The sequence below is a fragment of the Trachurus japonicus genome, chromosome 17 (assembly GCF_045865225.1).
Source record: "Trachurus japonicus isolate A0001 chromosome 17, Traja_1.0".
Lineage (NCBI taxonomy): Eukaryota > Metazoa > Chordata > Actinopteri > Carangiformes > Carangidae > Trachurus > Trachurus japonicus.
Window position 1 is genome coordinate 18,863,219 of NC_140923.1, and position 245,253 is coordinate 19,108,471.

The 245,253-nt window shown below is 41.8% G+C and overlaps 20 protein-coding genes across 31 annotated transcripts; 9 read left to right on the plus strand and 11 right to left on the minus strand.

Annotated features, from left to right (window-relative positions):
* Window positions 1-226: 226 nt before the first annotated feature.
* nyap2b (neuronal tyrosine-phosphorylated phosphoinositide-3-kinase adaptor 2b) lies at window positions 227-18,425 on the plus strand. Of its 2 annotated transcripts, none has more exons than XM_085803826.1 (7): window positions 227-932; window positions 3,418-3,619; window positions 7,556-7,875; window positions 10,723-11,796; window positions 14,746-16,107; window positions 16,197-16,300; window positions 16,705-18,425. In XM_085803826.1, the coding sequence occupies exons 2-7, from the start codon at window positions 3,441-3,443 to the stop codon at window positions 16,990-16,992; spliced, it is 3,327 nt and encodes a 1,108-aa protein (XP_085659952.1). In that variant the 5' UTR covers window positions 227-932; window positions 3,418-3,440; the 3' UTR covers window positions 16,993-18,425. The 2 variants fall into 2 exon arrangements, with proteins under 2 accessions (XP_085659952.1, XP_085659951.1); XM_085803825.1 differs by having other exon boundaries at window positions 699-932; window positions 10,720-11,796.
* Window positions 18,426-18,437: 12 nt separating this feature from the next.
* LOC146970496 (uncharacterized) lies at window positions 18,438-40,275 on the minus strand. The gene is made up of 47 exons (XM_085803841.1): window positions 40,124-40,275; window positions 39,804-39,886; window positions 38,773-38,815; window positions 36,115-36,189; window positions 35,761-35,895; window positions 35,513-35,557; window positions 34,786-34,902; window positions 34,131-34,193; window positions 33,921-33,956; window positions 33,693-33,755; window positions 33,500-33,535; window positions 33,377-33,418; window positions 33,196-33,279; window positions 32,983-33,027; window positions 32,691-32,762; window positions 32,566-32,610; window positions 32,430-32,483; window positions 30,857-30,914; window positions 30,195-30,299; window positions 29,804-29,965; window positions 29,386-29,475; window positions 29,087-29,238; window positions 28,919-28,991; window positions 28,438-28,544; window positions 28,149-28,332; window positions 27,969-28,040; window positions 27,675-27,779; window positions 26,931-27,149; window positions 26,615-26,779; window positions 26,292-26,459; window positions 25,695-25,838; window positions 25,440-25,544; window positions 25,173-25,351; window positions 24,917-24,980; window positions 24,593-24,667; window positions 24,349-24,456; window positions 23,780-23,887; window positions 23,399-23,470; window positions 23,175-23,303; window positions 22,702-22,797; window positions 22,379-22,534; window positions 22,195-22,302; window positions 21,388-21,528; window positions 21,166-21,282; window positions 20,843-21,031; window positions 19,932-20,215; window positions 18,438-19,839 (listed from the first exon to the last, which is right to left on the minus strand). Exons 2-47 carry the CDS (start codon window positions 39,866-39,868, stop codon window positions 19,579-19,581), a joined length of 5,016 nt encoding a protein of 1,671 aa, XP_085659967.1. The 5' UTR covers window positions 39,869-39,886; window positions 40,124-40,275; the 3' UTR covers window positions 18,438-19,578.
* A 98-nt stretch (window positions 40,276-40,373) lies between these two features.
* Window positions 40,374-63,385, plus strand: LOC146970497 (uncharacterized). The gene is made up of 52 exons (XM_085805925.1): window positions 40,374-40,625; window positions 42,740-42,784; window positions 45,032-45,121; window positions 45,317-45,361; window positions 45,517-45,561; window positions 45,686-45,748; window positions 45,880-45,933; window positions 46,058-46,084; window positions 47,581-47,649; window positions 47,739-47,801; window positions 47,901-47,936; window positions 48,503-48,547; window positions 48,783-48,857; window positions 49,499-49,552; window positions 49,726-49,791; window positions 50,358-50,402; window positions 50,496-50,549; window positions 50,639-50,680; window positions 50,881-50,956; window positions 51,078-51,113; window positions 51,220-51,396; window positions 52,435-52,524; window positions 52,806-52,889; window positions 52,992-53,062; window positions 53,150-53,338; window positions 53,450-53,621; window positions 53,729-53,818; window positions 54,179-54,280; window positions 54,411-54,505; window positions 54,620-54,770; window positions 54,920-55,030; window positions 55,164-55,328; window positions 55,590-55,676; window positions 56,186-56,323; window positions 56,529-56,627; window positions 56,726-56,821; window positions 57,007-57,146; window positions 57,266-57,392; window positions 57,505-57,585; window positions 58,000-58,098; window positions 58,208-58,255; window positions 58,849-59,028; window positions 59,269-59,399; window positions 59,720-59,792; window positions 60,086-60,160; window positions 60,325-60,450; window positions 60,575-60,673; window positions 60,989-61,198; window positions 61,315-61,492; window positions 61,671-61,785; window positions 61,875-62,047; window positions 62,383-63,385. Exons 1-52 carry the CDS (start codon window positions 40,554-40,556, stop codon window positions 62,495-62,497), a joined length of 4,989 nt encoding a protein of 1,662 aa, XP_085662051.1. The 5' UTR covers window positions 40,374-40,553; the 3' UTR covers window positions 62,498-63,385.
* Window positions 63,386-75,837: 12,452 nt separating this feature from the next.
* fgf12a (fibroblast growth factor 12a) lies at window positions 75,838-112,192 on the minus strand. 4 transcript variants are annotated; one of them, XM_085803836.1, is made up of 6 exons: window positions 96,938-97,340; window positions 95,281-95,328; window positions 92,123-92,233; window positions 87,898-88,001; window positions 77,463-77,661; window positions 75,838-76,256 (listed from the first exon to the last, which is right to left on the minus strand). In XM_085803836.1, the coding sequence occupies exons 1-6, from the start codon at window positions 97,131-97,133 to the stop codon at window positions 76,141-76,143; spliced, it is 774 nt and encodes a 257-aa protein (XP_085659962.1). In that variant the 5' UTR covers window positions 97,134-97,340; the 3' UTR covers window positions 75,838-76,140. The 4 variants fall into 4 exon arrangements, with proteins under 4 accessions (XP_085659962.1, XP_085659965.1, XP_085659964.1 ...); XM_085803839.1 differs by lacking the exons at window positions 95,281-95,328; window positions 96,938-97,340 and adding an exon at window positions 112,025-112,192; XM_085803838.1 differs by lacking the exons at window positions 95,281-95,328; window positions 96,938-97,340 and adding an exon at window positions 103,496-103,722.
* A 5,535-nt stretch (window positions 112,193-117,727) lies between these two features.
* On the plus strand, window positions 117,728-121,284 carry parla (presenilin associated, rhomboid-like a). 3 transcript variants are annotated; one of them, XR_015037989.1, is made up of 11 exons: window positions 117,728-117,816; window positions 118,540-118,723; window positions 118,829-118,933; window positions 119,034-119,166; window positions 119,271-119,366; window positions 119,472-119,621; window positions 119,889-119,959; window positions 120,060-120,161; window positions 120,388-120,454; window positions 120,580-120,677; window positions 121,031-121,284. XR_015037989.1 is itself a non-coding variant. In XM_085803832.1 (10 exons), exons 1-10 carry the CDS (start codon window positions 117,737-117,739, stop codon window positions 121,173-121,175), a joined length of 1,164 nt encoding a protein of 387 aa, XP_085659958.1. In that variant the 5' UTR covers window positions 117,728-117,736; the 3' UTR covers window positions 121,176-121,284. The 3 variants fall into 3 exon arrangements, 1 of the variants encoding a protein (XP_085659958.1); XR_015037990.1 differs by having other exon boundaries at window positions 120,060-120,165; window positions 120,395-120,454; window positions 121,031-121,157; XM_085803832.1 differs by lacking the exon at window positions 120,388-120,454.
* Window positions 121,285-121,424: 140 nt separating this feature from the next.
* Window positions 121,425-124,760, minus strand: extl2 (exostosin-like glycosyltransferase 2). Its single transcript, XM_085803833.1, has 5 exons — window positions 124,698-124,760; window positions 123,742-124,187; window positions 123,573-123,643; window positions 123,338-123,453; window positions 121,425-123,245 (listed from the first exon to the last, which is right to left on the minus strand). The coding sequence occupies exons 1-5, from the start codon at window positions 124,700-124,702 to the stop codon at window positions 122,840-122,842; spliced, it is 1,044 nt and encodes a 347-aa protein (XP_085659959.1). The 5' UTR covers window positions 124,703-124,760; the 3' UTR covers window positions 121,425-122,839.
* A 307-nt stretch (window positions 124,761-125,067) lies between these two features.
* On the plus strand, window positions 125,068-127,600 carry LOC146970501 (uncharacterized). The gene is made up of 8 exons (XM_085803834.1): window positions 125,068-125,148; window positions 125,343-125,461; window positions 125,954-126,202; window positions 126,295-126,396; window positions 126,541-126,632; window positions 126,767-126,949; window positions 127,060-127,119; window positions 127,499-127,600. The coding sequence occupies exons 1-8, from the start codon at window positions 125,075-125,077 to the stop codon at window positions 127,592-127,594; spliced, it is 975 nt and encodes a 324-aa protein (XP_085659960.1). The 5' UTR covers window positions 125,068-125,074; the 3' UTR covers window positions 127,595-127,600.
* Window positions 127,601-128,670: 1,070 nt separating this feature from the next.
* On the minus strand, window positions 128,671-143,904 carry rc3h1b (ring finger and CCCH-type domains 1b). Of its 2 annotated transcripts, none has more exons than XM_085803823.1 (20): window positions 143,738-143,904; window positions 141,981-142,398; window positions 140,809-140,929; window positions 139,190-139,429; window positions 138,893-139,068; window positions 138,506-138,706; window positions 138,201-138,333; window positions 137,861-137,979; window positions 137,465-137,577; window positions 137,064-137,309; window positions 136,672-136,883; window positions 136,170-136,579; window positions 135,864-136,019; window positions 135,190-135,345; window positions 134,701-134,923; window positions 133,833-133,923; window positions 133,612-133,708; window positions 133,088-133,309; window positions 132,875-132,981; window positions 128,671-132,766 (listed from the first exon to the last, which is right to left on the minus strand). In XM_085803823.1, exons 2-20 carry the CDS (start codon window positions 142,209-142,211, stop codon window positions 132,610-132,612), a joined length of 3,411 nt encoding a protein of 1,136 aa, XP_085659949.1. In that variant the 5' UTR covers window positions 142,212-142,398; window positions 143,738-143,904; the 3' UTR covers window positions 128,671-132,609. The 2 variants fall into 2 exon arrangements, with proteins under 2 accessions (XP_085659949.1, XP_085659948.1); XM_085803822.1 differs by having other exon boundaries at window positions 133,833-133,926.
* Window positions 143,905-144,098: 194 nt separating this feature from the next.
* LOC146970503 (uncharacterized) lies at window positions 144,099-154,258 on the plus strand. Of its 2 annotated transcripts, none has more exons than XM_085803821.1 (10): window positions 144,099-144,907; window positions 145,439-146,661; window positions 148,174-148,246; window positions 149,305-149,457; window positions 150,025-151,202; window positions 151,569-151,719; window positions 152,090-152,309; window positions 152,848-152,960; window positions 153,084-153,274; window positions 153,807-154,258. In XM_085803821.1, the coding sequence occupies exons 2-10, from the start codon at window positions 145,473-145,475 to the stop codon at window positions 153,995-153,997; spliced, it is 3,459 nt and encodes a 1,152-aa protein (XP_085659947.1). In that variant the 5' UTR covers window positions 144,099-144,907; window positions 145,439-145,472; the 3' UTR covers window positions 153,998-154,258. The 2 variants fall into 2 exon arrangements, with proteins under 2 accessions (XP_085659947.1, XP_085659946.1); XM_085803820.1 differs by having other exon boundaries at window positions 144,687-144,907; window positions 151,566-151,719.
* Window positions 154,259-156,283: 2,025 nt separating this feature from the next.
* tal1 (T-cell acute lymphocytic leukemia 1) lies at window positions 156,284-161,736 on the plus strand. Of its 2 annotated transcripts, none has more exons than XM_085803827.1 (4): window positions 156,284-156,358; window positions 157,707-158,252; window positions 158,656-158,774; window positions 159,708-161,736. In XM_085803827.1, exons 1-4 carry the CDS (start codon window positions 156,300-156,302, stop codon window positions 160,235-160,237), a joined length of 1,254 nt encoding a protein of 417 aa, XP_085659953.1. In that variant the 5' UTR covers window positions 156,284-156,299; the 3' UTR covers window positions 160,238-161,736. The 2 variants fall into 2 exon arrangements, with proteins under 2 accessions (XP_085659953.1, XP_085659954.1); XM_085803828.1 differs by having other exon boundaries at window positions 158,656-158,744; window positions 159,708-160,574.
* A 3,326-nt stretch (window positions 161,737-165,062) lies between these two features.
* On the minus strand, window positions 165,063-189,316 carry LOC146970505 (zona pellucida sperm-binding protein 3-like). 2 transcript variants are annotated; one of them, XM_085803831.1, is made up of 9 exons: window positions 188,847-189,316; window positions 188,602-188,717; window positions 188,357-188,460; window positions 188,074-188,251; window positions 187,843-187,960; window positions 187,629-187,714; window positions 187,156-187,424; window positions 186,502-186,619; window positions 165,063-165,076 (listed from the first exon to the last, which is right to left on the minus strand). In XM_085803831.1, the coding sequence occupies exons 1-8, from the start codon at window positions 189,264-189,266 to the stop codon at window positions 186,513-186,515; spliced, it is 1,398 nt and encodes a 465-aa protein (XP_085659957.1). In that variant the 5' UTR covers window positions 189,267-189,316; the 3' UTR covers window positions 165,063-165,076; window positions 186,502-186,512. The 2 variants fall into 2 exon arrangements, with proteins under 2 accessions (XP_085659957.1, XP_085659956.1); XM_085803830.1 differs by lacking the exon at window positions 165,063-165,076 and having other exon boundaries at window positions 186,396-186,619.
* On the minus strand, window positions 165,326-167,738 carry otol1a (otolin 1a). The gene is made up of 5 exons (XM_085803829.1): window positions 167,579-167,738; window positions 166,981-167,456; window positions 166,809-166,898; window positions 166,590-166,661; window positions 165,326-166,422 (listed from the first exon to the last, which is right to left on the minus strand). The coding sequence occupies exons 2-5, from the start codon at window positions 167,432-167,434 to the stop codon at window positions 165,527-165,529; spliced, it is 1,512 nt and encodes a 503-aa protein (XP_085659955.1). The 5' UTR covers window positions 167,435-167,456; window positions 167,579-167,738; the 3' UTR covers window positions 165,326-165,526.
* On the plus strand, window positions 169,614-176,427 carry ppm1la (protein phosphatase, Mg2+/Mn2+ dependent, 1La). The gene is made up of 4 exons (XM_085804044.1): window positions 169,614-170,596; window positions 174,243-174,417; window positions 175,220-175,381; window positions 175,791-176,427. Exons 1-4 carry the CDS (start codon window positions 170,198-170,200, stop codon window positions 176,141-176,143), a joined length of 1,089 nt encoding a protein of 362 aa, XP_085660170.1. The 5' UTR covers window positions 169,614-170,197; the 3' UTR covers window positions 176,144-176,427.
* Window positions 182,734-183,657, plus strand: arl14 (ADP-ribosylation factor-like 14). The gene has a single exon (XM_085803840.1). The coding sequence runs from the start codon at window positions 182,904-182,906 to the stop codon at window positions 183,507-183,509; it is 606 nt and encodes a 201-aa protein (XP_085659966.1). The 5' UTR covers window positions 182,734-182,903; the 3' UTR covers window positions 183,510-183,657.
* A 5,129-nt stretch (window positions 189,317-194,445) lies between the features above and the next one.
* LOC146970509 (schwannomin-interacting protein 1-like) lies at window positions 194,446-204,730 on the minus strand. Of its 2 annotated transcripts, XM_085804684.1 has the most exons (8): window positions 204,549-204,730; window positions 204,022-204,270; window positions 200,290-200,399; window positions 197,146-197,263; window positions 196,804-197,010; window positions 196,240-196,363; window positions 195,781-195,874; window positions 194,446-195,646 (listed from the first exon to the last, which is right to left on the minus strand). In XM_085804684.1, exons 2-8 carry the CDS (start codon window positions 204,259-204,261, stop codon window positions 195,595-195,597), a joined length of 945 nt encoding a protein of 314 aa, XP_085660810.1. In that variant the 5' UTR covers window positions 204,262-204,270; window positions 204,549-204,730; the 3' UTR covers window positions 194,446-195,594. The 2 variants fall into 2 exon arrangements, with proteins under 2 accessions (XP_085660810.1, XP_085660811.1); XM_085804685.1 differs by lacking the exons at window positions 204,022-204,270; window positions 204,549-204,730 and adding an exon at window positions 202,810-203,040.
* A 1,000-nt stretch (window positions 204,731-205,730) lies between these two features.
* LOC146970510 (uncharacterized) lies at window positions 205,731-207,910 on the minus strand. The gene is made up of 4 exons (XM_085804035.1): window positions 207,512-207,910; window positions 207,259-207,384; window positions 207,031-207,149; window positions 205,731-206,807 (listed from the first exon to the last, which is right to left on the minus strand). The coding sequence occupies exons 1-4, from the start codon at window positions 207,807-207,809 to the stop codon at window positions 205,746-205,748; spliced, it is 1,605 nt and encodes a 534-aa protein (XP_085660161.1). The 5' UTR covers window positions 207,810-207,910; the 3' UTR covers window positions 205,731-205,745.
* Window positions 207,911-209,277: 1,367 nt separating this feature from the next.
* Window positions 209,278-211,024, minus strand: LOC146970511 (uncharacterized). Its single transcript, XM_085805926.1, has 4 exons — window positions 210,715-211,024; window positions 210,442-210,582; window positions 210,219-210,337; window positions 209,278-210,045 (listed from the first exon to the last, which is right to left on the minus strand). Exons 1-4 carry the CDS (start codon window positions 210,992-210,994, stop codon window positions 209,278-209,280), a joined length of 1,308 nt encoding a protein of 435 aa, XP_085662052.1. The 5' UTR covers window positions 210,995-211,024.
* Window positions 211,025-211,909: 885 nt separating this feature from the next.
* LOC146970512 (glutamate-rich protein 6) lies at window positions 211,910-215,654 on the plus strand. Its single transcript, XM_085805503.1, has 12 exons — window positions 211,910-212,065; window positions 212,312-212,378; window positions 212,510-212,562; window positions 212,662-212,790; window positions 212,875-212,967; window positions 213,047-213,258; window positions 213,370-213,431; window positions 213,555-213,730; window positions 214,137-214,219; window positions 214,378-214,536; window positions 214,737-214,962; window positions 215,286-215,654. Exons 2-12 carry the CDS (start codon window positions 212,360-212,362, stop codon window positions 215,541-215,543), a joined length of 1,470 nt encoding a protein of 489 aa, XP_085661629.1. The 5' UTR covers window positions 211,910-212,065; window positions 212,312-212,359; the 3' UTR covers window positions 215,544-215,654.
* A 652-nt stretch (window positions 215,655-216,306) lies between these two features.
* selenot1a (selenoprotein T, 1a) lies at window positions 216,307-221,465 on the minus strand. Its single transcript, XM_085805502.1, has 6 exons — window positions 221,275-221,465; window positions 220,177-220,287; window positions 218,600-218,726; window positions 217,237-217,324; window positions 216,958-217,124; window positions 216,307-216,815 (listed from the first exon to the last, which is right to left on the minus strand). The coding sequence occupies exons 1-5, from the start codon at window positions 221,406-221,408 to the stop codon at window positions 217,000-217,002; spliced, it is 585 nt and encodes a 194-aa protein (XP_085661628.1). The 5' UTR covers window positions 221,409-221,465; the 3' UTR covers window positions 216,307-216,815; window positions 216,958-216,999.
* A 1,150-nt stretch (window positions 221,466-222,615) lies between these two features.
* Window positions 222,616-229,475, minus strand: kif2c (kinesin family member 2C). Its single transcript, XM_085804349.1, has 22 exons — window positions 229,210-229,475; window positions 229,024-229,118; window positions 228,746-228,847; window positions 228,329-228,377; window positions 228,199-228,243; window positions 227,298-227,444; window positions 226,912-227,031; window positions 226,621-226,718; window positions 226,436-226,528; window positions 226,297-226,351; window positions 225,838-226,000; window positions 225,539-225,629; window positions 225,394-225,457; window positions 224,618-224,709; window positions 224,389-224,531; window positions 224,058-224,271; window positions 223,832-223,942; window positions 223,631-223,698; window positions 223,440-223,518; window positions 223,267-223,347; window positions 223,091-223,184; window positions 222,616-222,781 (listed from the first exon to the last, which is right to left on the minus strand). Exons 1-22 carry the CDS (start codon window positions 229,268-229,270, stop codon window positions 222,720-222,722), a joined length of 2,127 nt encoding a protein of 708 aa, XP_085660475.1. The 5' UTR covers window positions 229,271-229,475; the 3' UTR covers window positions 222,616-222,719.
* Between the last annotated feature and the right edge of the window lie 15,778 nt (window positions 229,476-245,253).

Here is a 245,253-nt window from a genome sequence, read left to right on the forward strand (position 1 = left end):
ACTAATTGGAGAAAGAGGCTAGGGTATGAGTATGAATGAGGATGAGTGGAGAAGCACACAGCAAGAGAAATAGCAGTCCAGGAATAGGAAGGGGAGAGAGAGAGAGAGAGAGAGAGAGAGAGAGAGAGAGAGAGATGATGACGCTGTAGTGGAAGGTGGCTACAGTAGGCAGTGGGCGTGTTCTTCTTGTTGTGATCTATAGTTGGGAAGCCCGGTGTCATCTGCTTAAGCACAGACCGACTACACCGACCTGTGTGGCTGAGCAGGACAGAGGGAGCCGACTAGGGAATGCCACACCGGGGGAAGCGCACTCTGCTCTGCCTGGGTCTCGACCTCCAGGGCACTGTGAATAAGGATTCCTTTTAACCTGTGCGACACTCTGAGACATTCTGTGCAGCTGGACGTCTTAAAGCAGAAGGAAAGACTTTTCTGGGGGAAACGAAGCTTTAGAAAGACTGCGAGTGTTTGGTCTGCAACTGCAAAGGGGGAGTTCTGATGTGAGAGTGTGTTAGTGTGTATTTGTGTCATGCTTGCGGTTGCGGGTGCGGTCTGTTGCTACGCTGCGTCTTCCTTCCGTCTGTAGAATGTGCAGATGTGCGGAGCAGTGAAGCTGGCACCTGGCTTGGAGTTTGACAACATCTGGACTGGAGGGGTCGCATCTCCCTTTTCTGCCCAGGGGGAGGAGGGAGCCTTGGGCTGGGCACCCAATGGCCCAGCTCCCCTCTAGCACCAGCCTCATCCTGGGTCACAGGGACTCCTTGTAGAAAGCCAAGTCATTTGGGGCCATACAATGGATGGAGGTCTATGTGGATTTAAGTGGAATAGTGCACTGGTGCTCCAGCATAGGTCAGAGTTCACTAGCGTGCACTGGACTCATCAGGGGACGACAGAAGAGAAGTTGGTCTACAAACCAGCAGGGACACAGCCCCATTGTAAGTATGCTCATACATAACAATGACCCACAAACCCAGAAAAACTATGCAAGCAAAAGCTACACACGCCGCCCGTAATGTTTGGAAAAGTTTTTTCTATTGTGAAGTCTACATAAAAACCACAAAATCAGATCTGCCAAGTGTGGCACCTGTGTGTGCCTGGGTTTACAGGTTAATCTTTACTTGGTCCACTGCACTGCACTGCACCGATTGTGTGTGCATGCACGAGTGCCCACACATGTTGTCACCAGACTACTGGCCTTGCAATCTTTTTGACATTTGTGTCTCTAGAATAACCATGCTGCCCCTCTCATGGGACACAGTTGCCTGGAAACAGAAACAGTGTGCCACTATCATTTACTTTTAAAGCAAAGTGCACCTCTGTGTTCCAACTGTTGCAGCCCATGTCAACTGGGGCAAAGGCAGGCAGGAGGAGATGGGACAGGGGGAAAAAAAGACAAAAATGCATTAGGTAAAGAGAAGGAGCAATGAAAAGGAAGCTCTGTGGGAGAAAAATTGTTTGCTGAATAGGCATGTTTTACAAAGATGAGTAAATAACAAAAGCAGTTTACATTGATGAGTTACGGGAGGAAAATCAAATGAGAAAGGCTTGGTTGGTAGAAACAGTGTGATAAACAAGCTGATTCCAGTGCAGAGTGCTGCTGCAGGCTTACAGGGATTAGGCAGGCAAGCTTAATTCAGCTCAAACACTGTTTGAACTATGCCTTCCCTTTGCTGCACCCCTAACACATCTAACTGCTACACCTCATTTCTCCCCAGAAACCAAGATTTATTTTCTTTGTACAGCCTCAGATCTCTGACTGTGGCTGTGCATCGGTGATAAGACCTGATAATCAGGAGGTAAAAAAAAAAAAAGATATCAACACCACTTGACACCAGGATTCTGTGCCCTAGTTTGAGCTTTTTTTTTTTGAGATTGTGATTCTGTCTGTTGGTCCTTATCAGTCCTCTCCTCATGCTTGTAAAAGCCTCTGCTAAGGAGTGTTGAGGATGCGTCTTAGGGAGTGGAACTGGCAGATAAACCCACTGACCTCGGCCCCGTGCTGGACTTATTGATAGACAGACATGAGGTAGAGGGATGCTGAGGATGGCCAGACAATGGCCGCTCTCTCTCTCTCTTGCCCTGCAATCTCCATCTGGCTGCCCTCCAAGCCCTCCCCTCGCTGCCCTTGCCTGCCTACACACACATAACGCACACAAACATACATACAGTTATCACAATCCCCCTCCCCCCTCCCTGCACACTCACACTCAGTGCTTCCCTCACACGTAAACAAGCATGAGTCTTAGGCTGATCTGAAAACATTGACCTACATAAAAGCATTCACTATTTTCTTCTCTTCCATCACTGGCCTATCCAAAGTCACACCAGGCGGTTGCACGCTCGATATACTATGCTCCATGCAGTTACTCAGGTTTACAGGCAAATGCATATTATACACGCATGCACAGAGAATAACATCATTAACTGCTTCATGCAAGGTGTGCATCTCAAGTGGCTGCAAACAATGCTATTTTAAACTGATTCCCATTAAGAGGGAATGAATCACAGAATGATTGCACCGATGTGGATGTTTCATTGAAGATGTTTTTCCCTCACAGCAGCGTCCATGCTCTTTCTCATGACATGTGATGTCGTCTGCAAAAGTATTTTTACAGAATCAAAGGCAGCAAGAAACACTCAAACTCACGAGGAGATTATTTTTAGATCTAAAACATAAAATGATGATGATGTCTGCATATGCAAAACCATGCATCGCAGCCTAGTAAGATTGCTTCATTTCATCTGTGCGGTTTGTCCCAGGAGTGCTATATTTTCACATCTGAGCCCAACACGTATTACAACTGCAGAAGATGAAAGCCCCTCTCCAGTTTTTAAAGCTAGTAATTTTTCGGCCAGAAAGTGTGCAAACACAACTGAGAGAGTGAGCAGCCAGCCACTACGGCTCCACGGACAAAAAAGAAAACTGAAGGTTGTGACTTACTGTTAGCTTAACAACGAGTGCCGTCACTATTGCATATTTACATGTGCATGTGAGCTTTTGTGTATGTGTTTTTGTGCATAATGAACGATGAAAAAGATGTTGCAACCCCCCAGAGAAAATGGTTATCTTGTAGTTGCAGGCATGATGCAATTCTCACCACCAACATGCACCTTCCATAGGCCACAAACTCCACAGCAACAGTTCCTTAAAAACTACAGAAAACATCACATAAAATCAACGTGTGACATTGCTGTAGCACTGACGCAGTCTTGCTCCACCAGTTTTTTTTTTCTCTCACCAAGGCTGACCTTGAAATATAAAGGTTGAAAGAATAATAACTGACACATTTATTCTTGCTTTGCATTCAAAACATACCGATATACAATCCTAGTACACATCGCTAGTACTATATTGTGACTATTGTGACTCTTTTGCACAAGTAATTATGGCTGACTATGTCTCCTATATTTCCTCAACAGAATGCTGTGGAAAGGCTTGAAGAATGATGAGCTCCAAAGAGGAGGAAACTCTCCGCTTTTTCCAGTATGTTGAGGAGAATGGGCTGAGAGCCTACAACGGCCTGGTAGCTCAGAACTTTGACCACGCCAGGAATGAGAAAAATAGGGCATTCCTGCAGGAAAAAAACGAGAAGAAGAGAAAACAGGAGGAAGCCATAAGAAGGTAAAGAAAAAAAAGAGAAAATAACAGTCTCCTTAACAAGGGTTTTGAACACAGATATCTTGTTGTAAAATCTATAGTCAGGATACTGCTGGACTTCCTGGTGATTTATGAAGTACATTCACAAGTCTCACTACAGCACATGAATGGGATTCTGCTCTGCAAGGATGTCACTGGGTACATTTTAGGGAGAGGTTGTAAAGAATTGGGACAAGTGGCCAGAGGGTCCCTGTGGCAATGGCACGTTGCCATATTTTAGAGTTTGCCAGTGTGGACTGGTGCACCCCACGATCTTTAGAGGATAATTAATTTTTCACTTTTAGACTTATTTGGGACTTGTCCTTGCATGGAGGTCATTGCTGCTCCATTTTTGAGATGAAGAGCTTGTAGAATTAAAAAAGGAGGCAGATTGGCTTTGACGGAAAGTGTGTTAGGATGTGAGGGTGGGAATTAGACATTGTGCAATGCCGTGGTGATTACAGAACAACAAAAATACACCATTTGTTGGAAGAAAACTCCACAGCTGATTAGAAAGTTGTATCGTCGTCAAGGAGACTTTAAGAAAATGCATTTTTTTCTAATCGACCTCATCGGATACTAGTCACATGTGCCGCTGGATCCTGTTTTGTATGTTGTGTTGAGCAAGCAGCTACAGCGCACAGCAACACCACTATGTGGCGTCCCGAAACTTCAGCGAATGGCCATGCACTCACAACGTGACTAGCACGTGGATACGGCGTGCTTGTGTTGTGGGGTAGAATAGTGAGCGCTCTGAGTCACCCAGTCACTGGGGATGATAACGGGACATTGCAAAAGGGTTGTAAAGTGCTATTGACATCCGTATGACTTCATTATACCCAAAAATGGAGAGCAGAGACACTTTTTGACAATTTTTTGGATTTGTTTATCTATTTTTTTGGCATATTTTAGTAGTTAAAGACTGATTTGAATTTTGCTCTAAGAGCAGTGTACATGAGTTATACATTTGTTTTGCTGGTTGCTTCTGTGATGTGACCGATGGTATATCTGCCAAGAGACATGTAGCACGTGGTCTTCATTTGAAATTTTAATCCCCATTTGTAGAATTATCAGGAGAATATGGATGCATATTATTTAAAAAACTAAAAACAGCAAATACGCTTTTAGAGAAATAACTACTTTAGTCAGACATGTAATCTAATGCTTCAGCAGGGCAAACATCAGCTCGCAGTGCAAAGGCTTAGGCAAATGTGGTCCAGTGTTGTCATGTGTTCATTTGTCTGTCTGACATGGTACAATGTATTTTAGCAGCTGTCGGGAGTTTTAGTTGTACATCAGATGATTACATTGATGTGGTTTTGGGGGCTGAGCGTTTATATGTGGCCAGATGTGCTTCATCTTAGCTGATTTATTCAGGGACACTTTGAACCCTGTCACGTTTCTGTCACAGGGTCATGCGATTTAAAAGGAGCTGCTTTTTTGCTGCTGCCGTGATTGTATTTTTGTGTGTGTCGCGCACCACTTGCAAAGCTGACAAAACCACTCAGAAATCTACCCTGGACTCTGTTATAACTTGCCACAGTAAAATTTCCTAATGTTCTTTTGTTATTATCAGCCCAATGCAGTCCTGTACTGTAAATTGCTGAATGGGACAGGGCGATGCCTGAGGAAAGTGACATCTACTGTCCCGCTATCCTTCCACCGGCTTTCAGCTGTTGCCAAAGCTAAAATATTAATACACAGTCACTGGAGGAAGAGTCTAAAAAATAACTGGAATTTTCATGAGGCATATAAGTAGGTCAATGAGACGACCCATTTTTACAGTAACTGACTGACAGTGAGACAGAGTGTGAGGATTCTTGTGAGCATGCTTGCAATCGCATTTGCATGTGCGTAAAGAAGCACATGCATACTTGTGTACATGTGCGTGCATGGACATGAACAGAAGGGAAATAGAATACATTAGGGAAGGAAAGAACAAATGGCCCATGTGACTGCACGAGGGAGGAAGAGCTTGCTAGAGCAATTGTATTTAAGAGTGGGGGGGAAAATAAGAAAAAAAAAACCTGTTAGAGAGAGAGATTAAGTGTGAGCTCAGTTGCAGGAGATGTGTTCTGCCTGGTGACAGCTGGAACAGCCATAGGCCAATCAGATCAGTGCGTTAGGTTTGAGTGAGGCGGGCCTTCCTGCCTGCTGCTATCACACTCTGGGTTTTTCTTTTATTGTATTTCATCAGAAGTTATTCACACAGCATGGACACACACGGATGCTCAACATTTACCTAAGTGCAAGTGTATTCATGAACACACATATACCACACACACACACACACACACACACACACACACACACACACACACACACACACACACACACACACTAAATTTACGTATATTTACATATGCATGCAAATTCCAAACGGCTGCTTTGGTCTTTCTTTCCCCCTTCGTGCAGACGTGCACACACACTCACACATCATTTCCCAACCTCTTTTTCTCTCCAAGATTTACCTCAGTGTTTTGCTTGTTTCTGTGATGTTTTTTTTCCTCCCTTTTTTTTTCCTTGTCACATGGTGTCACAGTGAGAGACCCAGAGCTGCCCGACGACAAGTCAACTCCAACTGGTCCAAGTGCACCTGTGGTCTGTCCTCTAGCCAATCACTGGGCAAATATCCTATAAATAACCCAGTCACTACTACTCCAGTCACACCCACCCACCCATACTCACAAACCATGTGTAAGGGTGTGCATGCACACAATCACAGCAGATGCACACCCAAAACATATGATGGGTGAGAGATGTGCTGCTGACACCTGTGGCTCAGTGTTCATCATTCTTTCTTTGGTCAAACACGTTCCCCCCTAAACATGCATGATCACTATTTTTACATGGAAATATGCATTTCTGCCAATTTTGCATTACTACTGCAGCAACTTTGTGTTTACATCCTTCCTTCATTTAAAATAACATTAGCAATGCGGCTCCACAGGTAGCTGCAGGTGCCTTTGTCTTGTCGAGCCTCTGTCATCTGTAAACAAATTGTGATGTGCACGTGCACTTTATTATTGTTGTGTGTGACGGCAGCTGGTTTTGTGTCTGGTTTCTATGGGTACCCTGTTGCTAGGCAAAGTTAAGCCTCTGACCAATGAACCCACCCCACCAAGCACCTTCTGTTCAGCAGCTGGCCGGGAGGGAGTCAGAGTCAGCAAAGTCCCACATTGAGGGGTCACACACACACACACACACACACACACACACACACACACACACACACACACACACACACACACACACACACACACACACACACACACACACACACACACAAACACATGTGCACATACTCACACAAGATAGAGATCTTTGAAGCCACACATGCAAATTCATCTATTTGTTTAAACATTCAAATCACTGACGTTAGCGTAATTGTGTCTCTGATATGAGAATAAATAAATAAATACACTGCAGAGATCAACTCTGCATACATTGCAAATTTTGTCATGTCTTTTGTACAAACCATTTCCCCAAACACTGTCAGATCTTGAGCTCATTTACACTGCAAATACACACACGTGCAAACACACAGACCTCCTTTCCCCCCATTACCACACTACACTCAGACATCATTAACGCTCCATTCAGGCCAATCATCCATTTATAGGGATTGATTGTGTACAGGCTGGGGGACTTCCATGGTGTCAGTCAGTGTGTTGTTGTGTGAGCAGCATTGGTCATGTCCAGGGTTAAACTCAAATCAATGCCTTGCCCTGAAGAGGACCCTGTACATGAACACACACAAATGCTTTACGTACGCTTTACGAGAGCATTGCTGACTGTGTCTCAGGGTATATGCACTATTTTTGCCTCATCCACACATTTAACTGTAAAATGTCTAATTCTTTTAGCTTGAAATTCCTGCTCCTTACATCCTTCCTCTGCACCTTCTCTCTTCTGTTGTAGGACGGGTGAAGACATAGCAACTGAAGGCAAGCACTTACGTATGGGCTCCATTACCATGCCAGACCCCCAGGAGCACATGCCCATGCCCCACCCGCACGCCCTTGCCTGTGGGCAGGGCTTCTCCATACGCTCCCAGTCCCTCCACTCCGTCGGCGGCGGGAACGGTGGCGGCGGAGGAGGAGAGGAGGAAGTGGGAAGCCCGACCTCAAGGAAGCAGCCCCCACCCAAGCCCAGGAGGGACCCGGCCACCAAGCTCAGCATGTCGTCTGAGGCGGTGGACCACAGTCCCATGTCCACCTGCCGTGGGGAGAGATGTGACGGTGAGTGGTGGTGGCACTTCACACCAAACTGCTCCGCTAAATATAGCTATATGCTCTCTGCAGTGCCCTCCTCAACACTGTTTCTCCTACAATGACATGACATCTATCTATTCACTGCATACTTCAATTAAGTACCATATCGATTTAGAAATAATGATGAGCTTGAAGTACAATGGGGTTAAACCACGGTTATATCATTATAAGTGCACTAATGCAACAGCTTCTACTACTGGGAGTAACACTCTAAGCTGAACCTTCATATATCAGAGGACTGTGCTGGATGTGGAGCAGTAAGTTGTCAAAGCTGTTTTTGTGGCACATAAAGAAATTAGACTGTTCTATAAACTTGTTTAAAATTGACTCAGTTTTATATTTCTAAAAGTCAAATCACAAAAAAAAAGGCAAGCAATTTCTATCCCAGTTAAAAGTTGCATGGCCAACATTTAGAGATGCATTGATCGAGATCCAGAAGATGCAGCCTGCAGCAATGAAGCAAAACAACACAATATGCTTGGCCATGGATGAAAGACCGGGCATAATAAAAGTAAATCAACTCAGTGTATGAAATGCTTTGATGGATAATAGAAAGATTGACTGAGCTAATGGAATGTTTCCCTTAACAAGCCACAGATACAATAACTTCTGGAGCAGATGCAAAATGTGCCCTTCCTTCACTGAAAAACAAAACAAAAACAAAAACCCATCCCAGCACATGTTGTGCAGAACATAAAATAATAAGCAGTGCAAAATTAAACAGATATTATAATAAAAGTCTAGGTGGCAGGTGGCTGTGGGAGCAGAGAGATTTAGAGGTTGCAGGAAGCTTTGACTCCATTTCAGTTTGGATGCTTCGCTGCCAACGTGATGTTGAGGGAGTCGCCCAGCCTGGCTCAGATTGGTGGGGATCTCTCTATGTGCACACAGATCTTCCTGGGCACCACGGCAACCATCCCACAGAAACAAGACCCCCTGCAGCCTAGCCAATCACAGCATCAGTGAACAGCTTGGGCCAATGGGGCTCCAGAGGTGCTGGAGTCTGAGGCTGCGGAGCCAATCAGAGCCAGAGTGTGGGGGTGTCCCTGGCTGAGGGGAGGGTTGCGTGCTCTGTAGCTGGCGCTGTAGCGGGAAGGGGAGGAGCTTGTCAAAGTAGAATTCATTCAGGAGGAGCGATTGACCTAGATTCTTTTTCCCCAGGAGGAGAGGGAGGGAGAGGGGGGTTGCGGGTAAACACATCCGCTACAGGGGGAGGGGGAGAAGAGGGAGGAATAGAGAGAGGAGAAGAGACAGGGAGGAAGAGATGTTTGGAGGGATGGATTCATCATCAGGGCTGAAACTGTTCTCAAGATCCACCATGCAAACCTGTTAGTGTAGTAATCTATCTGGGAGTTACCGAAAAGAGGCACAGGTACATTGTTGTGTGCACATTACTGTACATGCATACACACATGCATGCATATACAGTACTGTATGCATGAAAAGAAAGGAAGAGAGAGTAGACAAGACTATGAGTATCATATTGTTCCAAATAAGCACATACTCATACATGTTGAACCACATCTTCTATTAACACCCTGGTGTTGGTGGTAATGAAAAGAAAACGTGGAAACAAAAGGCCCGTTTCATAGTCGGTTCAAATTAGCATCACTGACATCAGCATCAGCACTGGGTGAATGCATAGCATGCAAAATACCAGCGCAAAGCAACATGAGATGTTCTTGACTTTGAATTCATTGTTCATGTGCGTCACTTATATAAAGACTCCCAATCTATCTGTCCATCCGCCGTCTCTCTAAATTTCAGGATCATATATACGTAGTCCCCAAAGCCACACTCACTCAATACGTGACAGGAAATATGGAAGTCAGACACCTACTCAGTTAGACTTTCTGGAACAACTTCATAGGTTGTGAGACTGTGGTGTATAAAATGTGTGTATGCTTGTCCCAATTTCCCTCGGCAAATGTGTAGGCATGTGCTGTGTGTGTGTGTGTGTGTGTGTGTGTGCATGCAGGCCTGCGTGCATGTAGTGATGGTGGTGAGTCATAAAGTTACGGGAAGAGTGCGTGTGTCTGGGCCATCTGGCATCTGAATTATTAAAGGTGTAAAATCTGCAGTTTGAAGATTTCAGACATAGTCTGGCTCTTAACTACACTTATCTCCCCCTGCCCATAGGAGAAAGGGACACTCCTATCCAAACATCCCAATGCCTGACCTAGAAATACTCTGTGAGCCACCCAGTAGTATAGAGCATGTCCACTCACTGTGTGTGTGTGTGTAAAACTAGCGTTAGGGCCGTACTGTACGGTAGTATCTGGTCTACGTGAGCACTGTACTGGAGCCTCACTGCACCACATCTAAAGCGATTCACACTGCAATGCTACGTCACCACTATCAGAAAGAAGCTTCCACAGTGTGTGTGACCCAGATACTATACTCACATACTGCTCCACTGCTGTATATGTGACCTAGAAACATGCATATGCCTCAACTATTCCCACATATCTGACTCAAGATATTGCTCTCAGCTACTCACGTTGACCTACATTTGACCCACAGCAACAGCAATAGGCTTTATATAAATGCTAGTGATTCACTTAATGATGAATTATAAATGATTCAGGAAATACACTTTTGTTAAATCAATCCAGTTCTGCTTTGTGACATCAGAAACGTTCCACATCAGAGCCCACTGTAAGTCAGAGCGACAAACTATTAAATGTAATAAACTGATGAATGAATCGCAAAACTAATCATGTAAAGTATACTTGTCTTTAATAGATAGTTTTTCTCATGAATATGAAATTCTTCTGTGGATTGGTATTGAGACTTTTTTCTGTCCCTCAGCAGCTCAAGGATGCAGTGAGGACTGTAGGAGGGTGCCGCCACCCAAACCCAAGAGGAACCCCAACACGCAGCTGAGCGTCTCCTTTGACGAGTCCTACATCAAGAGTCACGCGGGCAGCGGGGTATGCCTGCCCAGACCCCTCCACCACGTCACCTCCCCCTCTGAACGCAACCCGTCGCCGCCGCAGAGCGACGAGAGCCCCACGGACGACTGCGAAGATGAACCCGTCTACATAGAGATGGGAGGGATCGACGTTGGAGCGCGAGAGCCCCTGAAGAGCGAGGACGAGGAGCCGGGAGAGTCTGTGTACGAGGAGATGAAGTACCCTGCTCTGGATGACATGGAGTACCGTACTGACCCGGTGGGATGCCGCTCCGCGTGCCCCACGCCGGCGCCCTACGACCCCGAGCCTCTCAGTCGCTGCTCCACGCCTCGCAACATTCCCCTCTGTGACATTCCCGCACCCTTTCCCAATTTACTCACGCACCGGCCTCCGCTGTTAGTGTTCCCACCGGCGCCAGCCCAGTGTTCACCAAACTCAGACGAGTCCCCCCTCACCCCTCTAGATGTAACCAAATTGCCCATGCTGGAGAACCAGTCCTACAGCAAGTCCCCGACGTCCTCCACCGAGCCGCCCTCCTCCGCGCACCTCCGCCGGGAGCTGACCGCCACCCCGACCCTCACCGTCTCCGGGCGCTCCTCCGCACCCCCTCTACCTTGCACCCTCTACAAATCCTCCTCCTCATCCTCCTATCAGCGCAGCCACTCCGCTTGCCCGTCGCCCGTCAGCATGGGCCGCTGTCTCACCCCTCTGAGCCTCATGCGCACGCCTCCCTTCGACGCCAACATGCCGTTCCCCGGGGGTCTGCCGCGGAGCGCCTCCGCCACCCCTCACGGTAAGGGCTCGCCACCTCAAGACGGCGTGGGTCGGCTCCACGGCTCCATGCAGAACGTGTCGACAGGTCGCTCGCGGACGCCCACCAGCCCCCTGGACGAGCTAACCAACCTGTTCACCACAGGCAGGAACATGCTGAAGAAAAACGCCAGTGGCAGAAAGTCTAAAGAGCCCGGAGAGAGTGAGTCATTTCACACATCCGTCGTATTATTTTGCTTTGTAGTAAAACCAAAAGAGACACAGACGTGTGTCCTCGTATTCACTTATTTATGCCTCAGATTCCAGATTGTAAACATCTTACAACTGCATCTCTTTGTAAATATTTTACTCCCTACATCCTGATTTCATTAGAGAGACATGGTGAAGAGCGTTAACAAAAAGCAGCCCCTCAGTTCCCTTCTCAGTCATTGAGTAATTTAGATTTATTATGGGTTAACAAGTTTAACCCTGCAAAATTAGGAGCCTGTGCACAGAATACATGACTTTTACAGTACCGTGTTTTTGCTGCTCTCTACAACCTACCATCTATTTAATCTAGGCCCCCGTGAGCCAAGTCTGATACAGATCGTATGATTTAATCTGAGGGGATTAGCGACTAAAACGGACAGCAGGTCCCTCAAACCTACTCATGGCATTAGGCCATCAGGCAGCATTACTTTTAAATATGTAAACATCATGTTTAAATACAGATAACCATGCCACACTCAGGAGACTGCCAAAATCAATGCAGCTGGGAAAGAAAGCATTATCTGCTCATGACAATACAAGGTGCACACATTGCTTCAAGTTTACAAAAAAGGATCTAAAAACGGTTAATCACTCATGATCGTATTTTCTGTCACATGGTGGCTTTGGTGCCAGCAGCATTATCAGTCCGTCGCAAATTAACATTCTCATGCTCATGCATTATGCAGTCATTATTTTTGTGTTAAAATGTCCATGTTAATCTTGAATATTTTGAAATCCAATGCCCTTAATATGAATGAATAAAAAAATTATGACTGTAGGCATTAAATCAAACCAAATAAGCAAGATAGTATTTTATAAATGCATGAAGGATATTTCAGTTAATGCAGAGACATGTCATGCATGCATTTGGATCACTAATAAATATATACTATACAGTATATTCTGCATCTAATGATGTGGAGTGAGGTTTGACATGAAGTTTAACTCTACTGTTGACATAGTGACATCACGTATACCTCAATAATATGCCCCTCTTCAGAGCTGAGCTGTGTAATCTAAATGGATTTTTTTTTTTTAAAGAGAGAAAGATTTATTTAAGTGCATTTTATACATGAATCATAAAAGAACTACAAAGGAGTCCACACATCCGTCCTTACTCCACGCTCTTAGCAACTACAACATAGCAACAGTGGAAGGAGGAGAAATCCCTGTTTCTTATTTGCAGATTCCCTCCCCATGGGTAATCCAGCCAATCACAGCTCAGGGCATGCCGGTCTTCAACAGAGCAATGAGCTCCTGATGTGAGGATAGCTGTGGCTCTGAACTAAAATCTTCACCTGATCAGAGGGTTTCAGATTCTCGTTTCTGTCCAATCAGCACATACTCCACTCATGATTAAGCCAATCAGGAGGCTCAGGCAGCTGTGCAGCAGGGGGTAGTGGAAGCAGAGACAATTTATGATTTCTTGCTATTTTGACTTCACTGATGTCTCGCAGTTTGTGCATGCGTATCAGTTGGACTATATTTAATGCACTGTCTTAATTAAATCTGTTGAATTAGTAATTTATATTAAGTGATTGTTAGATAGTCAAGTGTTATACTAGAATGGTCACATGTCAGGAATTCCCAGGGATATCTCACTAATGAGCCCTTTGACAGTATTTAGTTTTTTAGTCCCATATGGTTTATCAGCACTTATCTTTTCCATCAAGAGTGGGCTGTGCTGGCAGGCCTTTTTACATTATTTATTTTTAACACCTGTGTCACACGGGGCTCCAGCACTGACAGGTTGCGCGTGTTGCTCTGTGACTGGCTACAAGCCCACACGGTGTAATGAGAACACACAAACCCAACACAGTGAATTGGAGGTTCAGTTTTTTTTTCTTCTTTCCTGTTCTGAGGCGATAGAGACAGCAACAGCTAGCCTGACCCACTTACCAGGCAGTTAATCGCCATACGCATACGCACACACACGCATGCGTCCACACACACACACACACACTTAAAAAGCCATGTATGACACATGTGGGCATGACAGGGAATGCTTGTGTATGGTACTATATGTTCAAGCCCATATAGAAACCGTACACAGGCACAGCCTATGTGGAAATCAATCATGCAGATACATTTTTCACTTGTGCAGTCATGATCTATAATGTCTTTATTGTTCAATCAGTGACATACATACATACATCCCTTCTAGCATTTGCTACACACACAAGCTGTAACATAATGTGCTGTATGCAGAATGCATACTGGGCTGAAGAGGACAACCCCATGTGGTTTCTGCAAAAAGAATGCTGAAAAAAATGTAAACATGAAATCAATTAAGGGAAGTGGTAATTTAAAAATGATTTGTGTATATTATGTAGGTTTTATGGTAAAACTGTAAAGTGACAAATATACAATATGAACTACAGGTTTTAATTGATTTAATGGAATTCAAAAAACCTAATGATAGTGTGTATCATTGATAATTATTACATACTAACAACGTCGTTCAATTAAATTACTTCAATTACTTCAGTTAAATTAATTCTGATGTCTGAGCCCACATTGACTCATCTAGCCAGTGGTTTACTGTAGCTGCTCCAGTGGGTGTTGAGTGACACCTAGAGGAGATTTGATGTTAATGCAGAAACTTGTATTAGAAAAACAGACACACACACACACAGACACACAGGCACACAGACACACACACACACACAGACACACACACACACACCCCAAAACACTTTTTTCTGATAAACCCTAAAGATGACGTTTTATGTTCTGTAACAGTTTATTCATTTCACTACATTATTGGGATTAAATTAAATTACTAATTATTAGTTATTGGGCAGTACTGTTGATGCAATAGAGAGAGGGGAATCATTTGTGTCCATCTTGTGTCACTCATTTGGGTTTGTCTTCTGATTTCTTTTGTCCTGTTCTTTCACAGCCGAGTCCAAAAGCAAGTCTCACAGCGAGTCAAAGCGTGAAGGCAAGGAACGCCACAGTCACAGCCACAGCAAGGAGTCCAAGCGGGACTCCAAGGAGCGCCACAGCAAAGACTCATCTCACAGGAGAGACAGAGACAAAGACAGAGACAGAGACAGAGACAAAGATAAAGAAAGAGACCGAGACAGAGACCGAGAAAGAGAACGAGACAGAGACAGAGAAAGAGACAGAGACAGAGACAGAGGGAGCAGCAATGTGGAGCAACTTCCCCATAGACGCAACAGTAAAGACCGCACCTGTAGTGGTGTAGAAGCACCGCCTGTTCGTAGGGACAGCAGGGACCAGGGCGGCAGCAGTGTAGAGCCCATCCCTGTGAGGCGGGACTCCAAAGACAGGGGCTGCAGCTCCTTAGAACCCATCTCTTTGATAAGAAGAGACTCAAAGGACAGAGGGATCAGCAATGGCGACTTGATGCCGAGGAGAGACAGCAAAGACAGGAGCGGGGGACACGGAGTGGAGTCTCTGCTGAGACAGGACAGCAAAGACAGAGAGAGACTCCTAGATCAGCCGCCCGAGCTGTTACCAAGACAAGACAGCAAGGAGAGGGCAAGAAACGGTGTAGATTCTAGACATGAAAGCAGAGAGAGACTGCTGGATCAACCACCTGAGCTCTTACCCCGACAAGATAGTAAAGAGAGAGCTAGGAACGGTGTGGACTCAAAGCATGAAAGTAGAGACAGGCCACCTGAGCTTTTACCCCGACAGGAAAGCAAAGACAGAGCTAGAACTGCAGCAGAATATAGGCATGACAGCAAGGACCATCGTCCTGATTTGTTACCCCGGCAGGATAGCAAAGATAGAGTTAGGAGTGACATTGAACACAGGCATGAAGGTAGAATTGACCAGCCACCTGAGATCCTGCCCCGACAAGAAACATCCAGGGGCAGCAACAGTAAGGACAAAGTTGGCTACAGCTCTGAGTCCAAGCATGAGGGGAGAGAGAGGAGCAGCCACAACGGAGATCTTCCTCCTCCTCTTCTACCCAGGCAGGACAGCAAGGATCTGAGCAAAACTGGCCTGGAGGTGAGAAGGGACAGCAAGGACAGGAGTCTGAACGGCACTGAGCAGCATAAGAACGGCAAGAGCCCCACTGCGATGGAGTACAGGTGCGATAACAAAGAGAGAGGACACCGATCGGACGGCACGCCTCGGCGAGATAACAGAGCAAATTACAGCGTGGACCAATCGAAAGCACAAGAGAGGAACGGCAGCACAGTGTCGGGACAGCATTCATCCACAACCACGCCTACTCACCACGGGAGATCATCTGGCAGTCCGCCGTTGACCGTGGGAATAGGAAATGGTGAGGGTTAGCACCTCAAATTCAGAATCTAACGCTGATCATCAAACTGTCATATGTTTTAACATTGACATGTGATTTTTTCTTCGTAGATCTGAAAGCCGCACCGAAGTATGGCCGCTCACCTTCTATGCCTGCGAACCCTTCACCGATGGGCACTCCACAGAGGAGAGCGGCAGAGACTCATCAAAGTCAGGTAAACACATTTGGTTGTTTTTCTGTACTGTACAATTTCAGCCTGTAATAATAGGTCATGAAGACTTACTTTATCAGTCACCTTCTTAAATGTAGAATATACACAAATATACACAATTAATTGTGCTTTAACACAACACTAAATTTTGAGATTTTGTTCTCAATTTCATTTGACATTCCTGTAATCTTCTAATAAGAATAAAAAGGGTCTGGGCCATGTGATGTCAGGTCCTTATTTGCACCAATCCCCATTAAGCTTATTTTGATTCAAAATATCTGATTTGTTAGGTCTGTTTTTTTCTCTTATTGATTGTTGCCTGTTTAGTCTTATTAAATATATTTAATGTCATAGCTTTGAGGTCAAGTTGTGTTCACGTAACTTAGAGCACTGACTCTGTCTCTCAGATGCCCCAGATGCCCTGGATATGTGGCGACACCACTATGCTCGAGCAGATCGAGAGGAAACGCACCCTGTGCATGGAAATCCGCTCCAGGCAGCATCCGCACCTGCAGAGAACTCTGGAGAGGCCTCCTCCTCCGGACAGGAACGAGGACAGGCACCAGGAGAGGAGTCAGTGCAAGCAAGAAAGTGCATCTGTCCTCCCAAGCTGGGGGAAAAGCAGCGGGGCCAAAAAGATCCGTCCTCCCCCTTACCCCACACAGACAACCGTATTCTGGGACACAGCCATCTGACAGTAACAACACACTTACACCTGCCTGCCACACAACCCCGAATTACCCACTCCCTCTCTCCTCTGGCTCGTGCTGATTTCCTCCCTGCGACATCAGGGGGCGCCCGGACGGCCGATCAGAGCACCAGGGGGAAGGATACTTGCTGATGTCAAAGGACAATGGTGGTTACCATAGCAATATTTCTGCTTGTTCAGGTTGTCATGTTTTCTTATCATCACTGGTGATATTTGATATTTTTCTATTTCCTGTAACTGGATTCTTGTAATATAATTAGTAGAATAGATATTTGATGAATAGATATTTTTTAAATGAGATGGGGATTAAAAAGCAGCTTAAATTATGTATAGTAGATGTAGATGCAATCTAATGTTTGTTTTTAAGTTATTTTTGTTTTAGTTATTTTACATTTGAAAGCATAATCTATCAATACTTGTACTGTAGTAGCATAATTTTCTTATGCCCAACTCTTTTTGTGCTTAAAGCACTAAAGTGAATGGACTATTCAATTCTGTCTATATATACTTTACATTTTCACTGTTGTATTGTAAGTTGAGGAGTCATGTCAACGTGCTTTAGATTCCAGCGCCCTCCATGCCTGGTCCACTATGTTGTAGAATGTACAACAATTGGTCCTAGAACAGAGACAGGAAATCTTGTGTGCTTCAGTTTGTATATTACAGTAAGAAGCTGTGTGGTCACTACGTCAAAGCCTTTTGAATCGGTTGAATCGTTCTATAGGTAAACCTGTTGGCTGGCATGTTGTAGATGACAGAGAAGGTGTGAGATGTTTCTGCTGTATTCTAAGATACGCTATGAGGGTGGGATGGGAAGGTAGTAAATTAGAACATGCATTATAAAAACAGTATAATATCCAAAACCAGCCAAAGCCTGTAAAAGCGAGATATGGGTGTGGTTGCACTTGGGGATGTTTGGTTATTTGAAAATGGGGTTGGTGGCAATAGCTGGCGAGTACCAGCGTCCTTACTTTGCCATGCACACTGCGAGCACCATGACACAGTGTAAATACTTGATGCCAACGACCAGCCCGTACAATCAACACCTGAGCTTTTAGAACATTTCTTAATTTTACTGCAGATTATAATAGCCATATGCACTTGCTTAAGAAATAACTTTCAAGATTATGCTTATATATATATATTTTTGAAAATGTTAGGAGTAGCGAGCTGTGCCATGTACGTTTTAATTTGTTGGCTGGGAGGTAAAGCCTCAGGAGTCTGGCTGTGTGTGACATACAGTCATCTATGATTGGTTGTCTCTGACAATATTTCCAATTCAATTGGCTGGCAACCAGTTCAGAGATCAAATCGTTAAAGGACCTATCACATGGCAACAGCTCTACCCAGTTAAAAGGACAGGGGTTGCACAAGGGCCTACAAATACGAGGCTTTGTTAAAGAGAAAAAAGGAAAAAAACTGCACTACTGATCATCTTCCATCACATTTAATCAGGCTGGTTACATACATGTCCTTCTCCCCCAGCTCTCTCCCTCTACCTCAGCCTCCTGCTTACATCATCTAAATTGGTTCTCTTTGCACATTTAAATGCAATGTCAACATTGCCAAAATAGTATGGGTTTGACAAAAGAGCTAGTCCTCAGCGTGCAAGTGCAGTACCCCCTCTCTGGTGAGAATCAATGCTACAGAGGTCCCTCTGTGTTGTATGTGTATGTATGTGTGTGTGTGTGTGTGTGTGTGTGAGGGAGAGAGCTGTGTGTGTGTGTGTTTGTTTGTGTGTCTGTGTGTGTGCCAAGCTACACTGTATGCAAGTTGCATCTTTAAAAATGATTGTTTTAAGACATTCACTTTGCCCTCTCCATGATGTTGGTGGGTGGAGGTTGGAAATGTAATAATGATGATGTACAATCTTTTTGTGTGTATAAACGTGCACTGTGAAAAGGTAGAGAGAGCACCGCACTGTCAGAGTCCTCTGTCCTATTGCACTGAGTGTTCTCTTGTTTTGCGTAATAAAAAAGAAAAGGAAAAAATGTTTGAGGAAAAAAGTACTGTATACTGATTGTCACTTGGGTTCTGTTGAGAGAAATAAATAAATATGAACTTGAAACCCGCTATGGAAAAAAACTGGATCCTGTTGAATTTATTCATGTTGTTCTACCTTGGGAATTTCGGATGTAGGTTGTAGTGTTTTCAACTGTCACAGTTATTGAACTCTGAATAACTCTGAATGTCAAAACTTTTTTTTTTTTTTTTTTAATATTTTAATGGAGGCGCACAACTTACATAGAAGAAGAAAATATATTTAGACCATTTCGCCTGAAGGATGATTTAGTTAGGATGTTAACCAATCTGAAAAAGTGGGTAAATGTAAAAAGCTTAAAGCACAGCAGCATAATGATCATTTAACAAAATATTTTGTCATTAGAATTAGCACCTCATTGAAATAATGACAGAAAAAATACAGACAGAAGTATAGTTAAAAAAAGAAAAGAAAGAAACTGTTGTTCAGATAAAGATATAAATTACACTCATTTTTTTGTCACAAAATATTATTGAAATATTGCCCTGAGAGGACATCAGAATCAGGTTTTGATACTTAGGTTGATGACCTTTATTTTTCGCGGAGGCAGACGTGACACTGACTGGACTTGCTACGTTGTTTGTCGGCTGCTTTGATGGTGCCGGGCTTCGCAGCGATAAACTGGTCTGTCTCACTCACAGTTGTCAGCCAAAAACTGTAGAGGTTGGCAAAGTAGTGACATGAGCCTCGCGCACCCTGGCACTCTATAAAGGGATGAGTCCTGAAATCCTTAAGGCAGCTACCAGAGGAGGTCAGAGACTGTCCGCCGCCTTCGTCACCCGCCCCGGTGTGCTGAGGACAGGAAGAAGCAGCAAGAAGACACTCAGGGGAGTTGATTGCATTTTGTTTTCATCCATACAATCTAGTATTTTAATCTCACTCACCAGGAGGAAAGAGAAACCCGTCCACAGGCTCCTCCAGCCAGGTGGGCACGGAGGAATTGTGTGATCCTGGCTGTGAAAAGCCACTGCGGGTGCAACCGTCTCACAAACAACGCAGCGGCTGATGTGGGAGCTGATCTCCTGGCCGAAAAGTGGCATCATGGGTATGGGAGCAGTGGTGGAGAGCCAATAGGACTTGTCATTGCGACTGGAGAAGTGGCAGGCGGCTTTGTTGCAGTAGGAGAAAGGCATGGTGGAGAAAACACGGAGGCAGGAGCCAGCCTGGCCTACAGGGAGCGCAGGTAAGAGAAGAGAGAGGAGGTTTAAAGGGATAGTTCACCCAAAATTCAAATTTCACTCATTATCTATGTACTCACCCTCATGTCGACTAAGAGCTGTGAGAATTTTCAGAGTCCTCCGTGCCTTCTCTGAGTTACGGGGGGGTCCGTGCAGCAGTATTTGTCCATATAATGGTTGTGAATGGATAGCAACTTTCTTCGTCCAAAAAGACACACCAAAAAACATCCAAACACCTCCATACTGCTCGTCTGTAATGTCCCTCTTGTATTGAAGCCCCGACATGAGAAATAGTTCCGCCGGTCAGTGCATGCGGTCATGTCGGGGCTTCAATACAAGAGGGACATCACATTACAGACAAGCAGTATGGAGGTGTTTGGATGTTTTTTGGTGTGTTCTTTTGGACGAAGAAAGTTGGTATCCACCCCCCCCCCGTAACTCCGAGAAGGTGCGGAGGACTCTGAAAATTCTCACAGCTCTTAGTTGACATGAGGGTGAGTAGATAATGAGTGAAATTTGAATTTTGGGTGAACTATCCCTGTAAAAGAAACAAGAGGGTACAAATTCCAAGACATCAAAACAGTAAATAATCACTTTATCTTTATCTGAACCCTTACCCAGGTCTTGTGTGTGAGCCTTTTCTTGTCCCTCCAGGTACACCAGGCTGTAGCCCACCCAAAGCTCACTGCTGCCTTCAGGGCATCGTGGCACCTGGACTGACTGGCTGTGGATAACCAAAAGGAAGCCTGCTCTTCGTGCCCCCCTACGGCCGGACTCACCTGGATCACCGGGGGCACCTGGGATACCTGGGGAATGGAGGGGTCAACCATACTGTCTGTGACCCTGAGTTTCTTGTATATAGTAGTTGTCTTTTATTTTATCCTGCCACTGGATTTGATAGAACAAAAGGATGAGGTTGTAACGTGATGTGGTTGTTCACCTTGTGGTCCAACAAATCCTCGCTGACCATTTTCTCCTGGGTCTCCAACAGGCCCTTGAGGACCAGGGGGACCTACTGAACCCGGGAGCCCTAAAGACCCTACAGGACCCTTCTCTCCTGAAACACACAGTGCATACAACAGGAATCAATATAGAAACAGACTAGAAAGTGTACACATACTGTACATGAAGATATGTCTTAAAATATATTACACTATCTTACCTTTACGTCCTAGAGTCCCAGGAGGACCCACATCGCCAGGGATCCCCGGAGATCCTGAGAGACCAGGTGGGCCTGGAGGTCCGGGGGTACCTCCAGGCCCCCAACAAGCACTGACTGATTCACCACGAGCACCTTTGATACCTGGTAAAAACATAATATACTGATTACCAGATGTTTATCACAACATTTTAAGAGTTGAATAAGCAAGAATAAATCATAAACTAATGGCAGCAAAACAAAACAAAAATCTAATGTATAGAATTTCAACCAATGTCTCACTTAAAGGGGAACTATGCAAGTATGGTCGCTTTTCCACTGTTTTGCTAACCCTCCTCCCGACCATGTGCATTTGTTCTCAACGAAGCTGGCGAGAAAACAGTCAATAGAATAATAATATTATGCATTACGATGTGTATATTTGTGTAGTCTTATCAGTCATACTGTAAGTATTAGTGTTGTCGTGCCACCGAGACGAGAGCTGGGACACCAGGGTGGAGGCGCCGATCTTGCGAGGGTTAGGGTTAGGTAAGGTTGGTTTTTGGCCAAGAGATGCTACATGGAATACAGATAGTGTCCATTTTCCCTTGTAATAAGTTACAAGTAATTTATTTAACCATCACAATTACTCCAAAGCTGTTTAATTAAGGTAAAAAAAATCCTGCATAGTTCCTCTTTCAGTAATGAGTTCACTTGCCTTCTTCTTTGTATGTTTTCTGTCACCTTCTATCGTGAAAATCCCAGAAACAAAGAGGGAATGTAAATCTTTAAAAAGTTATTGGCATATCGCTTAGCTACAGCACCACTCACCTACATCTCCAGGCAAGCCAGGTTGTCCCTTGCGGCCCCAGGGACCATGTGCACCTTGTTGACCTTTGAGTCCTGGAGCACCCATAAGACCCCTATGACCACTCACACCTGTCAATGTGCAGCAGCGTTTAGTGTGCATTCAGGTGAATGGCATGTAATGGCCTGGTGTTGCACTCTAATCTACCTTTTGGACCAGGAAAGCCTGGAAAGCCCGGAGGTCCAGGGGGTCCTAGGGGGCCCCTATCTCCCTTAGTGCCCGTTAAGCCAAGGTGACCATGCGGTCCTGGGTCTCCCCTCTCCGAAATGCTGCCACCAGGAGGGCCTGGCTCCCCAGGAGAACCTAATAATCCAGTGCAACATCCCAGATGTGAACAGAGATTAAAAAGGACGTGTGCACAAAAAATCAACTCATTCTTTCCTAAATGTGGCCACACAAATATGTTGACATGACATCATCATAAACAGTCACACACACACACACACACACACACACACACACACACACACCTGGGAGTCCTGGAGGTCCTGTATGTCCTATAGGTCCTGGTGAAGACACACAGTTTTTTCCGGGGTCACCAGGTGGCCCTGGAAAACCTTGAGTACCTGATGGGAGAAATACAGAAAGTTCAGTTCTCTCTGCCCCCAAATATATAGAGCAATGGAGCAGTAGCCACACTCAAATGGAGAGCTACAAACAGAAACAGAAGGCATGTTTTCTCAGATTGTACTGGGTTTTTGTTGTCACTCCATGGCTGATTACAGCACTTCATGGTAAGAAGTCATTGTAATGTTTTTTGAATGATCATTTAAGAGACAATAATCTAAAATCAACCTGTGAGAGAAATAATTTCAAGAACTTTCTGTGGCAAAGGAAAATCCATGATATGACTTGACTTAATGTTTGACTTAAATGTATGCTGTCCCCCATCCCCCATTATAGACTAGTGAAGTAGATGTATTGATAATAATAAATATAATACCTCTGTAACCTGGTGGCCCCCTCTGGCCTTTGGGCCCAGGAGAAATGACTCCTTTAGGCCCTGGGAATCCCCTGTGTCCTTTGTCTCCAGGAAAACCTTCTGGTCCTGGAGGGCCAGGGATATCTTTGCCTTGAAGTTCACATTTATAGAGTAAGCATAATGAAGTTAACAATGCACAATGATGAAGAGGATCTTGCTGAAGGGGTTGTTTTTATCCCTCTTACCACATGATCCTTTAATTCCCTTTGGACCTCTAAGACCATCCAATCCATCCAGACCTGGTGGTCCACGGAGCCCTGACATAAGATCACAACACAACATGAGAAGAATCTTGAGTGGTGTCTTTAGTGCCTTAAAAAATATTTTCTCTTTATATCTGGGTGCAACACCCATACATTTTTATTTGCAGGGTATGTTTTTGGTGTCTCAGTGTCTTTTCAAATATGTTACTGGAAAACACAGCCTGGAAAGTATAACTTTCATTATCCATCTATTGTCCACATCAATCAGTTGTTTCTTTTGGGTAGTAACATTTGAAAACCCCTTAGACAAGCCAGTTTGCCCTGAGTAATCAGTAATGAGAGACAAGGATCTTGTTTTAGTACCTGGAGGCCCAGACAGGCCAGGTGGACCTGGTGGTCCTAGACCTCCATGATCACCTGGAATACCTGGAAAACCTGGAAGCCCTGATGGGCCCTGAGGCCCAGGCAAACCTGTAGAGGCACACGTATATGCAGAAAACAATATGTGTAACTAAAGCACAAAGTTCAAATAATGGTGAAATAGAAAGGTAAGCATTGAGGCATTGTTTTAATGGCTAAAACAGCAAATAACAATTTATAAGAATCAAAATTCTAAACTGGAGCTGATTTTTTACCATGTGACAACAAATTGTGCAGGTTACTGGCAAAATTTCATTTTTTTATGATGATATAAATCTGACAATACATATACAATTGTATACAACTGTGTTGATATTTCAGTTACACTGCAAGTTCTTCCTCTTCTCCTGAATATGATCCTGAATCAGCATTCAAAGTTTCAAAGGCCAACCTCTGCATTGCTGCAGCATATTATATTATTATTATTATTATTATTATTGTTATTATTATTATTATTATTATTATTATTATTATTATATTAGTACTTTGATTCAAATTTAACTGGAAATCACCTGGTCCTCCTTGTCTTCCTGGTTCTCCCTGAGTGCCTGTTGATCCTGGCTGTCCTGACCTTCCTCTGGGCCCTGGGTCACCTGGATCCCCTGGACTCCCTCTGGGTGCTGGAGGACATGATATTGTGGATATAAATATATTCCCAGAGATATACTGTATCTGTTAAATGTAGTCTAGGAAAACTCCTTTAAAACATGCTTAATGATTTTCTAGCCTGCTCATTGTGACATTTTCTTAATTTACCATTGGGTCCATCATCCCCGGGCAATCCTTTGGGTCCAGGTGGACCTGGTTGTCCATAGGACATTCCTGGCTCTCCTGGAACAGATTTGGACAGATTTCATCATGTTCACACTGAATGAAACATGTTTAAAATCCAGAGAGATATTTGACTTTATTGTTGTACCTGCTGATTGATTTGAATTTATTTCAGCAATATTTCACAATGTTTTTCATACACCAGAAAAAAAGTCAATTGTTAATCCCATCTATTGCATTTCCCTCGAGCTACACAGTATTTTATTATCAGATTATTATGAAACACATTATGCTGTTTCCTTTACTCACCCTTGGCACCTGATAATCCTGGAAGCCCTTGTTCGCCCGGATGTCCCGTAGGTCCTGGATCTCCCTATAACAGACACGGACACATTTAAACTATTGAACATAATTTCTGACATAAAAGCCACTTTGATGTAATTCTAATGAACGTAATGCAAGTTGCAGCTATTTTTAATGTATCTGGGTCACAAATACAGAAGAACTATACACAGACATTTACTAACTGATATATTAATACATTAAATTAAAGTTAATTGCATACCTGATCTCCAGCATGTCCCTGATATCCCCTTGGACCAGGGAAACCTTTGCTTCCAGGGCGCCCAGGTGGGCCTAGTTTTCCTGACCTGCCTGGAGCACCGGTGCTGCCCTTACACCCTTCTGTACCAGGCCATCCCTCAGGCCCTGGGTCACCTGGTAATCCTTTTACACCCTTTAAGCCTGTAAAGGACAAATCACAAATCTGACATTTTACTAGTGGGACTAGTACAAATAATCCTGTTTTAAAAAGAAGTGACAGCTCCATTGCCTCTAAGTCCATCTGGGCCTGTTGTCCCCTTCCTTCCTATGCATCCCGCTGGGCCTTTTGTCCTATTCCCTGCTGGGCCTGGTGGTCCTGGAAGACCAGGTACACCTGGACAGACCACATTATTTGAGATTAAAGACATGTCAAGCTGCACCATAAAATACATTGAAATTGCAATTCAATATGCAATTCAATATGCTTAATTTCGAAAGCAGCCAGGTTGCATGGCACATCTTTTTGCCCCCTATAGATTCCTACCTTTGCTACCACGCAGTCCTGGGTCTCCTGTGTAACCTGGTTGACCATCACGGCCTCTCCCTCCTGGTTTACCTCTGGGTCCCGGGGGTCCAGGACGACCTGGTAAACCACTTGGTCCAGCTGTGCCACGGTAGCCTGTTTCACCTAGATCAATCAAAAATAAACTCTCATTTGAGTCAGGGCCAGTCTAGTTTACAGATCTATGCAAAGCATTGTCGATAAAATGTAGACTGGATTTCAGTGCAGACCTATTGTCAGCGGCTAATATTTGAATTTGTGGATGAACTTTATTAACAGGTCACTGGGTTAGTAACACATCCAACTTGGAGTGTGGAGCTGGGGGTGATGGAAAACATGGTAGTCCGATGTTGTAATGACTGGTAGGCTCCATGTAAACTGAGATACAGGTGCAGCTGGAAGGGTTAGTAAAGGCAAGCAGACTGAGTGGCTGAATGTAGAAAAAAAATGTCGTTTTAGACATAATTGACTGTATGTCGTAAACAAAAGTATATAAAGGTGTTTGTATGACTTTAAATGATCAAGTAACAGTGCATCAAGAAAGAGAGAAAAGAGAGAGGAAACAGAACGTGTGTTTACCTTTTGGTCCTGGCCCGCCGTCAAGCCCAGGATCTCCTGGAAGGCCAGTGGGGCCTCTTGGTCCAGGTGGGCCATGCGGACCGGGAGGGCCAGAGAAACCTGGAGGACCTTTTGGTCCATAACCAGGTGGACCTGTATCTCCCCTCAAACCCTTCTGACCATAGCTGCCTATTCAACATCATAAAAGTTAATGAGAGAAATATGTTAATGGATGGTTCAGTGCATGCAAAGCTAAATATACTGTATATGACTGTGCTCAGTTTCTACACTCAGAGGGCCAGCATCACATCCAAAAATGTATCCTGCTGCAGCTGTATGCTCACCTCTTGCTCCCTCCCTGCCACGGTTTCCAGGAAATCCAGGAGGTCCTGGATATCCATGCAGCTCACACACAGTACATGGCGGGCCAGGGAAGCCAGTGGCACCAGGGTCTCCATCAAGTCCTCGCTCACCTTTACGACCTTGTTGTCCAGGTTGACCTTGTGTGCCTATGAGTCCAAAGAACCGGTGGTTATGACTCTAATGAACAGTAGAGAGTGGAAAGTACACCACAGTACTTCTGTGTGGACACAGTTTTTCTGTGATTCAGGACACATTGACTGAGGCCTGAGCTCTACATTGATTTACTCAATGTTTTACCTGGAAATCCTGGGATTCCAGGAGAGCCAGGTGGTCCCTTTGTCCCTACTGCCCCTGGGCGGCCAGGTGGGCCAGGAGGACCAAGACGGTCAGAGAGGACATCTCCTGGGATACCCTTCCTGCCTGGGAGTCCTGGTGACCCAGGAGGACCTGGAGGCCCATCCAGGCTATAACCAGCAGGACCAGGGTCACCTGGATCCCCATTAAAACCTGGAGGTCCTGTTACAAATAAGAAAGACCTATAAGCATATAAACAACACTCCAAATTGCATGATGACACAAGTGCATAATAGTGAATAAGACGTTTTACAACATTTTAGAGTAAAAAGGCCAGGTCTCTCAAAATGTCCTTTTGGTGTTTTAATGAAGCAGGTGGCGAGGTACAAACGTTTCAACCGCAATAGTCTTCCTCAGTGTACAAAGAACCAGGAAATGCTTGACGTTTAAATACTGTCAGCTAATTATCACTAACGCTTTTCAAAATAAAACTTACACAAATGTATACAAATGAACAAAATATAAATCATATCGCACAGTGAAGCAAATAAAGTGCGTATGAAAAATAAGAAAAAGAAAAATAGTGACAAAATTCAGATAATAAAGCACAGTGAAGTAGAAGGACATTTTGAGAGTGCTGGCCTTTCTACTCTTTTTATGCTTTTTTGAGCCGTGCACCTATCGACTGCTTTAACCGGTGAGTGTGCTTGCTGATCCCTTTTCAACAACATTTTAGAGTGACATTACCTGGTGGACCACTTGTATCATGAGCGTCCTCTCCTCGCATGCCTTTCGGGCCTGGGTGTCCCGGATCTCCAGAAACACCATTTGTTCCTGGGTTACCTGGAAACCCTATAAGGTGCAAAAAATTTTAAAAAAATAAAGTTGAACTCCAACATGGAGTGAAGGTGCTTCATACTATTCATAAAAATTTAGTTCAGAAAAAATTGAAAATGTGAACTTATCAGTTGATGTGGCACTGAAAACAACATAACAATCACAAAGATAATCAAAAGACTATAACATAACACGTAGACTTACCTGGGGAACCTGGTTCACCCTTACGTCCAGGTGGTCCACGCTCGATTTCATGACAGCATGGCTCAATTTCACCTGATAACATGAATACAGCATGCTTAGCACATGACACCTGGTTTAATATGGGTAAGGAATTGTTAAAACCAAATAAGAACACAGTCAGAAATGAATCCTGTCTCTGACCTGGGGGCCCCGGGCGTCCAGGAATTCCTGGTGGGCCAGGATATCCCTCGCTTCCTTTCAGCCCAGGTGGCCCTACGGGTCCTGGAAGACCAGAACCTCTGGGGCCTACACTCCCTAAAACACCTTTAGGTCCAGGAGGACCAGGGTAACCTTTAGGACCAGGTAATCTTGGATACCAAGGACCCTGCATACATTGTTTAACAAAGTGGAACATTTGACATGCAATTATAAAATTTGAAATTAACCAATAATTAATCCAATTTACACTATTTACAACAAGCACACTCACTGGTGGTCCAGGGTCTCCTGAAGGGCCAGGGGGACCATCCAGTCCTGGACTACCTGTTGCTCCAGGAGGGCCCGCAGATCCACCTGGTCCTTGTTCACCCTTGATACCTTTCAGCAACGAGAGGAAGAGAATATTGTTGTTTTCTTTTCTTTCTGTTTACTACAAGTTGGCAAAAGAATCTCTGGAGGACTTATCACTTTGACAGAACCTCTTCTCCCAACACCTCTCAACAACCTAATATCCCTAATTAGCGCTTAATCTCCTAGTACATACTGAATATGTGTAGTACTTTGTACTTACACCAGCTTTTCTACTAAACTGAAGCTTCATTCATATCTCTCACTAGTAAGTTGCTTTGGAAGAATACATCCCCAAATGTAACATAATGTAATGGGGTATTATCTATATTAGAGAGGTAGGTAGTGTTTACACATACAATTTCCTTGTACAGTAAGAGTTTGTGCTCCGACAGGTGTCTCACCTTTACCTCCTACAGTATAAGATTCCCCTTTCTGACCCTTCAGTCCACTTGCACCAGCAATGCCTGGGTAGCCCTATGGAACAACACATAGTCAAACAACACAACTTTACATGTTTAAGGAAACTGCAAATAATTAAACAGTTTAAGCCTTGTTATCATTTGGCCTACTTGTGGCCCTCTTGGTCCCCAATCGCCTTTAAGTCCAGTGTCCCCTCTGAGTCCTTTAGTTCCATGTAACCCTGGAGGTCCTGGAAAACCAATTGGACCAGGGGGGCCGATGCTTCCCCCACCAGAAGTGCATACACATGCCCCTTCACAACCTGTAGAAGACAGGGGTGGCAAAAAATATGCATCATATACTGCAACTCTAGATCATCATATATCTATTCCAGTTCACCTCCAGTTGAGAGGATGAGTTTAGATGTTAGATTGTGGCAACGGCTGATGCACCGAAACAGTCAGATCACCTTTAATTCCTTTTAGGCCTTTGTTTCCTGTAGGTCCTTGGGATCCTGGGTCACCATTGTCACCAGGGAAACCAGGCTCACAGTAATAATCTGCAAGACCAACCAGCCACAAATATTAACATAAACTAAAAAGACTCTGTACTGGAAGCAATTTGGATGAATATTTGAGTTCAGTATTAGAACATATCTTTAAGATCAAAAACTCACCTCCACATCCTAGTCAGATCCCAATAAGTATTCCATAAACACACATGTAGACACAAACACACAAATATCAGTCAGGTGAATCAGAATACTAATGAAGATGCACAAAAACATTAAAAGCAAATGTGTTCAACATCTGTTCAAACAATGACATTTTATTTGTGTCTTAGAAGAAACTTGTGTGGTGCTGTGTTCTCAGTAATAACCAATATACCTGGTGGGCCGGGGCGGCCTATGACACCTTTTATTCCAGGGAACCCTTTAGTTCCTTTTGGTCCTGGCAGTGGATTGAATTCAAAGTCGATATACCTTCCTGGTTCTCCCTTGTAGCCCTTTGGACCTTGGGGCCCTTGTGGACCAGGCAGACCGGGCACCGCTGGAAGAGATGATGCAAGGGATGATACAAGACTTCAGATGAGTTAGATCGGCATCCTGCATTTTATATAACTCAAGCAAAGTCACTTTGAATTGTGTTAGTGACTTTGTGGCAGTAATACAGTATCTGATGAGAACTTTGATTGCCAGTACAAACAGAGAAATAAATCAAAACCTGACCAGACTGAATTCGATATAGTCAGTGACAGAGACAAAGGCTGAACTCTGACCTGGTATCGATAGCCCTTTTGGGCCAGGAGGTCCATGCATGCCCATGTCCCCGGTGTCACCTGGGAGTCCAGATGCTCCAGGATACCCATGATCACCTTTCTCACCTGAAACATTCAGATACCAAATAGTGAAAAAGTCAAAGACACTGTGTTATTTGAGTGTAATAGTGGCCATTTACTTGTAAGAGAACTTACAAGCAAAATGCAGTAGCAGTCAGTCTTATTAAAAATGTTCTACAAGAAACACTGCATTTAGCAATGGTTTATGAAAATAGCTTAACAGTGAAAAGGGGACAGGAAGGATTTATGAAGTTTCATACTTTAAGGCAGTTCTGAATCTGTTGTTACTGGTAGGTTTCAAGTTGACCACAGTTTGGAAATAAATTCAGAGCCACATTTCAGTGCTCCAGTGATGTTGTGATAGTAAATAGAATTTGGGAGAAAAAAGCTTGAAGCACCCCACTGGACAGTCGCACAATAACCAGTGGAGAGATCTAAACTAAACTTTCAGCATATCAGCTGGAACAAATAGATAAATTGATCAAAATTAGTAATATTTACACATTTTAATCTATTTATCTATTTGTTCAGTCAGATAGTTCTACCAGTGGCCTAACTTTGCTCAAACACTGATGAGAGTGTAGTTTCTGCAGCGGCCTCACCTCTGGCATCACTATAAAAGGACACAGGACCAGGGAGTCCTGGATCTCCGGGGTAGCCCTGTTTTATGTATGGATAAAGAGAGAAAAAACATATTCCTTTTCAGCAAGATGTGACAGATGAATATTAAATTTCTAAAGATGAAGAGTGATCAGGAACCACTGCTCTGTTCCAGATGAATACATTTCACTGTTCCACTGACAACCACAAGGGGGTAGTATGCAGGTAAAGACATAGCAAAGCTGCCAACAAGCATCCACCTTGCTTTTAAGTACAGACAGGGGGGGATCTAGGTTCATGGGAGATCCGAGGCTTAGCCCAGAGGGAGTAAAGACAAAGATCTGCCTTTTTTTTTTGTCATGGTTGCTGACTGTGATAGGCCTACTGGAAATTTCAACATATCAACTTTAGGTAGACAAAAGTGTTGTCCTGAAGGATCCACAAACAGGTGTTACATCATAAAAAAAGAAAATATAAAACATGCTCATATGCTACTCAAATAAAAATTATATGGCAGTGCATGTAATCCTGATTGACATCAGCCTCCCTACCTACAGCATTACGCTTTAAAAAAAAGGAAAGAATCTGAATTTAAACTCAATTTGTCTGACTTACATTTACACAACTCACAAAAAGTTAGGGATATGTGATAAGAATATCCCTATAAAAAAATTCTGCTACAGTGATATTCTATCATGAGTCCTTTTAAGTAGAAGGATGCAATGGTCATTTCTTTATCTCAAACAAAAGCTAACAACAGTGGTGGCTGTAGCACAACAAAAATCTCAATGTCTAAATAAGTTTGTGTTTTCTTGGTCTCATGATGTCATTGAACATGGTGGAGAGGAGAGGGAGAGAGAAGAGGACTATACAAATTGTCATTGAACCAGAACATTTAGTGGTTCAATGACAACTGAACCACTAAATCAGATGGTGCTTGTGATTTTTGTAGTTAATCACCTTGTTAGAGAACAGCATGTTATTCAATAAGGACTGAAACATTGAACAACTGGACATGTGCATTCAAAAGTTTAGAGAAGGTTGAATGAAGTTCACCCGTAAAGGTTATAGTGCATTTTAGGTGTATTCTGAAACAGGGGCGGGGTTAGGGGATGGCTACTTGGGTTCAAGCCCCGGATGTTTTTGCCAAAGCCCCGAATGTTTTACAGTAGGGGCAAAAAAAACCTCAACGCGGTTTATGTCAGTCTCCCTCCGCTGACCGCACCAGTCTGAAGTGCAACCTCATGGACGTCGGAACTGTTTATTGAGAGGGGGGGATTTTTATTGGGAGGGTCGGGGGAGAGACGCACACTTACAGTATCAGTGATTATGTGATTTGAAGTTACTTTATAATAGCATACCGCATTTCCTCAAATAATGGCCGGTATTTAATCATTACACAAACAAAAAAAGGCCGGCCCTAAATACAAGCCGGGTCAAAAAAAAACAAACCCTCATGCGTGGACTGTCTGTGAAGACTGACGGGAGTGATTCTATCTTCCCATTTTTGCACTATTTTTCACAGCATGTGTCTTCTATTAAATTATTAGTCATGTGTGTCTGTGCAAAGCTCACCTTTGGACCAATTCTTCCAATGAGGCCTGGAAGTCCCCTTTCTCCATAGATACCCTGAAATTACAGTATATCACTATATTTACCTGAACTGTTTGCATAGTGTAGTTACTCATGAGAGGGCTTATGAGAGGTGTACCTGAGGTCCTGCTGGTCCGTCTCTACCTAAACTCCCTGGATGACCCTGGAGCAGAGACAGCAGTGTTAAAAATCTGTTTTTTGTTTGTGCATGCATACGTTACATCTCTAAAATCAGTCACATACCCGAGGTCCAGGAAATCCAAGGATTCCTTGCTCCCCTTTCATTTCTAGTATGTTGTAGTCTACTGCATCACCCTGATAGGAACACATAATAAAATGAAATGTCTTTCTCCACCTCAAAGATACCTGCCTGCTAACTAAAGTACTACACAGCGAAAACAGAAATACTAGTGAATATGTTTCAAAGCAAAAAAAAAAGGACATTACAAAAAATGTAAATGGTGGAGACGCATACCAACAGTACCAATAGCCATACCACAAAAGTGATTCTTAAAAGATGTCAAATAAAACTCACCCTTCTGCCCTTTAGTCCACATGGTCCAGGAATACCCCTGTCTCCCTGGGAAGAAAGGAGAAAATAGTGAAAAAAATACAGTATGGACAAGGTCGAGTTAACTTTTAAATTATAATGCAACTAGATAGTTTGGACTGATTAAAAGAAACTGGATGCCATACAGTTATATTTGCAGTACTGTAGTTGAAAATTAGCAGCCAGCTTTGCCCTCACCTTGTAACCTTTGGGTGGAAGAAAGTCTGGAGGAAATTCTACAATCTCTTCTGGTCCTGGTGCGCCAGGTGGACCTTGCTCACCCTGGGATATAAAATTAAAGAGATGAAGACACATGAACACACATTGCAAAACCCCATCTTTGTCAAAATAGCTGTGAAAGACTAAAATGGTTTCTTACATCGTCCCCATTATCACCTGCGGGTGATCCTCCGGGGTTTCCCTACACAACAACCAGTTGCAGTAAGTTAATGCAATGAAATTTATTTTCACACAACCAAAGTTCATAAAGCAGATGACTCACAGGTGGTCCTCTGACGCCTCTGGATCCTTCTCTGCCCTGAAATGAAATCACACATGTACACACATTGTTTCACTTAGAAAACACTGCAAGTTTTCTTGTGATGCAAATCATGACTATTAGATAAAACATAAGATATATTCCTGTAGTTGAGTGATAACCCACATAATTTAAAAAAAAAGGGAATTTATTTTACCTCAGGTCCAGGAGGTCCACTAGGGCCAGAGTTTCCCTGAGGGCCAGTGTCTCCTTTTCTTCCCTGGGATAAAAAAAAGTCACACAATTCTTGTGTTGAAAAAGTAAAGGTTGAGACCATTCACCCTGACGAGAAGTAAGGAGTACAGGATTTAAAACATTCAATCCATGCATTATTAATTAGTATAATAAATAGAAATCTAAATAAGTAAAGCTGTCATATACATACAGGTGAACCACGCGCTCCATCTCTTCCACGCTCACCCTGTAAAATAAAATGAACCGAAGATGTGGCATGAAATTCTGAACTTTTACTTAAAAATTTGAATTTTTACTCACAACTAAAATTATAATGGAAGTGCACAAACAGCCAGAGGTTTTGAGCCGATGACAAACCAACCCATAATATTCAGAGATTTTCTCATAGAAGAGAACCTACGGGAAGTCCTGGAGAGGTGCCATGCAGTGATTCTCCTTTCATTCCTTTAGGTCCAGGTGATCCCTGACAAGAAGACACAGGATCTCAACTTTACATCAGAGTGTTGGTATTAGACAACGTAAAAAATGTTGTCAAAACTGTCTGTCAACAGCCAGCGGTGATGTCTTTACAATATATTTCTATATTCAAATTATTAAAATCATATTATCTAATTGTTAATAATTGTTTGTTATGGGGTGCTGCTTAGCCCAGTGGGTAGAGCAGACGCCCCATATGTACATAGAGGCTATAGTCCTTGTTGCAGCCAGCCCTGGATCAAATCCCGACAGTGGTGGCCCTTTGCTGCATGTCATTTCCCCTCTCTGACTCCCCGTTTCTCTCTCTCGATTGTACTATGGATTAAAAGCAAAAAAGCCCCCCCAAAAATCATTGTTTGTTATCTGAATATAGCTATGGACTTTAGGGAAAAACCATCATCAAGCTGACTGCTTTACTTTACAATACTAATACTGATTACAGTCTCTCTTTGCTGCTGAAACTGGCTAAATTCTTTGTGGCATTGATTTCGCAAGACATCAGAAATTTTTCCTCTGACATGCTCCATGTTGAAATGAGTGCATCACTTCACATCTGACAGAAAAAGACGTCTACTCACCGGTAGCCCATGTTGACCATGCAAACCAGGAACACCGGTGACTCCTGGTTGACCTATTGTCCCATTACAGCCATCAACTCCAGGCAAACCAGGCTCACCTCCTGCTCCAGGGTGACCCTGATCAATATCAGTTATAAAAGTAAAGTATGATTGCAAGGTATAAAAGTGAGCAATTCACAATTAGTCTAGTTCAGAGTAAAAAAATAGAAATATCTTTATTATCAATATTAAATGCTTTACATGTTTACTTCTTAATAATTACAGAGTGATTATGTTTAACTACTCAAGCTTTTACTAAACACAAACACTTGAGCAGTCAAGAGGCAGCAGCTGCATCAGGCTGTGTAAAGAAAGCAATACACTGTATCTCTAAGTGTCCACTAGAGGGCAGACCAGATACATAGAACAAATCACTGCACCATCTTAATTGGAGCTTCCTTCATTGTATCTTGATGTATGATCTGGGCAGTTATGTAACTGGGAACACTATGAGATATTTACAACTGAAATAGTGTCTGATATTGTTAACCCATGTATATTCTCAGAGACTGAGAGAAAAAGAAAAGGGAACAACTGGTTCTTTCACTCCATGGTGAGCAGTGCTGGGTTGTAGAAATCTGTGTAACTCCCTGGGAGGGTTGTCCACCTCAAAGGGATTATTATTGTCAGTGTGAACAGAGTGTGTCTTTGTTTGATTTGTAGAGAGGATTTATAGAGGTTTACTCACCGGTGAGCCATTGTTACCAGGAAAACCGGGAACACCTATCGCGCCCTGAAACAATAAAAAGAAACAGACATCATTTAGTAAACATTTGGATTATTCCCTCTCAACTCAAACAATTATTTCTTATTTTAAATAATTAGCAATGATTGTTTTTAATTGGTTTATAGAAGTCGTCTTATTTTGATGAATGTTCATGCATATTATATTGTACAACAAAACAAATACAACATTCACATGAATAGTGCACTAACACGAAGTCCTTTGGGCCCCTCAGGGCCTTTTGATCCCTCTTCTCCCATCCTGCCTTTTTCTCCTGGTGGCCCCTCATGTCCTCTTGGTCCCATTGCTCCCTGGGGGCCTTGTTGCCCTGCCTTTCCTGGAGCTCCCTACAAAGAGAAAACTCATCATGTATATAAAACCTTGGATCAGACTGTCGACATTGGATGATGCTTGCTGTTACAAATAGCTGCTACTGTATAATAAAAACATATGAGATCATCAAAAGAAAAGAAGAAACATATTTTTGACAGATTAACACTCAAATGAAAAGAAATAGTTAGTAGTTGGGTATATTGCTAACAACATGAGAAAAAGAAGTTTCATACCCGTGCACCTTTGGCAGGATGACACTGACACACAGAACAGTCTCTACCCTCACATGGGCCCTCATCAACCTGCCCCTGGAATGGCAACCAGAGACAAATCAGTGTCAGTCAATTAGCGCATTAGAGAAAGAGAAGCAGGCAGACAGATGCGAATGTCAGGAGGCCCATCGGATAACGTTGTATAGTTTTGGGAATACCAGTATGTGTCATTCCTGAATATATAACAGCTTTGAGAATCAGCCTTGAGAATTAACACATTTCTTTATTGAGACTTGGAAGTCCTGATTATAAAGTTTTAAACAAATCAGTGTTCTCACACAAACCTGAGTAAATAATGAAGGCTCTGACCTCGATGGGAAAGAAAGCTCAAGGAGCTTCATCATTATCATACTGTCCTGACATCCTGCTGAAAAACAGTCTGTGTGCTCACACCTCCAGATGCAAAGTATTCCCATGCATATTAGTGTGTGTGAGTTTTACATTGTGGGGATGTTTTCTCAGAGCTTACTAAATATTTGGATTTTATTCAAGTGAAATCGAGTTCAGTCCAAATGTGTTGATAGAGCTATCCTACTTTCTCTTTTGGCCCAAACAACCAGGGGTATCTCTATCAGTCAAGGAAAAAGAAAAAACATACAACACTTGGACATCTTTCGGATTGGCCATTAAAATTCAGTGCATTAGCCAAATTGAAAACACAAAGTACTGAGTGAGACATAGTTTCTGCATACAGTGTAGCAACATCATTCAACATCACTACATCACCGTTATATCAGTTTTGACTCATTATATTAAATGTAATGTTGCTTCTAATGGTGTGAAATGTTAATAAATAAAACCTTGCACAACGGCTGTGAATGTTATAGTACATTGTCATCATTTTCATGCAAACACAACTAATTATATTCTGCAAATGTTTAACATGGGAGAAAGGAAACAAATACGTGAATTTAAGACTATTTTCAGCTCTGACAGTCAAGTACTGGTGTGTATGACGTCTCAGTGTTTGTTAAAAGCATGTTTAACTACTGAAAACTATTTTCGATTAATGCACTAAACAATTTGCTATGACATTAAAGTTAGTGGTTTGTTTATCCCTTCACTGTAGTTCTTCTGTTTATAAATAAAGTAAAAAGATGTGTTTTCTCTGAAATTGCCAATAAAAGTAGCACTGTTTTTGAGATCCATGTACACGTGCAGCATTTTGAGCTACTATCAGCTGACACAAATACATGCAATAAACAAACTCAGCCAGTAAGTCAGCCAAGCAAATGTGCCTGTCTACTACTAGTATACAGTATTTATTTACAATGATTTACAATTAAAACCTCAGGCAGCCCTGTGGCCTGGTGACAAATACACTTACAGTACACAATATATACAGTTTCCAGGTGAGTCAAGTACTTTCTGGGAGGTAATTTAGAGTTCAAACTTGGGGTTTAAACTCTAAATGTAAGGACACGATGTACTATAAACAGGCAGGAGAATACTGATAATATAGAAAACTATGTGCACTCAGTGACCCTGAGGACCGCAGCAGGTGTAGCAGTATCCTGTCCTCACATTGATGGACTACTGTTTGTAACAGACCTAAACTACATTCCTGGCTACTGCAGTAGCAGCGTTTGCAAAAAATTAAGCTGCAATTATTCATTCATTCATTCATTTAAATCTTGTGGAATCAGAGAGGACATGCCCTCGTGTCCAATGATGTCCAGAAAACACTTATTAAACTTGTAAATTGAACTTTACATGGTGCATCAAACACAAGACTTGATGACTAATATGCAGTTGAAAGTTGAGTTCAACTTGTGTCAAAAAAGCATTGACTTAATTCTGATATAAAGAGAGCAGTTAGTGATAGTGTTCAGTGAACTGCATTATACTCTAATGTTTGGTCCACCCCACCCCAATCACTCATTTACATAAATCAGGGGGTTGTATAGCTTGGACAGTGTCAACAGAAACTGAGCACATTGTGTGATAAACCATTGACACAGGGTATATTATAAATTGGTCACAATCTCCTCTCTGCATATGACAAAAAGTTAAAAAAAAATCTACTGTATCTTATGTCTGAGTTTGAGAGGAATGCACATGTGTAATAGTAGTTTTTAACCTACCAAATAGTGTAGTAATCTCAAATTGTGATGGGTTTACTTAATTATATTACAAAATAAATGTAATTTAAGTTAAGTTTTTAAATTATATTACAGTTACTTATCAAAATTGTGGTGGAAAATGGCTGCATCTGAATATTTAATATTTTTATTAAGGGAATAAAATATTTGTTTGCTTTGCATCTTTTGGCAAAACGGGTCAGATAGGTGACAGGTGTCAGATCTTATAACACTCCACTAACTTAATTCAGTTTTCTGTTTTCATTAAGTTTAAAACTTGGAGAGGGCTTGACATTGTGACATTTCTGGTCACAATGACATTGCTGAGAATAAATTAATGACACTGAAAAGTGATTAAAATGTTATCCAATGTATTGAGTTACATTAGTCTGATGAAGTTATTACAACAGTTGCATTTCTGATCACATTTCTAAAGGGGTAATCTGTAATCGATATCAACCAAATCATTATTAAAATGATTAACTGCAAGAATTTTACTTAGTGTGTGTGTCTAGAAGATTGAGATGGACAGACTTACGGCATTGAGCAGCTGCACAAAGATGACCAGCACAAGGATCCATCTGCAAACATAACAATAGTAACAGATTGACCTGACTTCCATTCAGCCTGGATTCACTGGATGCTTTACATAATCACACATGACAGTCATACAATGCAACAAAAATAGATGCTATTTTTGTGCAGTGCAACCTAACCTTGTTAGTTACCTCATAACTCTGTTTTACCGTCAACATGTTATAAAGCCTTAGAATATGAGACAATAAAAGCAAAAAGGAAACTCCTGCTGTACATGAGCTTATGGTTTGTTGCTCTTGTGTGCAAGAGAACAATGCTGCACACCATCCTTAGAGCAGAAAAACAGCAAGAATATTCTTTAACTGAATTGTCATCACGGTGCAGGTGACACTACAGTGTGTCTGAACCCTGCGTGAGCCTGTGGAGGTCAGTTTTTATTGAGTCTACATACTGGATTGCCAGTGTGCACATGTGTTGAATATGTGTGTAAACAAGCATGAAGTGTGTTTGTTTTGTGGTTTGCTAAGCACGGAATGTGGATTCCTTCGACCTTTATGAGAAACCTAACAAATGTTTATAAAAGAGTACATTAATTTGGGGCAGCGTTTAGCTCACTTGGTAGAGCTGCCGCCCCATGTTGAGGCTACAGTCCTCACTGGGGGCGGTTCGAATCCCACATTGGGCAGCCCTTTCCTGCATGTCATTCCCCCTCTCTGCCTCCCCATTTCCTGTCTCTCTCTCCTCTGTGCTATTGATTAAAGGCAATAGAAAGCCCCAAAAATATACTTTAAAAAAAAGAAGGAAAACACACACTTTTAGTATTGGCTGTGTACACCTGCACTCTTGTAATTTCTAAGATGCAACCAAACTGTCAGTTAAATGTTGAAAAGATGCATTGGTAAACATTTTCTAGTATGGAAATACATAAGCCATTCAAACATCATCAAATATAGGTGCTATTACAGATACCAGGTGATAAAGTATACATTTCATACTGCTATTAATGTTTATTAATATTAAAGTGGGACTCACCTGAGGGGCCACTTAGTCACAATAGTATTTGAGGATCCCATCCCCTCTGTGTAACAGGTGAGCATTAGCCTCAGTGCTGCCCCCTGTGGTGAATAAATGGAAGCATGACACACCAAAGACACCTGCTAGCCAAGGTCCAGTTAACATAACACAATGAAAAACGTCCTTTACACTAAAATGTAGCACATAAAATTATACCTACAAAAAAGCAAATGCAATAATGCTACTTATTTAAGAAGCTGTATTGGTGCGTTGAATTTTTACCACATGTATTATACAGGTTATTCTACAGACCATAATGCACAATATTCATAACTCACCCAAAGTCAGAAGCTGAAATTAATCTTCATGAGAGCTTTGGCATGCTCCAAGCAGGATAATCTCTGAGAAGATTCAAACTAATCTCCCGTCTCGGTATGAGTAAAAGCCAAACTGAGTAACTGCCACTGTTTGTTAGTGCCGGGAGTGAGATGAGGAGCAGGATGATGATTGGGGTTGGTCTCATCTTAACCTCAGACCGCCTCCCTCCTTCAGGAGCAGGTTAAACAACTTCTCTGGGCTGTCCAGTCTATCCCAGATGGAGAATTTTGATCTAACCGAAGCAATGACCTTACATTACCCGTAGTGCAGCAGCGGATGAGTGTACTGTAAAGGCTGGTCGCTGAGGAGGATGCTCAAGAAGACATTCATCACCTCCGGCGTGTCTGTTGGTTTCTCTGAGCTTCTGATTTAACTGGAGCAAGGAAAGTCATGGGAAGGCCAGTGCCTGTAGTTCCTCTGATCCTGTTTGCTGTGATGTTGATGAGCACTGGGGCCAAAAATGTAAGATGTATCTTTTTTTTTTTTTTAAATATTATTATATATATATTAACAGAACATTACAGATGAATCTGCTTCAATTTAGCCAACAGCACTGATTACCTTGTGGACATGTACTGCATTACAAACACTGACTGTACTGTTATGCTTTTATTTCAAACTGTACGCACACTGGGTAGTCCTGTCTGTGATCCTGCTGCTTGGTGTTTCTTTAAAGGCAGACTTTCAAGATACAGGGCCTGTTGCTGAGCTAGAGTGATTGATTCAGAAAACTACATTGCCCCACATCTCATAAATCCTGCACCAGTGAGCTTTTACCATGACAGATTCAACACTGATATTCTCTGTAAATGTCTCCAATTTGACCTTATAATAATTGTGTCAGTTACATTTTAACTTTTTTAAGTATCCAGTAATCAGTTTACATTTCTCTTGCTTTAACTCACTTTTGAAAAAGCCTCTGAATCACTATTTATGGGAGAAGAGCATCATCCTGTAGCGGTGTTTTTCTCATGTGCTTCCTGTTGTGTTTAATGTGAGCATCGTTCATTCCTCACTGCTTGAACTTTGATACAACACTGTGGACTGTTTGTAACTGGAGTTTTGACAGTTATCTGCAAACATCTTGAGGAAACCCAGTTTGTTTGGGGTCTGTTTGCGCATTAAGCTCAGTGTACTCACTGGACCATGTTGGTGGCCCTTTTTTTTTTTTTTACAGGAGTTTGGAGAAAAAGGAGAGTATGTTGGAGGAGTGTTAATGAATAGCTGAAAATAAGCAAAACAGTAGTAAAGCAAAATGTCTTAGCTGAGTACAGATGCCACTAAGAGGACTGGCCATGGCCAATGTGAGCTGAAAAAACGTTAAAGAAGTTTAGGATGAGAGGAAGACAGTGGCTTACATGTTTACAAATAATATGAGAGGTCCAAGACCAAGAACCCCCCCTCCCCATAAGAATAATAAACACAGACAGTGATATTATTTGACCACATTCACTTCATTCAATGACTATTTGTTATGGTAATAAAACACATTTCATGTTTTCTGACATTAAGATAACCATGAATTTCATGCTTAATTATTGTCTTGCATGCTGGGAAATTGTATACAGTAAAAAGGCAACTAATTAACAAGCCAGGTTTAAAAGAGAAATATCAGACCAAGTATGTCCAACACTGTGTGGTGGCATTTACAGGTCTTTACAAGACTTAGCTAAAGTGAATTACAAATGCAATGCATCTGAAATAATGCTGTACTGATAATGGTTCAATTATAAAAAGGAGCTTATAGCTAACCCGATATTTTCCTTTCAGACAACCTTCGTGCATCTTCTGTTTTCTTTATCACTATAGCTACATTTTTAGTCTGTTAGATTCAATTAACCCTTTTGTCTGCTGATAAGCAATAATAAATTACAGCCATTGAATTAAACCCTGGGTTGAACACTAGTGTGAGGTGTTTGCCCTTTAACACTGTAGACTTACAGTATAGGTGTTGTTTGGGAAAGTTGCCTTAGTAAACTCTCCTCATCAGCATAATGCCTGTGAAAGTTGCACTTGTGAACTCACACTAGTGGACTTTCTTCGGCTCACCTCACACCTAACCATTAGAGAAGAGCAGGGGGTACACACGATTCAACAACACCTAAAAGTAGCCTACTTTCCCACTAAAAATTTGCTTTTAATAATATATCAACTAGATAAAAATGATTAGTTGGCTTTCAGTAATATGGGAGAATATGTTTTAATTTTAAAGGTGCAGCATGAAAGAAAACATTAGACACGGTGGGAATCTGAAACAAAATGTCATATTAACTGGACAAGGGGTGTCATTTAGCTCAGTTGGTAGAGCAGGCGGCCCAGATGCAGAGGTTATAATCCTCGCTGCAGCACAGCCCTGTATCGAATCCCAACTGGGGATGCATGTCATGCTGCATGTCATTCCCCCTCTCTGCATGTCATTCCCCCTCTCTCTGCCTCCCCATTTCCTGTATCTCTATCAATTAGAGGCAAAAATGCCCCCAAAATATACTTTCAAAAAAATAAAATAAATAATAATAACTGGACAGTGTTTTCTTTGTGCACAATACATATTGAGGAATGTTGCAATTTCCTTTTAGTGTGGAAAATCAAGGTGCCGCACTGAAGGAGCCAAAGGAAACAGGGTAAGTGGATTGTGAATTATCTCTGGAAAACATTCAGATATAGGCTAAGTGCTGCAGTTTCAATGTGAATGATTTTAGCTTTTCCCCCTTTTAAAAACAGAGATGTTTACATTTTACTAGTCATTTGTAGTTGTTCATTCTCAAGTTTGATGAGACTATTTTCAACCTTAAGCAACTATAGTAAATGAAATTGAGCCATCATTAATTTCCTGTTTACACCTATGTTTTTGCTACTGTGCTATTTGTCAAAATGTATTTTGTAAAACGTTTTACTCCCGCCACACAAGTAGTCTTATTTCACTTTAAACATCTCTTATTGATTTTGAAAGTCTTTCAAAAAAGACCTCACATCAGAAATAAAATGTTTCCATCACACATCAAGCCCTAGGCTATTCCTAATCATTTATGAGACCAGCTGTTTCATTTCAAATGAGTTTGACATGAGCTCCAAGAAGAGAGAGAGCACACGAAACCATATCACAGGGATACAATTCATCCAAAAAAAAAAAAAGCTACTACTACATTCTATGAACTGCAAAGTTAACTAAAAATTCAGTCAATTATTGTACTCAAGAGTGGAAACCACCCATTCAAAAATTATGTAAATGTAAAATTACATTCAATCAATATTGAACCTTGCCACAGTTTTGTATGGTAGCTCAGTTGCAGCAATTACCTTGAACTGTGATTGAGAAGTAGGCTGTTTTAGTTTCAGTTGCAGTCACACTGTCAGAAAAGTCTATTAACCACCAAAAGGTTAATAGGCTAGGCTAACTGTCCCTTCCATTTGTTGCAAGTTTGCTCACAGTCGAAACATATTTGAAAACACAGGGAAACCAGCTGCTATTTCCCAAGCGCTAACATAATTTGATGCGAGAACACGAGAAAATGTGATTTTACATACATGTGCAAATCAAAGTATGGGTTCCTGTATGATATTCAGTGAGTACCTGACAGAAGTTACAGCTAGGCAGGGGTAAACAAAAACGTGAAAGCTAACAAACGCGGAAATGTTGCTAGGCGACACAGTTGATGATTGATGTTGCACCAACCGTCTTTGGTTGCACCCATAGACTGTAAAAAGAATGGACGTAGCGTCCGTGACGTCACCCATTGGTTTTGGGGAGTCGTTTTTGTGACTCAAATATGGCGGCCTGAACAGCGCCATGTTGGATTGGCCGGCCGAGAACCCGCCCACTGGCCTCGAAGCAGCTGTCCACGGAGCTGCTCGGACCTGTCACTCAACGTTTCCGCGCCCTGATTGGCCAGAATCTTAACCTTTTAACAGTAAAACGGCAGAGTAAAAAAAAAATTCACCCCCCTCAGAGTGTGTGCGGGGGTAGAAACTATCGATTGAGACGAAAAAACGTTCTGACACCAGGCTTTTAACATGTTTACTGAGGATGCAAAGTCGGCGATTTTAACATGGGGGTCTATGGGGAATGCTCCCTTCTGACACCAGCCCCCACAGGAATCCGAGGGGATTGCAGTTTTTTGAACGCGGAAGTGAGCTTCACTTCTCAGACCGACAACTGCCCCCTTGGTTGCACCATGTCCATGGATCTATAATACACACACACACACACACACACACACACACACACACACACACACACACACACACACACACTTGTCTGAACGTCACTGCTACTTACTGTAAGTCCTCCATTATCTGCTCACAGTACGTTATATCCAGCCTCTCTGCGTGTGTTCCCAGTCACCGCCGAAGAAGTCAACATAATTACCTTTTACAGTCTATGATCATTACTTTAGCATTTAGCATTTAGCTACACCCGGCATACACCTGTTAGGTAGCCTCATAGACTGTAAAAGGGTAGCCTACTGTACGTAACGCAACGTGACAGGTACGTTTGATTTCTGGCCGGGCGGGCGGTGCCCCCTGTCTGCTGAAACTGCTGCTTTTACTCTTCTCTATTCTCGCACAGTTAATCATAACTGCATCGTGTGGCTTGTGTTTCTACTCAGCAACGACTTTAAATGTAGTTAGATACATAAACACAAACCTTTTTCAAGAGGTAGGCCTTACATCAGGCAGCTGGTATCTTATTCATATAAGCACATCTCTGCAGTAGCATTTGGATGCAACATTTTTTTTAAGGCATCATGAAACTCTAAATCCTTAAGCAGCTGTGTAGGCTATACATTATTGGAAACATTTGCAAATGAATTGATTGAATGACTTGAAATGACTTCTTTGACTTCTCCCACAATTTCTCCCACACTTAGGGAGAAAGAGGTCTCCCGGGAGATCCAGGATTTCCAGGATTAGAAGGTCGTCAAGGCCCTAAAGGTCATGCTGGGCCTATGGGACCAAAGGTAGAACTTCTTGTGGCTCCTTCAGTCTCTTACATTTTTTTTATCTCCACATTTCCACATTGTCCTCAGAGGGGCCCATCAACTGAAGTTGTGTATATAGACTGTGCGCTTGCTTTTGTGCCTAGTTGTGCTTACTGCATCACACTGCATCACACTACATCACCAAGATTAATTATAGGTTGCTCTCTTTGACAGGGCAACACTGGGCTTGATGGACCTGTGGGACCAATAGGCGATCCGGTAATATAACTGTGCTATAGAAACTGCTGTTTACTTGTGTGTGTTGGGTGTTTGTGTATGGTTAGACAACAAATAAACTTTGTGATAGAGCAGCAGACACATTCTGTGGCACTTGTAGGCTATGTGTTATGCTAGTTTTGTTAATCTCATTACAGGGACCCGGGGGCAAAGATGGATTTGCTGGGTCTCATGGTTTACCGGTAAGGTGTCTTTTTCTCTTATACATCTGTGGTACTCCATTCATCATCAGATCAACTTATGTGTTGTTTTAGTTCCTGTTTAGTTTGTAGATGTCTGTTACTTTCTGCTGATATTTTTTCACAGGGTGTCCCGGGTTTACAAGGGCCTCCGGGCCCCAAGGGGGCCGCAGGATGTGATGGAGAAAATGTAGGAAATGTTGAAGTATTATCTATAATAATTGAGAAGTCTCACTGCTTCCACTGAAACAAAAGTATATGCTTAAAATGTTTGTGGTACTTGAATGTGTTGCCTTTTTCTAACACATTACTGTTTTTTAGGGAGAAGATGGATTTCCTGGAATTCCTGGAACCAGTGGTATTGGGGGAAATCCGGTAAGAAACAATGAATCCAAACTATCATGATGTTGTACTAAAATACAATAGTCTGGCTTGGCTGACCCACCAAAGAATATGTTTACTGTTCAAAACTTGCCTCAGTTTTGTCTTTACTTTACAGGGTTCCCCAGGTCTCCCTGGACCTAAGGTAATAAAATGTATAATGTGCCACCAGGGCTGGTTATTAAGCACTTTTTGTATTGGGAAAGGTGAGATTGTGGAGCTGCAGCAATAAATGCCATTTCAGAAGTTTATTAGAAAGAAAACATAACATGACACTGCAGAAGAAGGTGCCCTCTCTGACTCCCCAGGCTCCCAAAGCTCATTTGTACCTGGTCCATGTGAGACCAATCAGATTTTCTTTGTGTTTTTCCTTTCCTCAAGTCTGCCTTGCACCTGACACTAATGCATGCTCATTCTCTATGCTAATTCTCAGTACAAGAACAACAGCTTTAGGTGTTACTAGAGTAAACATTATAGACCTCCTGACAGCATCAGAAACACATATTTTTTCTCATCTTAGATGTGCATCTATGGGCTCTGTAGAGTCATCTTTGTGTATGTGAACAGATCATTTACCGTAGATGTTTCTATTCTGTACGTATTATAATGATTTCATGTCATCTGCAGCTTTGACAGCTTTTACTCTTTGAAAAATAATTCCCAACTAATATTATCTACCCACATGGGGGAAAACTGGAAGCTGTGACCGATACAGATGTATGTGACTACTTGCTTACCATGGCACAAAAGCTGTTGCCATCTACACCCCTGGTCCTTGAAAAGTAAACGAAACAATAGATATGAGACTTTTCCCAAACATGCACCCACTATATCCCTCCCTAGTCCTGACTCTTTTCCACTGTGGATAACCTGTATGACATATTTCTATAGTGCACAGGTGTCACAACAAGAAGGATTTGTTATAAACTGCAGCAAAGCTTTCTTGAATTAATAGAGTAACATCCTATCTGGCAAAATAAATACTGCAGGTACAGACAACTCCCTGACTATAGGTACACACATTGTCCATGATGAGGTCAGTATTTGCAATGTAGACTTTTTATTGGATTCATGTCCACAAGCAATGTGGAGTGTTTGAGTCTCTCCTCTGGCCTGTTCATAACACTTGGACAGGACGTGGGTGTGTGAGAGATTGCAGTGTGAGAGTTCACTTGTGGCCACTTAATGCAGTTTTGTCATGTCTGTGCCATGGTGGTGGGTGCTTTTAACAAGCTTTGCCCGTTAAGCTTGTTGAAACCTTTTAGCAGGCAAAGCTTATGTGAAATAGGTTGTCATTTGTAACCCTTGTTCTACGAACACAGCTAAAAGCCTCTAAATATTGATTATGCACTTGCAGTGGTTGCTGAAAACATAGTGAATGAGAAGTATGGTTTATGTGGTCAATTCATTGTGGCAACCCCTAAGACATCAAACGTGGTCATTGTAATTCTGAACACATGGATGCATGTCAAATGCAGAGATTGAGATTAAGATAGATGAGTGAGGAAGCTTATGGAGCCCAATTGAGAACCAAAGATAACTGTTGTGCATTCTCTGTCTTCCATGTGCATTACCAGTGATTTCAACAATACATTTAATTCAACTCAAATGCAAGATAAACTTACATCCTGCATTTCACAGGGTGAATCTTTCGTGTCATCAACATCAGTGCCAGGGCCGCCAGGGCCACCGGGCACGGATGGACATGTGGTAAGATTGTAATATAGATCAATAGAGTTCCTGTTTGTATAGTATTTTGCATGACATGATACTTTACACGACTCGCTTTGCTATCTCAGGGATTTCCTGGTGACCCTGGTGACACTGGACCATTAGGCAATAGTGGACCAAGGGGCCCAAGTGTGAGTGAAGAAGTTTTGATATTTTGTACAGAATACATTTGGCGTTATACAAAATGATTGTTTGATGCTTGATATTGCTGCCTGTCTTTTTGTAAACAGGGATCTCCTGGCAAACCAGGGCCTCAGGGATCTAAGGTAGTGCTAATGAAAATTCCTTTGACTAATAATTTGTCTTCTTCTCAGACCTCAGACCTGGTGATGATGAGTATTTACTGAGGGTCCTAATGCCACAGAGGAAAATCATTTAAAAACAACAGTTGCTGGGTTTTTTTTTTCTGTTTTTGTCTGGCTGTCTTTTTTTTAAATCATTGCTGGTACTTTTCACACCCCCTGGGAAAGTGTAAACATTTCCTGGATGTTGTGACTTCTTACAGACAGTCACAGCAGTTGTTTATCAGTCTAGCAATATTTTTCGAATGTAACGTGAACATATAAGGGTTGCAGTCTCCCAGCTGTCCTTTAACCAGCAGACAGACCGTTGTAAATGGTGATAACATTTTTAGATTATGTTAAGGACAGGTCACTCTGTTCCCATAAGTTGGGCTTAAAGAAGGATGTAAAACGTGAGAACTGACCTTGACAAAACCGTGAGAACAGCAGGAAACGCAGCAAAACAAAAAATAGTTTTGGAGAAAGATTTGAACAACTTCTAATTTATACAAACAAGTTATACTGTTTTGCCACACCTCCGCATGCTACAGGGTCAAGGAGGATCAGGCCGTATCACAGGACCTCGTGGACTAAAGGTAATTTCTTTTTTGTGCTCTATTTATTTAACCTTTCTTTATTCAGGAACCTCACTGAGAGAAATATCATAAATGACAAGTATAATAAAACCAAACAACAACTATATTATCAATGTTGATGAATACTGTATAGAATGTGTATCTTTTTTGGTCCAAGACCATTTCTGTTCAGTCATAACATTATTTGTGTGCATTTTGTCTTATTTGTGATTGAAGATTATTTTATTTTGTATAGGGGAGACAAGGACCATCAGGACCTCCGGGGCCACCTGGTCGGATCAGAGAGTTTTCCACTGAAAGTCTTATTGAGGTCAGATCACTGTAACAATAACATCTTCTACAGAGTGCTGTGTCCTGTATACGTAATCCAGTATAATCAATACTGCTGCACTGAAGCAATCAAGGTTACAGTTTCAGCTATATATCATTTCATCATTACACATCCATCTTTGTATACATCCAACTGTGTGGTTCAGTTTTATAAAATACATGAACTGTCATATTTACTGTGGATCATCAGCTTGTCCTACTTTTGGGGGGGAATTGCACACTGCCATTGGCATTTGAGGCATAGTTCTATCACCTGAGGCAACACATTTCACACCGTGCTCATAGTTTCTCACCTGAAAATTAAATGTAAGCCCTGCGGTGTCACACTTTGCTAGTTGGAACAGTTTCCAGATTTTGCAGGGGGTGACTGAGCAGCAGGCTCTGACACATTGTCACAGTTCAAACCAAGTCTGGACAGAACTGCACTTTCTCTTTTGCTTCTAAATGGAAACAGTACAGTAAAAGGGAGAAAAAGAGGAAATTTGGCCAACTATCATGACCATATTTAATTATAATTTCATATTTATTGTATAGAACTGGAAACTGTGCCCAAAAAGTCTCTCAATTGCAACTAACCGAGTCTGTTATTATAACATGAGTTTTTTTTTTTCTTCTATTCAGGTTCTAAAAGGAGACAAAGGAGATGAAGGAGAAAAAGGTTGCCAGGGTGAACCAGTAAGTTTCTCTTCTCTCTTCACACCAGTGACACTCCGACCTGGTATTACATCACACACATTACATAGCTAATTCTCTTTTTTCTCAAAAGCTGCCACTCCTGACAGTTATTCTGCCTTGATAGTGTTGTGTATTTCTTTTACTGCCTCCTGTACTTTTCAATCTTTTCACAGGGAGACACTGCTTTTCTTCGGTACGCCAAAGGATCAAAGGGAATCAAAGGACCTGAGGGGCCAGAAGTAAGATACCACCGCCCATTTATCCTCACCTTTGATCCTCCTTGTCTGACTGGGCATTCATCAGAAATGTCAGGGTGCCCCAAAACAAAAAAATATGCAGTGTTCTCTGACCATTGCACCATATCTTTCCCTTTTTTTTTTTTTTTTTTTTTACACTTTGTGTTGCAAAGCTAACACTATGGGAATAACTCAAGACAAGGGATGACCAGCAGAGGGCAGAGATGCAACATTAAACTCAAGGAAAGGAAAGGAAATCATTGATTTATAAACATCGTTCCATGACAATTCTGTTGATAGACAATACCTACCAGTGGTTAAAGTGGATTGTTTTGCCACTACAACTTCATCATTATCTAAAGGCCAGGTGGCATGAACATTAATTGAGGCATTGTTTTTTGAGAGCCGCATTTTTTGACCTACCCTCATCCCTTGTAGTTGATTGAACTGAAAATTGGGGAAATAAAGTAATGAGTTCCTGAAAATGTATGCCTGGGAGACTTGGCAAAGTTTTCTATGTATAGATAGCAATTGAATCCTCACTGCTTTTCTCTTGGTTGTACTTGCAGGGAAAGCCAGGGAAGGATGGTGATCCTGGACAAAATGGAACGCGGGTACTGATCTACTGTGAAAGTTGTGTAGAGCATCATTATTTTGTGTGTGTGTTTTCATCATGTGGCTTTTGAATACAATTTTTTTTTTTTTAGGGAGGTTTTGGCCCCGGAGGTGAACCAGGATACCCAGGGACACCAGGAGTCAGGGTTAGTGAACTGTTCGTGCTGAAAACATTATGCATCTTACAGTGGGTTGATATGTTTTGTTTTATGTGTTGTTTTTTAACTCCCTTTAGGGTGAAAAGGGAAACAGTGGTCTACCTGGTCCACCTGGAGATGTGAGTTGACTTTGTACTCCTCTTCTTTTCAGTATTTTCCATGCTATTTTCAAAGTTGTGCAAGCTAATGGAGAGAAATGAATATAAACCACTTTGTTAGTCTTTGTAATTTATTCTGAAATGGGAAGTATGAGTGACTTCATCTGTCCCTATACCTGCACTAAGATTTCACCATGTGACTGTGGTGGTTTCGTTTACAGATAATTACAGATACAGTCAAAGGACACCCTGGAGATCCTGGTTCCCCTGGTTCCCCTGGGCATCGTGGACATCAAGGTAGATCAATAGCATTATAGCCCTCTACCATGGTTCTATTATTGTATTAGTGGTGGCTATAATTCAATAAAGTAATCAGACTTGCAAATATGGTACTAACAAGTTACTATTCTCCTGTCAGGTGTTATGGGATTTCCTGGACCAGCTGGACCTCCAGGTGTGCAGAAAAGAGGCTGTTTATATCTATTTGTTGTTAATAAAGAGATATGACTTTTGACATGTCTAAATATATAGGTCATAGTCTCTTTCTTTGCGATACACAGGCCAGGTATCTGTGTATTCTGTGCCAGGCACACAAGGTCCCACTGGCTCTCCAGGTCCTAAAGGGGACCATGGCGAGCCTGGGGGTATTTATAGTGGACTTCCTGGTCCTGATGGGGATCCTGGTGATACAGGGCCTGCTGGCGATCGAGGCCCTCCTGGACCTCCAGAAGACAGATGTATGTGTGAATGTTCTCTTTCGTATTTCAACTAAGCATTACATCTAAGACTGCTTTGGCAACTAACACTGCTACTAGTGACACTGGCAGTTCTTTTAAGTATCTTGATTAACTCAACAAACTTTGCATATGGTTAATAGAGCTGATTAATTCAGTCATGTAAACTTTTTTGATGTCTTTGAAGCTTCTCCTATAAGACAAGGGCAATTTCCAGATAACAATAATGTCTACATGGATTTAACCAGATATAAATAGCTACAGGCTAAAGAGGCTTTTAACCACTGTTAGGAGCATCAGTACTTTACCATTTCCACTTTCATATTGTCCCTTTGTGGATCTTTTTTTCTTACATCCAACATTGGTCTGCAGGGAGAATTTATATAATCTAATATCCTCGATGAGCTCACTTACTTTATTCTTTTCTTCCTTATCTAGAGATAAAATGTCCACAGTTCCTTTACAGCAGTACTCACTAACATTATGGAAATGAAAAAAAGTGTCCCATGGAGAAATGTTATAGTAAATTATAGTGAGTGGATTTTTGATATGGATGAAAACGTTTCTTGACATGACAATGATGGGTTATGCCTTGTGTGTACTGAACTAAGTGGCTTAGCTACCCATTTGCATGCTTGTGTTCAGTCAGTCAGCAAAAGCCTATTAAGATACACAACACCTCTCCTCCTTCATTATCAAAGGATTCAGTGACCTGTAAATTGTAAGATTTTTCTGCCTGTGATTATGTACATACTCTTTAATAGCAGATATTTGATTTCATGTCAGGTTTTTCTGTGTTTAACAAATGAGCCAACATTTATCAGAGACTACATGGTAAAAGGTGGTAGTGACAGACAACATTTGAGGCTGGTTATAGTTTTGGTGTAGAATGCTCATTTTTGGTCAGTGGGTTGTTGATCATTTGGATGTCTCATTTACAATCAATTTATTATAGAAATTATGGAAAAATTGGTATAAAGGTAGCAGCAATGTAGAAGGATAACCTACACTAATGCACTTTGTTATTTGTGATGCTTGTAGCTAAAAGGATCACCAAAGGTCTCCCAGGAGAAAAGGGAAATAAGGGTTTACCTGGTCGTCAGGGACACGATGGGACATATGGAAAAAAAGGTGGGAAACTAACTATTCAAAAAACAATAAAATTAACATTCACTGTACCATTTGTTTAGCAGTGGTTTGTAATGACTTTTTACCGGTTAATTTGCAGTCATTAATGCGAACCATGGCAGTTTATATCCTTCAATATTTTATCAGTTTTTAGTGCAAATTCTTATTCCTCCCAATAGGCTGGACTGAAAAGAGTACATAAGTAAATGGATATAATGAGGGATATACTATAATACTGTGTAATAAAGATGGAAATCATATTTTCATTATTATGCTCTTTACAGGAGAGAAGGGGGAAACCTGTTATGAGTGCATTGGACAAGGACCCCCAGGGCCATCGGGTCCCCGTGGTCCACCTGGCCTCCCTGGTAAAGTCATTCACTGGACACACACTCTTTGTATTGACTTTTACATCTTACTGAAAATAATGGAAAGTAAAATAAGTAGATGTAAATGTTTCTGTTGCTAAGGCTACAACCAAGGGCCAGGTGCCAAAGGTGACCCAGGCTTCCCAGGACCAATAGGTTTAACTGGAGGGCCAGTAAGTAATGTAAAAAAGTATCCAAATGTTTTTTTTTTTTGGTTTTTTTTTTACAAACCCTTCTAAAATATTGTATCTTCCCTGAAGGGTCCTGTTGGTGAGCCAGGAGTTCCAGGCCCTCCAGGAGTAAAGGGAGACTCATATGCCTACAGCTCTCCAGGGATAAAGGGATTGGCAGGGGACCCTGGACAGCCTGGCTGGCCTGGCCAACATGGCCTCCCTGGAGCTCCTGGGCTACCAGGTCGTAAAGGCCTCCGAGGCCCGCCAGGGGAGATAGCGGTGAGATGGTTTTGTCTAAACTTAGTTTACAATAACAACCAAACCGTTGCAATTTGCAGCACATTATGAGGCTTCGAGGGTCTTTACAGTTCTCCATCCCCTCTCTAGTATACATTCTCTGGTGTGGAGGGAGATCGTGGTTTTCCAGGCCCACAAGGGCCTAGAGGGAGACCAGGACCAGTTGGCCTCCCTGGGCCAGTGGGATATGGGCCTGCTGGATTTCCTGGAAGTGAGGGAGATATTGGGGTACCGGGCTTGCCAGGGGTTCCTGGAATTCCAGGTAAAAAGCACACTTATTTACAGTATATATAAACAGACAAATAGATGGGGGAGAAGACTGACACTGACACTGTCTTGTCCTTTATTCCCCCCCTCTGTCTTTGTTAGGTCAGAAAGGGGAACCTGGCCACATCCACCCAGATGGACCTCCTGGACCACCAGGACTTAAAGGCCAACATGGTATACCTGGAAGCCCAGGTAAGCTTTGGATAACATGATGGATGGATGGATGGATGGATGGATGGATGGATGGATGGATGGATGGATGGATGGATGTTTTAATTGAGTGCAAATGTTTGACTAATCTTGTAAATTATTTTAACTAATTTTGAAAATTCAATTTTTTGTTTTGTTTGTTTGTTTGTTTTATGTTTTTAATTAATGTGACTATGTGTTGAAACTATGTGCTGTCATTAAATAAAGGTTATAATAATAATGGATGGATGAATGGATGGATGGATGGATGGATGGATGGATGGATGGATGGATGGATGGATGGATGGATGGATGCTATATATGATCATATGACAGATATTGTCTCCTTCATACTTTATCCAGGTAATCCAGGAGTATCAGGCTCTCCAGGAACACCAGGCGTTCCAGGACAGAAAGGAGAACGGGGCATATATCCTAGAAATCCTGGGATCCAAGGACCAAAAGGTAATCCAAGTGGTGTCGAGGCTGAGCAAAAAAAAGAAAAAAAATTCTCATGTGACTTATCAGTTCAAATCACCTCCTCAAAGAATGGAAAACAGCTAATTGTGTCATTAATGTGTGTGTGTGTGTTCAGGTGACAAAGGGCAGCCAGGTCCCAAAGGTTTTTCAGGTAGGGGCTTCCCTGGTCTGCCGGGTATACAAGGCCCTCCTGGTCCTCCAGGACTGAAGGTCAGGGACACAACCAAGATTTGCTACGTATCATATACATTGTTATACTGCATGCTCACAGAAATGCATTATTATGAATGTAAAAATAATGCTTTGCATATTTTTGATTATCAGGGAGATAGTGGACCTGGAAACCCTGGGCTCCCAGGGTTTGCAGGGCCACCGGGACAAGATGGAGATCAGGGCCCAAGAGGAGATCCTGGGCACCCTGGTCTACCTGGGAAACCAGGGTTGGATGGTAATCCTGGCTATCCAGGAGAAAAAGGTACTCATACACCAAATATATGTATATAGACTGTATGTCCCAGACAGAAAGACATTATTAGACAATAAATAGTGAGGTTCATCCAGACAAGTTTGTTCTTAAATGGATACTCAAATAAGTTCATCTATTAAATGCATTATTCTACACAGGAAATAAGGGTTTAATGGGGCCCCCTGGTGAACCTGGTGACAAGGATTCATGTAAAGGTTTACCTGGTCCACTAGGACCACCAGGACCAGATGGTTATCCAGGACCTCCAGGTCAGTATATATTGAAGTTAAGTATATATTGAGTTTAAACTGTTTTGTTATATTATTGATAATTGTATCTCATTATTCACTTCACTTATGTAATTTTCTCATTTTACTTATTTCTCTATGTTCTGTTCCCCAGGAACTAATGGTTTGCCCGGTGAAAAGGGTAATCCAGGTTTGCCAGGGTCTGGTCATCCTGGCCTCCATGGTGACCCTGGTCCCCCTGGGCAACCAGGTGTTGGTTTAAGTGGGTTTCCTGGACAAAAAGGGAACAGGGGACAAAATGGCCAGTTTGGTCAACGAGGTATGGTGATTGTTCTCTGACATCTCACAATAACTTGATTCTTCAGTACATGATAGATGTGACGTCAGCTTTCAACTTTCTCAACATTTTGCTCGTTGTTTGGTATTCACTGTCTCAACCATGTACTGTCTTGAGAAAACAAAGTGCTTGTCTGAAACACTTTTGCAAAAATGGTGAAATACCAGTGTGTGAATATACTCTGTAATCTGAGGAATACATTTTTGGAATTGTATTTAAAGTGTTACACTTACATTTCTCCAGGACCGAGAGGAGACTCAGGACCACAGGGGTTACCAGGTTATGGACAAGGGGGATTGCCTGGAATTGAGGGACCGCCAGGCCCATTAGGTAAGCATCACAAATGTTGGGGAATCGTTTTTTGTGTGGTTCACAGCTATGATGGACTTAAAGGGATAGTTCACCCTAGAATGATATTTCGCTCATTATCTACTCACCCTCATGTTGACTAAGGGCTGGAAGAAGTTTCAGAGTCCTCCGTCCCTTCTCTGAGTTACAGGGGGTCTCAGCGTAGCAGTGCATGTCCATATAACGGTTGTAAAGGGACACCAGAGCTCTTCGTAAAAAAACACACACAAAAAAACATCCAAATACCTCCATGCTGCTCGTATGTAATGTCCGTCTTGTGCTGAAGCCCCAAATTGCGTAATTGTCCCGAAAAAAATTAAATAAGTCTATATTTTAAGCTTGTTTGTAGCGGAAGCTTCTCAAAGCTCCTCTTCCTGGTCCGTCCAAATCTCGCGTGATTTGCGCCGGCGTCAGTGCGGTTACTGCGAATCACGCGAATCATTCTAGGGTGAACTATCCCTTTAACACCCCCATGAATGTTTCCCACACAGGTTGGCCTGGCTCACAAGGAGCTAAAGGTTTGCGGGGTCCACCGGGCATCACTGGAGATCCAGGTCAACAAGGTCCGTCAGGTCTTCAATCACCATCACCTCCATACCCTGGGCCCCCTGGAGACCCTGGACATCCGGGTAAGCTTTACAATAACCTATTCACATAAGAATATTGTTCCACAAACTGAAGTTGTTTCTCCAAATTCATTTTTTTGGGCTGGTTGTTAGGGTAACATAAACTTTGGTTCTTGGTAGTACAGGCCATTTTCACCACAGAGCATATCAAGTTATACTGTACATCCAATTTCTGCAAGTCGTTAATAAAATGGTGATTCTTTACAAGGCCACCCTGGTGTGCCTGGTGGCTCTGGAGATAAAGGAACTACTGGACCAAAAGGGCCAAAAGGGTTAACTGGATCACCAGGGAGTCCTGGACCGAAAGGTTTGAACGTTTTTTTTATGTTTGTAACATGAGTTATTTGTATTTTGGTTCACCATATCCATCTGATTAACCTTATGCTGTGTGTGTATCTCCTCCAGGTCCTCCAGGTGATCCAGGTATTGATGGACCAGAGTTCAAAGGATCTCAAGGCCCGGAGGGAGTCTTAGGAGACACAGGATGGAGAGGCCCTCAAGGTTAGACCTAAACTAGCTCCAACTTTACTTTACTAAGTTTAAAGCAGTTGTAGCAGTAGTAGTAGTATTCAATAATTAACTGTTGGAAATATACTGTATATAAACAAAAGTTGCCCAGTTGTAAGTATGAATGTCTCTCTTCTATGTAGCTTGTGTAAAACCACTGTTTGGTTTAATCCCCACAGGCCTAAAAGGAATAAAAGGAGATCAAGGAGTCCCTGGAGGGCCAGGTCCCGACGGATTACCAGGTTCAACTGGGAACAAAGGAGTCAGGGGAGAACCAAATTACTCTGGATATGGACCACCTGGGCCAAAAGGACAAAAGGTAAAGATGACTGTCTAATCTGGATGGTATGGATTCAGACAATATATGTGCTGATTGTAATTATTGTTGATTTCTCTTTCCTTTTCTTCTTCTTCTCCTTTCCTACTACTTGTCCTCAGGGCGAACCAGGATCAATCAATATTAACATAATGAAGGGTCAGAAAGGAGATCCTGGTTCTGGTGGACCACCAGGTCCCTCAGGAATCTGTGGTGCTAGAGGAGACCCAGGACTTGATGGCAGAAATGGTTATTACCTTTGAAAATGACAATTAGCCAGTCTATGATCAGTTGTTTTTTTTTTTTTTTTACTCATACTTCATTTACCTCTCCATCACAATCCTGTACCCCACTGTTCCAGGTTTACCAGGCAACCAAGGACCTAAAGGTTCAGATGGGCCTCCAGGATTCAAAGGATTCACAGGACCCAATGGACCACCAGGCAAAGCCCTTTGAAATTATTGTTTTCTATGATAAAATGATACAAGAAAAATTAATCAAATCAGTGTACATATTTTCAAGATGCAATCCACTGTGTAGCCTTTACTGTAGAAAACACTTGTATTACGGTGCGTTCACACCGGGCGCCCACTGGAATATTTGTTTTTACTCGCGGCATTCGCGAATTTCGCATCTTCGCTTCATTCGCATCGCGCCATTCGTGTCATTCGCGCCGCCGGCACAAATTTGCGTCCATTCGCGTCTGTACATTGACTTTGTATGTAATCGTATCGTGCAAAAAATTTGCCTCGCGCCCGATGTGAACACGCCATTACATATATAAAAATAATATATAATTTGTACTTTATTTTATTTTCACCCACAGCCTTAATTTTTTCATGTCTGTTTGCACCAGGTTTCCCAGGTCGACCGGGCATCGTTGGTAACCCTGGTCCTAAAGGCAACCAGGGCCGGGATGGGATCCCTGGACCACCGGGGCAGAGAGGAGAGACAAGTAAGAAACCCTGCATGGCTCTATTATCTCTCTGTTTATGAATTGTTGCCTCCAAATCAGGCTTTAGCTACGGTCAATGCTCACCTACTCTTACATGTCTCCGCTGTAGTCATAACTGGAGGTCCACCAGGAAGACGTGGTGACAAGGGTCAACCAGGTGAGTCCCAGGTAATTGACACTATGCTTTTCAATGTCTTTATCAGAATCCCACTTTTTTATTGTCACACTTGGCCTGTCTGGAGAATTTTCCGACTTTTCTGCACCCTAGTTTTCCTTGCTGTCTAAAGTTCTGTGTAGCTGGTCAAATCTTTTCTTAAACTTGGCAAACCTTTTGAAAATGGTATTTATATTCCCACTCTACCAGACCTTACCTATGCCTCATTACTCAATAGACTCCAAAAGCAAAAGGCCAGATAGTGGGATTGTTCCAGTGAATGTTAGCGCTTTACACATTATTAAATGTAATTCTTAAAGAACAAGTGCATTTGGTAATGTATTCATTTATCAAACAGTACATGAAGTTGCAGAGTTTGCGGCCATTACGTATCTACCTGTCGTATTCACTTACAGGGTCGCTGTAGGGATTCACATCTGTATCAATCTCTGAGATTTCTTCAATAATAATATCAAATGATCTGAGATCTGAGCAGAGATGATGACATCATCCAGATTCCACTTTATTCTTTTACTACAGAATCAGATTTATATTTTTTGTTGTCATGAACATATACTGTTGTTTCTGTGTTGTAGGCCCTTCCGGGGACACTGGCCTCCCTGGCCCGCCTGGCACAGGAGATCCTGGACCGACAGGAGACACAGGGTTGCCAGGTCTGCCTGGGGTTGATGGTCCAAGGGGGCTACCAGGAAGAGATGGGGTATGTTCTGGATTAAAAGGAGAACGCGGGGATCCTGGCATTCCTGGTAACCCAGGTGAGGATTTCCTAATGGAGCAATTAAAACTCTGACATACCTTTTTGTAAACATGAATTAATATTTACTGAAAACCTCATGTCCTAGTGTTTTTTTTTCTGCATAATGTGCAAATATCAGTACTTTTAAATGTGCTTTAATCCCTAGGATAAAATATCTTATGGATTATTATTATGATTCTAATTTGCTTTGTGTACTCTCGGATATCACTACTCATGATCCTCCCTACTTTGTATGTAGGATGTCGGGGGTCCATTGGTCCTCCAGGTCCCAGTGTGCCTGGATGTAAAGGAGACAAAGGGGACCCAGGTTTTACAGGAGGGCCAGGCCAAAAAGGACACCCAGGATATCCAGGCCCTCAAGGGCAGCAAGTAAGTGACCCCAACAGTTATTAATTTACATTAATTCATTACATAACACAATGTCTGACCAAAAAAACATTCTGAAGGAGAACGAAGATCGAAGTCTTGTTTTATGTATTTATTTTTGTTGTTTGTAACAACAGAAGTGTGATTTTCCTCCCCCCAAATGTACATGATAAAATGTGGCTTTTCTCTCAGCAGGTTATCCCAAATAAAATTTACTCTGAAGCATCACCTGCAGTTACACCACATCTGATAGTGATATCTAAATCTCACTGCAATACTAAAAATCTCATCTCTGACCTTTATTGTTTTATTTGCCTCCCCAGGGTGACAGAGGCAGACCTGGAGGCCCAGGGCCAAGAGGTGATCCTGGTCCTCCTGGATTCCAAGGGCCCCATGGTAATCTATCATTTGAGCTTCAGGGCATAGATAGATTATGTGCTCTCTTTGAATTCCTCCCCAGACACCAGCATATCTGTCACCACAGAAAAGTAATAGTCCACGATTGATTTATGTGTCTACAATTGTGATGAAATACAAATGGGACAGAGAATAAAGGGGACCAAGAAAAATAAGATTAATGAGGATTAATTTAAATCTTTTCTGTCATATGGAATAAAATGGAATTCATCAAATAAGCTGTGAAGACAAGATAGTTTACTTGCAATCTATTTATGTCCTGTGTATTTTAGGCAACAAGGGAGACCCAGGATACAATCCAGGCCTACCTGGTCCACCTGGAATCAAAGGTTTCCCTGGACCACCTGGTGCGGCCAAATTCTTACTTTTGTTCACAATAACAATAATAATGATCTCCAGATTCAAACCACCTCTCCATTTTCCAGTCACTTGGGATTCTGCAGATATGATTCTGCAACTGTCTAATGTTGATGGGTGAAATTTCCTGATTATTCTTTCCCTCTCTCTACAGGCATCAAAGGAGAACCAAGATATGCCCCAGGCAGACCTGAACCAGGATCTCCTGGCTTCCCAGGTCTCCCTGGGTATCCAGGAGCCCCAGGGAGCACTGGACCATCAGGACGACCAGGCCCTGCAGGTTCAGAATTTTACCTCAGTTCAATCTTTGCACTCTGATTTCAAGATGTGCTTCTACTTTTTAGTTTCTCTTCCATAAAGCTGGTCCTCTTTAAACTGTGTGACACTGGATCTTTCTTTCCCAGGTCCGCCAGGTATCAAAGGAGTGCGTGGTCGCAGTGGTCGAGTTGGCCAGCCTGGATTCCCTGGCCACAAAGGAGACAAAGGAAGTGCAGGACAGCCAGGTATAAGGAAGGTGTATATTTGCGCATATACAGTATGTGAAGATGAGGATGCCACTTTAATGGGACTTTGCTCCTTCCTTTCTATACTACGGGGCCATGTCATGGGGCACGTGGATGAAGGGTGGAAAGCCAGTGGGGTGATTTTTCTTGCCAGATATGAAACATATTTTAAACACTGACAGTCCAACTTTGACAGTTAGCAATGACAAAGACTGAAGTATAACCTCCATCCCATAAATCCTGATTAAAAATTTTGCACACAATATAACTTGATAATACTCTTTGCTCTTCATTAATAATGTTTTTACTGTGTAGGGCCAGTAGGTACAGCTGGACCACTAGGCAGGAAGGGTGGTCGAGGGTTGCCTGGTGGAAGTGCTCCACATTTCGTTGACAGTTTCCTGATTGCTAAACACAGCCAAAGCATCCGTGTCCCTGACTGTCCTCATGGCACCACCCTCATCTATTCTGGTTACTCCCTCCTCTTCATCAATGGAAATGAGAGAGCTCATGGTCAGGACCTGGGTAAGAATTCAGAAACACTGAGTTGAATCCAAAACTTCACCAAAAAAAAAAACACAAACAAACCTGTCTGAGCTTGAGCCTTTCTATTATTTATAACAATTCAAACTGTCTCTTAGGCACCATGGGAAGCTGTCTCCCTCGTTTCTCCACCATGCCCTTCCTCTTCTGTGACACAGAAACTACCTGTCGCTATGCTTCTCGTAACGACTACTCATACTGGTTGTCAACGGACGCCCGTATGCCGACCAACATGGTTGCCATCACCGGGAATGAGCTGGCCTCTTACATTAGCAGGTGGAGAAGTTTATATTTACAAATACAAACAAATAGACTCATATACTGTGCTTTACCGTATTGTGTTTCCTAGGTAATTTAATTTTCAGTAACTGGTTATATTTAGTTACAATTTAGCATGACTTAGGACAAAATTGATATGGGTGTCTATAAAATATTTTATGAATGTATCATTTAGGTGCGCAGTATGTGAAACCACCTCCAATGTCATAGCCGTCCACAGCCAGACAACTCTGATACCTCAGTGTCCCCAAGGTTGGGAGTCCCTATGGACTGGATACTCATTTGTCATGGTAATCTTTCCTCTGAATGCCTCAAATCCTCTCATTTCCCCATTTTTCTTTCCAAGTAACGCTCTCCTTTTGACTTCCCTCAATTCTAGCAAACGGGTGTTGGTGCAGACGGCTCCTCCCAGCCTCTGGTTTCTCCAGGCTCATGTCTGGAGCATTTCCGCCAAGTGCCCTTCATTGAATGTCACGGCAGGGGAACATGTAACTACTACCCCGACTCCTACAGCTACTGGCTGGCCTCCCTCGATGCCAACAAAATGTTCAGGTAAACCGTCACTTCTCTATTTAAGCAGTGGTGGAGGCAAGCCGTAGGGTACGTCTTCATGTACAGCTTAGATTAAATAATTTTCAGGACCGGGCATGTCATAATTTCGTACATGATTTGCTTATAACCCTCAAAAATAACTGACACTGAATTTCTGATATCAGTGCTGTTTCAATTTCACTCTGGAATATAGCCAATATCTGCTCTTTCTACAGTGCAATATCCCCACAAAAATCATTTTGAATTTTCATTATCAAATCACACAGTAATATTAGGATTTGTAATTGCATCTGTATCACTGTGTGCATATGTGTGTGTTTTGTTTTCACCTACAGTAAACCTGTACCTCAGACAGTGAAGGGACCTTCTCTGCAAAATGTAATCAGCCGTTGTCGGGTCTGTAGGAAACCATGGCAGTCTGGAACAGACGACAACCGTGGGGACAGTTAACACAAAGCATTTAATTTTTCAGTGTTATTGTTGAAATATTAATTATTAACAACGATAAATGTGAGAGTAAATTTATGAGTCTTGCGCATATCTGGTGTGGCTAACACATTTCCACTGCATTGCCAATCATCTTTGATGCAGTTTTATCTGTTCTTATAACAGTGAATATTAAAATTAATGAAACATTAAGTGACCCATTATATTTATGGAGGCCATAGTGTGTCACCAGAGTGTAATTATTCTTGAGCCTCAATAATGGCTTTCAATGGTTGTGACTTTTCTGATTTGTGAATGCTTTAATTTTTACTCACTTTTACTCACTCTCTTGGTGTTTTACTTTACAATACTTACTTTACAACCTTTTTGTTGCACTTTGCTCTGATGTATTTGCTATAATATTATAAATTAATGTGTGACATATTAAAGACAAGCCACTTGTGAACTTTATGGACTTAGACTGTGACTATGATTATTATAACTGACAAAATGTCACACCAAAAGTTATTTTGGATTAAAAGACAAAAGAAACAAACACTAAATGTCCTCATTTGTGCACATGATAGTCAGACTACTGAGAAATAATTAACCTATTAATCTATACCGTGATGACACTGACATGTTTGCTTCTTTGTTCCACATGACTTGAGAGGACCGGTGCAGTCCAGTCAATGAATGACGTGAAAAGTATTAGGTCACAACAAATGACGCAGATGTTCCTATGACATCTGGAGAGGAAGCTTGTAAATGGAAGTGACTTGCTCTTGCTTTGGGATTATAACATGTTTTTCACACACAAATATAGAGTTATTTGTGTCCTCACTCAAGAAGCATTTCTTAGAATTTCAGCATGTTAAATGATGCATGGAAAAGATTAAACTTTATGACTCATACTGCCTGCAACTTTTCCCAATCCATTTCTAAATGAACTGTCAGAAGGCGACACCACAATCAAACGGCTGCTGTCTCTGTGCCTTTGGGGACACAAAAAAAAGCACATTAAAACCTTGAGAGAAGATACTGTGAAATGTTTTCTGGATGCACGCTCTCTCTTTTTTAGGTTAGAAGGAAGAAAAGATATGAAATATAAATATACAGTAGAAAAAGTCAGCATAATGTTCTCATATTAATCAAGCAAATGATTTCAAATGTAGTCTGATTTGAAAGTCATAATCAACAGCTTAAAGGAACTAGTTGTAAGTTTTGCTTTTGTATTTATCTATACAGTAACAGTAGCAGTAATATACATTCCTTTACTAGCCAAGAGCTGTGTCCAGAGGTGGAAAACAACCCTTTTGTTTTGCTTCTACAGAAGTTAGCATTATAACCCCCAAGCCCCAGCTCAGTTAGCCCATCTCCTCATTTTCTAATACCAAGTCACTGAAGTGTCCAGTCTGTCCTGAAGATGGCTGAATCTCTCTGGTAAGTGAGCACTGGCAATGTGGCAATGGCAAAAACCTGCAAATAGTCTCTTCAAGAAATAATTCCTATATTCCTATTCAAAAACCAAAATAATCTTTGGGAGGAATACACACAAGCTTGCTCGTCCATCGCCTCTCTGATAGATGCACTTTCAATGCAACTACTGTATAGATGCAAAAAGGCACAATAATTTCCACAAACAACACTGTGTTCAAAATACAGTTTCTTTTTGGCACGCAGATATTCCGAGATATTGATTGCACAGACTCAGAGATATCAAGCAGCCTCATATACTGAATCTTATGTAACAAAGGCAGCTATCACAAGTAACAGCTGAAGAAGAGCCGAACCCTCTGGTGTGAATTTAAAACCTCCCGTGATGAAGTATCTTACTGATATCTAATTAATTTTTGACATTTTTGGAGCAGAATCTCAGCTCATTAAAACTGTGGTTCCAACACATCAAAAAGCCTCGATATAACAAGCAGCCACTCCTTGAATGCCACCTTGAATTAAATAATCTTACATGCCTAGTGCAGACAGTTGTCAGCATGGATAGAAACACTCGTGCTGTAAAGTGCTCTCCGTAGCCTTCTTAACAGGATTATTCTGCTCCCGACAGTGCACTTACTAATTGTTTAGGCAGCTATATTAGGATTCTACACCTCTCTAATTGGGTTAGAATGGCGATTTGTTGAGAGCTTGATGTGCTGCAAGGTTGTCTCCCATTTTCAAAGGACATGTCCTTGTGGTCTTCCCCACACAGATGCCCTACATGGCCTACAAAGACATTTGTATTGATGTATTTACAGATTAGCCTCACACATTGACGGGTTGGGTTGGAGTTATTTTTGAATGAAACACATTGCATAAAATACAAACTCCACTTCTTCTTTTTTGTTACAGAAATCAATCAAAAATACTATTCACAGTATAATTCACTTATCACTTCAGGTCACTTAAAATAATCATCTTATTGTCAAAATTAGTGGTCAAACCTCATATAATACTTGATGATAAAGGGTCACAATTCTGCATCTATTAAGTTAAATCAAGATCAATTGAAACAGAATAAAATTTAAATTTTAAGAAACCTTTTGAGCTTGATTGTCCTCACATTTATATACGGAATAAAAACATATAACCATGAAAGATTATGTGATTACACTTGCATTTACCTGAGAATGATTACAACAGAACGTGTACTAAATTTTCAGCCCATGCACATTTGCATATATATAGCATGTACCATTACAAGATCATTATAGCCTGTGTCAAATACTCCTTAATTCAGATGCAGAAGGATTGTAAAGTGAAACAGAGCAGAAACTTCATTAAAGAGATGCACAGACCAAACTCACAAGGGTGTAACAAATGATAAGTTGACCTTTATGGCCTCTGGATATCCCAGTGTTTCCATGCTTCTCTGTTGACTCAACTTTATGGCACAGCGGGGTTAATGAAATCATTGTTTCCCCCATTTCAGTGTCGTTAATGTTTTATTTTACATGAGTGCACAGAGCACTTCACATATAGGAATTTTCTACAAGGAGGTAGAGGGGATCCTTCATGTTTACAAGTTACACCAGTGACAGCATCAGGATGACCTTCTCTTATACAACCAAATTACAGAGTGTCAGGGTGGCGAAATTGTCCTTATTTAGACCTTTTGTCTCACTCCTAATGACCGCTGTAAATTAGAGGGTACATGCTTCAGTGCACTGATGGAGGCAAACACAAAATTGAGGATGGTCTTTACACAAATAACCTGCACACTCCTCCCTTTTTTGTGGGCCTAGGTATTGCGTATAAAACAGACCTCTCCCACTTGTACCATTGCAGGTGCACATCAGTTGATTTTGTGGTGTCTTACCACGAATAATTCTCTCAACAAGAAGCACACAAGCGAGATTTTCCAACCGAGGATGGCCTGTATTTTATGCATTTTGGCACTTTTGTGTTTTGCAAAATGTATTGCAGAAAACACAGAGAATGAGCAGGGATTTAAAGACCTGCAACTTCAGCAACACTCATCGTCATGGCTCAACAAACTACAAGACAAACAGGTAAGATGCCTTAATTTTCCTGTATGCGCTTCTCTGTGTATTTTTTTTGCCAGTTCCTAGTGTAAGATAAAATCCCATCCTTCTTCCCCTTGGCTGAAACCAGGCCCCAAGTCCCAGCTATACTGCAGACATCAGGATGATTTTGAGCACTCACATTTTATTTATCTTGATCTGTTAAATGTGTAATTTTATTCTCAGACAGAATTTTGGATGCTGTCAGAACTGTCTGCTCAATTTCTGTCAGTTAATAATCGTCAGAGCTGCATCTCCATGAAATTGCAGATTAGAGATAGTAATAGCACAATTTTGCATTTCCTTCACTGGCTATGATAATCATCTGTGATATACAACAATCTGGTGTCCAGTTTGCTAGGAATGGCATGTTGACATAAAATTCTCATATTTTTGATGAGACTGTACATCTTCAAATTTCTTCATATGTCTTCTTTTGAAGGAATCAACAAAGACACAGAACTTTGTCGACTTACTTTATACATTTTTCAAATTGGGAAATGGAGTTATCCCCAAAGGACCCAGAGACGCAGAGCGACAGGAGAGGAATCAACGTGGACTGGTTACGGGCTTCACAACCCGCAGAGCTGGCTGCAGAATCTTCTTCTGGAAAACCTGGACTGCCTGTTAACTTTGTTCTCACTCAAGTGCCAGACTGTCAAACCATGAAATTGATATCTCAAGTCTCTCTCTCTCTTTTTTTTTTTTTGCAGCCAAGATGTTTGACATACTCAAACTCAGGCTTTGCTTGATTGCTGATTTATGGCCCCAAGTTATTATATAACCATTATCAGGCAAATGATGTGTTGAGATAAAGGAAATGCTCACACAACTAAAAAGTCAGAGAACATTTAGGTTCTCCTTTGAAGTAAAAAGCAACTCTCTAAGAATATAGAATGAAAACTCTTGTAAACTGTATATCAATGTGTCATTATTCAAACTTTCATTTTCTTTTAGACTGAATAGGCATGACATACGAGGCATGACTTCAACGTAACAATCAGCATGACACTTTGTATATGCATAATGTGGGCTTAATTATTAGCATCCTGCTGTGCTTCTGTCATATTACAGTGATCGTGACTATGTAAGATTGAATGCATCCTTTCTCTGACATTTAAACCACATCTGCAATAAAGCACAAAATTGCTCAGCTCAGTTCTCTTGAGGCTGTTGTTGCTATGGTCTTACATGGTCTGGTGAGACTGTAGCTAAATGTTAGAGGTGTGATGTGGAGTGATATTGCTGTGTCACTGACGATGCTGAGACAGACTCAACCTCACCACTGTTACACTATGTTTTAACATTTATCTTTATCCCATAAATGTCACGGCAGGTGTTAAATGGTCTCACTTTAAATTCAAGTCTTGACAGTCATTTTTTATTTCACTATTCAAAGTAAGCTGTACACAGTTATTGGCCGTTTCTGAGATGCTGGAACTAGTTGGAAGTGCACCAATATTCATGTCTATTTAAAAGCACCTCGGCCACTTTTCATTCTTGCAGTTAGCTGAACAATAGGTGACCCCCCCCCTGATCCTAAATGCCTGCATTATTTAAAGTACTCTGACAGTCTACAGGAGAAGGTGTACACAATGAAGTGGGCGCTGAATATTTAATGGTCGGTAAATGAACAGTCACAGTGGAAAAGCTGCTGCAAAGCCCTACTTGCCCTGCTTGTCAAAGGGATGTAGTTAAATGAGCCCTGCAGAGAGCTGAGCTATTCAGCAGGCTCCCCTGACAGTCAACCGGTCCATGGAAATGAGTGTTGCATTTGAGTTTGCACCTGTTTTCTTCTAAAAATCAATCAAGATCACTCAAATTAATTTATCCATTCATCTGTGGAAAAAAAATCAAAGTATTCATTTCTGCCTTTCTTGGGCTTCTTTTGTCAGTAGTTCTTTACTCTGCCACATTATTTTCACTCCAGCAGAGGAGGCTGTTCTTCTCTTTGTTAAACCCACACAGACTTTAAATGCAATAAATGTCTGCAGTGTGTTTGATGTTTTCCAGAGATCTTCATGGTAGACTGGCAAAGCAATAAACCAATAGCTTTACAGACATCCATTCATCTTCTATGTCTTTGATGTTCCTTCAATTCTTATAGCACTGATTCAGGTACATCTTTCCTACTGTGCAATCTTTACTGAGACAAAAAAATGTGTAGGTCTGGATGAGCGCACAATTCATGTAATGCTTTTGCATATTTCTGAATACACGCCTATGCATGCAAATTTGCATAACATAAATCTTGCATCCTCATATATTATTGTGTTGAGTGTGTGTTTCAACAATTCATATCCTAGAGTTAAGACATGTAAAGAACACAGTGCATACAACATTGTGCATGTGTGTGGAACTGAGAGTTGAATTTGTTGAGAATCAATGAACTCATTAACCTCAAGCGGGTAAAAAAGATAGTTGGACGAGCATGAATAGAGATGAGAGGTGGACCAGATGCTGTGTGTGGAAAAAGAAGACTAGATTGAGGAGGAATTTATCAAACTGGATAGAGGGGTGGAGTGGGAATTGAGATTAGGAAAGTGAGAAAGTAGAGGAATGGAGGGAAAGAGAGGTACAAAAAGGATGAGCAATGCGATGAGAGAGAAAATTATTAAAGAAGCAGTGTTGGAGCATAACTGCAGTCAAAGCTTGGCTTAGTATCCTCTCTGTCCCTGGGCTATTGGGATTCAACAGAACAGCTTCCCTCTGTAACAGGAAACCAGTGCCAGCACATTAAAATGCTCATACTGCAGAGCTTCTTCAATAAAGTGATGTGTGAGAGTAAGAAAAACAAAGTGGGTTAGCGGATGTGTGGGCAGGTGGCTGGGTGAGTGGGTTTACAGTGCATGTGGGTGCATGTGTGCACTGTGCATGAACTTTTATTTGCCCTATGTCTCTTAAGTAACAGCGTGTTTGCTTGCAGTAGTCCTTACAGTATTCATCCGCAAACGGGAGAAGCCAAAACAAACAAAAAAACAAAAAAACTCAGCAAATCACAGAGAAAGAGAGGCAGAGAGAAGTCAAATGATCTGTTTTTAGTATCTTGGGACAGTGGATGGTCTCACAAGGTGCCGCAGCAGAGACTGTATTCAGTCCCTTCAACCATCAGATCTCATTTCATTCAAGCATTTCTAATCATTCCCAAGTAGCTCCTCTTTCCCTCCTTCCTACTTCTGGAAGTAAACACATTAGAACCAATTATCCAATACTTGTGCCAACTCTGAGCAGTTGATTTGGATGTAGAAAACGCAGATAAAAAAAACCAAGCAAAAAAAAAAAAAAAGGAAAAAACACTGAGCTGCCTGGATCAAAGGAGCATCACTGAGCCTTAATTGAACAGAGACCAATTATTTTTAATGAGTAGAACTGAACGCCCCACTTCTGAGAAGGAGTTCCCTCATTCTCTCCCTGGGAGGACAAGAAAAGAGAAACAAGTGGAGTCCCAGTGGCACAGGCTCGCACCAAAACAACAGGCCAAAAAGAGGTAGACAGAGAGAGAAGAAAGATGCCTGTATGAAAGATTGAAAATACTTTTACTCTGTGTGCTCATGAGTCTGCAAAAGACAAACAAAGTCATGTACAGGCCTGTATAAATAACTGTACAGGCCATAAATAGATGTCTGTGTTGTTGACCCATTCAATGCTTATTGCTGCACAAGAACAGTTCAATTTCACAGCGGATACTGAAAATATAGATTTTGCAACTCACAATCCAAAAATGTAATTTGAAAATAATCCTGGCAAAAGTTGTTTTTTTTCTTTTTTGTATTGCAGAAAAGTTTTAAACTGAGTCAGCTGTGACCTTAAAAAATGCAATTGAAAAGTCAGTTTCCAGCTACAAATTCAACACATGTTAACGCAGATGGTTTGAGAGGTGAGAGGAGAAAATGAAATGATATGGTACCGTGGGATGAGAAATTTTTTGGGGAAAAAGACAAGATGCTATTTAATCTGTCAAAACAAATTTGGTGTAGTTTTAAGACCACCATCTGTTTTGTCTGTTAAATTACTATTATAGGGATTAAAGTATTAATATTTATATCAGGTGCTCAGCTTGTACACAGTGTTTACTGGCAGTCTGTTGAAATGATCAAAGTTTCATAGCCAATGAGATGTGAGAGCTCATGATGTACTTGATGTGGCAATAGTTCACAGGAAGGAAGAATGTGCCCAGTAAAGGTTGTTTTCTTTTCTAACAGCATCGGTCCTGTTGGTAAGTTGTTTGCAGTTGCAGCAGCAGCTCAAGGTTTCCACTTATCCAGTGAAATATTTCTACATCTATTTGCTGGATTGGCACAAAACTCAGTATTGTCAGGTTTTGAGAGCGGCTGGACCCAAATGCAGACACAAACAAACACACACAGGTGAATGATTCCCAGAAATATATTGAGTGAACAAAAAGGGGACAAACGTAAAGAGTCTCTGAACAAAAAGAAAACCAAGTACCAAAGGTCTATGGGTCCCGTCCCGGACGTCATGAAAAAACACAAAAAAGAGTCTGCAACCAAAAGCACAACATAACTCAGAAAACCAAAAACCCCACAGGAAAATGATGAAAACACTGAGGACTCACGGGGAAGGCAACACACTGGAGCACACAACACAAGGCAGAACGACAAGGAAGACACGAATGACAAGATGAACTGGCACCAAGGGGAAAGGGACCACGGCTCTCTTACACAAGGGAGAGGGGATAACGAGACACAATAGGTCGGGGCATGTAATCGCATAGACGGGAAACTTGACAGGAAGAAAGGGGTAAGATGAGGACTAGAAAATAAAACAGTAAGTGAGAAAACAAAGACAGAAAACTGAACTAAAAACCTGACAACAGACAACATAACTGACTGGTCCTGACAAGAATGAACTCAGATATCTCATCTAGTGCCACTATGAGGTCTATATTTCAGTTTGTTGAACTCTTACGAGCAAAGTCCTGCAAAGCTAATGTTATTCCTGACAGCTTCAGCAATGTTTCTATTTGTGCTAAAATGACATGTTAAACATGTTACACAGTTTCCCTGCAAGTCCAACCAGCTTTGACATGATATTGACATATTTCATATCTCACAGTATGTGCATCCTGTATGTCCCGTTTGTTGTGAAGCTTTGGGCAGTGGCCAGTTTTGGTGGCTAAACTGAATCCTGGCTACATCATCATATCTGTCCAAGGTTGTTTTGATTTGGGAACATCACCTCTGTAAAAATTGCATTGTCAAACTTAACCTCACAAAGTGTATTTGGAGGTTGCTAAAGGGCCTTGTTTTGAAATTGAGATACTGGTAAGTGTGATACTAAATCATATCTCACCTTTGCTTTTCAAGCTGCAGTGTTCTCACTGTATCTGTAAGATTTGACAAATATGTGTTTCTCAGTGCAAGTCATCGAATGCATTGTCTGCCAACTTACTAACTTATTACACAGTGGAACAGAAGAGCATAAATAAAGTTGAAAAAGTTAAACTTTTGTGAAGTTCTTCTTGTAGTTGAATTGCTATTTTATTATGCAGATTCAATGAGGTACTTTTGTGCTATTAACATGGTAATGTATCTGACTAATACATGTGTGATACTTGAAGGCAGTGACATTAACAGTTACTATGACCATCAGTGCATGTTCGCACCAGGAGAGGTTTGACTCCAGCCACTGAGTCTAAGGGAGGAGAGGAGAGGAGAGGAGAGGAGAACGGCCTTCAAGCTGTTTGCAGTCCTTGCCCTCCCTATGTGTGTCTAAACGGATGCCCCTGTTTAGATTAGCGACTCACATGAGAGTCCAAATAGCTGACCTTGACTTGTTTCGACTGTTACTCAAAGTTAATTACAAACATGGCTGCAGTAAACAGGATGGGATATTGATTGTGGAAAATCGTGAGTTGTTTTTGCTCAGTGGTTTTTTTTTTTTTTTTTTCAAATTTCACCCATTTAAATGGTAATAAAATATGTGATGTGACTGAATTATTAAGGATGTCTTTGCTTGCTGTGACATTCATTGTCCCCAGAGGATGGTTCTTACTGACTGACCAAGCTGATATTTTTGGTTTTTAAATTACATTTGCTCAAAGCTATGGAGCATGAGGATACTGATGATGAACCAGACAGGGTCGAGTGATCTCCTCACTTGACGTGAGACGTCAGACGTTACTGTTTCCAGACCATGAACCATGGAGATCCCTTTGAGTTTTCATCTCCCAGCATCCTCTGTTTAAAAATTACATTTGATCAAATTCTTGCAAAACTTCACATTCCCACTTTGCATTTATTGCTAATTAACATGCAAACATTGCAAACATGGTAAAACTAGGCTGGCGAATGTGGTAAACATTACTAACTAAACATCAGCAATAAGATCAAAGCACTAAGAAGAGCTGCCAGCACAGCTGCAGACTCTGTACTCTTGTTTTTTATTTCCTGTGTATATAGGTTGGAGCCTAGGTGAAGAGATCTGTGACGTGAAGATGAATCAACAATGCGCAAGAAAAATTACAATCAAAACTGGAGAGACAATAAGCCTATGAGAAAATGCATCTGATGTGCGAGGAGAAGGAAAAACAGAAATATTCTCAGTCGATACAGGAGATGGAGAAAGTTGCAATAGTTTCTCTGCCTTTAACTTAACTCCACCACTGACACCTCCTCCCCACCCCACCCACCCCACCCCCCATCCTGCTTTGTTCATCTCATGAGTAGATATAGACTTTGGTCCCCCCCAGGCTGCAGGGCTACTCTCAGCTCAGCTCAGCTGTTTATTGTGACTGGAGGAAACACTAAAATAGACAAAAAAAAGAGAGAGAAGAACAATGTAGCCCCTCTGCCCCCCCCCCCCCCCCCCCCCCATCTCCCCCCTCTCTCGCCTTTGCTGTTCTCAGTGCTGCAGCCATCATGCAGGAGAGAAGACAAGCCACATCCTGAAAGTCAGGGGAGCCTTCATCCTCCTCCTCCTCCTCCTCTTCATCCTCCTCATTCTCCTTGCAGACGGCACGGAATGTCTGTTTCCATGACAACGGGAGAATTAAGGACGAAGGAGCGCCATCCCAAAATGACACATCGGATTTAGGGGGCTACTGAGAAGATAAATCACCCCCGGTGAATTGATAGAGGAGACGGATTGGATTTTGTGAATCTGAACCGCATTAAGAACCCACGTCGCTGGATTTAGTTTGTCTGCTTATCCTGCTGCTTCCCTTGTTGATGCATTGGGTGACATTAATAATAAACATACACAGACCGGCTGTCAGTCATGATCAACAACACTGAGTCAATCACTGGCATAGGTGAAAGTTTTTGATAACATAGTCTTTATTCTTAAACAATCACTAACTTCATTCTGATTTTTATTATCAATGCATATTTTTTATTTCATCTCACAATTCATAATGCATATATGAGCGTGTTCCAATGCAGTGAAATCATCTGCAAACATAAAAATAATAAATTATACTTGATACCACATACAACCGAAGCCTTTGCTCACCCTTTCATACATCAATAAACCCACCAAAAGTGCACTCCGTTACTGCGTGGCTTTTTTTTTCATACCTCCTTGCTTGATTCATGTCTTTCTCAAATCCTCTGCTGTCAACAGTTGACATTGAGTACATCCAATTTCATGCATTGCTTTAAGTCCACATGTATCTCATTTGCACCAATATAAACCTCTATAAAAAGATACCTATATATGCTGGTCTTGCCTGTTGACTTTCAGCGTCACATCTAATATACTGTATGTATCACTGTTATGCTGTAGGTGCTGTGGAAGTTGAACTAATCTACCGTTAGCTCTTGCAGGTAACTTGCACCAGCTATGGATCCGGGGCCCCCTTAGGTGGAAAGACCTTCCCAGATCCATGATGATATATCACTGCGATTTGCTCTGTGCAACTGAATGTGTGCTATTTACTGTACATACCACCAACCTAGCATACAATTTCCAACCAGATATAGGAGAGATCTACAAACTCTCGCTAAAATACTGATCAAAATGTTGCATATAAAAGTTTTTGGACCTATTCTCCCCAGATTTGAGACAATCTTTTCATTTCAGTCAAAATCAAACGCAGCCTACATTAACTTTTACTCTCATGCGACGTTCATGCTTCGTCTCACCTCCTATAATCCCTTTTTTTCCCCCAACCTTCCTAACCTGGCTAGACTTAGCTGTACACTGTCCTTAATGATAAAAACACAATCGACCTCCTCAAACTACCACACCGGTGGCCAGGCTTTGTGCAACGGGTGCTGGACAACGAGCGGTCAGCCTTTACGTCTGGCCCCATTCACGGAACAATTGTAGGACTTCCTGAGTTAGACAAACTAATTGGGGATTAGGAATGAGTTATGCAGCATACACAGCGTGCGCGGTGTACCAGTCAATTCACCTTGTTTATACGGCCCTGTCAGCATGTTGATTTATGAAAGAGAAGCTTTCCTTCACAATGCAGAAAATGGCTCATTTCATGGGTCACAAAACCAGGAGGGACAGAGACTGTATGGGTTACCATGTCAGAGAAAACAAATGGTGATGTGCTGTCACTGGGATGGTAAGACATCGTTCCTTGAACCTGGTGAAATCCAGATGAACTGGCTCCTCAATGAGGCGATCTGCTTCCATTGTGACGGGAAAGCCCTAATGATTGTGACCTTACATTAAAAATGTCAACAGGCCTAGTTAGTGGATTGTTAAACAGTCAGGCAGTCAGACTGGTGTTGCTAATGCTTTCACAATAAAACGGAAATCATACAACTAGTTGACACAACTCTTCACCACCAGGCCTGCTAGAACAACGTCCATCCTTTCTCTCGCTTAGAACAGAACAGCACAAGTCTTTTGATCGAGGATTAATCCATGATTTTGTCCATATAGTTCAAAAGCATGAATACTGACATATAGTTATAATTGGAAGAGCTGTTGTGATAGCTTAGCTAACAGCGGAGAAGGGGGGGGGGTCTGTGTTTTTTGAGGTGGCAAATGTGAAGTGACCGTTTTTGGCCATGGCTCATAGTGCTAATGCTGGTCTTTATTTACCTCTCAGCTTTTGGAGAGAATACTGGGGTTTTTTTGCCATTTTAGACAAGTTTGGACATCTCTTTACCTAAAACCTAATAACCCTTGCGAACATTAAGAGCATATTGAAGCTATATCAAAACACTTTCCCTTTGTTTCAGACTCTGACCTGCTTATTCAACTTCCTGTGTCCGTCTTACCTTCTGACAAACACCTCGGACCACAGACACGTGTTGTCAGTTCGTTATTGGTATTATTTAGAGACATACTAGACTGCTCTCTATTATATTGCTTGTATCAGCCCTGTCCTGTCACAGTAGGACGACATAGGGGTTCATGTGAGTGTTTCAAAGAGCCCTATCAGTCCTATTATAGTCTCAATAGTCTAACTTACAATACACACCTGAGTAAATTACATCCCATCACCCAAAGCACTTTGAGTCCAACACAGAGAACTATCAAATACATTCAGTCTTACCCTCACACCAGAGCAGGTAGTGTGACAGTGCATTCAAGATCAAACTGTGAGAGAAGAAACATGGGAGAAATTGAAAAAAAGAAGAAGATTAATTCGTCTCCAAACAAACAAACGCTAGAACAACTGTGACAGTAACTGGGATGATAAGAGAAACTGATTAGTAGTGATGGTGATACAGTTATTAATGATAGCAATAACACAATAAAGCGCATGAGAGTGCAACAGCATTTAGAAAAAAACAAACTCAATGTATGAAAATTGAACATGTATTAAAGCTTGTTTTTCACAGCATAAATTGGAAATGATAGATATTTGTATTTGTGTGAAGAGAGACCACCATTCCTATGTTTGTTTATCACAGCTTTTTCTCTTTTTTTGCATAAAATGTTGGTCAAGTCCTGATTGAAAATATTTTTTTTTCATATATATATATCCTCTGGTTTCATATTAATTCATCTAAAAGGTTTTCACAGGCAAGAGTTCAGTTTTTTGTTGTTTGTTGTCTTGGGTGTACAGTAGTAGCTCCTCCGTTGTAATCACCACGCCCTCTTTCTTTTCAGAGGGGATGGTGGTATGTATTTTGGGGGACGGTGTGTTTTCCTGTGGCCCCTCCCCCTGAGTCAGGATGAGGCCACTCCCCCAGCTGGAAGCCCCTCCCCTCGCTGCTATGTGGAGTCCTGATTGACAGCTTTCCCTCCGTTCATGGTGGGAGTCCCTGAGCTCTTTCTGGATCGGTGCTTGTCCTCTATCTCATGCAGTGACGGCTCCCTGTACATACAAACTGCAGTGGAGATGTAAAAGAGAGCAAAGGAGAACGAAGGAGAGAAGAGGAGAGGAGAGGAGGGGCGGGGCACAGAAAGGGGACAATGGAGAGCAGATTGAAGAGATGGATGTGCAGACAGAGACAAGGTCAAGTGTGAGGCTGGAGGGACAATTATACCAGGCTGGGAGGGATAAGACAGGAAATTAGGGCAATGTCAGCACTTTTTTTAAATCACATTGCTTGACAAGTTCTCATGATAATATCTATGTGTTGTCAAACATGTTAGAGGTGATATTCAAAAATAAGCACACAACAGCTAGAGAAATATACTTAGGTAATGTGTTTTTTCACTCTTGTGTGTATTAAATATGAATGCCACGGTCAAGAGAGTGCTATCTTAGCTTAGTACAAAGACTGGAAACAAGTAGAAACAGTTAGCCTGATTTGTCTGGAAGTGTACTAATTAAAGGGACAACGAGGAGTTTCTCCATTGTCAGAACGAAAAATTCCGTGACAATAAAAAAGTCTCATATTAAAGCAGAGGGACTGAGAGACCCGTGTTTCAGTCCAAACACTCTATGTAAGTGATTGCTGTCGGAAGATATAACTATTTAAGACTTATATTAACACAAATATATCACTTACTTCTGCTTTAATGTGGATGAATCTACATTACCCACACTTGTTAATGGGCCCATTTTTGGTAAATATATCGTTTTGTCTCTATCGTTATTTTGTTATCATTAGTGGTGGCGGAAATGCTGGGCGAGCCGACCAGCGTTTCCTTACTTTTGGTTTCGAGGTGAGTCATGAGAATAACACAGCCGAATCGCCGTTTATGGTCGGAACTACGACAGTATCTGATCGTCTTCGAACCTCTGACTTTCATTGTTGATGAATGAAAACATGAGTCCGTCTTGCGCCGGTCAAAGAATTTCACGGTGTGCGCGGAGGCTCATAAATGTAGTGTGAAAACGTTTCGCTTTTCCAAAACTCCTCGTTGTCCCTTTAACTCTATGTAAAGTTTGTTTGATGTATGGCAACCAGCAACATTTTGTATTTCTTCCTACTGGTACGGCAATCACAGATAATCTATAACAGTTCATTCACATCATTATTACAGATGTAATCTTTCCATTGTAATAGACAATAATAAAATTAAAAGGACTTTAATAAAAACACGAGTTATCACAGAAAACACAATTACAAGCTGTTCTCTTGTACCTTCAATGGGCCTGGGCACAAAGTGTGATGAGGGCTTAGTCTTCTTGACCCGATTGCCCTTCATGACTTGCCCCTCCTTGGTGAGGCCAAGGAACCAGGCTCGGCCCGACTCCTGCTGACGGTACACAGTGGACGAGTAGATCACATAGTAATTCTCGAATACGGACTCCTTGAACTTACACTCCGGTGTGAACATCTCCTGCAAACAAGTTAAGGGACAGATACAAATGTTAAGAAAATGCATACAGTAGATATAAAAACAAACAATGCACACAGAAAATTAATTTGCATCTACATAAATATCAAAGACACTTGCAGAAATAGCCAGCAACAAAACAGACGGAGGATTTTAATAAAATCTCTTTAAGGAAAAAAAAAAAGCTGTGTCGGTTTCACTCTGCCAACATTGGCTTCCATCACTAGCATGTGTACATTGCCAAGGTCAGTAAACATACTGTATTCATACACACACACACCCTTGGAATCTGAATAATGAGACTGATAGTCTTATTAGAATAATGGCGAACAATGGAAGATTTTTATCTCTGGGCTTCATTATCAAAGCAGTGAGTCAAGGAGAAAGCCAAGGGGACACCCGGGAGGTGGAGAGGAATGACAGGAAAAATGGAAAGATCCAGATACTGGATACACTGTCGGGACCGAGAGCAGTGCCAGATTATTGCCATGACAATGCAAGAGAGGAAACAATGTTCTTGGCCCTCTAACTCATTACAGATCTAAGCTGCAGTAATTTGGGTGATTTGTTAAATTTTAATGGAGATAATAGTGTCACTGAGTTCCAAGAAGGCAGGGAAATGTACGTTTTTAGTTTTGCAGAAAAAAATCTAGACTTGATAATAAAGCAGGTGAGATTATCAACGTGCAATGACAAGGTGGGCGCCAAACCTCATCACCCTTACCCCTTGTCCCTGAATGCCTCCTGTCTGCAAAGATGCAGAATTAAAACCTAACACCAGTCAGTTTGAAGGACAGGGAAGTCGTGTGTGTCCAAAATAGGTGCAGGTGATGCAGAACAGCTGGCTTGGTGGATGCTGGGTTGTCTCATTTTAGGCAGGTTGTGCAAGCGTGCATCTGTACTGTGTGTGTGTTTGGGAGTCTGTGCTGTATTTCATACATTAATATCTCCAGCAAGGTTCTGTGCCCTTTTAAGGTTGTCCAATTGACTGACAGCCCAATTCTGCTTCCTGCTGGAGGTGACTGTTTACGTGTTTGGTTGTGTGTGTGTGTGTGTGTGTGTGTGTGCGAGAGAGAGAGAGAGATAGAGAAACTGGAAGTGACTTTAAAAGAGTGAAGTATAGAGGGATTATAGAAGGCTGGGTCACCCATCACAGAAATAAAAAAAATCTTTGTTTTGCTATCAAGCATTGTAGATAGTTTTGATTTGATTTAACAAGGTCTTGAGATTTCTATCGCTCCATTAAAATGGAAATGAATTGGATTTTGCTTGTGAAGCTTGAAACAATAAAAATTTGCATTTAAAGTTTTTGTAACAGTGTCTTCCCAGGAAATAAAAAGGAAACATTTATTTCTGTGGTCAATCTTCAACTTTTTACATTCTACTGAAAAAACACATTATTCAGGAAAACTGTTCACAGTGGGGTACAAACTAAGGGTGTCATTGAAAAAAAACAAACGTTGAACCCCGAGCTTCCCTGATATGTCATGTGTGAATGTGTGTGTAGGTTAGGAAAGTGCTTTAAGTGCTACACGACTGAATGTGACTGAGTAGTGTAACAAGACCTGAAAAGCACTAAATAAATGCAGTCCATTTAAATTTTCTTTAAAGCTGTGAGCAGGTTGTATTTGGCTTAATAAGCCCAATTTATCTACATTGCTAGATGTCTGATGGTGAAGAAACTGTAAAACATGCTGGTAGTGCAACATTAACATTCTCACCTTGTACAACCATAATGGTAAACCTGTTATTCACTCATACATACACACTCTCCAGACACATTAATTTGTAGACACACAAATTGAGGCCTAGAATTGAGATTTTCTTGTTCTTAACTCGGTGAGGAGCCACCACCACCACCACCACCACTGAGAGAAATATCTGGCTCTTTATAGCTGCTAGAAATTTCAGTATGTTCACCATCTTGTTGGCAGGTAGGCTTGCACACTTATTTTTATCAGATTTAGAACTTTTACACCGAAAACAGCAGCCCACTGTGGCTGGACACAAAGTTGATGAGAGCACTGACACCAAAAACAAAAACAGAACAGTTGTGGGCCATAAAACTCTCGTCCCTGCAGGCCAGTGCAACAGAGGGTAACTGTGGTCAGGTCAAATGGAATGGGCAGATAAAAATGAGGTCAAATAAACTCATCATATTTAAAATTAAGGGTCCAGTGTGTAGAATGGGGGTAAAGCCGTGATATCTAGCGTTCAGATTCTAGATTGCGTTCACTTGCTCGGCAAAGTGACGGTGGCCTCCGAGGACAAAAAAACCTGTTTACCAGGACTGGGACGACAGGGAGTATTTCAGGAGCATGGAGCAATGAGGTGAAGATCTAAACCATTTTACTATGTCTGCTGTTTCCTACTCCTTCGTCTTTCCTTCTACCTTCTTCTTCGTTAGTTTGTCGCTGCCGTACAAACATGGCGGCACAAGATGGCGATAGTCTCTACAGCAAGACCCTTAATATGTATATATAAAAGAATAATTGTAAGGCTACGGAAACCAGACAAATTTTATTTTACAGCGATTATACTCTTATACAAATATATTCATGGGTAGTATATTCAGATTTGGCCAATAAACCTCATCAATTATTACATTATTTAATTATTATTAATTATTGGACCTTTAAGTCCACTAAAGTGGATGTTGTAGGGTCTCTGTTGTTATTCATAGCTCTGTCAAGATGAGATCAAACCACTGACTCCGTCAAGGCAGGATGTTCCACATCTTTCTTTTTGCTTCGGCCGTATGCTTCAGATTGCTGTCCTGCTGAATGACGAAATGTCATCTAATGACTTTCGACACATCTGGCTAAATCTGAGCACACACTCTGCTCCGGCTTACCCCTGCATTCATCCCGCTGCTTCCCCAGCAGTGAAATCATCAATAAATGCCAGTGTGCGAGCTCCATGCTGCACATGCCCAGACCATTATAAAACCACCACCAAGTTTGACAGATGAGGCAGTGGCTTTGGGTCATGAGCTGTTCCTTCCATCATTTTGATTGAAGTTGAATGTTGTTTCATCGGTCCATAAAGCTTCAACACAGAACTCCACTAGTTTGTGTTAGTGTGTGTTTGTGAACTGCTGCCTGGCCTCTCTGTTTTTGAGGTTTACCAGTGGTTTGCATCTTGTGGTGAGTACTTTGAGGTTAGGGTTATGAGGTCTTCTCTTGATTGTTGACAGGGAAACATATCCGCCCACATCCTGGGAGCATGCTTGACTTGTTAATTGCTGTTTTCTTCACTATGCAAATGATTTTCTGCTCCCTGGTCAACCAGCTCTGGTTTTACTGTGAACCAATGTTTCTTTTTTACAACTGATCATTTTTGCAAACCAACTACCAGTGATATCTCTCTGATAGGTTTTTGCTTTTATGGAGCCTCATTAGCATCTTTTCCAATATCATGGCCTCCTCTTTTCTCCTCATACAGACAGACAAATCCACCTAAATAAAGCGGCACCTGACAACCGCCTCAATAAACTGACTGGCACAGAAATGTAGTTTCAATTACTTTCTCTCAAACTGAATGTACTAAAGCTCAAAGCCTAAGGAACAAAAATGTGTAACTGTCCAAATAGACATGGTCTGGACTCCAACCTGCCGTAGGTTTGTTGCACAGTACACATCATTTATATCTTTTTTTTTTCATCCGTTATTCATCAAAAGTTTCAGCTTAAACTCACCCCAGTCGACACTAATGCTGTTTTAAGAGAATGTGTATCTGTGTCTTTGCTTGCGCTCTGTGCCACAGTTCAGAAAAATGAGTCATATTGTGTGTGTGTGTGTATGACTGCTCATTTATGAGACCCAGCAGTGCATAGCAGGCAGTGTAAAGGACTCAGAGAAGGTGAGGTCACATGGCTGGCAGTGTGGAAACGTCTCGCTGGTCAGCAGGAGAGAGGACAAGCTTTGTGGAGAGCCGGTGGTGGAGTTTATCTGGGCCTGCTGACACACTGTCAAGCAGCAGACATCTCTCCCTCTGTGGGGGCGCCGAGGGTCACGTTGAGCCTGTCTGGCCGGGTGTGTGTGTGTGTGTGTGTGTGAACATATGTGTTTGAGTGGGAAGGGGGGAAGACAGTGATACATTACACACCAGCAGGCTTTGTCCCCTCTTCATCTGTATCAGGTCGAACACACGCACACACACGTATGCACACGTACGCGCGCACACACAAGTGCTCTCTACTCTCCTACCCTTCACAATCAGCCACTTTTGCTTTGCCGACAGTAGAATCCCCTCCAAATTCATCCTCAAGGACGACACTCTGTTACTGTCTATGAGGAGGCTCGGGGCAGTTTGGAAATCACCCCGGCTGTAGCTTGGGAGTGATAGGGGTGGAATGTAAGTGACTTTGAAGTCTTTGACGAAGTACCTTGTTTGTGGATGACTGAGTGGAAATATGAGGTGGGGAGACGGGGTCGGCGCTTCTTGTGATTAATGGGAACTCCTTAATGGACACGCGTGAACCACAGAACCACACAGGGAACACAATGGACAGAAACTCACATTTGCACATACAGTACGTACACAAAGTCAATGCAACACACATCCGCATTAAAAATGCACGTCAACAGGTTTGCCCTGTCACTTCCTCTGCCACAGGAATACACAATCAGCTTAAGTTGTTTTCGCCAGAAAACAAGGAAGATTAAAAAAGAAAAAAAAGAAGATGTGCCATGCTTCAAGACTTAGCAGGCTGCGCGTAGTGATGGTAAACTGATCACAAGGACACTTATTTATATTCTGTGGCGACTTGAAGGAGAAAAGTGAAGGACTTGTTAGCGAATCCGGGCACGTGAGACGGCTCACACGCCACCATTAGGCGTCTCAGTGGGGAGCTGAAGAAGAGTAAACACGAAGGTCCACACGAGACCCGCTGAACACACACCATGGCAGAGCGGGGGAGAATATAAATGTTTTAACTGGTTTTAACACCAAAGAATTCACAGACATTTTTTATAAAATTCTGCAAGCTGAGTTTACAAGCACTCCCACTGCCAGGTGGATGTGATTGAACAGGCGTAGATCTACGACAAAATAAAGCACCGAAAGGCTGTGATTTGATGACCCGTTTCCACGTCCGCAAGCTTGCGCAGACACGCATTCAAGTGATGCAACACAAAGGTCTGTTGCATGAATATAAATATGTAGTGAATGCAGCTGAAGGAGACAAGGAGAACAGGTGAAACAAGCTGCAGAGGGGAGCATCTAACTATTCAAGAGACATCAGCTTCTAGCTAAAATAGCACATCAAATCAGCCACTGGCAGCTCTTTCAATAAATGGCCATCAAAGGGAGGATATACAGTATGAGAGGCTTTTCCACTTATGAATAGTTGTGTAGTATTGTGTTAAACCCCAAATAAGCACAACAATGCACTGGCTACAACTGATAATAAACAACTATGACAGCAGATATAAAATTAATGTAAATGATGCAGGGATATTTTTTTAAATAAGAATTGGCTTAACAAACAGTTACTGAGGAAGAAAATGTGTTAAACACATTCATTAAGCCTCGGCAACAGACTGTACATTTTGGAAACAAAAAAACCAAACAATCAATGATAATGGAAATAATGGAATTCATTCAATCAGGGGACTTTGTATATTATGAACCTGTTGGCCAACACGACTCATAGTTCACAATGGGTTCACAGAAGTGGAGTTATTATGAGTTTGAATTCCCTGTCAGTCATTATTTGTAATAGTGTGTGTCATCTGCTGCTCTGGATTACAAGGTATCTTAATCCTGGGGCCTGTTGCCACACAGTGTCAAACACAACAAACAACAACAACAACGACAACGACATAAATACAAGACCACATTGTATAGTCAGACAGATATGAATGAGGCGATGTGCATTTGTGTGCTTGAGGAGGGCGGAGGTGGGGTGCAGGTGTAGGAAGTGTTAGATGAAACATGAAGCAAGAGAGCAAGATGTAATGGATATAAAACTGGGTTGCCAACAGAACTGGGTTGAACGCATCCTGAATCCAAATCAGCTACTGGCTCCATCTGAGGAGGGAGCAGCTCTCTGGCTCTGCATTAAGGAGCCCCGCTGCTGCCGACAGGCGACTTTGGACAAAGATGCACAGGATATGGGGAGGACCTCCATTTAAATATGGGCCTGAGCCACTGGTTTATATGTGAGAGATTTGGCCTCAGTGAGAATCCCAGCCCTGCCGTGGAACTCCCGGGGAGCTCATTATTATTCTGGGAGAGATTCAGGTCGGGGATTGTCTAGACATTACTTAAACCGCAAATTCTTGTTCTCACTTTTTCAATCTCTGTCCTTTCCTTTCCTTTTTCTCTGTCTCTGTCCTTCTTTAAAATTGCGAGAGCGGACATTGATGGCTAATGGCTCAAATCCAATCACATACAAACTCTACTTTTTTTGAATCATTTCCTGTCTCTCCTTAATTTCGCTTTATTCCCTCATTAGACTGTCAGCACATACATACCATTGTACTATAGTGCCAAAGCAATTAATCAAATTAAAAATGTCGTCTGACAGAGAATTATTCATCAAAAATTTTGATAATTTATAAATTTCTGAGGTCATTCATCAAACATCGGCTGTTAAGGCGACATCTTGGCCTTTGCAAATAGGCGTTTTTATCGTTTTTTGACATTTTATAGACTTAATGAAGTGACAAACCGAAGAAATTATCTATTAGTCGCAGCCCCGTTGCACATAATGTGTCCATGTCTGATTCAAACGCACAATAAGTCCTCATGAGGACTGACTGAAAAAAGATCAAGAGACTGTAAGGGGGTGTGTGGGGGGGGCAGAGAGAAACTACTCACAAACGCCCATCATCATTTGTCACTCAGAAAATCTGAAGCTCTCCATGACCTTCCACACCAGCACTCCCTCTCTCACTCTCCCCCCAGGGTGTTTTGTGAGACTTGTACTGTGACACGTTATTTTTTTTCTGTGACATAAATAAGATGCTGTAAAATTAACAGATAGATAGATAGATAGATAGATAGATAGATAGATAGATAGATAGATAGATAGATAGATAGATAGATAGATAGATAGATAGCAAAGTGAGAGAGGTAAAATGGAGAGATAGAACAGTGGTTACTGCTGTGCACTAAACTAGGTCATATTGAGAAGTGTTATAAATAATGGAAGGGAACTCTTCATTGTAGATGCTCAGCCCCCACGCACTTCATTGCTAAACACTCCACACAAGCATTATCACCCCGCTCACCCATGGCTACCATCAGCTTCCAATCAGCAACAGGCTCAGGCTGTGAGCTCTGCTCCAGGCAAGACAAGCCAACCAGCAAACAGCACATATACAACCCCATACGTGTCCCAACCACTTCATTGATCAGCCCGCAACATTAAAGTGAACACTAAAAATGATCTAGAGTACCCGACACGCAGATGAAAGAGAGGGAGAGAGGCTTCACAAAGTTGCAGCAGTTGCCAGCGTCTCGTCTCAAACGCGCGGAAGATAAAACTTGTCGCATTCCTTCGCTAACAAGACAGTGCAAAGAAGCAGAAAGAGGAGAGAGAGGAGCAGAAACGGGAGAGTCGGAGAGACAGGCGAGGTATTCCTCAGTAATTATCTCACGGGGGGATGGGGGTGGGGAGTGAGGGGGTGCATCTCTGTTCTCACATGCAAGGAAGAAGAAACAAGGTGACCAAACAAGCCAGTAAGAAATGCTTTATATTGGAGAGGCAAGTTTAACTGAGACTGAGAGGGAAACAAGGGCGGAGCAAATGAGAGATGGAGGCTGGGGAAAAAAAGATAAAGACCTGGATGAATAGCAATAAAAGTAAATGTGAGTAAATATGAGGAATGAAACTGAAGGACTTATTTAATAGCCGTGATTGCACCACAAGAGCTCTCATAAAAGAGTGAATAAAGAGCAGAAATGTTTGCTTTACTGTCCTCCTGAAGCTCTTTAAGGAGTTATCACACTTTCTATCATGTATGGAATTAGTATTTCTACATTAAACGGGTAAATAATGGGGGAAATTGAGAGCAAACCGAATGGTCCATGTGTTAATTCAGCCTCTTTATGAGCGTCTCTCCGTGGTTTAGAAATGTCCCTGTGACGCTGTCTATACCATCCGCGTTCTGCTTAGCGATGCATGCTAATTTCCCAAGCTCCACATCCGAGAATCTGGCGCGTCCTCCTTATGGCCGAAGAGAGCGTCCACTTGGTACTTTTAATTAAAACGGCCTTTCAGCTGTTACTGCAAAAAGTGCCTTGCCCTCACACCTCCGTCTCCTCTTCCTCCTGCCATCCACCTTGTCCACCTGTGATAAAAAGGTCAGAAATCTGTTCATTCGCCCATAAAAATGAAGATTAAAATGACAGGTTGAGAGTCATGTTTGCAAAGCCGAGAGCTGCCGTTTGACACCGAGGTACTGAATCACTTGTAATTAATAATGATCATGTACTCTGCAAATTATGATTTCATCAAGGGTGTTTGTGTGGGCGTGGGTGGTGGGGGTCATTCAGTACCCCCAACTTTGATACAATTTCATAAATTAAAAGATTGCTGTCTGGGCATGATTAAAGTGTAATTAGATGTAGATAAGTGGGTGGGGGTTTATTATAAGGCCCAAAGCAGGGCAGTGAATTGTGGGCTTGTTTATGAGCCTTTAGTTATGAATGAACGTCTACCTGGATGAGTCACAACAGCCTGCGCATTTATCGTACGTCCTTCTCTCTGAACTTGTGGGTGCTCACAGATCTGTCCAGGCACTGAGTTGTGCTCAGGTTGTACTGAGCAAAAACGCTTGTTCCTTTTAAAATAATGGCACTGAATTTACAGGACTCGCCAATTATTCAGGTGTACATTTGTAAAAACATAAATACATCATGTGCACGGTTTATCAGATCTATTTCAGAAATGTTCTCCCGCCTCCACCGCAGTAAAGCGGCTCCCTTATCAATAAATGTAAGTTGCAATAAAGCAGACCTTGGCTTCGCTGTGTCCTTCGTTTTATGAGTATTTTGAGAACAACAACCAAAAAAAAAAAGTTCAATGGGCGGTTTGTGAATTCAAGCTTCCTGCCAGTCATTCATTATGGCTGTGTGCCGATCAGACCGCCATCGCCAAGTCCCTCAGCAAGCAAAGGTCTGTGGGTAATGCTCCCCTCCCATCCTCCTCTTTCCTCAGTAACAACGAATCCGTGAGACTGGAGGTTATATAATCACGCCAACTAGGGATATCCTCCTGTTTCTATATCTCCGTATATGCCCCCACCCTATTTCTCTAGCCTGCCGTCTCCCTCTTTTTCTCTCTCTCTCTCTCTCTCTCTCTCTCTGTCTCACACACACACACACTCTCTCTCTCTCTCTCCCTCAGTCTGCAACTCATTTCCACAAACATTCTCCGGAAACATGTCTTCATCCTCAATGCAAAAGCTAAGTCTTAATGTTTTCTCCAACTGACATCCATAACCGTGTCCACCCCCACCCCTGCCTCTGCTACCCACACCAGCCTTTATGCTTCTCACATCTTACACTGCAAATAAAATATCCATCTTCACACCATTTACTCCCCCACTTTTTTTCTTACCGAGAGTATTACAGCTGATGTTGTCAGATGTGTTTTGTGCACATGTGTTGGATTTAGATGAACATTTGGCTCATATTACGTAAAAAAAAAAAAAAAGTTCAAATTAATTCCTGAACATAGACCTTCAAAAGTCGTTCATAGCTCATATTTCATTGATATAAAAAGGACATTTTTCTGCTGTGTTGTATCCTTTCATGACAGCAGGAATCCTGGGATAGAAGTCCGGATGAAAGTTGAACAAAGCAACATCACTCACATCAAACGAGAGTGAAATTCTGTGGACTTTCTGTTTATAGCTGCTACATAATGAGCCTCCTTTAGTAGCCAGTAAAAGAAGAAGCAATTTTAAAAAATGGCTGAGCACTGAACTTGATGTCAAATTAAATGTAAAACATGCACGGTGCTGCTTCAACAACAAAGGGGGGGTTGGAAAAAGAAAGGAGGGGGGGGGGGGGGGGGGGGGGGTGTTGCAGTAAGTGCTGCACAGCAACACAAAGGCACTTCTGAAGAGCTCTCAGAGATGAAAGGGTTTGGAAGGGCTGAGTCTTTACTGCAGTGGGATATTAAAAGAGACAACAAACAGAACAAAACAGCACATGTGTAAACGAACTAATATACATGCCGGTAATAACCTAACCGTGTGACCGGAGCAAAGGATTGCGTCTTACCGAGCTGTAGAGCATGCCCTCGCCATTCATTGCGATGTAGAAGCCACTCTTCACCCCCTGGATGGCCACTACTCTCAGACCCACAGGAATAAGATTAAACAGGGCTGCAGAGCAGACAGAGTGAGGGAGAGGAGGAATGGGGGGGCAGACATGCAAAGAGACAGAGACAAAAGAGAGACATCAGACAAAAAGGACAGAGTAGGATAATTGAGTTTTCACTTAGCTCCTGTGGATATGACAGCCTCTGATCTCTGTTCTTTGGCTATCTGTCAGCGCTAACGTAAAGAGTACAGGACGCAGACAATGGCAGCGTTGAGGGAACCTGAGTCTAAACAGCGACGCGTTAACATTAGAGCAGGAGTATAAAACTTCCTGGTGACAAATGATGTTTGCACTACGACAAAAGATGGAAAAGGATGTGGAGCATCTTTGTACAGCAAAGCCGGATGCGCGGAATGAAATTGCCCCTCTTAGTAATGTCACACTAGCTTAGATTTATGTGACTTTGTTTGCGACAGCTCTTGTTTGAACAGATGTAGTTTGTGCTGTCAGTCAGAAAGGGAGCAGGACACTGTATCAAGGGATGTGAGGTTGAATAACTTGTTCCAGCTTCAACTGATTGTATACTAGATAAGAATTACTGTGGATGCTCCTTCTGAACCTGAGGATTGGACTGGGACTTTTGTGGCCTCTGTTCGGTGAGGGTGTGAGGACACTCTTTCCGTGCCCCACCCTGTCCGCATTAGTGTGATGATTGTTGTGAAAGTGGCGATGGGGACTATCAGATAAAGCTGGCACGGATGAGAGGAGACGTGCCAACACGGGTCTTGTCCGCTGAGCAGATTCAGTTTCGGTCAATACATATCGACGTGCCGCTTTGGCCTGCCAATGGTTTCAATCTGCCCAGGGGGCCACTGGAGAGGGTGATACACGCTGACCGCTCTTGCAGTTAGGTAGAATATTCGGCAGAATATTAGTCCATTGGCAACTTCAAATTTCTTTTCTCAGGCCTCTCTCTCTCTCTCTCTCTCTCTTTTCTGTCATTACTCTCTCCATCCCCATGGTCCGTTCCCCCACTCTTCTTTCTATTTGCCTTTCATGGCTGCTGCCTTTGTCGCTCCGATGACTGGCGGTGTCTCTCAGAGGCACCGCGCGCAGTTCTGTCACATATCACTAAAACCCAGGAGCGTTCCACCCCAGAGCACCTCCACCTCCATCAAAACATATTCAAACCTTTCATACTTTCAGTACAGGGCCCTCAAAAAAGACTCACCACCAGGCCCTGGCTTGAAATAGTGGGAGGAAAAGAGACATAAAATATGGTAAGCGAGTACACTATTTTGCTATAATTACGATCTGCCGTCCCCGCTCTCATTTGCCTGCCAAAAAATTAAAGAGCTGACAGGGGCTGTCATTCAGCTACCTTCTTAATGTCCGGCTCTTCTATTTGCAGCTCAAGTAGTTGATGGATTCCATAATTACAGCAGCACTGACTGCTGGTAGAGTACCTGATGACTATTCTGAAGGTGATTCCTCTTCCTTTTAATAACCTCAATCGTATCCCTCGCTGAGAAAAAGAGAGAGAGAGAGCGGCTGAGATGGTGCAGGGACAGAGTTAGGAGATTTCCAGGGATCTTCTATCGTCAAAGGGACGCACAAAATGGGTTCAAGCAACCCAATAAAGCGAAATCCTTGAAACGGCAAGTCTTCCAGTGGAGCAGTAATCGGCTACAAGAAAAATCCTGCAGGTAGGCTAAAGGAAGCGCATTTGATGGGAGGAGTACTGGCGCAGCAAGAAAATAAACCCTGCAGGAAAAGGTTTAGAGAAACACCGAGCCAAACCTCAAATGCCAAGGGCACGTCTCCAAATCCAGAGAGAAAAACGAACCAAAAGATGGCAGAGGGGGTATATACTCTACAGAAATGGGGTATTAGTATATGTGCTTACATATATATACAGTCTTAAATAGTATTTTTCCCACACTTCTCCCTCTCCGTGCCAGAGTTGAGTACTTGAAATTAGTGTCTGGGTCTTAAAAAGTCTTTCTTCATCCCATCCATCAAACGCGGAGCACCAGAGACAGATGGAGTGTGACCGCCTGATACTGCAGGTGTCTCATAACCATGCAATATCTTTCTAGAGGCTCAGTGTGTTCAGGTAATTACTGTAGGCGATCAACTGATGACAATCAAATTAATAACTGCTGAAATTTGAACATGGCTCTTAATTAATTGAATGGTGTTCTCTCCAGCTTTGCCAGTCAGTCATGCTTACTACTAAATCGGTTTTATGTGCTATAGAAACAGCCATTTCTACTCCATCACTTCTCACAGTTTACTGGATATTTTTGAGTCAAACAAGTTTGAATGTCATTCATTTTTTATACTTGTACATTTCTCCCACAACAAAAAAAAGTGTCCTTGTCTGCGCACTCTCTTGTCATTCCGTGTAGAGATATAGCGAATAATAATAATAATAAAAAAAAGAAATTGAAACGCACCCTGGGCTCAGATCGCACCTTGTATGCAGGCGGCATCATGCTCCTCAATCCCATCGGTTCCACTGAACCTCCCCCTGAAGATAAATTACTGTATTCCATCTGCCGCTGCTGGAGGATACTGCAGGTCAGAGGGTGGTGTGGTTCAAGGGTGGGGGGTATCTATTATTCTAATAATCCAGCCAGGGCAATCAATAGTTCAGTGCGAGACCTGAATACCAGATTCTCTTTGTCCCTTCCTGTCGTAATCACTCTCTCTTTTTCTGTTATTGTTTCGGCCTTTCACTTCCTACTAAAAACTCTTCACAGATCATCTCTCTGCACCTCCTCCTCTCCTCTGCTCTCTCTGTCTTCCTTCGGACTGTCTTTGAGCTTGAGGCATCTCATACAGAGAATTATTCATTGGGTACAAACGGAGAAGGTGGTATTTTTAGTTTCCTGTGGCTGAATTATTCACTGCATTCCTCCAACCCAGGGCCGGCTTAAGAGGAGGTTTACCTCGAGGTGGGGAAACCCTCACATCTAACAAAACCCTCACCAGCCAAAAACCTTGAGACACAATGGAGGGAGAAAAAAAACTGCAATGTGTTCATGGCAGAACAAGAAAAGAGTGCATTCATCCTTTTAGTTCTGGAGAGCCTTCCTTCATGCTTTAAGTGTAGTCCTCACAGATGATCTATCTCCTCATGAAATATAAAACGACGGCAGACAGGGAGAGACCGCTCTTTTCACCGCATGACTGCTTCGGTCCAGGAGCTTTGGCTCTGGCTTCCTTCAAGATTGGCAGGATGTTTTAGAAAAGAAAGGTCATGATTGGTTTCCTGTCTGGCTTCACTCCAGACTTGGAGTGTCGTCATTATCGCTTCAACGACCATTCTCCCCCTGACATATAGATCCTTCACTTCCTACATGAAACCGCTACAAAAGCCAACGGGTTTTAATATAGAAGACTCTCTATAAATGACGCTGACTTCCCTCTTTCCTGCTCCTGAGGGGGGCCGGACAGGGTGTGAGCGCTTTAGGGGACTATACCCTGGAGACTATTTATCCACTGGTAGTCCACTATGGAAAGTCGATCGGTGGTGAGATATTGTGAGGGAAGAAGCTCGGGGAGGGCTCTTCGTGACAAGGAGTGAAGCTGTGGGGCCACAGTTGTGTCAGGTGATTGTTTTTTTTTTCCAGGAAGGAAAATTCTGCTGTGATAATCACACTCTTCAGAGCTGAATCAATCAAAACAATGTGACACTTACAACTATGCAGTGTATACAGTCGAAATGGTTTACGTTGTGAGGCCGGGGCAGGGATATCGGAATTCATTTAATTTAGGAATAGAAATTTCGATACAAGACGCTCCATGAATATTGCATTTATCCACTGTTGTAGAAGACACACTGAGAATACATAAACTGTTTGAGTAGCTTTTGACACATTTATATCTATGCATACTATTGCATAACCAGATGCAGAAATGAGGCCATACTGCCTTGTGGAATTTGTTGAATACTTCCCTTTAAATATTTTTTTTTTTTTACATTTTTTGTGTAGATAATCCAAATCTTGAACTAATTCTGGGGAGCTTAAGGCTGCCCGAATGGCATCAGTTATATAAGGATTAGAAATTATAAAGAACACCATATAAATTGTGGTAATATATTGCATAACCAACTGACTCATTGCCATTAAATGTTTTATGCTGGAAACCGTAGCCTCTATAATGCTCCACTCACTGTTGTCGCTGTTCTCGTCCTTGCTGCCGTCGATGGTTCCATCCGGCTGCATCTGCAGGTAGAAGCCCTGCTGGCTGAACAGTCGTGTCACGATGCCTTTCAGCTGCGGCTCTGGAACGCACACACACATACAAACACACACGACACACACACACACACACACATACACACACGACACACATGCATACACACAAACCGTCGGCAAAACCACAGCCCCATCCCCACAAAGAATATGTCAGAATAACAGTTTCGTGATCATGACAAAAACATCCAAATGAGTAAATACCTCTGTCTTCAGCTTAGTGTTTGCACACTCACACATGTTTATATCAAGCTATTTTAACGACTGTAATTATCACGACAACATGTTCCACAAACAGTGTTCAGTTAATTACAATGAGACAAGTTGGCTGTGGAAGATGGAGTGTACCACCAAAATAATAATTACTCTTATGTAATCAAGAACTATTCTCCTAAAATTACAACATTTATGGTGTGTATTTCTGTCATATATTCAATTTATTAAAGTGTTATATAAGAACTGTTTTTGAATCGTGCAACTAAAATAGAAATTGAATCAATTCATAAATTGTATCTATAAATATCCAAATTAAATTAATAATTTTATCAAGACATACAAAGTCTTAGTATTCTAGTGGCACAGTCTGGCCTCCAGAGCTGAAAATAAACAACTTAAACTTACAGAAACACCTGAGTCCTTAACTCCTTAACTAGCTGGTGAATATCAACATGACTATGATGGACAGTTTGTCATGAGTCATCTGCTGCAACACATCGTTCCAGAGAAAAAGGGTAAACGGCCTTTTGTATAGAAGGTCTTTATGACGGGAACAGCATGACAGGAAATCAATGAGAATGTTGTTACTTTCTCATAATGCCGTTGTTACTGAATCCGATGATTTTGCATCAGTTGGACAGCCTTTTTAAAAATCACACTGTAATGCACACTGACATGCCAATGGTTTATTTATTTGGTATGAAGCAACTAGCAACTGTGCATTTTGGGGATTACTCTGATCGATATTCAATGGAATCACTCTCTCATTCAGTCGGAGATTCAATTTTCAACAGGTTCACACAGGAGAATTTTTGACATAGAGGCTGACCTAAAGTTTCTAAAGTTTTTTTTTTCATTTCATTACAATACCCCTGAACCAACCTCCAACTCTGAGGCGGTGACATCTGGCGTCTGGCCAGGGTGCTGCCTGAAGTGAACACTTCAGCAGGTGGAAACAAGGATTAGCTCAGGGCAAAGAGAGCCTATTGGCTTCAAGCAATGCCAGGAAAACATAGATATGTGGAAAAGAAAATGTTCATCTGAGGTAAAATATGTGTGGTCTCATATCTGGGGGATCTTGTGTAAAAGCAGTAGTCAGAGTCAGATAGCAGCATCATACTGAGGAGTAATTAAAAGAAAAGAAAGGGTATGAACTCTACACTAATAGTCATTTTCTTATTAAGGTTTAAAAACAGCTGAAACACAATGTGCTGCTTTTTGCAGTGGCTGAGATTTTGAGGGAAGCTCCACTAAAACCAGACAACAGTTCAGATGCTGCATAGAGCTAATCTTTTGTTTATTCTCTGCCTGACAAAAGAAACAAATTACGCATTTTGTCACAATTGAATTGGTGCTGCTTGGTTTCATTTTATGTGCCCAAATAAACTTTAAGTAACTGCAAATGCTTCACGGGCACACGCCATGTTCTGACAAATAATATTCCGCATGTGAGGAATATGAGCGAGCCTGACTGTCCTCCAAGGTCATGACAAGACATGGAGGTCATGTGATTCAGTGCGGTCCAGCCAGACACATAAAACACCAAAAATATATCTGGCAGAAAGAAACATTTTCCAACTTGGTATCAAGAGAGAGAGAGAAAATGTCCAAATCCAGATGTTTCTTCGGCAGTGATAAGGCTTTGCCTGAGATCACCGGTGCGCAACTTCTATTTACATTACACAGGAGACAAGTGTGCCAAGAGGACGGCCCATAGAGAGACTTAGCTAAGTAGTGACCCCCAGCTAGAGTGGGTTCACGTCTACTCAACTGTACATCATTCTGACCATCAATCCCCAACTCACCTACCCCTGGGGTGGGGCCATCAATTCCTGGGATAGGCCCCTCATCATCCATCACAGGCGAGGGTGAGGAGAATGTGTGTGTGCCTGCATGTGTGTTTAAGTGTGTGTTGGTGAAAGCACATGGGAGTGTACACATCAGTAAATCACATGCGATAACTACACTTCCATAAATTAAGGCTTCAAAGTGGGCACGAGCAATCGCTGACGGCTCATCAGCTCCAATCATTTAGCAGAGTGTGTGCGTGTGTGTGTTTCCATGTGTGTGCAGGTACACAAAGACTTGCTGATAAACTCCTAAAACATGAGTTTGTGCGTGACAAATGTCTTTGAGTGGCAACATAAGAGATCATCCTCCCGTGTGTGTACGGGGCCAATAAAATGTCAATAAATTTACTTCATACCAATACAGAAGGACAACAAAAACATTTAGGTACATCGACAAATGGCGTCATGACCATGAAATGGTGAATGATCACCTGCTCTGATACAGTGTTTGACGAGGAGAGACACATCATACCCATATACACCAATGTACACTACAATAAGAGCCTCTACTACACTTACACAGCAGTACTTGACACATATTTACAGACACAGAACGAGGAGCGAGGATAAAGACTGATCCGACATTGACTGACAAAGAGAATGAGGCAGGAACAAAATGACAAGAGGCAGAGCCAAAGACAAATAGAGGAAAGAGACAGAGGAGCGACAAACGGCTGGTTTAAGGAGAGCTTTAGATTACGAAGAAAAACAGGTACGAAATTAAGCTTAAAAAATCCAAGAAAGCCACACAGAAGGAGGGATGAAAGAGAAAAGGAAGAAAATCAGCAAGGGAGAGGGTCGTCGGCTGTCAGACAGGTGTTTGAAGCCCCCAGCCCCTATACCAACCCTCCCTCCCACCCTCCCTCTCGCCCCCCCAACTACCCAGCAACACCCCAAGGCCACCCACCCCCACCCCCCCTCCCTGGCCGAGGAGGGAGTCGACATGGGCGCGAGATGGGGTGGAGACGAGAAGAAACACAGCACACACGGATGGAGGCTGAGCTACTGACCTAGCCTGCAGCCCTTATGGGACACCTGTGGAGGTTTCGAGGGTGCATCTTACGAAGTAGGGGTGAAGGTGGGAGGGGGGGGGGTTGGGGGTTGGGAAGGGGGGGAGGAGGAGGGGGGGAATAGAAGGAAAAACAACAGTCTTTTAAACAGGCAGAATTCATAAATTCTCCAGCGTATCTGGCTGTTTATATGCAAATATATGGCAAAAAGGCATCAGTGGAAATATAAGAATGATTAATTAGAGGACATGGAGCATCTGTCTCTGCTGCGAGCTTTACAGCTCGTCTGCCTCGCTGTCTGAAAGGAATTACCTACCTGCCCAACAGTGTCTGGAGGCCTGACTGGTTTGTTGTCTGTGTCTGTCTGTCCGTCTCACTGTTTGTGTGTCTGTCGGCTCACATTTTTGTGGCTTTTTTTTGGGGTGGGGGTGGGGGGAGGCATTGGAATTGTTTGTCTGTCTGTTGAGGCTGCACGTCCACAGGGTTTTAATTCAGTCTGCACGTCTGTCTGTTTGTCTGTCTTTGTTGTCCTCCCCTCTCTGCCTTAAAAAATTGATGTCAGTCTGTCCGCCCGCTTCACTCCTCATCAGTCTGTCTGCAGGACTCTGAGTGGACGGACCTGACTGTCGTTCATCACACGACAGAACTATCTGGACATGGGGAGGGGTGACTTGCACCGCTGGCTTGTTATCTGTGCACCATGGAGAGAACCAGGAGAATACAAAAAAAAGGGGGTTGGGGGGGTGGGGGCTATATACCATGGATTGTAGTAGGCACGGAGCCTATGTCTATCAATACAGCCAGAGTAGCTCTTAATCACTAAAGCTATACCTCCCTTCACTGCAGTAAAGCTCCCTCTCTGCAATAAACATTTACCATTAAAACATTTAATCTCAAAAGAGCCTTGGTGCACTGCGGTGCAACTTATCTCCCCTCTGTACCCCAACCTGCATTAATATTGAATTAGGGCAATTTGAAGCAGCTTTTTTTTTTGTGTGTGTTCAAGTTGTGTATGTTTATGGGTGTTTGGAAAGGAGAGAGAGGGGGGGTGGGGGATAAATTAGGTGTACAAAAATCGAAGGCTTAAAGATAGATACTATAAGCTATTGGAACAAATAGCTCTGAGTGGGACACAGTCGCCATCCGTCTCGTTTCGGGGGGTGATTGATGATTCTGATCAGAGCCGTATCACAATAGATAAAGGGGGTAACGTCACAGCATATAGTCTAGATCATTTCCTATACATCCAGGCTGCTCCTCTCCGGTTTATGGGGAGAGAAGGAGGAGGAGGAGGGAGGAGGGAGGAGAAGGAGGAGGAGGGGGGAGGAAAGGGGAGAGGAGGGGAGGAGGTGTTGTGTCGTGGTGGATCGACAGACAACAAGAAGACCTAATGGAACAGGTGGATTTTTTTCCATCTTCTTCTTCTTTTTTCGCACCGCGGAGAAAAATCTACCTTCTCCTCCGGTTCGGATTGGAGCCCTTGACTGCAGTATACTGCCTCAGCTGCTCCAAAGAGGGGCGGGGTGGAGAGGAGGGGTGGGGGGGGGGGAGGATTGAGGGGTGAGGAGGGGGGGAGAAACCGCTTCCATACGCACACATAACACACATCAGTGGGGGGAAAAAAAGAAAAGAAAAAAAAAGAATCTACAGCACTGACCTGGTCGCCGCCGAACGGGTCTTTTCTTGCCACTGCAGAAGCGGACTTTGCTGAACACCCCCAAGAAATGCCTCTCGCAGAGAGAGCGGGGGTCTTTGCTGGGGCTGGGGCGACGTTTCGAAGTAGAGACCCGGTCGCTGTTCGACTCCCTCGCCTGGCGTTTCTGCCGGATCAGGGAGCTGGCGATCGCGGCCATCTCCCCGAACCGAGACTGTAAACCGAGAGTCTAGTTCGGCAGAGATCGGATCTTTGATGCAGCTTCTCTGCTGCAAATATATATATATTTATATAAATATCAGAGAGTTTGTTCTACTTTTCGCCCCACGGGTGTTTTTTTAACCAAATGTCATCCTGATCACGAAATCCTCCGAGTTCCGTGCATCATTGCGCTTCAGGTAGCATCCTCTTGAGGTGGCGGGGAGGGGGGGGATGGTGGTGGTGGGGTGGCCGTGGCGTGTAATTCAGCTCACTGTGAGTTTATGGCACTCGGGGGCTGCGAATCAACAGCAAACGATCTCAGCCTATATGCAACATAAATCTACGGGCAGGGCCACGGGGGCCGACATATCAGCCGTGGAAACATGCAACAGTGTTGGTAAGTTGATGCAGTTGCGCGTCATCGGAAAGCTTCAGGTATTCCAGGTGAACAGCGCCGCGTTTGACGAGCACCACTTGGTAATCCTCATCTGCACAGCAGCCCAGTCCTCCGGCTTCAGACGCCTTCTTAACAATTCGCATCAAGATCCATGCACAAGACGTAGGTGGCTGGAGAAAGGATCCGAACTTTTTTTTTCCTCCTCCCCCCTTTCTTCCTTCCTTCCTAATTATTTACTCCACTCCGACGAACGAGACGGTCCACGGTGCTGCGCTGCGCTGCGCTGTGCAGGAGCTCAGATATGCGAGCCCACGGTCTCCGGATTCCGCCGATGGCACCTCTAAATGCAGCCGGGAAGAGGGGGGTAAAAAAAAAAAAAAAAGGAAATCGGCAGCAGAGGCTACTCTGCAAAGGATGCTGCAGAGATGTAATTTAAAGCCCACGGGGAGAGATTCTCGTCTGAAAAGCAACAATTAGTTGAGGCGAACACACGGCGGAGTGCTTTTTGTTGTAGCGCACAAATAATAAAGTAGCCTAAGCATCATTTCCAGTGCGTCCCGAATGGATGCTGTCGGTGTGTTACATCGCCGACAGTGAGAGTAAACGGTCGCGGTCCATAGCCTCCTCTCTCTCTCTCTCTCTCCCGCTCTCTCTCTCTCTCTCTCTCTCTCTCTCTCTCTCTCTCTCTCTCAGCCCCCTCTCTCCCTCTCCAACTCTTTTAACGCAATCATACGTGATTGAGGTTCGTATTAGGAATTCTCATGGGTTGCACTGGGAAAGATGGATGATCTCGACGAAGAAAAGATGTGAATATAAAATGTGGAAAGCACACACACACACACACACACACACACATACACACGCACACACACAAAAAAGGAGAGAGGGGGGACGGGGTAAATTCTGGGTGGGTTTATGCAGAAGGGGAAGTGGGTGCGCGCACACGTGATTTTTTTTTCTTTTCTCAGTCCTTTGGGATAGTCTAATGTGCACATCTAAAAAGGAGCGGGTGATCTCACGAATGTCTCTTTGAATTACACTTTAAATCCTAAACTGCAAACCACAGTTTTCAAATGGGACTCTTCGGTCAGCAAGTAGGCTAGATTAAATTGTTAAAGAAGCCGTGCGCATGAAAAGAGAAATCTTAATCAGCTTTGGCTGATAGGCCCCCACCACACAGCCCGTTATTATTATCATATCTTATACTTAGGGGACATAAGCGCGCATTTTATTTTTCAAAGCCCCCCCCCCTTCGGCCACACATGCTATAAGAACATATTAAATCAGCTAAAAGGATTATCTGCAACAGGTTTCAACACACAGCATGGACACAAATCAACAAACACTGCAACACATAGACCCAACTCGTGCGTAAACATGATTTAGGACTCATGGAAACAAAATGATCTGCCACATGGATGGTGCACTGAGACATTACAAATAACAACACACATCTGGGGACAAATGGAAACCAATTGCTTGTTTACACTGCAGCTGCCCACATCTTAAACTGTTTTCATTGCATAATAGGGTGACAACCACTATCAAAATAAAGGCAAATCCATGATAAGTCCCCAAAATATGCCGTGCAAGCTTATGTGTGTGTGTGTGTGTGTGTGTGTGTGTGTGTGTGTGTGTGTGTGTGTGTGTGTGTGTGCGTGCCTGTGTACCAACATGTGTCTGAGCTCATGAGACCATTCCTCTGGTTTCATGTCTATCATTGCATGGGCTGGGGAGTACACACACAAACACAAACAGACACACACGCGCGCACCACGCTCATACTCACTCACACCCACACACACACACACACACATTGTGGGAGGAATAACACGTGAGTCTTCAGCAGCAGAGCAAAACCTCTCTCTCTCTCTTCCTGTGATGAAACAGCATGAAACATTTAGAGGCTTTTTCTGGGACTTGGTTTGACATTTTCTCTCCAAACTGAATCCAGGGAGAGATCCACAGAGGGAGGGAGGGAGAAAGAGAGCGGGAGAGTGGGGGGGGGGAAGGAGAGAGAGAGAGAGAGAGGATGAATTTTCTTTTGACTGCCCCTGTCTGTCTCCCCCATCCCGACCCCCATCCCCCAAACCCCTTTTACGTAAGATTGGGATATAATGGATGAAAGTGTTGAGCATGAAGCGTCGCTACCCTGGCTGGTCCTTTGTGTGCTTATATATGTGTATGTCTGTGTGTGTGTGTGTAAAGAGAGAAAGACAGCAAGAGGGAGAGAGAGAGAGAGAGGGGAAGATGGAGGGCAGATACAATCTTTTTCCCAGAGTAAGACAGACTGAGAGAATAAAGATAACAGAGGAGAAGTCAGAAACTGATGGCCAGAGTCAGTCACAGTCAAAACCCTGAATCGAGCTTTGTATTCCCTCGGAGTGGTAGAAATGAATATGTCACTGCAGCATGAAGAAATATCAATAACAACTTCAATATAGCATTCATCATTCCAGTGGATACGCAGGAGCATGATATACAGTTCGTAGGAATGTATGCATACTGTATATAGCAGCTGTGGTTTGCAATATGAAGTGAGCTTTCTCAGAAATGGAGGGGGGGGGGGGCTTGTGGTGTAGAGTGCAACACAGACATGGGACATATATCACTGTCAGGAAAAGATGAAGTATTCCCTAATGAGGATTAGCTATAGGCTTCCTCTTTCCACTAGAAACAATTCACTTCATTCCAGCAGGAATACGTCCTCAAGCGATAAAACACTGCTGCTATGAAATGCAGCTCCAGGTAGTAGCCTATACTGCAATAACCTAAATTACTAGCTGGAGTGTTTTTGACTCTGAAACAGAGACAGTTTGATTTTAATGTGTTTTTCTTTCCCTTAGCCTTGATGGTATAAATTAATGTCTCAATCATAATGAAACAAGCATGTTGAGTGTGTTAATATTTTATCAGACAGTTCCTGTGTACAAGCTTTTATATGATAAAGCAGAAGCAGTCACAACTAAGTCTATGTATCTGTGGAAACTGACAGACATCAACTAAAAGCCCCGGTGTCCCTGCAGCTCCTCCTGCGGTGCCACCACCACAAGAGTAACTTGTTGTCGGGGAGTCATTTCTTTATACCTGCTGCCCCCTTGTGGACAAACTATTAACTGCAGGTGTTCACACAGAAACTATAGTGGATGTTTCTATTCTCTGAAGTTCAACACTTGAGAGCGTGTCCTTGAGATACCTCAAAGATTTGTTGACTCACAATAACTGCAGCCATAGTTTTCACTGTGTAACACCTGCTAACAGGAGGCAGAGAGCAGGAATGTGAGAGAATGAGTGCGATGCTGAGACTCAGACTTTTTGTTACAAACCTAGCTTATTGTAACACTGCAGCATGTATGTAGTAATGCACAAAGCTCAAGTTTTATGAATGAATAAAACATTTCCATTAAGCACATCAAGTGTAAGGCAAAGACAAGATATCCGCACTGCAAAAAATATATAGTTTTCAACATTTGCTGTTGTTTATAGCAAATTATGTCAGCAACAACTAATCTTAGAAGAAATTGCAACAGCAATAGCCAACTGCAGATCTAGATGATATTCAATTCAGCTAAGTCATAAAAACTGTGTTTGACCACAAGGTCAAAATTTGCAGTGAAGCTTCGGATGTTTCTTTGGAAGTGTCACAGATGAGTCTACAAGGACGACGGCTTCGACTGCATGTGTCAAAGCTTATTTTTCAAAACAAAGTCACCTTATAAGAAATAAAAAAGTGGTCCCAGAAGTTATTCAAATGAAGCTTGATTTACATCAATCAAATAGTCACACGAAGCTGTCAATGGTAAAGCTTATACGGTGCCATTACAAGGACTGGGTAGAAACAACTCATGAGGACAAAGGTTTTGCCACCGTTTCTTTCTCCATGATGCCACCCACCAGACAAGTGCCCTACAATCCTAACAGCCCGACTACTGCGAGCCAGGTGCAAACTTGACACTACAATGGAAAGCAGGTGCAAATATTTAAGCCTACTCTGAAACATCTTTCAGTGAAAACCCCTCTGAGGTAATTCTGGCGTTGTGCCTGAGTGTGCAGAGCATAATACTTCCTACTCCTGCTGCTTTACATGGTCCTGTACAATATACTGGGGCAGTGAATGATGCAGTGAGACTTCCAGCAGGGAGCCAAGGCTTTGGCCCTTTCTAAGTATGACATAGTTATAACAGACCAACAGGCTCAGACATGAAATCAAATTGGCTGTTTCATCAACCATGAACAGGGCAGGGAAGTGTCTGGAACTCCCAAAAGTATGCTGTCATCATATTTTCTATCCATTTTGAAACATGTTAAAGGCCTGGATGAGCAACAAAGCAGAAGTATGACATTTCAAAAACATAAGAGTCAAAGAAAAAAAGAGATTAAACTTGCAATTTCAGTAGCGAGCTGGTTAACCCGTAACAAACTACAAGCAAAGTCCTTACCTGACGCTGCTTTATGTCAAACAGCTTCAGCATTTGAGTTTTGCATCCTTCCGTGTCAACAGAAATGAGCTGACTTATAAAGTTTTGATTGAGGTCATAAGGTTCATCTAAGAGTGAGAGGAGATGCAGGATAAGGACTCATAGTGTTTTATATCCGAGTCCTACAGATCCCAGTGTGCATGCTGCTTTTGGTCCAACTACCTCAGAGGAATCAACTGTGCTTAATGGAGTTTCTAATTGTCTGCCCTGAATTTGAAAGCTGCTCCAACTGAAGCTACTGGAGATCCTACGTAACACAAGCTAGACGAGTCAGGAAAAAGGTGTTGCATTTGTCTTTTAATAAAACAGCATTCTGTCTCACTGTGGAAATACTGTTATGCTTTTGTTTTTTTTATGTGTCAGGGGATGGAGTTGTGTTATTATGAGTGTACAGCACATCAGCAATGCAGTGGATTGCTGAGACATGACCAGAGGACATGGCAGGCTTCTTGGGCTTATTGCCAAATACTGTTGAGTGTCTGGGTACACATGCAAGTGTGTCTCGCTGGGACTTAAACATCAGCAGGAGTTAGCATGTTTTACAGAGGACAAATCGCAAAGAAAGTCACTTACAAAAGTAATGTGAGGGGGAAATGCAGCTTCCCTCAAACTAGACCCCTTACGCTGCTGAGCCTGGATCACAGCAAGCATTAATGCAGCTCATGCCAAAGTGGAGTTTGGGGACTTCCAGGGGTCGTCAAGAGGTAATGAGGGGAGACTATTTATGCTGCAATCACAGTTAGGTATTGTCTTACAGTGAGATTTGATCTGCTGTCAGGCAGGTTTCCATGGATGACCTGTCGGGTTCAAATTCTGGTTTCATAGAGAAAAACAAAAAAACAAAAATCAATTAGCAAAAATCATGACAGGGAAAGTTTTGGAGCCTTTGCTCTGGGCTACTTCTGCTATGGCGCTATCCATGGTGCTGAACCGCGCTGCTTGTTTTTGGGGCCCTTAAAACAAGGCTTGCCTCGTCTCCAGGCCCCTGAAGTTTAATGACTTGATCCCTGCATTGTCCTTTTTTTTTTTTTTTTGGCCCGCTTCAGATGCAGCACTGGAACACTTGCACTTGCTCGTCTACTGCAAATATAGCCTCGGTCTGGTAAAGTAATCTGGGGCCCCTCTGCTCTGCTCTGCTCAGCTCAGCTCTGCTCTCCGGAGTAGTGCGGCTTGACGCTGGGACTGGCAGCAGCTACATCCGCGGCAGCCGAGGACCGACTGCACACACACAACTCGGGACAAGACCCGATCAGGAGCACAAGGAGAGGCTCTTCTCCACTGCAGACTCGGAAGATGTTACTCACACACTCGAGTGGCCAATGGAGCCACTCACCCCCCCCTCTCCCTCCCCCCCTTCACTCTCTCTCTATACCCCCCTCCTCCCTTTCCTTTTTTTTTCTCTCCTTCTTCTTCCATCACTCAAGAGAGAAAGCATGCAAAGCAAAGGTAGCTATAAGGCTATGGTTGCTATGTTTTGTCTCTCACCGTTGGTGATAGTGGTCGACTTCGATCGTTGTCCACAGAAACACTGCAGCATATGCGCTCCTTTCTGAAGGAATGGCCTCAGAATCCTCATTGATTTGGGTTGGTGGGAGCCTTCCTCAATCCAAACAATCGGACAACGCTATCACAACACAGCAGGGTCAGGCAGCATAGCGTAGCCCCCGCCAGCCAGCCAGCCAGCCAGCAGCCTCTCTCTCTTTCTCTCTCTCTCTCTGTCTCTCTCTCTCTCTTACAGGCTCACAGCAGCCCTCAAAACGCCGGAAGGGCACAGTCTGCAGGACAAATTACGCTAAAACGCGGCATCTTGAGTGATTCCCCCGCTTCTCTCTCTCTTTCTCTCTCCCTCTCCTTCTCTAACCCTATCTCTCTCTCTCTCTCTCTCTGTCTATGATGCTCTTCTTGTCCACCGTCGGTCATTCGCGTTCACGGCAGCAACACACTCCTCTTCCGCCACGGCAGGCAACGCAAGGACGTTACAATGTGCTCTTAATTGTACACCCCCTCCCCTCCCCTCCCCTCCCCACCTCTCTCTCCTCCTTTTCCTCCCCCCGCCCTCCCCCCTTTCAGTCTCCGCGTCTTTACCAGCAGCGGACGTAATAGCAGGAGAGAGGGAGAGAGAGAGAGAGAGGAAAGAGAGCATGCACGCCAAAGTTGAACTGCAGGGGTAAGTGGCAGGCCGGCCACGAGTGAGGTAATGCGGAGCTGACAGTGTGACAATGTGCAGGTGAGCCGAGGTGGAGGTGGAGAGGGGAGGGGGGGGCTGCATGATCCAACACCGGCTGCACAGATGTTGGGACACAAGAAGAGACAATAGTTTTTTGTTTTTTTTTTGGTCGTCTTACCCCCCCCCCCCCCGATCCGCTGGGAACAAGCGGACAACGCAGAGCCTACGTCAGCTGCAGCCCCCACCGCTTTAAGGACAACGCGGCGTTTCATCAGTGCCTGATGATCCCCACCACCACCACAAAGTTTCTGTGGCTCAGTCACTGCGTTATATGAAAGCGAGTCTTGGTGTCAACGGGGGTTAGCCTACCTCAAAGTGCATCGACACAATTATGACAAAAGACACAACACGCAACTTCCCGAGTTGCACGTGAACGTCGACAAGGGGTCACGCGATTCTGTAGGATGAATTTGAGAGGATAAAGTTTATCAGGGTTTATCCATGTATCACTTGTTGATAGGGATATGTTGGCCCAGTAGGCTGCCAGTGATAGAAACGCCATGTATATCTTACTTTTTTATAGAAAGTGAATAGCAGAATTATTAAGTATTTGCAAGTAAGAAAGTCAATGTTAGGCCCACACAAAAATAACCACATGAGACTGATACTGTAGTAGGCTATTGTATAATTAACTACACTACTATTGCCCATTTTATTTTTGTGGTGTGGCTAATTCATATAATTGAATTCTTTATTCAATAACACTAGAGTTAAATCTGGGATTGTCACTGTCCTGAGATCTGTGCTCATTAACATTACTACAATGTTGGTTGTACTAAGTAGGCTAGCTAAATAAGAAAGTAAGTGAAGAATCATTCAAACAGCATTTTTCAAAATAAAAGCAAAAAAGGTTCTTCAGAATAAAAACAAGAAAACAAAATGTCAAACAGGCAGGACAGTAAAATGAAGAACAACAACATGAAACAACTATAAAAATTGAAATTACTATCATCATTTACTATATTACCTTCTTCTCTGGAGGAGGGTCTGGCGAGTGAGACTACTCATTTACTAATGTAGTGCTTATCAGTCTCAGGACACAGCTGGGCCTAGGAACTCATTTACAACTTTGTAACATGTTTGTAACAGTGAAATGTGTTGTGCTAAACCAAATAAGATACTTGGGATAATGTAAATTTGGCAACTGAAAATGTCTATAAACGAGAAAGAAAATAGCACAAGTACTAATCACATCTAATTGCTTTTTAAATTCTCTTTCTGTGTGTTCTAAATATCATATTTTGGTTATGAATAAAGATCTAAAAGCCAAAATTGAAGATCTCATTGTGTATTTTGGTCCACAATGACTAGCGCTGTCCTGAGTTGCAAGATCATGTGCATGTTTTTACTCTAGGGGGTGCCATAACATAACAGACGGTTTAAAATAAACTGGAGCGACTGAGATTTGACCATGTAGTAATAGAGAGAGGAAGAGAGAACGGGTTAATATACTGTATCTCTGAAGTATTTTCAGATTATCCAAAGTCGAAACACACAAGTACGGTTTTGTTGTATGCAAAGACATCATTGTTCTTTAGACATTCTGCATAACAGAAATCAGTTTACACACTGATGAATTTAAGGAGTTTTTTACATTATTAATCACTTAGTCACACATTCTTCTTTACCTTGCACTCACCTTGCACCATAAGAACAACAATTTATGAGGCATTAACCGCCTTGAGAACATGCCCTCACTATGTATAGCCTAATGTATACACAGTACATAAAAGGACGTTTCAGGTCAGCAAAATGCCTCAACAACAGCATCCATGCAAATAAGAAAGGTCAGAGAAGAATGAAGAGATGATGGGTGGTGGGAGGGAGGGAGAGAGAGAGAGAGAGAGAGAGAGAGAGAGAGAGAGAGAGAGAGAGAGCTGGCATTAGACCCAGAGTCACAGATATGGTGATGGTGCTGTATATCCAGCTCCTATACTGTACTGTCCCACTGCAGTGCCAATGTATGCAGGGAGAGCCAGACAGAGAGAAGAGGGGAAGGAGAAGAGACAAAAAGAGCAGTAACGACAACAGAGGGTACAGGAAAGAACTCAAGTATACAGCTGGAGCACAATTTGCAAAATGTACTATATTTCAAAATGACCGTTTCTTCGAACTATTAAGTGTTTCAATCACAGGAAGACAAGAAAACACAATTAAGAAGGCCAGAAGTTGAAGTAAACACAACACAGATACAGCTATGTTTGATTTCCACTGAGTCAAGTCAGATGATCACTACACTGATCTGCACCGCAAGATTGTACACTATCCTCTCAGGTCTATGAATCATTTGAACCATAATGAAGTATGGATTTCAGACGCATCAAACCCCGTGTGACGGCCCTCGCCCCGCCTCCATTCACACCACCACATGTGTTGTAACTGTCGCTCGTCCTAAATAAGCTGTGTGCGTCCTATCTGTGTTTGGGCAGACTCAGACGTGTCTGTGATGACACTGTGCAAAGATGCTATACAGGCCAGCTTTCATTTCACCTTTCTATATACAGTATGTCAACAACAGTGTGAGGTGAAAATGTTCACCTTGTAAAAGGATGCCAGCTTTGAATACAACTGAAATCGAAATGTATCAGGTAGAAATGTATTGTAATGATCATTTTAAAAAAGGATTTTAAAGTAACTACTACGCGATTATGTTTTCTTCCACATCACTTCATTTGAAAAAGGTTGAGTGCTTTTAGTTTAATGGCTCAGTTTTATTTATTTATTTCCCAGTAAAAGCTTTCAGTTGTTTGATCCTGCAGTGAGAATAGGCCTAGGAACTGCTGTATTTCAAGATTATTTAACCTCAAATATTCTGTCAAGGCTTCCCCTTTACAGCACTGAGCAAAGGTCACAGGGTCATTTGTACAAGTGTACAATGGAAAGAATCCACTAAAATTACATCATAGACAGCCATATGTTGTACACCATGGGCAGCACAGTATTGAATTTGTCCTTGATCTAATATTAAATTTAATGGTAAAATTAGAGTACAAAATATATTGTTAACAAACTAATCCAAAAGTTACTGTAAATACTGTTAGGATGAGTCAGTTATTAGTAAGTGTTTACAGCAGAGCTGCCCACAGTGGGGCACACAGGATGAGACAAACAGATCTCTACAAAACATATGAAAAAGCCTCTTACTCATTTAAAACCCGCACTATCACAGATGTGTTGTGCAGACTGGTTCACAGTGACATTAAATATTTTGGTCTTCACAGTTTTAGAAATATTACAATGTTTGTTGTTCACCAGTACGTTTTTAATAGTAGTGTGTTACTGCAACATTTAGCTTGTTCACCAAATTTATGACTTAAAGCAGAAGTAAGCGATATTTTTGTGTTAATATAAGTCTTAAATAGTTATATCTTCCGACAGCAATCACTTGAGTGTTTGGACCGAAACACGGGTCTGTCAGTCACTCTGCTCTGCTCTGAGCCGAGGAGAAAACTTTTCTCGTATCCTACAAGTTTTATCCAATGAGGAGAGAGAACGGCATGAAGGGCTGTGTGTGCAGCCAAGGGACGCCGTGAATGTGGTGACGTAGGGACGAGGACCATTAGATCCATGACGAGGGCGGGGACTGCTAACTCCATCGGCTGACAAGACGTTATGGTGCGTTCAGGGCAGCCTGTAACTCGTGTTTTTCCGACCTGTGAAGTTGTACCAGTTCGATCTGGTACGAGTTCACGGGTCGGAAGTTACGAGTGGCCGTTATAGTGACTTTCACGGGTAAAACAGGTCGGAAAAACACGAGTTGCGGGTTGCCTGGAACGCTACAAAGTCGTAAGTCGTGACTTGAAGCTGTAATTTACGGTTTCAAAAGCCTGCCTGGAACGCAGAATTAGCCAAAACGACCGGATCGCTTACTTCTGCTTTAACATTATTTCATTTGGTTTTTTAATGTATTTTTCTATGTAGTGTATGGCCGTTGGTTATTTCAAATTCTTTCTGTATACTCAAAAATATGTAGGCTACTTGTTGTCTTGAATCACAGTTAAAGCAGAAGTAAGCAGAATGTTTGTGTTAATATAAGTCTTAAATAGTTATATCTTCCGACAGCAATCACTTACATAGAGTGTTTGGTCCGAAACACGGGTCTGTCAGTCGCTCTGCTCTGCTCTGAGCCGAGGAGAAAACTTCTTGTATACTTCCTTGTATCCTGCAAGCTTTATCCAATGAGGAGAGAGAACGGCATGAAGGGCTGTGTGTGCAGCCAAGGGATGCGCATGAATGTGGTGACGTAGGGACGAGGACCAATAGATCCATGACGAGGGCGGGGGCTGCTAACTCCATCGGCTGACAAGAAGGTAGCCAAAACGACCGGATCGCTTACTTCTGCTTTAATATCATGTCAGCTTCTATTAAAGAACATTATTACTGTACTGTCTACATTTTTTAATTCTGTATTGCAATAAATTACACAAGAAGTGCGCTAAAATTTGTAGATTTACAACTCTATGGTAAAATGGTTGATGTGAATATAGTTGGAGCGACGACATCGGTGATTAGCACTGTTGCCTTGCTCTGAAAAGATTCTGGTTTTGACCGTGTTTCATCCGGGGGTTTCTGTGGCTCTAAAGGTTTTGCCTGTGCCTGATTTCCCTTTTCTTCCCGTTTCTTTTCCATTTTGTCACTCTTTATTATTATGACTAGCTGGTGAACTGTCCTGGGTGTACCTCCCCTCTCACTCACTGTCAACCAGGATTGGGTCCCAGCCCAGTGTGGCCCACACAGGACAGATGGATGGATGGTTGGACAACATCTACATTTCTCCTACACACATGAAAATGAATTAGCATCTGTGGCATTAAATTCTACCGCAGCACTGATTTTAACAGCCTATGCAGAGGAGAAGACAACCCTTGATTCAGTAGAGGGGAGTAAAACACGCCATGTTTACAACAGCACTGAGACACTGCTGATGGTATCTACCATTTGCTGAAATGCCAGAAAGCATTCTCATATTCTGCAAAGCAAAAGCCAGGTTTGTGTTGTGCTGCAAAACTGTTAATGGTTGCATTGAGTGAAGCTGCCAACGATGTTGTGCAAAACGTTAAGTGTGCAAACTTGAGGGTGGGGAGTATGACAACACAGCAACAAGATACTTGTCACAGATAAGATTCAACCATCTCAATATCAAAGATGCAACTAGATTCTCAACTTTTAGTGTAGAATCAGGAGGATTTTGTATTTTTTTTTTTAATGAGCCTGCTTTGTAGTGTTCTGGCACAGGAAAGGATGCTAGATGTACATTATTGTGTGTATTTCTACAGGGCACGCGTGTTGAAATTGCTAATATAATCTACAGTTTTTCTTGATTTGTGGTGACAGGTTTTAGTAAACACAACAAATTACCACCCAATTCAAAGCTGCAGATCAATTCCAAAAACGTTGAGACTGCAGTTCTCTGCATATTGTGAAAGAGAAGGTGAGGAAAAACAAAGAGAGAGAGGGGAACAGGGAGGATTTTTAAAAAAGCAATATGTGATAATAAAAACGGCAAATATGTGGAGGATAAGAAATGAGAGGTTCAGAATACTGTCATGTTCGTGACAGAGAAAGACGGGATTTAACAGATGAGGGAAAAATGAATCAGCAGCAGTGATAAGCGGGTGTGAGCAGGAAGAGCTTTTCTCTCTTTGACCCAGGTGATGCCCGGGTCAATGAGAAACACCACACCCACTAATGCAGACAAGCTGAAATCATCCCCACTAACGGTGTATTAAAAGCTCAGGAGGTTCTCAAACAGGCGTCATTTCTTAACCACGCATGATATACAAATGTTCACTACATCTCTAATGGCTGGGTTAGCATGCTTGATGACTCCTAACCCCCCCCCCTTACAGTGCATTATGTGCACTATTCCTGGAATATTACATAACCCCTTTAACTCATAACGCCCTCGTTGTGTCAAATGATGATGCATGTTTCCATATCTCTGAGAATGACAACTAAGTAAATTCATCGATTGTTTAAATCAACCTATTGAAATTGGCTGAAGTATAAAACTTAATCAATACCAAGAGAGGAAAGTAGTTTTGTCACACGCGCATGACAACTGAAGAGACCAAGTCTGAAAGGTCACAGCAGATAGCCTACAACAACTACAACAACAGACAAACTAACTAATCTATCAACAAATCAATTAAATAACCCATAAAAATGAGTTGCAATGAAAAGATTATTAAAAAAGGGTATACATATTTAATATATGAGCAAGCCTTGCTGTCATCACACGAAATAAAGAGTCAGCAAGAGAGCAGGCACAGTGCAAACTGTTAAGGAAGGTATCTCACAAGATCTAATTACGATACTACATCCAGCTGGTGCGGCTTTTTTATTACAGGTATAACCAGTGGGTTAAGATAGGTTTAACTGATCTGAATTGTCAGCATTGTCCACATGCACATGAGGCATATTGAAAAAGTCTGGCTGAACAGAGATGAAAGAAAAAGCCCCCAAGGTCCAGTGGATGACGTGAATCATAAAGATCCTGTAAACTCCACCTTCCCTGAAATAGCTATACTGCAAACACCGTGCTATGGTGGAAAGTATTATAAACAGTAGACACAATGCATGAAAAGTGTAAAGCACTTCATATTTGTAGTCATGCACACTTCACTTCAGTGCCACCATGAATGTGGCCATAAACTGCAGATAAAGAAAGGTGAAAGTCAGGTCAGGTCAGGTCCCCCTTCCGCAGATAACTTGACATATATTGTAAATCCCATCCCTTTTGTTATTTTGCCATCTTGTAAACTCTGGGTGAAACAGCACAGGGTGACAGTGAGAAAGGTTAAGTTACCCTACTTTAACAAGGGCACTCTGTCCTTTATCCAAATATATTTAAAGCAGGGAATGCACTGCTTGTTTCGTGCATGCCTCCTTAAACTGCCCTGCAAAACACTGCCAACACACCAGCAACAAGACACATGGTGTTTCAGAGCGAGTTAGGCTACATATTTTAAACTGTGTGCAAACCATGAGGCAGAATCTCGTTCTTTATGCAGCAGATTCTGTGTTTTATGGCTCCAAATAACAGCCCATTACTTTGCGGAGTTGAAAAGCTTTGTCAACAACACGCTTGCTGCTGATCGTTGAGGCCACATCACCGCCGCTGCTGCACGGGGGGGAAAAAGCAGCACATTCATCTCACCGAGAAAAAAAAAGTGGGGAGCCAGCAGTTTTTGTCTGAATCAGCTGACAGCACTGACAGGAGAGAGCAGCCCCGGCAGGGAGACTAAAACCGTTTACCATACGCAACACCGGCGGGGAGGGAAAAACACTGTGTAATGCAGGACTAAATATCTACACAAGTTGCGTTTCATATCAGATTTAGATGCTTTTCAGTATTGATCATGTTAAACCTTGATTACATCCCTGTGCTGGAGAGGCTTAAGGGAGGGTGCAAACTATTGGAGGCGGTGGACTGAGCTGTGAAGCCGGGACACAGCATCAGCAGCATCGCGCTGCAGCACTGAAGCATGTGCTGATCTGTGGTTGGTTGTCGCACATATACAGTATCATAAGCATCATTCTCAAGTTCTAGTGCATGCTATGAAAGCGCACCCCCTCCCTCTGCTGCATGCTACAACAATAAAGTTATAGAGGGGCTTTTTGTATTCCGCAGTATGTGTGTGTGTGTGTGTGTCTGCTCAAAGAATCCACACAAATAAGCAATAGTAGGCTATTACACGTCCAAAAATAAAAATAAAAAAACACTAAAAATTAAAACAAAATGAGCTCATAACTTATTCATATGTGTGCACGTGGAAGTTTCTTACCGGCGTTTTTATCACTCATGTCCCCTTGCGGTGCAGAAGTTGATGACACTGACGACGGAGGAGGGCTGGAGGACTGGGGGACTGCGCTTGGAGCCGGTGCGCGCTTGCTTCTTCAGCTGGGACAGCCGGGCAGCGACAGCAGCAAAGAGGCAAGTTGCTTGTTTCAAGTCAAATTTGTAAAAGAAAAAAAAAAAGAAGTGCTCCTTCTGGGATCTTGCTGTAGCGCGTGGGAGCTCTTCAGTGAGCTCGTGCTTGGACCCCGTTGCTGTTTGCTGTTTGCAAGTTTCTGAGTAAGGTGGAGAGAGGATTCAGGTAAAGAATTAAGGAGGGGTGGGGCTACGTCGTGTGTGTGTGTGTGTGTGTGTGTGTGTGTGTGTGTGTGTGTGTGTGTGTGTGTGTGTGTGTGTGTGTTGCGGGAATGAGAGTGGATGCAGGGTGTGTGCACTGTGTCTTGAGGAAAGGCTACAGTGGGGCTGTTCTTGACCGGAGCTGTTCTTCCACTGTGGTGCTGAAACACAAAGCAAAACATACAAGATAGTTACTTACTTTCAAATTGTGTGAGACCTCATGCTTACAGTTTTATTCTGATGACTGTGCAGACAAAAATGTTGTACTTTCTGCTGAATAAACTTAAGATTCTCACTAGATCTGTCCTGCTTTTCTATTCAAAGTTTCCTCAACTTTAAAAGTCTTTAGTAAATAAGGTGTTAAAAATTTGTGGCAGAAGTCATTTGTTGTGTTAATCAAACACATATATAGAGAAGAGAAGAGGCAAGGCAAGGCAATTCTTCGTCTTGTATTTATCGTTTATTGTATTGATCTTCTTTTATTCTGTGTTCAAATAAAGTTCCATTCATTCATCTTCTGCCCTTAGACCCTCACATCGATTGAGGAAAAACTCCCAAAAAAACCTTTTTAACAGGGAAATATTTGGGAGAAACCGCAGGATGAGCAACAGAAGAGGGATCCCTCACCCAGGACGGGCAGACGTGCATGTGCCTGTGATGCAGGCGGCGGTTGGTGCACAGGGATGGAGCTCTGGAGAAATCTGTGGAAACACAGAGAGAGTGTGAGACACCAAGGCCAAGGTGCAACAGATAATGATAATGACTGTTCAAAATGTGCAGGAGAAGAGGGCTTCATGTACCCTCATGTGTCCCCCAGGAGTCAAACAGCTTAGCTATAAAATGGTTCAGCCCTAACTAAAAGCTTTGTCATAGTGGAAGGTTTTAAGCCTGGACTTAAATGTAGATAGAGTGTCTGCCTCTCTCTCTCCCATGGAGAGAGCTGGTTACAAAGTAAAGGAGCCCGGTAACTGAAGGCTCTACCTCCCAGTCTGTTTTTAGAGATACTGGGAGTCACTAACAGACCTGCATTCTGGGAGCGGAGTGCTCTGGTGGGACAGTAAGGAATGATGAGGCCGATGGAGCTTTATCATTAAGAGCCTTATAAGTCAGAAGGATTTTGAAGTCTATTCTAGATCCTACAGGAAGCCAATGGAGAGAAGCTAAAGTGGGAGAGATGTGCTCTCTCTTACTAACTCCTCTCAAAACCCTAGCTGCAGCGTTCTGGACTAGCTGGAGACTCTTTAGAGAGTTTTTTGGACATCCTGACAAGAGAGAGTTACATTAGTCCAGCCTAGAAGTGATAAATGCATGGACCAGCATCACTTTGAGAGAGGATATTCCTAATCTTAGCTATACTGCGCAGGTGAAAGAAGGCAGTCCGAGTCGCATGCTTTATGTGGGAGCTGAATGAAAGGTCCTGGTCAAAAATGACTCCAAGGTTCCTTGCAGTTTGTTCAGGGTGATGCCATCCAGAGTAGCAATCTGATTAGAAAAAGTATAACTGAGATGTTTAGGTCCAAACAAAATGACCTCTGTTTTTTCTGGATTCAGTAGCAAGAAGTTAGAGGACATCCAGGATTTGATCAAGAAGAAGCCTATTGCGCACGTAGATTCACTCTGAATGAATTAAGCTATTATTTTTGCCACCATGCATACTTTGCCCATTTTACTTGGACTTATGACACCATAATTCATTAGTTTGAATGCTGTGAATACCATTGAGATTGTCAGACCATCATCTAGTGTCTCAAGATACATAGTAATTGTATAAGTTGGATGAAATACTCCTTCCTTTCTAAGCTTTTTTAAAATTCTATTTTAATTAATTTATTTAACATTTTTGATCATCTGTAAAACAGAATGCATATTTTTTTCTTGAACCATGGGATGGGAATTAATATGTTTGGTGCAAGTACCGTAACGCTGCATAAATGTACTGTATTTTTACATGCTCAACACTTTCTACTTGAATTAACAATGACTAATTTCCACTTTCGGGCTCACGTGCCTGCTGATCACATGCTGTACCAAGTTACATTACGGGTAGCAAAAGGCAGATGATATTTTGCAGAGAGGCATCAATATTTAATGAGTGACCCACAGATCAATAGTTGTGTCCTGAGCATCTGACTTGTTATTGTGCCTGTTATTTGATTATACTGCAGTAGGATTCTGACAGACTTTGTGTACAGTAGAAAGACTGTGCATTCAGAATGAGCTGGCTGTTTCCGTGCAAAAAAAAAAAGAAAAAGAAAAGCTCTTGAGGAACTCGCTTGTGTTGTGTAACCAAATTGTGTCAATGTGAACTGCCAGGGTAAATATGCACGCAGAGGTACAGTGCGTGGAAAAGAATGTGTCACTCTAACATTTATTCAAGTGCCCCTCTTATTCTGTAATTATTTATTTATTTTACCCCAAATGAAACAACAAGTAAAACAATTAAACAAAACACCTTTTTCATAACAGACCATTTAGGAGTGAGAGGTTGGTGTTGTCATACTGTGCACTATCCTCTGGTATTTCGGGTAAAATAAACATCAGGCCTTTGCAAAGATCCAAAATCCCACTCAGTGTCAACTTTATATAGCATGACTGAGTAAATCAGCTTCTGACTGCTGAATAACACAATCACAGCCCAGCCAGAGTCTCAAAATCTATGCGAGGAGAAAAAAAAAAACAGAAAACAAGTGACAGTGTGGTATTATCTAACTGCTCCATTGATCAGTGTCTCAGAAAACTCTCTGTCAGCACTATGATGGGACGCTATGTTAACAGCTAGAGTTTCCTCTGCTGGTATAAAAAGACTGTGCTGCTGGTATAAGATGTTTCTAGCCTTTGGGTTGAAATAGAAGCTTCAAGGCCAAACGGTGTTCAGCTTCATGCATTCGCCTGTGGATCCAAATCACATAACGAATATACATTTAAACAGAACAGAGATGCTTTTATTGTTCTTTTTGCCTGTACATATTTGTTGGAGTTCGAATAGTGGCCCTAAATGGATGACAAGTAAGTTGTTCTGATTTCAGGTGTCACACTTCCTGTCACATGACCCCCAGGCCCTGCGTGCCCTGTTGCCGACACAGGCGAATCCTGGCTGGCGTCGTTTCGCAGCAAATCGATTAGAGGACCGGAAAGAGGACACCTCTGCTGGGAGAAAATGCACTGCATTGATCAGAAAGCAACCCAAAGTCCTCTACAGATTCACAGAGAGATAAATGTGTGTGCTGCACAGTAACTCAGCTATTTAGCCAGAATCAGAATCCAAATCACAAATAGCTTTTTACCTGAGTTAACTCTACCACTCATTTATTTATGATTCTCACCCTCTTTTTATCTACTCTCCTTCCTCCCTCCCTCCCTCCCCTCTTCTCTTGCCCTCCCCACCCTGCCTCTGTCCCGTGCTCACTCCTATCACTGTCATCCCTCCCTTCCATCCTATCCTCTCTTCCTCTATCCTCCATCCTCCTCCTCTCCCACACCTCCCTGTCCTCCTCTGCCCCAGACCTGCACCCATAGGATATCATCTAACCTGGCAGTATGTCCTTGGATCTGTACAGTGACAAAGGCATATTGGTCTCCTTCCTTTGTACATTGCATCTTTGCCCTGAAACATCAACACCCCCACTTGTCTGTATGACTATATAATTTTTTTTCTGCAGAAATTAGATTGTGTTATAATGCCCCCATGGGATGCAGTAGATCCTGCTCCTTTCATTTTGTCCCAGCTCCATAACAGCATTTCTGTGTGCAATATTGTCCACAGCTAAAGTAGCCCAGGGAGTCAAGTGCAGATATTGCATTGGAGGAGAGCCCTAGTTACTCTGCAGACACTGCAGTGCAGCCTGCTCATGGTAGATTCTTCCTTCTTCGCCTATTTCTGGAGTCACTGGCAGGGCTGTGAGAAGTTTGTGGAACTTGTCCAGATGCCAATAGCAATACCAAGTGCCATTAATATTGTTTAGCTATTGTATATAGTCTGAGACCTCCAAGTTTATCTTTTGTTTTCATGAAATCAAACTTCAGTGTGCTCACAAACAAAATAAGAGTCACTCGTGGCATTTAATAGTTTTGCTATTCTGAGAAATTTTGTTCCACAGTGTGCTACCTCGTATTTTCTATAGCATTTGCATCAATTTCACTCTTCTTTTTTTTTGATTTGGGAAATTGGAAGGTGGATGCAAAATAAATAATTCAACAATGGAAAAAACAATGGTTTTATTTTTTTTTAAGTGTTATACTGTGTTTCAAGTATCAAAAGGTAAATGTATTATTGATGCACTAATTTGTAATTAAAAGAGCTTTATGCAGTTTGGTGATTTTTAGCAATATGTCTTTTCACGGCATGGTAGGCTATGTTCGGCTTGTCAGTGAAGGAAAAACACAGCTATTACTAATAATATGAACAATGTCTCTAATCGATTTAAATGTCCTAGTGGAGAAATAATGAAAGAGCCAAGTAAATTAAAACTGCAACTAAGTTTAGTACTGTAGGCTACTCTCCACCACCGTCTTGTCTGAAAACATGTAATTCTGTAGGTTACTTTAATTCACCACTAGAGGGGAGCAAAATGCTATTGGAAAAATAAAACGTAGGCCTAGTTGTTTCACAAAGGCCTACACTCTCAGGTGCGTTCAAGTACTCTAATCTATTCTGTCAGAATTTGAACCCATTGTACGAATTTGAATCATTTTTTGTAATGTGGTAGCCTTTAGAGACCTACACACATTAATTGAACAACAACATATGAACAGAGGTTATTTACAGATAAATGTTCTCAAAATAAACTGTGTAGGCCTACAGGGTTAGAAAAAGAAAACGCTTGTGCGGTAGCGCAGTGAATGCTGACATAAAAAGTTGTAATCATTTTAAGTTAGGCCTCAATCATTTCGTAGTCAGTTACTTTAAATAAACATACCATATGTATGTATAGCCTACATTAAATCATATACAGTTTGCTTAGGCGACAATCAATCGTTTAAGTTCTTGTGTTGCTTAAACTACTAGACGAAACAAATTATTTTTTTAATGCAAATATTCTGGCTGTAGCCTACTGTTGTTGTTGGTGAGTTCAGTAGCCTATATGGACATTATTCCTGAGTCTCTGTGACATATTAGGATGATTTTACGGTCCATCCAACCATCTCTTCTCTGTTCTTGATTAATGGTATTGTACACTGTCCCGTAATAATAAACTAAACTAAACTAAGTTGCTTTAGATTTCTTACATATTGTACCTACATACACTTGACCCTAAAATGTTGCCATTCAGGGGTTGTATTTCATTTGTCGGAGCTTTTAGACGAGCCCTTGAACGCAACATTAGCCCCAGTCTGGGAGGGGCTTAAACGGGAGGTCATCACAAACATGGCGTGGAGAGGATGTGTGGGGAAATGGGCCAAAACAGAGTTTATCAGCTCTCCACACACAGCTCCACGAAGCTGCAGGTGAGCAAATATGACACGGTTCAGGTCTGAGTGTCGGTCCGGACAGGTTAACACTAACAGGAAGTGTGTGTGTGTGTGTGTCTAGACCAGCTGTGTGGTTAACGTTACCTAACCGTTCCCACTGTCATTGTAATGAGATCCACGGGGCTGAGGACAGCTCTGTGTTTCTTGTGTGTAAAAAATATTACAACACAACACTAACCGTGTTCATTATGATGTGTCGTTTAAAATGGTATCGGTATATCACACTCTGCCCACTGCTTATTGTGTACCCCTATCGATATAGCTTCATGAATGAGTAGCTGGTGCTTCAAGTGAATTATCAGGGGAAACAAAAGCGTTTGGTCATAGTAACAAGCACTACTGTATCATTTAATGTAACACTATTTCTACATACCTTTATCTATGTATGTAAATGCATAGAGCACTAATTAACCACGTACAGACTGATTAATGGATGGAAAATTTGACTGGTTTCACATACTCAGCTGTGTTCTGCTGTTTTCATTGTAGCCTACTGCTAAAAAAGGTGTAATAAATAATGAAGACATCATTAGGAAAACTGAAATGCATGTTTCACTATTTCTTACCAGCAGCTGTAAAAACTGCATGGTTGTTAATTCTGCATGGCTTCATATCATATCATGTTGTTTTCTGTGTGTTAAAGCTCTCTGTCTGTCACCAGTTTTAACACTTCTCCATCTGTCTTCAAATTATTTGCAGACTCAACTTCTACAACCAACAGAGGTGTGGTTTCCGTCGGGAAGCCAAAAGGCCGGACACAAAGAAGGGCAATGTCAGCGGAGAAACAAACCCCACACCCCATGAAGCTGGCACACCAGGACCCCCGCCACCTCCCAGGGCCCCCAGACCTAGACTCTTCAAACCGCTAATGTTCACAGTAGGGGTAAGGTGGTCTCATTTTTCTCCCAGAATGCTTTACCTTGTTATCGCCATGGTGAGAGGTGTGCGACGGTGCGATGGTGCTGGATGTTGTCTGACTCCTTGGCAGTTTACAGGCTGCTCCTTTGGTGCGGCTGCCATTCTGCAATATGAGACCCTGAAGTCAAGAGTTCAGACTGCAAAAAGTGAAGAGGAGGCAGACAAATTCTCACAGGTAAGGTTTTAATAATACAAACTGCTCTCTCTCTCTCTCTTCACTGCTGCACATTAATATTGCCACTAAAACTGACTGTTTTTCACTCACATATTACCAGGGGTCCCAGGACATGGCGCACTGGCACGAATGGTGGAACCAGCTGTCAGGCTTCCAGCGGCAGCTCATCCTCTTGATGTCCATGGCGGACGACTTCTGGAGCAGCCTCACAGAGGGGCAGAGGACTGTCACGGGTAGCTCATTTTATTCCTGTGTAGGATCAACATATTTGCATGTGCTTAATATAATCCTACATGTCTAATGAGGAGCTTTTGTTGTTGTTGTTGATGTTTTCCAGGTATAATTGCAGTAAACGCTGTGGTGCTGTGTTTGTGGCGAGTTCCTTCAATGCAGAGACGCATGATTAAGTACTTCACATCCAACCCAGCCTCCAGTGAGTATCCCTGTTGGACCAAGTGCATTTGTCTTTTTGCAAATGTCTCAGGCTTGATCTAAGCATGCATTTATTGTTTGTGTCCGTTTCTCTCACCTCCACCAGAAACACGGTGCGTTCCCATGATCCTGTCTTCCTTCAGCCACTACTCCATCATCCACATGGTGGCCAACATGTATGTCCTGTGGACATTCTCCTCAGGAATCGTCTCTCTCTTAGGGAGGGAGCAGTTTCTTGCGGTTTACCTGTCTGCTGGTAAGTTAAGCAAAGAACTGACAAAATTCAATCAAGTTATCGAATCATAACTGAGTCTCCTGAATCTAAATAGTTTAATCTATTGCAGGTGCTTTTTAGTGCAAAAAAAGATTTGTTGTACTTAGAATAAATATGGGTATTTTACCAAAGTAGAAGCAGATGGTAGACTGCATTAGGACTGAGAAGAGGAAAATAACGTGATTCAATGCTTTTTGTGACGGGAGGAAATGTGCAAATCATTGTGTGTGTGTGTGTGTGTATTTGCAGGTGTCATTTCCACTATGGTTAGCTACATGTGTAAAACAGCCTCTGGACGTCTCTATCCATCCTTAGGAGCGGTAAGAGGTTTACTGAAACCTTGATTCAGCTTTACAAAGAATTTCAATAATTCTAGTGTTCTTGATTTGCCTTTTTTTTTTCTTTCTTTCTCGTCTCTAGTCAGGTGCTGTCATGGCAGTCCTGGCCGCAGTCTGTGCGAAGGTTCCCGAGGCCAAACTAGGCATAATCTTCCTCCCCATGGTGACTTTCACTGCAGGAAACGTAAGTGAGGCAGAGAATGTGCACATATCTAATAAGTGTGTGAGTGTGAGTGTGTATGTGTATGCGTGTTTGTGTGCACTCATAGCTTTGGGTGTGCACTATGTTAGATTTTGGAGAAATAAAAACAATCTTTCATGTAAGATGCAACACTCCTCTTCAGTCTAACCTAAAATATGTGATGTGTTGAACAGGTTGTTGATGTCCCCGTGTTGTGTTTCCACTGCAGGCAAGAGATGTAAATCATCTGTGCATGAACAAAACGGACAAAGTCCCATGTATGAATGAGTGAATGTGTAAGTATGCATGTCTGAATGCATGATAGAGAATAGCTGTTTAGTATAATAGATAGCTGTACTCTACTTGTTTTTTTTTTTTTACATTGTATTTAACTTTAGGTTCCTTTTCATGGTCTCTTTAGGCTCTGAAAGCGCTTGTTGCCATAGATACAGCAGGACTCATACTGGGATGGCGGATCTTTGACCATGCAGCTCACCTTGGTGGAGCCCTTTTTGGAGTGTGAGTGGCACAGTATTCATTATTATACAGTGTTTATCTCTTGCCTTTTAGTTTTTTCGGCAGAGACAACAAATTCAATTCCATTTATATAGGGATATTAAAATGTTCTTAGGTCTAATTTTTATCCTCTACCCAAAATGTCATGGTCACATAATAAGACGTATAGTGAAAGAGTAGTCTGACAAAGTTACTTACATTCAAACACATCATCATCGACCATGCTCTAGTCTTAAACCCAAATTAACCATTAAAAAATACATTTCAGGTTTTATGTTATGGTGTTATTGGACTTTAAGTGTGATTTGGCAGAATAACTTGCTGTCATTAACTGTTTTGAATGTCTTATCTTACAGATGGTATGTGGCATACGGTCACAAACTCATTTGGAGGAAGAGGGAGCCCCTTGTGAAGATGTGGCATGACATGCGCTCTCGAGGGGCCGGTGGATCCAGGCCTGGAGGCGGCCCCGGGGTCGATGGTGGCACTGGACGTCCTTGACCATATTAAAACTTCTCTTTTCCATAGTTACCTCAGAATATGCAAGGACACTTTTATTCACTGAGAGGGAACGGGATGTTATTGACCATGAATAAATATAGTTTAGTAACGAACATAAGCTGATTTAATGGGACGGACAGGTCAGACCTCACATTTGGTGTCTGGATGTTTACTACGTGGACTGATAAGATCTGCTGCCCCACAAGAATATTATCTCTCTCATACCTCTTAATAATCTGAAGATGTTTAACCCTCAGCCTTCATGTCAGTATTTTCCTGGCCATGTAACTGAGGGAAACTGTATCAGCTTGGACAGAAGCGTTGATCCAATCCAAGGATAAAATCAGTTGTTAAATGTAATATACAGTCCTGTGGGCTGGTTCTATGTTGCTATTAAAACTGGAATTTCAAAGATCAGACTTTATTATGCATTTATATTTTACATAAAAAGAAGTTGGGGATTAATTAAGAATGTCATACTTTTTGACAAGTGGAAACTAATTTTACACTGGGTTGGGGAGTGTTTGTGTATTTACTGAGTAAATATCCACCTTGTTGCTTTAATTTAGCCTGAAGTCCTAAAGGTGGGTTGCCTGTAGTGGCTTGAGAATATTTAAGGACAAAGGACAGATTTAGAGACCACTGGACTTATGTTTACATACCAAAAGCCAATTTTAGGGCTGGAACAAATAATATATTAATATGTATCCTTTATCCCAACAATCTTCTTAATAAATCAGCTGCTTTGCCCCAGGATTTGTTTACTATAGTGTGCAGGGTAACCTCTACACACGCATGCTTAATTAACTATAAAGCTGTTGAATATTTGTTTGGAAGCTCTGAAGCCTCAGTTGGCTTCCGCAAAACTTTAAAACAACTCTTGAATTTGACTCTATGACTTGACTTTTTGATCTCTTAGTTCATTGCAGGATCTTCACCTGTTGACAGACTTAACTCCTATTAACTGATATCATCAATGTACATTCATCCCCAAATTCTGTTCAAAGGAATAGTGTTGGATTTAATGACATGACACAGTTCTTCAAATGTTGACATTGTGCACTAATTTAAAAAATGACTGCCCATTGCACACACAGTACTGTTCATACTGATTATGTTTAAATGTACATAGGACTACTAGAATAAGTCTATTTTCATCTTTCTTTGGTGAAGCGTTTTGGCAAAAACAAAAAAAAACATTTGAGTGTATGTAAGTAACTGTATACAAGCAAGTGTACATACAAGCACTGAGAGAGCTGCGCATGATTAAAGGAAGGCAGCTTTCGCGTCAGTATAGATTACGATGACATCAACAGACTAAGTTGGGTGTAAAATATTCTTTAACAAACCTTCCACTGAATAAAGGAGTCTATCATTGTCCTGCTGAGAGCCATAGAGAAAGAGTCCATGACATACAGCAAAAAGCAAAACACTAAGCAGACAAGTTAAATATTCTTATCAAAACTCTATCCAAAGTGCAAACCATGAATATAAAACATTTGTAGGTAGATTTGGTAACTGAATATCAGCATGACACCAGGTGACTAACCCGACCCTGAGCTCAGACAAGTGATGTATTATCAACTAAACACCGACTTCCCAGTCTTCTACTACTACTAGTGTCTCATATGTCAATGCAAAACAGTCAGCAATCTGGCATGTCGTCAGCCTCTACTCTTGTGGTTGGCATAGCTAGGGAAGCCAAACTGGGAGATCATCAGGTTGGAGAAACAGAGTGGCATGAAGCCATAGATCTGTGTCAGTCTGTTCAGACAGTAGGACCTCTGAAGAAGGTGTTCAGGACGATGCCACATACCCTGGTATCCGCTGCTGGCATCCTTCTCCAGGTTGCGAAGGTCCACGGGTTTGACAAAGACCCCAGAGGGTTTGTTAATGCTTCCTACAGACTTGAAGTGTTTCCTCAGATACTGCGCCACGGCAAAGTTCATGGCAATATCATCGCAGTTCTGTGTCTCGTCAACTAGTGCATGTACCGCTTGTGGTTGGTCCTGGAAGAGCTGCAGGTAGCGGTGGTGAAAAAAAGCAGCTCCAACTAACACCATGGAATACCTGCAGTGAGAGGATGGAGATAAAATAATATAAAGATGAGTAATGAAAAAGGTATTATATGATGATGGAGAAGAATAAAAGGCACAACTTACTTGTCACCACCTGCTGATTCTGGATCTTGGAGTTCAAAGCTGCCATAACTGTACACTCCTCCCGGTGTTGAGACATGTTTTCGGGGTACAAAGCCAACAATCTGGTCTGGAAATTGCTGTGGAGCCAAACATCAAAGTATCATATTTCAGGTGCATTTTTATTATAAGACATAATCGGTTGAAAATCAGTTAAACCAAAATGAAGTTAATCCTCTTTATCTATATTGACCTTTACCTTCCAGACTGAGAACGCAAAGCTGATGTCAGGAACGCTGACCAGAGTGTCATCATCCAGCATCAACACAGCTAGAGATCAGACAAGAAAAGACAAAAACAAAACAATCAATCTGCACTGAAAAAATGGTTGAAACACACAAAACACGTATAACTATAGATAAACTGACCATCAGTGTCAATCTCAGGGAATGGTTGTAGTCTGTTGCGCATTAGATTCCTGGTCTGCTCCTTGAAGACCACAGGGACCGGATGAGGCCCCAAGGAGTTCCATAACTTTAGGGGTGTCTGCTCCCCAATGTTATTCCAGACTATGATAATCCGCTGAAGATGAGGCACTCCCTGGTAATGGTTGAGCAGTTTGAGCAGAATGTCTGTGCGATTGTACGTTTGAATGATGATAGTAAACTTATCCTCCCCCTCTGTGCTGCCGACACGTCGACCCTGTGCAGCACTTTGGGAAGTTGCCCGGCGTAGCACTTCCAGGACATCAAGGCCTCCATCATGGTCTTCTGCAGGGGGTAGCAGAGCTGTCAAAGCTGCACCAACCAGGAGGATCAGCAAGATTGGCCACACCAAATAGCTTCGCCGCAGCCCCATGCAGCAGCGGAGGACCCTGCACAAAAAGATGCATGCACTTCAGAGTTATTTTCTCTTTCTCCCATTACTCCCACACCACCAGCATTTGATCTGGTCATGCAGGTCACATGCTGAGAGGCCTGTCTATACTGGACGACTGTGGTGCAACTGAAACTAATTTTGGTGGAAACACTTGGATTTAACTTTACCTCCATGTCAGACTGTTTGGGCCTGTCAGAAATAATCACATGACAACATTCTGCTGAGTGTTTACACTAACATTGCAAAATGTTGGTTAAGACAGCTAGAAAAGGCTCAAAATTCAGTAGCTTTATGAGGTCTCTGCAAGCACTGAGTCTGCCCTGCAAACAAAAAGCCTCTCACATGATTGTATGAAAACAATATTTTGTGCACAACACAAACCAAGCTAGTGCCCACATTGTTTCTTTAAATAAACGCCACACCTCACATCTGATAGAGCAGCTTCTGAACTATTGACCACTCATTTAAAATTGTACTACATTTCGTTTCTTTACTCAGAACTCACCTCATTTTGTTGGCACTGCAAACAACCCGTTCACTTTACATGGTCGCCATGTTGGCTGACTTCAACCAAAGAGCCTGAAAGGAGGAAGATGTGACAGGCTAACGTTAGCCTCATTGCGATGTGGATGGAGGTGACAGCTGGAGAAATAACAGCTATATTGTTAAACAAAAAATGGAAATTGACACGAGACTTTAAACTATGCTTCAGTTGTGTCCATGTATTTAATTTCCTTCACTACAGTGCCGCATATTCAGTTTATTTATTCACTTGAGCATTTTCCCGTAAACTTTAGAAACCGACGCCATCTTTGTTGGACCAAACCAAATCATCACACCCTTTGATTTTCCGACAGAGACTTATCTCTGCCGTCCTCAGAGATGCTAACCCCGTGCGATAGGAAAGAAAACAAACCACTAACTTTAATGTCCACACTACTCTCAACAAAGCTCAGGTATGTGTTGTTAGTAGTGTAGCCAGCCAGTCAGTCACTTTAATGTAGTGTAACATTAAGATATGTGGAAATAACGTTTTATTTTAGTTGCAAAGTAACGTTACCTAGCGCATTCTTAATATGTAAAACACGTGTTCTTTATTAACTTGACCGTAAAGTGATACAAACTAAGGATAAACGTCTTTGTAATTCAGGTGTGTAATTCACCACTGCTTGATAAGAGGAACAAAAAGGAACATGTCCTTTGAAACGGTGCTGACTTGTCCCACAGTCCCACTTTCCAATGGTTTACAGATACCGATTCTTGGATTAGGTGCGTTTTACTTCCTAATTCTTGGCTCTATGATTGCAGATACTAAGCACATTACACAAAAATATTATTGCATGATGTTCTACAGATTTGTAATTTTTTGTATAGATTTTTTTTTTCAAAGGCCATTTTGGGGGAGGAGATCCTCCAGAGATTATAACCCAATAGGCTACTGCTTTCAGCAAGGGGTCATTCACATGAGCAATGCTGATCAACATTAGGCCTAAGATTAACAATTGATAAATAAAAATGATTGATGTCCATTGATAACTCACAAATATTCTCCTCTCTTGACTGCAAAAATTAAGTTTAATCTAGATTGCAAACTCATTCCTCACTTTCTTGTCTGAACTACTCAATATCACATGATGACATTATTTTGTCTCTCAACAATTTTCTGAATTAACCCTAAAGTTATGTCGATACCTTCAGTGAAAAAGGAATCACACTCAGTTGATATTGCTTTTGAATGCCTACATGTTTTCTCTACGCCAGGCACATCACATGATGGTGGATTCTCCCATGATGCCATTATATACGCACTCACTGAGTGTGGTGTGCGGCACATTGACACAGCAAGGCGCTATGGCTGTGAGGAGAAACTGGGTAAAGCTATTCAAGAAAGTGGAGTTCAACGCAGTGATCTATGGCTCACTAATAAACTGTGGCCAGCAGACTACTCACACACAGCCGCAAAGAAGGCCTGCCTGGACTCCTGCTCACGGATGGGGGTGGAATACTTTGGTATGCACTGCTATGGATTAAACATCATGTGTGGGCAGTTTTTTTTTAATCTTAAAATCTCTAATTCAATCACATGTGTTTACTGTTTACAGATCTGTACCTCATGCACTGGCCAGAGCCATTTCAATCCAATTGTTCAAACAGGGAGATGAGAGCTGAGACCTGGAGAGCATTGGAGGAACTTTATAAAGAAGGTGCAGAAAAGGGACAGAAGAACATGACAGAGAGGATTTGGACATTAAATAAACAGAAAAAAAGCAACCACAGCACATGTCGTTTTGATTGAGTAGTGACAGAGGGAAGTATATGATTTATCTAAACTATCTCTGCCACTGTAGGGGTGTGCCGTGCTATTGGGGTGAGCAACTTTATGATCCACCACCTGGAGCAGTTGAAAGAAGACTGTAGTGTGATACCACATGTTAACCAGGTAGGGTTTTTAGTCTTCAATTAGATTAAATGTGTCGATTTAAAAAACAATGTCATAAAAGTGTATTTTTCTTGTTGAAAGAGCAGTGGAAGGTCTTTCAACACAACTACAGTGACTTGCCTATGACTCACCAGGTGGAGTACCATCCTTTCCAGCAGCCCAATCCCCTCATGGAGTACTGTCGACAGGAGGGGATCATGTTCGAGGGGTACAGCCCACTGGCCAAGGGTCAAGTCCTCAGCAATCCCACTGTTCTCCAGATGGCAGAAAAGTACGGACGCACGCCAGCTCAGATCGCCGTCCGCTGGAGTATTCAGGTAAGTCCCACTGGTTGGATGTTTCTTCCACTAAGCTGAATCGGTCCAATGCACTCACTGTTCCTCTGTGGATGCCTCTCAACTGACATTTATTCCTGAATTCCCCTCAGAATGGAGTTGTCACGATACCAAAATCCACCAAAAAGAAGAGGATACAAGAAAACTGTCAAGTGAGTTAAAGGTCATTGTGTTGTGTCCAAGTGTTCCAAATTAAGAAATGTTAACATTTTCACAAAAAGCCTAAATAACAGAAAAAACATGGAATAAGTATGTTTACGATTGAGAAGGGGTTTAACCCTGTGTTGACTGGGCACATGGTCTCTATATTCTTTTGTTGTGTTTTGTAGAAATGATGCCACTAGAGGTCATTGTACCAAACTCAGTTTAATGAGTTTCATTGTAAGGTTTAAGTTATTTTCTTATGGTTAAATGTTGTTTTATGATACAATTTGTAACAAAGTATTAATGAACAATATTTTTGTGAATATTTGTGGAAACTCTTGATCACTTTCAGAAGACTATTTCCGCCCTCTGTCTCTGCATATGTAGGTGTTTGGGTTCCAGCTGGAGGCGGCTGACATGGCTGCATTAGGAAGACTGCATGATGGAAGACATGTTACTTGGGATCCAACAAATGTGGAGTAAAAATATGTGGGAAAACACACGGTTTGCTTGCTCTGGAGAAGCCATCTGAAGAACTAATCGTGAGATTGTAGGAAGGTTTTAATTTGGATTAGACTTGATGGTTCTCAAGTGCGGAATAGAATTCCTACTTTCAATATTAAGGAACAAGAACAAAGGTAAAATAGTGATGTCTTTATGATAACTTTTGTAAAAAATAAATAAATATTTGCCTTTGCAGAAAAATGGCTGACCACTGAGGACATGAGTTTGTGTTTTTACTTTATACTATGAGCTTATGGCTGTTACATTGGTGTCAGTGAATATGTACACGTATGTACATGTGTCGTCAATAAGAACAAGATATTGCAGTCTAGTATCTGTACAGTATGTTACACTTGTCCTCAAGAATGCACATTTGAAAACTATGTTATGCCATTACTCATCTTAGCCTACTTTATAGCTAATCAAAAACGACTTAGCTCTCTAGGTATTAGAGACTGTGTGATGGTCCATACTGTTGGTGGTCCACCAAACTCTGAGGAAAAAGGAAAACAACAGGACAGTACAAGCATGCCACACATACCCAAATAGTGAAAAGGTTGACAGTGTTGACGTGGCTATAAAAATGTTCATAAATGTTTCTTTGATCTAAGGTGGTGGTTTCGTATTGGTGAAAGAAATTTGGTGTTTGTGTACATTGTATCCAAGTACTAACACAAAAGTTCTGATGATGTGACAAAGCCAACAGCTCAAGGTCTTTATAAGACTTTTAAAAGTTGAGCCAACATTGACAAGAGGTGAGAATCTTGTTTGAACACCTACAGTTCCTTAATAAACTTGGAGTATGGAGTATACTCCATCTGCTGGTGAAGACAGTGAAATACAGTCAAAAGAAGGTTAAATGATTCAAAAAAAGGTGCTGATTTAATTGTGTAGAAATTGCTAGAAAGTGTGAAAAGGATCGTTTCTCTGACCTCTTTGGCTGCACATGCAACCACCCTCCACATTATGTCGAAACGTACTGACCACATCTTGCTCTGGAAGAGGTCAGAAAAAAACGATGTCCTGCTTCTGTTCAAAATAAAACCATGAAACAATTCAGAGTTAGCAATATCATTTAATCTTTCCCCCTCAGCTTAGAATCACTGTTGTACATAAGTTACATTTTGTTTTTCTCAATTTCACAGGTTCATTTCTTTTTTTTTTCCTCTTCAAACTTCCAGTTTGACCTCCCTCTCGTATCAAACAAAAAAAACAAAAGAAAAAAAAAAGCAGATTGTATTATACAAAAATGCAAACCAATTTTCACACAGTGAATTCTCTTACAAAGTCATAAAATGGCGTAATAATGGCTACATCCACATTGGAGGAAGATAATTCTAGACATTCCTTAATGGAGTATAATATACATATAAAAACTTCTTTTTTCTTGCTGAAATCAAACCTGTACCTTAATTTAAGAGATATTTTACAAGGGAGTAATTATATAAAAAAGCCATTTGCGAATTTCCCCAGAAAGTCAGGGAATAAAATGTGAGCCTCAAACAGCAGTAACAGAGTTCAGTGGTCAAGGGTGGGAGTCGAGGGGTTAACTGGTTATGTAAACGAGGGCTAGAGGCAGCAGTTCCACTCAGAAACAAAAAACACACAGGAGATTGAAATTAACATTTTTGCTACTTAATATATAGTAAACCACCCCATAAGTCATCGTGTGTAAGTTCTGCTAAGCTAAAGGCATTTTAGGGCTCATCCAGACTTGCACAGACGCCATCAGGTAGAATCAGCTTTGTGATAAGATTTGGTTGACTTGCACTGAAGAGAGAATGATAAACACCATATTGAATTAACACCATTAAACGTTGCCAATTTGTAGCCGAAACTGCTTTTCCTCTTTTCTTTAAAGTCAATCTTCTTCTTATGGTTTACAACAGTCGATTAAAGCTTGGTTGCTAAATTTGTGTGAATAGATGTCAAAGAGGAGCAAAAACTAGTGCGTGACTGTCCCTCGAATACTCTTGTATCTCACTCGCTGTTGACTACACATCAGGTCCGATGATGCGTTCAAGACAGTAAGACTTGCGGGTCAGTGTGAATTACTCGACTATTGCAGAAACAAACAAAAAGAGAAAGAAAAAGAAAAAACTACAAACCCAGCTAGATCGACAACATTTCCATAGAAAAAAAACATAAAATTACACATTTTGTTTCAAACCATAAGAGATTTGGGTTATTGCATTGCTGCCTATTTTGTATACATTTTCCAAAAGGGGGTGGAGGGTGGAGGGTGGAGGGTGGGGGGCCGGGGGCTCCTAGAGTCTATCAATGTGACTCTAAATCATGCCAATTCAGTGTTAGTAATTTCTGAGGTCATCTCATGCTCCTAAAGCAGACAAGGTAAAGGAGCACTGCAAGAGGATTTAAGGCCAACCTTTCATTGGAGACTTCCTGAACATCCTTGGGGGGTGGGGGGGTGGGGAAAAACCCCAACACTTTTCTAATACCTCAACACTATCACCCAGTACAGCACACTTTGAGGGGAGGAAGAAAAAAAAAACTTAGTCAGGGTACATTTTCTACAATACAATCTAGCACACACAAAACTTCTCCATAAATTTTCCAAAGTTACAGAATTTTTGTCTTCTTTGGAAGCATAGTCTATAAAGAACATCTTTGTTTGAACACAAACGATTAAGTGAACACACATCAATGCGCACAGAAGTCCTTCGTCTGGGAAAGGATAAAGTCTGTGTTGGCAACCAGTGGACAGAAAACAAATCAAACAACAAAAGAACAAAAAAAAAAAACATTTTGCTGATTCTAAGTAGAGATCATTTAATATAAATGCTGAGCGAGTAGAATAAGAGGTGGCACGTTAATAGTGCTTTAGTATATTAATGTATGTATACATACTTATATGTATAAGTGAGCTGTGTACCTAAACAATAAATGTAGCAAGAAAAACCAGAGGCTTTGAAGTGTGGTAGGAAAAACTGAAAAAAAAGAAAGAAAATCCCAAACATCCGCTATCAAGGCGCTAACAAATTGGAAGAGATGCCCGTCAAGCAACCCAGATGACGATGACAGACACAAAATCATTTGTGTCTCCATTTTAATTGGCTCGTCAGTTATCAGGGATTTGTCAAACTCTGTCAGTTTCTCAGTACCCCTCGTCCGACAACAACAGAGGCTCAACTTTCAACTGAAACGACTTGACCCCAAGCGTCTCCTCTATCCTTCAACCGTTCAAGCACAAGGGCTCACTGGCTCTGGGCAGAGCTGTAAACCTGTTGTCAATCATGCTAATTGTTTACAGAAGGCAAAGAGCTCCGTGTCGAGCGTCGGCAGTAAACAATTCACATGATGGAGAAAGAGCAACGATAGCGGTTAATGGTGGTGGTGATGACAGCGAGTCAGCGAGAGAATGTGACATGTTGAACAGACGATTGTGCTACTCACCGGTTAGGTGCTTAAATGGACTTTACATAGCTGAAAAGGAGACTTTGTTTACACTACAATAAACAAGAACTGTTATCCATTATTCTCAGCTGTAAACATGATTTCAAATGTACTAAAAACACTACGACTGTCAGTTACATTTGTGAGTGCAAATGATAAAGTCTGGGTTTTTTTTTTTTTTTTTTTTAGCTCTGGGTGTCTTCACTAGGTAAGCGTCACTCCCCCCAAAATCGTAACAACGTAAAGCATGAAAAAATTAAACAAAATTCAACAAAAAGACACAAGGGAAGGCAACTTCATAGAAGTTAGGAGAACAAATGACAAGATAATCCCAATGGGGAGGCCTTTTGTGTGGCCAGACGAGAGGCTCTGAGGAGGGAAATCATTTATCCATTTACCCTGACGTAAGAAAGTCAAGTTGACACTAGTTCACCTGACTCCTGAAGCAGAAAGATGTACTCTCAAAAAGTCAGATTGTGTGTGTTCACCACAGAATTCCCCTCTACACCCCCCCAAAAAAACAAACAAAATAAAAAACTAATTTTGCGCATACCGTGAAAAATGCCACAACATAAATCTACAAAAGGCTGATTGCAGCCCTTTGGGAGCACAGGCGAAAGGCATTGTAACCAAACCACGTCAGGTCACATCATAACCAAGAGAAGCACTAGTAGATTCCCTTATAGAAAACTTGTGGAAAGCTCCTTATCAAAAAGACTTGTTGCAATCTTTAAAACAGAATGCCTCAGTTTAAGTATAGAATACACTGCTTTCAAGTATGAAACAGACATTTGATGAGATCATAAAATGCACCAAAAAAAAAAAATCATACTTCACGTGGCAGGTGAGAAAGTGCATGCGGTGCAAAAGTGGAGTCTAAAACACTTTGCATCTCCATTTTGGCTGAATACTGGTGGAACATTGTGCTGCGTTTCCCTCCTCAGACCATCTAGATCTGGGCAACCACTTTTTTTTTCTCTTTTTTACGATTCTGGGGGCGAGTACCCAGCGACACACCTCTGCTGTTTCCTACAATACTGTTACACATTATGCGATTATAACGAAGAGGTTCCCCAGAGCAGATGTGATGTGATCCTCTGTATCTAACCGTTCATTTACGTGTATGCTAGGACAACTAACGCAAATCTTATATGGGGAGGATAAATGAAATATGTGACCATGTTTTTGTGTTCATTAAGGGTGGAATATGCCTATCCTCTCTGAAAGAAGCTAGAATTACACTGTCAACATCACCACCATGTTCTCTTCCTGGTATATCTATTGTGAGCCTTGTTAATCTATTATCCCAGTACAAAACAAAAAAAGAAAAAAGAAAACACACACAAGAAATGTTATCATATGCCCTGGTTTCCAGGCAAGGAAAGTCATTAAAAAAAAGCTCATTCACAGAACAAAAAGAAAGAAAATTCATATCACGGCAGATACTGCTCATCTTCTAAATAGAATGGGTGTATGTGTGCCTGTGCATGCTTTTCAATCGAGCATCTTGGGTGTGTGTGTGTGTGTGTGTGTGTGTGTGTGTGTATGTATGTGTCTGTGTGTGTAAGTGTGTGCACTGCCTAAGAGCATGAATGGACAACGCCATTCTTCTGCATCTCTGAACCAGTGGCACCTGGATCAGAGCACAGGCTCATCGCAGACGTCTTATTGGTCAGTGACAGCATGGACCCGCCCACTGCACTTTCTTGCAGGCTGCTGGAGCCGTTTGACACCTCTCTGAAAGGAGACAAAGGGACCCATGTGAGAAGTGGGAGGAGGACAGGCTAATAATTGGGATGCATGCACATTCAGGAGATGTGTATTCAGTGTGTGTTGTGCACTCACCCACGAGCCACGAGGGAGATCTCTTCCAGCTGAGTCTTGTGCTCCTGTTGTCCATTCTCTGCAGGTTTCATCTTGTACTGCTGAACATCATGAGCTACTTGGTTTTCCTGTTTTGGAAATGGGAAAAATGGGTCCAGCTAGTGTTACTATAGTGGCTGAATCGACTTCTTTCTCCATTCATGGATAGAGCGCTGCACCCAGCCCACCACTTACCATAGCCATCTCCCGGGTCCTCTTGCCGATCTCTCTCTCCACCTGATGGAGCTCCAGGCTTAGCTGTTCGCTGGAGACAGCTGCTGCACTTGCTCCCCCTGCTGGCCACTTGGGCTGTTGTTGTTGCTGGGCAGCTGCTGCTGTTTGGCCCTGGCTGGACTGCACAGACTGACCTGCCATTGCACTGGCCTCCCTCTGCAACAGTAAAGAGTTACTGGCAGCCTGTAATAGTGAAACAGGAAGTGAAGGGCATGAGTTTGCAATTTAAAAAATTATGGCAATAACCAGATGAAATGCAGCATAAAAAAGAGAAAACAAGTTTTTTGGGGGGCAATGGATGCTTTCGTTATCAATGGTATTCCGGCATGACTGCCAACTGTTGAAAGGATAGCAACACTATAATTGCATAAAATATAAAGTCATTTTCTCTGGACTTTTTAAAACTTTTGAAAATGCAGACTTTATCCAGTCATTTTCTGTATTTTCTTCATAGCTCTTGCTGTTTCTTGTGAGAAAATACACACCTCCATGCTGTGCATCTGGGTCTGCTGGTTGATCTGCTGGTTGACCTGCTGCAGCTCGATTTTTAACTGTTCTCTATCTGGGGCTGCCATAGGTAGGCTGTGAGGATGACATAGGATAAGACATGTTTTTAATTTAAATTTCATACATGCATCTGTGTTATATTCCTGTAAGCATGTAAGCAAAATAAAAATACCACAGAAAAAACAATAGCGGGCCTCACCGCTCACTGAAGTGTCCCTGAGAGGAGGTGGCAGTCTGGTGGGAGGGGTATGAACTTCCACCCCATCCTCCACGGCTTCCATATGTGTATTCTGCTGGAGGCAAGGGGGTAAAAAATGGCTGTCAGAAATGTTTTCATGACAAACTGACACATACAGAGTTGGACAGGTAGGTGTGATCAGTGTGGACGGAACTGAAGGGGAATTTGTCAATATCAATAGTTTACAAGTTTTATCACAAAAATCACATGGTACAACGGTATAGTTATGAATTGAACTCAGAAAAAAGACGTATGAAACTTTTAGAGAGTTCATGGAGAATAAAATGAATTATCGCCCATCCCCAGTAAGCAGTATCCTACTCTACCTGAGTATATAGTTAGGAATGCAGCAAGACAAATGCCTCCGAGTCAGCTGAATTCCAGAAATTATATGGGGATTAGAGTACTGCACAGGCCGCATATTTCTGTCCAAACTAGACCCAAGCCAGAGAGTAGTAACCGATCAACGACCCAAGCCTGACACCGAAGCACTGAGTTAATGTTTCCCTCTCACACTATTGGAATCCTTAAACGACCATCAAAGGGATTGTTTCATAAAGGCTAAAGGTTACACAAGCACCTCGTGCCTCAATGTTTGTTACAACTTTTGTGAGTATGATGCAGAACTATCCCAGCCACAAAAGGAGAACAAAACAACAGTGAATTGCTGGAACAGCAATAAGGTATAAACTTGTATTCTCTACTCTCCAAATTTCATATCAACAAATTATGCTATGTTTGCCAACAGGCATCGGTGTTTATAAACTGCAGATTTGAAGAAAAAAAAATCGCCACATTGCATGTGAACAAATATTGATTGTTTTCCTACCTGGCATGGCCATATGTTTAGAGTTTGGGTTCTGGGGAGTGGAGGCCATGGCCTGCACAGGGCCGGTGGTCTGGTAGCCAGTCTTTGAGGTGCGGGAGATGGCACCAAAACGTGATACAGTGGGCTGGGGGCCAAATGGGATAATAGGGTCATCGTCCTTGACTTCTGCACCCCTCCGAGGAGCCTCCAGCGATGGTTCTCTCAGACCCTTAGCCTCCACGTTCTGACAGGAAGGGGTAGAGAGAGGAAGTTATGGTATGTAGATGAACAAAAACACATTCGTCAGGTCTGGTTGAATAATCATGGAAAAAAGGAAGATAAAATAGCACAATAGCTTCCACATTACCAGCTACTACCTTGATCACTAAATGTATAATGCCTCAATGCTCTGTCACCCCCCCCCCCATAGAATCACAGAACATACAAGAATCTTACATTTTCCCACCCCTTCTACCAACTAACATCACTAAGTTATCCATCTGAACTCACCATCATCTCCATGGCACCAGGAACCATAACATCTTTGGGTTTGGCGTCCTTTGAGCCAATGTAGGAGCCAATAGTTTCACAAGACCAGGGGGAGTATTGCCCTGTGTAGTCGGGCTCTCTGCATTTCCCCATGTTTTTGGGGTTCTCCTCAACGTACTGCAGACACAACATATTCAGAGAGGAAGTGCTGTCATTAATACTTAGTTCCATTCACAGTTGATACTTATTTTTAAAGGTGCCATATGTAAGAATGTGGCCAAAAACGGTTACAGTCAAATTCAAAACACAGCGATCTTGTTTTTTCTCCCAGCCGTAGTGGCAGCTCAGTGGAAGCAGACCGGAGGCTGAAATGCCACTAACGCTGCCGTGACTGGGAGAGAAGGCTAGGTGGCGCAACATGTAAACATGTAAATTCAAAACATAAACATGATTTGCAGTCTGCAAAAAAAGATTTTTAATGCGAATACTCTGGCTGTACTATTGTTGTTGTTGAGTTCATCATGTTATATGAACATTATTCCTGAGTCTCTGTGACATATTAGGAGGATTTTACGGCCAGTTGCTTTAGATTTCTTACATACTGTACCTTTAACCATTATACCACACCATGTTACATGTACATCTGTCGATCTGAATTAGTCTCAAAGATAATGTGAAATCCACTCTGTACTGACCTCGGGAGAGTAGTCGCTGGGGAAGGGATGGGGAAGAGTCGGGGAAACAGCGAACGGTGGAGGGGAGATGACCTTCCTTTCCTCCAACTGGGATAACAGCTCCAGACGACGTTGGTGCAGATAGTCCAGGCTGGGCTGTGGACCACTGTAAGGCCCCTATGACACAAACAGACACAAACACACAGAAATATTGATGCTGCTGCTGAACTACTGATCGTTATCTTCGTGTTTTGAAACCAGCTAGGACAAAACTAGTCAAAACGAAAGTGATCTAGATGAAATTCTCAAATCTCAACTCTCACTCACCCTGATGTAAGCCCTCATGGGTGGAGCCTGGGCACCTTGCTGATAGTAGCCATCTGGTGGGTATCTATCCCGGGCACTGGGCTCCTGGTGGTACAGCGAGTTGCCCTGTCCTGCTGATGGTGGAGGGACGTCCAGAGGCGCGGGACTCATCCTGACCAGGTTGTCTCTCTGAGATGGATAAGGCTGTGGGGGAGGGGGTGGACCGCTGTAGTTTCCGTGGCGACCCCGGTCATAGTGTGGAGGGTGGGGGTAAGAGAAGGTGGGTGCGGAGTGAGGGGCCTGGTAGGAGCGCTCTGGAGGGCCATAGCCAGGGTAGGGGTCCTGGTAAGGAGGTCCTGACTCACTGGGGGGAGGGGCATTACGGATGTAATCCCGAGGAACATACTGCGGTGGCTGCTGGTAGGGGTACCCTGAGAAATAAAAGGCGGTCTATTTGCATCACTTTCGTAATTTGATTTACAAGTATTTCCAACGGTCTCACAATTATAAACTTGACTTTTACCTGTGGCATACTGAGGGGAGTCATACTGAGAAGCAGAAGGTGGCGGACGTGTGTCGTAGCATATCTCAGGGAGCTGTGGCTGGGGGTACACTGGAGAACTTCTAGGTACCACAGGCATGTGCTTCACCCCAGAGAGGTGGTCACCTTGCATCCGTGGGTGGGTCATGGTATGAGGCGGCAGAGGCATACCAGGTTTGGGCACAGTGTCCATGCTACAGGAATGGATATTTAGGATTCATGACTATAATGTTCCAAAATTTCTAAGACAAAAAAAATCTTCCAGGCCATTTTATTCAGAAATTTGAACTAAGACAAAATACACAGCAATAAGTTGATGAATGGTCTTTAGTTGCTAACAAAATTAACATACAGAGTAGAGTCCTAATACTCACACATCAGGTGGTGAACCTGGGGCGCTGGGACTCCCTCCGTCCATCTTGACAGGTTTACGCAATAGCTCATATGGGACTGCGTCTGTGCCACGAGCAATAAGCTGGGGCAAAGATGGTGGGACACTGCCATTAGGGAGGGGAGAAGGCTTCCGGGTCACTGCTACATCAAGAGGAAGGCCCTCATCTGGCATCAGCCCTCCGGGGCCGGGGAGGCGAGCCGCCAGACGCTTGTTCATTTTACGATACCTGACGAGCATTAAACACAGTATGAAGTGAATAAGAAATGCTGTGGTGCTTCGGGATAAAGCAGAGAAGGAAGTGGCTTCAAACTATGCAATGTAATATTTGATTCAAAAAATATATAGTTATAGATACTTCATTTTAAATTTTGTAGCACTCACTTCTCCAGTTCTTCCTGAGAGTGCGCAAAGGTGCAACTGGCGCCACGAGGACATCCCCCTTTCTGCTTCATGTCACGACACATGTATGTCTTGTACTTGCTGTGCTGAGGAGGCTATGAAGAGACATGACATGTTAATAAAAAGACACAGCATTCAACTTTTTTTCTGTCATGGTAAAATCCACTCAGTAATGGAAAATGAATTTTCACTGCATTGTTCACCAAACACCTAAAAATTGATTGATGCGTTACAAAAAGAAAAACATCACATGTCTAACTAGCGCCCATGTAAGAGGAGGGGGGGGGGGGCACTGTCAATCTAATTCTGTCTCATACTGGACAGATGAACACTGTTCCTATTCTGAGCTTTTTAAAAGTTCAAACAGGAAAAACTAACTTGTTGGGGGTCAGCTCCTTTCTTGCTGTGGTTCTGGATGAAGTCTACCAGGCCATGCACCACTGTCTTCACTGCTACCAGCCCCTTCTCAAGCTGCTCCCATGTAGGAGGGGGGGCATCTGGGAAAACAAACAGAGATAAGGTGAAAATCAATTTCATCAATTGAACTGCAAACAATCAAGCAAACTGGTAGGTAATCTACTCATCTACAAAAAGAGTTTACCGCTAAGAATATTTCCAATTTTTCCTATTATGCAATCCTATGAAGATGAATATGTTGACGGACTATTGATGTTTGCAGGCAGGGTGTGATTTGTGAAAAAAAAATCTTGTTTCTTACCAGGACTGGGATCAATGTTGGCCAGTAGTTCCAAGTGGGGCCGCAGCCTGTTGAGGTTGGCTGGGTCACCGGTCCTCTGCAGCGCAATTGTCAGTTCCTGAACGCTCTGAGCAAAAGATGCCGGGGTCTGCAGCTAAACCACGGACACAAAGATTGACATTAATGTTAATGGCTGCCAGGCTCCATATACATCTCATGCCACAGCATGCTTTGATACATATAGTAGCAGAATTCATAAAGCATTCTTTGTGGATGAGAAAACAAATGCGAGTGAGAATACCAAAACAAACATTTGCTTTTGTTACCTTATCAATGATCGACTGCATGTGTGACTTGTGAGACTGATCTCCATATAACAGAGAAGACCACTGGTCAGGTGCGATGCGCAGCCCTCCCTCCATGGCAATCTGAACAATCTGAGAGTCGTGCTCGCGCCGCAGAGCCTCATAAGTACGAAACTCCTCTTTCAGCTGCATCAGGGATGAATCTTCATCACGTTTGGTCACCTGGTTAGACACAGGAGAAGTTGTTAGTTGATTTTATTCCCTCTGTTAGCATCCACTACAGGCATTTATTTTTCATTTTTAATGTTTTATACTGATAACACTGTTGAATTAATAATGATTTTAGCAAAACAACATTTCTCACAAAACTTTAATGAAATTTCTGTTGGTTCCCAGCCAGAGACATACCTTGAAGCAGGAGGCCCTGTAGAGGAGCTGCACCACATGACCTATACTAGTCTTAGAGGCCTGCGGGAAGCGTGGTTCAAGCCTCTGGACTACAAAGAGTACTAACACCTTCCTGGAAAGAGCAGAACCATCCTCTAGAGCAAGAAGAACCAATTTTAGAGCTTCCTCCTGCATGGCTGGGGGAGAAGAAAAAAAACACAAACATAAAAATCACGAGGAACAGTTGGCATTTCCTGAGGACATATGGACCGTTTCCATGCTGGTTTCATTTTGCAGGTCACGGAAACCATTTTTTACCTGGGCCGAGAAACTGACATCCTCGTGCACGGACAGCAGCCCACAGATTGGAGGAGAGCTGCTGTGGATTCTGGTGCTGCAAGATGAGCTCGGTGACGGTTCGCTCGCCCAGAGAGCGGGCGGCTCTCATGGCTCGAACGCGGCCCTCCTCCTCCACCAGCTGACAGTGGACCAGAGTTACCAGTTTCCTCTGCATAGGTCGACTCAGAATGCTCTGGGCCGTGCTGCTCAGACCCACACCTGGTGTGAAATTAGACAGGGCCATGTGTGAACCAAGGGTATAAACACAGAAACATATCCTCAAATTCTTACACACCAGTATACCACACTCATCAATGTGGAAAGGTTAATCATCAAAGGCATCCTCCCAGTATAAAGCAGTACTACAATTAAACCACAAAGTAAAGTCTTGATAAAACTGACTAAATACCTCACAGCATTTGGATCAGGCAAAAATATGTTTTTGTAGTTAAAGTTATGCTTTAAAACTATCATTATTTAAATGCTTACAATATAAATTGTTGTTACTAACTTTCAATGCTTCATCAACCGTTCAGTTCTTCACAATTTACACCACAAAATCAATCAAGCAATCATATTTAATTGTTAATCATTAATCTGATCACTGATAAAGAAGATGGTTTACAACGTGAACATCTAATGTCCATACTACATTTTACATACTGTCTGGTACCACCACAAACAATTACAAACACATGTCTTTACTGCTGTATATAAAACGGTGTGGTAATATCACACTAGTCAAATGCATTTCCCCTAAGGTGTCTAATAAAGGGTTCCTTATTGTTATTTTGTTGATTTACTTCTGGGTTGACCCCATGTGTCACTCTCTAAACATCCATAAATCAAAACTTGCCTTGAAATATCACACTTCTGCTTTTCTATTTTTAAACTAGGTTACATGATAAATAGATACAGTAAATGATTTGAACATTAGCCACAGGATTCTTAACGTTAGAAGTCCTCTTTTGGCTTGCAGAGCTATCCTCTGTTAATCCTACATATTACAATGTCACAAATAACATCAGTAATTACATTAGTAGTATTATACAATTCTAATACTAGTTCATTCAGGTTCTGGTTAAAGGCAGCATCAAATACTGACACACCTGACGTATCCTTAAGTGTAATTTACAAGGTCCTTAGGATGTGTTGAATTTAACAAAGATTACAAGAAAAGTCAATATAACAATATGTGACATGATATTCATAACTTTGTAAAGTGGAAATTTCCAGGCAGCTCAAAGTTCATGAGGTGTAACATGTACTATTCTTAAAAAATCTAGGTCCAATTGTAACTCTGATTACTTAAACTGTTTCTTGGTCTTTCATTTTCCCTGCATGACATTAACATGCAGAAAACAAATTCTCATATGGTAAAACAAAAAAGGAACAAGTCATGTCATTACCAGTCACCTAACAATGGTGCTTTAACCCCTTAAACCACTTGACCATTAAGATTATTGTTTACTTGCAGACTTCCCATACTGAAAACAATCTCCAGAACTGAATTCGAAAGGTTGCAAGAGTGTCAATAGGTCATGTAAAAGTAAGAACAGACAATTAGGGTAATGTGCATGCATTTGTTTGATAAGTACCTCGGGTGTTGCTGAGGGGCTTGAGGTAGAGGGCCAGCTCCTCCACACACTGCCTGGCCTCCTCATAATGTTGCGAGTCTTCTGGACTGGTAATCAAGGCAACTGGCTGAGCCTTAGGAACCTGCAGCAGAACACAATGGAGAAAACAATTAGGACAACCCACACCTTTAGTACAATTACGCCTCCGCAATGTTTTATAGCATGTATTAGAACACACCTCACTCTCTATTTATTTATACTCCTCTTTAACATGCCATGCAGCTGCCCCATGTTGTCATAAGGTATTTTTATAGAAATCAATTATCTTAAGAGAGCTATTTGGTGACGTTACAGAGATGCATTCTAGAGTATGCTCCACTAATTACTTTGTTTTCCCTGGGCCATACTTACACTTCTCTCAGAGCCGGAAAAAAATGACAAAAAATGAAAATGACTCATGGCTTGTTCAACTGCACCAATCCTTGTTGGCAATCTTAATAAATACCATTTTAAATATCTAAACTATAACAAAAGCCATCCACACTTTTGATTCAGTTTGCAGTGATCAAAACATGGTACAGAACTATAACAAAAACTTCCCTTTCTGTCAGGGAGTATTAATCTGAATGGACATTGCTAACCTGTATGAGCACAAATATGCAAAGCAGCCTGAGAGATGAGTCTTCAGGATCCAGACTACATCAGATACAAAACTGAGTCATAGTTGTGTGACTCCACTGTGTTTTCTATCATAGTACAGGATATACCTGGAAACTTTGCCATCACAGCCAAAAGACCATTAACTGTGCCTCACCCTCTTGGTCAAACACTGACTCAGAGAGATATGGTTTTACTGACTGCTCTCAGTAAACCAATAGAATTAAAGTTATTGCTCAATGACTGGAGCGTGACTCATATAAGGAATCTCCAAGCTATGTGCAAATCATGTAATGGCCCGTGTACAACGCTGTAATACAGCTCATGGACGGTTATTACAGAAAACATTATACCGTCAAGGTCGGAAGTGTATCTTGAAAGTTCCACTGCGCAAAACACACAACACATCCCTACACTGTTATCTGTAACGATTAGCTGGCATCAACAATAGCTCTGCATTAGTGTTGTTGTCAACTTAGACCTCTGTTATAAACTGGCAAGCATAATTCAAAATACACAGACACACACGGTCTTACCTGGCCTCCCACCAGCTGCAACAGGGCCGTGTTGACAGGTAGCTGCTCGATGTCTGTGCTGATGGCTGTCTGGTCAAAGGGACAGGCCTTACGGTGCAACTTGTTCAGGCACATCTTGCAGACCGTGTGTCCACAGCCCAAACTGATGGGCCTGCGAACAGTCTCCTCAAATGTCTGTGTGCAGATTGGGCACAGCAGGAACTCTGTCCATTGTGGTGCTTGCACTGGCATGGTTATATGTTGATGGGATGAGTGTGTGTAAATATATGTAACTTTTACACAGAGAAAAAATATATAATAATAATAATAATATATATATGGAAGATTCCACTGGAATCAAGATTTTTTTCTTCCGAACTCAATCGTTCTTAAATGTCCTCACACATTGTGGATTTTGGATCACATCGCGTGATGAATACTGTAAAAGAGAGGCAAAAAAAGAAAGAAAAAAGACAACGTTAGTTCAATTTGTGCAATATACATTCTCCAATTTGCATGTAAGTCAACTTGCACCTTTATATTCCTCTTTATCTTATATCGCTCTCTGTGCATTAACAAAACATGAGAATGTTTGGTACAAAAGCATCTGTAGTAACGGAATATATTACAAGCAGTAAGGTTGCAAAGTAGGTTTCTCGAGGAACTGCTAATACCGGGGGAAAAAAATTAACATTTCTAATTTTAAGTCTATTTGGCTTCGACTATCTACCGGTATGCGTTCGTCAACCGTGACACTTAAACGAATTAAAAACAAATCAGATGTGACACAGCACATAATTCGACAATACAGATGAAATAAGCGACAGAAAAGAATCAAAACAACTGCTGTATGGCCTACTTACAAGACCTGGTTAACACTATGACTATGGACAAAGGGTCTTGAAGAGGCTAACAACCAAGTCTCTACGCTAACTTGTTGTGAAGCTAGCGTTTGCTAATAGGGTTTGCTATCATTATTTTTTTTTACTACAGCGCTTAACAAGTAAAATACGACGTTCATTTACGTGAACGTGTTTTCTAATGTACATGTACTCTCCCGTCGATTAGTTATAAACCCATAATCGATTTAACTACTATGATCTATGGCTAATTGTAGATAACGTTAGCTTGCCTTTAGCCGAGCTAGGCTAAGGGTGGCTAGTTAGCTATGCTGGCTGGCGAGCAGACGTCATTTGATACAAAAAAAGAAAAGGAAACTGCAAAACACTCTGAAACCTATAATTTGTGGAGGAAGACGCCATCGTTATTCTGAATAAAAAGATGTGATAGTGAACTAATTACACCGCCAACGACAATTTGTTTCCATCTCGCGTATTTTGTTCAAGGAAGCGATAGCCTGAGACGATTCACAGTGACACTGGAAAGTGTAGCCATTTGACTTGCAACAGCAGCGAGATTATGTAACGGCAGCATCCGAAACTACCAAACAACCCAACTGCCTTTATATATTTATCTTCACCGGGGCATAATCAATTCAACGCTGTGTTTATAAAATGTTCATTATCGTGTTAAAATTGCGTTTTAGTCCTAACTGTGACAGGCAGCTCAGACAAATACTCTTCGTTGGACTGAGCACAGAAGGCTAACAGGCTAAGTAGCGAAGACACCGTACTCCTCCCTGTGGCACTGGTTAGCCTGTTAGCCTATCGTGTTAGCAACTACTAACCATAGCTATGCGTCATTAATGTAACTAAAACAAAAAATATGCAACTTCTACCGTCGGTTTCCATCGGGATAAAATACATCATACTACTCACTCATTCCAAAAGACTTGGAAGATTTTCATCCATTTTCAGAAAATTGTTGCGATATTTTCTTGCCATGTCGACTGTGCAGCTTAGCTGCTGCCGAGGTTTGGGGAGGGTGTCAACTCGACAACAGAACAGCCTCGCTAGCCGGTTACAGCTAGCTGGGCAAGTGTGTGTGTGTGTGTGTGTGTGTCTGTGTGGCGCCATCTACTGACGTTGAACCGCACACACAGCAACAGCACAAAACTGAGCAGCATCTGCCAGAGTCTGATCACATCTGGGGATTGTGACAACTGGTTTGTAGAACATTGTCCCAATTAAGATGTGCACGAGCGCGCGCGCGCGTGTACACCCCCACGTCTATGAAAACAGAAAGAGAGACAGCAGGAGAGAGAGAGAGAGAGAGAGGGAGTGATGGGATGAAATGGGATAGAGGGAGGGATCAGCTGTAGCCTACTGACAAATAAGAAACAGTCGCCAGTTGTTTATACGTTGCATTATTTGGCCTATATTCTCTTAAACACATAATCGCCTATTACCTTTATACTGGGAACATCGAAATATTACAGGGATGCCAGCATCCCGGGGATGCCTCCATTCAGGCTGAATATCATTGAGACAAGAGTGAGTTTTATTTATTTTTCTCTCCTTCTCATTGGCTCGTTACAGTGCGCAGGGAGTCAGTGTGTGGGCTCTGTACTTACGCAACAGGGAGCTTCACTCGAGGCAAGGACGAAATTAAAGCAGGCATTTTTGTATTCCATTTTTGTCTAATCCCACTGATTTCTGAAGGGATTACCGGACCAATCATGATTGAGAGACCGCTGGCTCGGCTGGCAGTGGCTCTGAGGGAGCCGTGCAGACAGTGAGAGGAGGCTGGTCATCAGGTTCTGGAGAAATCTCTGGAGATCTGCGAGATCTTCGGCTACTTGGGGTTTCTTTTCTTTTTTTTCAGCCGGAGGGGAAAGTTGCTCCGTCTTTTTCGCTTACGCTGCCAGCCGACCTGAGGATGCACGCTGCAATACCAGCACGTTTGCTGCATGTTTTAGTGAGGATGGTAACTTAAATTGAGCCTATAACGCTGTGGCACTAGAATTTATGGCAACTTTTTCACGATGGGCAGCGCTGGAATCCCGTTTTAAAGGACACCGTCTCCTCCAAATAGCCTGTCCTGTCCAGGTAGGATACTTCATTGTCAAATTGAATAACTAAATCTTGAGTGTAATGTTATGTGAAGTAGGACTTTGTGTTGATTTTATTTGTTCAATTGTCTTTTATTTGCGAAATACTGTGCATATTTAGTACAATTACAATATGCTATAGGTTAGGAGTCTGAATTGAATCTCATTCCTCAGGTTGAAGAGTTAATGAGCCATCTTTTTTGTGCATATTTATTGAAGTGGTGATTTATTCATAGAAAAAGTTTCTGGATATTGTTGATTTTTCATGACTAAAAAACATAATTGTTTATTCAAGCAGGGGCTCAGTTGCAGGCAGCAGTTGCTTATTCTCATTCTGAAGGATTATCCTGTGCAGTGCAAAGTAATCAGTGGATAAGGCAACGTGACTGAATCCACATTACATATCTCTTCACTCGGCAGATCAGATAGATAGTAGCCGGTAACAAAGATGTAGAACAGATGTGAGAGACATGGTTTTATCTGCATGTACAGGCCTATATAAATAAAACTTGTGTTCTTGTATCTGTAGGATCTGTCTGGATTTCTCTGCGAATGACCAGCCAATGGAGGAAGAGAAGGCGGTTGATAGTGTCCAAGCAAAATCCAGTTCCCCCGTCCCCACTGGGCTTCCCATTAACTGGGGGCTCATCACTGGCCCTGTCCCGGAGCCGGTCTTCCCTGCACCGCCTTTTAGCACCCAACTCCCCCCTCCTCAGAGTTCAGCTGTGCACGCACTGCAGACCAAAGTGAAGACAATCACACAGAGAAGAACAAGAGGGAGAGACAGAGAGAGGGAAAGAGAAAGGTTCGACACGGACGTCCTTGTGAGCAGTCCCACAGGGCAGCTGTCATCTGAGGTCTGTCTCAGACAGAGACCCAGAGCAAAGGGCCCGGTACCTCTGCCTGCTCTCTCTTGGCGGTCAGGCGCTGCAAAGAACTTGAGCAGTAGTGATGAAGAGGAGGAGGTAGAGGTTCAGGTCAGGTTGCAGATCCACAGCCCTCCAGCTGGAGCACGAAGGGAGCGGATCTTCCATGTGGGAGATGAGCCTGAAGAAGAGAAGCCAGAGGAAACTGAAGGCCAGGTCAGTTTTGTGACAGGTCAGTCTTGTGGGCTCAAGGAGGGCACCAGCCTCGAGAGTCTTCTGTCTGATAACTCTAGCAGTAGTAAGGATGACCCATCTCCTCTTCCTCCTCTACCTGTGCTCTCCTGTTCTGCCACCACTTCTGCTCCAACAACAGCACCCTCTTCTTCCTCCACATCTACCACCTCAACCAGACACTGGGCGCCACCCAAAGGCTTCTGGAGAGTGGCACGCCCCGAAACGTTGCTTCTAAATGGCGTTGGCCCTCACAACATCCCCTCAACATTACCTCTGAAGGACTATACTCAGATGGAAGCGGTGGCAGAGCCTCAGAGTAAATCCAAAACAGCCGAGCGGGACGTCGAAGGAGGTGTGGGGGACGATAGCGATGTAACATCAGGATTCAAACACTCTGACAGCGTGCAGCGCTACCTGGACAGGTGTGAGAAGAAAGAGACAGATGCCGATGACCCTGCCAAAGGACTGTGCAGTTCAGACAGCTGGGAGAGCATGTCTTCACAAAGCGGGGTGCCCTCAGCTGATGAGAAGCTGAAGGTGAAGCAGAGGGCTTACGCAAAGTTGAGGGAAAGACAACAAAACAACAGGGACGAGACAGAGCAGAGCGGAGGAGAAAGTGAGATAGAGACAACACCCCAAATGGATAGTAAAGGTAGGTGTCAAGGGAAACAGTGATTGTTTCATAACAAATGTAATATAAAAAGTAGAACATTTGTCTAAATGTTGTAATATATCAGCTTGGAACTAACTAACAGACATGGTCTTGATCTTGATTTTTATTACCTTCGCTGAAGAGGTTATGTTTTCACCTGCGCCTGGATTATGTAAAAAGTGCTGAACTGATTTGCACCTTACTTGGCGGAGGGATGGGGCATGGGTCAGGGAACAGCCCATTACGTTTTTGTTGAATCTGTGTCATTTACTATGAATTTGAAAATCTTTTCTCTGAATTGTGTTGTTCGGCAGAGGTCTGCACTTTCACTGAATGTCCCTTTAGTTTTCACAATGTTGATGAATGATGATCAGTGCATCCCTACAGGATGAATGAAAACATAACATGTTCTTTTCAGTGACCCAGTCATACAGTCGTCGTTTTTACAACTTGTGCAGTGTATGCCTCTGCAGTGCATCCTGTAAGATGGACACTATTTCAACTGCAGTATTGTAAACAGTCTAAAAGCTCAGGTGGTGAGCGGAGGCCAAAGTCATCCTAGTACATTGGCAGTTTTTTTTCCCCACAAAAAACTTTTTAAACCTCTTTTAAACATGAACATTTTGTCCACATTGAGATGCTCTCCAGCTGTTGCAGCCCCAGAGTGCTGTACAAGCCCTCGTCATTCATGATGGTCTATAGAAATGTTGTATGTAACCTGGCTGATTCCCAGTGTTGAGCAGATGTCAGATGTGCAGATGTGCATGAGGGTGTTTCTATTATTAGCAGACAGAGCGGTGGGGGGGAGTGTCCCTGCTTTTGCATCTCTGTGCGCTAACAGACATCTTTGTGTGCATTTAGGGTGACAGATTGCGTAGTTTCCCATGTTTTGTAACTGTAATATCGTGTAGGTCGGCTGGGCCTGGGTGTGTCAATACTGCACATAGCACACATAATAATGGCAAATCCATGATAATCAGGTGATTTTCTCCCCCTGTCCCTGGGAAATATGATGTTATCTGTCCCTCAGCGGTTGCATAACCTGTTATGTTGTTTTTATTGACATTAAGAATCAGTCAGGCATAACCTATGAGATTGTCATTGACACTAATGGTATGAGGGTTTATGAAAATCCTTATGATCAAACAAAGAGCCAGTTATTCTAAACCCCACCCCCCCACCCCCACCTCCACACGAGGTCACATCACGGCCAAAGGCTCTTTTGGATTTGCACCAGTCAAACATTAAGACACTGTATAAGAACTGGACTGAGTGAGGACTATAAGAGACACTGTGATTTTATCTTAAAAAATGAATGAAAACACAGACTGGAGCCACTTCATGTTGGACATCAAACCTTGCAGCAATCTCTAGGGCTTTTTCATCTGAACACTGAATCGTAAAAATTTAACATCCACACTGTCACAGTCGCACCATCTGACATTTTAATTCCAGTCCACCGCATCGGCACATCTGCTAAGATTTGTTCTTTTCCTCTCTGTTTTGTGCCAGTCGCAGGTGCCCATGGGCTTTTGGACAGCTCAGACTCAGTCATTCTTGCTCAGGAACTTGAACCCTATTTGAGGTGAGCAGTGCTATGTTTCCTTCACGTGCTTGGCAGGGGTGGTGACATTCAACTCCTATACACTATTTATATCCTCACCTCATAAATTCCACTCTACAGCTCCACTTATGGGGATTTAGATCCTTTTTTTTCTTCAGTTGAAGGAGCTATAGTGTGGAAACAAGCTGCCTTATGCATGAACAAAACAAACACTGTGGCAGAGGGGTTTATTCATTTTCAAGACAAAAACTACACAAGGCCACCGTACTCTAAATAGCTGAAACAAAATAAAGTAATGGATTTTTTTTTTTTGCAACCAATCTTCTTCTTCTTATATTTTTCCGCATTGAATTTGCCTCAGTTCTTGAATTATTCAGTTGACCCACTCTGCTCAGTTTATCTATAATGGTAACAATACTCTAGAGGCCGTTATTATAACAGAGAACATTATCATCGTCATTAAAAACTGCAGAGTGAAACAGTCGCATAAGATATACCAAACCTGTCTGCTAATTATATCATGTTTGTCAGTGCCAGAATAAAACATTGACACGACAAACCGTAATCTATTGAAACACACTATGTTCTCCTCTCGACACACAGGAGAGAATGAATCACACTCAGTCCATTACAAGGATAATCCACATGGCTGGTGTATCATGCTATCTTTATCACTGGGCCAGGGGATAAAGACAAGTACAGACGATGAAGCACAATGCAGAGCAGCTTAGCAGCTGGGCATAAGGATAGATGGATGGATGACGTTTCTCTCTGCTGCTCACCGCCAGTGCCACGCCCCAGTCTATCTATCTGATATTACATAAGACGGCTTAGGAAGATGCAGCTTGATTCACTCTATGTTAAATCAATCTCTGGGGAATATGATGTTGCTGGATATGTCACAACACGCAATAAGCTTTTGCACTTTTGAAGACTTCCTGAAATATTCAGTTTCATTCAGACAGATGGCAATGTAACCTAGTCTTGTCGTTCATTCAGCTCTCTATCCATCCCCTTTGCTGCTTTCACCAATCTGAATGATTCATTTCTCTTCTTTCTCTCTTTCTCTTCATCATCAGGTCACTTCTTGTAATCAGTGACGAGCTTCCTCTGAGCCCAAGACATGAGCAAGCCAAACGTCTCCTGGAGCGAGCACGACTCAAGGCTCGCTCCAGTCACATTAAAGGCGATCGCCCCTGCAGACGCTCCCATTCTGATCAGAGAGCCACTGTGTGAGTTGGCTGCAAATGCCTTGCGAGGGCGATGACTCCGTTGGCATGTTCCGCAAGTTAGATGAACCCGCTTTGTCTATCCTTCCCTTGCACTTGGCTTGCTTTGGCAGAGCTAAGGTTGCGTAACTGAAAATAGGTTAAAGCTTTGGAGTCTGACGGTGCTCTGTAATGGTCGTGAAGTTGTTTGCTCTCATTGTGTTTGTGTAATAGTGTGTGCGTCATGTTCCTGAAATCCCCTTTTATCAACAGGAAGCCTTCACTTAATTTACAAGTGGGAGTATTTGCAATGGCTCCTACATTTGTGACTAAACAACACATCTAGACCGTGTCTTATTTCAATATTGTGTAATCCCTTTCTATTTTATTTATTGTTTTCATTTGTCAAATCTTATCACCTGTTGTTTAGAAAATGGGTCTGTTTCTGAGAAATTACCGATTTAATCTCATATTCTCATCTGACTTTGTTTTGCCCCATTTTCACAACTCCCTAGTTTACAGTTGGAGCTGAACTCTCTTATTTCTTTCTTTTCAAAATTTGTAATTCACACTCTTCTATATTTTATGCAGGAAGAAGCAGCAAATTGAATCTTCCAGACCAACACCAGAGCAGAAAACCCCTCAAACCAAAGAAGATCTAACACCTCAAACTGGACCTGGTCCTCTCCTCGTCCCAACTCAAAGAGACACTGTTACAGACGCTTCTGGCGAGCAAGGAAGTCGATCGAGACGCTACGGTTGTTCGCCTACGCGGGTACGCTTTGAGGATGAATCAGAGAAAGAAGCAGAGTCTCGGTATTTGGATAGAGTCAGACAGCGTGGCAGGCCTGGAGCCCCCAAATCCAAGAGCAAAGAAAGCAATACAGATTCGAGCAGTAGTGGTTCAGAGCGGAGCAAAAGCCACAGAAGTGTCTCTATGCCTCCCTCACAGAAGCAAGAAGATGCAGTTGTCAGTGGTAAAACAGTGATTAAAGAGATAATAGTGCTGGTGAAGAAATGTGAATCATGTGGCTCAGTAGTCAGGGAACCTCAGCCGGTCTCAGCACCATCAGATTCACAGAACGCTGAGCCACAGCAGCCTGGCAACCCGGAGGACCCACGGGGAAAACTGGTTCCACGCTGGGTGCCTCCGAACAAGCCGGAGGTGAGTACTCGACCGAAAGCTCCTCTAACCGTCACCTTTGCCGGAGCTTATGTGCTTGGAGAAAATAAAGAGAGTAGCACCGGGTGGAAATCATCAGGGTTTGGAAAACTTCGGAGAAGGAGCAGGAAAGGAGAAAGTCGTGTAGAGTCTGGACATGGTCCGTACGGTCCATCGTGGGCTCAGCGGCGTAACTCCAATCCCAGAAACAGGGTCAATTTGAGCAGAGCTGTTTCATTCGCCCCCGACAGCCCCGTTGCTCTTGAACCATGTTTGCTGGAGGCGTCTGGTGGACTCAGGGAATCACCACCCCCATCCCTTCCTATAAAATCAGCCCTAAAGTCAAGCTCAAGGAATCGCTCCGCTGCTGGTCAGTCCACAGTCCAGTTCCAGATGACCTCAAATCAGGGAGGAGAGGGTGGGTCTGCAACCCTAATGGACTCTCCAGACACAAGAAGGGAGTCCCCAGTGTCTTTAACCCAAGGGATACCCACTACAAGCAGCCAGGTGCCCTGTATCAGGCCCTCCACTTTGAGGTACTCTCCAGCCCGACTCACCCCAGACCTGCCAGCTGCTGAACTCTGGGATACCACGCCAGATGGGACGGGTGAGTGGTTACTTTGGATGAGAAAAGTAATATGTATGTATATTGTTTGGTGGGTGCAATCACGGATTGATAATGTACTGTATGTAAGATTTAATATTCTAGAATCAATGGTGGAAAAAGCACTTGGATCCTTTGCTTATGTCGTACTTCTATAGCGTCAAAATCTCTTTTTAACAAACACGTCAGACTTGACTTGACAACAATGCAATAAAATATGAGTAAAAATTGTTACATCATGGAACATACAAAAGTGAGGATATCATAGCTGAAATCTGTTCTGTGAAATTTAAATCATGTTTAAAACCCTGCAGAAAACAACAGAAAATCTCTTTGACATGAACTCAGATCATCCCTTTCTACCAGCAGGATTAAGCGGAGACCCTGGTTCTGGTCCTGACTGCCGTCCCGCTCTACGAGGCCTTGGTATGTCTCGGGCCGAGGACCTCAGAGCTGAGCTGCTGAGAGCAGAACATCTGAAAGCCGAGGCCATATGGGAGGAAAACTCTGACGGGTCCAGGTAAGCCAAGATAACAACGCTCTTGTCATAGCTTAGACAATAAATCCCCTGCCCCCACCAGCGCTGTTCCCATAATGACTTGAGCGTGCCAGTGGTAGCAGTTAGGAGATTAAAACCCTGACCCACAGCCCCCAGGATATTACAGTTGAAAATATTCTGTCAATATCAAGACAATCCTGCCCTCTTCTGGAAATTACTAGCATTAGCAGTGTGGTAAGACCATTAGTACAATAATCGTCCTATCAGTTCTTAAAAAATCCCCATCCAAGTGCTCTTTTGGTTTACTTTGTTATATAATTGTATTTTTATTTGAATCCACCTTACCATCTGCTAAAAAAAAAAAATACTACCACTAATGTTTACTTTACAGAAAGCTCGATGGACGTCCAAAGCTCTTCCTGCGTCGCTTCTTTTCCTCCATTGGTCTGAACAGTGTGGGTAGACTTGTTAAAGGAGGCCGCTCCAGCAGCATGGAACAGCTCAGCATCCCCACTCCCCCTCGGGCCAGCTCTGCCTCCCCAAGTCCCACACGCAGGCCGCAGCCCACCATCCGCATACAGAGGACCCCCTCACTGCAGACCCTGAACACAGTGAGCAACAGTACAGTTATCATGCATTGTTATGTGCTACTTTCTAAATGTCCTTGTATTCTCGTCCTTGTTTTATTATACCACATCAAATAGACGTGATTTTGTTTACCTAAAGAACTTAAGCCACAGGGAGAACACATCTTATTTACATCTCTTTAAAGTTGCAGTTCTGCTTTGAAGTGCTTTTCACTACTTATTTGCCACGGTGGACCAACCAGGGCTTTGAAGTGCTGCTGCCCGACACTGGCAGCACAAATAATGCATTTGGGCTTCCTTCCACTTTCTGTGGGAGCCATCCTAGTTGTCCTCTTGGCAGTGGCAGGAGAACACTAAACAGATGTAAACAACTTTCTGCTCCAGCCCAGTCACAGCCTCTGTTAGTGTGTTATGTGTGTACGTGCAGCCAAACTCTGCCCCTGTTAGTTTTAGAGCAATGTCAGAGCCAAAAAGTTAAAAAAAAAAGTTTCAAAAAATGATCTGATGGATTTTGCCAATATGAAACACACAATTTGTTACAGTTCCTTTTATTCGCCACTAGGTGCTGCCACTGGCCCAACTGCGCAAAGCCTCCTCAGTGCAGAGTTTAGAGAGAAGAACAGAGCGTTCGACAATACTGGGAGAGGTGCATATACCATATGGCCTGGCACCCAGGTAGGTGTCAAAGAAAAATAGAGAGCAAGAGAGAGAGAGAGAGGAAGGGAAAAAACATGTGTTATCAATAAGCATTCAACATTATTCTGGTTTATTAATTTAGCTGAATTTCTGTTTCTGCAGCCCTGATAGCCCTCAGCTTGAGCTCCACAGGGCCCTGAGTGTTGAGGATGTACTTTCCTCCAGAATAGTGCGTCCAGTGGGCCGGATCACCCAGGCCTTCCCTGATGGGACCCTCCTCCTGGAGCTCATCAGACCCCCAAATGGTCCGTTTGGTTTTGTCATCTCGAGAGGCAAAGGACGACCTGACACAGGTAATTTAAGATGGTTAAATCATTTTTTTCCTATTACCTGTAGTTTGAGTTTGCAGTTTTTTGTTAATTGTTTAAGTATATTTGTATCTTATATCTTCGCTCACAGTATTTTATTCTATGCTATACTATACTATTCTATTCACCAATAATATATTATACAGTATAAACTGAAAATACGCTAGAATAGAAATGTTGATTCTATGATAAGATTTATAATGATTGTTGTGAAATAAATGTGTCTGTGCTTATGTTAAAAGCAAGCTAAGTCAAACTGATAATCAGACACATCATCAAATAAGTCAAAACGTGGTGTCAGTTTAGCAGAAATGTAATAATAATTTATGTTTTACTTCTCATTGTTTTATGAATTGGAGTGATTGCAGTTTTGTGTACATGAGTTTAATATGGTTCACAAAACACAAAGGCATCCTATGTCTCCTGTTTGTGCTTTCACTTGTTTTCCCACTCACACTCCTTTCTTTAAATTTGTTTTCTGTCTTCCTTTTCCCCTTTCACCACCTTCCTCCTCCAGGTGTATACGTGGAGAAAGTGGGTGATGGCGGCGAGGGCCCCTTTGCAGGTCTGCTGGGTGTCGGTGATGAGATCCTGCAGGTGAATGGAGAACCGGTGGCCGGACTAAGCATGGACCAGGTGACACGGCTCATGACCCGGGAAAGCACCGCATCTCTTCGGATCATGCCGGCACGACGCAACCAGCGCTGACTGGGAACACAGACATGGCACAGAGCCATTTCTCCTGGAGCCATGGTTTCTAATTCAACACTGCAAACACTGCTGATGGACTGTAACACATAGGTAGATGTAAGATAGTCAGTGTGTATCTCAGTGCAGTTTCACATAACAGAATGGCTACACTGGATAACAGGGTTAGAGGTTCATTTCCTATTAGTGCAAACCCATGTTCGACAACAACACACCGCTGCAAGGGATTTGGATTACCATGGCAAATCAATAAAATAACCAGACGACAAACATGAAACCAAACAAAATCCAGTAGCAGGGAGGACTGTGCTTGTTAGAAGCTGATTTCAGGATATATATTGTGCACTAGAAATACTGATTCAAACCCAGCACAACTTGTCTCTGTGTGCAGACTTGATTTTTATGGTCAGATATTACTGTTTTGTTTTCTTGTGATAGCTTACAGAGTATGACACCCCAATCTTGTTGATAATTTCATTTGATTGACACGTGTGAGGATGTGCCACAGATGTTGTCTTGGCCTATGAGACCCTTGAGCTAAAGAGGTATTTCATACATTGGTGCCGTACACTGTAATGAAACTGCCTCACTGATTATGTTTAAACAAAGTAGCTGATCATTTCCATAGATCATATTTTTGTGAAGGAATGCATGGTCATTTCATGTTACTTGTGCACCTACTGCTTCATGACATTATGGTTTGCTTCTAAATAAAATGTTTTATTTTGTCAAATGTTTTGGTCTCGAATTCAATCATTAATCTCTCACACAAAACTACAAAAAACTCTGTCACGTAGTGGTCAGATTAACATATATGAAATTTGGTGATTTTATAAGGTCACCTCCTTGTTTGACAATGAAGCAATTAAACATTAAATGTGCAAAAATTGAATTTATGCATTCCCAGAGCTTCCCACTGACAGAAATCTTAGTCACTGGAAATAAAAGGAAGAATTAAGAAGGTCAGTCATGATGCTGTGTAAAGCACAGGATGTAGGATGATGGTCGTGACTGCTGCTCTGAGGTCGTGACTAATTGTTGGAATCGATACTTTTGAGCATCAGCTTTAAAATGTGCGAAACATGCAATGTGCATGACTTTTCCATATCTATCTATCTATCTATCTATCTATCTATCTATCTATCTATCTATCTATCTATCTATCTATCTATCTATCTATCTATCTATCTACCTATCTATCCTATTGTCATGTCAGGGGTTTACTTGACTGACTGCGAGGCAATTTACCTGTTTAAACGCCTGTATTATTGTGATCATTATTCGTTTTTATTCCGTTTTTTCATGAGGCTATTTCAATGTATGAATTAAGAGGAAAAAAGCAGTCTGGGAAATCCGTTGTTAGGATGTACCTGCTACCATTTAGGCTGTCCTGGATGTGCTCTGATAGCGTGTCACCGTTGATGTTCCTGCTGTTTTATCTGATGGACCAGAAGCCGATGCGCTTTTATCTCCTCCAGCCACGACTCTCCATGGACCCCGGGGGAACCGCCGACCAAAAGCCCCTGACACAAATAATGACAAGCCAAAAAGCACATTTATTTTTATTCGCTTATTTATTTATTTGTCTATCTAAGAAGAATTGTGTCCCATCCAATTAGGACAACCTTATCATAATTAGAGCCCGTCTCTCTCTTTTTTAGTCATCTATTGTATCAGTGGCGCATCTAGCCTCGAGGCGCAGAAACCTAGATATGGATTAATGGATATATAGTCCTCTTTAAGGATGAATTAATAACAAATAAATATATATTTTTAATGTGGGCTCTCTGCTATCATGTGTTATCTTATTTTAAATGGGCTTAGCGAAAAGCCCTTTGTTGAAAAATAGAAATAGGTCAAAAGCTTAACTTGAGCTTTTGTTTCTTTCATCCAAAAAAAAAAAAAAAAATTAAAACACCTCAACTATAGCTCAGGCTACAGTATACTACCTCGCGTTGTTACAGGCCGTTGCGCTGTGCCTGTTTGCTTTTTTTAATGCTTTGCCCTCCACAAGCCTGTATAGCCCACGACAGCCAAATAATAATGAATCATTTCATAAATAATGGGTTTAGGGGCTTATCGGGAATGAAGAGGCCGCTGCCGTGCGCTTATCTCCCTCGGCCACATTGCGGCCTGTGTTCCGCTCCCCACACTGAGGGAGCGCACTGGATGCGGCGAGAAATAACTCAGCTACACACACACACACACACACACACACACACACACACACACACACACACACACACACACACACACTGCTCCACAACTGGCAGGGTAAAAAAAAGGAAAACCTCAGACATGGATGACCCACTCACAAAATGGCTCCACTTACACAGTAACATCAACAACACGGCTGGAGCGGTAAGTGCAAAAAAAAAAACATCTTTATTTAGAGCGCCACATTCGTTGTTCCAAATGCCCGTAATTGCGTCGCTATCGTCTGAATTTTATCAGTGTTACGTGCGGAATATTTAGCCTATATTTTCTGCTATTGTCCGATCGGGTGGTGGTGGAGACTGTACGGGATGTAGGCTAATAACGGATGCGAGGCCTATTGGAGAATTCCCAGAAATACAAGTGCGCTTTATAAAAAATGGCGGACTCATGTGGATTTATATAATATTTTGATTAGGCTATTTTTTTTTTTACTGAATTAATTACCGACTAAAACACTTACCCGGTGCTATGTGATGTGTTCAATAGCCTATGACAAGGCTTTGATGGTCGGCTCTGACAACAACAGCATTACGGCCTTCACCACGATAAAAAAGAAAAAGAAAAATGAGGCTCGGACATGTGAAACGATCAAGTTCAAGTGTTTCTGAGGGTTCACGAGTTTATTTGTGGATTTTCTGTAGTTAGGAAAAAGGAGGGATTGCATATCGACGTAAAATTGATATGACCAAGCTGGCTTCGTGGTCCTGGAACAATCTCTGCTCAAGACGACAATATTCAGCTTTAAATAACCTACATCCGAAATCAACCTTTGAATATAAATGATATAAAACTGTGAACGTGGGTTAACAGACCTTAGGATATTAGCTTAACGGTGTAAATTGTGCTGAAGGCCGAGTGTGGCTAGATAAGAGACTCAGAAAAAAAAACACTCGTACATGCAGAAACCACAAGATAAAACTCTGTGGAAAAGACCTGTTAGTGTTTGGATAATATCCATAAAGTTCTTACTGTAGCCTATGATTAAAAAATGTTCAACATGGGGCAACTTCAGCTCTGATGGTTTAAGTTTAAGAACAAACCATCCATCGGCCATCGGCTCACAAAAAATAGGAATTCTCCTAAATTAATCATTGATTTACATGTAAAGACTAAATACATATAAATGTGGTCAATATTGTCTTTAGATAATCTTATAATCTTTTTAATTTTTTTTATATCGAACAAAATGCATAAATTAGGATAAAAAAAACAAACAATTTACCAAGCCATTTAATAACCTTTCAGGTGTATTTTTAAACTCGCTGTTTCGTTGGTAGCCTATTTACTGTAATGTCTGCAATTTCTAGCAATAATTCTGGTCATGGTTATGACAATTACAAAAAGTATAAATAATAGCAACAATAAAAGATCTAAATTAGAGTGATATAATACGTGTTAATTCCCTGTAGTTTTGCATGAAACGCGTGATTATGTGGTGTAGTAAGACATAATATAATGTTGGGCTGAATTAACGGGAGGAAATCTCATTCAGGAGTAGTGGACTCGACGGTATAAAAATGATGGAAAAACGGCAGCCGGAGCTGTGTCCTGGAAGTCCCGATGCAGAGTCCGGTCCTGGAAAGCGAGAGGACTCCTCCATCTCCATCTCCAGACAGAACGGATGCAAGGAGGACGAGGAGCCGAGGAGAGAGGAGGAGGAGGAGGGGGAGGTGAGGGGAGGGAGCTTTAAGGGGGTTGAAGAGAGGGATGACGTTCCTCTGCAGAACTCGAGCAACGGGACCAGCATCAGCATCATCATCAACGGCGTTGCCAAGGAAACTGCCTCTCACAACGCCCTTGACCTGAAAAGGGAAGTGCCGGTGATCGAGCTCTCCAGGAGGGACGCTATAAAAGCGGTGGAGCAGAGGACTGAAAGCCATTTGGTGCCGATCACGGAACTTCGCAGACCTCCACCGCTGCCGCTGCCGCCGCCGCACCGAGACGACGCTCGAATGGTCCAACTGAGCCCAAACGCGTTTCCTGTCCCGGCCCGGGCGATGCTCTACAACCTGGCGCAGCCTCTCGCCGCCATCAACAGGTAAAGGGGGAGACAAGGAAAATAGAAAACAGGGAGTCTCATGAATGCACGTTTCATTTGATCAGAGTGGGTGCTCACTGTAAAAGTTATAAGTTTGATGGCTTTACAGTAAGATGCTGGCCTATGGTGGCCCTGCAGGGACAGACTGCAGTAGTGTGAGAAGATGCCTGTAATGCAATTGAGTCGACATTATGTTGACAACCATGTATATTCATTAGCCTATATCTATAAAAATGTGTGTGTGTGATTGTGTGTGTGTTCATGAGCCTGTGTGCAGTGTGTTCCTGTGTGTGAGGAGTGGATGGTGTTGAACACACGCATTACAGTAAATGAAATGATGGATGCTGGACCTGATGTTTTCTCATTCACCTGTGCACTTTTTGTCTGCTTTCTGTTGCTGTAGTCTCGGAGGGGAGTCGGAGCAGTACAGCATGTACCCCAGCAACAGGGTAAAGCGCCGCCCGGCGCCTTATGAGGTTGAACTCGACGAGGGTAGGCGCATTTTAGATCTTTATAAGTATGGTAAGACGCACTTCTGCTGTGTCCTCCTTCTGCCAATGTAGTTCCCCAAACGTCCCCTCCTCATCTCCATTGTCATTCATCCACTGACATGGATCTATACTGTGCCTAATCTGGCTGTTGCAGAGGATGCAACACTTACCATAAGTGTCAACCCCAAGAGGAATAAATGAATCATAACTCACGGCATAAATGTATGCTGATAATCTTAATGTCAAATACATCTACCCGCATACCATTAAAGTAAACTCTTTTCAGACAGACAGGGGGTTTATTTCATTTGAAACATCCTTTCCACCGCTGCCCACTCACTGCCATATGCAGGGGTGGAGGATGGGGGTGCTGCTGCCTCCATGCCAAGGTTTTACTGCAGAGTGGGCTGAAGGATTAAGATAGACTGGGTGTGTTCCAAGGGCGACAATAGCCTGGAAGACACCATTGTTGGGGGTGGGAGGATGTTACTACCTGCAGTGGGGCATCTTTAAAAAAAAAAAAAAGTAAATAGAATACAGAAAGGGGAGCAAACAGTCACCTCCAACACCGTTTCCTGAGGTTTGGCATGCTAAACGAAACATTTCATGTGTATTGCATCTGCACCCTACTTGGCACACAACGTGTTGTATTTATCAAGCCTCTGTAGCATGGTGCCATCATCTGAAAACCCGTGTTCGTACAGAGGACAATTTAATTTTAGGTTACCGTATTACACTTTTATTATTTGTCTTTCTTACAAGATAATTTTCCTCAAAATCTATGTGCATCTGTTCTTGTGTCGCTACGTCTTACATTCTTATGTTTGAATTTCTTTACTCTTTTGCCGACTGCATTATCTGTTTCAGTTAAGCATTGTACGTTGTTTGTGTTATATCTTCTATCTATGCCTCCTGTCCTCACTCTCTCGATGTCCGTGTCCTTCCCTCCCTGTTTGTCTGCTAGCTGGCCAGCCAAAGATAGTTCGCCGTATCTTCACCAATAGTCGTGAACGTTGGCGGCAACAGAACGTAAACGGGGCGTTTGCAGAGCTTCGCAAACTCATCCCCACTCACCCTCCAGACAAGAAGCTAAGCAAGAACGAGATCCTTCGGCTTGCTATGAAGTACATCAGCTTCCTCTCCAACCTCCTGGAGGACCAGGACGGAGGGAGAAATGTTGGCAGCACAACTGACGGGGAAACGGGGCTGCTGGTTGGGGTTGGGGCCCATGATGGGGGCCCTCAGGGTGGACCACATCAGGACACGGTGGTGGGCTTGGCCAGGGACGACCTTCTGGAGACAATGTCACCGGGCTCCAGCTGTGGAAGCCTGCCTGACGGCGATGCCGAGGGAAGTCCTGAGAGCTTTATGGAGGACCAGGACTCACCTCCGGCTCCAAGGACTCTAACGGCTTCTCGTGGGACCGCGCTGCATCTAGCTACTAGGGATCTGAGGCGCAATGGACGCCCGTTGGATGGCTCCAATCGGCGATGATGCTGATGCCAAACCGACCACGGACACACCATACCTGAGACTGAAAGAGAGACAAAATAAAAGATGGATATGCTCAGGACCTGTTAGCTTTGATATGTCAGTGTAGGAAGGAGAATCAAGCACCATGAAAGGAGACCATGATCCAGAAGGGATCATGACAACATCCCTGTCTCCACACTACACCCGATTAATAGCGTGGTTCGATTGGTGATCGATTGAATTAGATTCAACAAAAGACTTGTAAATTCTGCATGTCTCATGTCTTCGACTGACCTGCAGCTTATAACTCTCCATGTTTTTAAAGTCCAAAGACTGGATATTCTAGAAAAAAAAAACACACACACATACACAAAAGAACAAGCAAACATAAGACAAAACCAAACAAAAGAATCAAAGAGACACTCGGCAAAGACTTTTAATGTGTAATAATGAAGTCCGCTAATGATACTATTGATTACATTATGGTGCAGCCAGAATAGATCTAACATGCCCGCAGAGTACGGCAAGTAAATGGTTCTAAACTGTCACTGGATAAACCTGTAGATTAATGGCCAAGAAATTGAATGTGTTAGAAAAATGACACAAAAGTAAGTTTGCCTCAGTTGGAGGCTGTAAATGAATGGACTGGACTCTTAATTGTGCCCATGCAGTTACGTATGTATTGTAAATAGCATTATATTTCCACTGCGCAATGTAATAACAGTGACTCGAGTTCAAGTCATGTGATTTAAGATGTACCGTAGTGTGTTTGTGGATGGGTTTACTAGCAAAACGATCTTTTAGTAGACAGAAAATGAGGATAAAATGAGAGGGAATGAAGATAAACTCACAATGTAAAGCAAGCAACTGAACCTAGTACATCAAATGTGGTACCATTTAATTCTTTTACAATTTGGTGATGAGAAAATGACACCAAATACGGCACCAGACAGTTTGACAATTTCACTGCCTGGAATGAATATATCTATTTGAAATTGCTGTGGAGGTACAAGACATGCAGCGTGTTTCTTTAAGTGTACAAAATATGGGTCATATGAAATCATGGGGTGGCCCATGCAGTCCTTTTGACATGAATGTCTTTTTTGGTGTTTTTTTTTTTTTTTTTTTAACTGTAATGCAGTTGTAGTTTAGTAAGGTACACAAATAAATCCCTTCATTGCCGCATTTCATATATACAGACACATAGAGGCGTACATGCCAACAGATTCACATGAACAGTGTTAATATCATAAGAACACCAGCAGTTTTCTGAAAAAGACAGTTAAGTATTGCTCACTGTTGTTGGTTATTCTGCTTTTTCAGCAGGACTTAGTAGCTTCTATTGGTACCTTTGGTAATGGTATTTTATGAATTGCAGTAAAAGGGGCATTGTACGTTTGGTAATGACATATTTGTTGTAAAATAGTTGTATCTATAAATATATCCAATGTTAAATCGATGAATTTTATACAAAACCCCTGAATAAAACACGCAGAGGAAAAGCCTTGTATTTGATCTCATGCAAGCATGTTGCTGGTCTTATTGATTCCCTTCAATTCATTTGAGTTTAGTCCAATTAAAATGAATTCAGATCGGTGTGGTATGGTGTGATTCAATCCAGTCCAATTCAATTCAATCCAGTTCAATTCAATTCAATTCAATTCAATTCAATTCAATTCAATTCAATTCAATTCAATTCAATTCAATTCTTACCAGAAACTGTTATGTATTTTTTTTTACTACATTGCATCACTGACAGATCTTCTCTCTGTCACATGTTTATTCTTAATTTCAAATTCAATTGACCAATCCCTGGAGGCACATAATGGCATACCATGTGACTGTTTCCCACCTTATCTGTACAGAGTGTATAGTTGAAACCACAACCTCCTCATGAAACTCCTCCAGCAGAGCCTGGAATCCTCACTTCCTACCAACAAGTGACAACTTCCTTTAGAGGTTAACGTGGCTCTGTGACCTGCAGGATATCCTGCCATTGTGAAAGTAGTTTTGACAGCCTCCACCGCACTCGTTTGCACAATGTTGTGTCTGTACACAATGTGAAACCGCCGTGCTGATCGAGACTCCCACCGCCCCGAAAGTTAGGCGCTTATGCAATCGAAAAGTTATGCTCGCCATCCTGTGATCATTACAGTAATGTGGAAATTTCCGCCACATATAAATGCTGCTTTCTCTGAAGACCTACTTCCTCATGTTCCATAAGTTTACACACGCAGACTTTGCAACCAGTGCCACTACTACAACAGCATCAGCTACTTGGACGTTTTCTAAAAAAGTATAATTGCTTCCAGAGAGCATCAGAGACATCCAGGTGTTTGGAGACCTCTCCTGTGCTGTGCTCTGGCTGAGCCGGGACTCCTCTGAGGGCCTCTCTAGGTTAATGCCTGCCAAACATTTACCTGCTCCAGTGTTCCTGACTCTCAAACAGACACAGACTCACAAAAAAGTGAGGGATACAGGGAGTGTATATGAGGGATTGAAAGGGAGAGAATGAGAGGAGGCTTGTGCCTGTGTGTGCGCTCCAGTGTGTGTTTGTGTGTGTGAGAGAGAAAGTGTACATGTTTGTGTGTGTCTGAAGACAGGCTTGTGCGTGTGTGTGTGTGCTCTGCATAGATCTGTTTGTGTGTGTGCTGGTGTGTGTGTATGTGTGTGTGTTTATCAGCTCAGTGCAGATGGGTGGCAGAGTGGCTCTTGCAGCCAAATGATTCAGTATGCTAATGAGTTGTTATCTGTGGTGCTGCAGGAACAATATACTGTCTTTCTCACAGTGGGAATCCAGCCTGCTGGGAGCAGATTACACTGCACACACCGCCAAGGTAGTTATTTATATTTTCACACAGAGTAGTAGAAAACACATAAACGCACACACACATATCCACACATATCCACAGATAGGCCTATAAACAAACAAGCAAAACAACATTTTAACATACACACACACACACAACCAGCCATCACCACCGACTGCAGCACAAATAAAGTGGAAATCTGAGGTAAATTTATGTTCCTCACCAGTAGATGGAGATGTCATTCTGGGCTTCCCTGTTTTAGAGGTTTCAGTATTGCCTTTCAATTTTATTCATAAAAACACAGACATGCCCTTATTTAAAGTTAACTTTAAATTCACCCACACTGCGACTGAAAGATTTATCTTTAGCTCAATGTACTTTGCTCCAAAATCCTTCCAGTCTTGCTACATATCATACAAAATCATAAAAGAGACAACATCCTAAAATGATATGTATTTCTTTCCAAAATGGCACTTTAATGTGTTTTTGAAAATCATAAAATATATAATCACGTTTCTAATTTATTCTGAGCCCAGACATTAAATTTGGATGGAAAAAGTAGGCTACCACCTGTTCTCTGTTTTTATGTTGAAATGAATGAAGAAAAATACAGAACGTTTTTGATGATGCTCATTTGGTCAAAAACATCCTTCTTTAATGTTTATTATGTCACAATATTCCATGTTATAATAATTGTTTTGCTTCCCGTGCGCCAGCGGCCACACTCTTGGTTGAGTGTATACTCTAAACAATTTTGCTCCCTCAGGAACAAAGAGGAAATATACGCACTTTCTGTACCTCGCATGAAAAACTGCAAGTCTCAAATTACTCATGGACACAATATAATAACTCTTTAGTATGATGTATTGGTAAATGAATGTAAAATTGTCATTTATTTACTTTCAAATAAATAAAGTCAATGTGCGAGACCTGGAAAATAATTTAATATTATATATCATATAATAGCCTATAATATTATAAATGTATTATGATACGCGGTAAATGCATGTTTTTCGTTACAATGATAGATACATAACTGATTGAACAGCAGGCATCATAACAAAAAGATGCCTAAATATGAAAAATATTTTTTTGATTCTGGTCATGAATGTAGAGATCAACAGGCAGTGAAGATTTAATCACTCTGATTTTCTGATTCAATCATCAGTCACAGGATTTTCTTGAAGCTCAACATTGTATCAGGATTTTCTGTGATGAAACTGTTTTCTGGTTACTGAAGATTTCTGACAAAGTCAAAGATGTGCTTTTGTGTTTTTTTAGTAACAAATTGTTCCTGAATGAAAAAAAAAAGATTATGGCAACATAGAATGAAGAATGCAAAAAAAATGAAAATGCAATCTCCCTTTATAGACCCAATATTAAGAAGAAGATCCTCTTATTAAGAAATATCATAATATAAGAAGATCTTTGTATCATATCTTGGTGGGGAAAAAAAGTATTAAAAGCTGTTCATCTTTTAGACTTAAATTCATATAGGAAAAAGGGGACGTTATTTTTTAACCTGGTCAGAGGTCTTGATAGTTTCATATCTAATATAGAATTTGTAGAAAAAACAACAACAAAAACACACAACAATTTTGGCAGTGTGGGTACATGGGAGCCTTATTTATGGTGCATTCATCTCTGTCTCTGCTGCTGAGGGTTATCCTCCTTGTTTAATGCAGAGGCAACTAATCTGTTATTCTGGGTGGTGTCAATGAGGCATTATGTTTACTTGTATCAGCTTCCTCTAACCCACATTAGTCAGTCACCGAACCGCATGTAGGAATTTCAACAGAAACGGAGCTGAGGTGGATGAGACCTGGGGGTGAAAAATTATGTATTAGTCCACTGCATTTATCCTTACCATGCTGCTGTGTGAATGATACCAGCAGTGAAAGATCAGGTTGAGTCATGCTCTGGATTTTCATGCAAGTGTTGTCTCTCAGTGTCCATCTGATGGAAACATGAAGTTGTAATTCATTGTTTGCACCCGTTTCAATACCAATACTCAGTCTGGTGCCTGCACTGAAGAGTGTCTCCAGTGCTTCTTTACAAACCTTGAGCTCCTTACACCCTCTAGTGGAAAACAAGTGTAATTATATATCATTAACTTCAATTATTTCTAAATTTGTATTGGCCTCACTGATACAGAGCTTATCTACTCTCACTGCAGTGACTAATGACTTGTGAATTAGCTTCTAGTTCTGTTTCTAAGTAAATAAAACTCAACAGTCATTCATTTGAAGCAGAGTCATTTTAATGCATTGTTAAAAAGCAATGAAGTGTGGCACACAGCAGTAAAATCAAGCCTCATCCATCTACAAATACAGCAAGGCAAGCAAATCATTTGGTTTGATTAGCAGCAGAGAGAAGACACTGAAACAGTAGTGTTCAGCTGAATCAAGTTAATTTGACAGAGCAGTGCAATATAGGCCGAAGGTTGTGCAGAGTCTACAAGAAGTTAAACTCAGAGCTTGGTCAAGGTCAAAGGTTGAAGTCACACGTTCTCTACAGCTGTGGGTTTGGTTTTCGAGTTTGGGTAAATCAAGAAGCCGGAGAAAGTGCTGTCGTCCTCGCTGCTGGAGTAAATACCGTTCCAGTCTCTCAGTGTCTCCAGCCACACCTGGTCACCTTCAGTCAGCTGCAGCAGCGCGAGGTTGGACGCCTGATCTATGTCTTGGCCGTACAGAGAATCCCGAGTCCGCAGCTTCCGTGTCCCGCTAACCACCAGTGCGGCGCGCACAGGCCGGTTGCGTACAGTGATGTGGTAAGTGAATAAGTAAACCCCTGGGTAGGTGACGTTGTACTTGCTGAGTGCTGGGTCCCAGTGACCCTCCCCATTGTAAAACACCTTGTCAAACTTGACAGGTACACCGGGTGGAGGGAAGGACCTGCTGGGGAACAAGCCCACGCTGAAGGCAGAGCGGACCTGTTCCACGCTCTCACCTGGTGAACCTTTAGGGCCCCGAGGCCCGCGCCCACCTTTAAGCCCCCTCTCCCCTCTCAGCCCTGCCATACCCCTCCCACCTGGAGTTCCTGGGGGCCCTCGGGCCCCAGTATCTCCCTTCCCTCCCAAAGGCCCTGGCTCTCCTCTCTCTCCCTTCCTACCATCAGTTCCATTCACCCCCGGGGGGCCCATCTCGCCTCTGAAGCCAGGGGGCCCACGTTCACCCACATTTCCTTTCTCGCCTTTCTCACCTGGTAAACACTCGCCTGGAAGTCCTTGTTCACCTTTCTGACCCTTTATCCCGTCTATCCCAGGGGGACCCATAGGCCCCTCTCGCCCAGCGATGCCCTTAGTCCCATTCAGGCCATGCTCGCCTCTTTCTCCCGGGTCCCCTTTCAGACCACTGAAGCCACGTTCACCTTTGTCTCCTTTGGGGCCTGGATCACCTACAATACATGGAAAAGTTACATTCAAATAAAGAGACATGTCTTTGTTTAAATCTTTAGATCCTCTCTCTTTCAATTATTAGAGTACATTTGCAAAGCATTAATCTAACTGATTATATTAAGTAGCCTATACAATTTCTTCTGACATTCTCATTAAAGATACATACCTTTTTCACCTGGTTTTCCTGGGACCCCAGGGATACCAGGAAGACCCACAGATCCTTGAACGCCCTTTTCACCTATGGTAGTTTTAATGAATAAGGTGTAGAAAATGATGTCCATAAAGTACTTGTACAAAAAAGTGTTTTGCAAAAAATGAGAGAAAACTAAAGAGAGGGAAACAGAGAGACATTCAAGAACTCTCTTGCTCTTAAGCCCCGTTGTACCTATGTTGCCATTGAGCCCGTTGGCCCCAGGTATTCCTGCTGGTCCTGGAGGTCCTCTTACCCCTGATTCTCCCTTCTCTCCTGGCAACCCTGTGAATCAGAGCATACTAAGGAGAACGGCAAATTTTGACGTCTTAAAAGTAACTTTCATGAAAATAAAAACATTTCTCACCTGAAGGGCCCCTTTCTCCTGGAGATCCTGGTGGCCCTCTCTCTCCCTTGGGCCCTACGGGGCCTTTTTCTGGCGGACAGCACTCACAAAAGTTGAAGAAGCATTCATTGTAGTCGAGGGTATAGTTTCCAAGGGTGTTCCCAGGGGGTGTTATGGCATCTGGGAGGAACTCAGTAGGGTAAGTGTCGCTGGAAAAGTTGGTGCTGTCCGTTGGGGACGAGGTGTAAGGATCCATCGTTACATCGGTTGTCTCATCTGTGTGCGGGCTGCTGGGAGGAGATGTGGTCGTGGTGGTGGTTCGTCCAAATCCTCCACCTCCGCCACTGCTCCCAGCTCGAGGGGGCTTCTTGGTGCTCTGAGGTCTGGGCCACCGTGTGGTTCTGGCACTGGAAGTTAGTGCGGCCATCAGGACCACAAGGAGGGTGGTGAGGAGAATAAAGCGAACGGATGGCATACTGAAGGCTTGGCACAATGATCTGTGAACAAACCAGGAGGGAAGGTTAGAAGGCTGAAGACAAAGCAGGTGCATCACTTTGGAAAATATATTTTCTATTGCAACACTGTGTTTAAAATGCATAAAGCAACAAGTGCATCTTACCTGCTGTTGTCAATGGTGTTGACTTTTCACTCCATCCCCTCAAACTAGCGATTGATGCAGTTTACCTCCTTCCTTATATTGCCCTCAAGCCAGTGAGAGAACAAGGGACAGAAACAGCAGGGGTTATTAGGAGGTAGGTAGGCAGGGAAGAACAGATTACATGACTCCTGAGGGATATGAAATAAAGTAGGTTGTATACAAGGCAAGACTTTACTCTGTGATATCGGATATAAGTCCAGGGCCCAGTGGTGCATACGCTGCTATGGTGGTTTTCACACACATGCCTGCTTTGTACACAAACACAAGATAATCTAAAGTTACAAACTTAGACACACTTTCACAGAACATGTGTACACACACACTGTGTTTGTACCCCCAAAAATTCACACCTTATTGGTAATGGATAACATTGCGTATGAGTCTTACCCAGGGAAACACTTTGTACTGATCACACCATTTGGCAGAACCTCAAAGCAGAAAATGGATCACCGTGGACCAAGTGGGAGAGGGATCAATGTCCCAAAACAGGTGGTGTGGCAACATTGATCCAACCACTGACCACACTGATCTAACAAACCTAAAAAGCCCAGTAAACCCAGTAAGCCTCATGGAAACCTGGCTCCACTGAACCCAGCTTCACACACTCAGACTGTGTGTTGGGTGCAGTCAACACCTGACATTTTACCCCTGAATAACTCACGGTTGGTAGATTCCAAACAAAATATGATAATGAGCTATGTGATATGCAGGAAAATTCATACCTAGTTGGACAGTAAAAAGGCAGACACAGTAGAGAGGCAGATAAAGTTACTATGGATACATAAAGTTGGCTGACTGAAGATCCTGGATTTATCTTGAATAGATCAAGTTGGGTGAAAACCCTGATTAGAAACAGGTTTTCTTTAACCTGTGCAGAAAACAAAAAACATTAAACTAAAATCATTAAGAGTTGATCGCATGAGAATGCTTTTCAAAACAACCATTTCTAAAAATATATTACAAGAAAAAATGTATTTGTATAGCACCAAATGATATCACACATTATTTCAAGGTATTTTATGTGATAAGCTATTATGATTTCGAGTTCCAATCTATACTCCTAAGAATCTAATCAATACAGTTCAGCATTACACAGAAGAAACACGGGACCAAACACCTTCCTCCAAAGCTAAAAGTCCAAACTTGATTTGAATAGCCAACACTATTTGCATGTGAATTTGAATATAGGGGACGTTATATTACTGTATTATTTTAGTTTTTATTAGATTTGTGTATGAGAAATGGAGCAATGATAAATGTTGGCTCAACTTGCCTACTATGAGTGTGTGTTTGTGTAGACCGCTTTGTGTAGGATATGTATAAACAGAACTCAACACCATCAGACAGAGGTGTAGCTATTATTCCACAGAGCCACCAGGGGACAGTGTTTGTTCAGTGACTTTTCTTACCACCAAATAAACAAAGGCCCAGTCGTAACATTATATTGGGTAATAATAGTCCATAATATAATCAATATTTATTTATTCATTAAACCCTTTTGTACTTTCTATTCAAAGCTTGTTGCGTATGTATTATATTTTTATATTTTAGATAGATAGATAGATAGATAGATAGATAGATAGATAGATAGATAGATAGATAGATAGATAGATAGATAGATAGATAGATAGATAGATAGATAGTAGTTTAGTTTGTGAAATTGTGACACATAGGTGAGCTGTATAGGTAAAACGTATATGGCCATAATGTGTAATATTATAGGCTACTAGATTACATCATGACTTGATTCCGCAGCCACCGCCATTGGTTCCAATGTTTTGCTTGTGCGTCTTATGAGTTTGCAGCTGCGCAGTGCGCACTCATGTCAGCGCGGACGTTTAGGGGTGAAGTCGGCGGCTGTCAAAATAATGCACCTCCGCTAAAGACTTTTCAAAATAAAACGCTGCGCTAAGCACCACCATTGTGCACCCGAGCACAGCCCTGCCCTCTGTGTTGCTTTATTGCAACCACTACAGGTGTTTTCCGGTCTTGGACCGACTCCAGCTCGGTGAATTGACACAGCTAAAGAATGGAGGTGTGTGAGCGAAAAATGTTATGTTGATGCGGGGACAGAGCAGGCACATATCCCAGAGAAGAAACGGGGTCAGCGGCGGAAAGAAAAAAAAAAGGAGGACACCTCCAAGTCACATCGTCGGCTATCGCCCCCCCGGTGACTCCCATGTCTCTCTCCGGGGTGGGTCTAACCCAAAATATCCGTCATCTAACAATGGGTTGTGGGAGATCGGCTCGACTCGGAGAATCCTCTTGCAGCTGTTCAGAGAGCCGAGGATAGGACCGAGACTGCCGAGTCAATGAGGGTTTCTTGTCTGCTTTTGTCCGCTTCCCGGCCCCGGTGTCTGGCAGCACAGTGCGTGAATAAAGGCGCCCGGAGCAGAGACGACAGGCCTCCGAGGAGCACCGTGTAGATGTTGAGATCCAGACGTTGTCGGACATCGAAAGTAGTGAATCGATTTCTTCGGAGTTGCGCTGAGCGGATGGAGTGAATTGTGCAAGGAGCAAAAAAAAAAAAAAAAAAAAAAAAGAGAGAGAGAGAGGTAGAGCACAGCTTGGTTGCGTGTGATGATAGGAGACACAATGACGCTCTTGTCTCTTCTGGGTCGGATCATGCGCTATTTTCTCCTCAGGCCTGAGACATTGTTTCTGTTGTGCATCAGTCTGGCGCTGTGGAGCTACTTCTTCCACACCGACGAGGTGAAAACCATCGTCAAATCCAGTCGGGATGCCGTGAAGATGGTTAAGGGGAAAGTGGCGGAGATGATGCAGAATGACCGACTGGGAGGCCTCAGTATCCTGGACGCGGAGTTCTCCAAAACCTGGGAGTTCAAGAACAACAACGTCGCCGTGTACTCCATACAGGGGAGGAGGGATCACATGGAGGACCGCTTCGAGGTGCTCACCGACATCACCAACAAGACTCACCCGTCCATTTTCGGGATATTTGACGGTCACGGTGGAGAGGTAGGGGGGCTCGGGGGGCTGAGGGGGCTGAGGGGGACGAGGGGGACGGGGAGGGATGAGGTTATTACAGCAGGGGCCCGTGTTACAGCACACCGCAGTTGTTTTTAGACTCATCAGACTCAGAACCCTGCCGCTGCTGCACTGTGAGTTCTCAGCATCACTTTGATGCTCACTGACAGAGAGGGAGTTCACTGGGGGATGCACATGATTATACAGTAGCAGTTACTGCAGGATCCCCCCTCCTAGACTCCCCTCAATGTCAACAACTATGCTGCATTATGACACTTTTTACATTTACCGTTCAATTACTGTTATAGAGCAAGCATCAACAATGAATAGCACTTTCTGCTGAGCAACCACAGTAATGCAGGTTTTCTGTAGGAATGCAGCTATTTGAGTTTAGGCAGAGGCACACAGTGCTGGTGTTTCTCACTTCATCCTCCTCACCCCATTTTCAAATACAGCAGTCCCCCCTCCCCACTTCCTTTGTGTAAACACCTCCTCTGCCCCACTGCTGCCAGCCAGGGAGTTGACTTGGGATTCATCACAAAGAGCTTGTGTGTGTGTGTGTGTGTGTGTGTGTGTGTGTGTGTGCGTGTTGGTGTGTGTGTGTGTGTACCAGGGTCAAGCGATGTGTGTATAGTTTTTGTCTGTGTCTCTCCATTCCCTGCTTGTCAAGGGTCAGTGGTTTCTCATGGCTGTCTTCAGACCACGTGTCCTGTGTGGACGCCATCTGTCGCAGCTGCCCCCCACCCCCACCCCCAGAGGTTTCCCGGAGAGGACACATTTGACTGAATGATACCAAGTTTCACGTTCTGTCCCTGGCCTTCTTGCATGACAACTTATTTTTTTGACTAACATTTAACTGCATGCAAAACTTAAGAGTTTTGCATTCTTCATTGACTGTGGCAGATTTACTTATTTGTCTCAAGTAAGGAGATTCACTGCAGTTGTACAGTGAGCTGTTTGATAAAACAATGGAAAGCTCTGTGGACAGAGTGTTATATTTAAATACAACATTAGGCAGACTTATCAACTTCCAAAATACAATAACTCGATTTGGTCTTCTGATTCGTCTGCAACTTAAAGGATAAAATGTGTGTGAGCTGCTGTAATGCAATCCAACTGACTCACAGCTGGGAGCTCTGCACCAGATCATCCTCAGATGATCTAATACCACGTCGCACCAGACCATCGATCCCTGTGTGTATCAGACTCGATATACATTCACATATCTTGACCTGCCATTATTACGCAGAATATAAAATGGGAACTGCTGCCAAATCTCACAGTCGCAGGAGTTGCTGTAGTGTTGTGTTCGCAGAAGGAGTGAGGGTGCCAACAGTCAAACAGAGGGGACTGCTGTATAAACAAATATTTATTCTTCCTGTCTGTCACCACATCTATCACCCAACTGCCTTTTCTTGTTTTTTGATCAACATTGACTTCACCCATTATACAGTCATTAATATATAGAAACCCAATCCCCAGTCTAAAAACTGTAAATGCCTTTTAACAGTAAATTGGAGATGAGTCTAATGTTGAGGCTCATTTAAGAGAGTTGTGTTTGCCTTCTGGGACTCTCAGTGCTGATGGTGTTGTCGGGAAAGTTGCGGCATGTGAATGTGTTCAAATGTTTATTTGCTTGTGTTTTTCAAATGCAACTTGGCACTGCCGTAAAAGCACAGAGACACAAACACACGCACAGAGATACACACACATTGACTATATTAAATGAAGCGATGATGCCAAGCCAAATATGGGCAGATAAAAAAGGCTGTGTCTGGCAGTGCAGTTTGTTCTGGCTCTGAAAATATGCAGGAAATTTCTCAAACACGTCTCTGTGTTGGGTTTTTTTTTTTTCTTGTAGCTTTTATCGAGGCACTGACTTATGGCCCAGAATCATAAAAGTCAGCACAAACTCCTTCTCCTCTTTCAACTTGATTCCCTGACACTATTTGCTGCTGAAGCAGGAACTGTGAGTAGTTTACGACTTAAACAGGCTGTCACACTCCACTGCTTCTCTGTATAAAATTTTATAGTTCAGTTTTTTCAAAATTAAAGTTACACAGTCACTGACTCGAGGTGCAAATAGGATTTAATAAAGCGGTAAAATCAATAAGAGATCCCGAATACTAATTGGGAAACCTTACATTCACTCATTAAATCCTCAGACTGAATATTATTAATGTGTGAAGTCTGCTGCATGAGCCCAGGCGTTTTCAGCTGTTTACTGCAAATGGAAATTTATACTTGAAGCTCTCTCCCAGATTACACCTCTTTGTGTGCCTCTCTCCCCAATTAAGTAAATGAATGAGCACACTTGTCCAGCAGGGAGTGAGATGGGAGTGGGGGCAGCAGCATGAGACGCTTTTATTTTAGTGAGCATGAGCATTAGGAATTTTGAATCACTTCCAAGTCTATTTACATCTTGATAAACATTTTGATTTGGAACCATAGCGGTTGTGGCATTAACACAGGCACAGACTAAAACATACGTTGCACCACGTGTTCGGAGACATCGATCGTTTATCTTTGCTCAGGTATTAACTGAAACCAAAATGCTTGATCATATCCATAAAAAAGTGAAACACAGGATGAAACTTTTAAAGTGAATTTATATCCCAACATGTGTGTGCTGTAGAGCTGCTAAATCCCACCACTACAGGGGCCCCAAGTGTCCCAATTTCCATAGAAACTGTGAATATGAAATATGTATCTACCGGGACATGGCGCTGGTGTAAAAAAAAAAAGAAAAAGAAAAAAAAATCCAATTTTACATTTCACTCGACAGCATTAGCATAATGGAAATCTTGGCAGAAAAAAGTGAGAGAAGGAGCAGATAAGTCAGAGCATGGGGAGGAGGAGGACGAGTTGGCTGGAGGATGAGGAGGTTGTTCAATAATTCAGCACAGAGCACCTGCTTTATGTAATGAAAAGAAGCACTCCTCTAAATTAGAGTAGTATTGGACCATATTACCTGGCAGCCACAATGAGAGAAAGATCTAATAAGTAACTAATTCACAATATTATGGTGACCTGTCAAACTGAATATAATTATTACAAAATGTGCTGAAATGTATGTGTGCAATATAGCACGGCCAGCTATTGGAAAAAAAAAAAAGTCTTTCAGTAAAGTAGCATTTTCTTGTTTTCACTGTTGAGAGCAGCCACAAGAAAACACAGCGGTCTTATCTCTTAAATGATGAACATGTTGGTAAAGAGCTGCATATTTACACGACAAACTAAGGTCATGTTTCTGGAAGTTTCTAAAGTGAATGGCAGTCCGATATATCAACTGCCCTTTTAGAGAGTAACTGCACTCTCATATTCACCAGCTAGTCACTAGGCATGTCCCACAGAAAACAGCTGCCTAGTGAGGTAAATGCTTTTGGGAGTCTGAAAAGACTGCAGAGCGGACTGATGTTTCTCTAATACCAGACTACTTCATATAATATATAGTCATGTATGTGAAATGAAAACATTAATCAGTGTAGCGTTAAATTGACAACTTGTCATAATCAGCCCTCATGTACTAGTCTATATATTTCTGACAGAAAGCAGAGCTGAGCTTGATTCTCTGTCCTCCCTCTGTCTAATCCCTCCCACGTTTTCCCTCACCCCCCTGACTCCCTCCATCTCCCAGGCTGCGGCGGACTACGTGAAGGCGCACCTCCCCGAGTCTCTGAGGCAGCAGCTGCAGTCTTTTGAGAGAGAGAAGAGAGAGAGCGCCCCCTCTTACACCAGCATCCTCGAGCAGCGCATCCTGGCTGTGGATCGTGAGATGCTGGACAAGCTCTCTGCCAATCATGATGAAGCAGGTCAGGCAGGGGGGAGTAAAGTGGTTGGAGGTGAATATATGCTATGCGTGTGTGTATGTGTGTGTGTGGTACGGGGGTTGCAAAAGTTGGTTTTGGGAAATGATAATTACGCATGTCCTTTTGTTGCACTTGCTTACGCGATTCATTTAATTCTGAGACTTTTACTTGAAATGTTCTTCTCCAAATCTCCTCGGTGATGGGAGAGATGTTAGAGTGACGCCTTCAAGTGCTCGTCATTCACGCTGCCTGCCTCTTAAAGGGCATAGTGTGTCATAACATCTCCGCTATTGAATGCAATCTCAGTTTCCTGTATAACACCCTCTCAGTACAATGACATTTTCCTCGTTCGTGGTTTCCCTTTGTACCTTTTTGTTTATTTGAAATGCTGACTACGAGAAGAGTGAGTGTAACATTAGACGGCAGTTGTAGTGTAGTTGGTACTCTAGTTTGCACAGATGGAAATCTCAGAATTTGAGTACAGACCTCGCCTGCATTTGCATGGCCTTTGAAAGAGCATTCCTATATGTTATTCCTGCAGTGATACTCTGAGCCCTGAGAATATGTTAAAGACTAATTCTCATAAATCACTGTATTGTAGTGTGGAACATCTGTAAAAAATATAATTGTAAAATGTAATGAATGGGCCAAGGTGATTGCAAAAAAAAAAAAAAAAAAACCCTAACCACAACCAGGTCCAAGTCAAAATTGTAAACACATTTCTGGTAAATCATCTGTAATTTCAAAACTACGAGCTGTGTCATTTTGTTTTTTGTTTTTCTCTTTCTGTATCCCTCCTGTGCAGGAACGACATGTCTGGTGGCGCTGCTGTCGGACAGAGAACTCACAGTCGCCAACGTTGGAGACTCTCGTGGTGTGTTGTGTGACAAAGATGGGAACGCTGTTGCGCTGTCACATGACCACAAGCCGTATCAGCTCAAAGAGCGCAAGAGGATCAAGAGGGCAGGTACATAAGAGAATAAGAGAATATAAAGCACACATCTAACCGCACTCCATGTCCCTGTCTTTGAATGTAGGTTGTCCTCGGTTGCCATCTCATGGCCTAATTAGGAACAGCATTGTGTTAAACTTGCTAACAATGTCATGAATAGAGACCTAAGCTGTGTGATTAAAGGATTTTCTCAACTTAGCATTCATCACATTATCTTAAATCAATTGAGAGCAGTTGTCTCCCTCGGTGCTTGTGCTTGTGCTTTGTCACTCTCACACAGCAGATGATCATAAGTACGTCTGTGGATCAAACACAGACTTTAAGTAACCCACCAGTAGCCGTCGAGCACGCTTTTCATTATCAGATCCTGGCTCAGACTCTTAAGCTCTAATTAATTCAAACCCATATTCACCTTCTCTTCCAGGAGGTTTCATCAGTTTTAATGGCTCCTGGAGAGTGCAGGGGATCCTGGCGATGTCCCGCTCTCTGGGGGACTACCCGCTGAAAAACCTCAACGTGGTGATCCCCGACCCAGACATCATGACCTTTGACCTGGACAAACTGCAGCCAGAGTTCATGATCCTGGCTTCCGATGGCCTGTGGGACGCCTTCAGTAACGAAGAGGCCGTTCGCTTCGTCCGCGAGCGCCTGGATGAGCCTCACTTCGGCGCCAAGAGCATCGTCCTCCAGTCCTTCTACCGCGGCTGCCCAGACAACATCACTGTAATGGTGGTGAAGTTCAAAAGTGGAGCTGGGGGGAGCAGCAAGGCAGGATAGTAGGTCAAGTTTAGAGCTCACATTGTGATCAATGTTTTCTATGATCTATGATTTTCCCCATCTTCTGGATGGAGCAACAAGTGTACGATATTAACGGAGAACTGAGAGAATATGAAGTATAGACACTGAGAACTGTACCTTGGAGAAATGTACACACACACACACACACGTACACACACACACAAACACAGACAAAGACATACATGCAAACACATGTAACATTGGAGTTTTACTTTTATTCCTACATTTCTGACTGAGATAAGGGCATGTAAACATAATATAAACCCATTATCCATCTGCCAACTTCATGATGAATACAATAAACTTACAGAGATTCTCCAATAGTGGAGAGAGACACACCAAACAAGGGATTTCTCTTAACCAGCACACTTTAGACTGTGATTGATTTACTACTGTTTACTGTACATGCACATGAATGGTACAGCATCCACTGGAGGCTTCTTCAGAGGAGGCTTCAACTAGTGCCTACTCAAGAACTTACTGTGCAACTACAGGAAGCTATAACGAAAATGTATTTGCAAAGATCACCCTGCTTGCTGCATTTTGATAATGCGCTTACATAATGTATGTAATGTATCTGACCTGGGATTTTGTCACAATCCCCAAAAGAAAAAAGAAAACAGAAAAAAAAAGTCTCCAGTGGATCCATACCTTTAACTAACTTGAAGTGACTGTAACATTCAAAATCTAACTTTTAAGTATCATATCATCCCCTTTAGACCTGAGAGGTGGCTGTTAATCATTGGAGGTTTTGTCCTCTAGCTACATTGACAACAGTGGAGGGAGAAAAAAAAGTATGGCAGGAGGCTGACCACAGTTCCTACCAATGGTCTGTGAGATGGAATTTAGTTCAATTTCAAGGCGCCACACTGCTCACAAGTCTTAAAATTAAAGGTATCTATTAGGTTAAGGTGATCACGAACAAGAAATGACCTTAAACAGCCTGTCATGTAATTTTGCTATGCTGTTTTATAATATAACTGATAAATAACAGAATAAGGAAATCAAATTTGTAACTGGAAATGATTCTGCAACTTGTTTAAAGTAATATCGTCTGCTTCTTTGAAAACAGTCAGATAGTTGACTGTCTTAAATATGGACGCAACTGTTTACGTTCCCGGAGCCAACCAGTAAACTGTATATGGAGTGAGGTCATGTTCTCCAAAGGCTGAAGCAGCACATCTTTACAGCCACCGATCAAGTCTGCAAGACATGAGTGTTACTCGAAGGCAACATTTTGGGTAGACCATCACTCGAACATGCAACACACACATATGCACACAAAAACCACACACAATTCTGAAAAAAATTGCACTTTTCAGATGTTTATTTTTTGGAATGGCGAATTCTTATTACATATCAATGTAAACACTGTATATCCTCAGTAATACAGGAGGATTTTAAATGTATGTAGAACCTGATGTAGTTCCTGACCTTCACCTCTTGGTAATGCAATTTTATGGAGCTGATGTTGCATCCAAATGATTTTACACCATCTGTATCAGGGCATGTGCTTTGGCTTGTCCATATTCATGAACAAAGTTCATAGGGTTTGTATCCATGAACTCTGGCTGCCTTCGACCTGCAAGCACACAAAACAGGAGGTACAACAGACGTCAATGCATCTTCTGCCATGAGGAACTGACTCAGAGATGACACATCATGAACTGTACAGCTGCAGCCAGAACACTTGTAACTAGAAATATGATAGGCCCTTGAAGCAATACGACCGGTGTCATCGACAGCTACAACCTGTCAAAGAAAGTTACAGTAAACCATTGCTACTTGATTTACTATTGTGTTGTTGTTTTTTTTGTTTTTTTTAAGTTAAGCTACTTTTTTTTTTTTACCATTGTGTATCATGACCTTTACATCAGTCAGAAGAAGCCTTTTTTTATTTAACAGTTTACCTAATGCCTTATTTATTGTTTTTGGATACGTCCGGCAGATTGCCAAATCAGTCTTCTGTATATTAAGTTTTTGGTCCTTCTGTACATGAACAGAAGTTTACAATAAAAGAAGATACCCATCACTTTAATTTGAGATGCAGTGCGTGATTCAAACATGTTGAGCTGATGCTCAGTGTAAAAAGAATAAATTGTAAAGACTCTGTATGTAAATTATCAGTATTAAACAAGCTCTTTCATCTGAAATGTATCTTCTCCTTCAGTCTTTATTATTGCAAACAAAGCCTTTGTGTTTCATTCCGGTCTTTAGTAACCTGACAGCATGTTCAAGTTCAATCACTGCAAAACACATATTTAGTTGGCAGACAGCTCAATACAGTTAATTTAATCTGATTTAATTAGTTACCACTACACTATAGACTTATGTTTGCACACTAGAGGTTGACCATAGTGGCAAGTGTTCCTGGAATGGTGGAGACTTAAGTGCCTTGCCTAAGGGCACAACAGGAATAAGCCATATGTGGAGGGACAGAGTGAGCAATGATTCATTTCTAAGCCTTTCCCGGCACTTGACTCCACTGTTTTTGCTTCCAACTACGTCCCAGTGACCTGTTTGTTGTAGTTATAATCTCAACCATCAGAAAAATGAGGTGGTGAGGTCAGAGAGCCCGCTTGTGGAAAGGCACGTGATGTCTTCTGCGTGTTTCTGGGATGCCTCTGGTGGAGTAAAAATAGCAGCTCCGTGCTCTGCCACTGCAAAGCAACTCAACCCCGGCTGCAGCCTTCAGGAGAAGGGCGAAGACAGCTCAGAGGCTCTCATCTCGCTGATGCCAAGTATAGAGACGGCCTCTGCCAGGTGGAGATACTCAGAATAGCTCGGACATGAAGTGATCCAAATGCACAAGACCCCTGTTGCAGTTGGTGTCTAATAACCACAAAGACAAGTGCGTCACAGCAGTTTTACGGGAACTCTTGAACCTTTTATGTGGATTTGGCGCTTTATAAGTGAGACAAGTGCGCGAAGGCAGCAGTGGAAGAAAGTTGTCATTAAGCCAACTCAGAAAAAAGCAAGAACACAACAATTCTGCTTTGTTTTTATACATATTTATTCCCTTGGATTAGTTTCAATCTAAATAACACCATGGGACAACAAGGCTCAAAATCCTCCATAGAGGCGAGGGTGACTTTCCAGCGTTTTGGCGCAATGGACATGTACCAGAGAATGGGAACATGTTCCACTCCGGCCTCCGTTGTCCACATCCAGAGGAAGGTGACCAGTCAGTCCGCAGGTCGTCACTCTCCCCGGGCGCTGGGGAAGTCAACGCACCATTCATGGCCCCAGAGCAGCTGTGACGCCGGGGGACTGGTGTACGTGATGGATAACCCAACCGGCGGCGTGTGGGTGAAGCCGGAGGACAAGTGGATCAGATGATAGAAAATTAAGATCTTGAAGTGAAATACTAACAAATTCAACGATGGAATTGCGTCACGCACGCGGTGTTTGGATGCACTTTGTGTGTGTTCAGCGTCGGCGTCTTCCCGAGCATCAGGAGGACTGCACCGGTGGTTTTTGGGTTCCTGCGCCGAGCTGCGCCTCGACCACACCGGGGTAGATTTGAAGGTCTTCGGGCGACGTGGGAGAGTTGGATGGACTGATTTATTGATTTAGTCTGTACGAGACGCCATCGACCAGAATTTAGAGGGGTTAAGAATTGCGCATGCAATTCTTGCTTCCAACTTGACTGTGAGCTGTTATTACAGAGAGTTAATGAGAGTGAAAACATCAGATTTTAGATGTTTTCATGATTATATGAAGTAGATCAAATGAAAGACAGGAGCTGGGGATAAGTCAGTAAACCGTTGACATCTACCACTAAATTGTGTTTTGTAAACACAGTGCCCAGTGGTCAGAGTGAGAGCTGCATCCTACCAATGGCTGACCAACCTTAATTTATTTTTCCTTCCTTTTTTATTTAACTTAACTTATTATGTTGTTAATGTGATATGTAATAGACTTTTGCACTACAATTTTATGTGTTTTTTTCCTCCTTTTTTATTTTTTATTTATTTTTTAAGTTAAATCATTTTTAAACAATGATGTTTGAATGTGAAAGGAGGTGACCTTAAAAGTTAAGACTTTTCAGTATTGAAGCGTGTCATAGCAGCATAATGCCTGTAGGTGTTCATGGTTGCTTTTGTTTATGAGAAGAAGCTCGTAGAAGGTCTGGAGCAAGTGATTGTGCATCTGAAGATTTACACATTTTATGGGGATGCCACAGTAGTAGTATGATGACTGTTGGTATGTTAGAACATTTAAAAAGTTTAAATCTAACATTTTCTTATATCAAGGAGACCAGCGCTGGTTCACTGAGAAACTGCATTGATTTATTTTTGGCTGGTTCACTATTTCACTGCATGATAACACTGAGGAGACAAATGTTATGTGATGTTTTCAATGTTCTTTTGTCACAATTACTGTTGCACAGTATTTTGACAGTAAAAGTAAAATGCTCCATGGTTTGAATTCATGCATTACTTGTAAAATACATTTATTTGCTTTTTTTTTTTAATTACAAGATTGCTTTCTTTAGTTAAAGCAGAAGTAAGCGGAATGTTTGTGTTAATCAGTCAATCAATCAATATCCTTTATTTAACCAGGTAAAAAAAAACTCATTGAGATTTAAAACCTCTTTTCCAAGAGTGACCTGGCCAAAACGGCAGCACACAAACAGCTCAGTTGCACATCACACAAGACTCAAATAAAATACAATCACACATTTCAGGAAAACATGATTAAACAATGCAATCACACGATCCGATTGTAATAATAATATAAGTTTTAAATAGTTAGATCTTCCGACAGCAATCACTTATATAGAGTGTTTGGTCCGAAACATGGTCCGAAAATCTGCAAGCCGAGGAGAAAACTTTCCTTGTATCCTACAACCTTTATCCAATGAGGAGAGAGAACAGCATAAAGGGGCGGTCCTCTCTGTGTGCAGCCAAGGGATGCGCGTGAATGTGGTGACGTAGGGACGAGGGCGGGGACTGCTAACTCCATCGGCTGACAGGAAGTTAGCTAAAACGATCGGATCGCTTACTTCTGCTTTAATCCATGAGCTTTTGTACCCTTTGATTTTGTAGTTGTACTTTTCAACTTTAGTGGAATAATGCTTCTTGAAAACAGCTCAAGTTCATGTTGTAGCTTTTGAAAACATGGAATTTGGATAGTCTTTAAGCCATCCTAAATTTAATGAGCAATCAAAATGACAATGTTGAATCAAAAGCCATCTTTACTTGAAGTTATTCACTGTTTAATTCCCACTGTGTAAATTATGTGAAAACTAGTGTTACTCAAACTCAACAAAAAGACCTGTTAAACTTCAAGTCCTTCTTGCAATAAAGCAGTCAGATTGTCAGTTGACAGTCCCATAACTAACTGAGCACACTTCACTTAAGATGAGATCAGTTAATACACTTTAGCAGTAAAAGTTCCAAAATTTGCTGGAGGGAGCAGTGCAGCTGCACATAAACATCCATGAACACACTGATAATAACGGCAGTGGAAGTGAATTTAAGCAGAACTGCAGAAGATGACAGACAAAAAAAAGCCACTGAATACACTCCCTACCAAAACAAAACAAATGAAAATGTGCATTGTGGGACTTTTAAACAGTATAAGAGTGGTGCTTCAAATCTCGAAACATTTTATAAAAAAGTAATTGCATTGTTAGAGACTATGGAAAGAAACTGAGGTTTTAAGTGTTTTATACAATTTCTAAAGTGCCAAGGAAAATCTGTTAAAAAATATTAATCTTTATTATCAGTCTATTAATTTCCATCCAGCAAATTACTCTAATTTTACCCAACATGTTTAAGTTTTCTTTTTAATCCACAATCTTCAAGACTTGACTGTAACTCCCTCCTCCTCTGCAGCCAAAATTCACTCTCCAGCCACAATGCCGGGCCAGGCATCTCATCGCCCCTGTAGCATTCTTCATTGACTCCATCTCCATTTTGATATTGATTTCAAGATTTTCCCTGCACTTTGAAAGCATGCCAGCTCCTAGCTCCAAGCTACAGAATAACAGAAACGTTAACCCCATAGGAGCCAGCTCACAGCCTTAGATCCTATAGGTGGGGCCCTCCTGGCTGTTCCAAAGAAGACCCTCCTTTTGCCATCAGGGCGTCTCTGCTTTGGAGCGATACCTGCCAGAGGAGATAAGGCTATAGCTGAATTAGTAACTTATTATGACTCTCTTCTTAAAACTTGGCTAATACATTTGCTTTTATATGATGTCATTAAAAAAACAAACATCTTATTCTCTTAAATTATTTCATATCATGTTATGACATCTTCTGTCTACTAGGCCTATCGTCACATTGTTTGGCATTGCTTTGTTTGGCCTTACTGACCAACATTTAGTCACTTCTCGAGAGTCTGGCCCATTACTGTTTTTGCACTGTTGTCAAAACACTGTGAACTCTGGTTGCTATCAATAAAGTTCTTATTTGAGCCACAACTTTATCCAGAAAAAATGTGTCAGGATATCCTTTTATAATTAGTGTAGGACAAAAATGAGCATGTTGCAAAACTATGGATGAATTTAGTGTTCATTTCAGAGCACATTGAGGAGGGATAACTACCCTACAAACTTTGCCCCCTGGTGTGGCACCTTATCGTTGTGCTCTGTTATAGTCATCATGGAGCTAATGGCTGATGTATTAAACTCAGGGCACCGCACTAAGCAAACATTGCGTCAAAAGTGGACTGTAAAGGGAAGATGTGAGCGTCCCTCTTGAGTTGACAGTCTTTATCTCTTCACCTCGCCATGGGTCTTCGAGGATCTAAGCAACCTGAAGTCCGAGTTCTCCTCCTGGGCCTGGACAACGCTGGAAAATCAACTCTCCTCTACAAACTGAAGCACAACGCGTGTGTGAGCACGGTTCCTACCATCGGCTTCAACGTGGAAATGCTGGAGGCGAAAAAGAACCGGAAACACATCGCCATAACAGTGTGGGATGTAGGGGGCCAGGGGAAGATGCGGGAGCACTGGCAGAGTTTCCACCAGGACACAGCTGCCGTCGTCTACGTGGTGGACAGCTCCGACGCAGCGCGCCTGGAGGAGGCGAGAAAGGAGCTGGAGAACACGCTGAGGAGCGATCAGCTGTCGGGCCGTCCGATTGTGATAATCGCCAACAAACAGGACATGAACGGCTCTCTGAACGCCACTGAAATCAAGGACAAGTTTAACCTTAAAACGATCTGTTCTGGTCGGGACTGGTTCGTTCAGCCTTGCTCCGCATCGACGGGATTTGGAGTTGAGGAGGCTTTCAGACACGTGATCCAAATGGTCAAACTCCCATCAGAACCTGGGGCCATGAAAGACAACATCAAGGAGACAGTGCACTACTTAAGGACGAACAGCAGGCATTAAGTTTTATTCAGATTAAATGTGATATTATTTATACCATCCACAATGAAACAAGTTGTTGTAACTCCCTTAAACCGACAATACTCATTATGTAGTGATAATGCTTTAACCCAGTTGTATGGTTAATAACTTCTGGTTTTCACAAGCTACAAAACAGTGACTAAAAATATGATCATGCTATTATGATGGACACAACAGGAAGCACCGGATGCCTATTGGTGCATTAAAATACTGCTGAGTAGCCTATACCTGGACTGACACACAGAGAGATGTTTTCATTGCTGTATGCATATCTTCTTTCAATTATTAAACAGAAATCGATTATCTCACAGCCAAAGTACATTAATGGACAAGTTCATGGAGGTATAGAATCAGTATCAGCAAGATAAGAAACAAACAGTTATGGAGTTTGGTGGTAGCATAGGCTGCAGCATTACTTGTTTGAAAGAAATCTGTGACGGATTCATTCATAAATGTTTGTAATCTAAAACGCAATTTTTCTTTAAATATAACAAACCATTAAGTCTGCAGTTATAAACAACAACAACAATCATGATACATGTTTTGTTCCCCCAAGATCATTCCTGATGAATTCAAGACCCCCCCCCCCAAAAAAAAACACACAGCAAGTGTCATATATCTCAGTATAATGGACTTGGCAACCCCAAAAATCATGTTTTGTCAACAACAAAAGCATCCATAAAGGCTGCCTGCTAGAAGATGGAAGAAAAAGTGGTGGGGTGTAAGAAAACATGTTAGGTGGAAAGCATTCAAAGGAGCAGAAAGTTTGTTTATGGTGTTGCTTAATTATCCACTTCGATCATATAAAATACAGTCTCAAATGTGGACCCCATAGCGCGGTACAGTGAAGAGCCACTTGGTCCTCGTCATGTAGCCTGTCAAATACAAGACTCCAACTGTTGTCCACTGCTTCCTTCCCGCACCGTCTCCTCATATGTCGGCAAGCGTTTGCACTCCTCGTATGTCGGCAGCTGGGCAGCTGCGGCTTGATCCGTGAAGTTTTTGGGCGTGCAGCAGCTCTCCACAAGCGGTTCTTGTGATGTGGTCGCAGTTGGCTGTCCGTTGGGTGGCGGGGTCAGCTGTCTGGATTTAGAGCACAACGCTCTGTGGATAAAATATCCCACAGCGAAGAGAAGCAGCAAGATGAGCACCCCAGAAAGTTTCCGGGTGACCATGGCGATGTTGTAGTAAGTCTTGTCCAACAATTGCTTGCAACAGGTTAATGTTGTGTCGTTTCCCTGCGGGCAGCATTTCTCGTCGTCTCGACAAATGTCCCGTCCACATCTTTGAATAGAATGAATTGTGCCAACAAAAAAGCAGGCGATGAGCATCACTGGTATTAGGCATCTGTGGAAAAACATCCCAGCTCTGTTCAAACGAGAGAAATGATCCATTGAACCTGGATAAAAAATGCTCTGGACGCAGGCGAGACGAATCACTTGTGGGTAATACGCTGAAAGACGCGTTGGTTGGAGGGCTGACGCAGAGCCATCACCAGCGCACCGCATGCCCAGAAGACAGAAAACCACGCGGAATTAAATAGCCCGGACTCAGTCTTCACCAAAGTAAGATATCTCACATTTAGGACTGTTAAGACTATTAATGTGCAAGAATTGTCTCTGCAACATATGAATATGCTGATTATTAATATCAGACATAACTTCACTGTGCAGGATTTATTATGCACTTAACGAGTATATGGATGTCGTCAGGCACAACATCATAAAGACAAATGGTTTATTTATTTAATATGAAAGTAAACAGGCGCCCAGGAAATCGACCAGTCCTGTAGGAAGCACCGAGAAATGACCTGATAAAATATGAAGATGGAGAGAAGGAATATATTGAAACAAAACAGGGGGACCCAGTGTCGTTTAAGCACCACGGACAGCGCTCAGCCCCCGCCCTCTAATGAAAACAATGAAGGGGGCTGTCCGAGGTGCTGACACAACAAAATGCAAATAATTTAAGTGTTACAGCAGGGAAGAGCATAGAATCTATTTGCAATATTAACAGGCCTTCAGGTACATGCACCAAATCATGTCATCTTATTTTGAAAGCAGTGCTGCTGCTGATCATAGCCTATGTGATGCTACAAGTTCAAAGGGCTGTCATCAATGACTTTTGGTAAAGTTCTCAATGAAAGGTTAGATTGCAGTAAACTGAGCAGAAATGATAAAAAAGATGATTCCGATTCAGTTTCTAAAGTAGTATACAATATATAACAATGACTAATCATTTTACTGGACGCTGCCGCAAAGCAAACATTTTATATTCCATTATATACCCCCACAATGATTGATCAATTACGTGACTGCATGATGAGTAGGTTGTGGGTAGTAATGGAAGGAAATGCTCCCTAATAGCATGACTGCTTTTCTCCTTGGTTCAAAATGGCCAGTTTGATGAATATGTGCAGTGAATGTCAACGGCATACACAGTGTCTTGTGTACAGTGTGTCTGTGTTAAAATACACAAACACAATACATCCTTTGACATCCACTTCTGTTTCTTGGGCCTAATGATGCTAAGTGCTTAAAACCCAATACTAATTACATTTGCTAAAACCATATTGAGTTCTTGGTCAAGAAATACAGGATGTTGGATTTTGTAAAGATCAGATATCACGTAACTGTGAAAATTTATGTTATTGCATCAGGCAGATGCAACAAAAAGCCCAAAGTTAATGTGGTAAAATATTTATTGGAAAAAAAGGTTTGACTTTTATTTTTTTACAGAAAAGAGTAGAATTGTGACAAGATACCCTTTACATGGATAGTACATGGAAAATGGTAAATATTGTTCCTATGGCAATAGAATTCACAGGAAACACTTAAAATAAGAAAAGCAAATGACAAGATTAATCTCTGCATTCGCACGGTTTGCCATTTGGGCCAAAGATGTTTGTCCTGTTCATGGCAGTTGTGAAATCATTGTCTATTTTTTTTTTTGCAATCAATGGTCTTCAGAATACTATCCCAAGTCTCAGGTGGTTTCGTTCTTGGGCAAAAGCACCACTTTAGCATCTGTTGGCCTTGTTACAAATTTGTTGGATGGGAGCACAATAAGGGGTCCCAGCTGCACAGTTTTCTCTGGAAAACAAATCACATGGGTTCCCATTACATGTTGGAAAAGAGTTTTTTTTGGCTGCAATGTAAATATAAGTCAGCAATTTAAACTTCAAAGTAAAAAAGAAAAAAGTGTTTTTTATGCCAGAATGATATGTAAAAAATATATATAGGTCATAGGTTGCACGATTAAAGCTGGGATGGTCATTTTTGTGTTTTGACTGGGGGATCTCTATCTATAGCACCACAATGCTACATTTATGGTGTGTTGTCAAACATTTTACATTTATCAAGTAGGCCAAGTGCAAATCCTGCAATTGGCAATACTGCATTCTTGGTTATATGATGATTTCAATGATATTTCCATTAATTGTTCAGCCCTATCAAACAAACCACTTAGATTCTACTACTCAGCCTGCTACTCAGCCTGCATCAAATCGACCCACTGGTAAATCTGAAAACAGATTGCACCTTTAAAATCTTAAAATGTAAGGTAAGTCTAAACGGAACATAAAAGGGGCACAAGAATAACAGAAAATGTTTTATCTGTGGTTACTCACCTGCTTCTTCTGTTCCTCTTTTCATTAATCCTGCAGAGGATTGATGAGGTTTGTTGTGTTGCTTCTGCTGCATTCCTGGACGGAAACGGATAAATCTGGCTGGATGTTGCTCCTCTCTGTTCTGGACTAAACTTTCCTGTGAAGTAGTAGTGGATAAGGCTTTGGTGCTGGTGGTAGTTGCAGGGGGTTCAGTGGATGGAGGCTCCTCATAATGATGGGAGATATCACAGCTTCTGCATGCCTGGTCATTCTCATCAACTGACTGCCATCTGGACAAGGTGCAAAGTCTTTTTAAATACATGGAACTCACTTCTAGCACATGAGATCAGCAAAAATGTTATACTACATTTCATGTTTGAATGGCATGGCATTCTAAAGAAACAACTTCACTATTATGTGATATTACTGTACCACTATGCAGACAATACAGACTATAAAACAGCTGTGTAACCAGTAATAATACAATATAATACCTGTTCTCAATTAATGAGCAGGCCCTGTTATGTGTGCTAACAGCTAAAATGACTGGAACAGCCCTCACATAGCAGGTTATGTAGACCTATGGAAGAGATATTAGTGTGAAATACAACCAAACAAGTATTTCTGATCTCATGTATACAGAGCAGAACAATGTGACAAATGCACATCATAAACATGCATGTCCAACACACAGAAAGGGCAACTGACCTGGTTGCTGTGCTCTTGATAAAACCTGAATGCATCAAGTTTAAATCGCAGCTTGTTCTCTGCATCCCTTGGTAGGAAACGGGAGCTGGAGTTTGTCTGGTAAGCATCGGTAAGACATCTGTTATCGCAGCAAAGGAAGACAAGATGTTAGGAATGCATTCCAATAACATGACAAAAACTATGTTGCATTTTCATTAAGGGAATCATTACATATTTGGTTGTGGCACTTACCCATAATGTTCTATAAAGTCATATCTTAATGTGGCCTCTGCATCAGGAGTTGCTGTGGCAACACAGTGGTCAACATACACACGCAGGGGTATGTGGTTACCAGTGATGGCAGAGACTTCAACATGAATGGGATCGCCCAGGAAGTATGAATGAGAACTCCTCTCGAACTGCCAGTCATCTAAAAGATAAATGGAAAAGAAAAGAAAAATCCTTCAAAGTTAAGCTTCACGAGACTTCTTGCAGACTGGAAAAAGGTGCTTCATTACCAACATGCTTTTAATACCAGTCATAAGTCGCAGATTGAAATCTATTCGGTCCTCAGCTGACATACTGAAGACAAAAGGAACCCAGGTGGGGTGCAGAACGATGCTATCAACAGCATACTTCCTGGGAACAGAGAACCATATAAGAAATTTCAAGATTAACTCTTCGTGTTGTTAACTGTACATGAGTGCAAATGCAAAATAAAAATCCTAGAGGATGCATCCAAAAGTACACACACACTGCATAAAATTATACATGACTTACTTTTCATAATGACACTCAACTGGAATTGTTGCACCATCCAGTCTAAGCAAACCATCAGATGAAGCTTCAGGTGAGTAGACCAGCACATTAGAATAGACAATCTTCTCTTTTGTTGACTGGAGGAAGATATTGTCAGATTTTCATTATGTTCTAGGGCAGGCTATGTAACAACACTTATTACTGGAGTTTAATGATCAATTTCTCTTTAACACACAAGCTGCCAATAAAAACATACAAAGTCTTACTGAGAGTTTAGTGCCACAGTCCATCAGGTGGGCCCGGATAGTGAATTCAGCCTCTCCTGACGGGAACGCCCTGCATGCACTCTCCTCAGCTATTGAACCTGAGCCCAGGTGAAGATGTGAGCCCTCCACCTGAAGCCCTGTGTCAAACATGTCGGCCTGAACCACCACCTCCATCGAGTCCGGGTGGCATGTGACCACGACAGGCCGAGGCCTCACACTGAGCTCCACGCCTTGCTGCTGTTTTACCGCGTACGCTCTGGCCTGGATGTTACCGTGAGTCCTGGTTGGGTTGAGGGAATTTGCCGTCATACCGGTGACACCGGAGCCTCGGTTGTAAACAAATCGGCTTTCTGCGAGTGTAGAAACCAAGATAAGGACAATAATCCAGCTATAAGAGGTTCTTTGATGGTTTCGGTCCATCCTTGGCCTCGAACATTCAGGTTTGGAAGGAGGGACGGCTTCCTGCAACCGCTGAAAATATCACCACAGGTGTAAGTCATTATCGTTGATTTGACTCAGACACACCTGCTGGGGCCAGTTTCGTGAGTTTGGCTGAGTGTTGCAAAGTTACTTCCGGTTCCGGATGACCTGTAGTCAGGGTTGGTCCCCTGGTTGGTCCTGCCTTACCTCATATTGCTGAACGGTTTATTTTGCATCTTATGTGTCCATTTTAATTTTGGCTCAATTTACCTAAAATGTATTGTAGCTACCACGTGTCAAATAAACACAAGATAGTCAAGAACTAAGCTGCTGTGTGCAACAGATGAATTTACTATATCTAAGTCTATTTGTGATATCAAAGACATCCTAGGGCCTACAATGTAGGCCCATAGGCTTCATAGGCCATATGCTTGTTAGTCCAGTCATTTTATGAAAAAAGGTTGAACAAATTGCAACAGACGCAAACTCAACTGATTTTGTATCCTCAACATGTCTTGAGTGAGGGAAAAAAAGCCCTGAAGAATCCCACAGGGGAAAGTTTTGAAAATGACTAAAATATAGCCCATTCATATGCCTATTAATTATTTTTTCTCACATGAATAGGGCCTACATTTTTTAACCTTTAGATATCTCCATGAAAATTACTGAGTCGATTACTTACATTAAGACAAACAAAAAATGTATTGCAAGTTTTTTGAAATTCTTTGTCAACATGAGCAAACAGGGCATAATCTAATTACGTATGGCTAATTTGCATACTATGTGTTACTTGGCAGTTAGGTTCTATAGTTAACTGATAGCTATTCAATGATATACACATTAATAATAAGCTGCATATGTTTACATTGGTAGTGGTCTACAGGCGAAGTTACATGTTCCAGGCCAACTTTTCCACTAGATGGCATTACAACTGCATTTCAAGTTTAGTCTATCAGCTGCAAAATGACTATCGACATGGATGTGATCTGAGTTCTGTTGTAGCGGCCTAGCAGACAGTTTTCAAGGCGACTGTATAATTCTGTGGCAACTGTCATTATTATGCAATACTATTAAGGTGACAAGGAGTTCTTCAGAAACAGTCTCTAAACAAGGTTGTTGGAGTTACACTCAACATGTTTTTTGTGGCGTAAAAGTCATAGGTCTCCCTCAACCTCAATGGCCACAAATCTCAGTTGTGACATTTCCACTGAATACAGTGAGGGTGAAGAATAAAGCAAAATGCTCTAGTATTTCACTTTCAGTGAGGTTTGTGAATAACCAACACAGCTTACCTGCCCTTTCAAAATGTTATTTCCAGTCGATTATTTCCGTTATTGCAAATGGTAGGACTGTTTGGCACTGAACTGAACAAGTTAATAAAGGTTTTGTTTAGTAATGAAATTATGAAAATTTCATATGTTCTGACCAACACATTATACAACATTGTCTGGACCAGTATAGAGCACCTTGCTAATGGCTATCTTGTGTGTTACAATTGACTCTAAGGATAAATCTGAACTGTTTAGCAGTGGAAACCCTGCTGCTTTTTGATTAGCCTAATACAAACACCACACTGCACACCAAATTCCTTTTAACTGAATTTCACATCGTTTTGGATCTCAAAAGACTTTTCGGTGACTTTATTATGGTCACCTGATAATAAATTAATAGCTTTGGACTTTCCAAATAAAGTTTGAACAAAACCCTCCTGCATCTAGTAAATAATGACTTTCACAATGCTCGGCTGGTCAGGCTTCATTGGATACAGGAAAATACAGTCAGGTGTGTAAAAGTAGGCCGTTGGCATTAAAAGTGACTGAAATGTGACCGTATATTCCTTTGATCAAGAACAGTAGGCTATCACTTATATCATCTCACAGTAATACATTTTCTGGACTAAACAACAGTGAATAAATGAATGTTTCTTCAACAAGATTCATGCAGTAAAATATTTATTTAAAACCAAGTGAATAAAAACAATAAATAGTTCAATATAAATAATCCAGAGTTAAATAGAAAGGTCAATAAATAGTATGTTTAGTGTAAATACACTAATAGTTATTGTAACACATCATTTTGATGTTCAATATTAATCAAATGATTAAATAAAAATAATAAATATACTGTTCAAATGTCAAAGTAAAATGAAATAGACTGTGTATACAGTGTTTTCTGTCAGATTCATCATTTGACTCTAACACAAATTGTTACTGTAGTTAATGTAACTTATATGTAATATATTGTGTCAGAGCACAAACAAGAATGTATAAAGTTTGTTAGACAGACTTTATGTATCCTAAGGCTCTGTTGATAGTGATGGTGCGGACCTGGAATCCCTTCAGCACTTTGCAGAGCCTCAGCCTTTCTTCATAGGTGTTACTAGGTTTGGCAGCCTTGAAGATAAGAAACAGTCATTAGGAAGGGTTTATTATACAATAACTAGTATGTAGCTATGTTTGAAAAAACAAACAAACAAACAAACATATAGGGACACCTATCACTTACTTGCTGAGAGGCCAAGTCAGTGTACCGAGACTGCGGGAAGCAGCTCTGTTGGGAGAAAGGAAGTGATGTTTCACATTTTATTGTATATCTTGAACAATTTGATAGTACAATTTAAAATAGTTTTGTGATTTAACATGAGACTTTTCTCTTGAAGTGTTTCTCACAAAGTCCCCTTTCGGCCTTTCATAAGTATTTAACTTTTATAAAAACTGTGAAAGTGACACGGTCTGCTATCTGACTAGAAATTGCCTGGTAATGTCATTTTTTTCATGTGTTAAATACTCTTCATTATGTAAAATGAGTTACCTCCATGACTTCTTTGAGGCTGGATAGAGTTTGCTCAAGTCCTTTGGCAGGGTCAGGCTGAGCTGCAAGAAATTTGTAGTAGTGATGCAGATCCTCCCTGATGCTTGTCCTACATGAGTCCTAGAAAGAAAGACAGCAAAGTTAGTTATATTTAATGTGTATACCTTGACTTAAATAATTTGATTTGACATTTCTTTCCAAAATATAAATTTGCATGTATAAAATGAAAACTAAAATACTTTTTGACAAAGAGACATAACTTAACCAACCTCATCAAATTCAGATTTAGCAATCCCAGAGCATGCTGATTCCTATTGGGAAAACACAATTATTATTGTGATACAGTGGCTCAGTTATACAGTAATACAGAGGTAAATATTCAGTTTGTTAGCATGACATGAAGTTGCATGATTAAATGACTCTATTGCTATTAGTTTGAATAGTATGATTTTAATTTCAGAATATACCGCCATGTTTTAAACACGTGAATGAAAATTGTGAGCTCTCAGGACGTACCTTTGGTGCACACACAGATGGTGTGTTTGTCTCTGTGTTCAGCTCCACACTCTGCACTGTGCAGTTGATGCCATGGAACAGGTCATTCTATGGGATGTGAAGGAATTTTTTCTTAATTTGAAAACTGCAAATTAAAGTCACATTTAAGAGTAATCAATCCACATTTAGTTTTGGAAGCCTACCCTTGAGAGAGTCTCAGTGATGTTCTGGAGAAGTACTCGTCCGCATGAGACACAATAGTCCGTCACTGAATCCTTCATAGGCATGGACTGGGCGGGCTGCCACAGAGGACAGATGAGCACCAGCAGCAGGAGTGCAGGAGTGAAGTCTGTCAAAAAGAGAAAAGTAGTAGTCCATTAGTAAATCTTGAATTTCAGCTATTTTCTTGCAGGGAGAAGATATTGCTCAGTTAGTGCGTATCATACTCACAGAGCTTGATGAGTGACATCTTGGACTGTTGATTCTGGTTGATTCTGACTTGAACTCAGACATTCTTGGGTGTTTTATACTCAAGAGTGACGGAGGGATTTTCCTCCTCTCACAGCAGCGTGTTGACACCTAACTGTAAATTGAAAGGTTATGTAATTTCCTTTTCCCCTCACTATATCACTGCATGCCTTGGTGAAACTGGAATTAACACAGACACTAGGTAAAAGACATGTTTATGAAGGTTACCATGGAGCTGATGATGACTGTTCATTGTCGACATTTTCACAGGGGAGAGCAAAGTGAAATTATATGTTATTTTGAACTGTAACCCTGAACAGTCATTGGTACAGTATTGTCCAGTGAATTCACAAATCATCACAAACAGAGACTTAACATTAATTCACTCATTCACAAAAAAACTTTTATCAACAATCTGGTAAATTGAGCTGCCTTTTTAGATGATAGATATTTTCATAGTTAATTTATTATATATAATTAGGATGAAAAATCAGTTTCATTGTTTAATTTTTGTTTATATTTTACAGAAGGTGAGAAAGGCAGTTCTCACAAATATTTTTTAATTTGTGATCTTGAGAAAACAAAGCTCTGTTATCTCAAGATAATGGGATAATTATAACTTTATCTCACAATAATGGGATAGTTTCTCCATTATAGCATGATAATGTGAGATTTGTCCTATAATCTCAACATAATCTGATATTTATTCCATGGTCACAATGCTCTGTTATGTTTTTTTAATACATTCATATCCCAAATTGCAAATATTCCCTATCACATTATCTCTGTATAACCTTAAATAACAGCTTTAAAAAACCATCTGTGAGTATGGTCTCTGTCTTCATACGAGATTATAGCTTTTTAGGGGAATGATACACCTAAAGATTCATCTCTTAAAATATAAAAGGTATGTTTTTTTTGACGTAAGTATCACAAATGTTTTTTTTTTAAGAAACAAAGAATAAATAAATAAAAACTCTGCAGCCATATGGAAATAATGATAACTTTAAATGTTTTTTAAACAGTTAATTTAAGTCATATGATGAGTGTATCATAGTTTTGCCCCAACAGTCAGAGCTGTTCCCCCTGTAGTAATCCTTCAGAAAACTCACTTACGTAAGTGTTAAGGAGAAATTTCAGAGTGTGACTGAACAGAGGAACTCAGTTGCACTCATCATTAATGCAGCGCAAAACTTGAGAATGCAAAAACAGAGAACTCTCACTTTCCAGTTTTACACTTGATGACACAATTTTTACGTGTTTTTTCATCATCATCATCATTTGATTTTACAGTTGAAACCATTACAAACAGATTTCTTTGCAACATGAGATGCAAATGAAGTCTCATGAAAACTATCCAAGCATAGACAAAACAATTCTCACCATTGAAACATTTAATATTGGATTCTTTTTCTTTACAATCATTATACAGTACATTAATCAATAGAGCAAACAATAGAAAAAGGAAGTTTAACATTGTGTTAAATGACATTCTTAAAAAGCTGAGTGAAAACACTTAAACACAGCCAGATAACAAGGCATGTTCCTCATCCTGTTAATAAAGTATCTTGTCACATTTACATAGAATATGTCCATAAACCTTTTAAACAGATAAAATAGATATAGCCTATTTGTAGTTTGTAATTCATTAATATATGTTTTTTGTATGTTACGTTATAACTTTTTTTTAAGCATTGGTAAATCAAGCTTAACAAAAATCACATTGCATATTATATTAATAGGCTCTCCATGTTGATATGCCCCTCCTTTTGCCTCCTCTGTCTATTTGTTTTAACACAAAATAATTTTGTCTGATCTATAAGTATGGCCACATTTGAAAAATACAAATTTCTTTCAACAAAGTTCAAAATGTGTTCCAGATTAGCTCTTAATAACTTTTTTAAATAGGTGAAAACTGTATTGTGTCTAAGTGATCAACTTCTCTGTGAAGCTAGCAGCACAGACGCCAGTGTTTATTATTTTCTGTTGCAACAGCTGTTATTATCGTGAATTCAAGTGAGTGAGTTTACAGTGGTGACACAGTGCTCGAAGTGAAGGAAAATAATTAAATAGCTAAATAGGGCATATCTACAGAAGAACTGATACATCTTCTTGATCTTTATAGAGACAAACAAAAGATAGTGTTAATTGATCTTCTTTTAAGTGTGGCCTCTGAACGTCATCAGCCTCTTTGAGCTTAGTGAGAAACAAGATGTTTAGGGGCTCCCTCCGACTCCGCATCAACATACATGAGTGTACTGTGCAAAATCACAAAGAGGTAAATTAGTGTCAAGAGGATTCCCCTAATACTGTGAAATATGCTAGAATGAATCATGCTAGTAGAAGTGGAAATCCTGCACAAACTGAAAATCACCACTGTCCTTTGTCAACATCCTGTGATACGACACATTACATGTGTGTTAGTACTACATCCCATTCACCTCCCCAGAAACAGTGAGCACAGATGGAGTTTCGTTAGTTAACACTTGTGACACTTAATGAAGCGGTGGCGTTGGATGGTGTGCAGGCGGACACACGTGAAGACAAGGGGGTTTTATTTAGACATAGCTTTCTCTGCCTGGTGTCGCTGATGGCTGTGGGCGTGCCTGTTGCAGTAAAGAGGAGAGTACAGTCAGCACGTGACGTATGACAAGACTCACTCATAATATGTACAGTAATGCGGGAAATTTGTGAGATATTAAAAAAGGACAGGGAATTGACAGTGAGGTGAGAGCTTCACCTGGTGAGGTCCTCTATGTCCACCAACATAGCATCCTGCTCCACATGCAGCTCATCCCTCATCAGCAGCAACTGCACCAGCTCCTCATTTAAACCTGTGTGGGATTATAGATAGTAGTCATGAAAGGAGTCAGTATCAAATACAATATTTTGAACTGCAACATGAATGTGCCTCCGTGTTGGTTTTTTAAGGCTCACTGATTGAGTCTTCTAACTAGCATGTTGATATTTCAAAAGAATGCCCAAATATCAGGAAATCTGAATTCAGGTCAATATTATTTCTCAGTGATATTATTTATTAAACACAATGTAGAGTGTCTGTCGTTAGAGTCACCTGCCAACACTGATATTCCACAAACATAATTATAATTGTAACGGGGGAATTTGTACTTCCAGATGATGACGATGTGTCTTTTCTGTGTCCCTCTCTGTTTGTTCTGTGGGTGTTTGTTCTACTCACTCTGGATCTGCGAGTGCAAGTCATTTGTGATGACTTGCAGCTGTCCAAGACTCATGTCCCTCATGTCCCCTCTCCTCAAATTCCTCTTCATCAAACCCTCGCTGATGTGAGGCAGATGGGGCAGCTGCATATATAAACACACACACACACACACAGAAAAGAAAAGAAAAAAAACAATATCAAAATGTGCAAAATGGCCCAGAATTGTCAGTAGAGGCCAACTCAGCTGAATCTGCATGTGTGGGTATTTATCAGGGATTGCAATTGAACTTTAGCCATCAACAGTTGGACAGATTTTCTGGACTTTTGTTCACCAGCATCTGGGGCTTTCTCCTGTTCACACACAAAATCCACTTTGAACACTGACTGACCTTCTGGTTAGACCATGCAAGTCATGTGATATTAATTGTTTTTTGTTAACTGAAACAGCATCCTACTTTTGATTACTTTTGGATGTTTTATTGCCCTGAAACATATTTTTTATTGAGGTAATGAAACACCCACACATGCGCACTCTCACACACAAATCCTTGATCTGTGTTTCTCTCTCTCTCACTGACTAACCAAGTCAGCCACAGGCGAACGTCTGTGCAGTTGGATCTGCCTCTCCACCTCCACCTGCATTCGAGCCATAGGTCGAGCTAGTGCCAGCGCCACCCGGGCCTCCTCCTGCAGTCTCCTCTGCACCCGCCAGAAGCCACTGCAGTCATCTAGCGGGTCCGAGTCCTCTTCCGCCGTGTCCCGGTCTGATAACGAAGAGCTCTGCTTGCTCTGGAGAGGAAGTAGGTGAAATAATGATGTAACACCTAATGTGGTTCTTCTAGTTATTACAAAACGCAATGAGAGTAGTGCAAGGGGACAGAATCACACACGCAAATACTACACTGACATTTAAGCTGCGCATACCACAGGGGAAAGCGGTGTGTCCAAACTGGTCTCTGTCCTGCTGTCCTCAGCATCACTGTCTTTGTCACTGCTGCTGTCATTGACGTAACACACCTGCAGGTTCACCCCACCCTGCAGCCTGGGAGAAAAAACACAAAGGGTGAAGAACATGAGAGAGAAAATGTGGCTGTTCAGTTGGACGCTCAAAATGTCTTCTAGTCATAATGAAACCTATAGGGAGACGAGGGAATTTACAGATTGAGTTACAACATCAAAACAAACAACATCAAATGAAATGCCAGCAGCATATAGCGCCCACATTAAATTCATCCTCAACAAGATGATCCGGGATGATCCTGACAGGTGTTTCAAAGAAATGAACATTTTCAGAGAAAGGAGTAGAAAGTGGAAAGGCCAGGAAATGTTTGGGAAAAAGGTTCAACCATTTGTACAATTGTAAAATTAATGATAACAAACAAATAACAATTAGGTGATACCTGTACAATTCCCACAAAAAAACACATCTGTTAGCGCTTTGTACTAAACTGTATAGGATGCTGGAGTCAGTGGAGAGTTGGCTGGGTTTTTTTGTACAGTGTGAGACAGCATCAACCTTGCTGATTTGTCAGTCATTTCATTTTCTTTTTGGCAATGGCAAATACCAAATACTCCTGAAATTTAATAACCTCTTTTTTGAAGAAGCTCATGAGAATAATGGTGGAGATTGTTGACCGACTTATTGTTGCCTTTTTGGCCCCAGGCTGTTTTTCATGGTTTGTGTTTGTAAAATGATACTGCATTTCAAAATAAGTCACATCCTTAAAGAACTTGACTGCCTTGCACAGGGTTCTGAGTGTGCCCCCATCCAGCAGAAACAACAACCGTGAACAGCAACCGTAACCTGGCCTGGACCTCGTCACCTAATGCAAGAGGCCACCATGACGTCATGGAGTGACGCCCTGCAACCAGTTTCTTAAATCCCGTGCAGTGGTGAGGAACGTGCTGATGTCAGAGCAAGGTATGACAAGGTATGACATAATCAGTGTCAGCGAAACTAAATTAAGTCACAAACACAACATGAGGTCCTGCACTGCAGTTACACGGAAGTCATTTCAACCTCAACATTTCCAAGCCCTCAAAACATAATTCACCCATTTCCAGATCATGATGGTCTGAGTGAAAGAACCTAACAACCCAAAGTAAGGCCCCGTCAACACCGGGATGAGAACAATAACATGTACAAAATCTCACAAACTGGACAGGGTGGTGTTGGAATTTCCACCCCCAAACCAAATCCCAGAGGGTGCACTTTTTTTTTCTTTTCTTTTTTTATTAACCGCCACTGGAAGTCACATGTCTTCATAACAGCCAATCAGAACCATGGATTTATTTAAGGCATCACTTCCTCTTTCAAAAGCAGGCAGACTTCCCCATACAGTAGACAGCGCCACGGGGGAGGGGAGGGGACCATTGTTTATCAACGCCCCCTCCAATGAAAGAGTCTAAGTGGCAGAAAGTTACTGGAGGTTAAAGTCGTCATCAAGAAAGCAGAATAAAATTGTAGGTGTAGTGGCTTTGGTTAACCATGTTTTGTCTGATGTAATGCAACTCTTCCCACTACATCTGTCATCTGCATGCGTTTTGAATAACCTAACCTCAAGTACAGACATGAAAAATCAACTTCGTGGGAAAATGATTCACTGTAGTCTGGTTTCACGTGTCAAATTTACCATATAGCTCAATCCATTTATAGCTATTTATAGGTTTTGGAATGAAAACTAAAAAAAAAAATCTCAATATTCCTTAAAAAATTATTAGAAAAACTTTATTGGTATTAGAATATTTATATAGACAAGAACATCTCAAATAATGCAATTATTTGAAGAAATAATATTTTAAAAAAACTATAATTTGCTCACATTTGATGCATTTTGTAACAGTTTAGTGGGAGATAAGCTAATAGATTTTTGCATCAGATTATTAATATCAAATCTATAGCCCCCTGTGAAGATTGATTTAATTTATTATTTGACTCATGAAGCTAGGGGGGCATCGCTAAGTTTCTATTTCAGCAAATCAGTACGTAACAGATGTTAACCACTGTGCCACCTCATACTCTTTCCATACAGGGGCATCTTTGTTCTGGTGCTGTAATAAATTATTGTTCAATCCATGGATGGTTCCCTCTGACTGACTGTAAACAATACTGTGACTTTCTGGGAAACCTTTCACTTTCCTTTTGCATTAACAGTTGACAGTGATTTGCTCATTCTCTTCCTCTGTTTGATGACAAGTCTGAGACAAGCAGCGTAATTCAACGGACTTGTGTAACCCCTCCCATTCCACTGCACTCACCACTGTATGATTCACAGATTTCCCGAAGCACCTTACTGTTTTTAGCCTAAATGTCTTCACAATGAGCCATCAAGTTATTCCAGTTAGTTTTATAGTAAAGCACATGTAAAAAATATCATATGGTATAGCTTAGTGCATCTATTAACTAAGAGCTATAGCCTAAAGTAGCCATAGCTCTTAGTTAATAGATGCACTTTGCTTCAGAGTTACTGAACAGCTCCCTCACCTGGTTGTCAAATAACTTGTATTTGCCATGTAGACTGAGCGCAAGCTATTAAAAACATTACTAAAAAAAAGGCCACTGAGGTTAATGGTGAAAGTTGCAACAGTGTCATGTTTTCTGTTTTGTGATGATCTATTTTTCAGATATCCCAATTTCTTTTTGTATTTACTTTTTAAGACAAAAAAAAAAAATCCTTTACCCACAGATTATCTTTCACATTGTCTGAAAAATAAAAAATCACCAAATTAGGGGATACATGCTTTTCACTGGACCTGAAAGTTGCTACACAGGCTGTCTGATATTTACGTCCTGGTTTGTCATCATGATGGGCAATTTGATAGCATGTGGTGTAATATTTAGGCTTAGAAATAAATTAATGAGTCGTAATGTTTTTTTCCCCTTAATCAGCAATTGAATCTTCCCAGAATAGAATACAGCAACGATCTGCCAAAGTGTCAGCTATCAGCAGCTAAAGCACAAAAATGTACCAACTTCAAAAAGCTACACTGATCAAACCATAGCACACTTGTGTACACACACACACACACACACACACACACACACACACACACTCGATTCAAACCTACCGGGAGGATGGGCCATTCTTGCTGCAGCTGGTGTAGATGACTGGCTCGTCGTCATAGAAACTGCCAAGGGCAAGTTTCTGCCTGATGGACTCTCTCTCATTCCTCTGGGCCTGCCAGAAACCCAGAAAAATAGACAAATACAAAGAATATTAATAAAAGTGCTGTGGCTGTGCTGCTGTCTCTGCTTGATTGATCAAACAGGACACACACTCGTAGGAAGAAAGAATTATTGAGATGCCTGATGTCTGATTTGATTTAGCTAAATGCTATTTAAATCTGAGCTATAAATACTTGTATGGTACCAAAGCATTTTCTAGTTGGAAGGAGGATAAAGAGAGAAATTAGAAAAAGAATGTAGGGGAGGTGAAGATGGAAAGAATGGAGCAAAGTCATCTAATCCATTTTCTTACATATTAGGATAAACCTGCAGTAAAACCACATATTACACTGCCATTAAAACTGTATGCTATTCTATCAAAGCATATTTTAAAACAATCTTCAGTTTCCTCTCTTCTACTGCTAAGATTGATCAATAGCCTGGCTCTCATTGTCATACAACCATTACAAAAATGTTGAACTGCAATTCCTGCAGATTTAAAAGGGAATTTTAAAGTCTTTCACATGAGTGTGCTGTCTCATCCCACAGTCAACAGACATGCAGGTCAGGTGAAGTGGATATTTACTTGCAGGTATAAGTGCATACAATGTTTATTCTTTTATTTTATAGACAGCCCTCTGATCACCCGGTTGTGTCTATAGTGTATGGTAGCTGTAGCCACTGTGGCGTCACCCATAGGTTTCTGAAGAGTGACTTTGAAGCCCAGATTGTGCGCTCAGCTGTCGCCATCTTGGAAGCAACTGGCTCCACCTGAATTCTGGCTAATCCAAAACTGGGCAGTGGGGTGGAGCATGTGTTGAACCAAGACCTTGGCGCATGCCAGCTGAATAACTGTGGAGACTGGAGAGCATACCCTCCTGACAATATGATAATCTGACCAGGCTGGGGCTAGCTGTGTAGCATGTGAAATGAATTATAAGAAAAGAAGCAATAGAAATGAAAGCAAAATTAATGGAATAAAGTTGCATGCTGAATACGCAATATTCCTTAAACTGTTAGCTATGTAGCTATAGCAAAACTAACAAGTAGCAGCCTACTGTGAACAGTGTCCTGATCATATTTCAACATGTTATTCTAACATGGATGGAAAGTATACAGTTAGGGTTTTTTTTGTCTTTATCAAAACACCAAACTTTAGCTCTGTAAGGTTTTGGTAATCATCATTATGAAAGCAGAAGAGTACAGTAAGTAAGTAAGCTTACAGTAAAGTGGTCAGAGACATCATTCTGCACTGCTGTTTCATAACTTCCCTTAGATGACAAGTCTCTTTGTACTGATATTTATCTCCAGACATGAAGTCTCATGTCATTTCTCAATTTCCTGAAGTTTCAGGGTCCCTAATTCAATCTTGACACCTTTTCACTTCTTCCTCTTCCAGATCATTTTCTCTTACTTCCTCATTTTACATCCTTCCCAAAATAGTTGATCATTTTCTCTTCATCTCAGCTTCCACTTTGTAGCTGGCTTCATTTCTTTCTGTTAACTTTTTTAACAGAAAGATTTTGCTGCATAGGATTCAAAGATTCACAGTTTTTGTACAAACAAAATGCTTCAGCAGAACATGGTTATATGCTATACTGGTATCATGGGAGACATTAGTTTAATATAATAATAGGCTAAAAATAAAAATAATATTTCAAGAACAATGTGCTGAAAGCATTCACAGTAATTATTGGACTGTGCCAAACGCCCTGGCTGCCTATTTGTCTGTGTGCCTGACACACACTCTTATCAGCAGCCTTTGAATAACACTGCTAAAATTAGAGATGTGTCTCTTGTGCGTCAAGGTACTCTCTCTAAATAACCTGCCAAAAAAACAGCGCAACACACAAACACACACATAAACACACAATCTTTTTGTGACGCATCATTAGATGAGACTGTGATGTAAGAGCATAAATCACAGTTGATCGCTTTCACTCCCCCAGCCAATGCTTGCCTCCCGATCATCCACTTCAGACAACTGGATGACCTCCTTACCTGCAGACCGTCCACACACAGATACAGTACACACAAATACACACGGATTCTCACACAACCTATTTTACCATCCCTGAAGAAAATATAGTATGGCAAATGCTCCTTATGGTACAGAATAATTACATGTATGAATAACTGATAAAGCCTGTTGTATGATTTATAGAGAACATCAATCATATAGAGATGTAAAAGATATATAGCGATGTAAAAGATAAAGATATAGAAACACAGATAAGCAGGTAAATTGTCACGTATGAACACACCCACTCCCTTTACAGTCACACATCCATTCAGCCAGTATGGCTGATTCATCTACAGCAGCATGTCCATGTTGGATACCTATCATGTATACCTGTAAATATGATGTTACATAGCTACACCTCTAAAATAACACACTACCACACACAAACAGAGCCACACACCTGGTAAACGCGTTTCTCCTGGTGAACCATCCTTCATCGCATCGTATTAAAACAGCTGCCGTGCCCTTTTCTACACTGCAGTGAAGCTAGACCCAGGAGACCCTCTCATATACTGCAGCTCCGTGCAGGAGAGGGAGGGAGGAGAGAGGCAGGGGAGAGAGGAGGGAGGGGGGGTAATGTGCGAGCAGGAGAGGAAAGAGTGGGAAGAGACGGAAGCGGAGGAGGAGAGAGAAATGGAGGAGACTGCTCAGTGCTGCCACAGCTCTCATCTGTTATCTGTTCCTCCATCTTCCTTACACACTTTCTCTCTCTATGTTGCTCCTTTATGGAGTGAAACGAACAAATAGCTGCTAGAAATCTGTCCTGATAAGAGGAGATAGACGTTATAGATTTACAGAAATGAGGGCAGGGTGATGTTGTGAGCTAAAAGGCCAGGCTAAACATAGTCTGATAAATGAGACTGCAACACTGGAAAACAAAAGCATTTAAAAAAAGGCTGCAGTTGATCAATGAAAGCTCCTTTAATAGATGCCGGTGCATTTGTAGCAACACTGCACATGGTGTCTGCATCTTGGCCCCAAGCTGGGCGGTGAATTTCTTTTAATTACATGCTGTATTTGTTTGTTTTGTCTCCTAAAGGAATCTCCTCCAGCCCCGTTCCACATCACATACTCCAAGTGTGATGAGCTGTGAGAGAAACAAGGAGGAACAGGATGCACATGCCCACACGTGCATACAGAAACACAAATACACACACGTATAAATACGCACACTCATACTCACAGTTAGTTCCCACACTGCTGTGTCACAATGCAGCAGTGGGATGATTAAACAACACAACACTCTGAATCATTTTTCATCCGTCATCAGCATCGGAGGCTAAATATCCTCAGACTCGGGCCATTATATCCATTTATTATATGAGTATATAACTAATATACCTATACAGAAACCAGATATAGCAAAGCCTATATTGTCCTACTGTATATGGTATATCCTCAGCTTTTGCTTTTTATGTGGTAGTTTTTTGTTTTTATAATACCTTGAGAAGTCTGTTATTTGGAGAAACCGGGACTTATGTTAAACCGTTTTCTCTCTCTCTCTCTGTTTGGTTCAGAGCTGTGGTGGACTTTGTCAAAATAAATTAACTTAAGAGGGAGTAATTCAGCATTTGTGTGGCTCACACAGGAAAAGGGAGAGTCAATCACTCACAGAGATGCTGGAAAGTCTGGTTCGCCCTCCACCATAACAGTCCTCTGCCTGTGGTGTAAAGATATCCTGGAGCTCCTCGGCCCAGCTGCGGCTGTTTACCATGCAGCCTCTTCCTCCATGCTGGAGCTGCATGTCACAGTTGCCATCTCCGTAGTCCTCCCACCAGTGGCCTGTTTTGGCCTGTCTCCTGAATACTTCTCCCTCCTCCTCTTCGTCCATGTCCACATCATAGTCCTCCATGAAGACTAGCTGTGGGGAATGGGTGAAGCAAATGTCATGTTTGGGGGAGGGGTAGGGAAAAAGACTAAAGACAGATGGAGTATGTAGGGGACAGATTCATGACAAAAACCTGGAGTAAATGTCAATTTTTAGTTTCCATGTTAAAACATGTTTCTCATTTTTGTGTATGTAAATAGAGTTCCTCCAATTTTCCTAAACAGGAATATAATAAAATGGTATAGTCAGCCATCCTAATTTTATCACCTTTAAAATTCTATATAAAAGCACATGCAGTCCATTGCACTCACCTATGTTGATGAAATGCAACCTCTCCTTAGGATGCTTGAAGCACAAAAGCAGCAGTTAGCAGAAGAGATAAGCTCAGTAGTGAATAAAAGGACAACTGTTTCTCCCATGCTGGACAGAGACGATAACCACTCAGATGAATCTTAAGATTTCTTCCTCCTCTGCAGAATAGTTTGTGTCCCTGTCCTCAATTCTGTGTGTGGTTCAAGCCAAGACTTAAGAGCTGTAGTAAATGAAAAAAACACCCACACAGACCAAGCATCCATGGTTCCAAAGAGATGAGTGCTGCACGTCTCTGTTGTCACGTGTGGTTTAGTTTCAGTGATGTGTGGTCACGCGATGACCAGAGGAGATATCACCATGTGGAAATATATAGGAAAAGACAGAACTGGGTTTGCACGCTATAGTGCACAGGAGCAATGGACTTGGACGGAAAATTAGAGAATGTTCCAGAAGAAAGGTTGACTGGATGATTTCTACAACACTCATGGAATTGCTCCCCATCACCAGCATGTCAGACACAACCAGTCCTCATTGCAGTTTTGCTAAAGCAACAGGATTAGGGTACTCAAGGAGTTTCTCATTTAGTGTTTCACTTTTAAAAAAAAACTTTTTTTGAAACCTACTGAATGGAGTAACAGAAAACCACTGAAAAGCCAGTGCATTAGTGCACAGATACAATATGTATGCAACCATTGGAGTCCCACATGTTACCTTTGGAGTTAGGTCAGGAGATTCAGTTTTAGGGCAGTCCTAGTATAAAAATTTAAGGCCCATGCACATTGCAAGCCTCTGCTTCACTTTCTCCAAGAGCGTAGAGATCAATATTTAGCCCTTTGCCAAAATATGTAGGACAATAGTGAAGACGCCAAACCAGAGTTTGCTTGGAAACTAAATCTCAGAAGTCAACGGTGGTTTCAAGAGCAAATGGTTTTACTTGCTTGAAAATTGAAATTAAAAGTATACCTGAGGGAAGGGAATGCCAGAAGTGCATTTACAGATGACACATGAATCACCAGATTCTAAGTAAAAACATTTTATTGAATGCTCAGTTCAATGCTCAGTATTACAGGACACAGCACCTGAAAGACAGAGGGTTATGGTTAAGAAAATAAACTTCATAATGTGAATGCATAACAGTAACATAAAAATTTAGCTTACCTTTTATTGTTCAGTCTTAAGGTTGTAGATTATTCCAGTCAAATGGGGGGAATAGGTTGTAGATTATTCCAGTCAAAAGGGGGAATGTCTTGTCCTGCCGAGTGGGGAAACCATGGCTGCCAGTGGTCAAAGCCTGGTTGTGGGTACGATCGAACCTGGGGTCCAGATTTGTAATCAGCTTGAGGCATGTATTTTTGGTAAGATAGTAGTTTACCAGCCTTTTGTTCATCCATTGACACATATGGAACAAAAGGGAGATCTTGATAAGGGACATATGGCTTCATTGTGCCTGGATAGACACCACTGGTGGTTGTGGTCGTACGGGCACATGGTTTAGTCGTTTGTGGAGCATTTGTGGGAGTAGAGGCAGTGGGCTGAGTGGGCTGGGTAGGCTGAGTAGGCTGAGTGGGCTGAGTGGGCTGGGTGTCCTGAGTGGGCTGAGTGGGCTGGGTAGGCTGGGTAGGCTGAGTGGGCTGGGTAGGCTGAGTGGGCTGAGTTGTAGGACTTGGATTTGCGTATGGAGGCTTTCCATAGTAATGCTGGATGATCGGGTAGTAATAAATTTCAGAGCCATTTCCTTGGACCTGCTGCCCCATTGGATAGTAGTAAGGATAGTAATAATATGGAGGATAAGAGGGAAATGATGGTTTTGGAGGGGCCTTTGTAGTTGTAGTTGAAGTTGTTGTGTTGGTGGCAGGTCCAGTGGTAGTGGTTGGTGCCGCAGTCGTGGGGAGAGGGTAATAGGAAGGGTAGTAGTAATAGTAGGGGTAATATAGGAGGTATGGATTGTATGGATAAGCAGGAGGCTTGGTGGTTGTGCCAGGTTTAGCAGTAGTTGAAGGAGCAGCCGTCGTGGTCGTGGTTGGTCTCATATTCTGCATGTAGTAAACCCAGTAGGGATAATATGGACTTCCTGGATCATAGTAGGGCAGATTTGCATGTCTTCTATGACGATGTTGGCTCCAGGGCCCATGGGAGAAAGGTAGGTTCCAGGGATGCTGAGCAGACTTCGGGGGTGTTGAATCAGGACTTGGCAACATGTGGCAGATTAATTTCACTGGAGTCTCCTGCCAACTCATTAGAACCACATGGTTTCCATTCTGGAACAAGGAAAAAAGCAACTTATATAATTCATCTCTAGTTAGAATACATTTTTTTTTTTAAAGTTACATTTACTTGGCCAATAAAATGATCTGATACAAATGATAATTAGGAGGATACTGAATGCATAACATGTAGAATGACACCAAATATCTTAAACAATTTCCCACTACATAAAAACAGATACTATATTTGGAATTTAAAAAAAAAAAAGTAGCCTACCTCTTGTTTCACATTGCAGCCATTGTAGGGAACCACCAAAACAAGACCTAGAGCGTTCTGCTTCAGTGAGTATCCACAAATTTCAGGAACCTGGATCAGAGGAAGGTGACGTGCATTGCCTAAGAGGGAGAACAGAGCCGCTATTAAATTTACATCCACATGTCAAATGTTTCCAACGTCAACATGGGTTCAGATTTTTTTTAGCTAATCTTGGTTGAGTTACAATACCCATGTCAAGCTGCAAATCAGCAGCTCCAGGTCCCATGGCTTTCAGCTTCATCTTGGTTTGACCACAATGCAGAGTAACATTCAGACGCCTCCATGCTGCCTCATTGGCCATCTGCTCAAGTGTCCCTTTAAAAATTCAGACATAAAATCAATATTGGCCATCTCCTTTGGTTTTTAAATAGTCAATTTTTCCCATGGACATTTGCACATACAACCGTATATCAAGTTAAATAACTAGGCAGTAAAACTTTACCTGCGTCTCCTGTTTGGTCCAAATCAACATGCAGCCATCCATCGTTACCAGGGACAGATCCTGACTCAGAGCTCAGCTCTCTGCCATTGAAGAGAATGTTTCCAGTCCTTACTTCCATCACTGCAGCCTCACCATCTACCTTGTCTTGTGGAGCTTTCTTGCTAAACCATCGCAAGCTAAAACAAGTTAAACTCGGGACCAAAGAGCACAGGATCAGTATGACTGCTACAGTTTGACAAGATCTACGTTTCCCTCCATTTTCACCTGCCATACTGAAGCTGCGTACCGGGAGCAGCATGGCTGGAGCAGATGGAAAGCACTTTCCTGAGAAATAGGGTTAACACAATGATAGCTTTTTATACTGAGTAGACAGTGGTTCCTGTTCACCAACCAATCAGATTAGAGTACAGCTTGCACCTGTGTCAATTAAGGGACAACAGGTGTGCTTGTTTAGAGGCTGCCGTGTCTAATTTCACTGTCACCATAGGTCATTAAGGGCAGATCTGTATTTTTTAAGATTGGCATGACATAGGAGATATGCCATTCATATTACAGATTGTTTTCGATGTGAAGATATGTGACCTATTATCTCTAGTAGTGTATTTTATCAGCATATACGCTGCATACTTTATGATGCCAGAAATCCATCCAAATATATATAAATCCAAATATAGTATATTGAATGTATGATGTAATAATATTGTTTCTTCAGTGCCAGCTATTGATGATTTATTGATGCTACTGGTGCAATTTCATAGACACCCCCAACTAGTGAAAGTAGCTACTGACAGAAAATACAAACATGGACTTTGTCTTGTAAAACATGAAATAACTAAATGATAACCGACTGAGAAAGGCACAACAGTTCCAATTTAAAACCAGTAGATTTGATCATATGTTTCATTATTTATATGAGCTTTGGCCTCCTCTCCTCATGTTCTACAAAATAAAGTAAACCACATTGCCACATAAAGAATATTTGCAATCCGACCTGCAAAATATAGACAAGGAGCAGAATATTACACTGAAAGAGGCAATGGACATTTCTGACAATTCAGTGCCCTAGAAATGATGTAAAATAAGAGGATAGATAAAACTTGAAAGCCTTGTGCAAATATCATTTTACATATTAAATAATTGATTTGTTTGCCCTGAGCATGTATTATTACACAATTTAGAAGCAGCCTATGTGCCCACCAAGCATCAGGCAGAGAAAAAAAGTTTTTGGTAACTCTGGAGATGTATTGGACTATAATACATTGCTAATGGATAGGCTTGGCAGTAGAGCTTAGACTTCCTCTCTGATAATGACTTTCAATGTGCTATACTGTCTTAAAAATAATTTCACAATGTCTGTCCTTGACTTCCCTTTAGTAAATTATGTCAGTTCATCTTTTGAGGTAGTTAGGAGGCAAGTCATTTAATTCACAATGGTTTAAAAAAAAAAACACACAAACACTTCCTACCAACTCTTAGAATATACTGCCAATTATGCAGCACATTTGATAGTATGTTATGAGGATGATAAGAGTTTTCAGGATGCTAGGATGCATCTTGCGCGACTATACAAGCCCAACTCAACCATGAGCCTAAAACTGGTAAACGCCAGAGTTTCGCCTGTGGACAGTCCCTAAACACCCCATTACAGGCCCACTGACAAAGCTAGCAACTTGAAACTACACTTTAACCTTTCAGCTGCCCCAGGGAACTTCAAAGACTGACACATCCACTTATGTTATTCAAACCATTTATTGCACAGTCACACTCTAGCCACGAAAGGGTTGAGGGAGAGGTTGAGGGGGATAATGAGGGGGGTAATGATGGGGGTAATGAGGGGGATGAAATGGATATGGAAGGTGGACATGTGGATGGTGGTGATCAGGTTTTGCTGTTGTGGTTGTAGTTGTTGTGGTTGTTGGTGTCGTCGTGGTTGTTGGTGTCGTCGTTTGTGGCTTGGCAGTTGGATAATATGGAGGGAACATAGGATAGGGAGGAAACTGAAAGGGAGGAAACTGAAAGGGAGGAAACTGAAAGGGAGGAAACTGAAATGGCGGAAACTGTGGGCTTTGTGGTTTTGTAGCTGCTGTTGTCGTAGTTGTAGGTGCTGGAGTTGTTGGCGGGGGTCCAGGCAGGGGCCAAGGGAATGGAGGATAGAAAGGAAAAGGAGGAAATACTGGGGGAGGAGCCTTGGTAGTTGCAGCTGTTGTGGTTGGTGCTGCTGTTGTGACTGGAAGAGGGGGTGGAAAGTAGGGATGAAGCGGGAAGTAGTATGGTGGAATCTTAGGCGCGTCTGGTTTCTTTGTCGTTGTAGTGGTCGTTGTAGTGGTTGTTGGAGGGTACTGAGGGTACGGCATGTAATAGAAATAAGGATTTTGTGGATTTGCCCCAGGGTGCTTGATCAGGGGCATCTGGGGGTATGGCGGATACCCAGGTGTCTGTGGTACAGCAGATGTGGGAGCGGATGCTACAGGTTTGGGGCACCAGAGTGAGACTGGGACTCCTTGCCAACGCATTGGCAGCATATAATTTCCACCCTTGAGGGAAAAAAAACAAAAACACTGTAAACATTACAGGGCTTCAACATTCAGATACATTAAATTTTCCCCCAAGTTACCATCGAGTTAAAAACTTTAGCAGTTACTCTGCAGGAATTACAATTTGCACAATTGTTTAGCATCAACATCCTTGTTTGATGAAATACAGTTACCTCTTGAACAATATTGCAGCCATCAAATGGAACCAACATAACAAGGGCAAGGGAGTTCCTCTGCATGCTATAGCCACATGTAGAAGGGACTTGGGACAGAGGCATTGGAGATGCATTTCCTGTGGGGATTAAAGACAGAATCTCAATGGTACCAGGCAAGCACTGGTCCAAATACCTACAACATAAAATAGCCTAGGTACTTAGATGAACCTTGTCACGTTACCTTGTTCCACTGCAAACTGTGAAGCTCCAGGTCCCACTGCTCTGAACTTCATCTGGTCTCCACCGCACTGCAGGGTAGGCGCCATGCGCTTCCATGATGCCTCTTTGGAGCTGGCATCATGTGCTTGTCCTTTTGACCAGCCTGACAGGGGGTGTAGAGACCATTCAGATCATTTGTGATGCAGTGAACAATTTAGTCAGTCTGTCAGAAATTCAACTACATAGTACAAGTTTTACACACACACACACACACAAAAATCAGATTTACAGCTACCTGTAGAGTCCGCTTGATAGGCCGCTTCATCCTCGGCAGAAGCATTTGAAGAGATTTTCCCGGTTCCGTCTACGACTTGGGACGCAAGGCTTGACCCTCTCCCGAACACGATGTTCCCCCCCTGATATCCTATCGTTTTGCCTGCGTCGGCTTCCTTTCGCCCTCTTCTTTCAACTTTCTGCAGTCCGAAACAGTCCACTGTTTGCGCCAAATAACATGCCAGAATAAAACCTGCGGCCAAGCAAGCTGTTGCGCTTTTCCTTTTTCCTTCATGCATCATCGTTTTGCGCGTTACGCATGGACATGTGGAGGAGCCTGGCTATTTGAACTGCGGCTTTTACTCCTAGTGGTTACGACAGGTGCTGCTACAGCCAATCACACGCTGCGGCGTTATTGACAATCATCTGAGATTGGTTACACCTGGGTAAAACGTCAATGCCACCATAGGCGAGGAGGCAACGGGCCGGGCCGGGGTAGGAAGAATGAGCTTCGCGTGGACCTCTGTGTCATATAGGCCTATAACAATTTATTGAAAAATATAATATACCGTATTGTAGATTTTATAGGTGTGGTTCCCACTGTTTGTTCCCTTACTACAATACCCACCATATTTATCTTTACCATGTGTAAATATTGCAAAATAAAAAAAAATAGCAGGCTACAATTAGTTAGGATGTTGGTGTATCACATGCCCTATGACTGTGATGTTTCCCTCAGATAGATGATTTCATTATTCATTAAGCACAACCACTCTGCCATCTGTTGGAGAAATGCTGAAAATGTGTTGACAGGGTGGGAAAATGTGTGCAATGGGGAAGTTTGAAAGATGGATCAGGAGCCATTTATCATAACAAAATAATGGAGCTTCAAAGTTTACTTTTCTAACCTGTGATGAAGTTCTTTCTCATAGAAAAAAGCTCAGCTTCATAACTGACCGTGAGGTTATATAAGAGCAAAAACAAACTAATTTGAACATTTACAACTCCATGGCAACTGGACAATATTCCTGTGCTGGTTATGCTCCAGAGAAGCCAGTGAGGGCCATGAGGTGAGATTTTAGCATAGTGTGTTAGTGTGCAAAATAGACTCAATCTGACAAGATTTGACATTTTTATGTGTATTTTTTCCCACAGGTGTGTGTATGATTGACATTATATTTCAAGATCCAGTTCCTCAATGGAGGCCAAGTTAACACTCACAGTGTTATGTATGTTTCATGGTGGTTCTTTGTATTAAAACCAGTCAGTCGGCTGCTATGTTTACACATTGCAGTAGGCAACTATTTCATCTCCAAGGTTACTGACAACACCAGCAAGTGTGAAACATTGATGAATATTTGACTACTGCTGAGGTGAGTGTACTACCTTGTGTTTACTTTATGCAAAGCTTTTTTGTAGGTGTCCTATTTCAATAATGCATCCCCGTCAAGTTTAACATTTAACAGGTCTTCTGCCTATTTGTTTTTTGTCATCTTTTGTGTCTCCTTATTATATGATAACTTATTTTACATAATACAGTATTGCTACCTGTCATGTCTACTCTGTGTCTATTGTTCTCCAGGAGAGCAACGGAAGCAGTGAATGTTAATTCATCCTAGGACAAAGAAATCAATAACTTCAGTACAGTCAGAAGGACAGACACAAAGATGAGGTCCAGCCTTTCCTGTGAGTCTTAGTACAGTGAAATCATCAAAGTACAATGGGATCATCTTGAGAGAATCATAAAATAGTGACAGTATTTAGGTCAATGTTTACTTCTCCTGGACTCAATGCCATGGTAACTTGTTTTGCCACAGATGCCAGTGCTGCTACATTAGGCCATGAGCTGCTGTGCGTCTTGAAGGATCATGTGAGACAATTCCTAGTCTCATTTCACATATGTTTTAATCAAGAACCATCTGGCATATTGTTTACTTTTATTCATTTGTTTTTCTCTGGGTTTGATAAGAGGAAACCAGAGGGCTGTCCACAGTCTCTTAGTGACCCACCTCCCTATTGTATCAGAGCTGCAGGGGTTCTGAGGTACAACAGAGAGTCTGACAACCACAGGATGAATTTGACAGCAATTCTTCCACCGGTACTCAGATCAAATTTCTACATACTGTTGTTAATTCATATTTAAAGATTTATTCTACTTACCCAACATTAAACATTTTTCTAGCCTCCACTTCTGACTGAATGCGCACTGAAATGTGAATACTGTGGGGAAAAGGCCAGACCTTCCCTCGATCTGACATGGCTGCACGAGCCTGAGGTGAGGAAGACAGTACACGTACAGAACCACATTTCCCAAACCTATGATGCACTGTTGATCCACTTTGCATCCACCCTAGACAGCTCCGGTCTTCTGTTGTGCCCAGCGGCAGCAGCTCTGTGAGATGCTACTGAAGCAGAGATGTTTGTTAGAGCGGAGATGCGACCTGAAAGTTGGTGCTTCAACATCAGTGGAAGAGCAGCCAGCCACAGAGGAGGAGAAGCTGCTCTTCCGAGGCAGGGAGATGGAGGATCACAGCGAGTTTGCCATGAGTTTACCTGGTGGAAATGAGTACGGATTTTCATTTTAAAATGACAAATTTAATAGCTTGTAATTGTAAATACTAATAATACAAGTACTATGGACTGATGTGAGAAATAATGAATTCGGACCTTTTCATAGAACACAACCAGAGCTGGGAATCCAGGAGGATTATTCAATCCAGCTACCTGTGGCAGAACCCTGTGAGTAACTACTCCGTGAGCAACATACACCCTGCCAACTTTAAATCTGTTTAAGTTTACCTAAATATAATACACAAAGATTGCTTTTTGAGACAAACACTTTTGTTCTGTGCTTTTGTTTAGTTCCCCAGATATCAAAGTTCAGGTTCCGGCTCTCGTGTCCTCCAGCAAAAGGGGGCTGGATCATATATCCCAGTGGCATAGCTGAGAAGTGCTTGAAAAATGAAGGGGAAGACGTGCAGGCATTGGTGCCATTCTGTGACGAGAAGCCAATTCACTTTGGCTTATGTCATCATCAGGTACCCTGGTTTCTCTACTGAGGGGAGATGAATCGGCATAAAACTGTGTAATAATTTGCATTCATGATGATACATCTATATTTGTATAGTCTAGTCTTTACCCACCATATCAGTCTGGTCAAAAATAAGAATGTTCTAAATTAAAGAAAGACATCCTGACTTTGACCCTCTAGTAGGGCCCACGCTCCAAAAATAGTACGCTTACGCTAGTAGTTTCCCACAATGCACTTTGATCTTCATTGTTTGTGAGACCCCCCCCCCTGTGTCTGGTAAATGCCTGCATTTTCTTTTCTGTTTCTTTGTTTTTGTTCTTCTATGAAGCTGACTTTGCAGAGTCCTTTTAATAACAAAAGATTTTTAGTGTTTAATATTTTAACATTTAATCTCACCCTTTGTGTTTTTGCAGGACGGGGCACAATTTCTTTGCAAATATTATTGCGATGGAATGAAATTTCTTACCCTGTTTCATGACGGCTCTGCTCAGGTCTTGTATCCTCTAAGGTTTCATGTGTGAGACTTTCAGCTGCTTTTGAGAAGAGACCAGTAAACACTAGGAAATGAATAAAAAAAGAGCAATGCGGAAGTTAATATAGATTGCATTATGAAACATGCAGTGGCTGTTCCCATCCTTATCGTCATGGTAACAGTTATCCCTCAGGCCTCCTGGCTGTTGTTGTTGTGGTCACTAGGGACAAAGGAAGGGTCTGCATCGTATATGATGACAGCAACGCCCCCAGTCAATTGATTAGAGGTGTGTTCCAGTCTGACGGCAGGGCGACATGTTATCACAGCAATGGAAACATATGGTACGAAGTGTTGATACTCATCATTGTATTGGAAATAAATGAAGAATGCAAATTTTATAATTACGTAAATGAGGCTAATTAATATATTGTTTATATATGAAAGGGTGATTTTAGGATTATAAATGATTGAGGAATAACAGAATTAGTTTGGTCCATATTCATGTGCCTGTGACATTAACAGTGTATATGTGTGTGAGCAGGCTGTCCTTAAACAGATCAGGGGGTCAGTGTTTGGATGAAGCAGGTGCCAGAGTTCGACGGTGGAGCTGGAGCAGTCTGAGTCTCACTTCCACCCCCCTGCACCCTGTCTTCCTGTCCTTCAACAAGGCTGTGGGGGTCCGAGTCCTTGGGAGGGAACAAGTGTTTGTGTCATTCTTAGCACGAGGCCAACAAGCAAAATTCAGCGTGGGGTCCTGCTATGCTCAGGTAAAAGCGAATCAGTTTTCTGATGTTCATGGACAACCACCACTGCAAACACTTGCAGTGTTTTCTTGTTTTTTGTCTTTATTAATCTTGAAGGTCCTGGAGCCTTCTTTGACACAAAACTTTTTTTCTCTCCTCTTCAATTATTTCTGCACCTTAGGTTTAAGACATTTTAAGCTTTACAGTATATAAATTGCCATTTAAAATTATTTGATGTTTTATCTGTGCTTTAATATGCAACATCAAGTGTGTTGTGCTTAATATGAAATTCACGTTAAATTGGTTGGTTTTTCGAGGACCGCATCTGAAAATAAACCTTTTTTTAGGGTGAGTCTACAACTGATCCAGGACCACCAGTAACAAAGGAGGAACTGTTTGTGTTGGCAGCCAGAGTTAAGATCCACCTGGTCATTCAGCAGCTTCACCAGTACCTGATCGTGCCCTCCCATCCCCTGCTGCCCAAGATCACACAGGCCCCTCACCTCCACATTGTTGCCCAGAGGCTTCTGGAGGCTAGTGCTCATGTGGCAATGAATGACAGAGAAAGAGCTTTTATCCACAAATGTCTTCAGGATTGTCTTTGATGTCTCCCTAATAAAAGCGCACCGTTACAACACGACAGTCACAGAAGAATAACAGCATTCAAGGTAGCTCCTACGATAACAAATAAATATTTTTCCAGAGTCCATCTAGACAACTTCATTGTTCCGAGTGGTATTTCATAATATAACACAGAATAGATTTCACATAGTTAGTATGTTGTGTCCTCTGGGTCAAAGACCTTATCTGTTCATAGCTAGGTGTGAAAGTACAAAAGGTGCAAGGTCACATTTTTCCCCACCAATTCTCTCAACATAGCCTGGGTCACTGTTTGCTCTGTGAATGCACGCACACATCAGGAAAAAGTGGTGTCCATTTAACTTAAATGTTTGCAAAGTGTTTTTTTTCCCCCCTTTGGCGCATAATAAACATAGAAACTCGCTGCAACTGCTGTATTTTATCTGGCAGCTAAAGCTCACAATAGGATTTCACCATATTCAATGTCATGAATATGCTTTCTTACTATCTAGTCTGTTCCGTTTCATCTAACCAAATCAGAGTAGGGCCCCAGGTCTTCCTAATAACATTAGGTTGAACAGATGGCTAAAGATGTGCCCTCATGACCTGACTTGAACAAGCAGGTTGTTTGGTTTTTACCTCCAAAGCCATTCAGCAGATTGTATATTCTTCTTCTCCTCGGGGTTAGGGTTAGACTGAAGACTTAAACCTTGATGACACAACTGAGGAGAGTCATCATCTCACCCCCCCCAATGCTTTGTCATTTCTCTCAGTAAACTTACACACCACTTAAATAGTTACAATATGTTTTATTAATCTTCTTAGCTTCCTCCAAGTTATGCAAATATAAAAATTATTCAGAAATCATACCAAGACACAATTCCCCAATGTTATTTTCACAATAGTGACGACAGATTTTAAGTGTTGCTTTTTCTACACAGCTAAGCTACTTTTAGAACAATAAACTTAAAATTCTACATATGGCTCAGTGGTACAAATGACATGTTTTTTTTATTCACATAGATCTTTTCTATGCAACAAGTTAAAGACTATAAGAATCTATGTTAAATCTGTCCGTATGGGACCACTGTCGTCACCTGGATCAAATCTGCAGTTGTTTGAATAGTACAAGAAATGACAGAAGGGCCGGCACCCACTCTGGCGTCAGGGGCGGGATGTCTCGAAGGGACACAGTGAGGAGTGATGGGGGCATCCAGTCTGTGCTAGCAGTCCTCCTGCCTTCAGCGCAGACCTTCATAAACATCACTTCACAGCCCAGTGAGAAACCCACCTCAAACCTAGAGAGAGACAGAGGAAGGGGACAGTCAAATACCAGAGACACGTCTCCACTGATCGGTATGTTTCACAGGTTAAAGGATAAAAAGATCATTGGATAATTAATATTGGTGATAACAGTGCTATGATTACAGCTGTACGTACATGGAGGGGCTTTTAGCTCCAGCCAGGAATTGTCGAGTAGGGTTAGGAGTGGTGATGTGGCTTTGTGTTCATGTGAACGTTCATCTTCATCTCGTTGTCCAGGATTTGCACAAGCTGCTGCATGGAGGGCAGGTGACCTGACTCTAGTTTTGACCACACTGGCACATCTATGGAAACACAGTATTTGCTTCACTGTCATTTTTTGTTCCAGGCACACAACTTTATTAAACCTTTGGTATCATAAACTTGTGGTTTGCCCATGCCGGGACTTCTACTCACCATTTAACGTTATTTCAAATGCTCCTGTAGACATTAACTGGTTTTCAATCATATTGCTGAAGAAGAACACCATCATGCAGGCATAAATCTGAGAAAAGTACAAGAGAAATGTGTGAGTCAGAAACATCATTCCCACGATCTTTATTGGCCGTTGAGTTTCCAGTTCATCTTGAACTGTGCTCACTAAATGTAGCACAGGAGCAGTGCACTGAAAAGGGACAGTTCAACTAATGAAACTATGAGGACAGAGACCCCAAAGGAGGACGGTGGTGCTCTACAGACAGATCAACATGATGGTGTTATAGGAAACTCCAACAGTCGCTAAACAACAAACACTTTTCAGTATGATAGCACTGGGCAAACTTCATCATTCATCAGCATTATACCAAGTTTATCTAAACATATACTGTTTGTTATAGGTGAATCCTCATGTCTTCCACATTTGATTCTTGCTGGCTTGTAAGATGGTCAGAAATGGAGTTGTGTTAGTGTGATGTAAACCCATATTCTCACATAAACCTCTAATTATTGGATGACAGGATTTAAGTGGAGTGAGATTATGGAGAAGTGAATTACTCACACTACAACAGTTAATGAAACTTGATTTCTTTCCAACACTGTTTGATTTACTGATAGCTTTCAGGATATATAGAAAAAAAAAATATGAAACAAATATTATCAAGAATAATTCTGAAACTTTATCTACAATGGCTCTAAATACACACAAAGCCAGAGATGCTCAAAACATTGTATCAGCCCAGTTGTGGCTTAGATTAGGAACAGAAAGCTAATTTAATGGTAAAACAAATCCAAGCCAAATGCTTACCAAAGCCTTCTACGCTCTGGATACAATTACAAGGTTTTCTGTTAGTTATCTGTTTAAAAACCAAAACCACTAGATTATATCAGCCTCAGCTCTCTGTTAAAGGAAAGAAAATGTGATAGTTGCAAGATTGTGTTATTAGGAAATATCTGATTTTCACAGTCACTGGCCAATCTCCCTCTGAGCCTTTGGGATGTCTGCAGCCCTGGGGATACACAGATCCAAGCCAAACAATACTTAACAACACAAGCTGAAACCCCTGAATGAACAGCTAATGAAATCCCATGGGCTGCATTGTACTTGACACACACTTGTGTGTACACAACTGTCTCAGAAATGTAGCCAAACTAAACCTCCCTTTTCTTCACATCCAAATCCAGTGTTCTTGTATAATATCTGTCAAAGTAACCTGCAAAACAATGCTCTGCTGCATCATTCTGACTGTAGCCCTGTACCACACTGTTATGCCTGAAAATTAACACACTATGTGCTTCCATAGGTTCAGAGCTTTATTTAATAAAATCTAACCCTAAATCTTACCTTATTTCCCTGTCCCCACTCCCAGATGCCTGGGGCTTGCATACCAAGGAGGGCAAATGGATCTCTGCCGATAATAATCAGCCCAATCACCAGCAGTTTGAACACAGACAGGAAGGAAGCAAAGTGTCTGAGGAAATAAAAAAAGAAAATGCTTTTAATACAATTTCTAGACACGACTACATAAAACAGACTAGGTCTAAGATCTACAGATTTAATTTCCTCAAAAATATTACAATAATGACCTCACTACTGACACAATTCTAACTACATTTATTGAACCATGTGGAAGGAAGTTGGGTGTGGCCTTTGATTGGTATAATTTGAGCTTCACTGAATAGAATAAACGCAACGACATTGAACATGCAATAATAGATTCTTCCCAATCAAACAATTACTGCTGTAAATATTGTACATTCCCGTTGCAGAACATTCACTGCATCCTGTGTACTGCCATTTAACTTTAACATGTGTTCAACCATTTAACTTTAACATGTGTAAATCATTGAACTACAAAACACCAGTGAACACATCACTTGCGCTCATGACTGAGATTGAGACAGACACAGCATTTCACACAGCAATTGAAGACAAACCAATGACTGGAGAATTAAATGCTCGGGGTCAGATAGTACTGTCAGTGTTCTTTTACGGTGCAAATTCTCTAGAGTGTTTATTAAGAATTAAACTGATGAAAATCTCAGTGGTACCATACCTTTAACTAAAACACCTGGGAATTCTGCAGAGACCAATCGTCTCTAAATCTAAATATAGCCCATTTACCACCCACATCGCCTCTTACAGGCCCTGTGACTTAATCACATAAAAACTGGATGAATAAAGTTTCATCAGAATCAAATTTCTAGTCTGTGTTTGTGACAGTGCACAAAAATAGCTCATGACAAATTCTAAAATTTGGCAATATTGTGTTGGAGAAAATTATTCAATAGGAATGTTAGCCTGGGGGCTCCTTCTGATTTATCACATTGTCAATTCATTTTAGAATCATAAAAATTGTCATATAGTTTGGAAACTTAAAGGAAACCCACGGTGATGTCTACTATTAGCTTGTTTTGTCACATAAATTGTCCACAAGCAAAAGAGATTTAAGTGAAACAGAGACAGTTTCTTAGAGGTAAGCTTTATAATTACAATAAAACTACTTCAGACTAATTAAACAGCTCTATGATACATCCTTCACACCTTATTGTAGGGTTGTTCGGTAAAGTCACTTGGACTATCTCAATATTGTTGTAGTAGAAATTTGCTGGTTTTGGTAAGGTGTTCTAATAAATTGGCAGCTGCTAATGAATCAAAATATTAATTCACTGGACCACAAATACAGAATGTGTTCAATAATAATTACCCACACTAAGTAGCACAATGCACCTTTGACAATTTTAGATACTTTTGTCTTGGACTATAAAACCACAAAGACAAATTCACAGCCAGATAAGCCTGGCTGCATGAGAATTCCTTTTCCTAAGTCAAATCACAGCTAATCCCCGGCGGCTTTCAGCCCGCTTAATAAAGCTGGATATAATCCACTTGTAACAAGACAGACAATCTCTCTCTCTTACCGATAGATGGGGATAGGAAGATAGTTCTCCCCCTCAATGCGGATGTCTGGGTACCGCTGGTACAAGGCCTGCGTGTACTCTTCAAACACCCGCTTGTACCCTCAGGAAATGCTGTGTGAAGACAAACACACTGTCAAGCAGACATGTACACAGTGTGTGGTTGCAAGAACAAACGAGGACAAAGGCAACAGCAACAATACAGTGATCTGAAGGCCAGACTGTGAACTTATAGTCTTGAGCTGTGTGGATTCCTTTGTTATCTGTGGGACATTTGTTTGGATTGTACCACTAGATGTTCAGTTGTACAGACATTTGTTTTGCAGCCGGTTAGCATTCTTCACATTCAACACAGTCACTCACTGTCACATGCTCCTGTTTGAAGCATATTTGCTTTGGAGAGAAGCACCAATTTGCAATGCAAATGTCTGTCTGACTTGTGTAATCTATCTTTGTCATAACTAACTTAGCACCCTTTGACATAAGCGCCCTAAAATCACGTGACATCGTCTTCAACCAATAAACTCCTTGTTTCTGTTTACAATTAACGACTGTTATTCCAAATTTGCTTAAATATATTTAAGTTCAGCTTGCACGACATTTAAATAAATGACATCTTATTAGCTATTAGGACAATTTTGACATAAGGTGATTGTCGGAGGTTGCAACATCCAAGCATTACCTTGAAAACCAAAATGAAAATGTTTTCATTTGTTGTATTTAGCAACAAAAATAGAAACAGGAAGCCCTTTAGCGAGATTTAACCAAAATGTGTGAACATGAGACCACTGGTAATAAATGTCTACCACTATTAGCACGTTACACAGCGGAAGTGGGGCGATGTTTTTCGACGAGGTAATACACGAGAACGAGCTAAAACGTTGAACTTCCCGAGAATATATTTTCCTCGTGTGTTTCAACAATGGTTGAGTAATTTTCGCTAATAAATAACTGGGAGAGGCTCCTTCTCCTGTGGCTAACGTGTTAGCAGTGGAAGCTACCCTGTAATTAGCTATAGCTTGTACCGATGCTCGGCCTGCGGTGTTGTTAGCCCGGCTAGCTCGCAATGACTCGCCAGATTTTCCGCACGTTTTGCCTCACCAAATCTGGAACTTGAGGAGGGGTCCCGTGGCGAACTGCATCTTCATCTTTTTCACGCCGCTGCTGTCACCAGACGTGGCGCAGCACAGCGAGAAAACCCCCAACGCGAGGAGCGAAAAACGCAACCACTTCATCGCTATCCGTTCCGGGGTTTGTTTCCTCCTCCTCACTCGGTCAGACGGAGACGAGAGGCAGGTTGAGCCTGAATTTGTTCATGTCGTTGCTGGTTGGGTCCTCCTCTTCCTCGAGATCTGATCTCAGACATGAGGCACAGCAGACCTTCACTGTAGCGCCATCTACTGCACTGGCTGCTCCACTGACCTGCAGTACAACTATTGAATATACATATGACTAATACACATACTCAGGGCTCCAGACTGTCCCTAAACGGACACAATCTGAGACAGTGCAAGCAAATGTTTTTTTTTTAAATCTACTTGTGCAACCAGTAAATGTGCCTTTTCACACTAGTTAAACATGGATGGGGTGATACAAAGAATCTGAAATCTGTCATTACAGGTGTCAGACCAGTGTGTGAGAATCATGAATGAAAAGGAAATGTGAATATTTGCTTAACAAGTCGATTTATGGTGTGCACCCCTAAATATTCTGCTTGCGCTCCTAAAATTTTAAGTTATAGGGACCGGTGTGCTTCTTGTGAAAAAAGGTTAGTCTAGAGTTTTTTTTTTATATACAGTCTATGGTCTAGATAGTCCCTGATATTATAATACTACTACTACAATTTGGTAGTATGTTATAAGGATAGTATAGTTTTTCAGCTGTTTTTACCCAAAGCCAAATACTCTATGAAATATCCTAATTAATGAGAAAAAAAAAAAACTATATTCAAATACAAATGATTTTTGCAGTGACCACCATACGGAGCACATCAGTTGGTTCTACTACATATAAATCTTCTTTTAAGAACAATCTGGATTTAATTTACTTCCTCTAATGTTTAAATTAGACTAACAAGTAGGTGACTTTATCCCATCTCTCTCATGTTGCATGCCGAGTGTGATTTCTGTTGTGGCACAGGCGCACGTCAGTAAAATCTAATAATGGAGCATTTCACCTACCCAACTACTCACATGCCACACTTTCATGTGGAATGGCAGGTGCACACCCCTAGTTGCCAAAAATATCAAAATTTCACCACTTGGATCCTTGTGTTATTCAAAACTGCCATCACTGTAATGTCAGATTTTGCTTGTGATTTAGCTCACTTGGATAAATTCAAATCTAATATGTGCCTGTAAATTGTCATGGCAAAAGATTAAGCATCTACAGTGAAATGTGCTGTTTCCAACAATATAAACCAGTAGTTTCCAAACAGACTTAAATGAATTAGTGTTTAATACATTTTATTTAATTCTCATTAAAAACAATAAAAAACAAAACTACTTTTTCAATAAGAACATGTCTGTTTGCTTGTCCTTTGGAGTTCAATTTTTCAGCCTGGCCATTCTCTCCTCATTGACTGCAGACTGCAAAGCCAGAACTGTGTCTGTGGATGACAGATAAGACAGGGTAAATACATACAAAGCATACACATCCAACTCAGATTTTAGTCCTTCCTGTAATGCAGTTTTGTCCTGGCACTTCCATTTAATGTCTGGCCAGAGCAAGTTGGCAAGTCAGAGATTTGCTAATTTACCATTTGAAAATATCTTTCACTAATCTCACACTACCATGTTTGAATGTCAAGTAAGAATGCGGTTTGTTTTAGCATAACATTTTATGGAAACTTTTTCCTCACGCAAAACTCAAACTCCAGAATTAAACAAAATAATCAAGCAGTATGAGCTGAACGAACCCAGTAGCTTCCGCGAATGTTCCACCAGGTCAGGAAGTCCTTCCTCAATGTTATATGAGGTTTGTTCCATCGCCTTGAAAAGTCCATTTCCCCTCTGAGAAACAACAGTGATAAAACATGATAAGGCTTTGCAAAGCCATTTTTAGATAAGGGTCTGTGGCGGATCAAATAACTACCTGGAACTGTGCATAAACCTTCTCCTCCAGATCTGCCACCTGGGATATAGCATCATAGACACTGGTATCCACAACAGATTCCTACAGCAAACAGTAAACAGCATTAATTTGAGCAAATTGTGCATACAATAACCAATATTCATAGTTTTGAACTCGTCTTGTACAAAGCTAACCTCATCTGATGAGCTACTCAATGGCTCTTGTGCCTTGGCTGCTCCGCCAGTTTTGGAGTTGCCATTGAGTTCTTTCACTCTGCAAGAAGGAAAAATGCTTCAAGGTTTACCTTCCATCATCTTTATATTTTTATTAACAAAAGAGAAAAGGAAATTGGACTTGTGCTAAACTTCATTAGCCAAATATATACCTGTCAGCATAACGTAGTGTGTTCATTGTATATTCACATGAAGCCATGCCTGGTGACACCATTGAAATCTATGGGGTAAAAACAAGAGGAAAATGTGTTCAAAGAATGTGTAAGGCAGGCATCACACATTATCCTTCATGTCATCAGATCATTATACACTGTATAACAAACTAAGTAACAAAGGTGGGTGTTTTGACATACCATGCAGGTCTTGGACTTTTCTCCAATGAAGGAGTCCCTCAGGACCTTCGTCAAAGTGCTCATCCGGAAAGGAATGTGGTCGCTGTTTTTTCCCAGCGAACGAATGCATTCCTAAAGGACACACAAGTGGTACACATGAACTTCCTTTTAGGGGCTTGCATATTTAATATTTGGACAGCCACTCTTATTTGGTGCATTTGTGCCTCCACAGTAGCCATAGTCTTACCTTGAGAGCCAGGAGGCTGCGGTTGATTTCCGCCGTCTCAACCAAAGTGCTGCGGTCGTTGCTGCTGACGTCTGTGCCACGCTCGTTGCCAGCCAAATCGACCAATGAGAATTTACCATGGAGCGTGGTGGCGCGGTCATTGCGCCGTAGCACAATCTGGAGAATCGCATGAGAGCGAGATGAGTTGGCGTTGGCCGAGGTCTGCCCTGATGTTCTGGAAAGGCAGCAGAACAGAAGGAAACTCTACATTAACTGCTCTTTCAGTCAGTTTGTCAAGCAAATTTGAAGAAGCAGGTACAATGAGATTCTCAGATACATGTTATATAAATACCTGCATGCACTGCCTGCCTGTATCATCTTGATGACTTCTTCCGCTGTGGTCACGTAGACCTCCTCGAGGCCGACCACCTGAACCTGCTGTCGATCATCCTCAAGAACACGTAGCTTAGCCTTCTTGTTGAGCAGGTCATACACCTAAGTGAAAAAGGATATTTCACTTTAAGAATAACGTTAACAAGCGGAGTGTTCAGTTAAGTACTCTCAGTTAAGGTTATTCTTACTTTGCCATTGTAAATCTCAAAGAAGCTGACGTAGGCAGAGAGATCCAGGTTAGAATACCTCCTGTGGTTCAGATAGGCGAAGACATCCTGGGCTAAAGCAGGGGGAGTCGAGCAATTATTCATAAACTTCTCATGCAAGCGGAACTTTAAGAAACTCCTGAATATTCTACAGTTTAATGAATAATACAGCAGATAAGCAATGGGACATGGAGAGACAAATACAAGTAATGTGGAAAAAAAACAAGGTTGAAAGTTACTCGTAAAACTTTTTTTAAGTGACCCAAATGTGAAAACTAAACAACCATACTTTTTAAACACATTTGTTAAAGGTGTACAGAAAAGAAAATTGAATTTGAGCCCACTCTGGGTCATAAAATTAGTGTAATAACTCATCTATCAGACGATGTAGGCCAAACTTTGTGCAAAATTCTATTTTTGAGTAAATCCGGGATGAAAGTGTGTATTTTAGTGTAGTTTTTTTTTCCGTATTGGATAATGCAGGCGCACGGATTATACGTCAGCCTGTACACGATTCACTAGCCACTGATATTGGATCCGTAATCCGTCATTCAAACGTCTGAGACACGCACACACACACGGAGCTCGGGCTCGCCCCAAACTTTGAATATCCCGCCCGCTCGATAACGACCAATCAAATTCATTTTCCTTACTCGGGTAAACTCGTGTTGCAGCTCGTGACAACTCGGCGCGACTAACGGGACAAACGGCCATTTCTGTACACCTTTAATAGTTCTGTGGAAATCTGGGCATCCTACCTGCCAAGGCGTAAATCCCTTTGGCACTGTTCTGCTGCTTCCCCATGAAATCACCTCCCATTGTCTAGAGATATCAAATCAGGAAAAATAAATAGCAGAATTTCGGTACAAAAAAGGGGCTAATGATTCCAGACGGAGGACTTACATGAGTCTTTCCACTTCCTGTCTGGCCATAGGCGAAACATGTTGCCATGCAACCTTCGAACACAGACTGTACCAAAGGTTTGGCAGTGAACCTGAGGAGAGAAATGTCAAAATAAGTCTTGAAGTAAAAAAAACACAATAGTAATAATTATTGCATTATAATGTGCATCCCAATGGCCTAATGGTTGGTAAGAATATTGCAATTAAGCCTCTGATTTGAGAAAACACATTTCCTGTCTGTGCCAATTTAAGCTACTAAATCAAGGTTTAAAATACAAGAAGACATAAAGAAGTCATTACTTGTAGACCATGTCGTTGGTTGCGGTCTCATCAAATGAGTAGTCAAAGTGAAAGACTTGGTTTTCCAAGTACTTGGTGAGGTCCACCTTCTGTTTTGGCTCATGGACCAGTAGTTTACCTTTCCCAGGTACAGACACCACATCGATCTCCTTCCTAGTAATCTCTGTCATACACAAGAATGTCAAAGTCAGTCAGAATGTGGGGATAAAAAAAAACATGGCTAACAAATATGTACCATTAACTAATCCTTTATCTCCAGATGATACTGTATACAGGAGGTTAGTGTCTACACAGAGAGCCCAGTATTACCAGCAGCCTCACTGCTGCATGTGTAGGCCAGTGTGTAGCCAGCTGGATTGATTAAAACAGAAGCATATCTTTTTCATTCAGGGACAAGTGAAAAACATGGTTGACATGCTCTCTATGTAGACACACAGTTACATGTCACTCTCAATGTACCTTGCTTATTAAGAGGCCGCTTGCGAACACACACACAAATCCTGTGAGCTTCAATCTGTAAAAACACAAGTTGGGTAAGGACAGGCTTTGAATAGCACACCAACATCCAGCTGCATGTATGGCCCGAGTCCAGACTCACCAGGTCAGTGGTTGATATGGGGGTTATTTCCAAGGTCTCTCTGAAGTTTTGAATCATTTCGTAGAACTTTTGGTTTGGTCGAGTCTCTCCAAACTTAAATTAAGAGGGGAAAAAAAGGGAAATTTTCACTATATATACACAAGCCAGGTGAAAAATAAATAACAAAATTACTAAGAAAATCTCACCCTTCCCTTCTTGGTTTGCAACTCAGGGGGCTTGATGACACAGGACAGCCTTTTGCTGCCTTTGTTCAACTCTTGGGGAGCCACAGATTTCCTCCTGCCTAGAATGCATAAAAATGATGACCATCTAGTTTTATTTTCTTTTAATGACCTCACTGAAATATCAAACAAATTGAAATCACATGAACATTTATGTGCCTCATGTCTTAAGAACAGAGAAGGGAGGTTAGTGTGTATAGCGCTATGAAATTGTTCTAAGTAATCACATGAGTCGGTGTAAAATCTGTTACTGACCTTTGGCTGCAGGAGGAGGCATCCTCTCAGGTTCATCGTTTTCCTTTTTGGCCTCACGGGCATACTGCAGTGACTGAGCTGGTTCGGTCTCCTTCTTTCTACGCTGGTGATTAGGGATAGCTAAACAAGGCAGGAGAATGTGCTTGACTTTAACAAATGGACATTTATATAACTTAAAATTGCTTGAGTTGCACTTTACCTAAAAATGTATTCTAACAAAAGAAACAACATAGGCTATTCCATATCTTGTGGCACCACTACCAATGTGTGATGAGATCTACAATGCAGATATGCAAGATATACAGTATGGACTAGACTTGAATTTAACCCTCACTGACAACAATAAGTCCCCTTTTATTTTTAGGAAACTGAAGACTATTACTAACCAGAATTTGAAAGGACAGATGACGGGACATCAGAGTCAGCCGTCTCCTGGCTCTGTTCTGAGGGCTCAGAGGTTGGGACTGGAGCTGCAACAGGTGCCGGGGGTTGGAACATACATGTCTGCCTGTTCTGAGACCGACTGACTGCAACTGAAAGCCAGACAAATCCAAGTCAGGCAGCTGCGGTACAAATACAATACCATTGTCTAAAAAGCAAATATTATATTGCCATCATTATTACAGGTAAAACTCGAAACCCAGTACAACAGAAAGATCAACTGCACACAGTTGTAGGCTGACAAATCAAAAGTGAACAACAGTGAGCAGCAAGCTGGTTAGGGTTCCATAAGCATTTGCCCGAGACCCAGAGTGACAGAAGCAAGCGTGGAGTGAAACACAGAGACAGAAAAGTGAAAACTAAAACTAATTGAGTTATTAAATCATGGCCCCTTCTAATTCATTCAATTTGTATATGAAAATATTAGCAACTGACTGATAGTTAGTGTGACCATTGGTGAATTAAAAACAAAAAACGTGTTATCATCACAGGCCACTCTGTCCTGATGGATAAACATTTTGGTAAAAATGCAGTATCATCAGTCAGCTGATACATACTAATTTTTTTTTAAACTCTATTCAGTGTACTGTACAATCACTATACAGTGATTTTTCTTCCAAACCAGAATTTAAAGCGAAATGCGTTGTGTGCTCAGAATTACAGTAGTTGATTTGTATCCCTGCAACACCAGTCATTAAGAAGAGATCATTCATAACCAGTGGTCTGATTAGCTCTCCCAGGATTGTGTTTTTTTTTTTTTTTTTTTACACCACACATACATCCCAAACCCTTCAACAAAGGAGTAATTAAGTGCAATTTATTTCAGTCAGAGAGGAGCATGCATGCCTTGTCGACCTGACTCTTCAGCATTGATGACGGCGGGAGCGGAGGCTTATGGAAGAAAAGAAGCCGTTAAATGACAGAATAAAGAAGTTGGTAGTCTGACAGAAAGGAATACTCTGCTGCATTTACATACAGGAGGGAGGGGCAGGGATCCTGGATGACCGCAGTCTACCCTCGTACTTCTGTGGGAGAGACACAAACGGACAATGTTGCTCAGCACACATCTTATTGTCAGCCTCACTCTGTGTCTATCTATCACAAACTATAGTGCAACTTGAGCCTTTTTCCATTCAAAAATAATGTTTAGCCCATATTCCCCCAACCCACATTATGGGTAAAAAAAACAAAATTTTTCATTCTAGCCAGTTAAATTACAGTTCATATATAAATACGGTAGCATACATTATGTGCTGAATGCTAATGGCAGTTAAGTCATTCGTATTCACATTCACAACTAATTACTTTGTTATTCTAATGAGACAGGTGATAAGTTTAACCTGTTCAACTTAATAAACAGCTCATTTTCCCTTCATGTGTATGGTAACGTTACCTTGTCTAAAGCAGGAGGTGGGGGGTCAGCAGCTCTGCTGTTGACAGCGTTTATGTGGTCTAGCAGCTCCGGGTTGAGAGTGCACAACTCACTCACTTCAACCTACAACACAAGCATTCATGTCAGTACATATTTATTAAAAGTTAACCACCTTAAAATCCTGAGTACAGTAATTACAGTGGACGTGCTATGAGGATTACTGTCACGTTTTAAAAGACGACGGGTTCATATCGTCACCAAACCCACAAAGTGTTTTCTGTGTTTAAGCACATACTGACCTCCTTCCCTCGACAGATCTTCCTCTCATGCCACTCAACCATAACGGTGGACTTCACCGTGTCAACGGACTTCACCGTTGCCAGATGTACTCGACCTTATTTGCAGAGAAACAAACAAGTCGCACGTTGTCAGCGACAGCGGCATTGATACGCCTTCACAGGTTACTGCGAATAAATACAACTCACCATCACTGCGGCTAATTTGCACAGAGAGACCAACGAGCAGTCTGGACAGGCTGGCCTCCATGTTTGCTCCTTGTCGCAGCTGTAACCGATAAAATCAAAATCCAGGTAACGTTGAGTCAACTCAACTCACGTTACAGCTGCCGTGCTGTAGCCCACACTACATGCCTTTATTTCGACGATAACCTAATAACTAACATAGAGACGAATTTCTATCGTTACCGTGTTTGATTTTCTCTGGCAGAATAACGACAAAACCAAACTTACCTCTCAAAGTCAAGATTTAAACTTATTATTTCCGGCTGTTTAAGTATCTGATTGGTCAGCGTCATAGAGCGTCATATCCTCTTCTTCTACGCTTCAAAATTCCTAAATGGCGTTATACCGCCACTTCCCGGATTAGTTAGGAATTACCTCTGCATTAGAAATCACTTGTTTTTCATTGCCGCCTCGTCCCTGTTTAGTTTCTTTAGTTTCTTCGCTTAACGTGGCACAAAGGACTGTAAACATGCCCACATTTGAATAAAGCTTAAAGTTATATTTTCATTTGCAGGAGAGAGTATCGGAAGAGTGTCTGTATTTAGGTTTTTGGGTGTTATCCTGGAGGACAAGTTGACATGGACAAACCACATAGCCTACCGTAGTATGTAAAAGCCAAGGTGGCAAAGAGTAGCCTAGGCCTATCTATATTTTGAATAAGGTTAAGTTTGTCTTGGACACTAACACACTAAGAATTCTGTATTGTTGCCTACATTTATTTTGCCATATTTTAATTAGGCCTACTGCGTCGAGGTGTGGGGCAACACTTATGTAGCCTAAGTAACATCGCTGATTCTGCTACAAAAAAGAGCAGTAAGAGTAATCCACAAGGCAGGTAATAGAGATCCCTCAAATAGATTTTTTATTTCTGCAGGTTTGTTGAAAATGGCTGATTTAATAGAATTACAGACCCTAAAAATAATGTTTAAAGCAAAGAACAGAGCATTACCTGAACATTTACAAAGCTTGTTTAAATTGGAGGAAGGGGACAACAGATTGAAGCTTGATTTTAAACATACATTTGCCAGGCTAAGCTTAAAACAAATGTGTATTTCTGTTGCAGGTGTAAAAGTATGGCATTCACAAAGCAAGTAATTGAAAAGTTGTACAAGTATGTCTCAGTTTAAGCAAATGTTTAAAAAAGAAAAGATAAGTATCTACAAAAAAGAAGAAGGAGAAAGAGAAAAAGAAGGGAAAAAAAGAAAAAGATATGACGAGTGGTGTTTAGCCTACCGTTATTTTGTTTGTTTGTTTTTCTTGTCATTACTATGTTTCATCATCTTTAATATTTTGAAACAGAGAATAATCTACTGGTGTTGAAGCAAGCCAATGAAATTTGTAACAACAGAGAGGGGCAGGTAAGTTTTTTCTTCATCCTGCTCCTTTTCGTTCATGGTGAAAATGTGTACACAATGTATATGTGCAACTATGCGAGAATACCATGAATGAAATAAATCAAAAATGAAATGAAATATTTCAGTCCGTTTGGCCGTAGGCTATAGGCTATATGAGATGGGCAGAGCTACACATGGTGAGATGTGAGTCCCAATCACCTCATTATTACCAACACAGGTTCTTTTCATTTGCAGTCGATTAGGCTACATCTGTCAGTTACATTTAACATTTAATATGCTACTGTTTGTTTTCTGTGTAATCTTGATGTGCGTTACCCTATTTTATGGAGAGTGCACTGCAGATGTAATAATTTCCTGTAGGCCTAATCATTTTTGTCTTTATGTTGTGTTACCGTGGTTTAGGGGTGGGTCCTGCCCAGTAGAGGCTGAGGACTCTGGTACTTGAGACACAAGGACCACAACATGTATAGCCTAACTCATGCACCAACCCCCTGAACCAATTCTGATAAACTACAAGCACAATTTCTGCTTTGCACTCAAATTGCAGTTCTTAAACACACTTTTTTCAAAACACTACTCACAATTCTCTGCATTTGGCACAATTTTCATGAAGAAAACCTTTTGTTTTCACAAGGAACACACTGTCCACACATTGCCCTGATGCAGACTGACTAATCACATATGGGAAAACACAGGTGTCACACAGTTTTACAATTAGCAATCAGAGCTTAGCATAAAAGGGCAACAGGCCAGGGAGAACATGCTTGTGATATGGATGAGGTGCTGTGGCCAGACCGAAACAGAAGTGAGGACCCAACATAGTTTTTATTTTATTTTTTTTACTGTAGCCTACAGTTATTTTTTTTCCTGTTGTTCTACACTGTAGGCCATGTGCAACTTTGTGTTGGTTGGGGTATGTCTACACTTCACGTAGTGTAATGGCATTGTTTTGATGGACCATCTCAACTACAATGGCCTCCTGCTGGGGTGTGAACATACAGTAGGTGTCCTGGCTCCCACCCCTGTATGGCAGTCTGACAATTCTACAAAAAGTGAATGTGCTATAGGCCTATCTGTAATGTAATGTTCTGAAATATATCTACAGTAGTACTATAAATTTACAATGATAAAACAGTAGGCCTACAGTAGATTGTACCTGTTGTCTAAATCTCTGGATTATGATGGACACAGAGAATCGACTGATGTTTGGTTGAACCCTTTGGCCTCTCTCATTGTCATGCCATGCACAAGGACATGGTCTATCACAGCAGCCTGAACATCATCAAGTGGCTTATTGGTTTTCACATCATGAGAAACAACAAGTGTGATCAATTTTGAGTCGTTGTGTTTGACGGATGACAAATGTGTTTTATTAGGTTCCAGGCTGCTGTGAAGCAGCCAAGGAACCTATTGTATTCCTAGCTTTTCTTCTTTCTTCTTTCTTCTTTCTTCTTCCGAGGAAGTCATACTTCCCATGGGTGAAAACTCACCAAACTTTGCAGAAATGTCCGACCCCATGCCAGATTTACTCAACTCCAAGGACAGGATGGTCCTGGGGGGGCCACAATAAGCGTTTAAATTAAAAAACTTTAAAACTTCCTACAAAGTCAACGGACGTGCTTCAGTGCTGAAACTTCATCAACCTGTAGCCCCAATACTGCTGAAACTTTTGTCAACTTAAACTCATTACAAATTATGAAGTCCATCACTTTTTCAAAAACTGTAAAACTTATAAAATGAATCTCCTCCTACAATTTTTGCTCAATTGTCACCAAACTTGCTACAGAGCATCTTCAGACTGTCCTCCACAAAACTTGTTTCTCGGATTTTTGATTGATCAAAAATTGAGCCTACAATCCATCAAAACGTTTGACTGTAAACAGTACTGTAAACATACTATCCAATTCCAGCTAAATACATTTTCAATCTTCCTGAAAAAAATTGAGAATATTTTGGAGTCATGGTTGGTGAAGTTTAGCAAATATCAGAATTTTATCTCAAAAACTGAATTTTTGAGAACATTTTGAATTCTGCTCTCATTGGAACAACTGCAGTGCGACAGCTTCACAACTTCCATTTAACTGTAGCCCCAACATTGGAGAAAGTTTTATACATGTACATTTTTTCCTTCACTCTGTTTTTTCAAAGACCAATTATGCTTTCCCAGCTTTTCAGACTCATAATGATCATTACTATCCTGTCTTCCTATTCCCGTTTGTTGCTCAATTGCCAAAATTTGCCAAAAATAGCCCGGAACCGACCCATCGCTGCTGCAGCAGCTATAATTTGTGTTTATGTTTTGCCACTTGTTACCATTATGAATCACAAGTCCATCACAATGACAACTGTGTTTTATTGCATGAGAATGTGTTTAGAGTTTTGCAAAAGGAATGACTGAGATCGGTGAAGATAGTTTATGGTTTTGTCAAAAGGAAATTCGATTCAGTAAATTAGTTTAGACAACTGAGCAACTGATTCACACAACAAGAATTAGTGTTTTAGCAATTCAGAAAAACTGTACTTTGTAGCTATTTAATGTGTTTTTTGTTTACCCCTTTTAATGTGTGAAGTCTCATAGTGTGGGATTCATTTGATTAGGTCATTTAGTGGTTATCTTGAGTATTTAAGGTTTGTTGGCCGGTTTAGGCCAAATTATGTTATTATATTACGTATGAAATATGGGAGAATAACAATTCCGTCCCAGGTCCCATGTGCCTTACTGCCTGGGCTCTAATGCAAAAATAATCACATGGATGCTGTTTTCCCAGTGTCACATATGATTCAAGATAGCATTGAGTGACCAGACCATGGATTTAGAAGTCAAATGTATAATTATTTTAGCTGGCAGAAGGATATAGTTAAAGGGATATTTCAACATTTTGGCCAATTAGCCTATTGCCATAATCCCATTCCCTATTAAGGAGTAGGTTGATTACCTTTAATTGTCGGTGCAAGCTGTTTTTAGATCGGCAGAGCAGAGACGCAAGCTGCTCCACAATGCAGGCACACAGTATTTCCACGTTTCCCTCATCAATCTAAATACACAATCCAACAACTCCAAAACACTCTTGTGGACAAGTTGTGACCTGCACATTCGTCAGGCTAAATAATAACATATACGACAAGCAAATACTTGGAACCACTTGCTTTTGAAGTCACTCTGAGCAGCCGTGTCTGCCTCGAAAACAACTCCGTCTCGTAACGTTCCATTATTATGTCATAGCGTGGTGAATGTGCGGCTCACAACTTGTCCACGAGAGCCTTTTGGAGTTGTTAGATTATGTATTTGATGAGTTTAATGAGGAAAAGGCGGAAATACGGCACGCCATGCAGAGCTCATGGCTCCCCCACCGATCTAAAAACAGCTTGCACCAACAATTAAAGGTAATGAACCTACTCCTAAAACTATAGGTGTAGTGTATTGAACAGACTTATTTTATTCCTGTTATATCTTTAAGTGGGTAATGACGTCATTGTTTTGTCATATCCTGTTTCCGGTTGTATGCTACGAGAAGCTGAAGTAAAAAGTGATAAACGTCTCTGCCGACTCCGTTATTGTGTTGCTAAACAAACAAGTAGAAAACACAACAATAGGGATTATGGCAATAGGCGGATTTGCCAAAATGTTGAAATATCCCTTTAAATATTAACCCTCTTTACCATTTTTTGATGTTTTAGGTGGGGAACCTGTGTGATATAAAATTTGAATGAACAAAGCTTGGTAGAAATTGGGGACTGGATCTGTCGTCGGTCCAGCATGAAAAGCTTGTATACAGTCTGAGAGTGAAAGTTAAAGAAGTAAGCAAAAAGGCCTAAAGTTGTACAGTAATCTGTTTTCAATTATAATGAATTAGAACGTGAGGTATAGCAGTATCAATCACTGCATATCTCAATATCAATATAAACACACCTTCTGCTGGACAAAGGAGAGACAACAAATGACACAACACACAAGTTACAACTAAAAATAAGTTTATATCATCACACAACTTAGAAGAATCTAAAGAGGAACAAAACCAAACAGGATGGAAGCCAGGAGAGAGAGAGAGTGGCTAATACAGCCAGACCAGGTGAGCTGAATCCTCCTGACGTCCTGTCTTCCACTCTAGTCTAGGGTTGTGCCCAAACTCTGCTAAATGCTGATCCATTTAGGCGACTGCATTTCATCTGTGTGACCGCACGGAATCCTGTGTTTGTCCACATGCTCCCTCTCTCCCCACACCCACTGCAAACCAGGCACAACAGCTCAGTCCCCTGTGACATCAACAATCAGGGACAGCTGGAGAATGACCCATAATGCAAGTCAGACTTGCCTTCAGTGTGGGAGGCTTCCCATTTCTCCTCTTGTCCCCCCCCCCCCCCCCCCCCCCCCCCCCCCCCCTCCAGCCTTCCTCACTGCTCCATGCCCACACCCTCTCAGTCTCCAAACCTCCTATAACTACACACAAGCTGGACTTATGTATACACATTCCCCGCAGGCGAACGCTGACACATGACAAATCAAAGGTTCTAATAAACAGCTTGTGCTGAACAATTTCCCCACCACCACCACCACCAAAGGATGAAAAATAAACAAATCCTCATCGGTTGGCCCAGCCAGGCCATTTGGTAGGTCTGTCTGTCGATGACTGGGTGGCCCAGGGCTGCTCGGTGTGAGGCCTGGGATGGAGCCACAACTGTTTCCTGTGAGCAGCCCAACCCCCAGAACCTCTCCACAACTGGCTTAGTGGGTGGTATTCCCCTCCTCCTTCTTTTCCTCTCATCCCCCAAACTCCTACTCTCTCGTCTCTCCCTCAACCCCCCCTCCCCTCCCCTTCAGTGCTCTCTACGTCAAGCCTCCGCCTCCCCTTTTCCTCCCCTCCTGTCCCATCCATTCTCCCTGCCTCAGTCCTTTGCCAGCAGCCTTGAGTGGATGGATGTAGGCTAAATATGTTTTTAAATCTCTGTCAGCTGCATTTAAAAAAAAGAAATATTTCTTGTCCGGGTGTTTACTCTATGCTGACTACACATTCTTGTGAAACATGTGTCGACTCTATGATCAGCTGCCACCACGTTGTTCAAATTGTTCAGTATACCTTCATTATTTACGTCAATTGTTACACACTGTGATGAAGGAATGTTTTTTTGCCTGACAACATTCACAGAAAACACTTGATCTTTACAAACAACATGTAATAGTCACAGATTTTCACTTTGAAATCACATTCACAGAGTTAAATTAAACTTCCTGTTTCAAATTAGAGACAACAAAGTGAACGATGATATAGCTTTGGATGAGTGTTCATCCTTAAATGTTGTTTAGACACTTTGAACCTTGATGGTATTTGAATTGATATAATTAATCATGATGGCTTTATTGGTTTCAATAAAATCATAAGTGCTTCCATGTGCATGTCTGTCTCAAATCTGACTATTCTTGTGGTGTTTACGTTATCACATTCTCTAATGTGTGGGGTGGGTCTTATTTTTTATTTCATCATGATAATGAATGTTTAATTAATGAATAAGTTAATCTCCTCTGTTTGTACAAGTCTGCTACATTTGTGTTTATTATATGTTTTTGATCATTATTCAGCAATGTGAATTATCTGTTTTATGTTAGTTAAAGAATAAAAATGACTTGCATGTCGCTGAACCTCCTGGATGAATCTTCCCGTGCACAAACTCTGTGCAAAACGCACACTGTTAATCATTTGTTTTCTCAGGCTGATAAGGGTTTAATATGTCACAGAAAAACACTCAGTTCACAAATTGGTGTTTGCTATTTGAGTCCAGGCGTTCCCTTTGAAAGCATCCAGCAGTGTTATCAGATGCACTGGTTTGGTCAGTGTCGTGAGTTGGTAAACTGGGTGGCTGTGATGTCTTGTATCTTTTGGCCTTGAGTCTGTTTAACTGCCTGTCTTTTTCCCCCTATTGGTCCAAAAGCATATTTTCTCAGTGTATAGAAAACTGGCTGAGGCCATGGCTCTGTTCCCCCTATACAGACTAAATAAACACACATGCATACAGTATGTGAGCTGAGCACGCTCACAAGCCACCCAGGAGGGTTGACAGGCCAGGAACAGTGAGAAGAAATGTAGAAGAATTGAACTAGTGATGGATTTATTCAAAGTGAACACTTTTAATTATCTTTCACAAATATTGCAACAAAAATTCATACTTTAAATCTAAACAATGGCTTTAATATTTGGGGTCTCAAAAGGGAATTTTGGGGTAAGCAGACATCATTTTGATACTATAGGGGAAACTCTTGAATGCACTTTTGATTTTTTATGGCCACTGCTCACTATGATGCTGGATTATAGACCAATGAGATACAAAGGGGGAAAAGTGGGGGGAAAATGATCAGTTACCAGTGTTATCAGTATGACTTCTTGGACTTACCTTGTTGTTTTTGTTGCAATATACAATATGTCCAGCAGAGAGCAATGTAGCTACAAACAGGAAGCACTACATACAGTCAGCTACAGCAAAACCTGCACTCTGGAAATAAAAGCACTAACAAGACCACTTGACATGTGAGCCAGTATTAGAATAGATCTGTCCTCCTTTTTTCTATAGCGTCAACCAGCCGACGGTCTGGTTTGATTTATTGTTTCATAACTGTACTTAGTGTGTGTCCAGCATAGCTGCAGCAGGGTTTTCAACCTCCCTCAAGCCAAGAAGCCAAACTGAGCAAATACTGAGTGAGTCTGGAACATTCACTCATTAATGCATGTTAGTATTCTTGGCATGTGGGGTTCCACTGAAACATGCCAGTGATCCAGTTTGGTTCCCGGCCCATCATCTGAGAAAGGCTGCCATATGCTTACTCTTCAAACACATCATTTGAAGCAGTGAAATAGTTCAGTAAGCAGTTTATCCACCTTTGAGCTCTGCCACACTGACACGGCTTCATGCCAATGGCCACCTAAGTTTGCCCAGCTGGCAAATTTTATTTGTTTCTTCAACAGTAATTTTGTTTATTTATTTGGCCTCTGCAGTAAAGAGTGGTCAGAGGAGTACACACAGCTGCTGTTACACTACGGGAATGACTCGTCTGTCCTCAGGCCGGTTACAGCTACACAACCACAACATAACTCCAATGATAGCAATTAACTGAAACAGTTTCGGTAATGCAATAGATTATTAATTTCGTTTTTCTTTTATAGATTTTTTTTTTTCTCTCCCATTTTAGCTGACACAGAGAGCAAGAGGGTTTTGTTAATGGTTCACTGGCAATCCATGTTACATATCAGGCCAACATTACAGTATCAGGCAGAAACTAGACTGCACATTTACTGAATTAAGAGTGAGGCTTGATGCTGAATAAATAGGTCATAGGCACAGTTGTTTTTAATATGGCGACATACATATATTCCATAAACCAGTTAACCTGAATGTCATTAGTTTATACAAAACTCATTATCATGTTAAATATCACCTTGTCTTCATCAGAGTGAAGATGAGGTTGAGCTCAGTAGTGTTTCAGCGACCTGTGTTTGCACACACACAGATAAGACCTTGCACTTTATTCTTGTTGCTGCTTAAACATACTTACATGGGCAGCTGCGAACACTCACATGCCTGTGTGTGGTCTTGTGCACAAATATATGCATGTAAACATGTAAAACAAAACAACACAGAGTCTAAGAATATCATGCCGAATAAGTGAAAACACATGAATGTCAGCATGGTCACATAGTTACAGTGACTGTTCCTTGACTCTGTGCAGAGTAGATCACGCTCAGGGCAGCCAGTTAACAGGAGCACTGAATTATTGTTTGGCTTCACATCCAGACCCAGCCTCTGTAACTGATTCTGGTTGGATGAATACAAGTTTGATAAAAGTTTTAATAAACACACCTACATGTTTCTTCTTTTCAGCTCTTTAATAACGATAATCATGTTTCATTTTAGTTTTGCTGTCACCATGCCCTCTGTTGGTCTGAGCATGATGCTGGCGGTGGAGGACACACGGTTTAGTATTGTGCATGCCCAATGCTTTTATATTGTCATTTAAAGAAAAAGCAGGAATAGTAGGTTTTAGTCCATAACTAGACTTCCAGCATATTGCATTATAGACATGTGTGCCACAGTGTACGAATACCATTAGTGTCATTGCTTTACACCCACAGTCACACACATGTGTTCAGTAACAGAGCTCTTGGTTTCTCCATTTGGTCAGTAACTAGTCCACAGGGCCACTCTGTCACTCATAATTTCCCTGTTGGTCTTCATTAGTTTTCCACTTCACACTACAGAGAGCAGAGAAGGCAAAAATTAAGAAAGCAAAACAAAGCTTTCTGCATGAACTTTAATTCAAACCTTTCCGTCTAAAGCTTAGCGACAAATTAAAAATGCATCTGAAACAAAGTTAAGTCCACGACCATGAAATTATCCCATAAAGTCTATTCTTGAATTCAATCAGTTTCTTTATATGAACCATAAAGATTGAGATACACCAGGCCCGCACACAGCCTCCTTAAGGGAACACCAGTCGAAACCACAAACCATTAATAGCACAGAAATGTGTCAGTGTGCTTTTGAAATTAATCCTTTAAACCCACCAGGTTTTTTTTGTTTTTTTTAACGGGACTCACCAGAGAAGTCATATGTTTGCTTACATAGCACAGGGTACAACATGTGGACCCAAAGATCTCAAAGAAAAACTACACCTACACCCACGGTTTTACAGCCTCCCCTGAAACCACAGCAAGGGGACGCACAGCGACAGTTTCCAGTTTATCAAGTCATTTTTTGTTTAGGATTGAGTCTCAATAGTTACTCATTTATTTTCTCATGTCAGTAGATAAAAAATCTCCCATAGTGGTGATGAGATCCCAAAGGGTTTACATTACAAATCAGCTAGTTTCAAGAACATGTCCCTTATTATAGAGGACAAATTTTCCTGTTTGGCGTTCTCTTTTACTTTGAGATACTGAAACAAATTTCTATAAACGTCTTCAAACAAGCCAAGAAATTCAGTTACACACCAGGATAATAGTTTTATATAGTGGAATTAAAACTTGGACCCTCAGACTCACTTAACTTGGATTAATTTTCCTTGCATTGATGATTAACAGAACAGCTAATTTAAGTTCCCAATTTTTTTTTGGCAACATTGCTCTGGTTCGTGATAAGTAGTGTGTTGTTTGTGAAGAAAGGCACCGACAGCCTCTATTTGTGACCAATAGAAGATTAGTAGTTAGCCTGACCAAGATAGCTGAACTGGCAGAGATGAAAAAAAAAAAGACTTATAAATTCAAATTTTATAAACAAAAATGACAGAAATAAAGAAACCACAGCACTGGCCACACTGCGAGTTCTGAAGTGTGGTAAAGAAACACCACAGCATACTTTGGTTTATCATCAAAGATGTCACCACCATTAAAAACAAAGGACTGGAAGTAGTAATCTTGCACATTACCACTTTAACCTCATAGGGACACAGTAATTTTAGTCTAGACATGCATTGATATACATTTTTACATATATTTATTCTCTTATGCAAAGTTAATTTCTCACTTAATTCCAAATTTGCAATTCATCCAAACATTTACATCATTACTGTCAAATACTTTTGTTCGTGAAGCTTGATTTTCAGTGTGAAATGGACCAGCTCTTGTACTGAACTCTTGGAGTACTGTAATAAGCTGCCTACACTGTAGTGTTAGTTTTATTGCTGGTGCTCTCCAAATGTGTTAATGCCATTGTTTGCATTTTCCATTGCATAGACAATGATTTGGCAGACCCTGAGACAAACAATATTGAAAAACCACATTCATGGATGGTGTCAATTATAGTTTATCCTCTGGTTTGCCTAACTTGCTTTAGAGTAAGGCTCTGGCTTATTGCTCCCCAGCCTGCCCCAGTCCTCCTCCTCCTCCTCCTCCTCCTCCTCCTCCTCCTCCTCCTCCTCCTCTCCTCTTCACCACATGAAATGGCCGTCTGTGCCAGCCTAGCGCTGAACCTTCATAAGCTTTTACTACCCCACTTGGATGTGTTTAGCTTTGCTCTCTTTCTCTCACTCTCTGTGTCGGACTGTGTGTGTCTCTGTAAGTGTCTGTGTCTGCATATGTTTAATTGCCAACCCCCGCCCTCCCTTTGGAGTACCCCTCAATGCCATGCCACCATATCATTACACTGTGGCTGCAATTTAAACTTCAGTCACACATACACACCAACATATCCCTGGCTGGCTCGCAAATTGTAAAGACGAGACACTGGGGCACTGTAGAGCTGCTTCAGCTCGTTTATTCTCCGCTAAAATTTTCTCAAATGAAAACGCACACGTGTGCAAAGAGAGTGATGTAAAGAAAGAGAGGGAACATGAAAAACACAAATAAAAAAAAAAGCAATTCCACAGGCACTACAGCACAACGCATCACAACTGATCCACAACTACGTCTGGTGTTCAAACTGTTATTGTTTGAACTAAACAAACCACTTATAAACACAAGGCCTCTGCCTTACGAGGCTCATATTTAGGCCCTTCTGTAAACAGCAAAGCACAGAATGAATCAATTAAAAGGGCATTACGCTGGTTCCTGTTTATTTAAAACATGTTTACACTATATGGGCCCTCCCGCCTGTCTGCATGATTGCCTGGAACTTCGTATTCCTCCTCCTCCTCCTCCTCCGCCCCCTCCTCCTGCCACCCCTCAATGGGCCTGGTCACGGCCAAGGTATATCAAACACACACACACACACACACACACACACACACACACACACACACACACACACACACACACACACACACACACACACACACACACACACACAGGGCATAGATTACAAACACATTTGTTATGTTGAGGAGCGTTTCAGTAAATATTGATCTCGTTCTTCCTCTGTTTCTGCGAGAGATGATTAGATGAACTCAGTTGGAGCAACAATCTGCTGCAGTGGGCAATCACAGAGCAGGAACATATAAAAATACATCAGCAGCAGCAGCAGCAGCAGAGACTCAGAGGAACTCTCTACTTTAGAGAAAAGACTCTGAATGGTGGGAAAACCAAATGTTCATGGTTTGGTTATAAGGAGATAGATGGAAAGATTTTGGAAACATTAACACCACTGCACACAAAAGTAATTATTTTAGGATTATATTTTATGAATTAGTATGGAATTGTTTGATATTTCAGGAAAATATTTTCCTCATAAACGCTAATCAATACTCACTTGTTTAGAGATGAATGTGCGTGGTTTCATCTAAACGTTAACCTGTCCAGCACCTTTACAAATGAACAGGTTTCATCTTGTTCCATCTTGTATCAGCTGTGCCCTGCTAGAAATAGTTCCAGCACATGAGTGTGGATATCAATCCACTCATCTTAGTCTCGTAGCATCCCAAAAAGTCAAACTATTCCTTAAATGGGACTTAGAACGATGACTTGTGCACATTTCGTGTGATACATGGAGAAGTCTTAGTCTCATAACATCCCTAAGTTAATGTTTTGTTCAATATTGATGGAAGTTAGAAAAGAAATGTGACAGGCCACAGCGGAACTCAAATTTATTGGGATACAACCAAAATAAGTCTGAAAAAACACTTTATTTTCCTACTTGTCCCTCCTGCCTAACTTTTAAACATGTGTTGTAAGATAAAACCAGATTTGCTTATTTATAAAATGTGCCATATGTTGAAATACTTAGCCTTCTTTGCCTACTTTCATTATGAGGTACTGAAATCACCTTCATTCTCGTGCCATGACTCTAGGAAATGGGGGTCACATGATGTTTTTGGAAGTTAATTAAAATTCCAGTAATGGTTAGAGTTTCAAACTGGGGGACCAGCTTCTGGATTATTGTGGGTTTAATTTTCAAATCCAACAGGAACTAAGCAGATAACTCAGCTCAGGAGCAGTGTTGCTTCCCCAAATGTTGTCACATACATATCTATCACTATGTTGTGGCTGCAAGAGAGTTATTCTATTGAAACAAAGCATCAGTGTGGATGTGAAGAGAAACAATCCCCATTTCTCAGATTTGTGTGGTATGTCACCCCGAAGTCTGCTTTCTCACTGGCTTTACAGCTAATTCCCCCATTCTTCTCTGCTGTGCTTAGTGCAAAAGTACAAACACATACACCACCCCCTGCTTCACACACACACACACACACACACACACACACACACACACACACACACACACACACACACACATACACATACACATACACACACACACACACACACACACACACACACACGCATGCCAGTGCATGTTTTTGCACACACACACACACACACACACACACACACACACACACACACACACACACACTTTTCTTTACTAATCAGCCCTATTGAATTCCAGCAACAATGGGCGCTCATCCTCAGGCCACCCAAGCAGTGCGCACAGTCACACACACACACACACACACACACACACACGCACACACGCACACATGCACCCTAACACCAGCATCACCAGATCACGAGTTCAGCCTTTTGTTCCTTCATTGTGTTTTCTTTTCCTTCATTGATCTCACCTTCACACACAGGTCAGGAGTTGGCACTGGGAGATGGTGTTATCTGGACTATCAGCTGCTATCTGGGCCCACACACTGCACTCACACACAGAGGAGGGAATGAGCTTTCTTTTCTTTCTCTCTCTCTCTCTCTCTCTCTCTCTTTCCCACTGTTGCAGCCACTGTCCTTGCATTATTGTGTAGAGGCACACATGTAAGAGATTTAAGGAGCCATTTGTAAGTGTATGTAATGGTACTTAGTCAGCATTAGCATTAGCAGCTGTTTCCTTACCAGACCAGGAGAAATGTTGCAAATTCAGCATCAAACTTCATTCCTTTACTCACCAAGAATCGCCAGTGTTACAGTAATTAACTCTTTCCTCTCTCACATCTTTTCTTCCATTGAAGTTAGCACACTAACCCACTTGCCCCAGTCCATGTTGTCACTTTCCGATAGCGAGTCACTGCTTCAAGTCTCTGCTGCTGCTCAGAGGGTGTAGGCCCGTTATAACCTCGGGACTTGTAAACACAAAGATGGTCAAAGCTCTTGTCAGGAAACAATCACCAACTAGTTCTTACATTGTTTTCTCTATGTACAACTGTATGCATTGACTATGACTATTATTTTCTACTTTTTATCCATGTTATTCCAGTTTCACATTTGAAAGATGTATTTCATAATCTGTCTTTAAAGGTGTGTATGTTGTAGGTCTTGTGAAGAACAACACAGTCAAAAGAATAGGCAACAATTTTGGTTTCAGGTTTTTAGATGATTATCAATCAGACAGGTCACTACTCTGCTTCACTGATGTTTCTTGGTTTAAGTGTTTACGCAATCACTGTGCTGATGAGAGAAAAAGAATAGGCTAGATTTGGAAATGGCATTTCCATAGTAACGTGAAAACAGGTGTGGATGGTTACAGTCTCCTTTGTTCACTTCTCTCTGCCCTCAGTTTGTCTTTATTCTGTCATGTCACAACAAGAAACCGACTCCACAGATTTATGTAACAGTGCGATCCAAACCGTTTCACACACAATCAATTAATTGTGCAAATGCAGATGGTGAGTGACAGACATCTTGTGAGCCTCACAGCATGATATAAAATCATTAAAACAGCATGATATAAAATCATGAAAAAACATCATAAAAACACATATACACACTGAATGTGATTATTTTATATTTCTGATTCTGTCTGACGGGGGAACAAGAAGCTTAATGGCCTCACACAGATTCTCTAAAAAGATTATTTTATCATTGTCCAGTCAGTGTCATCAACAGCGTCTACACACATCAACCCACCCAACCAGTTTTTGTTGTTGTTGTTGTTTAAAGTGTGGTTTCTCTGTCCTCATTACACGATCTTATTGTCCCTTACCTGAATATCCCAAACAAGCCCATAAAGCTGCACAGTTATCTCTTTTGCTTGTGGTTACACTCAGTCATCCCAAAGTTACATGCACTGGTGCATGTGTGTGTGTGTGTGTGTGTGTGCGTGTGGGTGGGTGAAGTATATTGAAACCAGCCTGTGCCATCACATTTGACTCTGATTATTTCATTAATGTGTTTCTGGGACATCTAGGAGGAAATTAATGGGTGCTTTAAATTTTTTTTTATATCTTGCCTCTGTGTAGTCTTTAATTAAAATGTTTTTGTATTGCAAAACACATAAAACAGAATAAGTATTCCGACTAAAAGGATGTGGTAGAGTGGTTTGGTGATTAGCAAGAGACACCTTTGTGACACTGCCTTTTTTTGTGTGGCTCTCCAGTAGCGTACTACCTCCCTATTAGTCTGAAAAGCTGTTTACCTGATTTTCTCCAAATGCATGCAGGCTCCAGCCCCGCTGTGACCCGTAACCGGACAGCATGTTTTCATTTTCTTGTCACTGAGCTGTAACATTAAATACAACACGCGCCTCTGGGATGACATCACTACAGGAGCAAATTTGTTCTCATTGACCTCCAGCTTAAAAACAAAATCACTCTGGCCAGCACTGCTTATTGCTTTTGTTTGTATGTGTGTGTGTGTGTGTGTGTGTGTGTGTGTGAGAGAGAGAGAGAGAGAGAGAGAGAGAGAGAGAGAGAGAGAGAGAGAGAGAGAGAGAGAGAGAAATTATATATTAAATTAAAATGTTGCTCGGCCTGTTTTGAGCTACATAATCATTGTGTTGTGCTGTCTGCTCCTATGTGTGT

Bases quoted from the DNA above. Each gene is read 5' to 3' on its own strand.
- nyap2b (XM_085803825.1), top strand. From the start codon at position 3,441: ATGATGAGCTCCAAAGAGGAGGAAACTCTCCGCTTTTTCCAGTATGTT. The intron at 3,620-7,555 runs GTAAAGAAAAAA...CTTCTGTTGTAG, and splicing joins CAGGAGGAAGCCATAAGAAG to GACGGGTGAAGACATAGCAA. The intron at 16,108-16,196 runs GTGAGGGTTAGC...TTTTCTTCGTAG, and splicing joins GACCGTGGGAATAGGAAATG to ATCTGAAAGCCGCACCGAAG.
- LOC146970496 (XM_085803841.1), bottom strand. From the start codon at position 39,868: ATGCTCACCTGTTACACAGAGGGGATGGGATCCTCAAATACTATTGTG. The intron at 33,957-34,130 runs GTAGGTTCTCTT...TTTATTTTACAG, and splicing joins GCACCTCTCCAGGACTTCCC to GGTGAGCGTGGAAGAGATGG. The intron at 25,839-26,291 runs GTAAACACACGT...TGATTGATCTAG, and splicing joins CGGCGGGCCAGGACCAAAAG to GTGAAACAGGCTACCGTGGC.
- LOC146970497 (XM_085805925.1), top strand. From the start codon at position 40,554: ATGGGAAGGCCAGTGCCTGTAGTTCCTCTGATCCTGTTTGCTGTGATG. The intron at 47,802-47,900 runs GTGAGTGAAGAA...TTTTGTAAACAG, and splicing joins GTGGACCAAGGGGCCCAAGT to GGATCTCCTGGCAAACCAGG. The intron at 53,063-53,149 runs GTAAGTAATGTA...TCTTCCCTGAAG, and splicing joins TAGGTTTAACTGGAGGGCCA to GGTCCTGTTGGTGAGCCAGG.
- fgf12a (XM_085803836.1), bottom strand. From the start codon at position 97,133: ATGGCCGCGATCGCCAGCTCCCTGATCCGGCAGAAACGCCAGGCGAGG. The intron at 88,002-92,122 runs GTGAGTGGAGCA...TCTGCTCTGCAG, and splicing joins GGACGAGAACAGCGACAACA to CCCTGTTTAATCTTATTCCT. The intron at 76,257-77,462 runs GTACAAGAGAAC...TCTCCACTGCAG, and splicing joins TGTGCCCAGGCCCATTGAAG to TTTGTATGTACAGGGAGCCG.
- parla (XM_085803832.1), top strand. From the start codon at position 117,737: ATGGCGTGGAGAGGATGTGTGGGGAAATGGGCCAAAACAGAGTTTATC. The intron at 120,162-120,579 runs GTAAGTGAGGCA...TGGTCTCTTTAG, and splicing joins TGACTTTCACTGCAGGAAAC to GCTCTGAAAGCGCTTGTTGC. The intron at 120,678-121,030 runs GTGAGTGGCACA...CTTATCTTACAG, and splicing joins GGTGGAGCCCTTTTTGGAGT to ATGGTATGTGGCATACGGTC.
- extl2 (XM_085803833.1), bottom strand. The intron at 123,454-123,572 runs GTAAAGGTCAAT...TTGGCTCCACAG, and splicing joins TTGCGTTCTCAGTCTGGAAG to CAATTTCCAGACCAGATTGT. The intron at 123,246-123,337 runs GTAAGTTGTGCC...CTCTCACTGCAG, and splicing joins GAATCAGCAGGTGGTGACAA to GTATTCCATGGTGTTAGTTG.
- LOC146970501 (XM_085803834.1), top strand. From the start codon at position 125,075: ATGCTAACCCCGTGCGATAGGAAAGAAAACAAACCACTAACTTTAATG. The intron at 126,633-126,766 runs GTAGGGTTTTTA...ATGACTCACCAG, and splicing joins TGATACCACATGTTAACCAG to GTGGAGTACCATCCTTTCCA. The intron at 126,950-127,059 runs GTAAGTCCCACT...AATTCCCCTCAG, and splicing joins CCGTCCGCTGGAGTATTCAG to AATGGAGTTGTCACGATACC.
- rc3h1b (XM_085803822.1), bottom strand. From the start codon at position 142,211: ATGCCAGTGCAAGCACCACAATGGACAGAGTTCCTGCTGTGCCCAATC. The intron at 137,310-137,464 runs GTGAGTGCTACA...AATGCTCGTCAG, and splicing joins TCTCAGGAAGAACTGGAGAA to GTATCGTAAAATGAACAAGC. The intron at 136,580-136,671 runs GTAAAAGTCAAG...TTTATTTCTCAG, and splicing joins CTCCCCTCAGTATGCCACAG to GGTACCCCTACCAGCAGCCA.
- LOC146970503 (XM_085803820.1), top strand. From the start codon at position 145,473: ATGGAGGAAGAGAAGGCGGTTGATAGTGTCCAAGCAAAATCCAGTTCC. The intron at 152,961-153,083 runs GTAGGTGTCAAA...CTGTTTCTGCAG, and splicing joins CCATATGGCCTGGCACCCAG to CCCTGATAGCCCTCAGCTTG. The intron at 153,275-153,806 runs GTAATTTAAGAT...TTCCTCCTCCAG, and splicing joins CAAAGGACGACCTGACACAG to GTGTATACGTGGAGAAAGTG.
- tal1 (XM_085803827.1), top strand. From the start codon at position 156,300: ATGACCCACTCACAAAATGGCTCCACTTACACAGTAACATCAACAACA. The intron at 158,253-158,655 runs GTAAAGGGGGAG...CTGTTGCTGTAG, and splicing joins CCTCTCGCCGCCATCAACAG to TCTCGGAGGGGAGTCGGAGC. The intron at 158,775-159,707 runs GTAAGACGCACT...TTTGTCTGCTAG, and splicing joins TTTAGATCTTTATAAGTATG to CTGGCCAGCCAAAGATAGTT.
- otol1a (XM_085803829.1), bottom strand. From the start codon at position 167,434: ATGCCATCCGTTCGCTTTATTCTCCTCACCACCCTCCTTGTGGTCCTG. The intron at 166,662-166,808 runs GTACAACGGGGC...AAACTACCATAG, and splicing joins CGGGCTCAATGGCAACATAG to GTGAAAAGGGCGTTCAAGGA. The intron at 166,423-166,589 runs GTATGTATCTTT...CATGTATTGTAG, and splicing joins AGGAAAACCAGGTGAAAAAG to GTGATCCAGGCCCCAAAGGA.
- ppm1la (XM_085804044.1), top strand. From the start codon at position 170,198: ATGATAGGAGACACAATGACGCTCTTGTCTCTTCTGGGTCGGATCATG. The intron at 174,418-175,219 runs GTCAGGCAGGGG...CCTCCTGTGCAG, and splicing joins TGCCAATCATGATGAAGCAG to GAACGACATGTCTGGTGGCG. The intron at 175,382-175,790 runs GTACATAAGAGA...CTTCTCTTCCAG, and splicing joins CAAGAGGATCAAGAGGGCAG to GAGGTTTCATCAGTTTTAAT.
- arl14 (XM_085803840.1), top strand. From the start codon at position 182,904: ATGGGTCTTCGAGGATCTAAGCAACCTGAAGTCCGAGTTCTCCTCCTG.
- LOC146970505 (XM_085803831.1), bottom strand. From the start codon at position 189,266: ATGGACCGAAACCATCAAAGAACCTCTTATAGCTGGATTATTGTCCTT. The intron at 188,461-188,601 runs GTAAGTCATGTA...CTCTGTTCCCAG, and splicing joins GTTGAGTGTCATTATGAAAA to GAAGTATGCTGTTGATAGCA. The intron at 186,620-187,155 runs GTGAGTAACCAC...TTTGTTTTCCAG, and splicing joins AAGAGGAACAGAAGAAGCAG to AGAAAACTGTGCAGCTGGGA.
- LOC146970509 (XM_085804684.1), bottom strand. From the start codon at position 204,261: ATGGAGGACTATGATGTGGACATGGACGAAGAGGAGGAGGGAGAAGTA. The intron at 196,364-196,803 runs GTTAGTCAGTGA...TTATATATGCAG, and splicing joins GTTCGCCTGTGGCTGACTTG to CTGCCCCATCTGCCTCACAT. The intron at 195,875-196,239 runs GTGAGTAGAACA...AATCCCACACAG, and splicing joins CTTGCACTCGCAGATCCAGA to GTTTAAATGAGGAGCTGGTG.
- LOC146970510 (XM_085804035.1), bottom strand. From the start codon at position 207,809: ATGCTGCTCCCGGTACGCAGCTTCAGTATGGCAGGTGAAAATGGAGGG. The intron at 207,385-207,511 runs GTAAAGTTTTAC...GAATTTTTAAAG, and splicing joins GGACCAAACAGGAGACGCAG to GGACACTTGAGCAGATGGCC. The intron at 206,808-207,030 runs GTAGGCTACTTT...TCCTTGTTCCAG, and splicing joins GCTGCAATGTGAAACAAGAG to AATGGAAACCATGTGGTTCT.
- LOC146970511 (XM_085805926.1), bottom strand. From the start codon at position 210,994: ATGATGCATGAAGGAAAAAGGAAAAGCGCAACAGCTTGCTTGGCCGCA. The intron at 210,583-210,714 runs GTAGCTGTAAAT...ACCCCCTGTCAG, and splicing joins CTATCAAGCGGACTCTACAG to GCTGGTCAAAAGGACAAGCA. The intron at 210,046-210,218 runs GTAACTGTATTT...TTTTCCCTCAAG, and splicing joins GCTGCAATATTGTTCAAGAG to GGTGGAAATTATATGCTGCC.
- LOC146970512 (XM_085805503.1), top strand. The intron at 212,563-212,661 runs GTGAGACAATTC...GGGTTTGATAAG, and splicing joins TGTGCGTCTTGAAGGATCAT to AGGAAACCAGAGGGCTGTCC. The intron at 213,731-214,136 runs GTACCCTGGTTT...GTGTTTTTGCAG, and splicing joins TTGGCTTATGTCATCATCAG to GACGGGGCACAATTTCTTTG.
- kif2c (XM_085804349.1), bottom strand. From the start codon at position 229,270: ATGGAGGCCAGCCTGTCCAGACTGCTCGTTGGTCTCTCTGTGCAAATT. The intron at 229,119-229,209 runs GTGAGTTGTATT...TCTGCAAATAAG, and splicing joins GCAAATTAGCCGCAGTGATG to GTCGAGTACATCTGGCAACG. The intron at 227,032-227,297 runs GTTAGTAATAGT...TGCCTTGTTTAG, and splicing joins ATCTGTCCTTTCAAATTCTG to CTATCCCTAATCACCAGCGT.